We start from the raw sequence: 246,602 nt of genomic DNA, 5'->3' as shown, positions 1-246,602 counted from the left end.
TTTTTTAATGTGAACATGAAGTAATATTTCTCTTGCAAGCCCTCAGTCTAATTGTGGGGAGACATACATAATTTTAATACGATATCCTGATAGGTGGAAAATATAATAATACCAGATTTATTGTGGAAGATGAATTCAATTTTGGCCGTATTCGATTTTTGGAATAGAGTGGAGATGTATACTATGGAATACCAAGGGTGGGGTGCTGGGAGCCTTGTGCCCCAGGCACAGGCAATAAGGGTGTGCATTGACTGTAAAGAAGGTTAAAAAAATAATAAAAGCGACTACAGTGTGGTTTGCTTTTAATCATCACACGTGTCAGCAAATTCTAACCAATGCCAGTGATAAAGTAGTCCTTTACAAACAAAAGCTTTTCTTGGTCTTCCTTATAAACAATTTCTGTAGTTATTGAGTTTTAATAGTACATATGTAAGCTCAGCTTGGCACATTTCCTCAGTTTAAAAGTAAATCTTTTTGAGATTTCCACTTCCAGCCAAGATGGAATAAGAAATCAGATTTTACCCTTCCAACTGTAACAACTAAAAAACCAGACAAGAAATATGCAACATTTATTTATTTTTAAATAGCTGTTTATTTATTTATTTGGATGCACTGGGTCTTAGTTGCAGCACGCAAGATCTTCATTGGCAGCATGTAGGATCTTTTAGTTGGAGCATGCAGAATCTTAGTTGTAGTATGCGGGATCTTTAGTTGCGGCATGTGAACTCTTAGTTGTGGCATGTGGGATCTAGTTCCCTGACCAGAGATCGAACCCGGGCCCCCTGTATTGGGAGCGCGGAGCCTTGGCCACTGGACCACTAGGGAAGTCCCTGAAACAACATTTAAAAAACATTTGACATAAGGCAAAAAAGAATGGTGATCCCTGAGAGATGGACAATAAATGGGGTGAGCCCCCCCCCAAATGCACCAGTTTACTGCCTGGCAAGAGTCTCCAGGACAGTCACAGGTAGGGGAAACCAAGAGGAGCCTGGTGGTCTCCTTGTGTTGAGGGGAAGACGCCAAAGCAGCTAGAGTTCAGAGGAAAGAGTCCCCAGTGTAGAGACAGCTGCACAAAGAGAAAGTTCTAGCTGCTTTTTAATATTTTCTCTTTGTTGTTGATTTTCAGCCATTTGACTATTTTGTTCCCTACTGTGGTTTTCCTTATATTTATCTGGCCTGGGTTTCCCTGAGCTTCTCTAATTTGTGGGTTGACATCTTTCATCAGTTTGGGGAAATTCTCAGCCATTGTCTCTTCGACTATTGTTTTTGCTCCATTCTCTTATCTCTGTTCCTCTGGGAGTCCAATTACATATGTAAGATTATTTGACCTTGTTCACCATATGTTTCATACTTTGTATCATCTTTTTTTTGTCTCTTGACATTTCAGTTTGAATGTTTTCTATGGACCTGTTTTTGAGTTTACTAATTCTCTCTTCTATAATCTCCAGTCTGTTATCAAATCTGCACAGTGTTCTTAATTTTTTTTTTTTTTTTTTTTTTTTTTTTTTGTGGTACGCGGGCCTCTCACTGTTGTGGCCTCTCCCGTTGCGGAGCACAGGCTCCGGACACACAGGCTCAGCAGCCATGGCTCACGGACCCAGCCGCTCCGCGGCATGTGGGATCTTCCCGGACCGGGGCACGAACCGGCGTCCCCTGCATCGGCAGGCGGACTCTCAACCACTGCACCACCAGGGAAGCCCTGTTCTTAATTTTTAATATTGTATTTTCAATTTTAGAATTTGATTTGTTTTTATAATTTTTAAAATAGATTCGTTATCCATTGAAAGTCTCCATCTTTTCATCCATTTTGTTCATCTTTTCCTCTGTTTTATCTTATTCATCAGTTTTTTGTTTTTGTTTTTCATTCTTTGTCTGCTAACTTCAACATTTTAATCATCTGTTGGTCCAGTTCAATGGTTCATTTTTCTCTTGTGATTATTATGTTTTCCTGCCTCTTCACAGACTTGGTAATGTTTTCTTCTGTGCCAGACAGTGTGTATAAAAGAACTGTAGAGTGAGCCACCACATGATATCATCTCCCAGTGAGAGTTCCCCCTTCCCTCCATTAGGTTGATAGAGTGAGGGTCTGATAATCACAATCTAATTAGGGATCGAGCTAGGTCTTGGCAAGGTTTCCTTCTTACTTAGACTCATTCCACTTCTGGTTCATCCATGTTCCTCCGGGGTATATCTCCTCAGACCTGAAATACTACAGTACTATTCAGTTCAGTTCTTTAGAGACATTGAGCTTAGCTTTTTCACCTCCAGCTATTCAGCTTCAAAATATGAGAAATGTTTCGAGGGAGAGAGTAGCCATGTGTTTGAGGAGGCCATGTCCCTCTAATGGGGCATGGTTTCCTAAACACCATGACTTTTAAAAAGTTTTGGCCCAGGTCCGCAGCCTCCCAAGGAGGTCTCGAACACAGCAAATGCCCCACGCAGAAAATCAGCCATGCACTGAGGCTCTTCCGGTTTTCAAACTTCCCCAATAGTCCCACATGACCACCAAAAGTTCCTCTGGGTTTTCTTTGCCCCAGTAGACAACCTCTGCCTAGGTTAAGACTGATCTTCAGCCTGTAACTAGAACCAGCAAATGTTTCCACAAAAGAAAACAGCCACTGATTATCAATTCACCTCAGAAGGGCCCTCCCCTCTCTGTAATTTTAGTTTACGTAAAATAAGGTAAAAAGTCTTAGTCATTTCACAGTCCTCTAATATATTTTAAAATATGATGTTTTTAACTTATTCTGCATTTTTTAAGGTTGTTGTAGCAGGCACATTGTCCTGCTGCAACCTACTACATCCTATTTGGAAGCAAAAGTGACTTGTAAAACTCAGTTCTATCATGTCCACAATGCCCAGCTGTATAAATGATACCTCCTGTTTATAACTATAATTCTGACATTTCTTTAGACTTAGATATTTATATAGATCCATTGCTCAGTGAAGAACCTTTTTTCCATACTTTATTCGGTTATCATTTGGTTGCCCTAAGTTTGTCCTCTAGAAGATTTTTTTTAAGATTTATTTATTATTTATTTTTGGCTGTGTTGTGTCTTCGTTGTGGCACACAGGATCTTCACTGAGGCATGTGGGATCTTTCGTTGCAGCGCGCAGGCTCTCCGTTGTAGTGTGTGGGCTTCTTTCTAGTTGTGGCCTGCGGGTTTTCTCTTCTCTAGTTGTGGTGCACAGGCTCCAGAGCGCATGGGCTATGTAGTTTGTGGCAAGCGGGCTCTAGTTGAGGCGCATGAGCTCAGTAGTTGTGGCACACAGGCTTAGTTGCACCGTGGCATGTGGGATCTTAGTTCCCTGACCAGGGATTTAATCCGCGTCCCCTGCATTGGAAGGTGGATTCTTTACCACTGGACCACCAGGGAAGTCCCTAGAAGGTATTTTTTTTTAATTTATTTATTTTGGCTGCACCGGGTCTTTGTTGCAGCATGTGGGATCTTCGTTGCAGCACGTGGGATCTTCATTGCAGCATGCATACTCTTAGTTGTGGCATGCATGTGGGATCTACTTCCCTGACCAGGATTCAACCCCAGACCCCCTGCATTGGGAGCATGGAGTCTTACCCACTGGACCACCAGGGAAGTTCCTCTAGAATATTTTTAAAGACGTAAATAGCTATTAATTGAGCTCTTACCATGCACTAAACATTTTATGGGCATCACAAAATTTAACTTTCACAACAAAACTCCAAGTGAGAAGAGGCTTCTAGAATTTGATGAAGTTTCTTGACTGGCAGAATGGTTAGCAGCCAATAAGGAGATGTGGCTCTCTAGGGACCAGTTCCCCCAAAGAACTGGGAATAGCAAATGGATGGGTATTGGCTGCATGGCTCATACAAACAAAAACTATCCAAAGGTGCTAGATTAGTACACAAGCCACTTCATGGCTCCTAGGAAGTGCCTCGTTATACCAAAATTCAGGGGACTATATATTTCAGATTTTGAACCAATGTTTCTCTGGGTTAAATGGAATTGTTTCATAATTTTAATTTTCTTTAAACATGCACAATTGAAACTATCCATAAAGAAATTTCCAATCCAAAAATTTAAATCTTTCAATAAAATCTTTACATTTTCTAGACATTTCTCCAAAGAAGACATACAGATGGCCAACAGGCACATGAAAAGATGGTCATCATCGCTAATTATTAGGGAAATGCAAATCAAAACAATGAGGTATCACCTCACATCAGGCAGAATGGCCATCATTAAAAAGTCTACAAATAATAAATGTTGGAGAAGCTGTGGAGAAAAGAGAACCCTTCTATGCTGTTGATGGAAATATAAGTTGGTGCAGCCACTGTGGAGAACAGTATGGAGGTCCCTCAAAAAGCTAAAAACAGAGTTACCATATGATCCAGCAATCCCACTCCTGGGCATATATCCAGACAAAACTATAATTCGAAAAGATACATGCACCCCAATGTTCATAGCAGCACTATTCACAATAGCCAAGACATGGAAACAAACTAAATGTCCATCAACAGATGAATGGATAAAGAAGATGTGATATATATATACAATGGAACACTACTCAGCCATAAATAAGAATGAAATAATGCTATTTGCAGCAACATGGATGGACCTAGAGATTATCATACTAAGTGAAGTAAGTCAGAAAGAGAAAGACAAATATCATATGATATTACTTATGTGTGGAATCTAAAATAGAAATGAACATATCTACAAAACAGAAACAGACTCACAGAGAACAGACTTATGGTTGCCAAGGGGGTGGGTGGGGGAGTAAAGGATTTGGAACTTGGTATTAGCAAATGCAAACTACTATATATAGGATGGATAAACAACAAGGTCCTATTGTATAAAACAGGGAACTATATTCAATATCCTGTGATAAACCATAACGGAAAAGAATATGAAAAAGTATATATGTATAACTGAATCGCTTTGCTGTACAGCAGAAATTAACATATTGTAAATCCACTTTACTTCAATAAAATTTTAAAAAATCTTCACATTTTCTTTATAAACTTCATATGCTTTTTTGGTATTAGTACTAGGTACTCTATATTTTTTATCTCTTATAAATGGTAGGCTTTTAAGATTATATTTTCTAGTTGTTGCTAGTGTTTAGCAATAGAATTGACTTCTGCACATTGGTTTTGTATCCAGCAAACTTGCTAAATTTCTTATTAATTCTAATAATTCATCATGTATTCTTTTGGGTTCCCAGCATTCTCAACCTTATCTGCCAATGACAGGGTTGTTTTTAATCTTACTTTCCAGTTCTTACATCTTTTCTTTATCTTAGTACACTAACTAGGGTCTTCAACTTCAAATTTAAATCGAAGTGGTGAATATGGGTATCCTTCCCTTATTCTGATTCTCAAAAGAATGCTTTCAGTGCTTCACCACTGAGTTGATATCTTTTTTTTGGCCACGTCGCACAGCATGTGGGATCTTAATTCCCTGACCAGGGATCGAACCTGGCCCCCCTTCAGTGGAAGTGTGGGGTCTTTTTTTTCTTTTTCTTAATTTAAAAAATTTTTTATACAGCAGGTTCTTATTAGTCATCCATTTTATACACATCAGTGTATACATGTCAATCCCAATCTCCCAATTCACCCCCCCACCCCACACCCCCGAGCTTTCCTCCCTTGGTGTCCATACATTTGTTCTCTACATCTGTGTCTCAAATACTGCCCTGAAAACCGGTTCATCTGTACCATTTTTCTAGGTTCCACATATATGCGTTAGTATACGATATTTGTTTTTCTCTTTCTGACTTACTTCACTCTGTATGACAGTCTCTAGATCCATCCACGTCTCAACAAATGACCCAATTTCATTCCTTTTTATGGCTGAGTAATATTCCATTGTATATATGTACCACATCTTCTTTATCCATTCATCTGTGAATGGGCATTTAGGTTGCTTCCAACCTGGCTATTGTGAATACTGCTGCAATGAACATTGGGGTGCATGTGTCTTTTTGACTTACGGTTTTCTCTGGGTATATGCCCAATAGTGGGATTGCTGGGTCATATGGTAATTCTATTTTTAGTTTTTTAAGGAACCTCCATACTGTTCTCCATAGTGGCTGTATCAGTTTACATTCCCACCAACAGTGCAAGAGGGTTCCCTTTTCTCCACACCCTCTCCAGCATTTGTTGTCTGTAGATTTTCTGATGATGCCCATTCTAACTGGTGTGAGGTGATACCTCATTGTAGTTTTGATTTGCATTCCTCTAATAATTAGTGACGTTGAGCATCTTTTCATGTGCTTCTTGGCCATCTGTACGTCTTCTTTGGAGAAAGGTCTATTTAGGTCTTCTGCCCATTTTTGGACTGCGTTGTTTTTTTAATATTGAGATGCACGAGCTGTTTATATATTTTGGAGATTGATCCTTTGTCCGTTGATTCGTTTGCAAATATTTTCTCCCATTCTGAGGGTTGTCTTTTTGTCTTGTTTGTGGTTTCCTTTACTGTGCAAAAGATTTTAAGTTTCATTAGGTCTCATTTGTTTATTTTTATTTCCATTACTCTAGGAGGTGGATCAAAAAAGATCTTGCTGTGATTTATATCAAAGAGTGTTCTTCCTATGTTTTCCTCTCAGAGTTTTATAGTGTCCAGTCTTACATTTAGGTCTCTAGTCCATTTTGAGTTTATTTTTGAGTATGGTGTTAGGGAGTGTTCTAATTTCATTCTTTTACATACAGCTGTCCAGTTCTCCCAGCACCACTTATTGAAGAGGCTGTCTTTTCTCCATTTATATCCTTGCCTCCTTTGTCATAGATTAGTTGACTATAGGTGCGTGGGTTTATCTCTGGGCTTTCTATCTTGTTCCATTGATCTATATTTCTGTTTTTGTGCCAGTGCCATATTGTCTTGATTACTGTAGCTTTGTAGTATAGTCTGAAGTCAGGGAGTCTGATTCCTCCAGCTCTGTTTTTTTCCCTCAAGACTGCTTTGGCTATTCAGGGTCTTTTGTGTCTCCATACAAATTAAAAAATATTTTGTACTAGTTCCGTAAAAAATGCCATTGGTAATTTGATAGGGATTGCATTGAATCTGTAGATTGCTTTGGGTAGTATAGTCATTTTCACAATATTGATTCTTCCAATCCAAGAACATGGTATATCTCTCCATCTGTTGCTATCATCTTTAATTTCTTTCATCAGTGTCTTATAGTTTTCTGCATACAGATCTTTTGTCTCCCTAGGTAGGTTTATTCCTAGGTATTTTATTCTTTTTGTTGCAATGGTAAATGGCAGTGTTTCCTTAATTTCCCTTTCAGATTTTTCATCATTAGTGTATAGGAATGCAAGAGATTTCTGTGCATTAATTTTGTATCCTGAAACTTTACCACATTCATTGATTAGCTCTAGTAGTTTTCTGGTAGCATCTTTAGGATCTACTACGCATACTATCATGTCATCTGCAAACAGTGACAGTTTAACTTCTTGTTTTCCAGTCTGGATACCTTTTATTTCTTTTTCTTCTCTGACTGCTGTAGCTAGGACTTCCAAAACTATGCTGAATAACAGTGGTGAGAGTGGACATCCTTGTCTTGTTCCTTATCTTAGAGGAAATGCTTTCAGTTTTTCGCCGAGAATGATGTTTGCTGTGGGTTTGTCGTATATGGCCTTTATTATGTTGAAGTAGGTTCCCTCTAAGCCCAATTTCTGGAGAGTTTTATCATAAATGGGTGTTGAATTTTGTGAAAAGCTTTTTCTGCATCTATTGAGATGATCATATAATTTTTATTCTTCAATTTGTTAATATGGTGTATCACATGGATTGATTTGCATATACTGAAGAATCCTTGCATCCCTGGGATAAAGCCCACTTGATCATGGTGTGTGATCCTTTTAATGTGCTGTTGGATTCTGTTTGCTAGTATTTTGTTGAGAATTTTTGCACCTATATTCATCAGTGATATTGGTCTGTAAATTTCTTTTTTTGTAGTATCTTTGTCTGGTTTTGGTATCAGGGTGATGGTGGCCTCATAGAATGAGTTTGGAAGTGTTCCTCTGCAATTTTTTGGAAGAGTTTGAGAAGGATGGGTGTTACCTCTTCTCTAAATGTTTGGCAGAATTCACCTGTGAAGCCATCTGGTCCTGGACTTTTGTTTGTTGGTAAGATTTTTAGTCACAGTTTCAATTTCATTACTTGTGATTGGTCTGTTCATATTTTCTATTTCTTCCTGGTTGAGTCTTGGAAGGTTACACCTTTCTAAGAATTTGTCCATTTCTTCCAGGTTGTCCACTTTATTGGCATAGGATTGCTTGTAGTAGTCTCTTAGGATGCTTTATATTTCTGCAGTGTCTGTTGTAAGTTCTCCTTTTTCATTTCTAATTTTATTGAGTCCTCTCCCTCTTTTTCTTGATGAGTCTGGCTAATGGCTTATCAATTTTGTTTATCTTCTCAAAGAACCAGCTTTTAGTTTCATTGATCTATGCTATTGTTTTCTTTGTTTCTATTTCATTTATTTCTGCTCTGGACTTTATGATTTCTTTCCTTCTGCTAAATTTGGGTTTTGTTTGTTCTTCTTTATCTAGTTCCTTTAGGTGTAAGGTTAGATTAGATTGTTTATTTGGGATGTTTGTTGTTTCCTAAGGTAGGACTGTATTGCTATAAACTTCCCTCTTAGAACTGCTTTTGCTGCATCCCATAGGTTTTGGATCATCGTGTTTTCATTGTCATTTGTCTCTAGGTATTTTCTGATTTCCTCTTTGATTTCTTCAGTGACCTCTTGGTTATTTAGTAACGTATTGTTTAGCCTCCATGTGTTGGTGTTTTCATGTTTTTTTCCCTGTAATTGATTTCTAATCTCACAGCATGTCAGAAAAGATGCTTGATATGATTTCAATTTTCTTAAATTTACTGAGCTTGATATGTGACCCACGATGTGATCTATCCTGGAGAATGTTCCATGTGCACTTGAGAAGAAAGTGTAATCTGCTGTTTTTGGTTGGAATGTCCTATAAATATCAATTAAATCTATCTGGTCTATTGTATCATTTAAAGCTTGTGTTTCCTTATTAATTTTCTGTCTGGATGATGTGTCCATTGGTGTGAGGTGTTAAAAGTCCCCCACTATGATTGTGTCACTGTCAGTTTCCTCTTTTATAGCTGTTAGCAGTTGCCTTATATATTGAGGTGCTCCTATGTTGGGTGCATATATAATTGTTATATCTTCTTCTTGGATTGATCCCTTGATCATTATGTACTGTCCTTCCTTGTCTCTTGTAACATTCTTTTTTTTAAAGTCTATTTTATCTGATATGAGTATTGCTACTCCAGCTTTCTTTTGATTTCCATTTGCATGGAATATCTTTTTCCATGCCGTCACTTTCAGTCTGTATATGTTCCTAGGTCTGAAGTGGGTCTCTTGTACACAGCATATATATGGGTCTTGTTTTTGTATCCATTCAGCAAGCCTGTGTCTTTTGGTTGGAGCATTTAATCCATTCACATTTAAGGTAATTATCGATATGTATGTTCCTATGACCATTTTCTTAATTGTTTTGGGTTTGTTTTTGTAGGTCCTTTTCTTCTCTTGTGTTTCCCACTTAGAGAAGTTCCTTTAGCAATTGTTGTAGAGGTGGTTTGGTGGTGCTGAATTCTCTTAGCTTTTGCTTGTCTGTAGAGCTTTTGATTTCTTCTTCAAATCTGAATGAGATCCTTTCCAGGTAGAGTAATCTTGGTTGTAGGTTCTTCCCTTTCATCACTTTATCATGCCACTCCCTTCTGGCTTGTAGAGTTTCTGCTGAGAAATCAGCTGTTAACCTTATGGGAGTTCCCTTGTATGTTATTTGTCGTTTTTCCCTTGCTGCTTTCAATAATTTTTGTCTTTAATTTTTGCCAATTTGATTACTATGTGTCTCATCGTGTTTCTCCTTGGGTTTATCCTGTATGGGACTCTCTGTGCCTCCTGGACTTGGGTGGCTATTTCCTTTCCCATGTTAGGGAAGTTTTCAACTATAATCTCTTCAAATATTTTCTCTGATCCTCTCTCTCTCTTCTCCTTCTGGGACCCCTATATAATGCGAATGTTGTTGCATTTAATGTTGTCCCAGAGGTCTCTTAGGCTGTCTTCATTTCTTTTCATTCTTTGTTCTTTATTCTGTTCCACAACAGTGAATGCCACTATTCTGTCTTCCAGGTCACTTATCCATTCTTCTGCCTCAGTTATTCTGCTATTGACTCCTTCTAGTGTATTTTTCATTTCACTTATTGTATTGTTCATCTCTGTTTGTTCTTTAATTCTTCTAGATCTTTGTTAAACGTTTCTTGCATCTTCTAGATTTTTGCCTCTATTCTTTTTCCAAGGTCCTGGACCATCTTCACTATCATTATTCTGAATTCTTTTTCTGGAAGGTTGCCTATGTCCACTTCATTTAGTTGTTTTCTGGGATTTTACCTTGTTCCTTCATCTGGTTCATAGCCCTCTGCCTTTTCATCTTGTGTATCTTTCTTTGAATGTTGAAGTGTGGGGTCTTTATCACTGGACCACCAGGGAAGTCCCTATGATTTCTTGCTGCAGGTTTTTTGTACATACACTTCATCAGCTTAAAGAAGTACAGTCCTACTTTGCTAAAATATATTGTTTTAAAAATTGAGTTGATATTGAATTTTACTAAATTCTTTTTCACCTTTTGAGATGCTCATTTAATATACTAATATGGTAAATTAAATTGATTTAAAATTCTACTAACTGTGCATAACTCTACGATGTACTACCTTTTTTATACATTGCCATATTTGGTTTTTCATTAATAAGCCTGCCCTGTAATTTTCCCTTTCACATGTTGTTTTGGTATCACACTTTATGCTATCCTCATAACAGGATTTGGGGAGTGTTTTCTACATACTGGAATAGTTTGTGCAGGATTGGAATTATTTTTCCTTGAATATTTATAGAACTTGCTGGTAAAACTGCCTGAGTCTTTGCTCTAAATTTCATCCAGGGAACAGGTAATAACTAGCCTCATAAAATGGATTAGAAGAGAGGGAAACAAAAATACATGTTCTTTGCACACTTCAGGAACTGCCTGGTCTACATTACTGTCACTGTCTAGATGTAATACATAGAGAAAAGTCTGAAAAGACAGAAATGGGTAAGATTTCCTTCAGGAAAGGGACTTGGAGTGGAGTTGAGTAAACCTGAATTGCTGTTAGTTACGAAATGAGAATGTATTCCTGTTTTACTTATGTAGTTAAACATTTTTTAAAGAATAAAAATGATTACAGGAGTTGGGCTTTCTGGAGCACCGGAAAGTTGGGGGAGATGCCTCGCCTAGTTTTCTCCCCACAAGAACGTGGCTTTGCTGATACTGAGTTTGACTAAAGAACCAAGAGAGTCCGTGCTTCTAAACAGTCAGATTGTTACATCTAAATTCTTCCCGAGTAGTGTTGTAAACCTGAGTATCACACCGCAGTGGCAAGAATCATGTTTTTTTCGTGTTCCGCAGGATCGATCTTTCAGACTGTCAGTGGCAGCAACGCCCTCTAGAGGCAAGGCAAAGCCATGAAAGACCATTTGCACTGGGCAAGTGGGTCATCTCTGCTCCTGCCCTGGGTAGCTGCCTTACCTCAGCTAAGCTAAATCAATCACTCCATCAAGAATTCATAGCAGAGGGACGGGTCCTGCACCAGCGGGAGAGAGCTGTGAAGGAGGAAAAGTGTCCACACACTAGGAAGCCCCTTCGCGGGTGGAGACTTCGGGAGGCGGAGTGGGGGAGCTTGGGAGCCGCGGAGGAGAGCACAGCAACAGGGGTGCGGAGGGCAAAGCGGACAGATTCCAGCGCAGAGGATCGGGCCGACCGGAACTTGCCAGCCGAGAGGCTTGTCTGCTCGCCCGCCGGGGCGGGCGGGACTGGGAGCTGAGGCTCCGGCTTTTGTCGGAGCGCCGGGAGAGGACTGAGGTTGGCGGCGTGAACACAGCCTGCGGGGCGTTGGTGCACCGCGGCTGGCCGGGAGAGAGTCCGGGGAGAAGTCTGGAACTGCCGAAGAGGCAAGAGACTTTTACGTCCCTCTTTGTTTCCTGGTGCACGAGGAGAGGGGATTAAGAACGCTGCTTGAGAGAGCTCCAGGGACGGGCGCGAGCCGCGGCTAGGGGTGCGGAGCCCAGAGACGGACGTGGCTAGGGCCGCCCAGAGCGGCTAGGGCCGCTGCTGCCGCCACCGGGAGGCCTGTGTGCGAACACAGGTCACTGGCCACGCGCCCTTCCGGGGAGCCTGTGCAGCCCGCCACTGCTGGGGTCCCGGGATCCAGGGACAACTCCCCCGGGAGAACGCACAGGCGCGCCTCAGGCTGCAACGTCTCGCCGGCCTCTGCAGCCGCAGGCCCACCCCACACTCCGTGCCCCTCCCTACCCCCGGGCCTGAGTGAGCCAGAGCCTCCGAATCAGCGGCTCCTTTAACCCCGTCCTGTCTGAGCAAAGAACAGACGCCCTCCGGCGACCTACACGCACAGGCGGGGCTAAATCCAAAGCTGAGCCCTGGGAGCTGTGAGAACAAAGAAGAGAAAGGGAAATCTCTCCCAGCAGCCTCAGAAGCAGCGGATTAAAGCTCCACAATCAACTTGATGGACCCTGCATCTGTGGAATACCTGAATAGACAACCAATCGTCCCAAATTAAGGAGCCCTGTGGATGAAAGGCTCTTGGGGCTGCAGCCAGGAGTCAGTGCTGTGCCTCTGAGGTGGGAGAGCCAACTTCAGGACACTGATCCACAAGAGACCTCCCAGCTGCACATAATATCAAACAGCAAAAATTTCCGAGAGATCTCCATCTCAACGCCAGCACCCAGCTTCACTCAACGACCAGCAAGCTACAGTGCTGGACATCCTATGCCAAACAACTAGCAAGACAGGAACACAACCCCACCCATTAGCAGAGAGGCGGCCCAAAATCATAATAAGTCTACAGACACCCCAAAACACACCACCAGACGTGGACCTGCACACCAGAAAGACAAGATCTAGCCTCATCCACCAGAACACAGGCACTAGTACCCTCCACCAGGAAGCCTACACAACCCACTGAACCAACCTTAGCCACTGGGGACAGACACAAAAAACAACAGGAACTACGAACCTTCAGCCTGCAAAAAAGGAGACCCCAAACACAGTAAGATAAGCAAAATGAAAAGACAGAAAAAAACACCGCAGATGAAGGAGCAAGATAAAAACCCATCAGACCTAACAAATGAAGAGGAAATAGGCAGTCTACCTGAAAAAGAATTCAGAATAATGATAGTAAGGTTGATCCGAAATCTTGGAGATAGAATGGACAATAGAATGGACAAAATGCAAGAATCAGTTAACAAGGACCTAGAAGAACTAAAGATGAAACAAGCAACGATGAACAACACAATAAATGAAATTAAAAGTACTCTAGATGGGATCAATAGCAGAATAACTGAGGCAGAAGAACGGATAAGTGACCTGGAAGATAAAATAGTGGAAATAACTACTGCAGAGCAGAATAAAGAAAAAAGAATGAAAAGAACTGAGGACAGTCTCAGAGACCTCTGGGACAACATTAAACGTACCAACATTCGAATTATAGGGGTTCCAGAAGAAGAAGAGAAAAAGAAAGGGACTGAGAAAATATTTGAAGAGATTATAGTTGAAAACTTCCCTAATATGGGAAAGGAAATAGTTAATCAAGTCCAGGAAGCACAGAGAGTCCCATACAGGATAAATCCAAGGAGAAATACGCCAAGACACATATTAATCAAACTGTCAAAAATTAAATACAAAGAAAGCATATTAAAAGCAGCAAGGGAAAAACAACAAATAACACACAAGGGAATCCCCATAAGGTTAACAGCTGATCTTTCAGCAGAAACTCTGCAAGCCAGAAGGGAGTGGCAGGACATATTGAAAGTGTTGAAGGAGAAAAACCTGCAACCAAGATTACTCTACCCAGCAAGGATCTCATTCAGATTTGATGGAGAAATTAAAACCTTTAGAGACAAGCAAAAGCTGAGAGAGTTCAGCACCACCAAACCAGCTCTACAACAACTGCTAAAGGAACTTCTCTAGGCAAGAAACACAAAAGAAGGAAAAGACCTACAATAACAAACCCAAAACAATTAAGAAAATGGGAATGGGAACACACATATCGATAATTACCTTAAATGTAAATGGACTAAATGCTCCCACCAAAAGACACAGATTGGCTGAATGGATACAAAATTTACAAGCAGCTCATGCAGTTCAATGTCAGAAAAACAAACAACCCAATCCAATAAATAGACCTAAATAGACATTTCTCCAAAGAAGATATACAGATTGCCAACAAATATATGAAAGAATCTGCAACATCATTAATCATTAGAGAAATGCAAATCACCACTACAATTAGATATCATCTCACACTGGTCAGAATGGGCATCATCAAAATATCTAGAAACAAAAAATGCTGGAGAGGGTATGGAGAAAAGGGAACCCTCTTGCACTGTTGGTGGGAATGTAAATTGATACAGCCACTATGGAGAACAGTATGGAGGTTTCTTAAAAAACTAGATATAGAACTACCATAGGACCCAACAATCCCACTACTGGGCATATACCCTAAGAAAACCATAATTCAGAAAGAGTCATGTACCAAAATGTTCATTGCAGCTCTATTTACAATAGGCCGGAGATGGAAAAAACCTAAGTGTCCATCATCAGATGAATGGGTAAAGAAGATGTGGCACATATATACAATGGAATATTACTCAGCCATAAAAGAAACAAAATTGAGTTATTTGTAGTGAGGTCGATGGACCTAGAGTGTGTCATACAGAGTGAAGTAAATCAGAAAGAGAAAAAGAAATACTGTATGCTAACACATATATGTGGACTCTAAGGGGGAAAAAAAAAAAAAAGGTCATGAAGAACCTAGGAGCAAGACAGTAATAAAGACACAGACCTACTAAAGAATGGACTTGAGGATATGGGGAGGGGGAAGGGTAAGCTGGGACGAAATGAGAGAGTGGCATGGACATATATACACTACCAAACGTAAAATAGATAGCTAGTGGGAAGCAGCCGCATAGCACAGGGAGATCAGCTCGTTGGTTTGACTAACTAGAGGGGTGGGATAGGGAGGGTTGGAGGGAGGGAGACGCAAGAGGGAAGAGATATGGGAACATATGTATATGTATAACTGATTCACTTTGTTATAAAGCAGAAACTAACACACCATTGTAAAGCAATTATACTCCAATAAAGATGTTAAAAAAAAAAAAGAATTCATAGCAGCTACTTGTAGTCTCTTCCCACTGATGGATTACTAAATGTGTAACACTGCAACAATATTGAAATTGCATTTATGTTTTCATAAGCTATGTAAACAATTACATTCCTTCAAAATCAGCTAGCTATACAGCTGAGGTGAAGCCTATGGAGCTGAGTTGTTTCCAGTTAACTCTCGAGGAGTTGATGGGTAATGGAAAGGCTGAAATTCTAGCTGGGTCATTACTGAGTAAATTATTCAGCCTCTCTGACCCTTTTTCTTCTATGTAAAAATGAGCTATGTAGTATCAAAGGAGACAACAGATGTGAAAGGGGATGCCAGAGACTGAATGTTTGTCTCCCCCAAAATTCATAGGTTGAGACTTAACCCTCAATGTGATGGTATGAAGAGGTGGGGCCTTTGGGAGATGATTAGGTCATGAGGGTGCCCTTATAAGAGACCCCCAAGGAGTTCCTTTGCCTCTTCCACCATATAAGGACATAGTGAGAAGCAAAGCTATGAACTAGGAAGAGGGACCTCACCAGATACCAGATCTGCTGGCACCTTGATCTCAGACTGAGAAATGTTTCCAGAACTGTGAGAAATGTTTCTGTTGTTTATAAGCCACTCAGTGTATGATATTCTGCTACAGCAGCATGAACAGACTAAGGGGAAGAGCTATAAAAAATTGAAACTGTGCAGTTTTCACATGCAAGCTATGGTGGCCACTGCTGTATACCACATCCATTCCCCCTTCTCTACTAACAAGTCTGATTTTGTCTGGGGAGGCAATGTGCCCAGCTTTTAAAAACACTCTTCCCCAGATCTCTTGCAGCTAGGAGAAGCCAAATGAGAGTTATGGTCAATGAGACAGAAACTAAGGGTTTCTGGGAACATGTTCTTTACTGGATACATGCACTGCTCCTTCCTGCTTTCCTCATCTTTTTTTTTTTTTTTTTGCGATACGCGGGCCTCTCACTGCTGTGGCCTCTCCCGTGCGGAGCACAGGCTCCGGACGTGCAGGCTCAGCGGCCATGGTTCACGGGCCCAGCCGCTCCGTGGCATGTGGGATCTTCCCAGACCGGGGCACGAACCTGCGTCCCCTGCATCGGCAGGCGGACTCTCAACCGCTGCGCCACCAGGGAAGCCCCTCCTCGTTGTCTTTTGCCCACCTTTCTTCTTCTTGCCTGACGTGAGACTGGAGGTGGAGCAGCCATTGTGCATCTGTGTGGCAACAGGCATAAGGATATAGGCCTACGTGTGAAGAATGGTGGAGTGAAAATACGAACAAAGCCCAAGTTCTTGGTGGCATCGCTGGACTCTATGACAACCCAAACTACCAGTGGACTTTTTTGGTGTGACTTAAATTCGTGCTTGTTCAGTCACTCTTGGGTACCTGTTACTTACAGTCAAACTTATTAATAATAGATATATAAACCAATTCCAAAGTATATTTTTCTTTTTATTTTTTAATCTCTTTCAGGAAAATGATTATCCAAACTATAATACAGAGTGTCTCATATTGCAAGTTATGCAATACTGTAAAATGAAATATGTAATTTCATAGTATGTTACCAAACAATGATGTATTGGGGCTGTCTTCACATATTTGCAATATAATTTCCTTAAGATATATTATGCATACATTTTTTGAAAGATGAGGTGGGGGAAAGGGCAAATAGCTCTGTGCAGCATTCTCAGTTCATTAGCCCCCCTATCTGCTACTGCATTGTCATAAAAGGCTGTCCAATGAATATGGTTAAAAAAAGTGATAGGTGGGGACTTTCCTGGCAGTTCAGTGGTTAAGGCTCTGCACTTCCAATGCAGGGGGGCTCAGGTTCAATCCCTGGTCAGGGAACTAAGATTCTGCATGCCACACGGCGTGGCCAAAAAAAAAAAAAAAAAAAAAAAAAGTGATAGATCACACTCATCGAGTGCTAAGTATGTGTTAGGCACATTCCAAGCATTTTATGTGAAATTAACTCATCTGACCCTAAAAAAAAAATCCCTATAATGTAGGCACTTTTATTATCACCCAAAGCAAACAGAAAACCACCAATTCACAGCAACAATTTTCAGTGCACAGTGTACTAGAGTAATACTGTTACTAACTAAAAGCATAACTGGTTCTCCCATTGGCAGCAAAATTTAAAATTATACACTCCAATTTTATTTCTATTTAGAAGAAACTCCTAAGCACAAATAACTATATGATGAAACCAAGTTACAAAAAAAAATGCTTTAATAAAGCTCTGCTTTACAATGCTTAGTGATGAAGAAAATGTGCAGCGAGAAATACTCAAGTACTTAGACTTCTTGTGTCAAGACCATGGTCACCTGTGCACAGTCATTAAAATAAATACTGAAACAGGACACACCGTGGCACACAGTGGAGAGTATCAGCAGTAAAACATGCATAGATGAAAGGAAGTGGAAAAGTATTTGCTTGGCTGACAATGCAAGTTATATGAAAGTGGCTGATCCATGTATTGAACAGCCTATGGCCTAAACTTATTTTTCAGTGAATCCTTGATCTTAGAACATACTCCAAAAGATCTACAGATGAACAAAAGAAAAGGCAAAACATTTAAATACTTCTTGTATCACCAAGAAGAGTGTGATCAAAATAGTGGCAATGTCTGTAGTAAAACGTCAAATGGTTAAAGTTTTTTTTTTTTTTTTTAGTTTATTGAAAAACAAAGCTCTTCAACAAAGTTACTAGAAGCAAAACTTATAGTATCCTGAAGTGTAAGGAATACTGAATGTGATTAAGAGGTCTCCTAGCTTCAACCACAAAACTCTTTAAATATTTTAAAGACAATATATTAAAGTAATCAGAATCAGATTGTACTGTTAGACATTCCTTAATCTTATGGCCCAGATCAAATAGTTTTTGAAAATGGTGCATTTCTGTTTTTAAATATAGGAGAAGTCAAGGTAAAGTAATTCAGTAAGAAATAGAGAAAAACATTTTTTGGCAGTGCATTCATGGCAATACTGTATATACCTACAGATCTAAAAATGAAAGACAAGAATGTATGTGGCACTGTTACTCCATTTTGATTGCGTAAAAAGAAAAAGGGCAGCACAACTAGGATGAATGTTTTCATCTGCTACAGAACACAAACTGGGATCTGTGGATAAAAAGTAATGAGTATACCAGAAGTTATATATCCACATGAGTGTTGTTCATTTTATATTCAGTGATGAAAACAGAACCCTACTGATTAAAAGCTTACCAAATCCATACCTGCATCACATTCTGGACCTTAGCCCCAAATAAATATCTGGTCACAGCACTTTTAAAAAGCTAGGAATAAAAGTCCTCTATTTTGCATAAAGGAAGACTGATAACGAGTAGAATCTTAGAAATTCTCAAATACACCAGTGAGCACGCTAGTTAACAGTCAAGGGAAGTCACTTTTTTGTTTTTTTGCTTTATTTATTTATTTATTTGGATGCACTGGGTCTTAGTTGCGGGCATGCGGAATCTTAGTTGCAGCATGCTTGTGGTATCTAGTTTCCTGAGCAGGGATCGAACCCAGGCCCCCTGCATTGGGAGCACAGTGTTAACCACTGGACAACCAGGGAAGTCCCTAGGGAAGTCATCTTTTTGATGTTTTGAGAATCTTTTGGAAATTCAGTGATTTGGAGATGTTTGTAGGGATAGTTTCAAAGACATGTTGACAGTAGATGCAATATGATAATGAGAAAAACAGCAAGTATGGTCTCCTCTTTCCACAAGTTTACCTGAGGAAAAGTCAAAGGAAACTGTTTTAAAAGGAAGATAGGTGAGCATGCTTGTTTTGCTGAGGGTTGGAAAGAACAGAGGCATAGGTAAAAGGTATAGGAGAGTTAGGATCAGTCAAAGTGGCCTGGAGACCTGGGAGGTGGTGGAATACTGAGAACGGGTCCCCGCTGAGTCTGGCCACTGAGAGGAAGAACATCTTTCACTGAGACCAAAAGGAAGAAGGCAAAGTCAAAAACCCAGAGAATTCTGGCAGTAGGGGAGAAGAAAGTGTTGAGATGGTGGGATAAAGGGGTTGGAAGTCATGAGATAGTTTGGAAAAAATGAGAAAGGAAGAAAAACACCTAGGAGCGAAATGAATGAGCAGTGGGCCCCACTGAGAATTGAGAAAAACCAATGTGAAATGTTTAGTGCAGTTGTAGACAGTGTTATACTTTAAAAAAGAACCCAGAAAAAATAAACAAACCTGGAGATAACTAAAAAACTCTTTTAAAAAAATGACCTATTATGGCTTGAATGTCTGTGTCTGCCCCCGATTCATATATCGAAGCCCTACCCCTCACTGTATTAGAATCTGGAGATGGGGTCTTTGGGAGGTAACTAAAGTTAGATGAGGTCATGAGGGTGGGATCTTTTGATGGGATTAGTGTCCTTGTAAGAAGAGACTCCAGAGAGATTGCTCTTTCCAAGTGTACATATACAGAAGAGGGTCCAGTGAGCACACAGCTAGATGGTGACCACCCACAAGCCAAAAGGCCTCAGAATGAAACCTACTTTGCCGGCATCTTGATCTTGGACTTTTAAGACTCTGCAGCTGTGAGAAATAAATTTCTGTTGTTGAAACCACTCAGTGTACGGTATTTTGTTATGGCAACTTGAGCTAAGGAAAAACTTCAATACACCAGGGAAGATACTGAATTTATGAAATACGAATAGAAGGCTGTAAAAAGATCAGAAAAACGAGAATGATCTTAAAAACGTGAGGGAGTTCCCTGGTGGTCCAGTGGTTAGGACTTGGCACTTTCACTGCCGTGGCCCCGGGTTCAATCCTTGGTTGGGTAACTAAGATTCCACAAGCTGCACGGCGAGGCCAAATAATAATAATAATAATAATAATAATAATAATAAGTAAATAAGTAAAACAACAAAAAAAGTGATAGTTGATATATGTTCAAAAAAGGGTCAGAGATAAAATCAAGGAAATTCTCCCAGAAAGTTAAAAACAAAAGGCAAAGAGATGGAAAGCAGGGAAGATAAGAAAAACAGGAGATTAATGCTGGAATTCCAGAAAGAAATAACAGGGAAAAAAAGTGGCAATTATTAAAGAAATAATACAAGAATTTACCAGAACTGAAGGAAATTAGTCTGTTATCACGAAGGCCTGCCGAAAGCTAAACATATAGACCCTCTCCAAGGCATTTCATGGTAAATTTTCAGAACAGAAGCTCCAGAGAGGCAGAAAAATGGGTTACATATAAAGATGTTATCAGAAATGGCAGGTTTTTAAGATAATGAAGCAGGGACTTCAAAATTCTCAAGGAAGATTATTTCCAGTCTAAAATCCTGTACTATCAATTAAATGTGAGACATTTTCAGACATGCAAGCTCTTAAAAATCTTAACCTATATGCACCCTTCCTCAGGACACTAATGAAAGATGTACTTCTCCAGGACACTAATGAAAGATGTACTTCTCCAAAATGAGGAATAAACCAACAAGCAAAAGGAAACAAAGGATCTAAAGTCAGGAGAAAAGTGAAACTGAGTTTCAGATGCCTGAGGGCAGAAGGCCTGTAGAGAAAGAGCCCAAACTGGAGCCCTAATCAAGTTCCCGGAAAGAAAAAGGAACTGTCCTTATCCAAGACATTTAATTCTACAGAAAATTGTCTTCAGAGGGCTTTTGCGGTGAGTTTGGAAAAACTTAGCGATAGGAACATAGAAACTTTCAAAGGAAACAAAAAGACAAAATTAACAATAAGAAAAGCAAAGAGTTGCACAAGAAATGACATGTGATAATAAATTACTCAACTCAAGTGAACAACAGTCCTACATAGTCATAAGGTAAAAACTGACTGCTAATCAAATAAAACTTTGCCACCTTTCTTAATTGGGAGACTAGAGGGAGTAGAAATGGGAAAATGGGATGGTATAATAGTAACTAAATTCTCAACTGTCATAACAGGAAGTTTCCAGAAAAAGAAAAATACAGAAATGTCAAGAAATACCTGTAGGACTTCACTGGTGGCGCAGTGGTTAAGAATCCGCCTGCCAATGCAGGGGACACAGGTTTGAGCCCCGGTCCGGGAAGATTCCACATGCTGTGTGTGCCACAACTACTGAGCCTGTGTGCTGCAACTACTGAAGCCTGCACGCCTAGAGCCTGTGCTCCGCAACAAGAGAAGCCACCGCAATAAGAAGCCCACGTACTGCAACAAAGAGTAGACCCTGCTCGCCGCAACTAGAGAAAGCCCGTGTTGCAACAACTAAGACCAAACACAGCCAAAATAAATAAAATTAATTAAAAATAAAAAAAGTAAAAAAAAAAAGAAATACCTGTATAAGTATATAATATAGAAATCTGAAAACTAATGCATGCTAAAACCAGCTCAAAGTTAAAAGCAGATGCCTCTGTGGAGGACTCTGCAGTGAGAAAGTCTGCAGCTGGGGACTGGCACTATTTATAATGACTCCTTTAAGATTATCTGACTTTTTAATCTGTGCATATTATTTTATTAAAAACCTAAAATAAAGGTCAAAAAAGACCTTTCCCTTCATTGTTCTACTCTTCCTCCTCTTCAAAAGATAAAAACTTGTTAAATGATTTGAATAAAAAATAATTCCCTAATTTAAAAAAAGTCACAAATGTCAAAGTAGTAGTAAAGCATGTGTTAAGCTCCTACAAATAGTGCTTTTCAATAAAATCAATCTTCTAGGCATTTTTGAACTTTTCTTAGGCAAATGTTTTGGGCATTTGCTATAGTTTAAGAAATACAAATGTCAGAATAGCAAAAAGCAGTTTTATAGTGTAACAAATATATTTTATGCAGTCATTGCCTACACTCCCCACTCCAGGCTAAAAAATGTATAATTTTGTTTTTTCATAGTGAACTCTCTATAATGCACCCGTTCTCCATGTCAGCATATCCAACATTCAAATTAAATGCGTATAATGAAGTGAAGCCTTAATGTATGGCACTTTTAAAGATTTCTTGGTGCATTTAACACAAAAAATTCTAGTAAGATTCTTATTACTTCACCTAGGTAAGCATTAGAATTTCAGGCCAAATTATTGAAGGTATTTCAACAGATCAGAAGTGTTTCCCTGGGTCTGATAGCCAGAACATTTTGAACAAATTTATTCTGAAACTGATTTAGAAGAGCGAAGGCTCACGCTTATTACTCATTAATTTTTGAAAACCTTTCTAATTTGGAGCTCTGTAATACATTCATGGTGCCATGACATGTTAAAAAAATATTCATCCTTAAAAATACTAGAACATTCTTTGAAAACCTATTACACTTATTCTTTTAAGCTATTCTGATCTAAAGAAAGAATTAAAGTTTAGGAAAAGGGAAAATGAACATTTAAAAAAGTTTATTTCTAGCCCTGAAAGAACAAAATTATTGAACAAGGTCATCAAATACAGCAGTTAATGTCAATGTAACAATTAAATAATTGAATGGGATTAAATTAAAAATAAAAGTCAATATAAAATTTGAAGACAAAACAGAAAAGACAAGTTACTTTCACTTAGTTCCATTTCTATCTAACAAAAACAAAAAAAAACCAAAACAAACAAACAAAAAACACACAAGACATTCCTACCAAAGATGTTTGACAGAATTATCATACATTTCTTTCTCTCTCATTTGGCAACATTCTAGAATGGTGAATGAGAAAGACTTCAGTTCTCTCAAGGCCAGGCCAGTGCTTGGTTCTCCTTTGTAATTCCCACAATATCTACCACAGTGTCTTTGTCAAAGTGGTCAATAAATGTGTTAGTGAGAAATAAAATCTGTGTGTGTGTGTGTGTGTGTATTTTTTCCCCTTCTTACACATACTCATATACACACACTGTGGAAAAACTGATTTTAGTTGTTTATTGTGGGAGCAGTTGAGACAAGGAAGACAATCTGCTTTTTATATTACTATAATTTCACTAAAAAAAACCCCAAAAGAATCTTAATCTGGATTTTAGCTATATTCCATAATGATTTTTTGACATTTCACTGGATATGGATCTCAGTATATTTTAAAACTTTTAGATTAAAAAACTGATGCAAATTTAAGCACCCATTTTTTTTTTTTCTAACTATAGCTACTGCCTGATCAGATCTAAAATTATTCTGGCTAGAGTACAGTATATATAAACAAAACATGTATTTATGTGAGCCCTACAAAGAAATCCTCATAGGTAGTTTTAAATTGCTTATTAAAGGCACAGGTCATTTAGGACTGGTGGTAACTAGATACACTTTAAGCAGCTTAATATTTATATGTTGAGGAGAAGAGAATTTGTACTGTGTGCCAGGCACTGAACACATGAAAACAGAGTTGTGTTAGCCTTAGTTTCTTATGCTAGCACAATCACTCTACTTGTTTACTATTCTATGTAGGATGAAATATTCAATATTTTCATGGTTTCTCAGTTTTAACTGTCCCTTTCAAAGCAGCAAAAGGAACAAGAGGAGAAGGAAACTTTTAGACTGCCAGAGTCTGAAATATAATAAATACTACAGTAATATTGTCTTAATAACAAAAGAGGACTACTAAGGTAATTTTTAGATTTAAATGGGAATTTTCATTCTAAAGTAATGACAAAAAGGTAAATACAAAAGGCAGTTATTAAAAAAAAACCATGAATCTTGATTCAGATATAATTTTTCTTGCAACAACATGTGAACATTTTAATTTAAAATTAATAAATCACAATTCTGTATTGCTTTTAAGATTAAGATTATTCAAAAATTGACACATTTCAGAATTAACCAAAGTACATTTCTATTACAAGTTAGTTTATCCAAGTAAGTAAAGAATAAACCACAGCGTAGCTCCCTTAACCTAGGAGTCAGGTTTTAATGACAAAGTCCGTTGCCAGCAATGGACATGCAGGTAACCATCAAGGAAGTTGTAAATACAAACCCCAAACTGCTTCTATAAACTGCAAAGACCTTTGTTGAGTCACAGGCATAAAAATGGGGCATTGGCACTGCATTCAGTGAATATGGCCTTTATGACTTACGCATGGAAGTGCCTTCTAGAGTGGTCATGAGGATCACAGTCTTACACCATCTAGTTGGTTTTCTATTTCATTGGTAGCATCTTCTTTATCATAATCCATCCAGACAACTATTTACAAAGAATGTTCAAATTTGGAACTCAACAGACGCTGTAGCTTTCCACCAGAAATAAACCAGCTTATTTCTGTAAAGTAATTCAGTAATAGCTGTAGAAGGCCAATATAATCCAGAGAAAAAGGAAATCAAGAATCAAATTGAAAACAGAGACTATTAAGTGCTCTAGATACAAGTTTCACTAATTATCTTACTTATTTTTGTGAAAACCTTCCTGTATTACCAATTAAAAAAAAAAAAAACCCCACCAGCCATTTCTATCCTTATACCTGTATCTTAACAGAGATATGATGGGAATGATAGGAAATAAAACTCATATTAAGTTCTCCTAATGTACTCCAAAACATCAAAATTATTTTTATTCATGATTTGTACTATTGCAGGATGGCAAGTAGGTGTGAAGTCAATTAGGAGCGAATGGTGGGAACAAAAAGCCAGAACCAAAGCACGTATTTTTCTCTTTCATGTGGCTCTTGGCATGTCAGAAGGGACAATACTGCCTCCAAAAGCCAAACAATTAAAATGATGAGAGAAGATGAAGGGAGGAGGGGAAGGGAGAAGAGAGGGCACTCTAATAATTAATGTTACAGGTCACAGACCTTTTTTAAATCTTTAAAATAAAAAATGTATTGCTATCAACAAGCACATTTCATTACTCTTTCTTTCTCCAGTTTTTTACATGAATATTATTTACTTATTTGAAAAAAATCTAAAGTAATTCAACATCTCAAATGACCCATGAATTTACCAAGAAGTACTTTGTCACTTAAGTTCTCACAGACAGTAAAAATGTTGGTAATGGGCTGGGAACAATGTTTATAACAAATCTCTACAGTTTACTGGTCAGAAGCTGCATCTCTAAGTAACTGACATTTCTCTTTCATGAATATAATCTTATCTATTTTAGAGCTCACCAAGGTTCAAGCCTCTCACTTTGTCTCTGCTAGCTCCAAATATTTTTTACCTTTAAATGGAAAAAAAAAGGTTAACTTTTAAATTCTGAAAATTCAATGGTTATTATATTATTTACCATGGGAAGGGGGGGAGGAGTAGGGTGAGAAAGGGTTAATTAAAAAACAAACTAGCTAAAATTACAACATATACAGAAACTTATTTCCAAAATGAAGGGAAAAAAAGAGGGACGGGGAAACTAGCGGCACAAACCAAAGTCCTGAAGCCAAATCTGAAGAGGACATAGAAAGAAAAACGAAGTGTAAGAAAGTAGAGTCAATGGGATTCTTTTTCTGTTTCAATGATTTAGTTATAAATATAGATTAGTCTTCTCTCTATACATGTTAACAAATGCCAAACAACTCACTATTATGAAACTTTTAAAACTGATTCTTTCACATTTGTTTAAAAAGGTAAAAATCACATTCTTTTCTTCCCTTCCTTCAGTTCAAACTCTGAACTGAAATATTACATGTAACAATAGCTGGTTCTAACTTCTATACAAAGTTAAACGATATTGAACTCCTTTGCCAATATAAGGAGCTACATAATTTCTATCACACTTGCCTCCAATTTAGGCATAAGAAACATTTCTCAAAGCAACTCAAAAGGAGCAAGTCAAGGAAAAGAAAGTTATGGAGAGAAAAGAAGACTAGCAGATAAAACACATACTCTGAAAAACCCAAATCTGCCATTCAAGTACTGAAAATACCTCAAAAGGGACAATGAATGGGATCTATTATAATGAAGTCAGCAAAATAAAATGCAAATCTCAAGCATGATATATGGCCCTGATGGGCTTTCTGCTGAAAGATGTAAGGTTAGTGATTCAGTCCACAATTCCTTTTGGACCCTAAAGAAGGGATTCAATAAGAAAGTTGTCATTCAGTTCTGCAATTTTTTCTTGGTTGTCTTCAGGAAATAGTAGCTTGTTTTTTTCCTCCTTGTTATGTAGACCATTTCTTTAAACCCCAAAAGAATAATAATTTTCATATATTAAAAGACTTCTTTTAGAAAATGGAGAAAAGAATATGAGGCCACGGCAATGATGTTAACGGTTACTCTTCATTGCTTCTTTAGCTGCCATGATCAGTGGTGTCAAGCTGGATAATGGTTTGGCCAGTTTCAGGAAGGGATGCTGTCAGAAAGAGTGGGGGAAAATAAATGTAAATGTCACCAGTTTAGAAGCCAAATATTTCAATTAAGCCCCTAAGACTACTTTATGGATCATAATTTATTTAACAAACACATATTTCAGTACTTCTATAAAATCAACATAATCACTACATCACTTTTATGGTTGAAAGTGTAGTCTTTTTAGTTTTTCTCATATTATAAAATCTCAGTTAAATGACCCAGATACCCATGCCTGCAATGAACTGGTGTGAGAACTGGTAATATGAAAAACTTATACATTTATCCCAGTATTATGGGTATTTTATTCTCAGCAGATAAAATCCTGAACTGCAGCAGCTGCCATGCTGCTGGTAATGAATGAATAGTGAAATGTAATTATGAACTCTATGTAAACTTTCTGCCGGTTACTCAAAAAAGTCAACTTTTTCCCAAAATAGAATTATTTCCAAATTCACCTGTAACAGTTCTCTGGCTGAACCCCTTTTCTCCACATCCATCTCCAAACATCGATTTAAGAAATCCCGAAATATGGGGGAAAGTTTCTCTGGGTTTTGAAGTTCTGGAGTTCCATTAGTCGCTATCAGGTACAAGGCCTAAGAATAGAAGAACAACTCTGACATACTTAAGATAGCTCAACAAAGTTAGAGAGTACTTTAAACTTTATGGATCTCTTACGTATTTAAAGACAATTGTCATACACACTAAAGTGTGGTTATTATTTCTACCCATTTCGATTAGATATTTTTCACTTTATTTTTAGATGTTACATTTCCCTGACTTCTTTTTCAAAATTATCTTCACCTTTTTCTTTTTTTGGATTATAAATACATACTGATAAATAAAACTACCACTATAATAAAATGGTATAAAGAAAAATGACCACAATCCCACCATCCACATATAGTATCCCATTTATCTTTCTTAAGATTTTTTTTCCAAGTCATACCACATTTCAAAACAATGGGATTTGTTGAAACTGCTTTAAGAAATTTTAAATTAGCTATATCTATATAGCTATAGATGAACAGGTGGAACACATAGGATTTTTAAGGCAATGAAGATACTCTTTAAGATACTTTTATAATGGACACGTTATTCAGTATACATTTGTCCAAACCCACGACATATGACATCAAGAGTGAACCCTAATGTAAACTATAGACTCTGGATGATACTGATGTGTCAGTGTAGGTTCAATGATGGTAAGAAAGGTACCCTCTGTGAGGGATGGTGATAATGGGGGAGGTTATGCATGTGTAGGGGGAGAGGGCATATGGGAAATCTCTGTACTTTTCTCTCAATATTGCTGTGAACATGAAACTGCTCTAAAAAAACAAAGTCTTAAAAAAAAAAAAAGAAACAAAACTAGCTATATCCCACCCTCATCATCACTATCAATAATAACAGATTAGATCTACAAAATTATTTTAATGGCTGAATTGAATAGTGTCTTATTATATGGGTGCTTCATAATTTAGTCAATCCCCTTTGGAAAATCCTTGTATTCTTTATGTAATTCTCTGACTATTTTCTTTGAATTCCTAGAAATGGAATTAAAAAAAAAAAACGCTCAATAGACTTTTTAAAAGAAGTTTTAGATGTACAGAAAATTGAGCAGATAGTACACAGCTCCCATATACCACCCCTACACACATATACACACACACACACACACACAGAATTCCCCCATTATTAAAATCGTACATTAGTACGGTACACTTTGTTACAAGTGATGAACCAATACTGACACACTTTCACTAAACAGAAGTCTGTAGTTTACACTGGGGTTCACTCTTTGTATTGCACAGTTCTATGGGTTTTGACACACGTACATTGTCATGCAACTACCATTATAGTATCACACAGAATACTTTCACTGCCCTAAAAATTCCCTGTGTTCCACCTATTGGTTATTATGAATAATGCTGCCATGAACATTTGTGTACAAGTTCTTGGGTGGATGAATGCTTTTAATTCTCTTTGTTATTTACCTAGCAGTGGAACTGCCAAGTCACATGGTAACTCAAAGTTAATTTTTACAGGAACTGTCAAACTGTTTTCCAAAGTGCTGTACCATTTTACATTTCCACTAGCAGTGTATGAGGGTTCCAATTTCTTCACATTCTCACCAACACTTATCATTGTCTGCCTTTTTGATTACAGTCATTCTAGTAAGGGTGAAGTGATCTTGTTGAGGCTTTGATTTGCATTTCCTTATTAACTACTGATATTGAGTCATACATGATAATTTAAAAGAAGTAAAAGATAAAAGAGAAAGAAAGAAAGATGGAACTCTCCACCTCAGCTGCTGGAATATGTACATAACTGTTTAAAATCTACTGACTTCATCTGTTTCTCAGAACCCTCACTCTTTTGTTTGAATATGGGCTTTAACATTGCCATCTACACAGGCTTCTCATAGATGTGATCCTGCTTTCCTCTTTGTACCTGGGGGTACAGAGGCCAAGGTTCAAAGTCAACAACCTGAAGGATATATCTAGAGCCCCTTAATTCTGCAGAAAAGTGACCAAATTCTTACTTATGTGCAAATTTAGAAACCACACAGCTTACCAAAAATTTACAAACTCTTTACCTAACACATTCAACTCAATAAGCCAGAAGCAAATCATTTTTAGACGTAGAGTGAGGGCAGAGACTAGGTTTTATCAACTTCGTATCCTAAATTCTTGGCCAGTGCCTGGCAAAAGCAAGGTCTAAATAAATGATTTAAAGAAAATTATTTTTCTTAAAATAAGGCTGATGCTTAATTGGTCTTACCCTCAAAGGATTTTCATTGAGATATGGAGGCTCTCCTTCTACCATCTCAATAGCCATAATACCCAGAGACCAGATGTCAACCTTAGGGCCATAAGCTTTCCGTGTAACCACCTCTGGTGCCATCCAGTATGGCGTTCCAACCATAGTACTTCGCTTGCTCTGCTCAGGGGTGATCTGGGCACAGAAACCAAAGTCAGCTATAAAACAAAACAAAACACCTTGAGTTAATGGTGTCCGTGGGTTGTTTAAGAGTTTACTTAATATGATTTAACTAACTACATTTGAGTATTCAGCCTCTTAATTTTTAAGAAAGTATTAATAAAGAAAACCAGAATGGGCTTACAAATATTTTGATGATGTTATATACTCTCACTTTTTAACTTTTACTTCCCACAAGTAGAGGGTAAATTATCAGGAAGCCTTTTTTTTTTTTGGCGGTACGTGGGCCTCTCACTGTTGTGGCCTCTCCCGTTGCGGAGCACAGGCTCCGGACGTGCAGGCTCAGCCGCCATGGCTCACGGGCCTAGCCGCTCCGCGGCATGTGGGATCCTCCCGGACCGGGGCACGAACCCGTGTCCCCTGCATCGGCGGGCGGACTCTCAACCACTGCGCCACCAGGGAAGCCCTATCAGGAAGCCTTTTATTCTAAATAATTCTATCCTAAAAATTTTAATAAAGTTGAAAAAGGTCTAAAAGAAAAAGTCACCAAAGCTGGACACCAAAACTATGTCCGCTGTGAATCAGGCAAAGGTCAGGAAGTGGAAATTACTTTTGAAGAAAATAAACAGAAGCTAGAATTAATAATAATAAGCATCCGACTCAGCAGAGAGCCTAGGAAAAGAACATGTTTAACTGCAACTGTACCTACAAGGTCTTCACCAGCATTACTCTATTCCAAGCACCTCATTTTATAACTGAAGAGCAAAATGCCTAATTTAGTACCCAGTATTAATTTAGTGGAAAAGTCAAGATGAGAATCCAGAATTTTTTCCTTCCTTCTACTGTTAAACCCATTCTACTCCATATGTAAACACTGTTAACATTTAGGTTTGTAAGCTTTAGACTCTTCGTTATGCATTTCCAAATGTACAAATAATACCCGTGAACTGACTGATTTATTTTACCTAGTTAGGATATTTTGTAAACTGCTTTTTAAAACCTAATTTTTTAGATATCTTTCCATATTAGTACATTAACCCACCTCACTATTATAACTACACAACTTCACGGAACATAAAAATACCATAATGTATTTAACCATTTCTGTACTACGAGACATTTAAGATATTGTTGGACTTTCTTTACAAGGTTGCAGAGAACATTTTTGTACTTATTGCTGTGCGTATGTTCAGTAATTCTATAGGAGAGAATCCTAAAAGAGCAATTGTTAGGTCAAATCATAACATTTACAGCTAAAATGAGTGCTTATAACTGTTCCAAGTATAATACCTCATAAGAATTAACATACCTCATGATAATTTTATGAGACAGGCATATTTACTACTGTTATGATTTCCATTTTACAAATGGAGAAACTGAGGCATACATATTTTTAGATAACTTATCCAAGATCATTCATCTAGTAAGTGGTAGAGCCATGGTAACATATTAACCAAAAAAGTCAAATTTAGTTACCTGTGTATCCATCAAAAGTGTATGAGAATGTCAATTTCTAGTTTTCCCACTAAAATTACAATTATTAACTATATATTCTGACTATCTGACAGAACCTGGGTCTCCTTTTCTTGTGGTTGAATAACCTTTGGAGTATCTATCTTAAAAAAAGAGATGTTGAAAAACGAGCCAAACTCTCTAGGCAAACAGAAGAAAAAGTTTTTGGTCTCCTGATCTAAGAAATGCCTTGAATTTTGCATAGTTGGAGAAACCTCAGTAGAAGGTCTTCTTGAATCCTCCAGAGGACATGGTTGGAACTGAGATTATAGCCAGCAGAGGAAAGGAGTTTTTGGGTTTTTTTTCCATGACTCTACCATGTCTGATACAGAAGTTAATTAGGGAAAGAGGTTTACACATGGTTTTTTTCAGACCTTGTCATCTCTGACATAACGGTCATACAGTCCTCCCCCAATTAGGCCACCATCTACCAAATCCAGAGAAAGATGAACAGCATAATGACAAAAACCTACCCCAACAGGTAGCAGAGATAAATCCAAGTTTATGTTTGGAAGACAGCACCAACATTATAATAGTCCCAGACACTGTTCCTCAATGCTTTACATTTTTACTACTCAGAAGAATTCTCTGAGATAGGTACTGTTATTTTCCTTATCATACAAATGAGAAAATGGACACAAAAAGAGATTACGTAACTCACCCAAAATTATTCAGCAAGTAGTAGCAGGTCCGCTATTTAAACTCAAGCTGTCCAGCTGACAGTCCATATCTTTTTACTACTATTCTCCCCCACTGCATGTATTGTCATAAAAATGTTAATAGCAGAAGAGGGTTTTTACTTAAACAAAAGGCAGAAAATTATAAGTAACATATAAATGTTATTTATTCACTTGTTACTCACTAAGTTTAACAGATCCTTCCATGCCCAAAAGCACATTGTCACTTTTGATGTCTCTGTGGATCACTTGATTAGCATGTAAAAACTCCAATGCCTGTAAACACTGAACAGGAGAAAAATACCTATCAATGAAACAGTCCCTGAAAAGTCTAAGGGAAGTTCACATACACCATTTATGACCTGAGCACCACCTCTAGTAACCAGCAGAAGATACTCTAATAATATTATGAAGAAAAAAATCCTGTCACATGCAGTTGTGAAAATAAGACACCTAAAATAATTAGATCCCCCTCTTCCCACTCTCTGCTCTTATCCAGAGACAATTATTATATAATGTCTTATCTAGGCCTATTTCTGCCACAGATTATTTAATACCATAGAATATCACTTAGTCTTCAATGTTGTCATTTATGAAATGGTGGGTGGGTCTACATGATTTCTAGGCCTGCTCAGGTTTAAATGCCTGAAGGTATGCAGCACTTGGTAAATATGAACAAGGCTTTTTAGAAATCATTTCAACAGTAAAGGATAAACTTATCATTTCCATTTGAATCTGAAATATGCCAAAGTCTAATCAATGTAAGCCACTGCGGGTCTGGTTCTCTCCAGCTGTTCAATGCTATGTAAAATGTTTTCTTCATTTCTTCTATGGTAGGTTTTACATAAAGCTATACCCACACCCTAGACACCAGTGATGATCCTGGACACCACTTCCGTCTTATGCCATATTTCAGAAAGCACTGAGTCAAAAGAGCAGAAGAACTACTCTTACTTCCTTAAAAACAAGAATGAAATTCAATTTAAAAAATCTGCTTGCTATGTTTTTTTAATGTAAACTGAGTATAAATTGTAACTTGGAAAAAGTTGTTTTTATTTCTTACCCCCACTAAAGTAGAACAACAAATAAAGTCTGTACATCATTAATAACAAAAATCTCACTCAAAATAATCTACTATTCAAAGAAAAAAACCAGATTAACTGTGTATTACTGCAATACATTTACCAAGCATTTAAGCAGATTCCTGGAAAGAACAAATCCCCAGAAAAATACTTGTGTAAACAAATAGAAACAAATGTTATCACAATTAGAGGAACTACTAAAATAATTTTATATTGATTATGAAAAAAATTATTAGAAAAACAAGTTAAGTATAAATAGATAAATCCTTAAGTTTTTATCAGCTTTTAAGTGATCAAACATTCTTTGTTAAGGGATATATTATTGTTTCCCTCCTGAAAGAGTCAAGAGGGCTCCCCTTAGGTGAAGCATAATTACATTAGAATTAAAAATTTCAAAGAATAGTTTTTAAAAAACACCTAATAAAAGCTGAAAAAGGAAAAACATCACATATACTGTTCTTACATGAACAAAGTTTATAATTTACTTATAATTCACTGTAAAAATGCTGAAAGCCATATCACAGGAAACATAATAGTCGTAAGAACTTTTACAATTTTGTCCTTTGTGACAATGATTCCTAGGGTACTCGAAGAAAGTACTGTTGCAATTTTAATGACAATAAGCAAATCATTAACCTAAGTCTCATCTGTAGGAAAAGATTACATGGAAGAAAGAAAGGCTCATTTTTGGCTTAGATCTAGGCAATGTGGCAGAATTCTACTAGCAAACAGTATGTCTCAAATTCATTAACGAATATCATCTCATTGGTCACCTTTAAAGAGATCGATAAGGCCACAAGTAAACTTATTAATTAATACTTAGGGTGAAGATGTGTACCACTTTGTCCTTGTTTCCACTGTTGAGCGGTGTATTTTTAATGGCACTCCCTCTCACCCTTCAAAGTATCCTGCTTGGATAATAACTAAAAATTTGCTTCTTTTCACATCCTGTTAACCACATTGTTACTGTAACTTTTCAAAAAGGGAGCAAACTCACCTCTCTGCATACAGCAGCAATCTGTGCTTCATCCATGCAGGTCTCTGTTACAACATCAGTAAGTGATCCCCCAGCGAGGTACTCCATTACCACAAACAATTCGTCTCCCACCAGGTAACTAAAAAAAAGAACATACAAAATACATTCACACTTTCACTTTTTCTAAACACGTGGCACTCTATATTGAAGAATTCAAATGTTAGGAATCCTAATTAAAAAAACTAGAAAGCTGGTAGCTTTGATAGCTGGGAAGAAAACTGAAAAGTTGCTATGGAACAGCACAAAAAAAAAATACCTGAGGGTCATTATGATTTTCCCAAATCACTTTAAAATTTTGCCTGCAATTCTAACTTGAGTGTGTACATAGATTATTCCAATTCAAATAACCTTGTATGGCAGGAATGATTTGTCCTTTTTTACAGACGAAGAGATGGAGGCTTGGAAAGGCTAAGTAACTCATCCAAGGTCACACAGCCAGTAAGTGCCAGAACAAAACCTGAAGCCAAGCACAACTGATTCCAAAGTTTATGACTTATTTTAACCACCATGCTTTACTGACTTGAAATACTATTTTAAAAAGCAGAGAAATGTACCTGGAAAGTTTCTTTCTATGAACATGGCCCCAGAGCTAGCCCTAAAGTCTAAAAATGTGTTTTCTTTTAACCCATTCAAAACAAATTTAAATATGGAAATTAAAAAAAAATCACCTATGATTCCCTATCTCCAATATAATCACTACTATAATTTTCATTTATTTTTCTACAATTCTTCTTTCATTCACATATATGTAACTGCTTTAAAAAAAAAAACAGATGTAAGGTAATTCCCTGGCGGTCCACTGGTTAGGACTCTGAGCTCTCACTGCCTAGGGCTCGGGTTCAAGCCCTGGTTGGGGAACTAAAATCCCATATGCCACATGGTGCGGCCAAAAATAAAAAAAATTTAAAAATTAAAAAAATAAAAAATGTAAGATACATAATTTTCTCTTCTACTTTTTGTTCTCCTATTTAACATCAATTCCTAAATTAAGTGAGGTTTTGATAAACATGCTATTTGCCCATGAAAGACAAAATTTGAAATCAAAATTGACTTGAAAGTTTAAAAACTGTGTGGCTGGTCACCTCTGTCAGTCAAGACATGAATCACAGCCAACGTTTCCTTAATGTTTCTGCTTCTGATCATTTGTAATTCATATGAGCACCAGCAGCAATGTCCTTCATTTAACTGCCTTCTCTCACTTGCCAAGTGACAGCTATGTAGAAAAAGGACCTTCTAAACTGTAATATGCTATTTTTACCTCTCCTCCTCCTTCAAGTTTATTTTTCAGTGTTGACACTCAACCTTAGTCTAACTAAACTGGCTAGCCCCCAAAACCATGAGACTTAAAATTTCAACATTTTTCTCCCAATGTTTAAGAAATATTTATATTTACCTGTCTAAGAAGTTAACTATGTTGGGATTCTTTAATTCTTTCATCACCAGAATCTCATTAATGATCAATTCCTTCTTTGGCTGTTTCTGTAAATTAATCTGCTTAATAGCAACCTATGATGGAAACAGGAAAAAAAAAGTCAGAACAAGTTTCCTAATACTCTTAGAAAATTACAAACACAGATCAGTTAATAATCTAATTTACTACATACATACTATACGATGAGATTATAATTTACTCATAGGCAGTACTTTAACTTCCACACTGCCTATGCACAATTCTTTGTAATACACAGAGCTTAAATATTTTTAGATTTCTCTTGAAATCTAAATGCAAGGTCAGCCCAGTGCCAGGAATTAATCCTCTTTTCATCCCAAGCTGGGAAAATAATTTTTAAAATATTTATTTATGAAACCAAACACATAATTACTTCTTTTTTCCCCTCAATAAGGAAAGTGCTATAAAATTACCTAGAGTAATTCTTTCAACATATTCAACTGCAAGAAATTCCTTACTGATTATTCACAGGCAGATCTAGTTTCTTCCCATATTAAAAGCTAATGGTAACACCCAGAAGTATGAAAAAGTAGCTACCTCTTGTCCCAATGCCACATCAGTAGCAGTGAAAACTGTGCCAGAAGCCCTAGGGAAAAGAAGACATAACCAGATTTAAGGTTTCAAAATCATTCTCATTTATAACATCCAAAGACTTTATACTCAGAACAACTAAAAAGAGGTTAAAGAACGTTTAAGACTAAACATCTTTAAAAGAAGTAAAAGCAAAAACAAAGGGGGAAAAAATAAGAAAAAGAGGCAATTCTTGTGGCCAAAACTTGTTAGAAATTTGTCATAAATTTCAGATCTACAAAAATACAGAAAAAAGATAAAGAAAAGAAAGAAAAAAGTCACATATACTCATGGATCCACTGCCCTGTTTAAGAAACAAAGAACTACAAATAAATTTGAAGGTTCTTATGTGCCCTTTCCAAAGGCATCCTACCTCCTCCCTAAAGTAATCTATATTGGGTATTTATTCTGTATTTGATGTGCATCATTTACATGTATTTCTCTATACTTTATACTCTATACTTTCTATAACGGTGCGTACCGCTATAGAAAATGTTTCACATAATTTTTTTTTTTTTTTTTGGTGGCACGCGGGCCTCTCAATGTTGTGGCCTCTCCCGTTGCGGAGCACAGGCTCTGGACGCGCAGGCTCAGCCACTCCGCAGCATGTGGGATGTTCCCAGACCAGGGCACGAACCCGTGTTCCCTGCATCGGCAAGTGGACTCTCAACCACTGCGCCACCAGGGAAGCCCCAATTTTTTAACTTCATATAAATGATTTCATTTTATGTATTTTCCTATAATTTGCTTTTTTAATTCAACACTGGATTGGGGATGGTCATCCATATGGATAGGTGTTATCCTTGTTCACTTGTAATTATTACATATATTATCCAGTATACTATTTACAATTTATCCATTCTCAGGCAGAAGAATATTAACATGATTTTCAATTTCTTGTTATTAAAACCAGTGCCGCAAGTGAATTTGGTTTTTAACAAGAAATTCATAAGGAAGTTTTCAAAAAGACTCAAGCTCACTTTCTAAACTGACAGAACACTTTCCAGAGATTAATAACATTAAAAATTCAAGATGTTCATTTGCTCCCAAGCAACAGAAAAAAAGATTTCAGTTAGCATAGTTTAAAAATACAAATTATTGGGAATTCCCTGGAGGTGCAGTGGTTAGGACTCCACGTTTCCACTGCAGGAGGCCTGGGTTCAGTCTCTGCTCAGGGAACTAAGATCCCATGAGCCATGTGGCACAGCCAAAAAATAATGATAATAATTTTTAAAAAAATACAAATGGGGCTTCCCTGGTGGCGCAGTGGTTGAGAATCTGCCTGCCAATGCAGGGGACACGGGTTCGAGCCCTGGTCTGGGAAGATCCCACATGCCGCGGAGCAACTAAGCTCGTGCGCCACAACTACTGAGCCTGCGTGTCTGGAGCTTGTGCTCCACAACAAGAGAGGCTGTGACAGTGAGAGGCCCGCACACCGCGATGAAGAGTGGCCCCCGCTCACCGCAACTAGAGAAAGCCCACACACAGAAACTTAGACCTAACACAGCCAAAATAAATAAATAAATTTTAAAAATACAAATGATTGAACACAATCAGAAGATCAGTAGAATTAAATATCCATACTTAATGATGTGATTAAAATGCAGGTTTTTAAAACTATAATCCTGTAGTAAATTTTCTTACTGTCTTTTAAATATTTGCCAGGCAATTTTCCCACCCATCTAATTTCTTATCACCAACGCAAAATAACACTTAAGAAGAAACAATGCACAATCACTGCTAAGTAGTACAGTATTTTAATAGCATCTAGAAATAAACGCATTACTTATTTACACAAATCCAAGGATACTACTCATAGAATACCAGAAGTGCTCAATGTCAGCAGGCAAAAGAGATATCATGCTGGGCACCCAGGAAATAATGAATATTCTGGTAATACAGTCACAAATACTTACCCTTGCCCAATTTTTTCATATCTTGTGTATTTTTTCTTAGGGTCACCTATGCTTACAATAGTTCCTATTTTAAACAAAAACAACAAAAAGTTGGAAACTCAGTCAAGCATTTAAAAATTGTAAACTAATTCTGATAACATTATTTCTTTTAATAACCTCCACTGATTTTAGAAGTTTTCAAACATAACACTAAGTTTCAAAAATAATGTATGTTTCAAACACTAAAGAAACAATTAACAAAAATAAAAAAGTATCAGAAGCAAGAAGACACATTATTTCCACTAGGTTAGACCTCCTAACTAATGTCTTGATTATCCCACCTCCTCAAAATGACCACGTTTTAGAATGACCAACAGTACTAGTTTTCTTGAGACTAAGGGGGTTTTAGGATGTGGCATGTTCAGTCTTAAAACTGGTAAATTCCCGGGGAAAGGAAAAGTTGGTCATCCTACTTATCATACTCCACTGAAATGTACTAAACTAATGATAAGTTATAAAACTACTTACTATGAGAAAAAATATAAATATTTATATATATATAAAATACCCAAATGAAAAACCCTAAATGGCTTTTCTGACTCTTCTCATATATCTTATATCTTTCAATATATTTAGGAAATCACTTATTACTATAAACATTACTCTAATGTGAACTAATCATACATGTGTTTTAGGAAAGTTCACTATGTCACAACTAAGAAACAGGTTTTATTTTACTTTATTTAACTTTTAATTTTACATTGGAGTATAGCTGATTAACAATGTTGTGATAGTTTCAGGTGCAGAGCAAAGGGACTCAGCCATACATATACATGTATCCACTCTCCCCCAAATTCCCCTTCCATCCAGGCTGCCACGTAACATTGGGCAGAGTTCCCTGTGCTATACAGTAGGTCTTTGTTGGTTATACTTTTTGTTTTTAATTAAAAAAATTTTTTTAAATTTTTGGTTGTGTTGGGTCTTCGTTGCTACGCGAGGGCTTTCTCTAGTTGCGGTGAGCGGGGGCTACTCTTTGTTGCGGTGCACAGACTTCTCATTGCTGTGCCTTCTCTTGTTGTGGAGCACGGGCTCTAGGAGTGCAGGCTTCAGTAGTTGTGGCACGCAGGCTCAGTAGTTGTGGCACATGGGCTTAGTTGCTCCGTGGCATGTGGGATCTTCCCGGACAAGTGATCGAATCCATGTCCCCTGAATTGGCAGGTGGATTCTAAACCACTGTACTACCAGGGAAGTCCCTGGTTATCCATTTTAAATATAGCAGTGTCTACATGACAATTCCAAACTCCCTAACTATCCCTTCCCCCATTCTTCCCCCCTGGTAACCGTAAGTTCATTCTCTAAGTCTGTGAGTCTGTTTCTGTTTTGTAAATAAGTTCATTTGTATCATTTCTTTTTAGATTGCCCATATAAGGGATATCATACGATATTTCTCTTTCTCTGACTTACTTCACTCAATATAACAATCTCTAGGTCCATCCGTGGTGCTGCAAATGGCATTATTTCATTCTTTTTAATGGCTGAGTAATATTCCATCGTATGTACGTACCACATCTTCTTTATCCATTCCTCTGTCGATGGACATTTAGGTTGCTTCCATGTCTTGGCTATCATAAACAGTGTTTCAATGAACACTGGGGTGAATGCACCCTTTCGGACCATGTTTTTCTCCAAGTATATGCCCAGGAGTGGGACTGTAGTGTCATGTGGTAGCTCTACTTCCAGGTTTTTAAGGAACTTCTATACTGTTCTCCATAGTGTTGTTCCAATTCACATTCCCACCAACAGTGTAGGAGGGTTCCCATCTCTCCGCACCCTCTCCAGCATTTATTGTTTGTGGATTTTTTGATGAAAGCCATTTTTGACTGGTGTGAGGTGATATCTCATTGTAGTTTTGACTTGCATTTCTCTAATAATTAGTGATGTTGAACATCTTTTCATGTGTCTCTCGGCCACCTGTGTCTTCTTGGAGAAATACCTATTTAGGTCTTCTGCCCATTTTTTGATTGGGTTGTTTGTTCTGATATTAAGCCTCATGAACTGTTTGTAAATTTTGGAGACTAATCCCTTGTTAGTCACATCATTTGCAAATATTTTCTCCCAATCTGTGGGTTGTCTTTTCGTTTTGTTTATGGTTTCCTTTGCTGGGCAAAAGCTTTTGAGTTTAATTAGGTCCCGTTTGTTTATTTTTGTTTTTATTTCCATTATTCTGGGAAACAGATCGAAAAAGATATTGTTGCAATTTATGTCAGAGAGTGTTCTGCTTATGTTTTCCTCTAGGAATTTTAGAGTGTCCAGTCTCACATTTAGGTCTTTAATCCATTTTTGAGCTTATTTTTGTATATGGTGCTAAAGAATGATCTAATTTCATTTTTTTACATGTAGCTGTCCAGTTTTCCTGCAACCATTTAAGAGACTGTCTTTCCACCATTGTGTAGTCTTGCCTCCTTTGTTGTAGATTAATTGATCACAGGTGCATGGGTTTATTTCTGGGCTTTCTATCCTGTTCCACTGATCTATATTTCTATTTGTGTGCCAGTACCATACTGTTTTGATGACTGTAGCTTTGTAGTATAGTCTGAAGTCAGGGAGCCTGATTCCTCCAGTTCCATTTTTCCTTCTCCAGATTGCCTTGGCTATTTGGGGTCTTTTGTGTCTCCATATAAATTTTATGATTGTCTTGTTCTAGTTCTGTGAAAAATGCCATTGGTAATTTGATAGGGATTGCAGTGAATCTGTAGATTGCCTTGGGTAGTACAGTCATTTTGACAATATTGATTCTTCCAATCCACGAACATGGTGTATCTTTCCATCTGTTTGTCTTCTTTGATTTCTTTCGTCAGCGTTGTATAGTTTTCGGAGTACAGGTCTTTTGTCTCCTTAGGTAGGTTTACTCCTAGGTATTTTATTCTTTTGATGCAATGGTAAACGGGATTGTTTCTTGAACTTCTCTTTCTGATCTTTCGTTGTCAGTGTATAGAAATGCAACAGATTTCTGTGTATTAATTTTGTAACCTGCAACTTTACCAAATTCATTGATTAGCTCTAGTAGTTTTCTGGTAGCAGCTTTAGGATCTACTATGCATACTATCATGTCATCTGCAAACAGTAACAGTTTAACTTCTTGTTTTCCAGTCTGGATACCTTTTATTTCTTTTTCTTCTCTGACTGCTGTAGCTAGGACTTCCAAAACTATGCTGAATAATAGTGGTGAGAGTGGACATCCTTGTCTTGTTCCTGATCTTAGAGGAAATGCTTTCAGCTTTTCACCATTGAGTGTGATATTAGCTCTAGGTTTGTAGTATATGCCCTTTATTATGTTGAGCTATGTTCCCTCTATGCCCACTTTCTGGAGAGTTTTTTATCATATGTGTGACGAATTTTTTCAAAAGCTTTTTCTGCATCTGTTGAGATGATCATATGGTTTTTATTCTTCAATTTGTGGGTGTGGTGTATCACACTGCTTGATTTGTGGATATTGAAAAATCCTTGCATCCCTGGGATAAATACCAATTGATCATGGTGAATGATACTTTTACAGTATTATTGGATCTGGACTGCTAGTATTTTGTTGATTATTTTTGCATCAGTGATATGTTCATCAGTGATACTGGCTGTAATTTTCTTCTTTTGTGGTATCTTTCTCTGGTTTTGGTGTCAGGGTGATGGTGGCCTCACAGAATGAGTTTAAGAGTTTTCCTTCCTCTGCAATTTTTTGGAACAGTTTCAGAAGGACAGGAGTTAGCTCTTCTGTAAATGTCTGATGGAATTCGCCTGTGAAGCCATCAGGTCTTGGACTTTTGTTTGTTGGGAGTTTTTAAATCCCAGTTTCAATTTCAGTGCTTGTGATTGGTCTGTTCATATTTTCTATTTCTTCCTGGTTTAGTCTTGGAAGGTTGTATTTTTCTAAGAATTTGTCCATTTCTTCCAGGTTGTCCATTTTATTGGCATACAGTTGCTTGTAGTAGTCTCTTATGATCCTTTGTATTTCTGTGGTGTCCGTTGTAACTTCCCCTTTTTCTTTTCTAATTTTATTGATTTGAGTCCAGTCCCTTTTTTTCTTGATGAGTCTGGCTGAAGTTTATCAATTTTGTTTATCTTTTCAAAGAACCAGCTTTTAGTTTTATTGATCTTTGCTACTGTCTTCTTTGTCTCTATTTCATTTATTTCTGCTCTGATCTTTATGATTTCTTTCCTTCTACTAACTTTAGGTTTTGTTTGTTCTTCTTTCTCTAGTTGCTTTAGGTGTAAGGTTAGGTTGTTTGTTTGAGATTTTTCTTGAGAAACAGATTTTAAAATTAGGATATCGTACATAAAACTCTAACTTATATTCATATTAACAGTAAGTCAAAACATGAGAAAACCACACTAAATTTTCACTTAAACTTTCACTAGGTAAAAAGAGAGAGGGGCATATCAAAGAAATTCACAGATATAATCCAGTTTTACATAGGTACCCAACCTCAAGCCTACTGCCAATATATAATATTTTTCCTTGATCCCTCTAGGTCAGTATCCTTTATAACTAAAGTTGCTATAGACTTGTAGTGAGATGTTATTGCTACCCTCTCTGGCACTGTGTGTATTATTTCCAGTGCTTGATCCAGGCCAATGATAGCTGATGGATGAAAAAGGAGAAGAGAAAAAAATATATTTTATGCTTACACATATTATCTATATAGGCCATTTTGTTTAGTTATTTAGGGGCATATTTTATTCTACAGGTGTACATAAATATATACAAACTTCCTTTGATAAAGTTTCCAACTAGGACCCACAGATTTGGCCCTTTGAGAAGAAGTATTGCTCCCCAAGGTACTGACTATTTTGCAAAGATGCTGCTCACCAGCCAGCACATAATAATAAGAAAGCAAAGAACAGTATTATTTTGGCTTTACTACATTAATTGAAGCTGTTGTTCCTAGAAGAAAACAATTTATTTTTTATGTCTTAAGCCAACATATAAGACATAAATCAAGATCCACCTGGGCCAAATGTTTCAGGGGCTGTTAACAATTTAAGAATAATGTAAAATGTAGTTAACATACTTAATTTCTCCATAATCTCTTCATCTGTCATTTTGGCCTTCTTTTTCTGTTTGTCTGAAGTCTTGGCACCACTATCAACATTAGAATCACCAACTGGTGCAGGAATAGGATCAATTACAGACCGTGTATAAATCTGCAGAGAAACAGTTAATTACCGAGACTTGAGGAAAAATATTTTTAGGTATTCTTACTGGCACACTGTTCAGTTCTTTGATTTTTTGACAAAAACTAAGTTGTCCTCAGTGTTCTAAAGAATGAGAATAGTATTTTCAGACTTGTCTTATGAAAGACTGGTAACTAAGATGCAATGTGAAACATTTTTCTTTCGCACGTCATGTATATATTTTAAAAGTCTGTGTAGCGAAACAGCAGATCTGTGAATGAAATTTAAGTGTAACCAGATTGAAAATAATATGCCAGAAATGAAGCAAAAAGAAGTACAAGTTAAAAGTCATATTTTTTCTACAAGAGAGAAATAAGGAGCAAAGAAACCCTGATGTTGAAATAACTATTAATTTCCACAAAATTTTTTTATACAAATATAATATCTACCATTTCATTTCAAACAGCCAGTTCTAAGTGGTAAAGAAAATAGAGCTCTCTACCATTAGATGAGGATCCATTGGCAGTCCTTGGAGCCTTACCCGCCTATTGTGCCAACACTTCATCACGCTCCCTGGACTTTATTTGTATTAGTACAGGGAGAGGGACAGGACTCTTTCTGTCTCTATCTAAGGTTTTTATTATTAAAATTCTCCCATATCTGTTAGAAACTTCACTCTCGGCAGCCTCTTGAATGATACCAAGGCTTTAAGAGAAATGTTAAATGGGAGTTAAATACGTACTTTGGATAAAAGGTAAGATCCAAGTTTTAGATACAGTACTTTTCTGCACTGAGATAAACAGAAAGAGGCAAAGAAACAGATGAGTTCTCTGGAACAGATGGTGTAATACAGAAAGAAAACAAAATGAGAAAAGTATTTTAACTTTTAAAGAATCCATTCGGTTTTAATTTTCAAAAAACTAGTTTTTTGATGAGTGGTGTTTAGGTAAAGATCTCCTAGTCAAATATCCGATATTAAAACATTTTAAGCCTGAGGACTTTTAAAAAATTAATCACTGGAAGTTAAATACAGACTGCTTTTTAAAACACACATGCACAGACACACACAACCCAATTCACTAATCAGAAACTCACTGATTTTGTATGATCTGGTCGTGGGGCAATAACAGGAGGAGGAGTCTCTTCATCATCATCGTCTTCTTCTGTTACTACTGCTGTTTCCGAACCCTTGGTATTCAGCTGCATTTATCACAGGAGCAAAGTGAGGAAGACAAGTCAAATATGACTATCTCTCTTTTTCACCATACTTGAAAAAATATTTAATAGCTCATTTCAAAGGAATAAAACCTCACTGGTTCTAATCTAATCATTTAAAAAGTAAAGGTAGGGGCTTCCCTGGTAGCGCAGTGGTTTAGAGTCCACCTGCCGATGCAGGGGACACGGGTTCGTGCCCCGGTCCGGGAAGATCCCACATGCCGCAGAGCGGCTAGGACCGTGAGCCATGGCCGCTGAGCCTGCACGTCTGGAGCCTGTGCTCCGCAATGGGAGAGGCCACAACAGTGAGAGGCCCACATACCACACACACACACACACACAAAAAAAGTAAAGGTAATTCTATATGTTACAGAAAAGTTTATGAAACAAATGTATACAGTAAATACCAAGTATTCTTAAGAGGGAATTCATACCTTTTATAGAGAATTTTATACCATTTTAACAAGCCCAAAAAGTAAACAATCATTTCATTTGTTAAGACCAAAAACAAAAATCCTCTGGACTTTGTATAAGTCAGAGATTTCTGGCTATTTAAAACAGCTAGATTCACCAGAAGTTGTGACTAACAAAGCAAAAGAGGAAGGCATTATCCTTTATACAGAGCTTATTATATGCTAGGTGTATGCTAAGTAGGTACTTTACATGTTATTACATATAGTCTTCAAATAACTCCAGGAGACTGTGTCCTCCTAATTGAGGAATTGAAAATAAAATAGCTACTGTTTGCAAGAGGTATTTGTGCTTACATGATAACTTAGATAAAGTTTCAGACAACTCTGAAGATTCTGACAGGCTTCTATTGTTCAGTATATTTCCATAGTCTATATTCAGTAGGATGATGCCAGAGGAAAATGCTGGCAAGTTCTTTGTGTTCATGTTTATATATGGAAACATTATCAAAAGTAGCTAAACTGCTCTAAAGATCATAAACTTTAGTTACTTTAAGCATCACCTGAGGAAATTCTATTTGCTTAATATGGCTTCCTCAAATAATCAAGTGGCTAGCTAAAAACATATGTCAATATTAAGTAGCTATTTCTGGAGGCTGTAATTTATTTCAGAAAGTAAAATAAAAACTGAGACTTGTTTGGGGTAACTTAAATTAGAACAAGAGCTATAAGAAATAACATATTAACTTACTGCTGGCGTTCCAGACGGGAAGCCATCTTTCTCTGAATACAAAACAGAAAATAATGCTAAGTTAACAATTCAAAAAATAAAACAATTTTATACAATAAAAGGAAAAAAAGATAAAGCAGAGCAAGTAAAAAGTTCTCAGACTGATTTCATTTTAAGTTGAATTAAGTCTTGAGAAAAACAATATCAGTATTCAAACAAGAATTTACACATTATAAACCTCAAGTTTAATGGAACTCTGTAAATTTGCTAAAAATCATTGAATTGTATACTTCAAGTGGGTGATTTTTGCAGCATGAAATTATACCTTAATAAAAAAATTTTATTTGAAACTATACCTGCATTTCTTAAAATAAGACAGAAGTCTATTCATAATGATATTTTTCTCCAGCAAACTGCCTATCAAGGAACTTAAAGAAACCAACAGTAACTCTGCAAAGGAAAATTACTGACATAAATTTTGATCACTATGAAAGCAAATCCCTGAAGACAAAACACAGTTCATGAAGACTAAATACCACAATATTCATTCTGGAGTTTAGAAGAGCAAGTTTTGTTTTACCTTTTAAAATGACCAGACACACACACACATGAATATACCATCTCTGTTCAAACGCTGATTAAAAAAAAGATTATTCATTTACACAGACTTAGAAGTTGACAAGAAAGTTGGGGACAAATCTGACCTTTTGCTAACGTTGTACTAGACTATGTAAAAAAGGTCAAGATTTACCAAGTGGGCTCTATTTCTTCCTTCAACACAGCCCTTATTTCTACGAGAATGTAATCAAATAAGTACAATTAATTAAAACTAAATGTATGATTTTTAGCTCAATCATATTGTTTTTTACACTACATGTATGACTTGAGAGGACAGAGAAACATATTAAATAATAACCTGTGATGTAATTAGCAAAATCTACACTGAGGTAAACAGGACAAATGATTCTGTTTCTTTAACAAATAAACTGCAAGAAAAGGAGAGCACGAGAGCAACCAACGTGAGGGAGGGGAAGCCTAAATAATAAGAGATGCAAGAGATACCACAATCAACTGTAATGTATGGGTTTTATTCTAATCCTTATATGAACAAATAAACTTAAAAAAACCCCACTATTCTCCAATTCTTACCTGATGATATTCCAATTCTGAGAAAAAATACTTTTAGTTCTAACGCTCATTTTATGTTTATATATGTGATGAGTTTCAATTTTTGCGCAAACATTTTTTACTTCAAAGTCTGTGCGTTTATATATAGTAAAACAACCTGTCCCACTGACAATAAATATATTTCTAGTACAAACATGCCTATAACTCAGCCTCTTTCCCTTCTATTGCTGAACTCACTCAAAAACAGTAAAGAGAAAAAAACAAACAAAAGGTCCAAACACCCACTTTTGGCAAAACTAAGAGATTAATATAATCCCCAGACTCCAAATTATACATAAGAACTGCCACAATGAGTTTACAAAAGGCAGGATGTATGCAGGGAAAAAAGTAGCTTAGCTTTTTAATTTTTCCAGAAGCAATCTTTTTATCCAGAAGTGCTCCACAACTCTACAATCCCATTTAAGTCAGCCTTTTACCATGGTCTGATGTCTTACCAGGAGGAGTAAAGCTCAGATATTTCTGCTTCACTGTGTTGGAGTCATAGAACTTTAAGACATCCAGCACAGCCTGAGGATTCTTCTTTTGCTCTAGTTTGGTGATATTGGAGGTCTGTAATAATCGAGCCCACTGTTCTGGCATGCCCTAACAAAAAGATATTCAGAAATTAGTTGTTTTGAATTGCTCTAATTAGATCAATTTCCAGAGAAAAGTTAGAAAATATATAAAACAAATCAATCTACATAATTGTAGGTATGACTAAATTCTAAAAAATGTCTGGTTTTCTAAATCTATTTTGCAAATTATAATCAATAGGCTCAACTCCCTAGGAAAAGAACACATCTAAACACAAACACTTTTGTAAGAAGAGAAAAGCACTAAGAATTCACAGTTAATGTGTGGATGGAAAAGTTAATTTCAAATTTAATACTGAAAGGAAAGGTTTGAGTACTGCTTTATAAATGAGTCTCAACTTGGTAAACTTACGGTGAATTCTCCAGTAACAGCATCAAAGCCAACGTGGATGGTGTGCTCAAAATCCGATGGAGGAGAAATTTCTGGCCTTTCCTTCTCTTTCTTCTTACTTCCTAGAGGGCATTAAAAAAAGAGCCTCTTTAAACAAGATTAATAAATGTACTTATAAAGAGCCTCTTTAAACAAGATTAATAAATGTACTTATAATCATATTTATAGTTTTCCCAAAACAGACTAGGAATAAAATTATTCTAAAAAAGAAATTTTCCCTAAAAACATTGGCTGATAGGAAATTGATAAATCAAGTACAAAAACCTATTCTGTCATCAAGGGCCAGGGTTGGGGGAGGGGGAGGAGGGGGAGGGTGTCAACCTGTGTTCTGCTTAAAGAGGCGCACAGACTGACCCAGCACCAGGCCTGAATAAAAGCCCTCAGGGCAGAAGAGAGAGCCCCTTAGATTATCAGTTCTCTCATAAATAAAGAACTATACCTCAGATGCCGAACAATCTGGAAAACAAAGTCTATCAAGTCTTATTTCCAGTGAGCTATACTCATCTAGAAAGAGCAATTTACATTACTATGACTATGGATAATATACACCATATAAACAGTTTACAAGGACCACATCACCTTTCTTGTGCAGCAACTCTTAACTCTTCCTTTTTATTGACATTAATAACTGTTACATTTTAAGATTTCCCAGTTCTTCTGTGGTTCTGCCAATTATTTTTACAACATTGCTGCCACACACCTATCAATAATATTCTCTGTAAATTCAAACACATCAGTTCCTTTTTTTCCCCACCTAGACACCTTGCTCTCAGATCCTCTTGCTCTAATCTGCAGTAGTTTATCATGTGGAGGCTTCTGGCACAGCTATTGGTCCTAGGTCATTCCTTCACTTTTATGCTGTGCTAGAATCTATTTTCTGTATCCTGTGTTCTCCTCTTCTGGTACACACCTTTGTTTTAATTTATAGTTCTTGACTAACTATATATGATAGTTCTTGACTAACTATATATGTATTTAGGTTGAAAATACCATCCCCCTTTGAATTTCTTCTAATTTCCAGTGTTGCTATTTAGAAGGCCAAAGCCATTTTCTCATTCTGAACCACTGTTGAAAATCAGCTAACCATATATATATGCACAGGTCTATTTCTGGATGTTCAACTCTCGCAATAATCTCTTTATCTTATGCCAATAGTATAAGATTGCCTGGATTACTGTAGTTTTATTTATTTTTTAAAATTTATTTTCTTTATTTTTTTCAGCTGCATCGGGTCTTAGTTGCAGCATGCGGGATCTTTCGATGTGGTGTGCGGGCTTCTCCCCAGCTGTGGCACTCGGGCTTCTCTCTAGTTGTGGTGTGCGGGTTTTTTCTCTCTAGTTATGGCGTGCAGGCTCCAGGGCATGCAGGCTCCAGAGTGCGTGGGCTCTGTAGTTTGCAGCACGTGGGCTCTCTGGTTGAGGTGCACGAGCTCAGTAGTTGTGGTGCACAGGCTTAGTTGCCCTGTGGCATGTGGGACCTTAGTTCCCCAACCAGGGATCAAACCCACGTCCCTGCATCGGAAGGCAGATTCTTTACCACTGGACCACCAGGGAAGTCCCCGACCTTTTCTTTTTTAAAAAATTGTTTGGCTGTATTCTAGGTCTTTTGCATTTCCATGTGAATTTTAGAATAATCTTGATAATTTTCAAAAAAAATCCTGCTGGGGTTTTGATTTAGACTGCACTGAATCGATAGATCATTTTAGGGAGAACTGATTTATTAACAATATTGTGCCTTCTAATCCATGAAAATAGTGACTCTCTCCACTTATTTAGGTCTTCTTTCATTTCTCTCAGCAATGTTTTATAAGTTATCATTGTACAGATCTGTTACTGCTTTTGTCTGATTTCTGCCACAGTATTTCAAAAGGTCTGATGCTACTGCAAATGGTACATATAGCTTTTTAAATTTCAATTGTTCATTGATGACATAGAGAAACACAATTGATTCTTAAATACTGATCTTATATCCTGAAACCTTACTATTAATATTAAGCCTTACTTTTTCTTCCAGTAGCATTTTGTAGCTATCACAGAATTTCCTATAAAATTTCGGGCTTCCCTGGTGGCGCAGTGGTTGAGAGTCCACCTGCCGATGCAGGGGACACAGTTCATGTCCCAGTCCAGGAAGATCCCACATGCCGTGGAGCGGCTGGGCCCGTGAGCCATGGCCACTGAGCCTGCGTATCCGGAGCCTGTGCTCCTCAACGGTAGAGGCCACAACAGTGAGAGGCCCGCGTACCACAAAAAAATAAATAAATAAATATTTCAATTATGTTCCTGGTGAATAAAGACAGCTTTACTTCTTCCTTCCCGCTCTGGATTCCTTTCATTTATTTTTCTTGCCTTGTTGCACTGGCTAGAACCTCTAGCACACTGTTGAATAAAAGTGGTGAAAGGGAAATCTTTGTACTTTTCCTAATCTAAGTAGCAAAAGCCATTTTTTCTCCACCAAGTTTGATACCAGAGGTAAGTTTTTCAGAGAAGTTAAAGGTATTTCCTTCTATTTCAAATTTGCTGAATGCTTTGATCAGAAATGAATATTGGATTTCGTCAAATGCGTTTTCTACATCTATTGAGATGAATGTGTGGTTCACCTTTTAAATTTTGTTAATATAGTAAATTACACTGATTGATTTCCAAATGTTACACCAACCCTGCATTAATGAAATGAAATCCACTTGGTCATGATGTATTACTCTTTTTGTATACTGTTGGGTTGTAATTACTAAAATCTTGCTAAGATTTTGCATCTATGTTAATGAAGGATATTGGTGTGTAGCTTTCTTCTCTTGTAATGTCTTTGGTTGGGGTATGAGTAATGCTGGTCTCATAAAATGATTTGGGAAGTATTCCTTCCTATTCAATTTTTTAAAGTTTGTGTAGAATTGGTAATGTTTCTACCTCAAATGCTTGGTAAAATTCACCAATGGAGCCATCTGAGTCTTTGTGGGAAGGCTAGTAACTATAAACTAAATTTTCCTAAGAAATATAGGGTTTGCAGGTTACGTTTTTTTTTTTTTTTTGAGTGAGCTTTGAAAAACTTGTGTCTTTCAAGAAATTTTTTCACTTTAATGTGTTGAATTTATCTGTATATTTGTTCATAATACTACCTTCTTTTTAATATCTGTAAAATGTATAGAGATACCATCTCTATACCATTTGTGTCTTTTCTGCCTCCCGACTACCCTGCCAGTCTTGCTAAAGGTTCACCTATTTTATTGGTATTTTCAATGAATTAACTTTTTATTTCATTGATTTTTCTGTATTTTTTTTTATTTCACTGATTTCTGCTTTGACTTTTATTATTTCTTTTCATCTACTTACTCTGGATCTCACCTGTTCTTCCCTTCTAGTTTATTAAAATGGCTTAGCTGAAATCACTGATTTGAAATCTTTCTTTTCTTTTCTAATATGGATGTTTTAAATACTATAAATGTCCTCTAAGTACTGCTTTAGCAGCATCATGCAGATATAGATGTCTTGAATTTTCATTTTCATTCAGTTTAATGTATTTCCTAAATATTCTTTTAATTTCTTCATTTATTTGGAAGTGCTTTTATTTACTTTCCAAATATTTCCAGGGATCTTTCTGCTACTGATTTCTAACTTAATTACACTATGGTCACAGAATATACTTTGTGATCTGAATCTTCCTAAATTTATAAAGACTTTAAAAAATGGCCACAGAATACATCTTTGTAAATGTTCCACGTTCACTTAAAAAGAATGGAATATTCTATAAAGGTCAATTGGTCAAGTTGGCTGATAGTTTTAGCAATTTTCTGTCTACTTGTTCTACCAATTATTGTGAAAGTGTACTGGAACTTCCAACTATAACTGTACTTGTCTATTTCTTCTTGAAATCTGTTTTTTGTTTCATGTATTTTGAAGCTCTGCTATTAAGTGCATAAATGTTTAGCTCTATTACACCATATTGATGAATAGACCCTATTATCATTATAAAATGAATTATTCCTTATCCCTTAACTAGAGGACTATTTGTTGCTCTAAAATCTACTTTGTCTGATACTAACAAAGCCCATCCAGCTTTTTTTCATTGTTAGCATACTTTATTTTTTTTTAAAAGCACCAGTGCTCTCTTTTTTTTTTTTGAAGCTGTTCAGTCTTTAAAAAAATTATTTATTTATTTGGTTGCACCGGGTCTTAGTTGCGGCTTGCCGGCTCCTTAGATGCGGCATGTGGCCTCCTTAGTGTGGCATGTGAACTCTTAGTTGCAGCATGCATGTGGGATCTAGTTCCCTGACCAGGGATCAAACCCTGGCCCCCTGCATTGCGAGTGTGGAGTCTTATCCACTGCGCCACCAGGGAAGTCCCATTGTTAGCATACTTTAAAAAAATTTTTTTTTTTTTTTTTTTTACGGTACGCAGGCCTCTCACTGCTGTGGCCTCTCCCGTTGCGGGGCACAGGCCCTGGACATGCAGGCTCAGCGGCCATGGCTCACGGGCCCAGCCGCTCCGCGGCATGTGGGATCCTCCCAGATGGGGGCACGATCCCGTGTCCCCTGCATTGGCAGGTGGACTCTCAACCACTGCGCCACCAGGGAAGCCCTAAAAAAATTATTTTATTTTAACCTATTTTGTGGCTTTATATTTTTAAAGTGGGTTTCTTATAGGTTGCATATAAATTTAGGTCTGCTTTAGCAATCTGTTAATCTCTGTCTTTTAAACAGGGTGTCTAGATCAGTAACATTTAATGGGATTGCTATAGTTAGGTTTAAACCCACCATTCTTTCATTTGTTTTATAATCATCTCTATCTATCCTTTGTTCCCACTTCCTTTTTTTCTTCTTTTGGATTAACTACGTATTTTTTTTTATAATTACCTTTTTCCCCCTTCTATATGTGTCTTTTCTTTCTGACAGCGTTGTTTTTTAAACAGACTTTTTTAGAGCAGTTTTAGGTTCACAGAAAATTGAGCCTATGGACTTCCCTGAGGGCGCAATGGTTAAGAATCCACCTGCCAATGTAGGGGACATGGGTTCGATCCCTGGTACGGGAAGATCCCACATGCTGCAGAGCAACTAAACCTGTGCACCACAACTACTGCCTGGGTTCTAGAGCCCACAAGCCACAACTACTGAGCCTGCATGCTGCAACTACTGAATACTGAAGCTCGTGGGCCTAGAGCCCATGCTCCACAAGAGAAGCCACCGCAATGAGAAGCCCGCACACCACAACGAGTAGCTCTTGCTCGCCACAATTATAGAAAGCCCGTGCACAGCAGCAAAGACCCAACACAGACAAAAATAAATAAATAAAATAAAATAAAAATAAAATTATTAAAAAAAAAAGAAAATTGAGCCTAAGGTCTGGATGCTTTTAAGATTTTTCTATCACTGGTTTTAAACAATGATTATGTGCTTTTGTGCAGTTTTCATCATGTTTCCTGTGCTCAGAATCTACTGAACTTCTTGAATCTGTGGGTTTATAGTGTCCATTAAATTTTGGGGGAAAAAATCAGCCATTGTTTAAAGTTTTCTTTTTAAGTTTTTTTTAAAATAATTTTTATTGGAGTATAGCTGATTTACAATGTTATGTTAGTTTCAGGTGTACAGCAAAGTGAATCAGTTATACATATACATGTATCCACTCTTTTTTAGATTCTTTTCCCATATAGGTCATTACAGAGTACTGAGTAGAGTTCCCTGTGCTATACAGTAGGTCCTTATTGTAAGTATTGTTTTCTAAATGTCTCTCCTTCCCTCCTTTAGAGACTTCAGTTATACTTACATTAGTCTGCATGAAGTTGTCCCATGGTTGTTCACTTTTTCAGTCTTTTTTCTCCAAGTTTTATTTTGATGGTTTCTATTGCCATGGTCTTCAAATTCACTAATCTTTTAAATCTGCAATGTCTAGTCTACTGTTAGTTTTGTCCAGTGTATATTCCAACTCTAGAATTTTGATTTGTTCTTTTTTCTCTCTTCCTTTGCTTTCCCTTAATATGCTGAATCCTTCCTTTGGGTTCTTCAACATATAGGATACAGTTATTTAAATATTTTAATGTACATGCCTACTAATTCTATCACCTGTGTTATTCTGGTATTGATTCCAATTGATGGATTTTACTTATTTACTCATATTTATTTACAAATATTGACTGGATTTTACTCATATTTATTTACAAATATTGATTGGATACCAAGCTGACATTTTTTTCTTGTTAGGTGCAGATATTTTTGCATTCCTATAAATATTTGTGAACTTTGTTCTGGGACATAGATAGGTGATTCTTAGCTGTCTACTCATATAGGAGAGAAACAAATTTAGAAACAGTTGATCCTTTTAGGTATTATTTTAAAATAATAATAAATAAATAAATAAAAGGCAGGGCTAGAGCAGCATTTTATCTAGGGCTAATTCTGTCCTGCTACTGAGGCAAGACCTCTATCCAATATTTTGTACTCTGAATAGCGGGAACAGGAAATATTCTGGGCCCTGTGTGAGCTTTAAAGGCTGTTCCCTTTTATAATTTCTAGTGGTTTTTTCCCTCCAGTTTTGGGTAGTTTCCTCACATGCATGTGCTACTGAAGACTCTAAGGGAACCCTCTGCAGATCTCTTTTTCTCTCTCTCTGTTCAGCTGTTTACTCTCTGATACTCTGACTACAAACTAGCAGCCTTGGCACCCCCAAATTCCCAGTTCTGTTTTTCAACTTTTTGAGACCACTTAATTGTCCCTCCCTATTGCTGTAAACTCTTCAGGCAATAAGCTGCATCAATTATAGGACTCAACTCATTTGTTTCCCATCTCTTTGGGATCACTTTCCTTTACTATTTGATGTCCAATGTCTTGAAAACTGTTGTTTTGTACATTTTTTCTCAGTGTTTTAGTTTTTTTAGATGGGGAGATAAATCTGGTCCCTGTTACTCCATCTTGAGTGGAAGTATAACAGGTTTTGCCATCTTATCTGTGGTATAATGAAACTTCAGGATGATGTGATTTGATATGGTCTTCATTCTTTCACTGTGTTGAGCACTCAGTGAGCTGCCTCCACCTAGAAATCATATTCTTCGGATCTGGAAATTTTTTTCTATTATTTAATTATTTTCTTCTATTTTCTTTGTCATTATTAGTTAGATAAGTCCATCCTGGTCTGATCTTATAACTGTTACCTTTTCTCTCATATTTTCCATCTTTGTACTTTCAACAATCTGGGAAAATTTTCTTGACTATCTTCCAATGCTTTGCCTATTGATATCTTTTGTTTGTGTTGATAATCTTAACTGTTGATATTCCAATAATTATTTCTCATTGTTCTCTGATCATTTTTTCTCTGAGAATACTTTTCCTGTTTCATGGATGCACTTTATCTTCTCTCTTTGAAGATTATATAGTTTATGTGTGTGTATATGCTGGGTTTTTTTCCCTCCCTGTTTCTTCTACATTCACATTTTGCCCCCTGTTGTTTTGGACTCTCTTATGTTAAGGGTTTTACTCAAATGTCTGGTGATGCTTTGCCGTCTACTCGTACAGAAAAGTATTAAAAAGTTAACTGGGAGATAAGTCAGGCTTTTCATTAAAGGTAAGGATGGTATGGAGTATCTGAAATATTTCTCCCCAGGACATTCTGTTTATCCAGAAAAAAATCGTTCATTCTCTTGTCTGAGGGCTTTGACTCAAGGTACAAGTGCTCTAAAAGCAGGGCAGAAGAAAGAAGTTCAGTATGTTAACTTTCCTGAATCTGCCTTTTTCATTTTGGTTCTATACCTTTTTCTGACTCCTCTACAAGAATAAGGAGACTCTCAGACTTAATTCTCCTCAAATAAATATAAATATCTTTTTGTTCTTTTGTTCTCCCAGAGGATGGAGTTATATTTGCATGCCTACGGGATAAAGGAGGGGCCCTGAGGGCCTTCAACACATCCTATATAGATATTCAACTAATTCCCCCTTTTCAGCCTATGTATTACACACAACCACACACACACACACACACAAAATTGTGTACCTCTAAATCCTGAGCCTCTGAGGTTTTTACAAGGGAAACTGGTCACTTCTCATAAACATTCCCCTCTGCAAACACTTAGGATATGTTTTCCTCTGTTCTGCTTAGTCAGTTACCATTCTCCACCACTTCACTCTTCCAAATATGTATTGAAATCTCTTGTATACTACTGTCTCCTCTCCCATTCTCTTTGTCCTTGTGATAGAAAAAATAATTCTTTTTTTACTGTTATTTTAGTTGTGTCTGGGGAAGAAGAGTAAATAGAGGCATGTTTAACCATTAGATTCTCCTAATAGGCTATGGTAGGAGGGCAGCACACATTGGTCGTGGAAAGGAGCAACTGTTAAGCCTAATATAAGCTTTGCTACCTTTACTGAAATGCACATTTACATCTCTCATAAACAATCTTTCATATTCCATTAGACCGTGAATAACCTGAAGTCACGCGTTCTACTTTCTCTATTATGTCCCTTGACTTCTAACTTGGTATCCTGCATATAGGAGGAAATATTTATTAACCAACTATAAACTAATAGTTGACGACTCTTTATACAGCTCTGAACTGCTGACAGAAAAACATACAATTTCATGCACTATATAAAAGTATTTGTTTCTTCTTTTTATAAAATCTGCTCAGTATCCACTTCTGATATGTACATAGTTGGGAAAGATGCCATTTTCTTTCTTTCTTTTTTTTTTTTTTTTTTTTTTTGCGGTACGCAGGCCTCTCACTGTTGTGGCCTCTCCCGTTGTGGAGCACAGGCTCCGGACGCGCAGGCTCAGCAGCCATGGCTCCCGGGCCCAGCCGCTCTGCAGCATGTGGGATCTTCCCGGACCGGGGCATGAACCCATGTCCCCTGCATCGGCAGGCGGACTCTCAACCACTGCGCCACCAGGGAAGCCCGCCATTTTCTTATATGACCCTGATTACAGATGACTGATCCAAGGTAGGCATCTAATTCAAGCCATGTCAGCCACAGTTGCCCACACACTCCCAGACAGTTTGATTGGTTCAGGGGTGAATACATAAACTAAGCCAGACTTAGGACCCTTAGACTCAGTCTCTCACCAGTGAATGTAAGAAATAAAGCCCAGGAACTGTTGAGGGCTGTATTTCCCAACACACAGAGAAAAAAAATCAGTCTGATATAGGAAAGAAATATGACCAGATACACAGAAAGCAGAAAAACTAGACATATAGCAGGAGAATTCCCGGTTCCTGTTGTATCTAAGGCCCAGCCATATTTTTCAACTTGGGAATTCTGAAAAATTTACAGATATTTAATAGAAAGTTTCATATATGTTAGGAGTATAGAATAAAGAGTTAAAGAAAAGAAGTGCAAATGATTAAGCAGAACTTGAAGCACAATACCCTAAAAATCTGTTTAATTTCACTTGTTTTTATATAACACACATACACACAAATACTCCCTGCATTTTAGTAGTCCTAGTAGGAGGGGAAAGGGATATTAAAAACAGTATCTAAAACAAAAAGATACTGAGACATGTCTCAAATCAAACAATGTGCTGGAAGGATATTGCTATGTAAACAGAATCACTGCTTTGTATCTCTGGAATCCAAGAGCTATATGGACAAACAACAACAAAAAAACCCCACAATCATCTACCTACAGGATGTCCACCCAGCAACTGGATCACCTGATGGGAAGTAATGGAACAGGGAAAGAAACTTCTTTTAATAAAAATGCACAATTTTTTAGTGGGCTGGGGGAAAAAAGGATTCTTAGCATCATTTTTCAACTTCATGAGACAACAAAACAAGCAGTCAGGCAGCAACCTTCAGCTAAGAGGTGGGTACCCTGAGTGATGTGCTGCACAAAAGGTACTTGAAAGAATTCTAAATATGCCACTACCATATCCTTAAAAGCCACCACTACTTAGGCTACATTTGAGCTAGAGTCTAAGGCTAAAAAAGCCCCCATTTCTTTAAAAGGAAGACTTTTCTGTTCAACAGAATCAGTGATTACTGATTACTTTGTTCTTTTGACCCAAAACAGCTTCAAACTGGTGACCTAAACTTGTTGCATCACACAGAAGGGTATTCTCTAGGAAATAGTGGAGTATGGACTACTATTATTAATCTTAGAACTAGATTTTTAGACCAGAAAGAATATTTACAGTTCTAAGTCATCTTCATAACCAACTAGAGGTGAAGGTACATATAGGTTGAATAATTAGATACAAAAATTGCTTTAGTTTATAAATACACACCATTCAACACTAGCTAACTGAATAGAGCTTTTAAAAATAAGCCAAGACAATGGCTCACGGACATTTTCGTTATCAAAACTACTATATTTGTTAAGCCCATTTCTCACCTGGACTACTGCAAAATCCTCCTAACTAGTTTCCGACTTCAGTCTTAGATCTCCAACAAAACCTATTTTCTAGACAGCTACTAGTCTCGCCTCTTTAAGACAGAAATGTGACCAGGTCTTCCCACTGTTTAAAATCCTGTAATGGTTCCCCAGGAAACAGGATAAAATCTGAGTTCTGTAGCATGGAATACAAGGGCCCTTTGTGAACTACTCCCTGCCTACCTCTTTAGCCTCTTCTGCTACCTGTAGTTTCCTACATACATCATGCTATTATTCTCTCTTCTTCTCCGCTTTCACACCACACTTGACCATACTCAGCTCCACGAATGTGCTATGATCCGCCCCCTGTACCTGGGCCACTGAAACTCTTTTCTAGGCACAGAACATAGTTTTTAACTGTCAAAATCCTCCTATTTTCACTTACTCATCCTTCAGTCTTCAGCTCTAATATCCCTTCTTTAGGAAGCCTTCCCAGATATTAAGGACATCTTACTCTATCCCTATTATCACTTTTCACAGTTTGTAATTATATGTTGCAGTCTTTTACTAGTGCATGAGGGCAGGGATATCATCTGCCTTGCTGATCATGGAATCTCTGATGACTCAGAGTGCAAAAGATACATAATTAGCAAGGATATTAAAAAGATTTATTCAGGCAAGTTGTTATAAAAGGTACAATTTCTTTCTAATTTTCTTAATTTTTACAGTGACATGAAAACCAATAATGAATAACTGAAGATAACTCTAGAGTCTTTTTTTTAAATGAAAATATTAGCTGTCTGTTTAGTAATAAGGACAGCAATAAGGGATGTAAATTTGAGAACAAAATTAATATCTCTAGATGAGGCTTTACATTAGAGTTGGCAAAGATCTTAGGGTCACTGTAATTTTTTAAAATAAAAATACAATTTTTCCCCTTTTATCCTTCTGTTTAAGGTGATAGACCAAGCACATATTGTGGCTCTCCCCGTCTACACCAAACCTCTTTATTCACCGTGGAACAAAATCTGTGAGGAATGCCCAAAGATGAAAAGCAATTAGGATAAAACTAGAGAGAGAAACAGCAGCTCAGGATGTAGAAAGGAGAAAGAAATTGCAGATGGATTTCTGTATTCATACAAGCATGAACGTGCATACACATTCACATTCCTAACCCTGATTCCTAACCCTCAAGGTTCAGGCCCTGTCAGAGGTGTTAGCTCCCAGAAAGGAACTGTAAGTGTGGGAGGTTGGGTTGGAAAGGGAGAAGAGCCCCAGGAATAGGAGGAATCAAAGAGCACCCCACCCTCCAAACATCTTTTTCTCTCTCAGTCTAAGTGAAAATTATGCACTCCTAAATATCTCCCTCCAAGTAGACGACACAGAGACTCTGCAGATGTTCTGCTCTCAACTACAAAGCTGAATGCAATTCTCCCCAACTTGCCCTACAAATTCAAGGCAATTCTAATCAAAGCATCAACAGGTTTTTTAAAAAAGTACATGATAAGCAAAGTCCAAAATTTATACAAAAGAGCAAAGGGTCAAAAGATCCTGAAGAACCACATGGTACCAGATTTGCTCTATCAATATTAAGAATTATAAGCTATAGCAATTAAGGCAGTCTGGTATTAGTGTAGGTACAGAGAAATGAGCCAATGCAATAAAACAGAAAACACAGAAACAGATTCTGGCATACATGGAAACCTGACAGATAATGGCTAATACTGTAGGTTAGTGGAGAAATGATAAAAGTTTCAATAAATGGTCTGGGACACTGGCTTAAAAAAAAAAAGTGAAAATGAATCTCTCTTTACAAATACACAAAAACCAAATCCAGATAGTTCAAAGGTTTAAATTGTAAAAGCCAAATTATAAAACTTTTAGAAAAACCTAAGAAAATATCACCTCTAGTTTGGCAAAAATTTCTTAAAACACAAAAAGCTCAAACTTTACATAAAGGAAAGGAACTGATCAATTCAACTACACCAAAATTAATAACTTCTATTCATCAAAAGATACCACTGAAAGGGTGAAAAGGCATACTGCAACCTGGAAATCTATATTTAATAACACATAGCTGACAAAGGATTAGTATATAGACTATAAGGAATGTTTAAGGAAAAAGAACTCAACAGAAAACTGGACTAAAAAACAGGTATGTCACAGAAAACACAAATGAATAGTAAATTAATATATGGAAAGACACTCAATTTCCCAAGTCATCAGGGAAATCCAAATTAAAACCACAATGAGATACCATTTCACACCTCCCAAATTGGCAAAAATTAAAATCCCATAATACAAGAATTGGCAAGGATGTTCAGCAATAGAACATTTGTGTTCTGTGGGTGAGAATGAACGTTAAAAAAAAAAGAACTTGAGAAAGTAATTTGATAAACCTAGTCAAGTCAAACATGGGAATACCTTGTAACTCCAGCAATTTTACGACTAAGTAAAATTGAGAGCAATCTTTTAATCTTTGGCCAGGACCCACATCAATACATTTTACATCCTGACACACACACAACTGAAACAAAAGTTTCATGAAACTTTTGCAATAACTCTATTTATACTGTGCGCAATAACTCTATACTCCATTTCATTTAGTGTCATCCACTATATAGATTTCGTAACTCACTATTGCAGTGGTTCTTAATATTAGATGCACATTAGAATCCCCTGAGGTATTAAAAAAATTAAAAGCAAAACCAAAACTGATGCCCAGGTAAGCTCCTGAAGACTGATTCAATTGGCCTGCGATGGAGCTTGGACACAGATTTATTTAATTAAGCTTCCCAAGAGATTCTAATAAGCAATTAGAATCAAAACGACCTGATGTCTGAAAAGCACTGCCCTAGAAAAATATTTCCACATGTCCACCGAGAGATATGTTCAAAATTACCCATAGCAGCATTGTTCATGAAAATAATCCAAAGGTCTATAGATAGGAGACCAGGTAAATAAACTGCCATCTATTTATACAGTGTACAGCAATGAAAATGTACTACAGCTTCATATATCAACATTAGCGGTAAAAAAGAACTACAGCTATATATATCAACATAAATCTCAAAAACATGAGGTTGAGTGAAAATATACATCCTGAAAATATGCATATACTGTAGTATGATTCCATTTATAAAATGTTCCCAAATAGGCAAACCCAAACCATATATTATTTGGGGATATTATGTCATAAGATTATAATAAAAAGCAAGAAATAAAAAATTGTTGGGGGAGGAGAAGGAGGAAGAGGAGGGGTAGGATGGGGTGTGGCCGATGGGGACTTCAGGGCATACTGGTAAAATTCTATGTTGGGTGGTGGGTACAAGGGTGTTGATTAAAATATATACATTATGTATATTATACTCTTTTGTGGATGATGTCACCACAAAACTAAAAACTTAAAGCAAAATTCTATTTATGTAAAGTTCTAAAACAGGCTGAACTGATCAAAGGTGAAAAATCAAACAGAAGTTTCCCAAAGGTGGGGGAGGAGTAGACATTGTGTTTGGGACACAATGTGAAAGAGTCTTCCAGGGAGATGGAAGTGGTGCATAATGTGATAGGGGGATAATGATTATGGCTTACACAGGTCTGTCCATTTGTCAAAACCGTAGTTAATTTTCATGCATTTCAATATATGTAATTTTAACCAAAAAAGTAAGTGGAGAAAGAATGATAATTGTTGAAGCTGGGTTACAAGGTTCATTAGACTGTTACACTTTGTATAGTTTGACATTTTCTATTTTTTAGAGAAAGAAAAAAAGGAATTGGATAAGAAAGGCAAAGCTTTTTTTTTTTTAAAGAGCTTGTAAAGTTTTAAGATTAGCACTAAAAAGTTATTAAATCTTGAATATAATAAGCACAAGAAAACAAAAGACTTCAGAAATCACCAAAAAAAATTTAATGGATGTTAATTACAGACCTCAAAAACTGATAAACCTGAAGGCAATCAGAGCCTTCCCTAGGACCCCCAGGTACCCTCACCCTCCCTTTGTTAGCGGGGGACCTTGAATTAGTTACCACTGGTATGTATTAATATTTCTAGGAGAAAAGAAAAGAAAGGGGAGTTAATGAAGGAGGGTAAAACTGGAAGATTCTCAGTATGATCAGAGAGACAGGCATGCTCTGCTACATTTATGTAAATGCGTGTTCAATTTGCTCACAAACCCCACCACCCTACCATTTACCCAAAGTGCGGGACTGTCCACACTTCTCCTTCAGTTAGTGCTCTTCTCTTCCCCTTTCCAAGGCTGTCCCCAAGTATATGCTGTTATCCTATCTTGAGCATTCTCCTACCCCAGTTTTGCATTATGCTCTCCAATAGGCAAGTAATATCAACCCTTTCATCAACTTCTTCTGATACTAACCACCATAAACTTTTTTCTAACCTCCGCAATTATAAATACTGTGTTTACACTGCCATTTTTAGGTTTTCTTACTTTAAATACACTGATTTACAACTACGGAAGATTACAATTTAGTGCTCTCCAACACATCCACTTTTTCTGCCTTCTTCCCACGCATACTTTTTGGTTCATTTCCTGATTTCCCCCTTTATCTTTTATTTAATCCAGTCTAAGTACATATACTTTTCATTCTCAAACATGTCAAATACACATGCTACCACTTCTGTTAAATAAACTTAAAAAACATTTTCATGAGGCTTTTGAGTTACAACCTCATATGAAATCTTAAAAATAAGAGGAAAATTAGAAATAAGAGATATACACTAAAATGAACAGTTTTTCAACTGCTCAATGATTATATCCTGCTGGCATATCTAAATTCTCTAAGACTTGATTCTCTATTAATATTAACTATATTACCTCATTCAAATTTTCATTGATTATGTATTTTCAACTCTCAAATTAAATGTGTATTTATTATTATATACAAAGCACTGTTTTCTTCCACTAGGGTTTACCTCTCCATGTAAACTTAGACATATATAAGTGGAAAAATATCTTTACCTCTACTTATATCTATTACTAGCTGTCAGAGCCATACTGTCATGTTTAATATAATAAAACAAACTAATCCCTAACTTTTATTCTAAAATCCATTACAGTCCATAATCCCTTATCCAATTCTAAAATCCATAAAGCTCTGAAAACCAAAAGTTCTTTCTTTAGGTTTGGCACCAAAACAAATTTAGTGAATTCAACTTACGTGAGACTATTTATAGTCTTTATTCTACTTTGTGTGACTAGACCAGTGGTTCTTAACTGGAGGCAATTTTGCCCCACAGGGGAATCTGGCAATGTCTGGAGACATTTTCAGTTGTCACAACTGGGTAGGAGGTGCTACTTACTAACATCTAGCAGGTAAAAGCTAGAAATGATGCTTAACATCCTACAGTGCACAAGACAGATCCCTGCAACAAGGCATTATTTGGCCCCCAAACGTCTATCTTACTGAGGATGAGAAACACTGGACTAGACTCTTGTTTATGGAAGATCCATTTATGTGTTGACTACTGAGTGTTGCCTCAGATGAATCTGAGGGTATTACAGAATACATGATAAAAAGACAGCATTACTACTACTCAAAAGTCAGAAAAACTCTTAATTCCAAGCCACAGTTGGCTCCTGAGATTTCAGACAGGAGATTGTAGACTTTATATTTCCATTCTTCTAATGGCAAGTCTTTCTCAAATATCACAAATCTCATTAATGTTAGGAAGCCATGAACTGTGGCCCAAGCCTTAGAAAATGAAGGAGGGGAGTACAGAAATTCACTGGACGTAACAAATAGAATGAGCAACAGCTTTTGTTTTATTCTTTTCCATTACAGTTTAAAATAAACTAGCCTTCCTATTTTTTTCTTTTTTTGGCTGCACCGCGCGGCTTGCGGGATCTTAGTTCCCGCCAGGGATTGAATCCGCACCCTCAGCAGTGAAAGCACAGAGTCCTAACCACTGGACCACAGGGAATTTCCAAACTAGCCTTTCTAATAGTGCCTATATACCACCATCAATTGTATGTTTACTGTTCTCACCATAAAAGATATCAGCTTATTATACTTTAATTAAAAAGATATCAAAACCAATAACATAAAATAATAACTGTGACTCTTGAAATCACAGTAGCTATTTACCTTTCTCTGTGCTTGAGAATATAGAGATGATTTTATTCCTGGGCTTTTTTTCCTCTGGAACAGAGGGCAAAGGTTTTAAACTGTGATTGGCTGACAAAGGGTCTTTGCCTCCAGTGCTAAAAATGGTACTGCTCATTCGCACAGGGGGTGCTGGAGGCTTGTCTTCCAGTTCTCCGTTATCAGACATGATTCAGAATTATGATATGGCCTGAAACAGAAAGGCAAAAACATACAGTTAACAACAAGGTAAAAAATAGTATGGACAGGCACAAAACAGTATTAATTACCTCCCCAACTTCAAATTAGAAAATGTTACCCATTTAAAGCTGTAAAACTTAAGAGATGAAATTAGTTGCAATATAGGCAATCTCCCCTAACACAGTTGGTAAATGGCTAGCTGAGGGAACCTTTGAAAAGTCATATCCCATTAAGAGGACTATGACAATTTGGGGGAAGCAAGATGATACTAACATATCAGAGTATATCATCTATTCAGCTGGTTCTAAGAGTAAATGTTCCAATGAACAGACAACATAGAGTCTTAAAAAAATAATAATTTGAAGAGGAAGACTATGTCCTGACCAGCCAATAATAGGATATATGTCTCTGATAGGTCTACTTCTAGAGCAGAGATAGGATGCTTGCTAGTAAAAATATCAACCAATAGCCTCCAAACTGATTCCATGCTTGCTAGCTTTGTCATTACAACTTAACCTCAATATAAACTTTCATAAAGGATAGGAACGTGCCACTGATACAATATTTGGTTTCTCTGAAAATTTGACCATCTAACTACATATGTTAGTCCCTTCAAGTCTGGGAACACTGACAAAAGTAAATCCAGAGTTTGGCCAAATCCCAAGGTTCTGTCATCCTGTGATGCCCTGTCCAGGCCATCAAGTTACCCTCCTTATCCACATGGCTAATTCAGCAGAAATGTCAACCTTGTTTACATATATGTATACACATCTATTTTATGTCTTTAAAACAAAGTAGATTACACACATTTAAAATCAGCAGTGAAGGAGAGGGGATGCCTAACTTATAGATGAGCTCTGATACAAAAGTATATATGTTAGGAAATAATACCTCACTAAACAAGATTTTGATTGATAATTAGATCCTGATTTGATTTTAACATTATTTAATACATGTAAGTGAACAAAATTTTGTATATGTACAATGAAAAGAATGCAACTGTTTTTAGGTAAAATTAATAATAATTTAAAAGATTTTTATTTAGTCTGAATGCTAGTACCTGAAGAACAGTAGGTATAATTTGAAAAAAACTGAGGGATGAAGAATTATACCTAATTCCACGCCAAATCTTACAGCTTTTGTTTCCCTTGATAGAGGTATGTCAAAGCACTACTGTATAATTTATATGTCATATGACAGTTATTTTTCAGCCTACAGGAGGAAGAATGAAAGAAGGTAAAGGGAAAAATAAACATTTCTGGAGGTAACGAGCTGGAGAAGAGAGAAAGAAAAGATCTATAACTGTGTATGAGAAAGACTGCCTGAAGTGAAATTAAACTACTGGTGCTCAAAGGAAGAAATGGAGGTGGGATCTAAGAAGGTGGTGTGAACAACATACAGTCAGATGATTCTTCCAAACCAGCTGGTCACATCATGTGGATTACCTGATGAATTGATAAAATCAAGACAGATATTTAGCTTTTATGTGACCAAACATTAAGGCAAAACAGATTAACCCTGGAGTAGCTTTTATCTTTTTTTAAATTTATTTATTTATTTTTTTGCTCACTTTTATCTTAATCACCAGTTACAATATAGAAACTACACGTTTAGATTTTGATTACACTGTGAATTGCTCCTATTTAAAAATCAGGGTAACAAAATTCCAAAATACATTTGCATGCATTTATAGAAGGAAATGCACCAAAACATTAACAGTGGTTATCTGTGATTAATAAGTAATTTTTAAACTTGATTATAATCAGCATAGCTGTAGTTAAAAAAGGATCAATATAAAACAGGGCACAATAATTATTTAGTGTAAACTGACTATAAATTCTATCCTTAAGGCTGGCTCATAAATGGAACATAACTAGAAATTGGCAATGCACCTTCAGCTGCATGTTGTCCAGTACTGGGTTGTGGAATCAGATTGCTTTGGCTGGAATTCTAGTTCCATCATTTACTTAAGTGTGTGACCTCAGGACTAAACTGTGCCTCAGAGTTTCTTAGAGAAATGGCTGGTTCTAGGCCTGGACAGGGAAAATACAAGATGAGTCTATAGTGTCTTATAGTGTCAGAAGATAAGGAAGTACTTATAAAGGATGAGAGCATGTCAAAAGGACACAGGAAAGAGTTCCCAAAAGCCAATAATGGAATGATTTGAGCAATAAAATTAATAAAGTAGTATATAATCCAAAGTATAAAATAAATACACATAATTCATATCGATACAAAAAAATTGAATAAATAAAATGGGGCGGGGGGACAAATCTTCCTTACAAAAGAATTCCAAATAATATATATGTAGATACATTCCCTTCTAGGAGTTGGAACTTAACTTCCCTCCCCATTTGATTGTAGGCTAGACTTCGTGACTCATTTCCAAAGAAAAGAGTATGGAAAGGGGAAAATAACACCACAATGGAAGAATCTGGCATTAACCAAGTGATCAAGGTTAACATCACTAGTGATAAGTCACAATGACATCATTAATCTCCTGACGTAATGTGTTGAGGAGCACAGTCCACCTCTGTGGTATTCTTCCCCAAACCCATATCTAGTCATGGGGGGAAAAATCAGATAAACCCAAAATGAGGGACATCTTACAAAATTCCTGACCAAAACTTCTCAAAACCGTCAAGGACATGAAAAACAAAGACAGATTGAGAAATTATTATAGAATAGAGGAGGCTAAGGAGACATGACAATGTGGTATCCTGGAATTGAAAAAAAGACATTAGTGGAAAAACAGGTGAAATCCAAATAAAATCTAGAATTTACTTAATAATAATGTACTAGTGTTGGCGTCTTTGCTTTGAGATACATTTTATGGTTTATGTAATGTTAATATTAGGGGAAGATGGGTGATAGTTATACAGGAAATCTACTATCTTTGTAACTTCTCTGTAAGTCTAAAATTATTCAAAAATAAGAACTCTAGGGGCTTCCCTGGTTGCGCAGTGGTTGAGAGTCCGCCTGCCGATGCAGAGGACACGGGTTCGTGCCCCGGTCCAGGAAGATTCCACATGCCGTGGAGCGGCTGGGCCCGTGAGCCACAGCCGCTGAGCCTGTGAGTTCGGAGCCTGTGCTCCGCAACGGGAGGGGCCACAACAGTGAGAGGCCCGCGTACCACAAAAAAAAAAAAAAAAGAACTCTATTAAAAAAGGAATAAATTCCTCAAAAAGTTAAATATAGAGTAACCTACCATATGACCTAGCAACTTCACTTCCAGTATATGCCTAAGAGAGTTGAAAACACATGTCTGCACAAAAACTTGCATATGAATGTTCACAGCAGCATTATTCGTGATAGCCGAAAGAGGAAAACAACCAAAATATCAACGGATGGACAAAATATGTCATATCTATACAATGGAATACTGTTTGGCCACCAAAAAGAGTCAAGTACTGATACATGCTACAACATGAAATAAACCTTGAAAACATAAGTGAAAAAAGCCTGACACAAAAAGACCACAAATTATAAGATTCCATTTACATGAAATGTCTAGAACAGGCAAATCCACAGAGACAGAGAGTAGATTAGTGGTTGCTAAACAGTGAGGGGAATGGGACATGACTTTGGGGGAATGAAAATATTCTGGAATTAGACATTGCTAACAGTTGCACAACCTTGTGAATATATTAAAACCACTGAACTGTACACTTTAAAATGGTAAATTTCAGCTATGTGAATTACATCTCAATTTAAAATAGGAATTAATAATATTTACCTCATAAAGATTAAATGAGTTAATAACTGAAGGCTGCTACTGTTACTATCATGATATTATTATTTATAAGATTCTATGCTAGAAGTTGGAGAAAGAAAAGAGGACTTAATTCTTCTCCAAGAGTTCATAATCTACTGGGAAAGACCAGCACATACATATTTAGGTTAGGTTATGCCCTTTATCAACATTTGTTCTCAACACATGCATATTAAAAGCCACTTTGTTTCTTCAAAGCAGCAGTTCTCAAAACATTTTGGCCTCAAGACCACTTCACACTCTTAAAAATTACTGAGCATCTCAATTTTTGTTTATGTGCGTTCTATCTATATTCACTATAAGAAATTAAAATGAGCTACTTAAAGTATTTACTTCATTAAACCCATTACATTACAATGTTATTCATAAATAACATTTTTATGAAAAATAAAATCTTCCAAAACAGAATATAGTGACAAGAGTGGCATTAGTTTACTTTTCTGCAAATCTTTTAAATGTCTGGCTTAGTAGAAGACAGTTGGATTCTCATATCTGCTTCTGCATTCAATTTATTGTGTTATGTTTTGGTTGAAGTATATGAAGAAAATCTGGTCTTACACAGATATGTAGCTGAAAAAGGGAGTATTTTAATAACTTTCAGATAATTGTGGATATTCTTCTTTGATACTACAGCAAACTCAACCTTCATAAGCTTAGCTATGGACTCTGAAACCACAGCAATAAATTTTTTGTACTCTGTTACATTAAAGCCATTGAATTCTCTTGCACTTTGAATGGATCTTTTACCGATGAATGAATTTTGTAATGTCATGAATTGATTATCTGGAAAGTATTGGCTCACTCAATTATTAAGATATTCCAATGTTGACACTTCCTTATACAATAAAAATAAAATCACATTCATTAATATCACCACTGATCTCATCAGAAAAGTCCAGGTATTGGGAACCTGTCAAACTCAAGAAAGTGAATACAAGTTTTCTAAAACTCTAATTTTCATTTGAAAATTTAAATTTTATCAATTAACAACAAATTCTGTCACTTCATTCATTTTCGAGAAAATGTCTGCCAAATACCTAAGTCTGAACAACCAGAGTTGTTCAGTGGGCCAGTCGTTCTTTCAAATAAAAATGGTGTTCCAGGAAATGGGGCCTTTTTAAGCTCAATCATATAAGTGGTTTTCTGTAAGACAACCATTTCATACTTCATAAGTACCTTATGAGTACTTCCCATTTTGCTATACAAAATACTTTAAAAGTAAACTCAAAAGTAGAGATATAATAAGATTAGTAATTTCATTGTTTCAAGTACATTCTTAAGTTAAACTGGCTTTTAAAAAAAAACTACAAGCACATAGCTATTGCCTTGAATGAGTTGTATTAAAGTACAGTCAGTTTTACCCACCACTGCTTTTGCATCATCAATGCAAATGTCAACACAGTGTAAAAAGGCAAAGAATACCTTAGTATTATTATGAAAAATAGGTTTTGACTCACAGACCCCAAGGGTACCACAGACCACTCTTCGAGAACTGCTGCTTTAGAGTTTACCCCAGCTCCATACTTCACCCTCATAGTCCCAATTCTTTCTGATGTGCTACTAGGCAGCAGAAGACCCATATTTATTTCCTCCTATACTCTACAGAACACATTTTTGACATAAAAGGTAATCAATGGCTAGATTTCCAAACTGGGGCACAAAAACCTAATCAAATCTTGAAAATGGTTCAAAATCTATACATATGTCATAATAATTACTACAGTGTTTTTTGTAACAAAACCCAGAAAGATGTCAGCCAGAGAGACTGTCATTTATATGAAAAATACCACCACCAAATTCTAAAGCAAACAACACTAACAAGGCAACTTTCAGAACACAGCCTTTCCTTATACTCTGGTTATTCAAAAAATTTTCTTTACTGCTTTATTTTAATATACTGTGCAGTAATTTTTAAAGTTTTCTGCACAAATTCAGTCCAATAAAACTAAAGAGGAGCTAATACGTTATTTGTTTCAGAACTTTCTTCTTTATCTATATTATAAAGTTAAACCAGCTATGTCTCAAGGAAATCCCAATTAACACGACGTACCCTATTAGGCAACACATGTCTAAACAAAATCTAAATTTTATAGGTCACAGATGTCCCTAATGAAATTACTCAAAATGACAAATATGACGGCAATAATTCTAAGTAATATGCCTCATAAGTGATTAGATGGTAGTAAATAAAAGCATGACCCTTGATAAAACATTGATGACTCTGCCACTAGCTAAGCTGAGGACTTGATCCCTTCATCTCATGATTTCTCTAATGAATCTGTCTTCAGCTGCTATTCAGAGGAAGAGGTTAGAAGAAGCCCTAACTAGCTTCCCAAAGAGTTTCTATACATTCAGCTTTTGTTTAGAGAAAGAAGTTAAAATTGGTTGACTAAAAATAACATGTGATAACACTGGCTATACGTTCCTCAGCAGCTACTGCCATTTAGGGCCATTTACTACCAAATCAATCTGATCTCACATGAGTGCACATAAATACTATACTTCATGTTCCCCAATATACCAAAGACTTTCCTGGCCTAAATCATCTTTGGGTATACATTTCTCCATTCTTAAATTTTCTTTATCCTTTTCTCTACCCAACCAAATGCTCAGTAAAAATTATTTCCTATGTAAGGTCATGCCTGTCTGTCCCTGTTCAAAAAGACCCCTCACATCCTCTGAATGCAAGTTACACAGGAATATAAATCCAGAGAGTATTGAAGTTGGAATGGAATTCATTTGGTCCATCTTCCTTATTTTGTGAAGAATCTGACTCACCAAAATGTAAGCAGTTTGCCTGAAGTCACACAAATCTAATTATTAACAGAACTAAGACCAGAATCCAAGTTTACTAACAACCCTTCATCTCATATTTTTCTAATTATATTAACATATCAGACCATTCTTTGGCAATGAATTACAACTGTGCATCATTAATTATTATTTTAAGTGTGTTCCTGCCCAAGACTTCAAGCAATTCAAAAGCAGGGATTATACAGTCTCTTCAATAAGTGGTGCTGGGAAAACTGGACAGCTACATGTAAAAGAATGAAATTAGAACATTCTCAAACACAATACACAAAAATACACTCAAAATGGATTAAGACCTAAATGTAAGACCAGGTACTATAGAACTCTTAGAGGAAAACATAGGCAGAACACTCTTTCACATAAATTGCAGTAGTATCTTTTGGATCCACCTCCTAGAGTAATGAAAATAAAAATAAACAAATGGGACCTAATTAAATTTAAAAGCTTTTGCACAGCAAAGGAAACCATAAACAAAACACAAAGACAACCTACAGATGGGAGAAAATATTTGCAAATGACGCAACTGACAAGGGTTTCATCTCCTAAATGTATAAACAGCCCATGCAGCTCAATATCTAAAAAAACAAACAACCCAATCAAAAAATGGGCAGAGGAATTCCCTGGCAGTCCTGTGGTTAGGACTCTGCACTTCCATTGCAGGGGGCACAGGTTTGATCCCTGGTTGGGGAACTAAGATCCTGCAAGCCGCATGGCACTGCCAAAAGAAAAAGAAAAAAAAAAAAAAAAGGCAGATCTAAATAGACAGTTCTCCAAAGAAGATGTACAGATGATCAAGAGGCACATGAAAAGATGCTCAAGGGACTTCCCTGGTGGTCCAGTGGCTAAGACTCCAAGCTCCGAATGCAGGGGGCCCGGGTTCTATCCCAGTTTGGGGAACTAGATCCCACATGCCTCAACTAAAGATCCCACAAGTGGCAACGAAGATCCCATGTGCCTCAAATAAGACCCAATGCAGTCAAATAAATAAATAAATATTAAAAAAGAAAAAAAGATGCTCAACATGGCTAATTATTAGAAAAATGCAAATCAAAATTACAATGAAGTATCACCTCACACCAGTCAGAATGGCCATGATCAAAAAGCCTACAAGCAATAAGTGCTGGAGACGGTGTGGAGAAAAGGGAATCCTCATACTCTTGTTAGTGGGAATGTAAATGGTACAGCCAGTATGGAGAACAGTATGGAGGTCCCTTAAACAACTAAAAATAGAACTACCATATGATCCAGCAATCCCACTCCTGGGCATATATCTGGAGAAAACCATGGTTCAAAAGGATACATATACCCCAATGTTCACTGCAGCACTGTTTACTGTAGCCAAGAAAGGGAAGCAACCGGGCTTCCCTGGCGGCGCAGTGGTTGAGAGTCCGCCTGCTGATGCAGGGGACGTGGGTTCGTGCCCCGGTCCAGGAAGATCCCACATGCTGCGGAGCGGCTGGGCCCGTGAGCCATGGCCGCTGGGCCTACACGTCCAGAGCCTGTGCTCCACAACTGGAGAGGCCACAACAGTGAGAGGCCCACGTACCGCAAAAAAAAAAAAAAAAAAAAAAGAAAGGGAAGCAACCTAAATGTCCATCAACAGATGAATAAAGAAAATGTGGTATATGTATACAATGGACTATTACTCAGCCATTGAAGGGAATGAAATAATGCCCTTTGCAGCAACATGGGTGGACTTGGAGATTATCATTACTAAGTGAAGTAAGTCAGACAGAGAAAGACAAATATCATATGATATCACTTATATTTGAATCTAAAAAATAATACTAATGAACTTTTTTACAAAACAGAAACAGACTCACAAAAATAGAAAACAAACTTATGGTTACCAATGGGGAAAGGTGAGGAAGAGTGATAAATTAAGAGTTTAGGATTAACATATACACACTATATAAAAATAGATAATGAACAAAGATCTAATGTATAGCACAGGGAACTTTACTCAATAGTCTGTAATAACTCATATGGTTAAAGAATCTGAAAAAGAATGGATATATGTATACATATAACTGTATCACTTTGCTATATACCTGAAATTAACACAACACTGTAAATCAACGATACTCCAATATAAAATAAAATTTTTTTAAAAAAGCAGGGATTATACTACTACTGCTGCTGCTACTACTACTATTATACCATATTACTATTTCCTTTAACACAAATCCTTCCATGTATCAGACAATAATGTGTACTGACTTACAGTAGTACACTCTGTACTGTTTTTCCTCAACTTTCTTGTATCAAACAGCATTTCACTAGACAACAAATAAACTACCCTATATTAACAAAAATATCTTTGGAAAGATTTATACTTTTCCCCTAATAGCCAATTCATAGCCTTAGTCTTCAACTTTTCCATAAGGCAGTGTATTTTTTTCTTTATTGCTTCTACTGACAGTGTCAAATGGCTAAGAAGCACCAAGTGAAGATGTGATAAGGTTCTTTACATCTTATATTTTAGCAGAAACAACAAAGAATATAAAAACAATTCATTATAAAATACTGATTTACCAATGTTTTGCTCCACCATTACACAAAAATGTTTTATAAAAAAGGGCAAAATGATAAGGAATGCCTCTCTCCAAATCCTTTTCACTTTTTGCTACTTTTCAGTGAAAAACAAGTAGGCGAAACAAAAAGCATGCCCAAAACACACTGTACTCTTCTAACAGGACCATTGTTTAATTGTGACACAACTCAAAAACAAACAATTCCTCAATTGTCTACTGAAGAAGATGAGGGGAAGCTAAATACACAACAGAAATGAAAAAAGGAGTGGTGTCTGGAACCAGTCAGTCCAACTAGGAAAAATTACTAAATTTATTATAATTCACTCATATCATCTATGGTACTCCAAGTACAAACCACATACTACTGAAAAACATGATTTTAAAAGCACAATTTTGCTTTATATTTTTTACTTACATTTTATATAAATACCAAACAAACCTTAATTTTTTAGTACCTTATGAATATAGTAATACAACACTATAAGACATCAAACAATCTCTCAATAAGCTCTAAGATTCCCAACATCACTGACCCTGAGTCTCTCCAAAAAAGCCTCAAATGCCTTTGAGAGCAAAAGCATTAATGAAAATATCCCAAATCACCCTAAGTGGATGGACAACACACACTATGAAAGGGAATTCACAAATCAGTAAGAAAGGAGTGTTTTCATTTGGTGGCAATGGCCGTAACATCAGGTCTATCAGTAGCAAAGCCTATCAGTAGCAAAGTCTATCAACAGCAAAGTAGAAAACAACTGGGGTACTGGTAAAGAATAAAGGAAAATAAAAAGAAACTTTGCTTCAAACTCAAATAAATAAAGGATTGGATAATGTAACAAATCTTTAAATATGCATGGATAAGCTAGTTAAGATGAAAGGGATGTTTCCATATGGTGCAAAGCAAAGTGAAATCAGGAACAAGAGAGTAAGCAATTTACTAATCCAGGTATTCTCAAGGGACTTCTGACTAAAGTTCTACTATGATGGCTGCCACAGGGGACAGGTGATAAAACCCAGAGTCTGCCAAAATTGGAGTCCCTCCCACAGAAGGCTAGCTATAATCTATATAAGAGTATATCAGGAATAAATCCCTTTGCACAGAAGGAAATGAGAAAACCTTAAGCATTTTGAGCCCAGTAATAACAACAGAAGTGCAGGCAATGGGGAATCCCTGAGAAATCCTAACAACAAAATGCACGCTTGTGGTCTGAATTCATGCCACCCATGAGGTCCCCCCACATCCCAAACAGGTTTAATTGAATGTGGCCGTGTTGGTAGCACTCCCTAGTGAATGACAGAATCAAATATAAAGCCTCCTTGGGAGAAAACAACTTCAACACAGGTCTCAAAAAATACCCAAAGATCAAATTCTAACGAAAAGGAGCAGCTCATGGGGAAAATTCAAAAAACAAACAACACACTGTGACTGAGAACTAACCAAAACAGACTGGTGAAACAGATGTGAAATAATCTGACACAGAACATGTACAAGAAGCTCAAATATAAAAGCAGAAAAAAAGCAAATGTGAAAAACAACCATATAGAACTTTCAGTAAGAAAAAACATAATACCTGAAAATTAAAAATTGACATTTGAAGTAAAGAGCAGCATGGACTCAGTAGAAGAGAGAGTTAGTGAACTGGAAGATATATACGAAGAAAGTACCCAGAATGCAGCACAAAAGACAAAGAGATAGAAAATATAAAAGAAAAGTAAAATGAGTAGGCTAGATGATCTAAGATACATCTATTTGGAGTTCCAGAAGGAGATGACAGAATGAATGAGGGACTCACTCACCAGATAAATTCGGGCTGAGAAATTTCTAAGGCCGATGAAGGACACAAATCTGTAAGTTGAAGAAACCTAATGAATCAAAAGCAGGATAAAATGTAATCTATGCACATCAAAGTGAAGACAAAACATAGTGAAATTAAGATAAAGTTCTTAATATCAGTCAAAGGAGAAAAAAGGATAAACCTCACAGAAGTGGCAGTTGGACTGTCAGCTTACTTTTTGATAATAGCAATGAAAGCAGCAAGACATTGGAATATCCTCAATGTATTGAGAGAAAAAGCGGCCAACACAAATTGCAGATTTAATAAAACTATCTTTCAAGAATACGGTTAAAATAAATACATTTTGAGAGAAAGAAAATTCCCAAAAGATTGGAATCACTATATACTTTTAACCAAAATCAATTAAGTTGGAAATCAACAACAAAAAGGTAACTAGGAAAAAAACTCCATGAGTTTGTAAATATAAAACACCTCTTAAAAACTTATGGTTAAAAAAAAAAAGATATCATAATGGAAATGAGAAAATACTTAGAATTGAATGAGAATGAAAAACTGTATCAAAATTTGCAGGATTAGGATAAACAAAATGTGGTGTATATATACTGCAGAGTATTATTTACCTTTAAAAGGAGATGAAATTTGATACATGCTCTAACAAGGATGAACTATGAAAACATTAAGTAAAATAAGCCAAACAAAAGGACAAATACTGTATAATTTCACGTATATGAGGTATCCAGAGTGGTCAAATTCAACAGAGACATAAAGTAGAATAGAGGTCACCAGGGCCTGGGGTGGGGGGTTTGTGAAATAGGGAGTTATTGTTTAATTGGTAGAGTTTGTATTCGGGATGATGAAAAAGTGTTGGAAATGGATAATGGTAGGAGTTGCTCAACACTGTGAGTGTACTTAATGCCAATGAACTACACACCTAAAAGAATGGTAAATTTTATGTTATGTATATTTTACCGCACACACAAAACAACCTTGCAAGATGTGATTAAAGCACTTAATGACACCTACAGTTCTGAATTTTTACTTTAAAAAAGAACCAAAAATTAATGACTTAAGCATCCAACCTAAGAAGCAAAACAAAAAAAACCAAAAATAAACCCAAAGAAAGTAGGAAGAAAAATAATAATTTAAGATAAAAGCAGAAACTGCTGAATGTAAGGCTATCATACAATAAAGAAGATCAATAAAGCTAAAAAGTTGAGTCTTAGACAAAACTAATGATACCTCTGGCAAAATTAACCAAGGAACAAAGAAATCACAAATAAACACTAACAGGAATGAAAAGGGGTTCTATCAGTAGTGAGCAGAGGTCACTAACACCAATATTCTGCAATGTGACAACAAGTCTTCACAACTCTTGAACGTTCCACCATGCTCTGATTTATAATTAAAAAGACATATATATATAAAATTACCCGAACCTAGAGCACAGTTCTATTTTATACATAAAAGATACTTTTTACACAGTTTTAACACACACTGAATTTTCCAGGTATGTAAACACTATGAAATCAAGAAGAGCTTACACTTTGTTTTGCTCAGTTTTACCAAGAAGTTTATTCATCATTTGGAATATCATGTCAGTGAAAGCAATGCACTCATGCTTGTTGAATCATCAAAGCAGTACACCTGCATGAGATTGCACTGTGACTGAACCTATGAGTATTAGATACAGGTCTATGATCACTTCATACTTTTGAAGTTGCTGTGATCAAGTATTTACAAATGGAAATATTATTTTATTAAAGTTTTCCTGTTAGTTCTATTTTTTCCATTATATATTAATTTTCCTCCCAAAATTGATTTAGGGAAGTAGAGTAAGGCATTATATTGATTTTTCCCTGAAAAAAGGATAAAGTAAATAATCTGTGACTTTTAATTTCATAGGAGAGCAGTAAAACATAGTGTCTAAAAAGAACAGACCCATGGCAGGGGGCGGGTGTTTCCCTGGTGGCCCAGTGGTTAGGATTCTGGGCTTCACTGCCGTGGCCTGGGTTCACCCCCTGGTTGGGGAACTAAGATCCTGCAAGCTGTGTAGCGGGAAAAAAAAAAAAAAAAAAGTACAGACCCAGACACCCCATTGCTAGCAACCTATCCCAAAGACACACCAACAAAAATACAATACAAATAAACATATACACTAGACTGTTATTGTTGTATTATCTATAACAGCAAAAGACAGGAAGCATCTCAAATGGCCAAAAATAGGGGACTGCTTGAATTAACTATGGTATATCACACACTAAAGTATTATGAAGCTGTAAAAATGAAGGAGGAAACCACTGTATACATTGCCATGGAGTAATCTCAGGATATACTACTGATGAAAATGCAAGATGAGGGAAAAATGTATGTCTGGTATGCTACCACTTACCTAAGGGGAGAAAAAAAGGTGTATCAATACACACACACACACACACACACACACACACACACACGGTTATTATTACTTTTTTTAATGGAAGGATAAACCATAATTTTTTTTATGGTTGCTTTGGGGGGAAGAATAAAATGGAAGGGACTGAGTTAAAAGTTAGACTTCTCTGAACATATCTTGTTTTGTACATTTGTAAATTAACAATTTATTACCCTTTATTCCTTTTCCTGCAGCATTTTGCTAAACAAGAAGAAACAAGTGTCATTAATTGCAAATAATAAGACTGTCTACAAAATGCAAACAAAACTATGATGAATTATTAGGATAAACACAAATTTAGCAAAGTTGCAGGATAAAGAGGAATACACAAAATTCAACTGCATTTGTGCACACTAAACAGAAAATGAAATGGGGGGAGGGGGAAGATACCACTTATAATACCATTAAAAAGTCTGAAGTTCCTAGGACAGAAATTTCCAAACCTGCTTAGTTCATGGTGCCCATACTATTCTCAGTAATCATTTCATAGCACCTCTAAGCCAAAAGACATTCCTAACAGTTTCATTTAGTATTTAGTAGTTAGGTCCAAACAACTTCATTAGTATTTATCATTCACTCATCCTAAAAACGTAGTAACTACTGGAAAAAGCAATTGAATTAAAAAAAAAAACACTTTTCTTTCTTTCTCTTTCAGGTACATTAGGTAAGCATGCACAACCTCCGAAACCTCGGACCCCACACACCCTCATTTCCTGTTCCACATTGATTTTCATACTTCTAATCTCAGCAACCATTTCACAAAGATAGACTTTACCAAATGTATCACAATCTAATGTTGAAACGTGGAACTTCCTAGAGCTAGAAGTTCACATTGTGTCCAATGGACATCCATCCATTCCCTGGTGGCGCAGTGGTTAAGAATCTACCTGCCAGTGCAGGGGACATAGGTTTGATCCCTGGTCCAGGAAGATCCCACTTGCCACGGAGCAACTAAGCCCGTGCGCCACAACTACTGAGCCTGCACTCTAGAGGCCATGAGCCACAACTACTGAGTCCGCATGCCACAACTAGTGAAGTCTGCATGCCTAGAGTCCGTGCACCACAAGAGAAGCCACCGCCATGAGACCGCGCATGGCAACGAACAGTGGCCCCCACTTGCTGCAACTAGAGAAAGGCCATGGCAAGAAGACCCAACACAGCCAAATAAATAAAGTTCAAAAATAAATAAATAAACAAACATCCCATGGTGCCTTTAAGCTCAGTGGGGGTACTCCAGGACACCATGGCACAGTTTGGGAACTGTGGACCTAGAATCTTTATAGAGAGGAAAAATGAACTGAAAGACATTAAGACCTAAATAAACGGTGAGACACTAATGGTCACTAATTTAAAAACTCAATAATGTACAAATGCCACATTTCCTCAAACTAATCTATAGATTCAAAGCAATCCTAATCAAAGATCCAAGAGAGTTTTGTGAAAAATTGGACAGTTAATTCTAAAATCTATATGGAAGAGCAAGAGCATAGCAAAGATATTCCTGAAGAATAATGTAGAAATACTGTGAAATGAAAAGTCTTTATTTAAAAAAAACTGGATCCTATACCAGATACCATGCCACTTATGCAACTTTTCCAATCTTTTTATTTCGCTTTACCTGTCTTTTCAAGCTACTATCCCAACAACCAGCTCTATACTGGGTGTGACCAACTTTTTCATTCAGGCACAACATGACAACACCCCTCTTCATTCTGAGCTGCACAATGCCATGGAATAGTGTGGCACCCACACACATGCAACCTGGTAGTGCAGGGGAGTTAACTGTGGAGTGAACCTATAACGAATGGTGATGAAACAGATAGATCCCATCTCCTTAGATCATTTTTCTCATCCTGTTGGATGATCCTGTGAATGACTTTATAGTGTAACTTCCTGGGGGACAATACACTGGGATTGAGCAATCAGTTGCACTGCCATTCTGGCTACCACTTCACTCCCCTTTTCCTACACTGGGGAAATACTTTCTAATAATGTAAAGATATGTAAGCCTTCAGCCTCAAGCTCTGTTTTCTGGGGAATCCAGGTGAAGAAAGATTCCTACCTTGCATCATACCAAAACAATTTTAGATGAATTAAAGATTTAATGTGAAAGGCAAAATTCTAACTTTTAGAAGATTATATACGAGAATATCTGTATACAGAAGAATATCTTTATACAACACACGACTCTAAAGGAAAAGATTGATAAATATGACTACATTGTACACCACAGAATAAAAAGACAAGCCACAAACCAGGGTATAACTGCAACAAAAGTAACTGACAAAAACTGTATCAACAATAAATAAAGAATTCCTACAAAGAAATATGCAAAAGGCAAACAATCCAGTAAAAAAATGAGCAAATGACAAGAACAGGCATTTCACAGAAGACAACAAACAGTGAATAAACACATGAGAACAAGCCCAGTCTCATATGGAAATGTAAATTAAGGCCATTTGTAGATACCATCTAACACCTAGATTGGCAAAAATTAAGATACTTGACTGAAAACAAGGATGCAGAGCAAAGATAATTCTCATACACTGCTAGCAGGAGTATAAACCAGTAAAACTACTTCAGAAACAACTTGGTATTAGCTTATACAGTTGACTGACTGTACATTGTGCAACTCAGCAATTTTACTCCTGGATATAAATCCAAGAAACTCTTGCACATGTACAAATTATAAGAATATTCATAATAGCACTGTCATAACAGCAAAAGACTAAAAACAACCCTGTATTAGCCTGGGCTAGGCTATGCACTGGTAACAAACATATCCCCAAATCTCAATTGTTTAACACAACAAAAATTTCTAATGAACACTAAGCTTGAGGAAGTTTGTTCTTCTTAAGGTGATTTACGGATCTAGGTTGCTGCCATCTTAAAGTTCCACTCCCTCAGCAAGCCACCACCAAAATGAGAGACTGAGGGTGCATATGGGCTCATAACTGTCTCAGTCCACGAGTGACATGCCTCACTTCCCCACTCATGGTTCAACAGAACCCAGCACATGCAATGCAATGCAATCGATAAATACCTGTTGAACAAATGCATGAGTACAGAGGGGTAAGAAATTATTTCTACCATTTCAAAATGATCTGTGAAAGAGCGTGACTGTGACTTGATAAATGACATAGGACAGATAGTTTCCATACATAAAAAGTGGGGGAATGATACTCCAGGTACTATCTATAGGTCACAAACAGCAAGCAGGCTTTACCTCACAGAGCTACTCTGAATGACCCAGAGCGGCTGGCTGTCATGTCATCCGTATGCTATGACAGGAAGAATTCTGAGGCTGCATTCCACTTATGGGAGGATATGAAATAAAATAATCCAGTGAAGACAGGGAGACAAAAACCTCTCTCTTTGATTTTAAAAAAAATGGTTTTTAAAAGGAGAGGCAAGTTTTTAAAGAAAGAATATTCTTAAGCAGTATCAAACTGCATACAGGGCTTCCCTGGTGGCACAGTGGTTGAGAGTCCGCCTGCCGATGCAGGGGACATGGGTTCGTGTCCCGGTCCGGGACGATCCCACATGCAGCGGAGCAGCTGGGCCCGTGAGCCACGGCCGCTGAGCCTGCGCGTCCGGAGCCTGTGCTCCGCAACGGGAGAGGCCACAACAATGAGAGGCCCGCGTACCGCAAAAAAAAAAAAAACAAAACCAAAAACTGCATAGATTTTTTTAAAAAAGGGAACACTTAAAAGTTTCCCTTTACCCCTGCCTCCCTCTCCCTTAATCCCAACTTGACTAAACTGCTAATGACAGCAATTATGCCTTATTAGCTTTTATACTCCCAGCACATAGTACAGAGCTTGGCACATAGTATGTGCTCAACAAATGCTTACTATAACGAGCTGAGAGTAGTTGAATAAGTTATAGAAACAGATATCGCCAAGGGATATGCATTTTAAAAAATGCCTTAAAAGAAGAAATGGATCTTGACCCAATTTTAGTAATCACATCAGTGATTGTAAAAAATTCAGTGATGTAAAAAATTCTTCAAAAAGTATCAAGTTAAGATAGTTTGAGAAAATGAAGTGCTAGAATGTAGACAGACCAACCCTGAATGGAAATTTTTTTCAATGAAATTTATATATTTTATTTTAAAATAAATCATCTCTATTAACCCATTTTTCTTATTTTGATGGTTACCTAGGAGCTCATGTTTGTTTCTTCACATCGATATACTCTTTAATACACTTGTTCTAGTTCATTAATCTAGCTGTATGAGAAGTTTTGTGGAGAAACAAAATGGAAGCCGGGATTACGGGGAAGCTTTGTTACCATTTCCTAGGGAACCAGGGAGCAGTAGCTTGGGTGGTCCAGAAGTGAGAACAGATTTTTCAGAGAGCTCCTTGAAAGATGAACAAGTATTTGCCAGGTAGAGAAAAAAAGAGTTCATTTATTTTACCCTCTAGGCTCCTATGGGATTTTTTTAAGTTGCACACTTTGGTCTACAAATTAAAGGATAATCCTCAGACTGAGGTCAGCATCCTGTCTAAAATTATGCCTTGCTAGGCTCTGCTAAGTTCTGCTGCTTCTTGCTTTCACCTGAATGGGAATTTGCTCTTAAAGTCATCTTCAAATTGTTTATCTTTAAAACTTTTTTCCTTATGAACACACCATTCTGTAAGCTGTGCTATCCAACACGGGTAGGCCATACTAAGCCACATATGGCTATTTAAATATAAATGAATTTAAATAAAATAAAATTGTTTCTTCGTCACACTAGCCATATTGGATAGCACAGATATAGAACATTTCTATCACTGCAACAAGTTCAAACTGGACAGTTCTAAACTGTTCATATACGGTCAGAGGATGAGTGCTGTATCTAAAAGGCATAAAAACTAAACTTACACAAAAGTTTTAATGTTTTCCTAATTTTATCAAAACCAGGAATGCAAACAATTCACCTTTGTACCAACTTGGTTAAAAGGCAACAAGTCAACAGGAACTAGTCTGAATTTAGCAGTATAGGATACTACTCTGAAAACACGCCTAACATTATATGTCCTAATCATTCATGAGCCAGTTATTGGTTAATACACAAGAACTTTGTTTCATTCTCTACAATTACTGTCTAACTTTTAAAAAATAAATGCCAATAAACACTGATATGGTATTATAAAGTCTTTCTCTTTCAGAATGGATATACTATGTATAACTGAATCACTTTGCTGTACACCCAAAACTAACACAACATTGTGAATCAACTATACTCCAATATAAAATAGAAATTAAATTTAAAAAGAATAAAGTCTTCCTCTTTCATGAGAATCCTGCAGCCTTTGCTATCTGGGGGAATTAATCCCCATATCTCAAAAAGGGCAAGATTCAGTTTTCAATTTGTTTTCTCAGATTAAGTCTGCTAGAACCCTATTCCTAAGAGGAGGATTCATATGGAAATCTTTGAGCAAAGAGGAGACAAGCACAATGGACTTCTAGGATACAACATTCCATCAGTGTGATTACAACAGAAAATACCTTCTTAATGGTCACTTAAAGAGCACGAAAGTGATGTCTAGTAATTATTTGACAAACTTGTCTCTTTCACAAACGTGAAGTTACATAAATAAATCTCATTAACGCCAAAGATAGAAAGTTCCTCAAAATGCTAGTTTATATAATTTAGCATTATTATATTTCAAAGCCAACTTTTTTTCCTGTAAACAAAGATACAAAAGCAGCAGCAAGCGCCATCATGAAAAGCTTTTCCTCCCTACTATACCCACTATCTAGCCAGATTCTGTCGAACAATTAACAATGGTGCTCTTCATGGGTAATAGAACTGACTGCTTTTCCCTTCTTTATCTAGAGACTATAGACAAAAATACTTGTCTAATTTTTATAAAATGAACATGTACTATTTTTCTAATGAGGAAAAACAGTAAGTCATTTTCTTTTTTTTTAATTTATTTATTTATTTTTGGTTGCATTGGGTCTTTGTTGCTGTGCGTGGGTTTTCTCTAGTTGCAGCAAGCGGGGACTACTTAACTCTTCGTTGCACTGCGCAGGCTTCTCATTGCGGTGGCTTCTCTTGTTGCAGAGCACAGGCTCTAAGCGCGTGGGCTTCAATGGTTGTGGTGCTCGGGCCTTGTTGCTCCGTGGCATATGGGATCTTCCTGGACCAGGGCTCAAACTCATGTCTCCTGCATTGGCAGGTGGGTTCTTAACCACTGTGCCACCAGGGAAGCCCTAAGTCACTTTCAATTAAAAAAAAAAAACCCTACTCATGTTACAAGGGCTCTTTCAAATAGTACTTCTTCCTTAACTGTCATAACCTGATAGGATCTCTGAGCTCCTGCAGCACTATTACCATTACCGTGCGGATTTCTGATTTAGTGTCTTTCAATTCCAAATTCATCCTTTTTGTCTACTGTGAAAACAGATCTGGGATCTTCAAGTATTTTTCTTTGGCCAGTTGGCATGATGCTAAACTTAATCAGTAGAGGGCACAGGAGAGACATTGTAGTAGAAAAGTTTTGTTTTGCTTCCTGGTTCTGGAGTCCTTGCTCACAGGCTCCTCTAGCACCAGGCTTCTATAGGGCAAGGTGGCCAGCAGCATACCCAGCAGCTTCCTCACACTTTCTTCTTGGGAGGTTTCGTAGTGGAGTTAACACCTCCCTGTGAACAACTTTACGAGCACCCTAGGGAGCAGATGTCCAGCACCACATCAACTTCTCTGTCATTCAGTCACCCACAGCCATGCTCTGTCCAACAAGGTCTGGACCTTCCCCTTCTCGGGGAAGAAGGACTCTTCCCTAGGTGCTGAGATATGAGCCCTGGGGTAGTAGTTGCTCCTTATTTCTGTTATTCCTATGTTCTTTGGAGTTCTATGTACTTTTTACTACTAGCTAATCCTTCACTATTCCATTCTCCTGCTATAGTCAATAATTCTTTCCATGTTCAAATTATTGTGTGGTCTCTCTCGTGATTGGACCCAGAGTGATACAGTCCTATCTATTAATTTGACACTTACACACTTCCTTGAACTTCAGTCAACCAACTTCTAACTTTTCTTCTTTCTACAAGATTATAAACTCCTGGCTGCCAAGGAACACTTTTCATACTTCTCTGTATCAATCTGACACTGTGTAACATAATGCTCTTTAACACAGAAGCACCAACAAATGTTTAAAATCACACTTCAAATGATTCATAAATACTCTATTACACCTTCATTAGTTTAAGGCCACTAGAAACATGTTCTAATAACCCACTTTTTTTTCCAGAATTTTCACCACCAAAAGCATAAGTAATTTGAATACTATAAGAATGTATTCCTCAGTATTCCTAGACTATAAGGTTTCAAAGTCAGAACAGCCTGTGGACTTAGACCTTCTAGACCTTGTAAGATAGGAGATAATGAATGCTCATGCTCACAGACTGTTCATGGCTACAGAGTCAAAAAGGGGCTGAGCATGACTAATGCTTATTTTTGTATAAATGTGAACAATGAGGTAAAAAATTATGTTCAGAATAAGGATATAACAGCCAAGTGACTATTTATTTACAAACAAATAAGTATATTGGGATTTCAGGGTGACATGGTTGGAAGTATAAGAGGCTTTACGGTAAGCTTCTACTCTGTGCTTCTGAACACCTAGCAGAAACCCCTTCAACAAAAACAATATCATCAACACTGAGGGTCCTATGAGAAAAACTGGGAGGACAGAAGGCTACCCTCACTGGCCCCAAATCCAATTTGCCTTGTTATCTTTTGCTAAAAATGTACCCTCTAGCTTATCCCACTAAAATATAACCAGCTTATATGAAATCTGTATGCAGTGCTTATTTTCATCAAGCCTCAAAACCAGCCCTCTGTGGGATTAATTCAATAGCAAATTAGAATTGGTAGCCATACCCGGAAGTGAGAAAATACAAGAATCAAGCAACTGCCTTGAGTTCAAACATGGAAAAAGGTGAACTACTTTTCAAATGCCTTTTAGTAACTTAAAGCAGTACCTCTAGAAGAGTGTTATGTGGACTGGCTATCTATTACCCGTACTGAATGAAATACAAAAATTGAGAATAAGTGTTTAGAAACTTTCAGAGCAATTTGACAGAGTGATTTGCCATTGACTCTAACGACGATTGGGGCTTGTATTTTTGCCTGATTTTTCTTTCATTTCCATTTTATGGTATTGTACAAAAGTTATTAGCCCATTACAGAAAATTTCTAAGAAGCATTCATCTAAAATACTCAATTCTGAACATAAAATGCTTTCCCAAAGGAGATGAAGTTAAACAAATGGCCAATAAGCACGTGAAAAGATACTCAACTTCATCAGTGATCAGAGAAATGCAAATCAAAACCACAATGAGATACCATCTCACACCCATTAGGATGGCTATAATCAAAAGACAGAAAATAGCAAGTATTAGTGAGGATGTAGAGAAACTGGAATCCTCATATACTGCTGGCAGGATTGCAAAACGATGCAGTTGCTCTGTAAAACAGTCTAGCAGCTTCTCAAAAGCTTAAACATGGAGTTACTATATGACTCAGCAATTCCACTCCTATGTATATAAATGAAATGGAATATTATTCAGCCATATAAAGGAATGAAGTACTCATACATGCTACAATATGGATGAACCTTGAAAACCTTGTGCTAAATGAAACCAATCATAAAAGACTACATATTGTATGAATCTGCTTATATGTCCAGAATAGACAAACTTATAGACAGAAAATAGATCTGTGAAAATAGATCCTGCCTGGGGCAAGGGGGTGCAATTCGGGGTAAAATGAGTGACTGTTATTGGGTGTAAGATTTCCCCTTGCAGTAATGTAAATATTCTGGTATTAGACAGTGGTGATGGTTGTACAACCTTGTGAATACGACAGAAACAACAACAAAAACCCACTTAATTGTACATCTTTGGAAGGGTGGATTTTATCATATACAAATTATATCTCATGTTTTTAAATTTAAGGGAAAAGAAAGAAACCACGGTGGGGCAGATGTAGTGGAGAAAGCAACGGGGACTGATGGAAACACGCAGAGGCAAAGATGGAAGGTCTGCCTCTGTTGAGGAAGATAGGAAAAATGTGGAAGTAAAAAGGTTTGTTTTCCCATTTTTAAGAAATTAGCATTCTTGGAGGAAAACAATTTTTGAAAATCATTTGCTTCAGGATTTCATAATACTATCAAAATAACCTAATTCTCAAAACTATCTATGCTTCCCAAGACAGCTTCCTCAACTTCTAAGTTGCTGTAGCCTAATAATTGTTATTTACTGTCCCCAAATCCACTCTCGGTCTCTCCCAGTCTATTCTTTACAGCACAGGGAGCCACTTTAAAATACATAAAACTTTATCATTTCAGTCCCCTTCTTAAAGCCTTTAAGTAGGATACTTAAGATGAAGCCCAGTAGTGCATGCATGATCAGGCCCCTCATTTTCCAGACTCATCTCTCTGTAGACCTTCCCTCAACAGGCTTTAAGTTTTGTCTATTCTTTCAGTTTCTCTAATAGCCATCTCAGGCCTTCACACACGACCTTTCCGGAAAACTTTCTGTTCAGCGACCAATCATCCAGTTTCCCTGGAACTGGGGGAGTTATACTGGGACACAAGATTTTCAGTGCTAAACCCAGGAAAGCCCGGGGCAAACTGGGATTGAATGGGTCACCCTACTTTCTGTTCACCACCCCTACCTGTCAAACACCTACTTCAAGTATTATTGGCCTAAAGGTCACTTTCTCAGGAAACCTTCTCTAATACCTCCTCACTCCCATCCCAGGCACATTATTTTATTGTCTTAACATTCATCACACTGGATTTGCTTTTAAAAGTCTGTCTACCCTAACTACGTTATAAACTCCACAAGCATGGATCCAGGGAGCATTCTGTTGACCATTACATCATTAATACCTAACACTGTGTCTAGTTCATGTGTCTCAGAGATGAGTATTGTTGAATGAATAAATCAATCAATGAAAGGTGTAGCTGTGATGGCATCGGAGCCAAGTAAAGTTTGTTTCCTTTTCTTTTTTAGATGTTGGGGGTAGGAGTTTATTAATTAATTTATTTATTTTTGCTGTGTTGGGTCTTCATTTCTGTGCGAGGGCTTTCTCTAGTTGTGGTAAGCGGGGGCCACTCTTCATCGCTGTGCACGGGCCTCTCACTATCGTGGCCTCTCTTGTTGCGGAGCACAGGCTCCAGACGCGCAGGCTCAGTAGTTGTGGCTCACAGGCCTAGTTGCTCCATGGCATGTGGGATCCTCCCACACCAGGGCTCGAACCCGTGTCCCCTGCATTAGCAGGCAGATTCTCAACCACTGCGCCACCAGGGAAGCCCTGTTTCCTTTTTTAGGCTAGGGTAGACCCAGGAAATTTTGAAGATATTTTCACTATTCTATCTTCTTTAAGATCACTATTCTAGAAAGCTAAGATAATTAAATGCTCCATTTATCTCGATCCTCACAACTGATAAAACTCATCCAAGCACCTCACCTTAACTACTGTATATTCAAAATAAGACCAGCAGGACATTAGTCTAAATTCTCACTACTCAATCCCTATTACAAGCATTTCTCCATTTACAACAGATCATACTCCTACCCAGGAGATGGGATTCTAGGCAACAGGAACAATAAGAATGATCTAGTTCATAAGACAAAAGGGCACATAGGAGCAAGTAGGGGGAAATAAGACTGTTAAGCGGGACCAGAAAGTTGCAGGTGCTGGGCAATGGGGAAAACCTGGAAGTTCGAGAGGTTTGGTTTTAAGTGTCTTTTATTCTCATAATAAAAGTAGTACAAGGTCATTACAAAGAAACCCAAACCAGAATAAAATTTAAAGAAAAACAGAATATCCATAATACACTTCCCAGAAAGAACTGGTTTTTACATTTCACATTAGAAGCAGGAAAACAACATGGTTGAAGAATGAAAAAATTCTTAGTATGTCCTTCCTAAGTCATTGAAATATTTATTTCGTGAATACAATGTGTCAGATGTTAGAGATCAAAGATAACTGAGATGTAGTCTCAGTTTTGAGCTCACCATCAGTGGGAAAAGAGTAACAAATGACTACTCCGAAATGAGATAAGAGCTGACAGGGATGAGTGGAATGCAGTGGAAAAGAGGACCCAGAGCTCCTATGCATATTAAAGTAATAGGCAAAGAAATCAGAACTGGCCTTTGAAGGATGAGAAAGAACTTGCCAAGCAAAAGGAGAGGAAGGTCTCGGTAAACAGAGGAAGCAGTGTGTTAAAGAAACTTTGTAATCGAAATGTGATCCTCCTTTTATTCTTCTTCCCCTTGGCCTTCACCCAATCACTACACTAAAAAAGTGAAACTATGACTAACCATGAAAGAAGTAAAGGGGTGAGACTCAGAAAATGCTTCAAAAGTGCCTACAAGGTAGTGAATGGTGAAGCAAGGAACAACAAATTAAAAAGTTAAAAAAGAAGTAAGAAGAAATGTGTTCAACAGTGAAGTCTAGCTTTCCTCAAGTTTGGTCGCAAAACCCAAATGGTGATTCAAAATGAAAAAAGAGGAGAGGGGCAACAAACACAGATCTTCCTTAAGATAGGGCTACATAACGATACGTATGTTGAAAATACCGTTAAGTCGAAAATGCATTTAATACACCTAAACCTATCAAGGAACATCATAGCCCAGTCTACCTTAAACATGCTCAAAACACATTAGCTGACAGTTGAGCAAAATCATCTAACACAAGGCCTATTTTATAACAAAGAGTTGAATATCTCTTGTAGTTTATTGAATGCTGTACTTAAAGTGAACGAGAGAATGGTAGTATGGGTATAGAACGGTTGTTAAGTGATATCACAAGTGTATACCCTTGTGATTGCATGGCTGACTGGGAGCTACAGCTCGCTGCCTCTGCCCAGCACCACCAGAGTACTGAACCTTGTACAGCTGGCCTAGAAAAAGATCAAAATTCAAAGTATGGTTTCTACTGAATGCATACCACTTCTGCACCATAGTAAAGTCAAAAAATAGTAAGTAGGGGGACTGTATGTATATAAAAAGTGTTCAACTAGACATCAAAACGATGCAAATTGTAACAAGATGCCATTTTTCTACAATCAAAGTGAAAACTTATCAATCTAAGACCTTATACTGAAAAATGAAGGTCAACTGCAGACTGATTATTTGATTACTTAGGTGGTTATCTAAGTTAAACAAAAACTGAAACCAGTTTATTGTAGTAAAAAATAGTATCGTATCAGAAGTCACCATGGAGTCTATCCCACACTTCCAGGAAGACAATTTATATAAAATCTTTGAAGGCTTTTCATTAGCTATAAGGTCACACAATCTCAACTAAGAAAAGATTCATGACCCATCTATGCTCTGTTTCATCAAAGAAAGTTTGACCATTTGCCTAAAAGAAGGCAATACTTCTATTTGGAGACCCGAAGTCTGCCTCAAAGAAACAAGCTAGTCAGTCATCCTTGCTAAGCCATTTCTTGCTATATAGAAGTGGGTTCTGTGACAGCTGGAGCTCCTTATCATCTCTTCTGATCTTTCTACATACATTTAGGAGACTGCCATGCAAGTTCCAGAAAACAAGTATCTTTCTATGTGCCTGTGTGTATGTAAGGTTCAAGTGGAGCTGTAAATGGGCTGAAAAACCTGGATTGGTACATGGCTTCCTGGGAGGTGTAGTCACACAAGCAAAGTACTGTGTTGTGGGTACTTGGTTAGAATCAGGAAGAGCCCTAATAGTAGCACATGCTAGAAACCAGAGTACCATAAGATCCCACCATCCTAGACCAGAACTACCCTATAAGATGAATGCCAATTTATCACTGGAACTCAGGCTAGGTGCTGTGTGTGTTTATCCTTTAGCAATACACCTAAGAAGAGGTTTCAACCAGAATTCCAGTCAACTGTAGAGGCAAGGACAATCAATCCCACAAATGTTTCTGACAAATGCATACCAGGTAACAGATAACTGTTACCATTCAAGGATGAATAAGCAGGAAAAAATCCAACATTGACCCCAACAAAAAATAATGCAGCACAAGAAAGAGACAAAATTACCTTTCACAGAAGCAGAATCTAACTTAGAAGGTGAATTAAAATTACTTCAGGACAGGGACTTCCCTGGTGGCTCAGTGGTTAAGAATCCGCCTGCCAATGCAGGAGACACGGGTTCGAGCCCTGGTCAGGGAAGATCCCACATGCCGTGGAGCAACTAAGCCCGTGCACCACAACCACTAAGCATGCGCTCTAGAGCCCACGAGCCACAACTACTGAGTCCATGTGCCACAACTACTGAAACCCGCCTGCCTAGAACCCATGCTCCACAACAAGGAAAACCACCGCAATGAGAAGCCCACGCACTGCAACAAAGAGTAGCTCCACTCATCGCAACTAGAGAAAGCCTGCATGTAGCAAGGAAGACCCAACACAGCCAAAAATAAATAATAAATAAATTTTTTAAAAAATGACTTCAAGACACAGAATTAAGTTCCAAACACTGTTTGGTAAAATCCATGAAACAGGCATATATGAAGAGAAAAGACCAAGATGAAATGAGAGTAATTTAAGAAGAAAATGGAGTGGAGTAAATTTTTAAAGGATGTAAAGAAACTAAAATTTCCATAGCAGAAATAAACCCTACATTGGAGGTAATAAAGGAAAATCAAATGAGTGCTAAAGACAAACATTCGAGAAGCTCACACAAAGATAGAAATGATAAGCCAACCTAATTGCTATAAGTGTTTTCAAGGAAGAAAAAAGAACTAAAAATAACCAAAAATATTTCTGGAAATGAAAAAAAAGTATGAAGACCATAAGGAGTTAATGTATCAGGCAACATTAATAAACACGTACAAGACACAATCAGTCAAAATATCTCAATAAAAAGAAAAAGGAAGATTCCTAGCACCATCAGATGTAGGAAGCTCTGAAACAAAATTAATGCTAGACCACATGGCATGAAAGTTTCTGTGGACATTAGTGACCTAATAATTATTAAATGTGCCTTCCAGTTACTCCTATATTAAATGAAAATTTGTTAGCTGACATACATGATGACTCAATTTAAATGTAAGATTGAGAAACTGACAATGAACATTAAAGTGAGGGCTGGTTAAGAGAATAAGCCAGTCTTCAGTTATGGGGAGTCAAAGTATAATTTTCTTTTTCAGACTGACAAATCAGAAATTGTTATTTTTTTAAATTTTAGATTTACAGTTGAATTCACTTCAAGTATAGATTAGTTGGCTTTAAGACATTGACAGACAACAGGATAAACACACACACTATGGAATATTATTCAGCCTCAAAAAGGAATTAAGTACTCATAAATGCTATAACATGGATGAACCTTGAAAACATGCTACATGAAATAAGCCAGACACAAAAGGACAAACATTGTATCATTCCACTTATATGAATCATCTAGAAACGGCAAAATCGTAAGAGAAAGTAGATTAGAGACAGTCACCAGGGGTTGTGGGTAGGGAGGAACAGGGAGTCAGTGTTTAATGAGTGTAGATTCTGTTAGGGAAGATGAAAAATTCTGGAGATGGATGGTGATGATGGTTGCACAACAATGTAAGTGTACTTAATGCCAAAGAACTGTATACAGTTGACCCTGAACAGCTTGGGGGTTGGGGTGCGACCCTCCACCCAGTCAAAAATCTGAGTATAACTTATAGTCTGGCTCTCCATATACATGGTTCCTCCAAATCCAAAGTTCCTCTGTATCTGCAGTTCTGCATCCTAGGATTCAACCATCCTTGGATAGTGCAGTACTATAGTATTTACTACTGAAAAAAATCCACGTATAAGTGGACCTGCACAGTTCAAACTCGTGTTGTTCAAGGGTTAACTTTACTTTAAAATGGTTAAGATGATAACTTTACATTATGTATATTTTACAAAAATGTAGAAGCAGTAGCAATGAATCATTAAAAAACAGAAAGCATTAAATAACAGAAACACACCCAACAGAATTAACTATCACAATACACACAAATGTTTTAAGTATTCACTTTGGATTAAAACAAAAATATATGTAATTTAAAAGAGACACAACTAAAAATGGCATGGAAAGACAAGGTTGGATAATAATTTATTGAACAAAGAATAACAGGACAGATGGAAATTTAAGATAAGTAAAATATGAGACTTAGAAAGATTAAATATGACAATTATTTTTATTGATTAGGTGTAATACAGATCTTTAGCAGTATAGAACTTAAACATGCATCAATAATATTACACCAAAAACATGATAAAAATCATTAGGATAGAGAGAACATGAAGACAAGCCACAGAGTGGAAGAAAGTATTTGCAAAAGAAGTATCTGATATAAAGATGCTCAGTCTCATACTTCATTAGGGAATTGCAAATTAAAACAGTGAGATAGCACTACACACCTATTAGAATGGCTAAAATCCAAAGCACTAACATCAAATGCTCATGAGGATTTGAGCAACAGGAACTCTCATTCACTGTTGGTAGGAAAGCAAAATGGTTCAGCCACTTTGAAAGACAGTTTTAGCAGATTCTTAACAAAACTAAATATATTCTTACCATACAATCCAGCAATCATATTCCATGCTATTTACTCATATCAGCTGAAAACTTATGTCCATGAAAAACCCAAACTTGGATGTTTATAGCAGCTTTATTCATAACTGCCAAATGTGGAAGCAACCAAGAAGTCCTTTAGTGGGTAAATGGGTAAACAAACTGTGGTATATCCCAACAATGGAGTATTATTCAGCATAAAAAAGCAATGAGCTATTAAGCCATGAAAAGATATGAAGGAAACTCAAATGCACACTGCTAAGTGAAAGAAGCTGAAAAGGTTACATATTGTATAATTCCAACAATATGACATTCTAGAGAAGGCGAGACTATGGCGACAGTTAAAGCTTCAGTGGTTATCAGGGATTAGCAAGAAGGGAGGGGTAAATAAGTGGAGCACAGAGAATTTTGGGAGTGAAGAAACTATTCTGTATGATACCGTAATGGTGAATACATGTCATTATCCACCATTCGTCCATACCCATACAATGTGTAACATCAAGAGTGAACCCTAACGTAAACTATGAACTTTGATGGGTAATGATGTGTCAATGCTGGTTCATCAATCATAACAAACATACCAAACATTGCAGAATGTTGATGATGGGGGAAGCTGAGGAAGGAGGGAGATCAAGGTATATGGGAACTCTCTGTACTTTTGGCTCAACTTTTCTGTGAACCTAAAATTATATGAAGTCTATTAATTAAAAAAAAAAGTCATTAGAAATAAAAAAGGACACTCTTTACTTAACAAACACATACTGCATACATACTTGTTCTAAGTTCTGAACAGAATAATAGCAAAGAGATAAGTGAATGAAAAAATAATTTCAGGGCTTCCCTGGTGGCGCAGTGGTTGAGAGTCTGCCTGCCAATGCAGGGGACACAGGTTCATGCCCCGGTCCAGGAAGATTCCACATGCCACGGGGTGGCTAGGTCCATGAGCCATGGCCGCTGAGCCTGCGCGTAAAGAGCCTGTGCTCCGCAACGGGAGAGGCCACAACAGTGAGAGGCCCGCGTACCGCAAAAAAATAAATAAAATAATAATAATAATTTCAGGTGGAAGTGCTATAAAGAAAAATACAGAGGGGAAAGAAGTTAGATACTGAGCAGGAGCAGGTGGAGGCTACTTTAGACAGCTGATCAAGTAAGGCCTCTTTAAAACGGTGACATATGAAAGGAACACAGTATTCGGGGGAAGGAACAAAAATGTAAAGGCCCCAATGTAAGCACAAGCTTTTCAGAAACAATGCTAACTCTTAGTCTTTGACAGATTAAGATTAAAAACTTAATAAAGGATGTCTTATAATTAATAAAAACTATTAAGGAATAATAAGATAATTTGAATAAAGTTTAACTGACAGATATATGTGTGTATATAAAACTGTATGTGCAAACAGAAAATGTTCTTAAGTTTTCAAAGAACATTTAGCAAATTGGATTATGCTTTAAGTCACAAAAAAACCCTGAATAAACTTAAAAGATATTTTAAAAGAACATAGTCACTGACAATGAAAGAAAATACAGTGAACAGAACTATACCAAACAGTTCCTGAGTCAAAGAGGTAATCAAACTAGAACTAGCAACTATTTGGAAAGCAATGAATATAAGAATATCATTCACAGACATTTTAGAGTGCAGCCAAAGCTGTACTCAGAGGCAAATTAAGAGCATTAAAAATGTTTTCATTTAAGAAAAAAAAGAGAGAACTAAGAATTTACTAAGTTAGAAAAAGTACAGTAAGTCCCCTACATATGAACCTCCAAGTTGTAAACTTTCAAAGATGCAAACATGTGTTCACAGGTCCAACCACGTAAGTTAATTCACATGTCTGGCATACACTGTCACATGCAGGCATCCTCTACAAGTGGTTGTGCTTTTGTGTACTTTACTGTACAGTACTGTAGAGTACAGTAGCACAGTATCTTTATTTCAAGCCCAGGATGTCCAGAAGCAAGTGTAGAAGCAAGCGTAAAAGCAGCAGTGATGTAGCTGGTAGTGAACGTCAGGTGTGAGTGAAACTGCAGCTTGCCCTCCATCTCCTATTGCTGACGATCCTTCAGCTCTACCATCTCCCACCTCCTCTCCTTCCTTCAGTCAGTAACTCTTCTTGCCTGTTCACTCAATGCTAGCCCAGGTATGCCAGCCGTTGCACTGTACTACCATACTTTTCAAGGTACTGTACTGTAAGATTAAAAATATTTTCTTTATTTTTTGCTTTTCTTTTTTATGTATTATTTGTGTGAAAAGTATTATAAACCTATTACAGTACAGTACCATATAGCCGATTGTGTTAATTGGGTACCTAGGCTAACTTTGTTGGACTTAGGAACAAACTGGATTTACGAATGTGCTCTCGGAATGGAATGCGTTTGTATGTAGGGGACTTACTGTATAACCAAAAAAAAAAAAAAAAAACAGAAAAACCAGAGCAAAATAAAAAGTAGAAATTAGAAAATCAGAGAGCAGAATAAATCTCAAAGCTTCTTATTAAAAACCACTAAGTAGATAAACACTTGGCAAATCAAATTAAGAAAAATAATGAAATCACTAATAAAAGGTGGAGATGAACACCGCAGATTTTAATTATAAAAAATATTACATATACCCATATAATAATAAATTTGAAAATCTTAAAAAATATAATCTGGGGAAATACAAATTTCTCAAAACTGACTCATGAGTAAGTAAGGATTTCTCCAGACTACAGAAGGAACTACAGAAGTTACCATATGAACTGTGTATTCTTATTAAAGTTCTATGAGACTCTCTTCTATTCTTTCAATAAATTCTGTACACTTGACTAACAAGAGTGGGGTTTTGATTCCTCGTGATATATGCCTTAGGATATATAACCTTTGGGAATGTTATTAGCAAATTTATTTATATACTTTTATCAGTAGTTAAAAGAAAAATCTTATCATCACCTAAATAAGTTACAAAAGCATTTGATAAAATTCAGAAGACACTCCTCTTTTTTACAAGAACAGAATAAATAATAAAAAATTTCTCTCTAAAACCAACAGCAGCATTCATCCTTAAATCGTAAAAATACCAGAGACATTCCAAGACAATTATCACCTCTCTTATATAACTGTGTCTTGGAGATTCTGATCAACGTAATAAAGAGCTAAAATACTAATAAATTTTATAACTGTTGGAAAGGAAGCAAAGGTTACTATTATTTTCAGGTAAGACAATGAACCTGAAAAACAAAAGTAAATAAAATTTTACTGAAGTCCAGCAAGATAATAAAAATAACCGTGACCACAAAAATCTAGTTACTTCTAGAGGTACAAACTATTGGGTGTAAGATAGGCTCGAGGATATATTATACAACACGAAAAATACAGCCAATGCTTTATAACTGTAAATGGAAAGTAACTTTAAAAACTGTACAAAAAAAAATTTTTAAGGAACAAGTGAACTTACTACTAAAAAAAACCCTAGATACTTCTGTATACTTATCAGAAATAACGAAACTAAATCAAATTCACAAAAACAAAATTATAATTTAAACAGGAAATGCAAATTAAACTGTATTTTTATTTGCCTAGCAATAAGCAAATTTAACAATTTCATTAAGAATGATGGCTGTTTCAATGAGGATAGCAACAAAATGAGACTCACAATGCTAGTGATGGTATACACCAAACCTTTCTGAAGGGTAATTTAACACTTGGAAATGCTTATACCCTTTCATTCAGTAATTCCACTTCTAAGAAAATATTCTAAAGTAATACTCAGGGATGAATAAAAAGATATTCATCATAGCATTATTTATATAAAATATTAGAAATAAGTTATACATTCTCCAATAGGAGAATAATGAAACTAAGGCATAGGTGTGCAATGGAATGTTAGGCAAACATGAAAAAACCATTTTTAAATAGAATTTTTAAGGAGAAAGAGGGAAACTTGCAAGATTTGAGGGTAAGTTAAAAAAAAGCAAGATAGCAAATTATATAGAATATGATTCCAATTTTAGAAGAGTAAACTATGTACACACACAAATATAAAGAAACATCAAAATATTAACAGCAGTTATCCACAGGTAATGAATTAAGGGTTTTTTTAAAACTTTATTCTTTATCAAACATCTGGTTATATTTTTACCATTATATCTGCCAATGTAACTTTTTATTCTTTAATAATCTGTTCTTTAGAGCACCTGAAATTGTGTTTAAAAGTTTTACTCCAGGGGCTTCCCTGGTGGCACAGTGGTTGAGGGTCCGCCTGCCGATGCAGGGAACACAGGTTCATGCCCCGGTCCGGGAAGATCCCACATGCCACGGAGCAGCTGGGCCCGTGAGCCATGGCCGCTGAGCCTGCGCGTCCGGAGCCTGTGCTCCGCAACGGGAGAGGCCACAACAGTGAGAGGCCCACGTACCACAAAAAAAAAAAGTTTTACTCCAACTTTTGTTGTTCATGTGTTTATTATATAACATTATTGCTTCATAAGCCTATAAACTACTAATCTCAAATTAAAAGGAATAGGATTTTTTTTTTCTGGCTGCACCATGTGGCATCCAGGATCTTAGTTCCGCGACCAGGGATCAAACCCATGCCTCCTGCAGTGGAAGCACAGAGTCCTAACCACTGGACCACCAGGGAATTCCCGGAATAGGAATTAATTTTTTAAAAGCCGAGATTGGGCTTCCCTGGTGGCGCAGTGGTTGAGAATCTGCCTGCTAATGTAGGGGACACGGGTTCAAGTCCTGATCTGGGAGGATCCCACATACCGCGGAGCAACTAGGCCCGTGAGCCACAACTACTGAGCCTGCACGTCTGGAGCCTGTGCTCCGCAACAAGAGAGGCCGTGATAGTGAGAGGCCCGTGCACCGCGATGAAGAGTGGCCCCCACTTGCCACAACTAGAGAAAGCCCTCGCACAGAAACGAAGACCCAACACAGCAAAAATAAATAAATAAAATTAATAAACTCCTACCCCCAACATCTTCTTTAAAAAAAAAAAAAAAAAGCTGAGATTAAAATACACCTTGTTCTTATGAAATAAATACACCTTGTTCTTATGAAATAAATGCAAGATTAAAATAAAACCTTGTATTTTTCCAGAACCTATTAAACATTTACATGAAAAAATATTACCTACAAGGTAATAGCTTGATCAGAAAGATGTTAGAAAGAACTCAGTAATGCAGGTTAAAAGGGCCCTGTATGCATACATGTGTATGTGCATCACTTTTAACCAACACTACTGAGTTCTTCGCACCTCCCTTTTGATTAATTTCAATTGACAACAATTGAGAAATAACTCTCATTTCCAGATGAATAACTCATTCTGTCAGCACACTGCAAATAAAGATTATGGACATGTTAAGAAAACATATAAAAGCAATAAGAATATCTAAGTCATACTGGAAATCAGGAAAGAGTCCCAAAGAAAGCTATACTCAAAAGCTGAAATTTGAAGGATGAGGATGAATTAGGTAGATGACAAGAAACAGGGGCCAAAGGGGGCATTTTCCCCCCTTTTTGGATGTGATGCTTACAATAAAATGATTAAAATATTCCTTTCTGCATCCCTATAATGTGACTAAATTTTACACCAACCTCAAACTCCTGAAATATTGTTACATCTGTGTTTTATTTCAGTAGCCAAACTCTTACCCCACCAAGCACCCCCCCCAAAAAAAATCTGGAAGTATTAAGATTCAAATACAAGTTATTAAAGTACCAGAAGAAAATATAGAAGACTGTTTTTGATAAAGATAAAATGTAAAAGATCGTCTTAAACAGAAGGCAAAGTATTAACATCTACTATGTGTAAAGAGCTTCTACAATTCAATTAGTATAGTCTTTTAGAAAGGCAATTTGCCATCTATCAAAACTTAAAATGCACACTTAAGAATGCTTTTAATGGAGATACTTGTATACATGTGCATGTGCACAAAGGTATAAGGAAATTCATTAGAGCTCCAGTTTTGTTTTTTGGGTTTTTTTTGCGGTACACGGACCTCTCTCACTGCTGCGGCCTCTCCCGTAGCGGAGCACAGGCTCCGGACGCGCAGGCGCAGCGGCCACGGCTCACGGGCCCAGCCGCTCCGCGGCATGTGGGATCTTCCTGGACCGGGGCACGAACCCGTGTCCCCTGCATCGGCAGGCGTACTCTCAACCACTGCACCACCAGGGAAGCCCAAAGCTCGAGTTTTAGTTGCCCAAAAGTGGAAATAACAAATAACCATGAATAATTAAGTAAAGTACAACCATACAATGGAATATCTCATGACTATTAAAAACATGAGGTTTGGCTTCCCTGGTGGCGCAGTGGTTGAGAGTACGCCTGCCGATGCAGGGGACACGGGTTCGTGCCCCGGTCCAGGAAGATCCCACATGCCGCGGAGCGGCTGGGCCCGTGCGCCATGGCCGCTGCGCCTGCGCGTCCGGAGCCTGTGCTCCGCTACGGGAGAGGCCGCAGCAGTGAGAGAGGTCCGTGTACCGCAAAAAAAAAAAAAAAAAAAAACCCATGAGGTTTAACTACAAGTACTGAGATGGAAACGAATTCATAATGATTAGATTCTTTTAATTAAAAAAGAAAATCAAGGTAAAACTACATACACACTGTGCTTATTTCTAATTGCATAAAGAAAACAAAATTGTTTACAGTGGGTACCTGTAAGGAATGGGACTAAAAAGTAAGGAAAGTAATTTTCACTTTCTACTCTAAATAATTGACTTGCTTGAACCTTCTGTAATAAGCATGTACTGACTACCTTTGGAATTTAATTTAAAAATAAGGAAAAAAGGCACTATTCTCATCTGTTATGATGGTTATCTCTGGGGGCTAAGTGATTTTTGTATAGTAATTTTTGTCCCATTTCTTAATAGCTTTCACCACTTTCTAAATTTTCTACGAGAAGTATGCCTATTTTAAAATCTGAGAAACATGTATTCAAAAAACCTGTATTTTATTTCAGTGATGGAACTATTTTTTTTTCCTGAAAAGTAATTTTTAACAGTTATGGTCTCAGAAACCTGGCCCTGAGATTCCAACCACTTTCAGAAAGCAGTCTTAAATCTACATTTGGAAGTATAATATTTGCTGTAGAAGCAATTTAATATAAAACCTATTTCAGAATGGAATATTAACTATTAATATTATTAGCATTAATATTAATAACATTTATTAATCAAACACTTCATTTGCTAAGTACTTTTCCCTGCATTATCTCATCTGCTCTAAATAGCCCTATGAAATGTGTATTATATTATTATTAATCCTCATTTTACAGATGAAAAAAACAAGCCTGAAAAGAATGTGTATCTTGCCCAGGGTGAAGTGGAAGAGCCAGCATTCAAACCCAGGTCTCCAGCTCCTCACCACTTGTGATACATGGAATGACAAGTACTACTGTACCTCAAAGATAAGAGGCTAGACCTCTGAAATCCAGCATGAATGTTCAGACTGACTACTCTTATTCAGGTTGTGATCCTAAAACGAAGAAGTAGTGAAACTCAATTCTGGTCACAGAAGAAAATAATCAGTATTTCTTCAAGGTAACAGGGGCTATTTTTTTCCATCTCTTTCTGCTTCTACCAAGGTACAAAAAGGATACCAGGGACAACTCAGATTCGCAAGTAACTTAACACCCTCTCTGATTAGTCTGGAATTACCCCTCTAACTAACTGGAAGGGCTTTTGAAAACAAATTGATCAGAACCCCAAAGCCTTAAAGACTTGAAAAAGGTGCAGTTTCACACTTCAATCATAAGTAGAAAATTCAGAAAGCCAAAAGAAATGTTATACTCAAATATTAGAATAATCAATATTGACAGATTAAACATAGGAAGAATTTAACAATACCTACCTATTTATTTCATCCCTAGCTATTTAAACAAGATCTCTCTCTTCTAAAAAGAAAAACTAAAAGTTTATCTTTAGCTACCTGAACAAGTTCTAAGTTTTCTCTTTAAAAAAGTACAATTGAAAAGATACACCACTGTTAACCATGTCTACTTGGAAATCGCCCTTTCATAAAGATCAGAGAATCATAGGAACCTCTATTCATTTGTTTAGTAGATAGACTCCAACCACAAACTTACTTTATGAATTTGGGTTTTCAAGGCTAGTATTTAATGTCACAAAGTCCAGAAGAATAACTCTCTCTTTGAATAACTGTAAACCAGAATCGAGGTCCTAAGAGAAGCAGAATACCCAGAACTCTTCCTCAGTAAAACTGTCTGTTTGTAGAAAGAACTGGCAGAGAAGCTGACATCAATAGACCTAGTTTCACACTCCAACATTTCTAGACCTTAACCCCTTAGGCCAAGAAGACCTCTCATTGAATTAAGGACAACTGACACTACCTAAATGACAGTATTGAACTGAAAACACAGAATTCACTGAATTTAGGTCAACCTCTTTCACCAAAACATGAAAGTGGGTTTAAGACCTACATACATTACAGGTCAGAAACATTTTAAGGTTCATTTTTCATAATGTAAATCACTGTTTCTGGTTAATTAATTACTAGAAAGATTTAAAAGCTAAGGATGAAAGAGTTAACTTAAATCAACACCCTTAATAGGATAACATGAACAAAGCTTTTCATTTATATATTTTTTTTTCATACATATATACAAAATATATATAAGTGATCATGAGTGTGTTTTACAAATGCCACAGAGCTCCTAGCAAAGTTGACAAGTTCTAACCTGCTTTAAAAATTACCGTTCACTGCTTTCATCCCAATCTAACTTTATTTAATGTTACTGTTTTGAATAAACCTACAAAAACAAAACCCCCAGAGCAAATTCTTCTACATTTCAATATCCTGCCTACTTACAAGAGCGGAAGAGTCAAACAGAGCAGGGGAAAAAACGTGACGTGCACAACCTTGATCCAAAACACTGCTCGTCGTAGTCTAATTTTAGGCCTAACCATTTTGATTGTCTTTTTACAGAGGTTTAAAAAGAAAACAAAGAGCTATAGATCACTTGTAAAATAAAACTAAGATAATTATACCAATGGGAGTTAGCATTATTTATCAAGGAGAAAGAAATCACGCTCGCACTGCCCAGAGAACTCCCATTAAAGATAAGATACAAGGACTGGCAGTACAACTCCACAACGTCTGACGACAATGGCAATTACTTTCTACTCTTCAGTTCTTGGATGACTCTATCTTTAAAGAATTAGTCAAAAGGTTGAGTCCACTGAGGAATATTCGGCAACATACTGTGTATGTTGTTTGAAAGAAAGCCAAACATGGGGAAAGCCAACCTTCACCTAAGTTACCTAAAGAAGCAAATATTCACCTCCTGGCTGAAGATCAAACAGGAATCACGAGAAGATCCGAAAGTTCTGTTCTTAAGCGGAGGCCCTCAAACCCTCGGAAAACTATTCGTTTCTACTAACGCGGAATATGGAAAGATCACAGATTGCAGTTTAGAAAACAGTAAAGGGACCCTAGACAATATGCCTAAGCAAAGAAACTGGGATGACCAAAGAGACAGCAAGGAGGGGCTAGGATTCTGTAAGAGACGAAAAAATCGAGGAATAAAACCCGCAACGTTTTGTACAACACAAAAGTAAATGAAGAAAAGGAGGGTGGAAACGCGATGGAAGGGAGATCAACAGAGGCCAGACTGTGGCGCGACAGGGTTCAGGGCAGGGCCGGGTCCAGGAAGAGTTAGACCTCACCAACCCAGCAAGCTTCCCATTTCAGACTACAGTCGGGGAAGAAAACAGCCGGAGGGCGCAGACAATGAGCCACCGCCCCAAGAGTTGCGGCTCCAGGCACGCAGGTGGCGGCTTCCCAACCCCGCGCGGGGCAGGTTAGCTGCCCCGGGCCGCTCGCGCCGGCCAGGCCGCGGAGAAAGAAGGAAGGAGAGCGACGGCCCGCGTCCCGGCCTGTCTGCACACTTACCCCAGGCGAGGAAAGATCCCCGCCCCAGCGAGGAGCCTCCGGCCGAGCTCCCGGCGGGCTCAGGAGCCGCCCCGAGCAAGCGCGCGACACGGGGCGGGGAGGGGAGGGAAAGGGAAGCGGGGCGGGAAGAGGAACCTCGCTGGAGCGCAGCTGCTGTTGTTGCTAGGCCGGGCGGCAGCCGAGCCCCGCGGGCACCGGGAAGGGAGTGCAGGGAGCCTTCGGCAATGGCGACGGCCCAGGCCAGAGGGGAAGCGGAACAACCGCCGCCGCTGCGCGTGGCCACAACCCTGGGGGAGGGCTACGGCGCGGAGCGGGGAGGGGTGGGGCCGAAGCCAGGAGCTCCACGGGGTGGAGACGGGCACCGCCTCCAAGTGGGCGGGTTCACGCGAGGCCTGCTGGGAGTTGTAGTTTGGAGATGTGTACCACTTATCTCCGCCACCCCCCACCCCCCTCGCCTTTTTTGGGTATTCTTCATATTGAGAGACACCGCCACTTCCTCATGTAATTCAGCATTGCCTCCAGTCAGGTCTGTGGCCAACCAAAGATGCTGAAAGACGATTCCTGTTATATGAACCTGCTCTAGGATACGTGTTCCTGGGAATTCATCCTCTATCCATTTTGCTTTTTACCTACAGCTCTTAATATACTTTGGTGCTAAATTAAGCCCCACCTCCTTGCAAATTAAGGCCTCTATGTTTTATCCATGGAGGAGTTCATTAATGTATTCACTAATTCTACAAGTATTTCAGTGTCTAACATGTACCAGACACTGCTGGGTATCAGGGATACAAGGGTGAATACAAGTCACTTTGTCTTTGTGGAACTTACAAATATGAAAACACAATAATTAAAATAGTGATATCTGGTATGAGGGAAAAACTAGGATGATTACTTTGGATAAGGTGGCCAGGGAAGGCATCTTTAATGAGGTGACATTTAAGCTGAGAACAGAAAGAGAGAGCCATGAGAAGCTCCCAGACAGAAGGAAGAAGAAAAGAACTTGCTAAGGCCAGTTAAGAAGGCCTGTGTAACTGCAGTTTAGTGCAAGAAGAGTAGCATAGTGGGAGAAAACAAGATTCAGGTCAGGAAGGATCTTAAATGACAGGTAAGGATGTTGGACTTTATTCCAAGAAGTTATTAAAGAGTTGTAAGTAAGGAAGTGATGTTACCTGGTTTACACTTTAAGATCATTAGAGGGCTTCCCTGGTGGCGCAGTGGTTAAGAATCTGCCTGCCAATGCAAGGGACACAGGTTTGAGCCCTGGCCAGGGAAGATCCCACATGCCGTGGAGCAACTAAGCTCGTGCTCCACAACTACTGAGCCTGTGGTCTAGAGCCCACAAGCCACAACTACTGAGCCCACATGCCACAGCTACTGAAGCCTGCAAGCCTAGAGCCTGTGCTCTGCAACAAGAGAAGCCACGACAATGAAAAGCCCGCGCACTGCAACGAAGAGTAGCCCCCACTCACCACAACTAGAGAAAGCCCGCGCACAGCAACAAAGACCCAACACAGGTAAAAATAAATAAATAAATATATTAAAAAAATTTAAAAAATCTCTAGATTGCTACATGGAGAATGGAGTACTGAGATGCAAGAATAGAAGGGAATGAACTAGGGAGGCATTAATCATGACTGATGCTAGAGCAATAGCTGTGGAAGTGGAGATAGGTAGTAGCCAGATTGTTCTTATTGATAGATGTAGAGCGAAAAACTCAATTGATATGGAGAGTACGAGAGAAGGGATTCAAGGAGCAATATGGCACAGTATTAGATAACTTGAAAAACAGTCCCACTATTAAACACACAAAATGCTGGATAAAATAGAACATCCTTTCAAAGGCATAACTAAGCTTTCAAGGAAGAAAGAGGAATACATCTGATAGTCTTCCAAACTCCACATTCAACCCAAAGGGGGGAGCAAGAAACCAGAGTAGTAACCAGGTCAGTGAAGCCTATTGTGTTATGTTGAAAGAACCTACTTATCTCAGAAAAATCTATGGTTTTACTGGCTGCACAGGAGACAAGAGACCAAAGACAAGGCCTTGGGCCTGTAGAAGGTGTTGGGATTATAATCCTGCACAAGGCTGGAAAACTCAAAGGGCCATTCCCTCTAAGAATAGACTGGAAAAAAAAAAATCCCCTGGACCAACCCAGGGCGATAGGCAGATACTTGTAAGTTTTAGCCTGGACTTTGGCATCGAGGGGATAAAAACTTTCCCTTTAGAATTCGTAACCACAAACTTTCCCTCACATGGGTTTGAAAGTTCAAATTTATAGTACCTACACTGCCCAGGAAACTTGAAGTCAAGAAAATGTCCCAGGCTGGTAATGCTTGGAGGTCTGGAAGAAACAAACACAAATCTTCACTGTACAGGTTCACTCTCAACACAGGACTGAAAGGATTTCCAAAAACAGGCTATCAAAAGTTAAACATGAACACCCAAAATATAATACATCTGAGAAAATAAGCCAGGAGTGAATCAACAGAAACCATAAACAGAATAATGAAGCCCATGAACTTTAGATACTGGAATTATTGATTACAGAATATAAAATAAGTTTATTATAATGATTAAGCAGAGTAAGACAGGATACTATTTTTAAACAAGAAACAAGATACTATTTTTAAAAAATGACTAAGCAGCTTTGAGAAGGAGCCAAGTAGAACTTCTAGAAATAAAGAATATAATAATTGAAACCAAAGCCAATGTTTGGGTTAAATAGATTACACACAGTTGAGGAGAAAATTAATAAACTGGAAGACAGATCTAAAGAAATTACTGACAGCAGCCCAAAGACAGAGGAAATATGAAAGAAAGACTGAGAGACATGGGGATAGATTATGAAGGTATACCATTTGCGTAATAAGAAGTTCAGGAGAGTAAAAAGAGAAAACAAAAGAGGCAGTATATGATGAGATAATGGCTAAGAATTTTCCAGAATTGATTAAAGACAACCTTCAGATTCAGGAAGCAAGTGAATCCCAAACAGGATAAGTAAAGGAAATCTTCTCAAACACATCAAAGTGAAACTGCAGAATATCAAAGATAAAGAAACCAGAAAAAAAAGACACCCCCTACAAAGAAACAACTATTAAATTTAGCATAGATTTCTCAACTGCAACAATGTGTGCCATCTGACAATGGAAAAATATTTTCAAACTACCAAGAGAAAATAACTAAACTTAGAAGTATATATCTTGCTAAATTATCAGTAAAAAGAGTGAGGGTGAAATAAAGATATCATCAGGCAAGAAACAGAGATGTTACCAACCACAGAGACCTACTAAAGGAACATCTTAAAAAGATATACTTCAGGAGGAAGGTAATCCCGGAAGTAAGGTCTGAGGTGCAAGAAATCAGATAGGCAGTTAAACCTACCATCCTATCACTGACTAGGACAATTCTCTATATTATTTCATTCTCTCACAGCCTACCAAACCCTATATTCAACTACCTAGATCTCCATGAGATCTAGCTAAATAATCTAAGTTCCTAGTAGAGTGGCTGAGATACACACACACACACACACACACACACACCAATCTCTACCCCACCACCACCCTTAGTTGAGTGTCTGTTATTTTCATCCAAAGAACATTACATGATACTTTTAAGAAAAATAAACCATAGAAGTGGAACAAATACTGGAATACAATGACCAGGAGAACAATACCCATTTTCTTGGCTATAAACAAAAAAGACCATACACAGAATTACAAAACTGATTTAAAAAATAAAGTGCTTATTCATTTCTTAAGTATCCAAAGAAGATAATACAAAGAGTTCAAAACCAGAAATGCTCTGTTATGTTAAAAGTGATGTCATCTGCAAGCATTTATCAGGCAAGAAAAGTCATATCAAAGTATCTTCACTCACATTCACATTTTTATTACATTTCTGAATACCTGTATAAATGAGAAAAATGGCTGAATCATGTTCCAAGCCACAATCTCAAATATTAACTTGAAAACATTTAAATACTGAGGAACTTGGCTTCGATGTGCAAAAGAAAATACACACACACACACACACACACACTTAGGTTAAATATAGTACCGTGTTCCCCCACCTGACTAACCATATTCCAAAATGTTGTTGATGTTACTGAATTTTTACTGACATATAATTCTATTTCAAGCCACTATATTAATCCCACTGTGAAAAAAAAATGCCTGGAAAACATGGAATTCTGTCTTATAAGAAAATACTAAACAGCTATGAAGCAAGACTGGGTTGAAATTTTCATCATTTTAAAGATCTCTAATATTTCTGCTTTATGGCATTGGGTTGCCTTTCTCAATACATAAGTTCTCAAACACATCTTAAAAAAGAACTGTTATTAGTAGGTCAAGCTATACGTGGCAAATTATAAAAGATTTATTCCAGAAAAACACCAGAATGTTTTAGGAAATTAACCAGTGATAGCATATATAAAGTACATCATATCCCATTATGCCACAGAAAACAAACAATGCCAACATACCCCAGTTTTTTGGCTTCTGTTTTGGAACATGCTTGCCCTTCTATTTTTTAATTAGCTTATGGCATTTACTTTATTTTCTAATTTTTACAAAGAAAAACAGTAAATCAAGACCTTTTGTTTTTTAAAAAATCACCCAAAGATTCAAAAAAGTTTTGTAACTGTACAACTTAATAAAATATACTTTAATCTTAATTTCATCAAGCCCTTTGCCAATTCATATATTCAAAAGCAGTATTATAAAATAGAAAAGGAGAATGGAAATGCTTTAAGGAAAAATCAATTTTGATATTAATAATTTCTTAGCTGTCCTAGTTTAATGATTTTCTTTGAAACACTAGATAAATTAATATTCTCATAAAATTAATATTCAAATAACTCTGATTCATCCAAATTAATTTTATTCATAACAATTTTCTCAATTTTTAGCGATAATTTGTCTCTAATACATAAAGTACTCATTTATAACACAAATGAAGATAAAGTCACTTCTCACAAGATAAATATTAATTTAACAGAATTAAGTTTCCTCTATTGGCACTTGATGCTTGAGGATTATGAGAGGTCGACACAACAGAGCACTGAATTTTGAAATTAGCTGAGAATCATCCAGAATTTCCTCTAGTAAACATAATATTAGCCATAAATGAAGATGAAAGAAAAAAGTAATGACAATTCTAGAACACTTCTAGTCACAAATGAATAGGTCTTATTTAGGTTTATGGAAAGCGTTTAACTACATAAAACTCATAGGGAAAAACGGCCATATTTGAAAACAGCCACAAGGATTAAAGTAGAACACAAGATGGTAATAAACAGAGTCACAGAACATACTAAAGAGGTATGTATGGTCAGTCCCACTGGAACCTGTAGATTCGCATTCTTATATACCTAGGGAGAGAGATGGATAGAGAAGTTAAAGACATTTAAGATCAATGTCCTAAGGCGAAACCACTGCTTCTTTGATTTTTAATTTTAACTTTTTCTTTTTTCTTTTAAATATCTTTCAGCCATTGCTATACTACATATAACATTATTATTTGAATGATTCTTTTAAATTCAACATTTCAGTTAATTTAACAGAATCAGACTCAATTCCCATAATAATTCTTAAATTCTCATTAGCTTTGACTTTTTCTGCTTTTTACATAGAGTTGAGTATATTGTTAAAAAATACTAGCTATATCCTAATGTCACCTCTGTAATCAATATAAACATTTACTTCCTCTTACTATGTTTCATATTAGAATACAGAATAATCTAGAAGTTAAAGCCCTAAAGGAAAAACATTAAAACAACAATAAAACTAAAGGATCCATTCTTTCCTGTTTTGCTGTTTCTCTCCTCAAACAGCTTTTAAAAGTTTGTTAGGACTTCCCTGGTGGCTCAGTGATTAAGACTCCACCTGCCAATGCAGCGGACACAGGTTCTATCCCTGGTGCGGGAAGATCCCACGTGTCGCAGAGCACCTAAGCCCGTGTGCCACAACTACAGAGCCTGCACTCTAGAGCCCGCACACCACGACTACTGAACCCATGCACCGCAACTACTGAAGTCCACATGCTCTAGGGCCCATGTGCTGCAACTACCGAGCCCGCATGCTGCAACTACTGAAGCCCGCACATCTAGAGCCTTGCTCCGCAACAAAAGAAGACACTGCAATGAGAAGCCTGTGCACCGCAACGAAGAGTAGTCCCTGCTCGCCGCAACTAGAGAAAGCCCACGTGCAGCAACGAAGACCCAATGCAGCCAAAAAAAATTTTTTTAAGTTTGTTATTCACAAATTACACAATTGAATGTGTCCTTTACTGTTTTTAAAACATCCAAGTAGTTGCAATACTGACTAGCAATACAAAAGTTCTCCTATGTTCAACTTGGTTTCTATTTTCTATTTGGTTTTGAAGATAAAGGGGTTCAATTAGAAACTCTGGTAAGTTTTATGGTTTAAAAATAGGTTTGGGGCTTCCCTGCTGGCGCAGTGGTTGAGAGTCCGCCTGCCGATGCAGGGGACGCGGGTTCGTGCCCCGGTCCGGGAAGATCCCACATTGCCGCGGAGCGGCTGGGTCCGTGAGCCATGGCAGCTGAGCCTGCGCGTCCGGAGCCTGTTGCTCCGCAATGGGAGAGGCCACAACAGTGAGAGGCCCGCGTACCGCAAAAAAAAAAAAAAAAAAAAAAAGTTTTAAAAAACATTAAAATTTAGGTAACTTGGGAATTCTTTTATTTTTGGTTTCTTTTTATAAATGCATGGATTACACTTTCACATGCAAAAAAAAAGTTACCAACACAGTCTGTAGCAAAGTGCCATCTAAAAGCATCTTTCAAATAATGGCATTTTCAAACAAGCCTTAGTACAGTTCACCATCTTAGTAATGGTCACCTATTTTTCTGGTATATATAAACAAGAAATGTAACAAAGAAAAAAATCAAAGTATTTAATTATGACCTCCTATGTCAAGTTACATGGTCTTAAAGAGAACTGAATTCAAAATGTTTTAATAGAGTGATTTTTTATTGTGTAGCAATGCACACCACCTATTTTTTAAACCAATACATCATAAATAGTATAAATACTAATCATACTCTTCATTCACATAAGAAAATCAAATGTAATTCTCCAGATGTACTTTAGAGTTTGAAAAAAATCCAGGTACTCTATGGCAATAGAAATCTCAAAAGCAAATTTATGTTGCATAACATATTAGCACAATCATACATGTTGCCAACTGTCTGTTCAAAGAAGTTTCTCCAATACAAAATAATAGGCTTTGCAGTAGGGCTTCCCTGTCAGTAGTGGTTTTCTGAATTAGCTGGTAAACATACTTCTAAGCAACTACAAGGAAAACACTTCAAATCCAAATATCCACACATATGAACAAATCTGCTTTATGTTTATCTGATTGACAGTTATGTTGTCTGCTAGTTTAAATTTTTAAATTTTTTTTATTTTTGTTGCAAACTCATTTGACTCTTTGTAAAAATAAATTGTAAAACTAATGACACAGATTGTGGCATTCAACCAAAGAAAACAGGCCTTAAAGAGAATTAGGAACAAAGAGAAATTCAGATACTACAAGCATCAGTTAAAAGGCAGCTCTTAAAAGAGTAACAAAAGAACAGAAAAAAAGAGGGAAAGAAAAGAGATATGTTGTACAAAGACTTACCACTCTGAAGAAAGGAAAGTAGACTATGTTAGCTCAAGAGGGTAAGTAGAAAACTACAGACTCCTTAGACAAAGCCAGTGTTAATGAAGTACTAATACTTACCTAATTTAATAACTGAAAACAAGTTGGGAGGCTAAAACACCAAAAATGGCCTGAAACAGCCTAGATTTAGATTTATAATAACAATACAACTGTCTAGAAACTTAACCACAGTTGAAATGATACAACTTTAGAGTTTTACTTTCCTTTTTTCACTTGTTCTGTGTAATATAATAAAGTCAACTAATTCATTTTGTTGCTCAAAAATTAATAAAAAGTTCTAAATAAAGTGAAGTTTTATTGATTAAAATCAGATGGACACACCACTGTTTTTCTTTACCATTCCACACTTTTAAAAAGCCCATCAGCTATACTTAAGCTCTGGATCAATGAGGCATTGGGACTAACTCTAAATCCCCATCCCCCAAATTAAATGATTCTATGACTGTTGCTATTAGTAACAAAGAAACAACATTAAAAACAAACAAAAAACAGCTTTCTATGATAGAATATAAAATGTTAATCCCTTAAACGTGGCAGAAACATTATAGAAAGAGTTTTATATGAGGCCGCATGACCTAAAACAACATAAAATATTAACTTACTGATTTATATTTCATATTGTTCCATTGGCAGTTATCCTTTCTGTTCAAAGCACAAGGAGCTGTCACTTCTGACTGAGCCCAGCATTTCAAAATTGGAAACTCTGAGAAAAAGTGGTAGAACACCGTATCAGAAAACTGATCTGGACTAGAGGCTAGGCCAGTCTTTCATGTTGGGATATGAGTATTCAAATATTTTAATACACAATGTACATGATTTGGACCCAACTATCATGTGCTCTTCTATTTTAATAGCCTGTTCTAAGTGGATGGCTAGGAAATTATAAAATTACAAAGACTGCATAGAAGTTGAGCATGACTTCTTAACAAATCCCACTACACCAGGGGCCATTTTTTTTTAACTTAAACTTTTTTTGAAGTATAACATATCTCAGAAGAATAAACAGATCCTAAACCTACAACTTGATAAATTTCTGTAGCGAAAACACACTCATGTAAAGAATACTCAGACCAAAAAAATGAACAATTCCAGAACCCCAGCTGCTCTCTTGGGAGGGAGCACTTTTCCAAAGTTTATTTAGGGTAGGTAAAATGTACCATGAAAAGAAACAGAAAACTAGGTTGGATAAACAAAGCTAACACAGTTGAATACTTTTTAAGTTTTCTCATCATGAAATACATGATGACAGCAAATGTATGATTAAAAACTTTCTATCTGCCAATCTTTAGTAACAGTGCTACTGACTTCTGTTTGGAGACACGAAGAACCAAAATCTGAAAGGGGCTTCTTAAAGTCTTGACTGTAGGAAGACTGAAAATGATGAGAGCATAGTTTTTAAATTTACTAAAATCCACACATAGGGACTTCCCTGGTGGTGCAGTGGTTAAGAATCCACCTGCCAAAGCAGGGGACACGGGTTCGAGCCCTGGCCCAGGAAGATCCCACATGCCGCGGAGCAACTAAGCCCACGCACCACAACTACTGAGCCTGAGCTCTAGAGCCCGTGAGCCACAACTACTGAAGCCCTCGTGCCTAGAGCCCGTGCTCTGCAACAAAGAGAAGCCACCGCAATGAGAAGCTCACGCACTGCAATGAAGAGTAGCCCCTGCTCGCCACAACTAGAGAAAGCCCGCATGCAGCAACAAAGACCCAACACAGCCAAAAAAAAAAAAATCCACACATAAAAACAGAAAAAACAATCACACACAAAACCAATAACTCATAGACAACTTTTACAACAAAACTAGGTGAAAAAGTATCCCCCTTAAACACCAAAATACATGTGAGTGGACACAAAGCACTAACAGCTACAAATCCTGCAGTATCAGTATGAAGAAACAGAAAGCAGCAAAGGAGTAATAAGGATCAATGGCTGAATAAAGAAACAACCAGACATTATATGCCCACTCATAAAAGATCACATCACCGCCTATAGTCTGGCCAAAAGAATCAAACCTGAATCTCATCACACCTCTCGAGCCAGCTGCCAATTTCCAAGTAATAAAGAAGTCAGATGAACTAATGAGTATAATCACCCAAACCCCAACAGTGATAGGGTCTCAAATGACCCCGGTTCTTCAACAGATAAATTTTTTTTTAAAGGAGATAGAGGGGAAATCTGTAAATTAAGAGACTTAATGGAAATAACATTTTTTAAAATGGCACGGCTAAGCTACAGTGTCTAAGAACGCCCACTTGAGTGATAAAAGTATAAAAAAACATAAGGAAGTGATTAAAAGTCAGGAGAGTGTGTTACTCTTACAGGAAAGGAGATTGGGACAGGACACCCGGGGCTGCTGCTCGGGCAGCTGGCAAAGTTCTGTTTCTTGACCTGGGTGGTAGTTACCTGGGTATCTGCCTTCTAATAAGTCACTAAACTATATATTTGTGAAGTTTTTCTATATCTGTGCTTTATTTTACAATCAAAAAGTTTAAAAGAAAGAAAAAAGAAACATGATTTTGTTATCACCATCCTTGACTTCAGACTTATCATTATACCTTTAATTTTATTTTCAACTCTCCAAAAAGACTTGCAATCCTTACCTTGGTCACAATACATCAATAAATCTGGGTTATTGAGCACAATAAAGGTTTCTCCATCTTTACTATGTGGCCGATGATAGCGATAATGCACAGGCAAAAAAGCTTGGAAACAGTCAATGCACTGTGAATCCTGTCTGGCATAAATGAGAACTTCAGACTCCTTGGACAAATAGTTGGGAGCCTCTATATTAAAATTTTCTGAAACCATCACTGCCTGTCAAAAAGAAAACAAATATTAGTCCAGAAGAAATGAATGAGGAAGATTAAAAAATAAAACCAGAAGATTGTTATATAGATGAGCAAAAATGTCAAAACACCCCCCTTATAAACAATTTCCATTCCCCTTCCATCCTCAATTTTAAGTAGAAAACACAAGATATCATGTGTGTTTAATAACATTTACTAAAAGTAAACTGAGGAAATTATACTCTGGGGTGTGAAATTTCCCCATAATAAAAATTTCTATGTAATTTCCTTATCAACCTTTGTTTAGGTAACTACACAGCTACCAAGAAAAGAAATTTCATGAATAAACATAGCATTATTCAATAAGTATGAAAACTATGACAAAAACAGTTAACCCAGTATTGGGTTAAAATGATTGGTGTCATTCTGCTAATTTCCTGTTCTTCACAGAAGTAAGATGGTAGTGAGTAAGATAGAGCACTGTGGTCAGGAAGTCTAAGCAAAGGTCAGCACTCTTTCCATACTGGGCATAAAAAGTTAATGGAAAAAATGGTAAATGATTCTTTTAAAAAATAATATGGTAAAAAACATTTTAAAATAAGTATTCTACACCGAAAGTAAAACTGCACATGTGGCAGAAATTAGTCCTAACTTACAAACGTATCCATATACACATACATACACATTTATGTATGAAACCACACATATATACATATGCACACACATACACATGTATATCAACATTGTATACATAATCTGTGTTCGTGTGTGTGTGTATGCATACACACATGCAAGTTTTCTCTAGATTCTTTATGGAAAGAGAAAAAAATAGCATTAACTTCCACCCACCACAGCGAGCATTCTAATTCTTCTATTTGACAGTGATACCAAGTGCTATATTTTCACATGTTGTTTCTTCTCTGTTCATCACAGGAGTAACAGAACTTATTGGTAAAGGTCAAGGAATTATATAATCTTGAGCCATAAGGAACCTGGAGGTAATCAAGTTAAACCACTGTTCCAATGAGAGTATTTATCAAGTATCCAGCCACCATTTTAATGCTTTCAATGACTGGAAGGGAGTTCATTACTTTGAGTCATCTCACTTTATGTACTGTTAAAATTATTCCTTTTTTATTAGTAGAAACTTGATGCTCTGACCCATAATAATTCACCAATTGTCGATGCTTACAATATCTGCAATAAATATGTCCTCTGTTTTACTAAGGGTCCCTTATACATCAGAAGGCAACCACACTGCCCCCACTAAGTTTTCTCCTCCCCAAAGAAATATGCAGTTTTCTTGGTTTCTCATGACATGGTGTCTAAACCATGCATCGTATCAGTTGCCTTTCAAAATACTCAGAGGAAATAGTAGCAACACTACCTTCTTTAGCAAAAATTGCATTAGCTTTTTTTTTTTTCAGTTTCTAGGTGTAAAAATTGCATTAGCTTTTTAGCAGCCTCATTTCAGTGTGACACATATCTATATACTATCTATTTTTTTTAATTAATAGATTTCATTTTTTAGAGCAGTTTTAGGTTTACAGAAAAACTGAGCAGAAAATAACAGCATTCCCACATACTCCCCACAGCTCCCACACACACTCAAGAGTTTTTTCTATTATTAACAACAGTTTGGTACATTTGTTACAACTGATGAACATTATTATTAACTAAAGTCCATAGTTTAAGTTAGGGTTCACTCTTTACATTGTATATTCTATGGATTTTTCACAAATGTAAAGTGACATGTATTCATCATTACAGTATCATACAGAATAGTTTCACAGACCCTGTGCTCTGCCTATTCATCCCTATATTTTTCATTTGAACTTTTTGCACAAAACTTTAAATAACTCCCATCCTATTTTATCGAGTAATTGATGTTTTACTAATTAAATGCAGGGCTTTATATCTCTCTCTATTAAATTTATCTTTCTGGCTACAGTCCATTTTTTCTAGGCTATTGAGATTTAATTGAAATCCGAATCTGTCAACCAGCATTAATGTAACATTTATGAACTTGATAACTGTGTCTTTTGTATTTTTATCTAAGGATAAAAATGTTGACCAGGAGGATCATAAGAGCAAACCCCTAAGGAATTTTACTAGAGACCTCCTGCTAGAAATTTATTAATAAACTCTCTTTGGGTACAACTAGTTACAAATCAAAATAACACATAAGCCCAAATGTTCTATCTTGTCAACACAGATGACAAGATAATAAAGATAACTTTCTTTGAGTACTTAGGTATTTCACCAAGTGGTTTATATATGTTATCTCCTTTAATTTTCACAAGAACCCTATCAGGTAGGAACTCTTAGCCCCATTATATAAATGAGCAAACAAAGTATCAGGGTGGATAAACAATATACTGTAGCTAGTAAGTAAAGGAGACAAGATTCAAAGCCAGGTCAAACTGACTCTCCTATTCAATTAGGTTAAATAATATAAAATCGCCCATGTTTATCTAGTTGAAAATTAAGTGTAATAAGTAGAACTAACATAAAGTATATTCCTGATTGTGCTATTTAGAATTTATGATGGTACTATGATCTTCAGCTTCTCTAATTATTGAGCTGTTTTGTTTATTTTTGTTTATTGCTTATTTTTCCATAGAAATAAAAATATGGTCACTTGCCAAAAATTGAGAATATTTTTAATATGAATTTAAGCTGGGATATAATGAAAATGAGGCAAATTGCTACACGGCATTCTGGTAGGGCCAGAACAACAGGTAGGGCCCTGCTGGTCAAAGGATTATTTGGTGACGGTTCAAAAAATTTTATTCTGGGTATCTGAATCTCAAACATCAGCCTTATAGGGGTTTTTCTTTTGCAAGTAATGAAAATATCTGGAATTAGATAGTGGTGATGGTTGTACACTTAATGAATATACTAAAAACTACTAAATTACACATTTCCAAAGGGTGAATTTTATGTCATGTGAATTATGTCTCAAAATTTTAAATGGGGATAATTTCTTTTTAATGAACCTCAACAGAGACCCAAATCCATTTTAAACCAAGATCAACTAAGAACCAGCAGAAGCTAGTCCACAAACAACAGTCTGAGGTCCTGGAGCCAACTCAGGAGTTTAGGCTATGAATTTCTTGACACCTAGCTACAATAGGGAAGAGGGGGAAATGTACAAATAGGTATACCGATTGAGAGGTGATCAAAATCTCAAGAGAGTTACAGGTATGTGTATCACTTTAGATTCAAAATAATAGAGAAATATTTTTGAAAATCATAACCTGACAACCAAAAGTGATCTAGACAATAGCTAGATGCTGGTAAATCTCCCAAACACGTGCCAAACCATCAGTGCAACCCCAAAAAGTCCAGTGACTCTACGCTGATCCACAAAAGTCACAATTCATTGTTCCACTTTCACCATGATAAAACAATAGCAATAGAATGTTATCAAGAAATTGAAATTATGTATCAAAAATTAATCCTAGAGCAACATGCACTGGTTAACAGACATGGACCTACACTTTTTCATGACAACACTCAACTACACGTGTCATAAACCACCAGAGCAAAGTTAAATGAATTAAGCTATAAAACTTTTGTACCATATCTGTAACATTCAACAGATCTTTCTCTCACAGGCTAGAGCTCTTTCAAAACAACCCCAAACATTCCCCAATTAAGACACAGTAATTGGTATCTTTGAATAACTTGTACAATCTAAAAATGTAAAACTTTATAAAAAATGAAATGTACAATACTTTTCTGACACAGGGATGTTAATTCTAACAGTACTTATTTTTTTTATAATCAGTCTGGCTAAGGGTCTATCAATTTTATCCCTCTTAAAGAACAAGTTTTTGGTTTCACTGGCTTTCCCTATTGTGTTTCTGTTTTCTAGTACATTAATTTCTGCTATGATCTTCACTATTTATATTCTTCTACTTTGGTTTCATGTGCTCTTCTTTTCATAGATTAAGGAGGCTTAGCTGAAAACACTGACTGAGACCTCTCTTCTTTCTAAAATAGGCATTTTAGTGCTACAAATTTCCCTCTAAACACAGCTTTAGCAGTACCCCACTAGTTCTGATATTTTGTATTTTCATTTCCATTCAGCTCAAAATTCTTTATTTCCCTTTTGATTTCTCGTTTGACCATGGATTTCTTAGAAGTATGCTAATTAGTTCCCAAATGTTTGAGGGTTTTCTAGAGAGCTTTCTTTTCTTTATTTATAACTGAATTCCTCTGTAGTCAGAGAATATTCTTGGCACATCTTGAATTCTTCTAAATTTATTGAGGCTTGTTTTATGGCCTAGAGTGATCTATCTTGGTAAATATTCCATGTACACCTAAAAAAAGAACGTGTATTCTATTGTTGTCAGGTGGAGTGTTCCATGAATGCTAATTAGGTCAAGTTGGTTGATAGTTTTGTTCAAATCTTCCATAACCTTATCAATTTTCTGTCTACTTATTATGTCAATTATTGAGAGAAGGGTACCGAAATCTCCAACTATAACTGTGGATTCATCTATTTCACCTTACAGTTCTACCAGTTTTTCTTTGTGCATTTTGAATCTCTGTTATTAGTGGCATAAATGTTTAGGATTATTATTTCCTTCTGATTAGTTGATCCCTTTATCAAAATGACCCTCCTTAGCACTGGTGATAGTCTTGGCTCTGAAATCCCTTTGCCTAATATTAATATAGCCACTTCAGCTTTCTTTTGATCAGTGTGAGCATGTTCTATCTTTTGTTTTAAAATTTAAAGTTCATTTCTTGTATGCAACATACAGTTGGGTCTTGCTTTCTTATCCAATCTGAAAATCTCTGACTTTCAATGGAGATATTTAGACATTTACACTTAATACGCTTATTGATATGGTTAAGTTTAATTCATCTTGTTCTCTATATCTTACGTCTATTTTTTGTTCCCTTTATCTTCTTTCTCTGCCTTCTTTCCGGGTAACTGAATGTTTTTTATAGTTCCATTTAATCTGCTTTGCTGGCATATTAACTACAACTCTATTTTGTCATTTTTGTGGTTACTTTAGGGTTTACAGTAAACATCTTTAATGTAGCAGAGTCTACCTTCAAGTGATATTAAACTGACTTATATTTAGTATAACAACCTTACAAAAGTGTATTTCATTTTTCACTTCCCAGCTTTTGTGATAGTGCTATCATACATTTTATTCTTAGACGTGGTTAAGAATGGCTACACTACATTGTTATTATTTTTTGTCAATTATCTTGGAAAAATTTAAATAATAAGAGAAAAAAGTCATATTTACCCAGTAGTTATATTTCAAGTGCTAGTCTTTCCTTGGTGTACATATAGATTTCATTTGGTATCATTTTCCTTCTGCCTGAAGGACCTCTTCTAACATTTCTTGTATTGGAGCTCTGATGGTAATGAATTCTTTCAGCCTGTACGTCTGAAAAAGTCTTTATTTCACCTTCACCTTGAAAGGTATTTTCACTGGCTACAGAATTCTAAATTCACAGGTTTTTTTCAATACTTTAAAGATGATGCTTCTCCATTTTCTTGTTTGCATTATTTTTGACAAGAAATCTGCTGTTATTCTTATCTTTGGTCCTCTGTATTTTACATGTGGTTTTTTCATCTTGATGCTTTTAAGATTTTCTCATTATCATTGTTTTAAACAATTTGATTATCATGTACCTTGGTGTAGTTTCCTTCATATTTCTTGTACTTGAGCATTGTAGATATGTGGGTTTATAGTTTTCATCAAATTTGAAAATTTCTCAGCCATTATTTCTTTCTTTCTGGCTGCGTTGGGTCTTACTTGCGACACACCAGATCTTCACTGTGGCATGTAGGATCTTTCGTTATGGCACGCAGGCTCTTCATTGCAGCGCGCAGGCTTCTCTCTAGTTGCGGTACATGGGTTCCAGAGTGCATGGGCTCTTTAGTTGTGGCACGCAGGCTCTAGAGAGCGTGGGCTCTATAGTTTGTGGCACACAGGCTCTCTAGTTGAGGCATGCGGGCTCACCAGTTATGGTGCACAGGCTTAGTTGTCCCGTGGCATGTGGGATCTTAGTTCCCGAATCAGGGATTGAACCCGCATCCTCTGCATTGGAAGGAGGATTCTTAACCACTGGGCCACCAGGGAAGTCCCTCAGCCATTATTTCTCCAAATATTTTTTCCATCTCCATCTCTTTCCTCTCTCCTTGCGGACTCCCATTACAGCTCCCCCCCAGCTTTACTGAGATATAATTGACATACAACATTGTGTAGGTTTAATCTGTACAACATGAAGATCTGATATATGTATATACTACAAAATGATTACCATAATAAGATTAGTTAACACATCCATCACCTCACATAATTACCTTTATGTGTGTGTGTGTGTGTGTGTGTGTGTGTGTGTGTGTGAGGTGAGTACTTTTAAAGTATACTCTCTTAGCAAGTTTCAAGTATACAATACAGTATCGTTAACTATAGTTACCATGCTGTACATTAGATTTTCAGAACTTACTCATCTTATAACTGGAAGTTTGTACTCTTTGACTACATTCATCCATTTTCCCCACATTCTCACCCCTGGCAACCAACAACCTACTCTCTGAGTTCAGTTTTTCTTAGATTCCACATATAAGTGAGATCATAGAATATTTGTCTTTCTCTGACTTATTTTACCTAGCATAATGCCCTCACAGTTCATGTGTTCTGTTGCAAATGGCAGGATTTTCTTTTTTATGGCTGAATAACATTCCACTGTGTGTCTGTGTGTGTATACATATTTATGTGTATATACACATATATACACACATACACACACATGTATATACACATTTATATATAGCTTTCATTTTCATATCTATATCTCTCTCTCACACTTCTTTGTCTGTTTATCCATTGATGGATGCCTAGGTTGTTTCCATACTCTGGCTATTGTAAACAGTGCTGCAATGAATGCAGGGGTGCAGACGTCTATTGGAAGCAGCCCAGTTACACTTACTGTGGGGGCCACTTGAAGTTGTCCCACAACTCACTAATGCTCTACTCACTTTTTACATTTCTTTTTTTAATCTCTTTTATATTTTTGGTAGTTTCTATTGCTATGATTTCAAGTTCATTAATCTTTTCTTCTGCATTGATCTGCCATTAATTTCATCCAGAATATTTTCCATCTCACACTTTGTAGTCTTAATCTTTAAAAGGTCAACTGTCCTTTCATATATCTTCCATTTCTCTACTTACCTTTTTGAACATATGGAACGCAGTTATAATAACTATTTTCTTGGCCTGTCTGTTAATTCTAATATCTGGGTTGGTTCTGCATCAGTTTTGACTGATTCATTGATCTCCTCATTACAGGTCATATTTTCCCGCATCCTTGCAAACTTTTTATCAGAGTCAAGACATTTTGATCTTTTTGGGTGCTAGATATTCCTGCATTCCTATAAATATTCTTGAGCTTTGTTTTGAATGCAGTAAATTTACTTGCAACAGTTTGATTTTTGGAAGGTCCTGGTTTTGAAATTTGTTAAGCAGGACTGAAGCAATGTGCAGTCTAGGGCTTAGTATTCCCCACTACTGAGAAAAAGTTCTTCTGTTTAATCTATCCAATGCCCAGTGAATTACGAGGATTTTCCTAGTCTGGTTGGTGGGAACAGGCACTACAACTGAGCCAGTGTGCGACACTGTTACCTCTAATTTTTTCATATGGTTCTTTTCCCAGCATCAAGCAGTTTCCTCACATGCATGCACTAATTAATACTCAACTACATGCTTGAGGGGAACCTCTAAGGATCTCTGCAGTTTGTCTCTTTGCAGTTCTCTCCTCTCTGGTACACTGTCTAGTGAATTCTAGTGACTTTGGTCTTTCCCAAATCTTACCTTTATCTCCTCAACTCAAGAAGCCCACCAGGCTCTGCTTGGGTTTACCCTCCCAGTACTACAGCCTGAAAACTCTCATGCAAAAAGCTAGGACAACTGAAGGGCTAACCTTATTTATTTCCCATCTCTAAGATATCACTGCCTTCACTGCCTGATATGCAATTATTTTTTCCATTATTTCATATATTTTGTCTATTTCTTGGTTGTTTCAAGTGGGAAAGTAAATCTGGTCCCTGTTCTCCAACTTGGCCAAGGCAGAAGCCCTAACACATTTTGATTGAGTGAAACTCACGATTCCAAAAACACTGTATTTCCAGAGCACAGGAAGAAATGGTGACTGGGGGTTAAAAAATAGGTGGAAGCTTATCATGTATGCATTTTTACACCCCCTGAATTTTGAATCATGAGAATGTAATTACCTACTCAAAAACAAACTTAAGTAAATAAAACAGGTGAAGAAATTGGCCTAAACCACAATTAGAAATGAACCGCCATCATAAATGACTCTAAGCGTATCCATTTTGTCTTTTAGAAATTCATATATAGATTATAATCCTATGAATTAAGACAGTGTTCCCCAAAAATTCTTAACAGGAATCACTTGAGTCATTAACAGATTTTGGGGTCCAATATGAACTGCTGAATTAAACGTTCCCAGGCAGACAATAACCTGCACAGGTGATTCTTATCAAAGTTAGCGAAACCCTTAACTAAGGAGTAAGATTTATTTCCCAAAAGAACGACAACTTTGCAATCAGACAATCCTGGATTCATTTTCTTGGCTTTTCCATTTGCCTATGTGATCCTGGATAAGTTATTTGGCCTCTCTGTGCCTGTTTCCTTAACTATAGAATGCAATCTTTCCAAGGTTGTTATAAGATTAATCTATGTAAAGGGTGTGGGACATAGTCTTTCTTATAATGCTTAATTTTACCTTGCTTCCTTTAAAAAAAAAAAGAAGATATTTGTCATTCAGATATCCAATAAATATTTGTTTTGTTTCCTCCCATACCCAAATTATACAGGTGTTGGGGTATATGTCAATTTAACAAAGTTGTTGTTGAAGCAGTATTTATTAACTATTAATCTTCTCAAACAGAAGCTTTAACAACATCAGTTTAGTTGGCTTACTACTGACAAGTATGACAGGTATCACTCACTTTATAAAGAATACTCCCGTCCTATCTTTAAAAGGTTACTTTATACACTTTAAAAAAATCAATACAAAAGTACTACAATGTTGTCTTACCTATTTTGCCTTAATCCAAATTATAGCATCCCTACAATAATTTCTCTCTCAAAAAAAATCCCTCTAACACTTGTACCTCTGTTATGTTTCTCTCTCGTAATGAAGCCAACTCATACGGATCCACAAAAAGTCCTGTCGGGATGTACTGTTTAATTAAGAGTCGGCAGGTCTGTAAGTCCTCAATGCTCTCTCCAAATTTCACTTTTATTAACAGGTCTCTGTAAGACAAGTATGTTTAAAGTAAATATCTTCATTCATTTTTTAAATGAGCTAGTATAACGTTATATTCAAGTTAGTAGAAATACTATATTTCAAATTACTTTTTCAAAACAAGATTATATCAAGTCAAATGAAATATTTATATCACATCAGAACCACTCATTAGATCTTTCATAAATTCATGTCATAAGCCATAATATAGTATTAGTGTGAAAACAGACAAAGATCAATGGAAAGGGATGGAGTCCAGAAACAGACACACACTTTTTAAAATAAAGGTGCCAATATAATTTGATGGGGATAAGATTGTCTTTTCAGCAAATGGTACTGAAACAACTGTGTATTTATATAAAAAAAACTGAATCTTGACCTCTACCTCATACCATCCTACAAATATTAATTTGAAATAGATTATAAACCTAAATGGATAATTGTCCTGGCATTCTGTCTGGAGGCCCATTCTGGACCAAGTGCAGGGAAGAAGATCCAAAGCACAGTGGTTTTGCTTAAGTGAGAAAACAGAGACAGAAGATAAGGGAGGCTTAAGTAGCTAGAAGTCACAGTGCTATTTCCAGAAAGGAAGGAACTTCGTAGAAAGAGTTCTAGAAGTCAGAAACGGAGTCCCCTTGAGTTTTTGTTGAATACTAAAATAAGCGTGAGTAAGATGTAACTCCACAAGACTAGACAAAGAATTACAAGGGAAGTGAAAGATGAGAAATTCTGAAATTTCGCAGAGGGTGGGGAGACACTGCATTCCAACCAACCAAAGTGTAGAGACCAAAGGGCTCAGCAGAGATTCCCACAGAGATAGAAATAGAATGGTGGTTGCCTGGGGCAGGGGGAAGGGAAGAATGGGGAGTTATTGTTAAGAGGCACAGAGTTTCAGTTTTGCAACATGAAGAGATTTATGGATGGATAGTAGTGATGGTAACACAACAATGTGAATGTCCTTAATATCACTGAAGTGTACAATTAAAAACAGTTAAGATGGCAAATTTTATGTTACGGACATTTTACCACAATTAAAATAAATAATAATGTAAAAAATATATGACTGGCTGTTCAGAGCAAAAGTAACAATAATATATGGTAGTGTTTATAACATAAGCAAAACATGTAAAGTTAATAAAAGTATAGCAAGAATAGCATAAAGGGGAGGAGAAAGAAGTGAACTATTCTGATATAAGATTCATATATTATTCATGGTATACAATAATATTATTTGAAGGTAGACTATGATAAGTTAAAATTGTAAACCCTGAAGCAAACAATTTTTTAAAAAGAGAGAGGTATAGTTAATAAGCCAAAAACGGAGATAAAATGGAATGATTAAAAAATATTCCATTTATTCAAAATAAGGCAGAAAAAATAAAAAAGATTAGATGGGACAAATAGAAAAAAACACAGAAAAAAAGTAGCAAGATGGATAGATTTAAACCAAACCAACCAAATCTATATTTACATTAAAAGTAAATAGTCTAATCACTCCAATTAGAATGTAGAGATTGACAGACTGGATAAAATATCAACACTTAACTATATGCTGTCTACAAGAAACGTTAAGTATAAACACAGATAAAAGTAGAAGGATGGGAAAATGTATGCAAATGTTAATAACAATAAATATGGAGTGGCTATATTAATACTTAAAAAGTGGACTTCAGGGGCTTCCCTGGTGGCGCAGTGATTGAGAGTCCGCCTGCCGATGCGGGGGGCGCGGGTTCGTGCCCCGGTCTGGGAGGATCCTGCGTGCCGCGGAGCGGCTGGGCCCGTGAACCGTGGCCGCTGGGCCTGCGCGTCCGGAGCCTGTGCTCCTCGGCGGGAGAGGCCGCGGCAGTGAGAGGCCCGCGTACCACAAAAAAAAAAAAGTGGACTTCAGGACAAGGAATATTGTCAGGGATAAAGAAGGACATTACACAAAAATAAAAGGGTCAATCATCAAGAAAATATGATAATCCTAAATGTACTTTATGCACCTAAAAACAGAGCTTCAAAGTATTCATGTATTTTACTTCTTAGCAAAAACTGGTTGAACTACAAGGATAAACAGACAAATCCACAATTAGAGAAAAAGATTTTGACGCCCTTCTCTCCGTAATGGATAGAACAAGTAGAGAGAAAATCAGTAAGGATACAGAAGGCATGGACAACCTTCAATTTAGTTGATCTAATTAACATTTACAGATCACACTCAGTGCATAAGAAAAACTATACGCTGGGCAATAAGTATAGAAGTTTAAAAGAACTGAAATCATGCAGAATATGGTCTCTAACCACATGGAATTAAATTGGAAATCAACAGGAGGAGGAGACACCGCCTCCACCAAAGCCACAGCTTCAGCTTCTCTCTTGTCCTTCGGGCTATGCCTAGGATCTGCTGCCAGGTAGCTTCAGCCCCACAGCCCTGCATGTGTGGTCTCAGGTTCCTTTAGTTCCAGAAAGAGAAAAATTGACACTTCGCATCCTGGAAACTGATCTAAGAGACTGAAATTAGGGACTTCTTTCAAATTTAAACATGGCTAATCAAGGAGCAACAAGACCCACCAGGCCAAACACTGGAAATAAAATACAGTACACTGATACAAACTAGTACTTCTGGGAGAGCCTGCTGTTGGCATGTCAAACCTGGTGCTTCGTATTGTGAAGGACCACTTTCATGAATTTCAAGAGAGTACCACCTGGGCTGTTTTTTGTTTTGTTTTGTTGTTTTTTTTGCGGTACGCGGACCTCTCACTGTTGTGGCCTCTCCCGTTGCATAGCACAGGCTCTGGACGCGCAGCCTCAGCGGCCATGGCTCACGGGCTCTGCCGCTCCGCGGCCTGTGGGATCTTCCCGGACCAGGGCACGAACCTGTGTCCCCTGCATCGGCAGGCGGACTTTCAGCCACTGCGCCACCAGGGAAGCCCCAAGAATTCTAATTTTGATGGAGTATAGTTTATCAAACTTTTTCTTTTGTGGTTCATGGCTTTTGTGTCCTGTGTAAGAAATCCTTGTCTATTCCAGGATCATGGAAATTTTCTTTTAGAAGTGTTATATGGAGTATGATCCATTTTGAATTAATTTTTTTATATACTGTTAGGTAGGGGTTGAGGTTAATTTTCCATATGGATATCCAGTTTATCCAGCATCATTTGGTGAAAGGACTATTCTTTCCTCATCAAATTACCTTGACACATTTGTTGACAATTAATTACCTTATATGTGAGGATCTATTTGTGTACTGTATTCAAACTATGGCCCATAGGCCAAATCCTGCTCATTTTGTACACCCTTGAGCTAAAAATGATTTTTACACTTTTAAAGGTTGTTTTTTAAAAAGGCAAAGAAAAATATTCAACAGAAGCCTTATATGACTCACAAAGCCTAAATAATTTTACTGTTAGGACCTTTACAGAAAATGTTTGCCAACCCCTGATCTGTATGTTCTGTAATGTACTATTTTGATAATAGTTGTAGCTTGATGCTACATCTTCAAGTCAGGAAGTCTGAGTCCTTCACCTTTTTTTTTGAAAGTTGTTTTGGTTATTCTAGACCCTTTGCATTTTCATATAACTTTTGAAATCAACTTGTAGATTTCTTCAAAAAAGCTTCATAAAATTTTGGTTGGGATTCTGTTGAAACTCTAGATCAATTTGTACAGAACTGATATGTTAATATTAATGAATGTTCCAATGCATGAATATAGTATTTCCATCTGTTTAGCTTTTATCAGTTTATCTTTTTTTTTTTTTTTTTGCGGTACGCGGGCCTCTCACTGTTGTGGCCTCTCCCGTTGCGTTGCGGAGCACAGGCTCATTTTTAGCTCAAGGGCGTACAAAATGAGCAGGATTTGGCCTATGGGCCATAGTTTGAATACAGTACACAAATAGATCCTCACATATAAGGTAATTAATTTTCAACAAATGTGTCAAGGTAATTTGATGAGGAAAGAATAGTCCTTTCACCAAATGATGCTGGATAAACTGGATATCCATATGGAAAATTAACCTCAACCCCTACCTAACAGTATATAAAAAAATTAATTCAAAATGGATCATACTCCATATAACACTTCTAAAAGAAAATTTCCATGATCCTGGAATAGACAAGGATTTCTTACACAGGACACAAAAGCCATGAACCACAAAAGAAAAAGTTTGATAAACTATACTCCATCAAAATTAGAATTCTTGGGGCTTCCCTGGTGGCACAGTGGTTGAGAGTCCGCCTGCTGATGCAGGGGACACAGGTTCGTGCCCTGGTCCGGGAAGATCCCACATGCCGTGGAGCGGCTGGGCCCATGAGCCATGGCCGCTGAGCCTGCGCGTCTGGAGCATGTGCTCCACAACGGGAAAGGCCTCGACAGTGAGAGGCCCGTGTACCGCAAAAAAAAAAAAAATTAGAATTCTTAAAACTTGATAATAAAATAACAAACAACCCAGTTTAAAAATGGACAAAAGACTAAGACACTTCACAAGTCAGAAAGAGAAAGACAAATACAATATGATATCACTTATATGTGGAATCTAAAATATGACATAAATGAACCTACCTACAAAACAGAAACAGACTCACAGACATAGAGAACAGATTTGTAGTTGCCAAGGGGAAGGGATGGACTGGGAGTATGGAGTTAGCAGATGCAAACTATTACATATAGAATAGATAAACAACAAGGTCCTACTGTATAGCACAGGGAACTATATTCAATATCCTCAGATAAACATAATGGAAAAGAACATAAAAAAGAATGTATACGTATGTATAACTGAATCACTTTCCTGTACAGCAGAAATTAACACAACACTGCAAATCAGCTATACTTCAATTAAAAAAAAAAGACTAAAACACTTCACAAAGGAAGATATACTAGTGGACAATAAGCACACAAAAAGATGCTCAATATCATTACTCATCAGGGAAATACAAATTAAAATTACAATGAGATACCACTACACATGCACCAGAAAGTCTAAAATTAAAAAGACTGACCATATCAAGTGCTGGCAAGGACGTGGCTGGCAAGTTCTGTTTCATAATGTATGAAACAGAACTCTCATACGTTACTGATGAGAATGTAAAACAGCAAAACCACTTTGGAAACCAGTTTGGCAGTTTCTTAAAAAGTTCAACATTTATCTATCATATATCCAGCAATTCTGTTTATTGATATTTACCCAAAATTAATGAAAACATGTCCACGCCAAGACTTGTACACAACTGCTCATTAGAGCTTTATTTACCATAGCCCCAAACTAGGAACAACTCCGATGCCATAGATATGTGAATGAATAAACAAATTTCAGTACTCTGCAACAAAAAGAACAAATTACTACCATACAGAACATCGTTAAATCTCACTGACATGATGCTGAGTGAAAGAAGCCAGATATCAAAAACTACATACTGTATGATTTCATTTATATAAAATTCCAGAAAATCTATCTAGTAACAGAAGTAGATCAGTGATTGTCTGAGTGTGGGTATGGGTGAGGGAGAATAACTGCAAGTAGCACATGAGTATTTTTGGAGATGATGAAAATGTTCTATATTTTGACTGGTTACATGGTTACATGGGTGTATATAGTTGTCAAACTCAATGAAGTTTATTTAAAAAAACCACTATGGGGGCTTTCCTGGTGGTGCAGTGGTTAAGAATCCACCTGCCAATGCAGAGGACACAGGTTCAATCCCTGGTGGGGGAAGATCCCACATGCCGCGGAGCAACTAAGCCTGTGTGCCACAACTACCAAGCCTGCACTCTACAGCCCGCGAGCCACAACTACTGAGCCCGTGTGCCACAACTACTGAAGCCCACGTGCCTAGGGCCTGTGCTTCGCAACAAGAGAAGCCACTGCAATGAGAAGCCGGCACACCGCCAACGAAGAGTAGCCCCTGCTTGCCACAACTAAAGAAATTAACCCGCGTGCAGCAACGAAGACCCAATGCAGTCAAAACTAAATTAATTAATTTAAAAAAAACACTATGAAATAGTACTATTATAATTCCTATTTTACCTGTAAGAAAACAAAGCACTAGGATAAAATACCCACGTTACTCTCTTCATAGAAAAATTATCATCTCCAACTTAAAAAGTATGGGGAAACGTTTTCAGGCTTTGTGTATGATATTAGTTTCTGGTTCTCAGATAATCAATAAATTTATATGAACTCATTGCTCTAGGAACACAGCAGAAATTCCAAGAATTAAATATCAAGAGCAGCTATCTCTATAGATACTTTTTGCTTTTATTCTTTAAAGTAGTCTGAGGTAATTTTACATATAGCAGTTTATTTTCCTAATAATTTGCATTCACTGAAAGAATTCTGAATAGTTTCTATGGCATTGTTATATTCTATTTTTGCCCCAAAATATCATTTCTAGTGATGCAAAAGCTAATCACAGAATATAAAAATCAATTAAATCCAAAAGTTGTGTATATACATGTGAGTAAACAAAAATATTTTCCCTCTTTCAAGAAAAGAAAGAGGGAAAGGAAAGCAAAGCACAGAGAGACTAAGTAACTCAGCCAAGAGCTAAGATTCAAACTCCAATAGTTATACTCTAGAGCCCAAATTGTTAGCCACTATTTCATTCTGCCTCTATAAAATATCAAGAGCAGCTATCTACCTATCTATATATATATATATATATACATACATTGCTTTAATTCTTCTAAATATATTCTAAAGTAGACTATATCTATTATCTCTTTTCTTCTGGATACTATATATGTATTTGTGAACATGTAATATCTTATCATCAGAAAAAGCACATATATTTAAAAAGACAGAGACTCTTCAGGACCTCCCTCCAAGATGAATTCAACCAATTAACCAAAACATGTCCGATGTATTTGTTAATCTTTCTGAAGTTATTCACCTGTGTTACCTTTCAGTTCACATTCTTCATCTTGTTCTCAAATATAACACGTAAATTTCATCAAAAGACTTACAGAAAATCAGATATACTATAGCTGTAGCATTCCTCTGATCCACCTGTCCAGTAACTCTATAAAAGAAATAAGCTTGTAATAAAGCTTATTCATGCAAGTCCCCAGAAACCAACAGTTTCTATTCTGTGTTCACAAACCATCGTTTTAGTAATCTGGCCTAGAATTTTGCCCAGAATCTACAATAACTAACTTCCAGATCATCCAAAGATGACAAACAGAAGTTCAGCAATGGTTTAAGCAAGTTCTCCTACTGCAATGAGATATAATTCATCAGAGAGGGGAGACTCTAAACTCATTTATATTCATTAAGGCCCTTTTGTGTAGTTAATTCCCTTACATTTTCTGCACTTCAGTTTCCTACTACCAATAACCACTTGGCCCTTTCCAGAGTGGGATTAATTCTTCTTGACCAAGAAGACAGAAATAAGAGGGGCTAACAAATTCTACTTTCTATGATATGTTAATATTTCTTCATCTACCCTCTCAAGACTATACCTGCTCTAAACATAACTAAAAAAGCCTTTTTAAAAAATGATTGTCGGCATTTTCTGAAGGTCTCAAATAACTCTGAGATTTCTAGTTTCTGAAGCTATTCTTATGGGTTCTGTCACTCTTCACTGTTGGTTTTATATCCTGCTTTTTATCCTCAGTACTTAGAGTTGGACAGCTACTTTTGTTGTCACGATAGTCTCTTCAGTTACTTCTTTCTTCCTTATTGGAATCAGTTATCTCCCATTCCTCTTGGAAATACGTTCCAATTATGTTAAAGAGAGAAGCTATATAATTGGCATAATTACCCTGATATTGCTTAAAATGTGTCTGGAACTCTGTCAAAAACTCCTTTCAGAAGTGAATTCCCTCCCAAAATCAGTTTTATACTTTATAGTCACACCTCCTCTTTGAAATTGTACTGCCCAGATTGATCACCTATCTCATTATTAATAATAATAGCTGGGCTTCCCTGGTGGTGCAGTGGTTGAGAGTCCGCCTGCCGATGTAGGGGACACGGGTTCATGCCCCGGTCCGTGAAGACCCCACATGCCACGGAGCAGCTGGGCTCGTGAGCCATGGCCCCTGAGCCTGCGCGTCCAGAGCCTGTGCTCCGCAACGGGAGAGGCCACAACAGTGAGAGGCCCGCGTACCGCAAAAAAAAAAAAAATAATAATAATAATAATAGCTAACATTTCCTGGGTATGTGCTATGTGACAAGCACTACATTAAGGAGCTTTCCATATATTCTCCGATCTAATCATCACAACCCTAATAAGGAAATACTATCATTGTCCACCTTTATCAGTAAGGTAGCAGTGACTTAAGTAACTTGACTAAGGCCACACAGATACTAAATAATAGAGCTACATTTTGAGCCCAAATTTATCTGAATTAAAAACAAACAAACAGAAAAAACAAGTTCTTTCTACTACACCTTCTAGCCATTCACTTGTAGGCTAACGTTGAAGAGTGAGGAGAGTGAGTTGTTTTAGTTTAAGGTGACTTATAAAATGAAGGGATTTAAAAAATATATGTATCAGAATTTATAAGTCAAATATCTGATAATAATTTCAAAGTGACCACCTTGAGAAGCTTTAAAGTTTGGGAATTTCTTATGGAACAGTTTCCACAACATTTTACCAGTCTTTTAAATATCTTTAATACTGGCAAATATTCATTTTTGAGGATAGTTTCTTCTTTGGAAATAGTTTGGTCTTTGGAACCAAGTCTTGTAAATTAGAAATAGTGATTTTGGGTGGTATAATATCTTAGTACTTGAGAGTGTGGCTTGGAGTATGATAGTTATAAATTTGAATCAGAGCTCTACCACCCTAACCTCTACACAATTATTTAAATTCCCTGAGCCCTAGTCCCTCATCTGAAATACAAGAAAGGTATCATCTATCTTACAACCACTGTGAAGATTAAACGGAATACTGTATATATAGCGTCTGGCTATATAAATATATAATAGATATGTGTAGTAAATAATAAATGTTTGTTTTCTCCTTCTCTTCTCCACTGTTATTTTAATCATTATTTCAAACTATGAATCACATTATCTGTCACTTATAACTTTAAGAAGGCAAGTAATTTTTTTTCAGTATATCCATTTTTCAACTATTGATTTTTTGCTTTAAATTACATTGAAACAGTATTTTGATGTAAGTGTAAGTCAATGGGCAACTTACCTGTGGAAACCATCTTTCAAAACTTCTTGCCTCAAAATAATTTCAGAACAAGTGGCCCTTATGCCTATAAGCATGAAAAGATTTTTTTAAACAAAATAAGCACTCAAAGAAAGAATATTTAAATAATCAGAAAATAATAGTTTGAATAGGCTTTAATTGTCTGGAAAATCTAACCAACCTAAAAACAAAACAAAAACTTTTAAAACTTAAGCAATTTGAGCTACATATAAATCTATTTCTAGTATAGCATAGGGGTTAAAAGTCTTGACTTTGGAGTTGGATTGGCTAGTTTCAAACCCCAGTCTGTCTATTAACAGCTGTGTGACTTTGGGCAATATAGTTTCTCTCTCTACTAGTTGTCATGAGAATTTAATATATGTAGAAGCACTTAGAACAGGTTCAACCATATAGCAAGCACTCTATATAAGTGTTCGCTATTTATATTACTTTATTCAGGTGATCCCAGGACACCAAAAACAACAGAATGGCCAAAGAGCCAGGAAACCTCAATTTTAATCCTAGCTAACTGAAACTGAGTATCACATACAAACTGGTAACTTCTATATTCTACCATCCTCACATAGAAAAAACTGAGAGGATGGTACACTATGCCTTGTGGAGACACTGAAAGAGTTTAAAGAAACAACAAAAACTGGAGGCTTTTGAAAGGTTCAAAGGGCTCCTTTATAAACGTACAATAACCAGAAATCTCACTATACTGACTCCATGCAGAATTCAGACATTAAAACTGTTACTCAGTGTCAGTTTCATAAAGTTAAAAATTCAGCTACTAATGACCACCAACTCTGCCCAGGCACTTTGCTATGGAATTTTACTCCATTTTCAAAAGCTGGAAGTGTGTGGGAAGAATATTAAAACAAACATACAGAAAAACCATACACTACTGTATGTTGCTAAGTCCATTAGATGTATTCCTGAGAAGATCCAAAAAAAAAAAAAAAACATGACAGGGAGATGGAAACATTTGGAATATACTAGGGAAGGAAGGAAAAAAGTATGAAAGACAACATTTATTAAATAATACCTATATGACAGATTCTCTACTTGGGGCTTTCACATGTATTTTAACTTTCACAGTCTAGCTAAACAGGCAGGCAATATTATTGCCTTTTGTACACAGGAGGAAACTAACTTATAAACAGTTACTGTTTAGGCCACACATCTAGGTAAGTAACTGATTAGAAGCAAGATCTGCCCAACTTTTAAAGCCTAAGGCATTTCCACTCTCCTAGCTATTTAAAGAAATCCTTAATTGCTTTGGAGAAGCACATATCATCTTTTCCCAAGCAACTTACAGAATATCCCTTGCATAAATCAAGATATTTCTTCAATGTTTAACTTTAATAGAGGTGGGGGTAAGGGTTTATATCTGCCTATAAATTAATTAGAAAAAAAGGTCAGATTAATAGGCTTAAAGTCTATCAGGATATACACTAGAGAATAGTAAATTTCATTCATCTTGGGATAGTAGAAAAGTTAATTTACGAACAGTATTGCAAATACTAGATTATTTATGATTTTTAAGGCAAAGGTACCATTTTCTTTCTTTTTTTTTGTAATATTTATTTATTTAGCTGTGTCGGGTCTTAGTTATGGCACACGGGACCTTCGTTGCGGCATGCAGGAACTCGCCTCGCGTCGCGTGGGTTTCTCTCTAGTTGTGGTGCGCGGGCTCAGTAGTTGCAGCATGGGGGATTAGTTGCCCCGGGGCATGTGGGATCTTAGTTCCCTAACCAGGGATCCAACCCAAGTCCCCTGCATTGGAAGGTGGATTCTTAACCACCGGACCACCAGGGAAGTCCTCAAAGTACCATTTTCAAAGTGAATTTGTTGCATCTGAATGCACCTTCAAGATTTTTCCTCTTAAATATTACCTTAGTTGGTTATTGCGGCCTGAACTGGCTCTGGCAATTGACCCCTTTTTAATCACAAAATGTCAGTGCTGGAAGTCTTCAGATACAAGTCCAGTTGTTTAAAAATTCTTTTTGGCCTAGTAATCCTTTCTTCAAATAAATTTGGGAACTTAATATGTAAACACAAAAGCAGAACTGCACTGACTGACAGATACTAGTCTCATATCCTCGTTTTAAAGACAGAGAAACTCACCTGATTTGTACTGACTTTCCTTTCCCTATCAAACGTTGTCACTTTACTGTAATTACTACTGCACTGTATACAACTCCCCCTACTGCAATGCAAGCTCCACGAGGGCTGGATCCACAGCGCCTAGCACAGCACTTCTGCCCACGGACTCGGGCCCAAAGAAGTGAATCAACTCGCTTGCCCAGCCCTGAGTCATAAAGAAACCCTAGCCCAATCTAGTCCATTATCAAAAATGTTTGTAAAACGAAACTAGTCTTCCTCCACTTTCCACGTCCCCCGAGGACAACACACACTATGTATTCTAGATTGGGGTTCGCACACCTCATAGGGCGCTTAGACTTTGCTGGCTCCGTAGTGGTCAGAAGCTTCACGCATTCCAAGAGCATCCCAAGACGCTTCACGTCTGTACTTTACAATTTTTTTTTTTTTTTTTTTTTTTTTTTGCGGTTTGCGGGCCTCTCACTGTTGTGGCTTCTGCCGTTGGGGAGCACAGGCTCCGGACGCGCAAGCCCAGCGGCCATGGCTCACGGGCCCAGTCGCTCCGCGGCATGTGGGATCCTCCCAGACCGGGGCACGAACAAAGTCCTACTTTCCAGAGAACCAGGAGCAGCCACAAAGCAATGAAGACGGGGGTCGGGGCGGGGGGAGTAGCAGGAAGCTTGCGGCCTTTGTTTTTAACCTCCTGCAGCTCACCCTACAGCTCTAGGGTCGCGAGAAGTACCTCTGTTAAGCGCGGAAGGGAGAGTACTGGGGAGCCTGGAGTGCTCCCCACCCTCTCGGCCCTAAACCCCGCCCTCACCCCTGAAGCCCCGCCCTTCCCCTTACCAGCGTCGGTGGGTGTGGTGTTGAAGGCTATGGCTGGCGAGCAGGTGAGTCCAGCCACCTCCCAGAGGAGCAGCCAGGCCACCGCCCGGACGGCCACGGCCGGGATAGCCAGGACGCCGGAGAACGCGCGCCCCAGAAGAGCGCGCGGGGACAAACTGCGGTCGGAGGAACCTGCACACGCCTCACACCGCTCCTAGAGCGCGCTGTCACGGAGTTAGAGACCGGGACGGAAGACTCAATGCGCGCACGCCAGCGGTCCAGCAGTTACCCTGCTCCCCGCATCCCCGGCCCCCGAAAGTTCCGGCGTCAAGGAGGCCGCGATCCCGCCCCCTCGTCGCCCCGCCCCTCGCACTCCCGGTCGGGGGTGGAGCGAGGAGCGGCGGAAGCGCCGTGACGTGTGCCAGGGCAGTTGCTCTAGGGACCGCTCCGCGGGACCCCAGCATGACTCTGAGCTCCGCGCGGTGTCCTGGGGATAGCCTAGCCCAGCTCCTGGCGTCCACCTCCACTTCCAGGTATTTGCCGATGTGGGCCTCCTGCCGGGGTATTCACCCCACGGTGCGGAGCTGTGGCTGTCGCCTCTTTCTGCTGCGCCAGGCTGCGCCTGGCCTCAAAGTCGAGTGCTCCTAGGTGTCCTACGGTTAGTGGAAACACCCCCTCACGGAGATTTTAGACGTTGACCTGCAGAAGATGCATTTTATGTACTTCTCTATGGGTAAGAAAGTCAGTCTTGCACTAGTGGGGGCGTGGATAGGGAGAGGATCGTCTACCTGATGGCAAAATCCGTACACTTTAGGTGCTGTGGGGATGCTTGGCAAGATTATGCAGGTCACTGATCCTTGAGGAGAAAAGTATTAATGTCTAGGAAGAAGTGCTGGGTAAATGTGTCGTCTGTCTTCATGAATTGAATATGTAAGCAGAGCTGGAGAGTATCCAATGCAGATTGGAACAGAGCGGAGGGCTCTAGGATGGATGTCTTAAAGAGGAAAGATGTCAGAAGATACTACCTAAAACTGAAGATAGCAGTATAAGCATACTGTTAAGAAATATGAAGATAAATTTTGGAAGAAACATTTAAAAGAAACTCGTTACCTATGGAGAGGGGAAGGGGAGAGGACAACAGTTTTTTGTTATAAACCTCATAGAATTATGTTACATTTTAAACAGCATACAAACATTACTTTAATAAAAATAAAAGTTTAGTTTTAAAAAGAAAGAAAAGAGTGTAGTCAAACTACATTATTGAGCATCACTTGCATATATCATTTATTAATACAGCCATTTGCTTGAGTGTATGGAATTTGTATTGTGCTCAGTAGGATCTTCTAGAAAGTTTACTAACAACAAATTTTAGTGAGGTGAACTGGGAGTAGTATTTGTTTAAAAAAAAAAAAAAGAAGAGGTGGAGTGGGATCATGGCATCAGATCAGAGGCAGAGCACAGTAATTTGATAACAGTTTTTTATATATTGGGTTGGCCAAAAAGTTCCCTTGGTTTCTAAGTAAAAATAAAAGACACATTTTTCAAAAAAATATTTATTTATTTTGGCTGCACCAGATCTTCATTGAGGCACGTAGGCACTCTTAGTTGCTGCATGCGGACTCCTAGTTACGGCATGCATGCAGGATCTAGTTCCCCAACCGGGGAACAAACCCAGGCCTCCTGCATCAGGAGTGCAGAGTCTTACCCACTGGACCACAAGGGAAATCCCACATTTTTCATTTTTCATTTCTAGCAAGAACTTTATTGAACAACGTATTCACCATTTTGTTCCACCACTTTCTGCCATTTTTCAGGCAACTCAATAATTCCATCTTCCCAAAACTTTTTATCCTTTTGAGCAAAGAACTGTTCTAGGTGCCTTTTACAGTCTTCCAGAGAATTGAAATTTTTTCCATTAAGAGACTTTTGTAAAGACCGAAATAAATGGAAATCCGAAGGTGCAATGTCTAGTGAATATATTGGATGAATCAGAACTTCCCAGCCAAGCTGTAACAGTTTTTGCCTGGTCATCAAAGAAACATGCAGTCTTGCGTTATCCTGATGGAAGATTATGCATTTTCTGTTGACTAATTCCGGATACTTTTTGTCGAGTGCTGCTTTGAGTTGGTCTAATTGGGAGCAGTACTTGTTGGAATTAATCGTTTGGTTTTGCAGAAGGAGCTCATAATAGAGGATTCCCTTCCAATCCCACCATATACACAACATCACCTTCTTTGGATGAAGATCAGCCTTTGGTGTGGTTGGTGGTGGTTCATTTCGCTTGCCCCACCATCTCTTCTGTTCCACATTATTGTACAGTATCCACTTTTCATCGCCCGTCACAATTTGTTTTAAAAACGGAACGTTTTCATTACGTTTAAGTAGAGAATCGCATTCGGAAATACGGTCAAGAAGGTTTTTTTCTCTTAACTTACGTGGAACCCAAACATCAAAGCGATGAACATAACCAAGCTGGTGCAAATGATTTTCAATGCTTGATTTGGATATTTTGAGTATGTTGGCTATCTCCCACATGGTATAATGTTGATTGTTCTCAATTAATGTCTCGATTTGATGGCTATCAATTTCAACTTGTGTACCCGACCGTGGAGCATCATCCAGCGAGGAATCTCCAGCACGAAACTTGGCAAACCACTTTTGACACGTTCAATCAGTCATAGCACCTTCTCCAGACAATGCACAAATCTTTTTTTGCGTTTCAGTTGTGTTTTTACCTTTCTTGAAATAATAAAGCGTAATATGCCGAAAATGTTGTTTTTTCCCCCTATTTTCTATATTAAAACAGCTACACAAAAATTCACCAATTTTAACGTACACTGATATGACAGCTGTCACAATACAGTCTAACAAAACTGTTTCAAATGAAGTTAAAGACAACTAAGCGCTACTAGAGCCAGCTTATGGAACGAATGAACTTTTTAGCCAACACAGTATGATCCATTTCCTAAGAGTAAAAATTCTCACATCCAATAGGAAGGGGTGAATAATATAGATTATGGTATATGCATAGGACAAAACATTTGCAGTCATAAAAATTTGCATTTTAGAAAGACATTTAATGGCAAAATTACATAGGTTGTTAAATTTAAAAGGCAGGACTTAAAAAAGAATGAAATAATGCCATTTGCACCTACATGATGAACCTAGAGAGTATCATACTACGTGAAGTAAGTCAGAAAGAGAAAGACAAATACCATATCGTATCACTTATATGTGGAATCTAAAATATTACACAAATGAACTTATCTACAAAACAGAAACAGACTCACAGACATAGAGAATGGACTTGTGGTTGCCACGGGGGAGGGGGCATAGGAGAGGGATGGATTGGGAGTTTGGGATCAGCAGATGTAAACTATCATATATAGAATGGATAAACAAGGTCCTACTGTATAGCACAGGGAACTATATTCAGTATCCTGTGATAAACCATAATGGAAAAGCATATGAAAAAGAATATATGTATTTATATTTATTACTGAATCACTTTGCTGTGTAGCAGAAATTAACACAACATTGTAAGTCAACTATATGTCCGTAAAATAAAATTTTATAAAAATTTAAAAGGTAGGAAATAGTATGTATGATATAAAAACATACTATAGCTAAAAAACAAACCAAAAAAAAAAAAAGAAACCAAACACAAACAAGCAAAAAACTATGCCTAGAAAGACTGGAAGGAATCAGGGATGATTATTTTGTATGTCTCTTCCTCCCCCTTCCCCACTCCCATCCCAGTTTTCTACAATGAACATGTATTAAGTAACCATGTTCCTAGTGATTCTCTAACAGAACTGAATTTATGAAGATATCATCCCTATGCTGCTTTACCTCCAGGTTCTTTGACATTTGCAAATCTTTCTGAGAATATCATAGTCACATCTAAAGCAGTCCCTATAATTAAGTATATTTTGGCATTGAGAGCAGGGAAGGGAAGAGGGAATGGAAAGTATTAACCTTTAAAATGGTTGTTTCACCAAAAAAAAAAAAAAATGGTTGTTTCAAATACTGTATGCTAACATACATATATGGAATCTTAATAAACGGTACTGATGAACCTAGTGGCAGGGCAGGAATAAAGACGCAGACATAGAGAACAGACTTGAGGGCGCAGCAGGGGAAGGGGAAGCTGGGATGAAGTGAGAGAGTAGCACTGACCTATGTACACTACCAAATGTAAAATGGATGGCTAGTGGGAAGCTGCTGCATAGCACAGGGAGATCAGCTGACACTGATGACCTAGAGGGGTGGGATAGGGAGGGTGGGAGGGAGACGCAAGAGGGAGGGGATATGGGGATATATGTATACATATAGCTGATTCACTTTGTGGTACAGCAGAAACTAATACATTGTAAAACAATTGGACTCCAATAAAGATTAAAAAATAATAAATAAATAAAATGTTTCTTGTAACTGAAAAAAACATCATGTAGTGAGACAAATAAGTTGAAATAAAAGCCATGTAAGCTTTATTGCCTCAAATATGTGGAGGCTGATTATTGCCTTGTTTGATCAGACTTCTAAACTGTGAACACTTCGAGGATGTACAGGGGCTGTGTCTTCTATTAACACATTGAATTAAACAATGGAATACCTACTACAGTCCAGATATTGTGCTGGGGATATTGTGGTGAACAGTGGATATGTTCCCTGCCCTCATGGAGCATATAGAATAGAAGGAAAAGAAAAGTGATAAAGTAAGTAGTTACAAAAAACTCAATGAGTAGAATGATTGGGGAAGTACAAAGGAGAGAGGTCTGGTCTAGTGAACCCCTCAGGACATAATATGTAAGATTAAAAACCTCTTAGTACCTTGACATAGAGGGTGCTTGTACATACTTGTTTAATTGGTAAACAAAAAAGATCCTGTAAGTTGATTCTTGGGCTGACTCAGAGGTTTATATACAGTCTTTGGTTAAGAGTACAGTACACGAAGAGATCCAAACTGAACTGCATTTCTAGGTTCATGTGTGAACAAATCTACACCCCTCAATGAACCAGGGACTCTATAGACTAAAGATAACCTGGGGCCAAACTGAACTTTCCAGGTAGCTCTTGAAATACTGAGCTTGAGCTGACTATGCATCTCCAGAACTGGAGTAGATTCAGATCTGCTGGGGAGGAAAAGTAGAGGAGAATGTGATTTAGCCAACACTTAATTTTTTTCCCCTTTAGCAGGAAGTCATTATGCGACTAACACATTTTCATCAGATTTCCTCTGATTTACCGTGAAGTGTATGTGAGAATGATGTGCACTGCCAAGAAATGTGGAATTAGGTTCCAGCCTCCGGCTGTTATCTTAATCTATGAGAATGAAATGAAGGGGAAAAGTCGCCAGCGCATCATGCCTGTCCGAAACTTTTCAAAGTATTCAGGTATCTTATGTTTTATCTTGCCTCCTATCTTAAATATTCGCTGAGTCAGTTTATAAGAACGATTTGAGTCTCATGTAATGGAATGACATGGACTTCAGAGTTAGACCGACCAAGGTTCAAGTCGTGACTGTCAGGGTAGGTATGAAATCTTGGCTAAATTACTTAATCTTGGTGAGCATCAGTTTCCTAATCTGTAAAAGGAAATTGATAATCCCACCCTTTGAGATCTGCAGTGTGGGTTAAATGAGATAGCATTATTCAGTAATATTAATTCCCTTCTCTCCCTCCAAATGTGTTTATTAGTTGTAATCTTGATATTTTCTTGGTACCAGTACTAATATCTAAAGCTGTAAAACTACTTTTCTTCTCAGATGTTTTCTCCAGTTGAAAGTATTTAACATCTCCTCAAAGTGATTTTAAGTTACAGAAATAAAAAATATATCCCTCCTTCCCCCATCACACTCAAAGCTGTATATAAAGAAATAGTTCTGTAAAATAGTTCATTCCCAAAAGCCAGTTAGCTACTTGACTATAATGACAGGTAATGGTTTCAGTAACTTGTGGTACCTGAATAGTCTGTGGTGTTGCGTGTGGTATAATAGTTTTGTTTCTCCCTCCTAGATTGCAGCAGAGCTGCTGAACAATTAAAGAATAATCCACGACACAAGGGTTACCTGGAACAGGTATCCCTGAAGCAACTGGAGAAGTTATTCAGTTTTTTACGAGGTTACTTGTGGGGGCAGAGTTTGGCAGAAACAATGGAACAAATTCAGCGGGAAACAACCATTGATCCTGAGGAAGACCTGAACAAACTAGATGACAAGGAACTTGCCAAAAGGAAGAGCATCATGGATGAACTTTTTGAGAAAAATCAGAAGAAGAAGGATGATCCAAATTTTGTTTATGACATTGAAGTGGAGTTCCCACAGGATGAACAACTACAGTCCTGTGGCTGGGACACAGAGTCAGCTGACGAGTCCTGATAACCAAAAACTAAAAAAAAAAAATTATTGGGTAGCAGAAAATCCATGTTTATACAAGACCATAGATTGGTTGTAGAAAAATCTGTAAAGAACACTATGCATATTGGGTCATGTTTGGATTGACCATGTTACTTTTCAAAACCAAGATATGTAGAGCATCTACTATGTAGGTGCATATGGAATATAGGGAAAACAATATATGAATCTGCCTTTAAGGAGCTTACAGTCTAATTGGAAGATAAGTCAAAAGCTTATGAAAAACTAGTTTAATGGTATTAGGAAGCATTAGATCCAAATGCTTGATAAAGGCTAGAGAGGATCAGAACCTAGATTACGGTAGGGTAGAATAGTCAGGGAGGACTTTGTCCATCAGTGGCAAGATGGTACTTTGCCTGGCCCTTGAAATGGTAGTATTTGGATAGAAGCTTATATAGGATTCCAGATTAAACTGGGAGGAAAAAAAGGGGGATGTTGCAGGGGATTGGTAAAGAGAGAGGAATTAGAACGTTTTACTTGAGGAAAAGTAAGCAAATTATAGTTTGATAAGATCAGAGGGTATATGTGGTTGCCAGGGGATTATTCTTTTTTTTTTTTTAATTTTATTTATTTATTTATTTTTGTCTGTGTTGGGTCTTCGTTTCTGTGCGAGGGCTTTCTCTACTTGTGGCAAGCGGGGGCCACTCTTCATCGCGGTGCGCAGGCCTCTTACTGTCGCGGCCTCTCTTGTTGCCGAGCACAGGCTCCAGACGCGCAGGCTCAGTAGTTGTGGCTCACGGGCCTAGTTGCTCCGCGGCATGTGGGATCTTCCCAGACCAGGGCTCGAACCCGTGTCCCCTGAATTAGCAGGCAGATTCTCAACCACTGCGCCACCAGGGAAGCCCAGGGGATTATTCTTTATGCATTGTTTTTATATCTATTTAACTCTGGAGTAGAAGAGTACCCCTGCAGAATGCCCTGCAGCTTCAAGTGGATGTAATCTGATGGATAGCAGGGGAATTCTGCCCCATCCCCCTGCCCCAGTATCAGGAAATATGTACTAAAGACATTCTGAAACCCTGAACCTCTTCCCATAAATAAGAGGTTTGTTTGTAAAATGGGAAATCTACCCATAATAAATGAACATATGTACAGCCAGTTTAGGCCTATTCATGAGTTTGTATCTCCAAAGAGAAGATCTTTGTTGAACAAGGTTATATATGTACAGATATATCTTTCTTCATATTAGAATATCATTTAATTGGTAGAAATCCTGTTTTCTGCAAGGAAATTAATACCCATTAAATAAAGCTATAAAAGTTACTCATTCTTTCCACCTGTCCATCCCTACTCTCCTTACCATTAAAAGCCTCATTAAAGAGGTCATTCTTGGGCTTCCCTGGTGGTGCAGTGGTTGAGAGTCCGCCTGCCGATGCAGGGGACACGGGTCCGTGCTCCGGTCCAGGAAGATCCCACATGCCACGGAGCGGCTGGGCCCGTGAGCCATGGCCGCTGAACCTGTGCGTCCGGAGCCTGTGCTCCGCAATGGGAGAGGCCACAGCAGTGAGAGGCCCGCGAACCGCAAAAACAAAAAACAAACAAACAAAAAAAACACTGCAATGAGGTATCACCTCACACCAGTCAAAATGGCCGTCATCAAAAAGTCTACAAATAGGGACTTCCCTGGTGGTACAGTGGTTAGGAATCCGCCTGCCAATGCAGGGGATACGGGTTCAAGCCCTGGTCCGGAAGATCCCACATACTGCGGAGCAACTAAGCCTGTACGCCACAACTACTGAGCCTGTGCTCTAGAGCCCGCGAGCCACAACTACTGAGCCCATGCGCCACAACTACTGAAGCCCATGCGCCTACAGCCCGTGCTCCCCAACAAGAGAAGCCACTGCAACGAGAAGCCCCCACACCGCAATGAAGAGTAGACCCCGCTCGCCACAACTAGAGAAAGCCTGCGCGCAGCAACGGAGACCCAACACAGCCAAAATTAAATAAATTAATTAATTTTTTTAAAAAGTCTACAAATAATAAAGGCTGGAGAGGGTGTGGAGCAAAGGGAACCCTCCTACACTGCTGGTGGGAATATAAATTGGTGCAGCCACTATGGAGAACAGTATGGCGATTCCTTAAAAAAACTGAAAACAGAATTACCATATGACCCAGCAATCCCACTACTGGGCATATACCCAGAGAAAAGCATAATTCAAAAAGACACATGCACCCCAATGTTCACTGCAGCACTATTTACAATAGACAGGACATGGAAGCAACCTAAATGTCCATCACAGAGGAATGGATAAAGAAGATGTGGTACATGTATACCATAGAGTATTAACCATAAAAAAGAACGAAATATTGCCATTTGCAGCAACATGGATGGACCTAGAGATTGTCATACTGAGTGAAGTAAGTCAGACAGAGAAAGACAAACATCGTATGATACCACTTATATGTGGAATCCTAAAAAATGGTACAAATGAACTTATCTACAAAACAGAAATAGAGTCACAGATGTAGAAAACAAGCTTATGATGGTTACCAGGGGGGAAAGCAGGGTGGCTGGGGAGGGATAAATTGTGAGGTTGGGATTGACATATACACACTACTATATATAAAATAGATAACTAATAAGGACCTATTGTATAGCACAGGGACCTCTACTCAGTACTCTGTAATGACCTATATGGGACAAGAATCTAAAAAACAGTGGATATATGTATATGTATAACTGATTCACTTTGCTGTACACCTAAAACTAACACATAACTGTAAATCAACTATAATCCAATAAAATTTTATAAAAAAATAAAGGAAAGGGAAGAATAAGAGAGAAGACTGATGATAGTCCAGTTATGATGTCAGGGGCAGGTTCATGATTTCAGTCTTCTTTTTTTTTTGTTTTAATTAATTAATTATTTTTTGGCTGTGTTGGGTCTTCGTTGCTGCACGCGGGCTTTCTCCAGTTGTGGTGAGCTGTGGAGGCTACTCTTCATTGCGGTGTGCGGGCTTCTCATTGCAGTGGCTTCTTTTGTCATGGAGCATGGACTCTAGGCACGCAGGTTTCAGTAGTTGCAGCACATGGGCTCAGTAGTTGTGGCACACGGGCTTAGTTGTTCTGCGGCATGTGGGATCTTCCCGGACCAGGGCTTGAACCCATGTCCCCTGCATTGGTAGGCAGATTCTTAACCACTGCGCCACCAGGGAAGTCCAGTCTTCTTCTTAATGAGCCAAGCAGAGCCATCATATTATAGTGAGACTGAGAAGCCGGGGTAAGAGTGAGTAGTTAAGGTGAAAATGAAGGGCGAGCATGTCGATGAAAATAATTAATCCATAGCCCATCTAAGAAAGAAATGGAAAATTTTGTTCGAATGAAACTGAGTATTATAACCCGGGAGGCAGTCTCTCAGAGAGCTCTGAGAACTGTTCGAAAGAGGTAAGGCGATTTTGTGCAACCAAGCACACATCTCAGTAGAAGGTTGCTACTAGCCATGGGGAATAGACAGCTTTTCTAAGTATGGGAAGATGCAAGAATCCGGGTTTATAAAAAATTTCTCCTGAAAATATCTATCTGAAGGCCAGTTCTGTCAGTTTTCCTAGAGCACAGAGTGCCTCATCCTGATCTTTCGCCCTGAATTCATTTCAGGGTGTATTGTAGGTCAGTGACTGCAGCAGTTAAGGACTTGATTCTTGAATTCAATGGTGGGCAACGTTTTCTTTCTTTCTTTCTTTCTTTCTTTCTTTCTTTCTTTCTTTCTTTCTTTCTTTCTTTCTTTCTTCCTTCCTTCCTTCCTTCCTTCCTTCCTTCCTTCCTTCCTTCTTTCTTTCTTTCTTTCTTTTTTTTATTTTGGCTGCACTGGGTCTTCCTGGCAGCATGCAGTTTCTCTAGTTGCGGCACGCAGAGAGTGGGCTCAGTAGTTGCAGGGCGAAGCCTTAGTTGCAGTATGTGGGATCTTATTTCCCCGACCAGGGATCGAAGCCAGACCCTCTGCATTGGGAGCGTGGAGTCCTAACCAGTGGACCACCAGGGAGGTCTCAACATTCTTTGTTTATCGATCACTTCCCTTTCGGTCTTAATTTCGACCAAGGTTTGGGAGGCATTTGGTGACCAATTTGTTCCAGAGCACTAGGAATGCTCATTCCCAGGTCAGCAAGGATTTCATTGATAGGCCACTCAGTGCTATTGCTGGACTAGGCCCTGTTAACAGCAGCCAAAAGTCTCTGGATTGCCTGTCTTACTAGTCTGTTATGGTCCAGGAAATGGCTCCCTCTTGTTGCTTCTTCCCGTATCTAGAGTTACACTATTACAATCATTGGTCTTATAGGACTATATATTTGGTCAATCATCTCAGGTCACTTAGGCATCATTAATTTTACCTGAGGCTCAGTCACATATTTGGTAATGCAAGAAATAATAATCTTGTAAAATAGGCAGAATACAAGAATACAGCTAGTAACATTAATAAGGTCATAAGTATTTAAGCTAAGGACCTCCATGAAGTGTGGCCCAGTATCTCCCCAGGTTGTCTGACCAGTCTGTTCTGCACCAATCACTGTCTTTTTTTTAATATTTATATTTATTGAAGTATGGTTGATTTATAATGTGTTAATTTCAGGTTTACAGCAAAGTGATTCAGTTACAAACACACACACACACACACACACACACACACACGCACATATATATATTCTTTTGTAGGTTCTTTTCACATATAGGTTATTACAAAATATTGAGTATAGGTCCCTGACCAATCACTATGTTTTTTTAAATTAATTAATTAATTTTATTTTTGGCTGCGTTGGGTCTTTGTTGCCGCTCTCAGGCTTTCTCTAGTTGCGGCAAGCAAGGGCTACTCTTTGTTGTGGTGCATGGGCTTCTCATTGCAGTGGCGTCTCCTGTTGTGGAGCATGGGCTCTAGGTGCGCAGGTTTCAGTAGTTGTTGCATGCAGGCTCCGTAGTTGTGGCTCACAGGCTCTAAAGCACAGGCTCAGTAGTTGTGATACACAGGCTTAGTTGCTCCGTGGCACGTGGGATCTTCCTGGACCAGGGCTCGAACCCATGTCCCCTGCATTGGCAGGCGGATTCTTAACCTCTGCACCACCAGGGAAGTCCCTGAAAATTTTTATGTTTTTCTTGTCTTGCCTTAAAATGTGATTTTTTATTTCATTAAGAAGAAGGAGAGGACTTCCCTGGTAGTCCAGCAGTAAAGAATCCACCTTCCAATGCAGGGGACGTGGGTTCGAACCCTGGTTGGGGAACTAAAATCCCACATGCCACGGAAGAACTAAGCCCACACATGGCAACTAGGGAGCCTGCGCGCCTCAACTAGGGAGACTGTGTGCCACAAACTACAGAGCCCATGTGCTCTGGAGCCTGCAGGCCACAACTAGTGAGAAGTCTGTAGGCCACAACTAGAGAGAAGTCTGTGCACCACAACAAAGAGCCTGAGTGCCACAGTGAGAGATCCCGCCTGCCAAAATGAAGATCCCACATGCCGCAACGAAGATCCGACACAGCCAAAAATAGAAAGAAAGAAGGAAAGAAGGAAAGAAAGAAAGAAGGAAAGAAAGAAAGAAAGAAAGAAAGAAAGAAAGAAAGAAAGAAAGAAAGAAAGAAAGAAAGAAAGAAAGAAAGAAAGAAAGAAAGAAAGAAAGGAGGAGTTTTGTTCAGATGGAAGGGTGAGGTTGGATGTGTTCAACATAGATGGAGAAAGTAGACTGTGGGAAGTCAAATGAAAACCTACAACCCAGGGGTCACAAACCGAAAAGGATCTCCCCTATCCTCACCTCCTCTCTTCTAGAAACAAACTAACAAAAGAACTTCCCCTGGCCAAGTTTACAAGAGTGTTAACGGCTGAATGAACAATCAACCTTCAAGCTCAAAATTTTTAGCTTTTATGGGTATAAAATCCTCTCAGTGGTTCACCATTTCACGCGGTAGCAGATACTGTTATATAGCAGATTACCTACTCAACATCCTTTCACTTCCTTCACTGCCTGCAGAGGCCCAATACTGTTTGTTCAGGTATAACCCCTCCCACATAAGTCTCAGATCTAGAGGCAAAGACCGTTTGGTCTCAATAAATCCCAGTAGTTCCATTTCATTGTCTATGATTGGTTTAGAGATGGGCATGTTACCCAGTTCTAGCCAATGAGATGTGAAGGAGGATCTACAAGGACCTGTGAAATAGGTGTTCACTATTTTTTGGAAAAAGGAGTCTCCTCTATTTCTCTGGACATGGTTGTATCTGAATGTGACACCTGGAAATACTGCAGTCATTTTGTGGCCAGTCTGAGGATGACGCTGATCATTAATGAGGGCAGAACAAAAAGAATCACAGAAAGATGGAGCCAGAGCCTTGGAATACTGCACCTGGAGCCTGCCCTACCTTTGGATATTATGTTACATGAAATAAATTTCCCCATTTTTAAGCCAATTTAAGTGGATGTTTTTCTCTTTTTTGCATCCAAAAAACTCCTGTTAACAAAGGAACAAACCTCTTCCATTGGCCTCTTTCATTTCTGGACCCAGTATGGACAATGTGTGTTTTAAGGATAGACCCAGAGACCTCTGGGAAGAGATTGATACAGTGGACAGAGCAAAGCACAAGAGAGTGAGGAAGGCTAGGCAACTGGCAAGGGCAGTACAAAGCCGTGGACCTTGGACTCTAAGGCTGAGTGGAGTCCTGTGGAGCCAGGAGGAACTGAGTCAAATGGGAGGGGCTGAGCAATGAAAAGTACTAGAAAGGGTGGCATCAGAGGGCAGGTCTGGCAAGTTGTGACAGGTGAGCTTGGGAGAAAACAATAAAGCAATTGGGATAGAGAACGGATATTCTGAGTTAAGAGATCTCAGAAGTTTAGTAAGTCCTAGTGGTGATGAGATCCAGCATCTGAATTTGACAGACCAAGATTGATAGAGAGGGAAATCCATAAAATCAAAAAAGTTAGGGAGCCTTGTGAAATTAAGGAGTCTGGAGGAGCAGTAGCCCAGATGCTGAAAGATCCTGGGAATACTGATCGATGAAGGGCAAAGGGAAGAAGAAACTCAGCCAGTTCCTAAAGTCATTTGGGTAGGTATGAAATGCTTACTATGGTTTTGGGCAACTGCATCAATAATATGAAGAAGAAAATGTAAAAGATGGAATTAATATTACATGTTTAGGAAGAGGGAGAGAAAAGGTACAGAGGAGAAAATGATAAAAGATTAGAGGGTTTTTTTTTTTTTTTAAGTCAGAAAAAAGTTCCTATGTGTGTTCCACCAGAAGCAAAAAAACAAACAAACAAAATTGGCAGTACCTGTTCAAGACAGGATTTTCTTTAAACTGAATGAATGATCCTTGCTCTTAACCTAGATATGGACACCCTAATGCATGATTATGGATCCAGGGACTTTCAGTTTCTGGTAAGAACTCTTAGGTTAGCAAATTCCATTAAGGTTGCCATCTTGACCTTGTTAATAGTAGCATTACATAGTTGGGACAGCAAAATTACCATGTGCCTCTACACTTAAAAGGAAATCTTAACCAGAGCCAAGCAACTGTCATCACTATCATTAAATACTTGTTGATTCCACTGTTCCTCTTCCCTGTTATTAGATACTGGGTACTACATAATTTTCATGTTTTGGGTCTGATGGATTCTCCACCAACAAGAAACTTAGAGGTATCCATTATGTCTGATAATGAACCATAATAAAATGGATAAATTAAAATCCTAATGTAATCCTCAAAGTGCATTTTAGCCAAAACCTTTAAACTCTTCTCTCACTTTCCCTCTTTCCCTCCACTCTACGCCAAACACTTTCACCCTGAAATTAGAGTTATCAACTAGTAACAAAAGAAGTTTTGTGAGATTTATGTTTTCTCTCTCATTATCCACTGTTCAACATTTGAAAAATACTAACATGGTCCAAAACAGGGAAAAGGCTAACAGGAGAAATATATATAAACTTTATATTAATATATATATGAAAAAAACTTGTGTTATGAAAAATTATCCCGAACTTAAAATAAGGCAAAACATGAGGGCCACATGTCTTTTCAATATTATACTATAGCATTGTGTAGAAGCTTTTCCAAAGATTGCTTAATTTTCTAGGACAATGTATCTGTGTTTGACTTTGAGGTTTACTATTTGATTGGAACCCAGACACTGTTAACATGAAATTTTCTGTCCAGTAAACGAGATAACCTATAGGTTTACTTGCCTATAGGACATTAACCACTTTTGTATCTAACCTAGCAATCTTATTCTAACATTCCTTTGTGAAAACGTATAAACACTTAGTCCTTCAAAATACTTTTGGAACCAGCTTTACCATCTAATTGGTCCCCTTCATCAATGAGTTAATGAATCTTAGCATGTGTTCATTTTATATTGGTTATGAGAATTACATTTTTAAAATTTTGAAAATTATGCTTTGACACCTGATAGCCCTTATGATAAAAGGATTAACATCTTTTTAGACTTTGGAAGCATGCTTTTGATATAATGTGCTGACATTTTTTTAACTTTCAAATATGACATTTCCACCTATGAGAGGAGCTAGGAACAGGAGGCAGGAAAGAGCTGAAAGCTTGGGGCAAAAGACAAAGAGGCCAAGTTGAGAAGTTAGACAAATAAAGGACAATTGCCATATGAGGGCTCACACCTCTTAGGGTCCCCGCAGGCCCAAGCAAGCAAGCGGTGTCACCATCTTTCTGACACCACCTCTGAGCAGGCCCACCCTAGCACTGCCAAGCTGACCATTGGGACCCCAGAATGAGAGGGCTGGAGACAGCAACCTGGGTGGAAAGTTTGGGGGTAAGTAGGAGCAGTAGCTAGGGGAATTGTCTTGAATATGCATAGCAAACACATTGTGTATTTTATAGGCCCTCCCAGGCCACACCTTGGTTCTGCCATTACCCAAAGCCATGGTTTGGTCTTAGGGAACTGGGATGTCCAACTACTGATGCTAAAATTAAAATTAACTCCCCCACTACCATCAGAGGGCAGTACGTTTTTAAAAATTTATCAAAAAGTAGCTTTGACCTGGCCCTGGAAGGATGTTAGTAGTGTTTTCTTAAAATTTAAACAATGTGCCTACATCTACATCCAGAGTGAGTTCTGAGTGAGTCTTGCTCAGCCTTGTATGTTGTTTTTAAATACTCTTTTTAAAATGCTAAGTTTTCTGTGTCATACTTAGATTCATTCATTTTAAACACTTAATATGTGCCGAGCACTATTCTAGGTAATAGGGATACAGAGGAGAATAAGGCAGAGAGGACCCTGCTTTTACGGAGCTCACATTTCAGTGGGGAGAAATAAGTAAATAAGAAAAGTATCATGTGATCATAAACGCTGTGAAGATACATTAAAGTAGGGTAATATGGGGAAAATCCTTCACTTAATCATCGCTTCCTCCTGCAGCATCTAAAAAGACAAGGAAAAAAATTCTATCAGCCTGATAAAGCCAAAAATGCAAATTCCAAGACCATGTAACTAAAACACCTGTAAGACCAAGTCATATTTTATGGCATTATATGCTCAATAAGCTTTACTTTTAAAATCCAACTTCATCTTTTCCTAGCTGTTTCCAATTTTCATCCACTCCTATGCCTGACTTCATTTTCTTCAAAAGGCTAATGAGATGTCACTCTAAGAAGAAGGACACAGGAGTTAGTTTTTCTTGTTTCCACCCTTTGGAAATAAGCCTGTTAGTCACAGCTGAACCCAAACCTTCCTTTAAGACTACGGGGTGGAGCTTATGTAACTTGCATGTGTGAGTGCATGCGTAGAAGCAGCTGCATGCCCAGTAGTCACTGAGGCTGGTAACTGAGGAAGATCTTCATCTTCCTCCCTTCCCCTTAGTTTCCTCCTTTATAAAATGCAATATTAGGGCTTCCCTGGTGGCGCAGTGGTTGAGAGTCCGCCTGCCGATGCAGGGGACATGGGTTCGTGCCCCGGTCCGGAAAGATCCCACCTGCCGTGGAGCGGCTGGGCCCGTGAGCCATGGCCACTGAGCCTGCGCGTCCGGAGCCTGTGCTCCACAACGGGAGAGGCCACAGCAATGAGAGGCCCGCGTACCGCAAAAAAAAAAAAAAAAAAAGCAATATTAGTATCTGTTTTCACTGGGCCAGTGTAAAGATGAAAGATTAAATAAGAGTGTACTCAATAAGTGGAAGTTTAAAAAAGTGTTTCTCGCCTCCACCTCCCCCCTAAGCTCCAGATATACGTTAGCAGTCTTCCAGATGTACAAAAGTAACACTAAAATTCAAGGCAACTAAGGCTGGGAAGTAATAGCCATTGAAAAACAGAATCAAGATTTAAAAAAATTTTTCATGACTGGACTAAAACCAACAGGATGAAATTTTATGGAGCTAAAAGTAACGTCCAGTTCTTACATTAAGAAATGTCAACTGCAGGAGCACAGGATGGGAAAGAATTCACTTAAAAACAATTAATGTGAAACAGAGGAGGTTTTGTAGACAGCAGATTCAGTATGAACAGACTGGAGAGTGGTTGCCAAGGAAGCTAATGTAATCCCACAATGCACTAATTGAGGCTTAATGTCCAGATCAAGGGGAGGAATGGCCCCGATGCACAGCGCCCTGGCCAGATCCTGTCTGGAGCCAAATTCTCCTTCAGGAGCCTTATCTTAAAGGGGACATGGACCAACTGGAGTATGTTCCGCAGGGAGTGACCACGTCACACGAGAATCTATTGGAAGACGTGATGAGGCTTTTGCCTGGAAAAGAGAAGATGGTCTTTATGAACATTTATTTAAAGACCTTTCATGTGGAAGAATGTAGCAGTACTTCCGGAGGGAAAAATTAGGCACAGTGGGTGGAAGTTTAGGGAGCAGTTCTTACCTCAGTAAAAGGAAGAAGTCTCTGAGGATGAAAGCTTCCAGCAGTAGGAAGGATGACTTTGTGCAGTAGTGATCTGGCTGTCCCTGAAAGCAATCTCTCAAGGCTCTGGATGGGAGGTCAACCAGATCAGTCTTTTTCAAACCGCTCTCTACGGAGTGTCATCCCAGGGAGCCGGGGTAGGGGAGGGGTGGGGAATGGTAATTGTTCCCGAGTGATAGGAAGGAAGGAGACCAAGGACGTGGGAACTGGACCCCCAACTTAACCACAGCAGCTCAGTCCTTATGTTTCTAAGTTTAACCCATTTCAGAGTTCCACCTGAGATATTTCTTAAAGCTCTGCTTATAAAATCAACTTTTGCAGACCATTGGAGATGATGGCTTTATCACCAACTCAGGTGGTGACCCCACACCCCCTCTCTTAGGACTGCGACTGTCAGAGAGCAGTCTAGAGCAGGGACTAGATAAATCCTAGCTTTGCCTGAGCTCAATCACTTCTGGAGCTTTCTAAATTGTCCCTCCCGCCCCCACTCCCTTAAGAAAAAAAAAAGCAGTCTCAGTCTTTTGGTTAGTAGCTCTTGAGAAGGTCTGACAATTTGCTGGATAATTAACATTAACCTTTAAGCCTTCATCACACGCCCTCTTCCCAAAAGCCTTCCTCCTGTCGTGTCTCCTCCATCAGTCTCCACATCTGGCACGGAGAAGAGAAATCCTGGGGCCAAGTTTCAGGCAGAACTTTAGCCCCAGACGGCGGTAATTCCCCTGTCCCTGCAGGCCCTCCAGGAAATACGTGACGGGCACAGGCCCTTGGAGGGGAGCTTATCCCTTCCTACTAGGTGGAGTTTCCCTCCCACCCCAGGCTTGAGTTCTCCCCTCCCTACTCAGAACCTCCTCGTTACCACTATTTATAACAAGGCTTCCCAAACCAGGCTTCTCTTTACAGTTGTCATAAAAATTTGAGCAGCTTTTAAAAGTATAGACTCAGTCACTCCTCAGATGCGAATCAGAATCTCTCAGGGTGGGATCTAGGAATCTGTATTTGTAACAGACTGGCTTCCCCAAGGCACATCAGTTGGGAACCACTGGTCTCAACCATCACTTTGGCACAGAGTCCATCTCACTCTGTAGGACTGCTGTCTTATTTATGCATCCCATCTTGAAGGGCAGGACCATGTGTCACTTGGATTTGTTCCTCCACTTCCTACCACCAGATCCACATTGCAGCAGCTGACAATGGGTGAAGCTTGAGCAGCGCCTGGAGTCCCTCTAGCTGCTCTACTTCTCCCGAGATTTTCAGTTGCAAAAGTCTCTTCTTTGCTATCACTGGTTCGCAAACTTCCCAATGAATCAGACTCACCTGGAGGGCTTGTTAAAACAGATTGATGGGCCCCACCCTTAGAGTTTCTGACTTAGTAGGTCTGCAGAGGGGTCTAAGAATTTGCATTTCTAACAAATTCCCCAGACTGCATTTTGAGGAATACTGCACTAGACTCTTGCTTTCCTTCTTTCTTGTCGTGGGTATACATGCTTCTAATCTACACTTCCCTTTCGTACATATTAACTCCAGTATATCCCATAGTGTCTCTCTGCTTATAGGCCTCTCCTCTTGTAACTACATTATTTCTATGAGATTCAGGTATACGATGGGCTTCTATCTCAAACCTCCCCACAATCCCTGGTTCTGTGGCCCAGGGGTTCACCCTTACAAGGTGTTCTGCACTTAGAAGCATTCTTGCTGAAGAAATTCAGAAAAGGGAAGTACTATTATAGGCCGGAGCAATTGGGAAAGCTTCAAAAAAAAGGGGTCAGATTTCAGTGCATCCTCAAAGGGAGAGGAAAGAGCATTTATGACAGGGAAGCATATCGCCAGTGACCCCTGAAAGCAGGAGCGTATATTGGAATGACACGGAGGAAACAGACTCACCCTGGAACACACCTCTCTTCCATGAGGTGGTATATGTCATGGGAAGGCATCCTGTCTGTTTCCACATCTATTACAACTTACCAACCACATTGGAGGCAAAGTGACGTTGATTTTGTTGTTTCAGGTTATTAGCTGTTCAGGAGCCCCAGGGGCAGCAGTGCTGCGTGGGCCAAGCAGCATGGGCATCACCGTCAAGAGAATAAGCATGTTTGCGCCTAAGGCCCAGGATAGCTAATTCCACTTCTTCTTTCTGTGGAAAAAGCCCCCCACCCTTAGGGGTGTGGCAAGAGCTGACCTGAGGAAGAAGCTTTGCTCAATAGGAAATGAGCTATGATTGTGAGATGAGGAAGCCCTGCTAAGGTTCAGCTTGATGGTTTTGAATTACAAAAAGAAAAGAATGAGTGAAAAGGGGACATAATAGTGGACAATTGGAAAAAGCCCAAATATCCATCAATAAGACATGGGTTAAGTGCATTGTGCTGTGGGCATATTGGGAAGCCCATAGGAACAAAGAGGTAGACTAGGGACCTGGAAATACCTCCTAGCTGCCCTGTTGAGAGAAACCACTTGCCAAATAACGAGTAAATTATATTCCCATTATTTTTTAAAAAATCAGTTAAAAACTCTTGAAGGATCATCACAAGTTAACTTTAATCATGGCCTGTGGAGAGGGGAGTGAAGTTTAAGTGAGAGGGGAGGACCTTAAGTGAGATTTTTTAGTTTTTAAAAATAAATTTCTAAATGGTTTCAATTTTTACATGTAATTTTTTATTTTTATTTTTTGGCCACGTCACCCACGGGATCTTAGTTTCCCGACCTGGGCCCTGGGCAGTGAAAGCGTCAAGTCCCAACCCCTGGACCACTAGGGAACTCTCATATTCTACATGTTTTAGAACTATTATTAACTTATTTAATCCGCCCAATAAGCCTATTTTATAGATAAGGAAACTGAGGCACAGAGCACTTAAATAGCCCACCCAAGGACATGCAGGTAATACATGGGAGAGCCAGGATTTGAGCTGAGGTCACCTGGCTCCAGAATTTGTGCACTAAACCACCTCACTATTATGTCTCTCAGTGGACCATGTTGGGCCATTGGATGTTAACCATAAATGTAATATGATCCCAGTTAAAAAACAAACCATATGTATAGAAAAAAAAATGGAATTCAAGTCTCTAAAGCTATCCTTTTAAAACACTGATCCAAATATTCACTGTGAATTCCAGCTCAGATGGGATAATTCAGGCACGAATTAAGTGATTTCAGAGCTCAAGGAAAGCCTCGCTTCTCTCCCCTACTCCAAACTGTTGGTTAACATTTCTTAAACAAGGATTAAATGTTTTTACTACCCTATTTGGTTTAACATGCAAATATCTCTGGGCAAGGTATAACTATCTTGGATTTAATTGTCCAAATCTCTGCTTTAATGATATTAAGGTGTAAATAGCAACTATACACAAAGATTAGGTTGTGATAGGGAAAGGGAAAAAACAGGAGGGAAGGAGACAGCTTGAGAGCACCACAGAGTTCTTATGTGGAAGGCTGGAGGAGGCAGGTTATCATAAAGTAGCTATTGATGACACTGCTTTACATGATACAAGCCTTACCTTCCATAAGCACTTGCCCATGTATTTTACACATTCGATCCTTCCTAGGGCTAGGGAAGATAGATATACCCATTTTACAGAAAAGGAAATCAAGTTTTCAGGACATTGTGGCTTGGTTAATTACCAAGTTGGAGCTGGAACCCAAAACTCATAATTCTCCTTTCAGGACTCTTGAATCACACCTAAATACCTCAGCTACATCACTACCTTGCTCAGGGATAGGCTGGAGCCAGCAGATGAAAGTGAAAAAGTGTAGCAGACAAAAGATCCACGTGTTAAGGGTAGCAATGGGGTCCTGGCCAAGACCCACTGAGGGATGTCCAGGTGGGAAGACAGAGCAGGAGCCCTGGTCAACTAAGAAGCAACATGAGGGTGCCAGGTCACAAGGTGGGGGAAAAGCCTGGGGACTGGCACCACGTCAGCTGTGGAGCAGGGCAAGGGTTGACTTTGGCATCCATCTGCCAGGACTTTGCTCCCACTCCATCCCCATTTCTAGATCTTCCTCCAACTCCTTTCACTTCTTCTGTTGCTTCCCTCTCCCACTCCAACTCCAAACTCATATTTGACAGTATTGAAAAATGGGGAAATTCATGATATTTTTTAAAAAGAAAATTGTTCTATTGATGGAGTTGGATTAGTATTCCTATTCATTTGGGTTCCAATTACAAGTCCTACTAATTATTTGAGCTTCTTTCCATTTTATCAGCTAATTAGGATGGGTGAAGCTCTATAAATCAGTTGCTTCACTTCTTAATTAAATCCAATTAATCTATTTACTGCTGCATTCAATCTTGAATTCTTTTCATATTCTCTCTACCTGCTAGTATTACAAGTTTTAATGTTTAAATGATCTCCAGCAGGATTTTGTGTAACTCCCACAGCTTTGAGTCTGTGGTCACATCTCCTAAAAAGGCCATTCTAAGGACATAAAGACATGGATATGCTCCCTAAATCCTTGTGATCTGGAGGAGAAGGAAAAATACAAATGAAAATAAATATACTACAATTCCTCCCGGGTAATTGGATGACTCCTGAAACTTCCTGCAGTGTGTGTACTACTGATAGTAAGAGGAGGGGAAAGGCACTGAGAAGGTAAGAAAATTAGCAATTAAAAAGCTATTGTGAGAGTCGCCCCCGCTCGCCGCAACTGGAGAAAGCCCTTGCACAGAAACGAAGACCCAACACAGCCAAAAATAAATAAATTAATTAATTTTTTAAAAAAGCTATTGTGCATTACAAGGAAGGCATCTCATGATTTTTGTTTTACAGTTTCCACCTTTAATTTTTGCCCTTACTACGGCCCACAGAGTTCTAAAAATAGCCACCAGGAGGCAGGAGTGTGCCAATGTCAGGCGTTTGAAACCGCTGGGTTTGGGTTTCCTTGCAGAGAATTTCCTTAGGAAGGAATTACTGTTCCTACTACACAGGTTAAGGAGCTAAGGGAGAGAGAAGTAAAAAGTAGGCAACTCAGCATCATGTGCGTGGCAGAGGTAGGATTTGAACACTGGTTTTGGTAATCCATCCAGCTTTTTTTTAAAAATAAAATTTATTTATTTTTGGCTGCGTTGGGTCTTCGTTGCTGCGTGCAGGCTTTCTCTAGTTGCGGTGAGTGGGGGCTACTCCTTGTTGTGGTGTGCGGGCTTCTCATTGCAGTGGCTTCTCTTGTTGTGGAGCACGGGCTCTAGGCATGCAGGCTTCAGTAGTTGTGGCTCCTGGGATCAGTAGTTGTGGCTCGTGGGCTCTAGAGCGCAGGCTCAGTAGTTGTGGTGCACAGGCTTAGTTGCTCTGTGGCATGTGGGATCTTCCCGGACCAGGGCTCGAATCTCTGTCCCCTGCATTGGCAGGCGGATTCTTAACCGCTGTGCTACCAGGGAAGCCCCCAGCAGGCTCTTTTAGTGCTCACCTGAGTTTGTGGCTTTGATTTCCACATTGTTTTTCCAAAGGTTTACAACCCCCTTTTATTAAAGGCAATAAATTAAGAAAAGCTTAAACAATGTTACTGTAACTGCTTCTTTTTTCCTATTTTCTCTCACTTATTCCTAATTTTTGTCATTCACAATTCTTCTTTCATCCCTGGACCTAATGTCAAAGAGAGAGCCTCGTTCCCTTCCACCAACCTTGACTTTTATGTCCCTCAGTTAAGAAATCAGTTCTGTGACAGCTTCTGTCCTGTTGTCTATAATTTACTTTGACGGCTTCAGCAGAACCACAGCGATATAAACATGTGTTAAGTACACTGGATTTACAAGCCTGAGACAGCCAGATGTCCTAGGCAGGAGTGTTTTCTCCAGAGGTGGTGAGCAAAGCTTGTCATGAAATACCTCCCACATTCCTGGTCCAGTTCACACCAGAGGCTTTGTTAACTAGCAAAATGGATGTTAGACATGTTTCCCTTGGTGACATTAGTAGTGACCCAAGAGGTGTGGATTCCCTGGAAATATTGAAGAGCACCCCTGCCATTGCATGGTCAGAGTCACAGGCTGGTGGCCCAAACCCTGTAGAATGGTGTTCTGGGCTTGTCTCCTAAATGGTCCTGTAATCCAGCCACTGACTCAGAAGAGTCTTGGCCCTTTGAGTTTGACAAGATGGCAGTTGAATCCTCACAGGAGACTCATGTTTTATTTGTTTCAAGTGAGATGGAGTTCTTAAAACAACACCCACCTGGGGCTTCATCAAGTCCACAGAACAAGTTTTAAGACGGGTTTCTAAGCCTGCCTGATAATAACCATTATGTGTGTGTGGCCAAATTTGGGCTGAGACTTGCTTTCATTGTAGCGGCAACACTGTGGGTTGGGAGACTTATGGACCTCATGTGTTATCTACCAGATAGACCCTCATAATTATAAACAGCCCAATTGCCTTGGGTTGGTTCACTATGTTTTGCTTACACCTTGCTTTGGAGAAAATCCCCTCAGGAAATATATCTGCATCTCTTTCCTTCTTGCATGAGGGAAAAGTACAGGGAGGAAGGATTGTCACCTACATCCCTTCTCCACACATTCACCACTCACTGGAGGAAATAGCTTTCCTTCCTTTCTGTTATTCAGAGGCCTGTTTCCCACAGCTCCTTTTTTTTTTTTTAAACTTTCTCACAGGCAATAGCATGTGTGTTAATAAGCTCCTTGGCAAGTTTTCCTAAGCAGGGTTGTATCACTGGCAATTCACTTTTTGAAAAAACGTTTATCTCAAATGTTTAAAGCAACAATCTCCATTGAAATAGGAGATAATATTGAAAAGAAAATAAATGTATTTAATCATTATGGGGTGGCTATTTTTACACTTTTTTTCTTGGTAAGGAGATGTCTTTGGATTCTAATGGAGTCCTGAAGAGTCAACTCAGGAATTACGACACTGCCCCCTCAACATCTGTCTCCAAATTCACTTCTTTGCTCCAGACTTTCATTATCTATTGTCTACTGTTATTATTGTCTCGATTGGTTACTATTTTTGTTCCATTGTTCTTTTATTTTATAGAAGTGTAGCAAAGTGCATCAATTTAAAATGTACAGTTCAATGAATATTTACATATGTATACATCTCTGGTGCCCCAGAAGGCTCCCTATGCCCCCTCCTTGTCAATACCAGCCCCCCAAAGGTTACAACTACTCTGACTTCTATTGATACTACCATAGAGTGTTTCCATCTTGTCTCGAACATAATTGAGTGAAAGAGTATGTACTCTTTGGCATCCAGCTTCTTTGCTTGACACAGGGCAGTGAGATTTATCCACTGTGGCATGTAACAGTAATTCACTCTTTTATATTGCTGTGTGGTATTCCATTATATGAATATATCACAATTTGGTTATCCATCCCTCTGAAGTTGTTGCTAGTGTTTGGCTATTATGAATAAAACTGCTAGAAACGTTCTTGCACTTGTCTTTTGGTGGACTCATTTTCCTTGGAGGTATACTATGAATGGGATTACTTGGCTGTAGGATAGGCATGCAATTAGCTTTAGCACACACTATCCTACAATTTCCCAAAGTTGCATAAATATACATTCCCACCAGCAATGGAGAGAGTTCAATTGTTTCATATATTCATTAATGACTGTTGTCAGTCTTTTAAATTTGAACCACTGTAGTGAATGGGTATTAGTAAATGATTGTAGATTTAACTGCATTTTGCTTATTTGAACATCTTTTTATGTGCTTATTTGCCCATTTGGATAACCTCTTTTGTGGAATTTTGCTTGTGTCTTTTGCCCATTTTTAAAAAATTAGGTTGTCTTTTTCTTACTTATTTTTAGAAATACTTTATATATTCTTATAATGGGGCTTTTGTTGACTATATACATTGTGAAAATCTTCTCCAGTACAAGGCTTGATTTTCATTCTCAATAACATCTTTGATAAGCACTCTTAATTTTAATCAATCTGAAGCATAATTTTTTTCTTTTGTGTATTGCTTTGTGTGTCCTGCCTAAAAAAATCTTGCTTACCCCAAAGTCATGAAGATATGCTCTTATTTTCTTACATAAATTCTATCGTTTCAGTTCTAATGCTCAGGTCTATAATCCATTTCAAATGAAATGTTGTTTATGGTGTCAAATAGAGGATCAAGGTTCTCCTTTTTCTTTTTCTGTAAGAATATCCAGTTGCTGTAGTCCCATTTGTTGACAAGACCATCCTTTCCCCATTGAATTTCAGTGGTGACTTTGTTGTATATCAAGTGACTCTATATGTGTTGAGTTTATTTCTTAACTTTCTATTCTCTTCTGTGAGTGTATTTCTTTGTCTTTATCCCCATACAATGCTGTCTTGTTAATTGTAGCTTTATATTAAGTCTTGAAATCTGGTAGTGTAACTCCTCCAACTTTGATCTTCTTGAATACACCTTGACTCTTCTAGGTCCTTTGCATTTCCATATACATTTTAGAATCTTCCCATCAATTTCTACAAAAAATCTTCCTGGGATTTTGATTGGGATTGAACTGAATCTATAGATCAATTTAGTGAGATTTGACTTCTTAGTAATATGAGCCTTCTAATCCATGAACATTGTATATTTTTCCATTGATACGTTTTCTTTAATTTCTCTTAATGTTTTGTAGTTTTCAGTGTAGGGCTTTTGCATATCTTTCATTATATTTATTCCTAAATATTTAGTGTTTTTAAGTTATTATAAATTATATTTTTAAGATTTTCATTTTCTAATTGATCATAAAACATGATCAGTTGTTTTTTGTATATTGATTTTCTATCCAATAACCTTACTTAATTCATTTTTGAATTCTAATAGTATATTTGCAGATTCTTTCAGATTTTCTATGTGTATTATCTTGTCATCGGTAAATAATGCCATTTTTATTTCTGATTTTTATGCCTTTTTCCCTTTGCTTTATAGTAATTGCTAGAACCTCTGGTACAATATTGAATTCTGGTGGTAACAGAACCACCAATCAGTCATGTTTCTGATGTTAGGGGGAAGTGCTCAGTAAGTGTGATGATACCTATAGGCTTTTTGGAGATAGATACCATTTATTAGATTAATAAGGGTTTCTCTCAATTATTGGTTTGCTTAGTGTTTTATCACTAGGTGTTTATAATTTTGTCAAATGCTTTTTCTACATATTGAGGTGATTCTCCTTTAACCTTTTTTTTGCGGGGGAGGGGAGGCCATGCCATGCAGCATGTGGGATCTTAGTTCTCAGACCAGGGATCAAATCTGTGCCTCTTGCATTAGGAGCTTGGAGTCTTAACCACTGGAACGCCAGGGAAGTCCCTCCTTTAATCTTTAATGCAAAATGTATACTGATTGATTTTAAAATGTTATACTATTCTTGCATTACTGAAACAAATCTGGCATTACTGATCAAGATGTGATATACTTTTTGGATATTGCTGGATTTGGTTTGCTAGTATTTTGGTTAGGATATTTATATCTAGGTTCATAAAAGATATTGTCTAATAATTTTCTTTTTTGTAATGTAATTTTTCTTTTTTGACATCAGGATTATCTTAGTATTGTAAATAGGTTGAAAGTATTCCCTTTTCCCCAACTCTTTGAAAGTATTTGAACAATATTGATATTGTTTCTTTCTTAAATATTTTGAGTAGCTCACTGGGGAAGCCATCTGGACATGAAATTTTCTTTGTGAGAAGTTTTTATTTTTAAATTAAATTTAATTAATTAATTTTTAATATATTTATTTATTTATTTTTGGCTGCGTTGGGTGTTCGTTGCTGCACACTGGCTTTCCCTAGTCGCGGTGAGCGGGGGCTACTCTTCATTGCTCTGTGGGGCTTCTCATTGCAGTGGCTTCTCTTGTTGCAGAGCACAGGCTCTAGAGCGCAGGCTCAGTAGTTGTGGCGCAAGGGCTTAGTTACTCCGTGGCATGTGGGATCTTCTCAGACCAGGGCTCAAACCCATGTCCCCTGCATTGGCAGGCGGATTCTTAACCACTATACCACCAGGGAAGTCCCTGTGATAAGGTTTTAATTACAGATTCAATTTATAGAACTATTCAGATTTTTCTTTCTTCTTATATCAGTTTTACCTGTATTTTTCAAGGAATTTGCTAATTTCATCTAAATTGTTCAATTTATTGCACAAAGATAGTTATACCATCTTATTATCTTTTTAATGTTGTAGGGTCTGCAGCAATATTCTTATTTTCATTCCTGATATTGATAATTTGTGTTTTTTCCTCTTTATCAGTCTTGCTAGGAATTTTTTAAAATAAACTTTTTACTTTGGAATAATGTTAGATTTACAGAAAAGGTACAAAAATAGTACAGAACGTGCCCATACCCCTCTCACCCAATTTGTTTCCCCTTGTCAAAACTACGAAACCAACCTTGGTATGTTACTACTAGCCAAACTCCAGATTCATATGTTACTAGATTTTTTTCATTAATTTATGACCTTTGTTCCAGTATCTGTCTTAGGTTACTACATTGTGTTTAGTTATTAGTTTCTTAGTCTTTCCTTGTTTTTCATGACCTTCACGGTTTTGAGGAGTACTGGTCAAGTATTTTGTAGAAAGTTCCTCAAATTGGGTTTGTCTTACGTTTTTCTTATGATTAGACTGAGATTATGGGTTTGTGGAAAGAATTCCATGAGGCGATGTACCTATCTCATCACATCATATCAGGGGTGCGTAATATCCACATGACATCCCTGGTGATGTCAACTTTGATTGCCTGGTTAAAGTAATATCTGCCAGGTCTCTCCACTGTAAAGCTGCTATTTTCCCCTCTTCACACTCTATCCCTTGGAAGCCAGTCACTAAGTCCAGCCCACACCCAAAAGCAAGGGGGATGGGAGGAGCCTAAGCTTCACCTCCTAGAGGGAGGAGCGTCTACATGCATTATTTGGACCATTGTGTTGACAGAGGAACAGAAACTGCTCTCTCAGAAGCACATTAAATTAAGAAAACTGAAAACACAGAAAAGAACTTCTATTACACATGTGCCACACCCTTTTGGTAAGTGCCCAAATATAGCAAGGAGTACCTCAGGCCTATTTTTTTTTTTTTTTTTGCGGTACGCGGGCCTCTCACTGTTGTGGCCTCTCCCGTTGCGAAGCAACAGGCTCCGGACGCGCAGGCTCAGCGGCCATGGGTCACGGGCGCAGCTGCTCCTCGGCATGTGGGATCTTCCCGGACCAGGGCACGAACCCGTGTCCCCTGCATCGGCAGGCGGACTCTCAAAGACTGCGCCACCAGGGAAGGGAAGCCCCTTCAGGCCTATTTTAATTAGAGTGGTTCAGTACTCAGCTCTCAAGTATACTGAGGAGAGTCAGGAACAGTGGAGGGTCTGAGAAATGGAAGTGAAGAAAAGTAACTACAAGTGAAACCAATGAGAAGAAAAATAGCTTTATCTGTATTTCCAGGGCTAAGTATTGCTTGGCACATGGCAGGGGCTCAATAAATATTTGCTGGATGAATGAATGTCTTAGGGTTGTGTGCCCGTTCCCTCATTATAGAATACTGGAGGGCATGGAAAAAAAAAGTAAGGTATTTCTGTGCATTTGGGCTTGAAATAAACCCCAAGCAAATGAATGAATATTCTTAAAAGTTAACAAACCTGAAAGGTCTGCAATGTTGAAATCACAAGGAAGACACTGAGCTGTAATTCCGCGATTAGGATGTCAGATTTGAGGATGTAGGGGTAGGATGATGAAGATGGGGGTTTTTTAAGCACCAGTTGACTGATACCAAGAAACCCGTGGGCAGTTCACCAGCAGAGCACCCCTTGTCATGCTCAGTAACTTCTAACCTTCCTCTTGCCCTGTCCTCCTCAGTTACTGTCAGTTGGTTTGTGGCAGAGGGGAATTCCAGCCCATTTTAGGGGCACTAAGTGGGAGGTTCCTGCCCTCTATCCCTTAGATGCATCCTGGAACCCTGATGAGAAGGGTAGATCTGAAACACACCAGTCTCAGAGGGCTACTGGATCAAGAATGGATATGTGTTGGCTAAGACCTTTGCAGACAACAAAAAGAGATCCGTGCATGTGTTCTCACAAATCTGGAAGCTCCCAGTTATACACAATAAGATAAAAGGGGGTAACGGAGGGTAAGCCTGCTCCATCATCATCTTTTGCCGTCAGCAAACCAGGCACCTCCGGATTGCGCTGTTTCTTAACGAGGCTGACCGCCCATTCTTCAGAATTTTATTTTCAATTAATATTTTATTTATAAATATTTATAATACTTGCCTACTTCACACAGAGAGATGAACAGAAAGCTCCTGAGAATCATGGAATGTTAGATTTGTAAGTCACTGAAGAAATGATCTAGTTCGGCCTCCTTATTTTGTAAGTGGGGAAGGTGAAGTCCAGGAGGAAAACGCGTGCCTTAAGGGTCACGTCGAGTTAGAAGTCAAGTAAAAGCTCACAGTTTAAGGCTCTTTGTTACTCCAGTGCTGCTCTTCTACCTTGGGTAACCTCAGAGTAGATTCTATACCCAGACCTAAGACTGTCCTACCTTCCTACCTAACAGAGCTCAGGAACTGACAGTGGAAAGACTTATCATCAAATAGTTGGTTAAAAAAATTTATCTATGTAGAAAAGAGCAGCTTGGGGTTGGGAAAATGCAGATGTCCCATGAAAGATAGAAACTGTTAGCCATTGAGAACTCAAAGGAGGAGGGCCATTCAACTAGCAACCCTCCCTCATTTGATACAAGCCTCCAAACGAAGCTTTACTCAGTTATCACAAAGGAGGTGCTGAGCACTGTCATCCAGCACCAGAAATTAAGGAGAATCTAGAATGTAATACTGAAACCCAGTAATATGAGAACCTAGTAGTTTCGGCTAGCAACTCAAACTTAAATTGTCCTCTGAAAATGAACAAACCTCACGGACATGAAAGTTCAGGTACCAGCTAAGTCTTAACAAACAAGCCATGCACCATCTTGGTTACCATGCAACAGGATCACAACTCCCTAAATGATTCAGTGATTAGAACTATGAACAAAATACAAAAATAAACAGTTCAACATTTTGCAACGGCACAGAGATTTACATTCATGAGGCAAAGAAATCAACATTGGAAAGCTAAGCCCCCCCAAAGAAGTAAAATTTGGTCATGAACTCACAAAAATACATCCAAGAAAAGCACCTGAAAATGAAAGAAAAGGAGAAGGGGGCTGAGTGGGTGCCAACTGGGGAGAAAAAGATGAAATAAATCAGGAAGGGAAAAGATGATAAATTCAGTGATGACCCAACTAGAATTCAATGCCAGCCACCAGAGGCTGAGCTTCTCACATAATTAAAGAAGTATCAGCAATATTCTTCCTTTGAAGCCTGAGAAACAAATTGTACCTGTTTACAAGATCTTAAATGCCAAAAGGGGGAGAGTACTCAAGTTAACAGCTATCAAAAAGAAAAAACAAAATCCAGTTGTTAAAAGATTTCACCAATGGTCTGAATAAACTAAAAAAAGTACAAGGAAAGATGTTCTGCCTCCTGCGGGAAGTGGGAGAGTTAAAATACCAAGAGAAAACTCAGTAGTCGTAGAAACCCTCCCCACCTCGAAAACCTCAGTAAAATTACCTGCAGCCAAAAGTAAATAAAGCACATTTTTAAAATATTTTGGGGCTTCCTTGGTGGCGCAGTGGTTAAGAATCTGCTTGCCGATTCAGGGGACACGGGTTGGAGCCCTGGTCCGGGAAGATCTCTCATGCCGTGGAGCAACTAAGCCCGTGCACCACAACTACTGAGCCTGTGCTCTAGAGCCCGCAAGCCACAACTACTGAGCCCATGCACCACAACTACAGAGCCTGTGCTCTATACCCGCAAGCCACACTACTGAGCCCGTGTGCTGCAACTACTGAAGCCCGCGCGCCTAGAGCCCATGCTCTGCAACAGGAGAAGCCACCGCAATGAGAAGCCCGTGCACCGCAACGAAGAGTAGCCCCCGCTCGCCACAACTAGAGAAAGCCCACGCGCAGCAACGAAGACCCAACGCAGCCAAAAATAAAATAAATTAATTTAAAAAAATTTTGTACTTTCATTCTCTTCAAAACATAGGACCATATTCCAGGGACTGACTTCATAGTACCAATTTCTTGTTTGTAAACACGTTCTTTATGGCAACAGTTCTTTCACCTGGAAATGCAACTGTTTTTACAAATTCAAATATTTTATTCTTCCCCCTTCTAATCTTTTTTTTTCTGTAATTAATTTGCCCTATTGAAAATATTTCCACTGAACTATTTCATACTTTTGTACATTTTGAATTTTTACTGTTGTACTAAGCTTTTTTAATTCCTTTAATATTTATGAAATTGTGATATATCATACTTTTTTCCATTTTTGGACCCTCTTTTTTTCATGTGTAATTTCTTCATTCATTTATCCCCATACACATGCCAAATGGTATTAAAGTTCATGTGAAACTGGAACTTAAAGACCTATGTCTCTTTGTCTTATCGTCGGCAATTCGTTTCTCTAGATCCATTGAACGGATCCATTCTCTAGATCCTTTAAATAGATTGATTTTCAAAACTACAATGAGGTATCATCTCACACCAGTCAGAATGGCCACCATCAAAAAGTCTACAAATAATAAATGCTGGAGAGGTTGTGGACAAAATGGAACCCTCCTACACTGTAGGTGGGAATGTAAATTGGTACAGCCAGTATGGAGAACAGTACGGAGGTTCCTTAAAAAAGTGAAAATAGAGCTATCATATGATCCAGCAATCCCAATACTGGGCATATGTCCAGAAAAAAACATAATTCAAAAAGATACATGCACCCCAATATTCATTGCAGCACTATTTACAATAGCCAGGTCATGGAAGCAACCTAAATGTCCATCAACAGATGAATGGAAAAAGAAGATGTGGTACCTATATACAATGAAATATCACTCAGCCATAAAAAAGCATGAAATAAAGAGATTTGCAGCAACATGCATGGATTTAGAGATTATCATATTCAGTGAAGTAAGTCAGACAGAGAAAGACAAATATCATAGGATATCACTTATACGTGGAATCTAAAAAAATGATACAAGTGAACTTATTTACAAAACAGAAACAGACTCACAGACTTAGAAAACAAACTTATGGTTACCAAAGGAGAAAAGTTGCAGGGGAGGGATAAATTAGAAGGTTGGGATTAACATATGCACACTACTATATATAAAATGGATAATCAGAAAGGACCTACTATATAGCACAGGGAACTCTACTCAGTACTCTGTAATAACCTGTATGGAAAAAGAATCTGAAAAAGAATAGATATATGTATATGTATAACTGAATCACTTTGCTGTACGCCTGAAACTAACACAACATTGTAAATCAACTATACTCCAATATAAAATAAAATTTTTTAAAAATAAAGAGATTGATTTTGCTCAACAATTTGTCGTGCCTCACTGTATTTTCATTTTCACCCAATCCACATAATATTAAATCTCTTTTCATCATGATCATTTAAACTATCAATTCCCAGGTTATATTTGTTCCATTTTCCCATTCATAATGTATTTATTTATTTATCGTATTTATTCGGATGAATGCTTCAGCAAAATTTGTAGCCATTTTTGCAATTAATGACAGTTTTTATTTCAAAACTGAAAAAAGAAAAAAAAGCTTAATTCAATCTATGTCACAATGCTCCCCACTCCCCAGCAGATCCAGCTGACAGAGCCGAGCCGAGCACCTCCTTCTGCAAAACTACTGCACTGTAGGTTGGTACTTAACACATGCGTAAGGTCTTTTCTCTGGGATATGATACATATTGCAGAATATCTGATAGTCTTCCATAAATATCAGTCCAGAAGATAATTTAAATGCTGTTGGAACTTCTGGTAAAGAAGAGTGAGGTAACAAAACATCACCTTTAGAAACACAGCTGGATGTAACAAAAAAAAGAACTGAGGGTGATGCTAGCAACAAAGATGTCTGTGCCTCTTTCCCTTTGTCTCCACCTACCAGGCAGTCCTTTAGCAAAACAGTAGGAAATGGAGTTGGGGATGCAAAACTCACGTTTCTTTCAAGGGGAAAGCATAGCATGTTCGAAAAGTTAGAAAACTGGAGGGAGTTTCCCTTTCTAATCGACTGTTACGATCAAAGTGGAATTTTTGTTGTTGTTATCTCTCTTTCAAAGGAAGGATGTGCTGTGATGTGAAACACAGGCAACAGAGGGAGATAATATTGTTAAAGAAATCTAGTTCAAGAGAGTCAGGGTTGGCTTGAAAAGTTTAAGAGAATTTTCTTGCCGATTCTCAGAATCTTAGGAGAGGTGACAGATTGCAGCTTGACCACAGTCTTTCCCACAGATCTCCAAAAAATATTATCTATGAGGAGGGTGTGGGGAAGGTACACGGCCAAACCAAATTTCAAAGGGGATAAAATTGGCCTTTTGAAGAACAGAAGAAAAAAATTGGCCACTGAAAAGCAAGGCGAGGGCAGGCTATTTTATTAAGTGGTAAGTTATGTGGTGATATAAATAAGTATTTATGTTGATTATGGTGCTATAAATAGGTAAATAGGTAAATATGTGGCAACCTGTTGGCACCGCCTGTGTGCTTCACCCCAGGGGCCAGGATGTTATTTCAGCTAAATCTCATCAAGCATCTCATAGATAGCTAAGAGCGCATAGCAGCAAAATAAAACAGAATCTGATATTTAAATGATTCTTTCTAACACTGCAAAACTTTGGGGTAGAGCCCCACAAATAGAAGTATTTTAAGGGCATTAAGCAGGGGAGAAGTATATTTCTTTGGCAGTATCCCTCTATACGTATTACCTTATCCTTCCTTTTAAGGTCTCCAACCTTCTTATCTATTCTGTTGTTGCTCAAAAATGTCCTTTTTCTGGAGAGATACTATTTTCTGGATCCTGATTGATTTGAGAAGCAGCTGAGGATGTGCCCTTGCTGCAACATCTCAAGGAAAAGGTGAGTTGGGTTCCCTCGTGGAGGCTGGCGTCCCTGACCTACCCAGAGGAGCTTCCCACTCCCCCCTGCCCTTTTCCCTTTTTTCTTTATTTCTAACTTGCATTTTGCAGCACTGGTAAGACAACAGGAAGCCCTGGGCTTCCTCTCCAGGGCATTCAACTGAAGGGATGTACTCACCACATTGATAACAGTAGCCGGAAAAGAAAGAAAACACACCCACCCTCCAGAACGCATGACCCTCCCCCTCACTCTCCGTGTCCTCCCCGTGTGGTCCCCCTTCTCCTCGGAGCCTCACAGGCTCTATCAGGGTTGCACTATGGAGGCCACTCCAGTGTTCAAGCCAATTTTATCCGCATTAAAATTTGGATTGGCCCTGTACCTTCCCCATGCCCACCTCTCTGACAACGTTTTTTGGAGCTCTGTGGGAAAGATTGTTGTCAAACTGCGTTCTGCTAATGCCACTTCTCCAAAGATTTTGAGACTTTGAAACTTCTTCTCTCAGTTTCAGAAACACGTGTGATACGGTTGTCTAAAGTTATTAAGCGTGAATCATTGTGACACGGACTCCACTGGTATCAGTATTGCTATGCATGTTCTTAAATGAAAAATGGTTTGTTGGTTGCCCTTTATAAGCCAAACACCCTTGAAATCAGCAGGGGAGGGGCAGATTATTTGTTACAAACTCAGTGTGTCCAGTGATAAGAGTTAAATATAACCGAAGTTTGGAATCTAGTTTCCATATTTTTCATATGAAGGGTTCTGGAGGTGGGGCGAGTACAAGACTGAGTGCCTGAGGAATGACCGCAGGACCAAGAACAGCCAAAATGCTGCCGAGAATGGTCATTGCACTGGCATGACGATGGGACAAATTAAAACGAGAGCCGTGGCTAGCCTGTGTGTGAAAGATGCAAGCAGCTCTTGGGAGCAGTCACTGAAGACAGTTTTTAAGGACCACTGAGAAGTGTAATTTGAGAGAGACTCCATCTGGAATGTCGAGGCCCGTGCATTGCAGCCTTTCCTGGGGCTTAGCTGGCCCTGGTCTACTACTCCTGGTAACTAACGCTAAGACCAAGAACTGCCTGAGCTCTCAGATGTCCTAGAGTGAATGGGTCAGTGTCTTAAGAACTCCTAAGTCTCTGAGGGAGTACCATGTCCACTGATGTTTCACCTAACCTTTCTTCCCAGAGAAAATGCATCTATAAAAGTTGGGTTCTGCATTTGAAAAACTTGGTTATCCCAGAAATGGTCTCCTCCCTGGCAAAGATAGTTTCCTGGTCAGTCCCTTCCCCTACAATGAACCTTTAAAATCATGGTGAAAACTAGAATCCTTTTGCCTCAGCCTTTTGTCTTGATGGTTGAGTGGGAAGATGCTGCATGACTGACTGGAGGAGGAAGGAACTGAGTGAGATTCCTCTGTTGTAAATTACCTGCAGGCTGTCACCAAACCCTGCTGCTGCCTTCAGAACAGCCTCAGAAGGATGGGTGACCTTCAACTACTCTGGACTTCCTCACCTCTGCACCATATGAACCTTTGCACTTTTGCCATTTTACCAGCAAATGTGTGCTATTCAGTAACAACCAGCTGCCTACAGATTGCTCTAGACTGACAGTTTGTTAGACTTGATAGAGATGATCAAGTTGTTGAAGCTGCTGTCTCTTCTCCAGCCTAATGCTAAATGTCGTTATCACAGTTCTCTGTGACCATGGGCAAATCTGAACTGCTCTCAGCCTAGGGTTTTCCCAATTTAAGTGAAATATTCCACATAAAGCACTTAGCACAAAATAAAGGCTTGGTAATTGTTGATGAGGATGGAGTAGAAGACGCTGGTTAGTGGGGAGTATTTTTCTTTTTTTTTTTAATGTCTGAAACATTTATATTAACATATTTCCATACAAATAACCCAAAGAAAGTTTAGTATTAGTTGGTTTTTGGTTTGTTTGTTTGTTTTTTTATACTGCAGGTTATTAGTCATCAATCTTATACACATCAGTGTATACATGTCAATCCCAATCTCACAATTCATCACACCACCACCCCCCAGCCCCCACCGCGGTTTTGCCCCCCTTGGTGTCCATACGTTTGTTCTCTACATCTGTGTCTCAAATTCTGCCCTGCAAACCAGTTTCATCTGTACCATTTTTCTAGGTTCCACATACATGCGTTAATATATGATATTTGTTTTTCTCTTTCTGACTTACTTCACTCTGTATGACAGTCTCTAGATCCATCCACACCTCAACAAATGACCCAATTTCATTCCTTTTTATGGCTGAGTAATATTCCATTGTATATATGTACCACAACTTCTTTATCCATTCATCTGTTGATGGGCATTTAGGTTGCTTCCATGACCTGGCTATTGTAAATAGTTCTGCAATGAACATTGGGGTGCATGTCTCTTTTTGAATTATGGTTTTCTCTGGGTATATGCCCAGTAGTGGGATTGCTGGATCATATGGTAATTCTATTTTTAGTTTTTTAAGGAACCTCCGTACTGTTCTCCATAGTGGCTGTATCAATTTACATTCCCACCAATCTTTTTCTTTTCTTTATAACACTTTTTCTCTACCTGTCGTGTTTCCTTTGGCCCCATGCCATCGCAACCACAACATTATTTTAGAGACGGTCCAAGGCTGGAATCTCCTCCCTCTCCAATTTGGGTTACATTTAAATATACTACTTGTAATATGATGAGGTGCCCATCCATAGGAATCAGAGGGACAACCATCTCTGGGCGATTTGCCTTTATACCTCCAGTTGCATTCGTAGCTGTCTGTGGCGCCCGGATACAAGTACCAGCATTTCTCTGGCTCAGTATTACTGAATAAACAACCAACTCACCCAGGGCCCCAGAAGGAACCAGATAGGTGAATGTAAGAATTGCATTTAAACAAGGATAACTCTAGGAGGATTTATAAAGGGACTGTTTACAGAGGGGTGGGCAGAGAAAGGCAAACCACAAGGGATAATGCAATCACACAGGGCTGGTGATGCCAGAGTTGTTCCCCGTCCCTAGGCCCAGAAAGAAAGAAACCATGAAGTAAGTGGTTCCTAGAAGCCCGAGGCAGAGGTGTGTGTGGAAAGGGCCACCTTGAGAGGCATGTGAGCTTTGGTTGTGAGTGCAGCTGGTTTGAGACAAATCCAGATGGAGGGGTCAGGAGAATGAAGACTCTGGCCTCACTTTCTTCCTTCTCTCCGATCTACCAAGGCTCCTTCTCAGCTAAATACAATAGGAAGCCAGAGGGAGCCCACTGAGGTCAGCCTCCTGGAGCAGGATAGAGAAGGGTAGAGAATGGATCTAGAGAAGCAAATGGAAGAAATTTGGCACATCACATAGATAAAAGTGGGCCATGCATGGACCAGCAGTGCCCAAAGACGACCAGTGATATGAACCAAGGATTATAGTTGATCCAATTTCTCGCAACTAGGGTCCTTGAAAAAATCAGTGGACCCCTAATAACTTATTTTGGGCATCTAGAAAAGCCTTAAGATTTTGTTTTGTGATGGGATTTTCAAAATCGACACTATTGTTACTTATGCTAACAGTCCAAACTCTGACATGATTTATCTTTGATTCTGAATATTCTCCTGTCTGAATACTCTGGCTTGTGGCATCCGGGGGTGGCCCCCACTTCCCACCCACTGAGGAAGAATTGCTTGGTGCTCCATCTGGCTGTATGGGAGAACTTAGGCAGACACCATGCTGGTCTCCCCAGGGAACTCTGGGGACAGGCTCTGTGGGTCCTCCCCCTCTGGCACCCGCAGAGTGGACATCAGAGTGTACTCTTCTCCTGCAGGTGGAGGTAGAGGTGGGAAAAGCAGAACAAAGGTACAGAATTTGCTGGAGAAACCACAGCTCAGGACTGGAGGCAGAAATCCCCCTGCTCTTACCTTTCTTCTTACTACACGGAAATAAACTTGGAAAACAGCCTTTGGACCCTAGTGATGAACTAGCAGACTAAGAAAAGCTTACAGCCTTCTGAAGTTCCTGCCACAGGCAGGGGTAGGGTTCTGTCCTAATGTCTTCTCAGTTTGCTCCATCCTGCAAGGCTGGCGCCTGAAAACAGGTACAATGGGTGGCGAGCTACATGGTATGACTGGAGGGGCTTCAAAAGGCCTGCCTGACCCCAAACTATCTCCCTTGCTGGCCTGAGGATCTGTCTGAAGTTTTCATCACTTGAGTCACTTTTTTATGCAAAGAATTTGCTTCAAGAAGTCCTCTGCTACAATGTACACGCTACTTAAAAGGGTGTGGTGCACATGTCTTTCTCTTTTGTCTTCTCAACATCTAACTTCCCTTCCTGTTTTGAGAACTTCACCCCTTATGAGTATTTATAGGAAGCAGAGCCCATTTTCTATTGCCAGGGCAGGGGCACAGGAGCTGAGGTCAACCAGCCGGGTCCACTTGCTCCAGACTGTGCATGTGGAGCTGATGACACAGGAGAGCAGAATCTGGGAGAGCACTTACTCGGCAGTGGGTGACAGCAGTGGCGGTGAGCCTTGTGCCAGGGGCCCTGTCCCGAGCTGTCAGTGGCAGCAGTGCAGACCGTGGTGTCCAGCAGTAGGGAGAGGCTGCAGTCCTGTTCCCACAATTATTGTTTATGGTGTGATTTGGGCTGAGGTCCCCACTGCTGTGTAGCATCTCCTGTTCCTGCCCATTTTTAGTCTTTTCCTCAGCCTTCCCAGAGAGTCTAGAGCTTCCCAGTATCCTTTTACTAAATCCCCATGCTGCTTAAATCACACAGAGTCATCCTTAGTTGCAAGAAGCTAAGAACACTGGCTGACACAGGGGGTGAAACATTAACTCAAGAGAAGCCTTCCATGTACCAGCCACAGATAGATTCATTTGTCTAATTAGCTAATTGTCACCTTGGGAAACAGCAGGACCCCGGGAAAGAGTTTTTGTTGATGGCGGAGGAGAGTCTGTTCTTACGGGCATTAGCTGATGGGCTTGCCCAGAAGGACACTGGGCAGACGCTTCGAGGGACAGATATCCAAGGGACTAGGCTGGGGCAGTGCATGATGGAGAGAGATACGATGACAGGAAAGATGATGCCACAATAAGAGCAATAGCTAACACGGGCTGACATTAATGTTATTGACTGTGGAAGCTGGCTGAAAGGGCCTTGTTTACACTTGTAGAGCATTCCAGGGAAGTTACTGCTTTGCCAAAGTGAGACCACTGATTTTACCACTTTGGTTTGCCTAAACGTTTCTGTTGACACTTAGCCTTCAGGGTAACAGTAATCAGCCTGTGGGATTTCTATCCCCTCCCCATCCCCACACCACCCCTGCATTAGGCCCTTTATGATTTAGTAAGCAGGGATAAAAAGGCAAGGACAGAGTAAATTCTCAACTACCAAAAGGGCTGTGTCTTTATGATCTTTTCCTCAGAGAAGAGCATAGAAATCGTTCACTGAGGGGAGAGAAGGAGAAAGGAAACTAGGAATGTAGTGAGTACAGATACTGAATATCTGCTAAGAAGTTGTTTGTGGGTTTTGTGGACAGTAGGGGCAGTTCACAAGTTAGTAGAATTCTCTCCTTTCTGCAGTCCTCTTTACTTTCCCTTAGAACAAGGACTGTGCCCAGCGTTCAGTGACTGCCTGGATAAACTCAGGGCCCTCGGTTATTGTTCTCTTAACTTTTCCACGGAAGGGTCAGGTTTGCCTGCTGGAGACTCCAGGCGGGAACCAGGGCCCCCAGAGAGGACTCTGCCGCAGGCCCACTCTGGCTGCAGCGGTGATGCAAGCCAAGGCAGGAGGCGAGAGGTCCCATCTCAGACTACCCAGCTTGGCTCTGAAAGACTTGTCCTTGGGGAACCCTCAGAACACTGGCTCTCGCCATCCATAGGATGTGCTCTTGGAGTGGTTTTTGCCGTAGGGTAGCACTGAACGATTTCCCTTTCTCACCTGTTCCATGGATGTCACCAAGGGAAGGGCACAAAAATAATCTAAGTGAAACGACCAAAAAGAAAAAAGTAAGGAAAGAAAAAAACACAAGCTGCATTTGATTTAAAAAATATTTATAAGACACATTTTTTATTTTCATAAGATGTCACTTAATAAATATTTTACCAGGATGATTGAGGATGCGTCACAATGATAGAGGAAGAACTTGGGACAACTAAGGGATGGAAACATTTTAAACTTTAATTTAAACCTCAGTTCTTCAGACTTGTCCTCTGCACCAGATCTTGAAACCTGGCAGAGAAAATGTCCTTACGTGTACAGACCAAGTTTCTAATGTTGGCACGTAGCCAGGTCAGTATATGGAGGACCAGTGGCAGCGGTTCTTGATTACCTGAAGCAGAGGCTTCCTGAAAGTGAGGAAGATGACAGTGCAGGCCACCAGCAGGGTGAGGCAGCTGGGAAGAATGAGCACGAGGTACAGCAGGCCCATGTCTACCCGCTCCCACTTACAGACCTGAGGAACGCCTCCGGGCAGCTCCGTCAGGCGAATGATCCTGGAAGAGAGGTTGCAAGTGACCATGGCCAAGTCGGCGACAGTGTGCAGGCGCTGCAGGGCCCCCCAGTCCTCCACCCCACAGCAGTCATATGGATTCTGACTGAGGTAGATGGTCCGCAGACTCCCCATGAGCTGCTCAGACACAGCCCTCTGAGGAAGGGCCGTGAGCAAGTTTCTGCGGAGATCCAGGGTCTGCAGGGCCAGGCTGCCCCTGAACCTTGGGAAACTGGTCAAGGCATTTCCCGACAGATCCAAGTCCCTCAGATTCCCAAACCCAGAGAAGTCCAACTCCTTGAAGCCGGAACTGAGGCCCACGTTCCTGAGAGACAGGACCTGTAACGTGGGGGCAATGTCCCAGAGAGGGGCGATGCTTCCATTCAGAAGCCCCCAGTTACCAGACAGGTCTAAGTGGGTGAGGGCCATGCCCTGGAACGAGCAGTCTTGTAGTGCCCCCAGCCCACAGCCCTCCAGAGACAGGCTCCTCAAAGATGCCACATTTCTGAAATCCACACAGCCGGGGGTGCCCCCGGGGTCTAAGTCCCCCGGCCGGGGACAAAGTGAGATCTGATTGTGGCTCATGTCGATTGTAGCGAGGTTACTGGCATCAGCAAAAAGGCCAGTGGGGACACCCAGGAGCTGGTTGGAGCTCAGGTTGAAGGACCGGAGGCTCCTCAGGCAGCCAGGGAGCCCCGGAGCCAAGTGCACCTCTGACAGCTGGTTCTGGCTCAGGTCCAGCTCGGTGAGCGCTCCTGGCAGCTCGTGCTCCCGGATGTGGAGCGTCATCAGGCAATTCTGGTTGAGGTTCAGGTGGGAGAGGGAAGGCATTTTCTTCAGGAAACCATCTGGCAGATACTGGAACTGGTTCTGGCTCATATCCAGGAAGCGGAGATCAGAGAGGTCACTGGAAGAGAACTCTTCCCAGAGGTTGACGGTGCTGATGTTGGTCACGTTGCCGTCCATGAAGAGGAACTGGGCCACCATCTCCTGTGGGGACGAGGTGTTGTACAGGTCCCTGTAGAAGCCCATGTTGTTGTCCCGCAGCAGGAGGGTGTGCAACTTGCTGCACTGAGGCAGGAGGGGGAAAAACAGCAGCTGATTGTGAGAGAGGTCCAGCGTCTCTAGCTCAAAGGTGGCCTCTCCCCCCGATGCCAGGAACCACTCCAGGACGTTGTAGCTGACGTTGAGGGACCGCAGCTGGGTGAGGGCGAAGTCCACAATGCAAGGAAGGTTGTTATAGGCCAGGTTGAGGTGTCTCAGCTCAGGCAAGCCGTCGAAAGCACCACCCTCAATCTCAAAGATGTAGTTCCTCTGCAAATCCAGCTCCCTGAGGCGGCCCAGGCCCTCAAAGACGGAGTCATCCAGCCTCATGATGGTGTTCCTGGCCAGGGACACGGACTCCAGCGAAGAGAGGTTCTGTAGCATGAGGGCCGCCATGTCTTCCGTCAGGGAGTTCCCTGACAAGTCCAGCCTGCGCAGACCCCGCAGGCCGTGGAGAGCAGCTGCCGTCTCCTTGTAGCTCTCGGAGAGTGAGTTGTCAGGCAGTGCCAGGCTGCACAGGCGAGCCTGCTCCTGGAAGGCGCCACGGCTGATGTGCTCCAGGTGGCAGCTGTGCAGACTGAGGCTCTCCAGGAGAGGGTAACGCTGCAGCGAGTGGTTCCACAGGGTCTTGAGAGGGTTGGCATCCAGGAGGAGTGTCTGGGAGGATGGTGGGAGATTGCTGGGCACTGAAGCAAGGTTCTGCCCTCGACAGTCAGCGACTCCATCCAGCTAGGTCCAAAAACACACGTCAGCAGGGCGGGGGCCTCTGAGGTGAGGGTTTGTGTAAAGAAACTTAGTTCACTCATCAGACTGTTCACTAAGGCTCCAGGCCTCACTCAACACACACAGCATATTAGAGAAGATCTGAGAACCTGTCCATCGGGTGCTGAGTGCTGACCATTGTATTGCAGTTTGGTGTTAACTACAGAGAGGAACTGAGGATCAGGTCTCTACTTGGGTTTGAATCCCACCTCTGCCATTTATTCCCTATGTGACCTTGAGCAAATAATTTAGTCTAAATCTATTGTTTCCTCAGAAAAATGGAGATAAAGTTAGCACCTACTTCAGAGGATTGTAGTGAGATTAGGCAAGAGGCTGCACAGTGCCTGGCACACAGTGGACGCTATTAATGCAAATGGTCACTATTGCATTGTTATCGCTATGATCATAACACTGTGTGTTTAACAGGGACGCTGCCCAAGAACCAGCAGCACTGTGGCATCTTCATTTTACCTGAAGGAATTTTGCCTGGGAGGCTCCTCTACGCTCTCGATTGATAAATATTACAGCTCAAGAGGACGTGAGAGTTCATCACCAGCCTGAATCATACGGAGAAGTAAAAGGGTCTGGAGAGGACAGGTGAAGAGCCAGTGACAGAGCTGGGACCGGAGCCCAGAGGTCTTATTGCCCAATCCAGTGCTTTTCCTGAACGCCATTCTACCGCGACTGTGTGGCGAAGCTGGCAGGACGGATGGGTCTGGTCTCACTGCAGGAATCACACAAGCCTCAGGATACTTTCCTTCAGCCCACTTTCTACAAGATTGGGAAAAGCAATCATCCACAGGGTATCCCTTCGGTGTCCAGGAAAAAAGTTTTAAGTGATGAGTTGGAAGGGCAATGGCATTTCTTTCCACAGATTGGTCAGTACAACAAGGTCAGTGATTGCCTAAAATTGTGGGCCCAGTCCCACGGGGCAAGCAGAGTAGTGGAACAGGGGAGAAAACTCCTGAGAGAGAGGAAGAAGCACAGCTTTGGAAAAGATGACAGACTCAAGTCTGAACCTTGGCTCTGACACTTATTAGCTTTGGTCTCTGGGCAAGGAATTAACCTCTTGGAACCCCAAGTTCTTTATCTGATTATTAAAATAAAACTTCTCATGATTAAAAATTGATCCACTATAGAAATAATGAAAATTAAACTATTCAGTAACCTCAGCCTCTCCTTCAAAGAAACGTTGTTAACCTTTTGTTACATCTCCTCTGGACTCTTTTCCAAAGACATTCTCTAACTTAAAAAAATTTTTCTTTGCAATATGGGTGGACCTAGAGATTATCATACTAAGTGAAGTAAACCAGACAGAGAAAGACAAATATCATATGATATCGCTTATATGTGGAATCTTTAAAAAAAAAAAAAAAGGATACAAATGAATTTATATACAAAACATAAATAGACCTGCAGACATAGAAAACAAACTTATGGTTACCATTAGGGAGGGATAAATCAGCAGTTTGGGATTAACATATACACACTACTGTATATAAAATAGATAACCAACAAGGACCTACTGTATAGCACAGGGAACTGTACTCAATATTTTGTAATAACCCGTACAGGAAAATAATCTGAAAAAGAATATATATATATATACACACACACATATGAATCATTTTGCTGTATACCTGAAACTAACACAACATTGTAAATCAACTATACTTCAATTTTAAATAAAAAATAAAAAACATTTTAAAATGAGACTGTACTCTACAAACCATTCAGTAAGCGACTTCCTCCCCTCCCCCATTAATAATATGTGATAGATATATTGCCTTGGCAATAAAAGTAAATTTGATCACATTCTTTTAGGCAACTGTACATTAGTTCATTGCATGAATAGCACAGTGGCTAAGAGCCAGATCTCTACGATCAGCCCATCTTGATTCTGCTTTTTATCAAATGGGTGAGCTTGGGCTGGTACCTAACCAGTTGGGACCTTCATTACACCATCTGTAAAATGTAAATTATACTTGTAATTTTCCCTTGGGTTTTTTTTTTTTTTTTAGGATTCAGTGAGATTGTTTATGTAAAGCACTTAACATAGAACCTGTCACATAAATGCTTAATAAATGTTTGCTGGAACAATTATTAGCATGCTCTAATTAGTTAATCTCCTATCGTTGAGCATTTGAGTTATATCTAATTTCCAGATGAATGTTAGAATGAATTTTTCTAGTTCTTTCTACACCTCCCCTCCCCCCCAAAAAAGTCTTTGGAGTTTTGATTGGGATTGCATTATAATCACAGAGTAATTTGGGGGAAAACTGACATCTTTACAAAATTGAATCTCCCCACACAGAAACAAGATGTATTTCTTTATTTGAGTAAGTGTTGGTCTTCCCCCCGTGGGGACTGGAGAGTGCTGTGGTTAGGGGCTTTCCTCAAGCTGTGAGACCCTGTTTCACCAGAGTTGCTGCAGTTGCTGGGGACATGTCTCTGCAATTCCTGCAGCCCCACTGACGTGTTGCAAAAAGTCCACGTGGCCATCAGAGCCCAAGAAATCTTACCACATACACTTCGTGATAATGTTGCATGGCTAATGCAAGGAGGGGCTTTGGAGAGTAGCTGGACTTTCAAACTCTCAACCCTCAATTCAAAAGAGCACTGGAAAGCCACTCTTTGATCTCACTGGTAGCCGAGTCCCTACTCCTGCCCACCAGGCTGCAGAGGGTCAGGCAGGGAGTCTAGCCTGAACCCTGCAAGCTGTCAAAGAACTTGAGCTTTATTCCCTCCTCTTCTTATGCCTGGTAACTCCTGAATTAACTACTGTGAAGTTAATCTTTCATTGTCTCTGTAAGGGAATAATGGACGTCTGTATGACAGAGACTAACAACAATAATAACAGTAGCCTTCCCTGGTGGTGCAGTGATTGAGAGTCCGCCTGCCGATGCAGGGGACGTGGGTTCGTGCCCCGGTCCAGGAAGATCCCACATGCCGCCGAGCAGCTGGGCCCGTGAGCCATGGCCGCTGAGCCTGCGCGTCCGGAGCCTGTGCTCCGCAACGGGAGCGGCCACAACAGTGAGAGGCCCGTGTACCGCAAAAAAGAATAATAACAGTAGATAAAACACATAGCACTTACTACACACAAGGCACTGTTCTGAGTGCTTTACATACATTAACTCATTTAGTCATCATTGCAACCCAGTGTTATGGTATTATTGGTTGGTACTATTATTACCTACATATTTTACAGATGAGGAAACTGAAGCACAGATTGGCCCAATGTCACCAGCTAGTAAGTGGTGGGGCTGGGATTTAAACCTGGTCTGGCTCACAATCCCTACCCCCTACCGGAGTCTACTTCAGCGCAGTGGTTAGAGGTTACTAAAAGTGGTCAAGAACCACGACCAGCTGGGTTTTTAAGATTCATCAGCTTTAAGAACACATTTTTGAATGTTATTAACCCCGACATCCATTTTGTCTTCCCAGTGCCCAGTATATAACACGGCTCAAGGAATATTCATTAAATGTATGTTGCTCAACTTTTAATACCACTAAGTTATAGGCAAAGGAGAAAATTTCTAGAGAGTGCTCAGTTATTAGGAGCCAAGTCTGCGTCCACATATAGGCTGAAAGCCCTGGAGAGGGTGAACCGTGAAAGCTCAGGCATCTCTCCCTGGATTGCTGTAAGCCTGAGCGTGGTCAAGGACGTTGCTGTGCAGGGCAGCCTGGGCAGCGTGCTCTTCAGTACAGCTGGTTAAGCATTTGCCGTGGGCTCACACACAGACTCTGAGTCAGGGCTTCTTCAACTTTAATATTCCCCCCCACCAAGAGATTCTGATACCATTAGTGGAGCTCCATCATCCAGATTCTTAACAAGGTGTTCTTGTTCCAGGTGGCTGACCTTGGCCTGTCTCTGGGATCACCTGTCCTTAGCAGGTATGAGAAAGGTGGGGCAGGGCCTTTCCCAGGCATCATCTTTACCTTTGATTAAAGAGCAGCTTGCACATGGCATCGTGGTAAGTAGGTACAGAGTGATTCAGACTCATTCATTCCCTTCCCTCCTTGACTGACAATCCATCAGCTTTCCAAATGGACCCAACCTCGTCAGGACAGGAGCAACAGACAACTTGGAGTGCCCAGGAAAACTCACCAACTCACAGCCCCCTTGGGAAGTGGCCATGACATTTCCACTTGGATTCCTCCATTCCACTGTCAAGAAGTGAAAACCCAGGCAGAGCCAGAGGGGCAGTAACTCCATCTCAAGTGCAGCACTGTGGACAGAGGGCAAGGAAGAAGCGGGTAAGAGAAGGATATCCCAGAGGGATGCTATGCGCTCCCGGGAGAAAGAGCCAGTTCTCAGTATGTCCGCTGTTGGAGGCCCACGGCTACAGGGAGGTGGAAACCCACAGATTATTCAAATACCTCAACTTAGCCAACACATTTAACCTCTCACTCAACTGTCAACAAGAACTCATTTTCATTTTGCTTCTACCATTTGATGGGCAGGTGGCTGAACCTGAAACTCCCAAGAGTCCAGCAACAGAAGAGAGAAGCAAATCATTTGAGGAACTGGGTCTCAGGTCACCTAGAGTTTGCCATGTTTCATAGTTCTCTTGAAATGTTCCTCTCAAAGCTCAAATCTGCCATGCATCACCTGAGCTCAATAAATATCTGCTGAATGAATGAATAGTGAACTGGGACTGAAACATTAATTGTAGCCTCTGGTCTCATAGAGTTACTAATTGCTGTGTCAACATGAGGCTTTTAGAAAAGAGTAGACCTCACTGATTAACTCATTTGAATAGAGACCTTTGAAAAAAGGATTTTGATATTTTGCCTGCATGAGGGAAAATGCTGAGGGAAAAATGAAAAAGCAATCTTCAGATATAATAAGGGTTATTGATGAAGTGTGGTTACCGGCTCTCTTACCTGGCCGGTGAGCACACAACTGGAGTCATGAGAAGGCATAAAATTATACATAGACCAATAGAATTTTAGAACTAAGAGAAACCATAATGGAAATGTAATATACCCTCCACTGCCACATTTTTACAGGGCCAAAGATAAAAAGGCCACAGGTAATAAGGGCTTATTCAAGGTTCCAGATCGACTTAGTGGCAGGGCTGGAAGTAGCCCCCAGAACCCCCACCCCCAAGCTCTAGGATGAGTAGCCAGGGTAATTTCTCTCCCAGTAGGCGCTGTTGAATTGACTACCCTCTTGTTGGGAGAGTTTATAGCCAGTGGCATCCCCTCCTAGCTCTGCATTCCTCAGAATCAGAGGCAAGAGCCTGGTCCCAGCATTTTGCCTGCCCCGTCCTCTCCTTGACATCCCCCCAGGAAGGACCACAGGAAGGACCACAGGGTCTGCCCTTGAATTGTCTCCTGGGCCAGCAGTTCCAGTGCTAACATGGACTCCTCACCTATTCCATGGGACTCACAGACATTTCTGCCTGACGCATCTAGCCATCTTGGGCCCCTTCCTCTTTCCCTTTCTTTGAATAAGTTTACACATCTCTAAGGCTAATTTTAACTTTCTGGTCAGATTTGAATACTCACCAGTGAAAGACTAACAGAAAAGCTAAGTGAATCCAGGTAAGTCAGCTTTAACTTTCACTTCAGGTCAGGCCAGCTTTCCTTACCACAGAGGGAACCTCCAATTCAGAATTCAGCCATATTTGCCAGACACTGGGAGTCCCCTTCCCAGGCTCTCCTTCTACTTCTGCACCTGTGCAGGAATTATTACCTCATGGCACGTACAGGGCACAGATGGCAAAAACAGGGCCATATGGGCTCCTGTCCTCAGTGAACTCCCAATACACACACACACACACACACACACACACGGTAGGATCACTGCCCACCTTGAGATAAGGTTGCCAGACTTAGCAAATTACAAGATGCTGTTGGAATGCCAGATAAACAAAAAACAACTTCTTAGTGTAAATATGTCCCATGCAATATTTGGGACATACTTATACTAAAAAAAATTCATTATTTGTCCAACATTCAAATTTCACTGGGTTTGAATTGAGGAGAGAGAGAAAGATGGGAACCATGGACTTACTCCCTTCATCCTTCATCTCCTCTGTCAGGCTTGGGATGGTACATGCTGCTGTGACACTGAGCCTTTTAGAACAGTCAACCTTGTATATTGATACTGAGTTTAGATGTGTTCAGGTCTAGAGTGCAGACTGGAATGCTCGATGGGTCTGGTGTCCGTTATGCCCAGAGTGTAATTTTAATTTCTGGGTCAACAAGAAAAGTTTTGCAAATTTAAAGCATATTTTCTCCTTTCTCCTAAACTCAGTCAACCAGCCCAGAAAAACTCTTGCTGTGCCCTCTGGGCACTCCGTCTCTCATGAGACAGCCTGAGAAAACTATGGGATTTGGAACCAGACAGACCAGGATTTGAATTCTGGCTCCAGTATTTGTTATTTGTCCTTGAGCAATTCACATAAATTCTCCGAGACTCAGATAATCCTGTTATAAAACAGAGATAATAATAACTACTCAGAATTTTTATGAGAATCAAATAGTATATACATAAGTGCTTCAACTATGAAGGTACTTAATAACAATTATTATTTATGAGTTCTTAACACCAGTGAGCTGGACGAGTGATTGTTACTCCTATGTGTAATCTCCAAGGTAATTGAACAGCCACAGAAAAAAGGGAAAAGAATGAATAATTTGGTGGAAGAATGAGTAAATCATTCTACCAACTAAATGTGTGAAAGTTACGTGGGAAGGTTGGACTACAAATTCTGCGTTAATAAATTCCAGAAAAAACTTATTTGAATAGAAAAAAAAACAAAGCTAATCCCAGTAACAGATGACTGTGCTGGTTGAGAGCAGTTTGTCCTCAGAGCCATAGTTTACCCTGCCCCACCGAGCTCTGGTTTGCAGGGACTGATTTCTGAAGGCTCTGGGTGTCAGCTGGCCTCCGGCTGGTTTGGTCAATGGGGAGCACTACTGGGAGGTTAGAGAAGTCCTTGAGTTTCTTCTGGTGACTCCCAGGCTCTGGTAGTCCTCCCAGTATCCTCCCCTTACCTAGGGGAGGTGGCAGCTTCCCAAAGTTGCTAATTTCTGGATTAACTGTCTGTACTCCGGTTGGCTTCTCAGCCTCTTTCATCACGTGTAGCCAATTTCCTGCATTAAATTTCCTCTGTTTTAAATAATCTGTGTGTTCCTGTTTCCTGGTTGGAGCCTGACGGATACAATGATGTAAGTGAGAATGGGCTTGGAACAATACAAAACAAAAAGGTATGTAATGACTCTGAAAAGCAATAAGAGACTTTCAAAATAATAACCGTTTAGGTTGAGAAACACTCTTCCTGGGGTGTGTGGCTGCAGAAGCCTTCCTCAGAGCCACGGCATGGTGAGGAGTACAAGATAAACAGTTGGGATGCCAAGTCTCATTGGAAAATCCCATGAGCCCCCTCCTGTGTGCACAGGACTGCTTCCCTCCACACTTACCCTCAGCTGGGCGAGGACCACTCAACAGTGTCTCCAGATGTATGACAGCGTCTACGCTTGAGTGTGCTTTTTAAAAAGTAACCATCCCACTTTATTCCTATCTGTCTGATATCTTCTGAAAAATACATCCATTTTTTAAGCCAAATGTTTCTCATCTTAGATGCATTTTTGGCGGAGAAAGGGAAGTGAATGAAGAACAATTATGATGGATAGCACACATGACAGTATGACATTAACAATTTAAATGGGGTCACCTGGAACCTCCCCTTGTTATAATTAAAAGGGCTTGGACCAAGGGTGCCTATTTCATGGGCTGTGAACCACTGTGGGAGCCACAGACTAATACAAAAGAACAGCAAATCAACCCATTTTCCAAGTAGGGTCTGAAAAAGTACCATGTTTCCTCCTGGTCTAGGTGACCACTGGCAAAATAACCCATAGAAGACCTGAGATCCTGACATGAGAAGCAGATGGCATTAACAGAATCTGCTTGTATCTGTTCTTCTTAAACCAGATAAAGAGGTTGAAGAGTTCTTTCCAAGTGTGGAAGCAGAAAATAGTAAGTCCCATTCTTTTTTTTTTGCAGTACGCCGGCCTCTCACTGTTGTGGCCTCTCCCGTTGCGGAGCACAGGCTCCGGACGTGCAGGCTCAGGGGCCATGGCTCACGGGCCCAGCCGCTCCGTGGCATGTGGGATCCTCCCGGACCGGGGCACGAACCCGTGTCCCCTGCATCGGCAGGCAGACTCTCAACCACTGCGCCACCAGGGAAGCCCTGACAAACACACATGTACACTATTTTTTTTCACATGGATGTAGGTTTTCCTGTATTAATATTCCTTATTAATATTTTTTTAAAAATATTAATATCCCTTATTCTTTTAAGGGTTATTAATTCCAAATAGGTTTCTGTTGTCATGGAATGTCTTTATCAGCGGATAGTAAAACACAACCATCAGGGAAGGGCTGATCTACAGGTATTTTTGTCCATAAAAAGGTATCCTCACACTCAACGTTTGGGAATACTAAGGAGTAACTCTGACCTGAGTTTTGGTTTTGCTTTGTTGGTATTTTCTGATTCATTTTCAGGAAAGGATGCTGGATTTCTAGTATTCGGGGGCACCCTGAACATCACCTCCTCACTCCCTCTCACCTCCCCACCTTCTCCAGCTGCTGCTACTACTACAGCAGCTGCCTCCAGAGCTGGGACTGCAAGCTCTTTGCTGATGCCACTATTAGCAAGTGCTAAGAGTGTTATCCATACATTAGCATGTAACTGAGAATTTTCTCTGCAAAATAATCAGATAAGCTTAAAAAGCTTTAAAGAAAGAGGTCTTGCAGGTGAAAGTGGGGAACTCTCAGTGTTAGAAACAAATATTTATAGACTGGTTGTGGGTGGGGCGGGGAGAGGGGATGAGGGGCAGAATCTCTAGAAGCAGAGTTTGCACAAGTATGGAGTGTAAACGTGTGATGGTGACATCACTGAACACAAAAGGCACGGGTGCTAGGTAGAGGACTCCACAGAAAGGGAGTCCGCCTTTGTTTAAAAATAAAAGAGCAGATCCCACTTGGGACCCTGGGAGAAAGGGAAGGGCAGCTGGTCACAGACCACAGAAAACAGATAATAAAGAACAGAAACCCCAGTCTATGACCACTTCAAATAATTCCTGCTACCAAGAGGTATTTGAATGCCTCAGGCAAGCAGCCCTGGTCTCTGATTCTTAGCAAAAAAAAAAAAAAAGAGTGATCTCAACTGTCACCAAATGGTTATACTTAGCATCTCCCATGATGAGACCACCTCCATCCTGAGTCTCCAGGTGTGGTGCCTTGGGAAACACAAAGTCCCATATTGGTAGCACCCTTGCCAAAAATTGTTTGCCCTGAACCAGTCATAACGAACCAGTCAGACTGTAAGATGTCCTACAAGACAACTGGCTTGGACTCTTCAAAATAAAGTCAGTTTTGAAAAACAAAGAAAGGCAGGGGAGGGGAGAGGTCTGATTACAAGTGACTAAGAAACATAATAACCAAATCCCATGCATGTACCTTGAGTTGATTTTGGATTTTAAAAAAATCTCTAAAAGAAAAATTTGAGACAATTGGGGAAATTTACATGTGTACTAAGTGATGTCTTTTTAGGTGATATTATGTACAAATGATATTGCCAGATTATTGCTAATTTTCTTAGGTATGATAATGATGTTGTGGTTATGCAGATAAATGCCTTATTGTTAGGAAATGCATGCTGAAGTATTTAGGGGTGAAATTTCATGATGTCTACAATTTATGTAACCTTCTTTCAAATGGCTCAACAAAGATAGAGAGAGAGTGAGAAGGACAGAGAGAGGGAGAGAGAGAGAGAGAATTAAAGCTAATTATTACCAACTGAAAAATTTAGCACTGTACTTTCTTTTAACTTTCCTGTAAATTTGAAATTTTTCAAAATTAAAAAATAATGGGAAAAATAAAATAAATGTTGGAGTTCCTAAAGGGAGAGGGATTATGGTAATCTTTTATCCCCAAATTTCCAGGAATGTACATTTTTCAAACTTTCTTCTCAGAAAGGTACTCAGGAAACAGTTGTTAAATTTAAAATGCATTACACATAAACCTTTAAAATATCTTGAAAATTCTAACATTTTGACATTCAAACTAGAGCTTCCAGACAGCATCTCTCACACCTGAAAGGGGCACAGAAGTGTTAGATCACGTGGCCTGACTGTGGTTCAGGAAACACAGTTGATGTACTACTGTAATTTCCACTGTCCAGGTCAATTGTTCTGTCCACCAGACCCACAGTCCCTCTGGAGGGGCAGCCCTCAGGAGAAGCTTATGACCTCACCACTACCTGGACCTCCACCAAGCTGACAGAACCTTCAGGAAGCACCTGACCAAGGGAGGTCACTCCTTACTTGTGGCCGTCACCCTATGAGTGGTCTCAGCGCAGAGAGACAAGGGAGAGAATTAGGGAATTAGCAGTGATATTGGAGCCAAGAGGCACAGAGAGAGGAGGTGGAGTTGAATTTTTGAGGGATTTGCCACGAGGAAGCAAAAGCAGAAGCTAGATGACAAGGCATATGGAAAGAAAGGAATGAGATAGTCAACAGAGGGCAAAGATCAGAGAAGATGGACTAGGAAGAATGACAAGAGGGTAGACTGCGAAGGCTGGGAGAGAGGGTGGGGAGATGGGCTCAAGTCTGCCTCTCTGGTTCCTGGTAGTTCTTGGAAAATGGCTGGGCTCATTTCCAAGCTCCATGGTTTTTCATGATAGCACCTCACCACCATCACCACCCCCATAGGCTGGCCCAAAAGTTGCATCTTAGCAACAAAAAGAACATAACTAAAACAGGACGTGCGCTCTTTGATAAGCTTGAACACAAAGACAAAACAGAACGTAATATTTCAAAGGAGCACATTCAAGCATTATGATGCTACCTGAAAATTAGAAAGTAGCTGAAATCTGAATGCAAGAATGTATTTTTCAAAGTGCACCCTACAGGCAAGAATCACAAGGGATGGTAAAACTAAAGAGTGAAAATTTGTTGGGAAACAAGATATTAATATAGTCTTAAAGTATCTTATTAATAAAGTTACTTGTTAATTTTTTTTTTTTTTTTTTTGCAGTATGCGGGCCTCTCACTGTTGTGGCCTCTCCCGTTGCGGAGCACAGGCTCCAGACGCGCAGGCTCAGCGGCCATGGCTCACGGGCCCAGCCGCTCCGCGGCATGTGGGATCTTCCCGGACCAGGGCACAAACCCGCGTCCCCTGCATCGGCAGGCGGACTCTCAACCACTGCGCCACCAGGGAAGCCCTATCCTTGTTCTTATAAAATACACAGTGAATTATTTAGAGGTAAAGGGTGTGATGTCTGCAACATTACTAAAGTTCCAATTTCTCCTCATCCTCACCAACACTTGTCATTTTCTGTCGTTTTTATTATAGCCATCCTAGCAGGTGTGAAGTGCTATCTCTTTGTTGCTTTGATTTGCATTTCCCTGATGACTAGTAATGTTGCACATTTTTCATGTGTTTATTGGCCATTTCTATATCTTCTTTGGAGAAATGTACAAAATGTGTACTTTCGCATCCAAAGATTTTTAAATTTTGATTTTGGAATTACATGTAAAAGAAAATGCAGAATAGTTGTAAAAGTAAAGAACCAGTTGTATTTTTGGTCAAACATTCCTATATTTTGCAAAGAATATTGACTCGTTAAAAAAGAACTTGCAGGGCTTCCCTGGTGGCGCAGTGGTTGGGAGTCTGCCTGCCGGTGCAGGACACACGGGTTCATGCCCCGGTCTGGGAGGATCCCGCATGGCGCGGAGCGGCTGGGCCTGTGAGCCATGGCCGCTGGGCCTGCACGTCCGGAGCCTGTGCTCTGCAACGGGAGAGGCCTCAGCAGTGAGAGGCCCGCATACCGCAAAAAAAAAAAAAGAACTTGCAAATTGAGGATTGGAACAAGAGAGCATTTAGAACTGAGATGTGTGAATTCAGCCCTCGTAATTTGCTTCTCTGGCTTCCTCTCTTAATAATGAATTTGTTAACAGAAATAGACTCACATAGAAAATAAACGTATGGTTACCATAAGAGGAAAAGGGTGGGGGAGGGATACATTAGGAGTTTAGGATTAACAAACACACACTACTATATATAAAATAGATAGCCAACAAGGACCTACTGTGTAGCACAGGGAACTGTATTCAGTATCTTGTAATAACCTATAATGGAAAAGAACATGAAAAAGAATAGATAGATAGGTATGTGTATAACTGAACCACTTTGCTGTACACCTGAAACTAACACAACAGAGTTAATCAACTATACTTCAAGTTTTAAAAAATAATGAATTTGTTAAAATATAGGCAATACAATGGCTTTTGAGTGCCCCCCGAAATTGTCTCATATCCTGCAGATAGGAGAGAGCAAACTGGCACACTTTTTCTGAAGGACAATTTAACACGATTTATCAAAGACCTTGAAAACATTATTTTATACAATAATTCCACTTCTAGGGATTTATACTTAGGAATTACAGTATAGGTAAAAATATTTTTACAGAAATATTCATTGCTGTATTCAGTGATAATACTGCAAATATTCAGTGATAAAAATAAAAAGGTGGAAATCATCTAAAAGTCCAACAATGAAAGGATTGGCTAAATACATTATGATACAGCTATACAATAGGTATAATGTGTGGCAATTAAAAATGCTTCAGTAGCAATATATTCAACACAGAAAGATGTCAGGAACCTGCTCACTAAACAGGCAGCTGCCACCCCAGGTGTGTTAAAGCACAGGCAGGTGGACAGCCTCCCAGGGATGAGGATACTATAATGATGACAAAAACTATTTTTTGAACTTTGTTATAAAAGTTGTCTTAATACAGTAATAACCTTGCAACACAGGCATTATGATTCCCATTTTACTGGGGAGGATATTGAGGCCAAGAAGTTGGTGATGTACTCAAGATAAGAGCCAGGCTTTGAACCTGTTCCATGTGTCCCCTTACCCTGGACTCTTCCTTTACCTTTGCAGCCACCTTTCCAGGGGCTGGGCTAGGAATATGCAACCCCAGATCTAAAACCCCTGGACTCTGAAAAGTAAAAGTAGTGTGTATAATAAAACTTATTTTAGTTATTAGTCAGTGATATTTTTTCTTCCATTGACTCCAAACATAATCCTTTTAAGCACACTCACAATCAACTCAATTCTAAGTAATTATAAGAAATTCTCTATTTCAGTGATATTTATTAGGCTCTGATTATGACGTATATTTTAATTTTTAACTAATAATAGATTGTTTCTATTCTTTAAAAGCTTATCTTAATATAGTAATTGAAGTTGATGGCTGGCAAATTAGAAAATATAAAGAAGCAAAAATACAGATGTGGACAAAGTAAATATCAGGTGCAATTCTCCCCACTGTTGAGATGCTGACATGTATGTACCCTTTCAAGTATTTTCTACACACATGCAGATGCATGCATATTTTTTTAACAAATATACTACACATTCTGTTTTGTATTTTCCCTATTGTACTATTGGGGCCCCTTTGCATTTGCTTCCAGGACTTGGATCCCCCTTTAAATCTGGACAAAGAAATGAGGAGTTGCATCATTTGAATTTGTTGGAATGCTCCTTGAATATGTGGTCCTAAGAATTTATGTGAGGAAGGACAGTTCTGTGGCATGTGACTCTTAGCAACTGCACTTTCATTCAAATTTTGTAACTGACCACCCTTTTGAGAAGAAATGCAGCATTCTGAAGGGACTATCCACCAGTATTTCGGAGGTGAGAACACTCAGGCCAGAGAAATGAAGTGACACGGACAAGGTGCCACAGAGAATGCAATGCCATGGTTTCCAAGCACCAGTTTAAAATCCAGATCTCTTTTTCCTACTCGGAGCCTAGCACACCTGGTCAGCCAGGCTCCACAAAGGCTCTGGTGAGAAAAGTCTTCGTCTGGGAAAGGTTGAGGCTCTGCCTCCACCTGGAGGGAGGCTGGAGGCCACAGCAGCTCTTCTTCCTTTGGGCTCTTCCTATAGCAAAGCCAGGCAGCCAGGGTGTGGAGCGCTGCCTGAGTGCTACCCTGCTGACTTTGTCTCCTCGGGGCTACAAATGAGTCAACCAGCTTCCCTGTGTGGTCAAGGTCAGCCCTTTAGAACCAACAGAAGTCAAGTCACTCTGTCCCGTTCCATAGACACAGGCTGCATCTGGCCACAGGTCTTAAAAGATGCAAATCTGCTCCCACGGGGGTGATAACACCTTGTTCTTATGCGGCTGGTGGTGTCTCCTTTGTATAGAGAGACATACATACTCTCTGTGGATAGGCACCCAACCAATAACGCATTCGTTTCAAACTTGTTGTTTCTGTTCAGTATATAGGTTTGTTCTCTCTGATCATTTCACTCCTGTGGTGGTTCTGGTTGACAATAACAGCTGCCTTGCTGACCTCACAGGGTTGTGTCAAGACTGAATTAGAGGGCTTCCCTGGTGGTGCTGTGGTTAAGAACCCGCCTGCCAATGCAGGGGACACGGGCTCGAGCCCTGGTCCGGGAAGATCCCACATGCCACGGAGCAACTAAGCCCGCGTGCCACAACTTCGAGCTTGCGCTCTAGAGCCCGCGAGCCACAACTACTGAGCCCGTGTGCCTAGAGGCCCTGCTCTGCAACAAGAGAAGCCACCGCAATGAGAAGCCCACGCACCGCAATGAAGAGTAACCCTCACTCGCCACAACTAGAAAAAGCCCACGCACAGCAACAAAGACCCAATTCAGCCAAAAATAAAATAAATAAGAAAATGAATTAAAAAATAAAAGAATGAGAGAATGTGTGTGAAAAGGCTTTGTCAATAAGGAAATGTTGTGGATTACACTAGTAAGATAAGGTAGTGTCAGGCTAAAGGGAAGGCAGAGTTCCTCTGTGCAAATAGGGAGCTGGTGTTAACTAAGAGAGAGGAACTGCAGTACCTTCTCCCTTCCATGTGTGAGCCTTGGGATATTCAGAGGAGACAACACCCAGAGTCTGTGGGAGATTATGGATGGAAGGAATTATAGGTGATAACCGAGATTTATTGCCCAGACTGGAAATGTATCACTCCCACCCAACCAGCCGACCCTGGTTCCCTTGAGAAAGAGGGCAACTGAGGAATGAAATGATATAGATTCCTGATAACTGATCAGCTCAACTGGGATAGTACTCAAGCTCCCAGATTGTCTTCTAGGCTCTTAACTGTAGTATCTAATGTTTATTGAGTGCTCACCTTGGGATAAGTGCTAGGCCAGGTGCTCTACATATAATAATCCTCACAAAATCCTAGCAAGTAAATGTTATCATCCTCATCTTACACTTGGTAAATTGAGGCTCACAAAGGTTTGGGCCACATAGCTAGAGATGTTAGAGCTGCAATTCAAACTTAGTCTGTGAAGCCAGCAAAACTCAGTGTCAATTCCACAAGCCCCAGCCATCCTGGGATACTGGCTATCCCTGACTAAATCACACACTGTTTCCTCTGTGGGAAAGGCCCTTTTTCTGGTATTCTCCAACTGCTGAACTCTTATTCATCCTTCAAGGCCCAGGACATGTGTCACCTCCTCATCATATCCTCATAGTTCAGATGTGCAATAATTCAATAATCCAAATAACATGCTACTATAGTATAGTTATAATGCCTATGGAAGTCTTACATTTAAAAAAATATTTTATTTTTATGTTTATGGAAAGAATATGAGTGGTAATTGGGTATTAATAGTAATTTGACTTTTCCCCCAATTTTTATTATGAAAATTTTTAACATACAGAAAAGTTGAAAAAATTTAACAGTGATCACTGGTATACCCACTACCTAGATTCTACTATTAATAGTTTATTATATTTGTTTTTAATCTCATATCTATCCATCTACCTATCCTTCTATCCATCCTTCAAGCCATCTTATTTTTTGATGCATTTCAAAACAGATTAGAGTCATACGTACACCTCCCCCTAAATACTTCAGAATGCATATCAACTGACTTTTAAAATCAATTAATTAATTAATTTATTTTTGGCTGCTTTGGGTCCTCGTTGCTGTGTGTTCTTTCTCTAGTTGTGGCGACTGGGGGCTACTCTTCGTTGAGGTGAGTGGGCTTCTCATTGCAGTGGCTTCTCTTGTTGCAGGGCATGGGCTCTAGGTGCACGGGCTTCCATAGTTGTGACACACAGGCTCAGTAGCTGTGGCTCGCGGGCTCTAGAGCGCAGGCTCAGTAGTTGTGGCGCACGGGCTTAGTTGCTCCGCAGCATGTAGGATCTTCCCGGACCAGGGCTCAAACCCATGTCCCCTGCACTGGCAGGTGGATTCTTAACCACTGTGCCACCAGGGAAGCCCCTGCATATCAAGTGATTTAACCTTAAAAAAAAAAGTTCCTACTTTTTCAATCTTCTGGGTCAATTTAATTAATTTAATCTTAATTTAATTGAGATTGCAAAGTCAGCTATTTTATTTGGGAAAAAAAAAGTTTCTGTCTTGTAAGAAGAAAAAAAAAAGATTTGATAATCACTGCCTTAGTGTTCTCAGCCAGAATTAGCAGGAAAGCAGCTCATACTAAAGAGTGAATGATATCCTCTTTAATGAACTGCTCTTTAACAGGTATTTATATAGGTAATAATGAAAAATAACAAAACATTCATGGTGTAGTTTCAGGACAGTAGGAGAGATAATTTTATGCTTTTAAAAATCCTCAAATTATACTAGCAAGGTGGGTTACCTGTTTTAAGGCCAATTCTTTTTCTCTCTCTAACACTTACTTATTTATTTTGCGGTATGGGGGCCTCTCACAGTTGTGGCCTCTCCCATTGCAGAGCACAGGCTCCGGACACGCAGGCTTGGCGGTCATGGCTCACGGGCCCAGCCCTCCGCGGCATGTGGGATCTTCCCAGACTGGGGCATGAACCCGTGTCCCCTGCATTGGCAGGCGGACTCTCAACCACTGCGCCACCAGGGAAGCCCTTCTCTAACACTTATTTGAGTTCACAGAGGAATGGGAGTAGTGATATTTTTAATGCCCTCCCCCAAATAATGATTTTTAGGGAGTTGTTGGATAAAGCCAAAACAACTGGATGATAATTTAGTGCTACTGGTTAATAATAATAATAATAGCACTTGAGGTTGCAAAGGCTTCTTATAGAAATTTGATCTCATGTAATACTTGCAACAGTTCTACATAGTAGGAATTATTACCTCCATTTATTATTGTGGTAAAATATACATATAATTTACCATTTTAACCCTTTTTGAGAGTACAATTCAGTAGAATTAAATACATTCACACTGTTGTGCAATCTCACCATTATCCTTCTCTAGAAGTTTTCCATTATCCCAAACTGAAATTCTTTCCCATCAAACAATAATTTCCCATTCTTCCCTCCCCTCAGCCCCTGATAACCACTATTCCCTTTCTATACATTTGCCTATTCTAGGTACCACATATAAGTGGAATCATATAACATCTGTCCTTTCCTGCCTGGATTATTTCATTTAGGATAAGGGTTTCAAGGTCCCTCTATGTTATAGCATGCATCCGAAATTCATTCCTTTTTATGACTGAATAATATATAGACCACATTTTGTTTCTCCATTCATCCATCAATGGACATTTGGGTTGTTTTTACCTTTTGGTCATTGTGAATAATACTGTTATGAACATTTGTGCACAAATATCTATGTTAGAGTCCTTGCTTATTGTCCCTATTTTACAGATAAGAAATCCAAATTTCAAAAAGGCCAAAATGAATATCTTAAGTCTCATGGCTTATAGAAAGTGAAGCCAAAACCAGAGCTGAGCTCTGGCCCAGGTAGGAGGTGCTCGATGCGCACCTGTATGGGAGGAATATATGTTGGATGAATGTTCAGCTGGGTTGCACAGGTAAGTAGTTGTTGGTAAACAGGTATCCCATGAGCCCCACCCCAGCTGCCTGGCCCCTCTCTTGTAACTCCCAGTTCCCTCTCCCCCATGATCCAGCAACCAAGGAGGTAACATCTGACCCAGCAGGGGCCCCCAGGACCCTGCTTCTAAGGACAATGTCCATTCTGTTTGGTCAGTGCCCGTTCCATGTGGTGTTTGATATCCTGAATAGCACCCCTGAGTGTTCAGAGGGCTATGGTCTTCTCTGGGGATGAGGTATGCTGTCAATGCCATGGGGTGTACCTATGATAGAGATGAGGGCCTTTGGAGGTTCTGTAAAAAGAGTTAGAAAGCCTAGAAAAAACTGGGGATTTAGAAGGAAATAAGAAGACAGTAACATTAGTGAAAATGGAAACTTCAGTTTAGGGACCCGAGGAAGGGTACAAGAACCTGAAAAAGAAAAAGGCCATCAGGAGAGTCCCACGAGGAAGTCTCAGGGTGTCAGGCTGGGCAGTGATAGGGAGACCATTAACATGTCTGAGGGTGAAGGAGGTGGCCCAGGGCCAGGCATGGAAAGACCCACTTGCCACGGACCCTACAGGCTGAGGAAGAGAGCTCAGCCTTTCCCTTTGGTGGGACCACTGAGGGGAGACACTGGAAAGCCAGGAGAGACCTGAGGGATCATGGCTGGGCCTAATAAGGAGCAAAAGTAGAGACGATCAGGAGGGGCCAGTGTCCAGCCTGACATCTAAAATAGAATGATATGAAGTTATTGGGGAGTATGATGTGCACCCCAAGATGAGCCCCTGAGCAACATTGTGGGTGCTGGGTTGCCTCAGACACTTAGGTCCTGCTTAAGAGAGCCAGGGTGGAAAGACAGAGAGCCCCAAGTGCTACCTTGTGAAGAAAAATCCCCTCCCGATTCTTTTCTTTCTTGGAGGGGCCAACAGAAAGTTTCTTGGGGCACACAGCACAGCACTTGAGCAAGGTGACCTTGTGGGCTGAGGTTGGAGGTGGGGAGTCCCTGTGTCCTCACAGCGTTTTGTGGCCACGTTTAGCACCAGCCCTGCTCCTCATGCCCACCTCGCTAGTGAGAACCACTACAGGGTTCTACTTCCTCTTTTATGCCCTTTCTTCAGCCTGAAATCACTCACACATCAAAATGAGAAGACACGTGTGGTTTGGTCTCAGCCGCTGACTCCACGCCCTCTGGAAATCAGTTGGTTTTGCCTACCCAGGTTCATTTCTCCTTCTGGTAACAGCTCCTCAATTCCCCTTTGAGGAGACCACCACTTCCTTTCTTTTCTCTCTTCCTTTTATTTTAAAAAATGTTTTACTTGTGGTAAAATACACTAACATAAAATTTACCACCTTAACCATTTTTAAGTGTAGAAATCATTAGTGTTAAGTATATTTACACTGTTGTGCGACCAACCCCCTCCCTTTCTTCAAGTCTGTGTTCTTTCGGGTCTAGCCTCAACTCATGCTCCAAGATGAGCCCTATGATCAAGGCTGGGCCCATCAGAGCCTCCTAATTCCTTAACCACAGTGATTGGTTTATAACAGGTACAGCACAGATGCCAAGCCCATGAGAATCAATCTAAACATTTTTGCTAGGACTATTAGAAAAGAGGCTTTCCTCTCCCTGTTTCAGATGCCAAACTGGTGGGAATTAAGCTGAGAGCTGCAGGCAGCCATCTTTGTCAACAGCTTTAGGATCTGCCTGATAATGAAGCCTACACAAAGGAAAGCAAAGGTGAGGAATGGAGATAGATGGATGCCTGGCAATGTTTGAGCACCCAGATCCAGCCATGCCTGAAGTTATTCCTCATAGAGTTTTTGGTCATTTGAAACAATAAATCCTCTTTTTTTTCCCCCCTGAAACCAAGCTCAGTTAGGTTTTTGTCATGTGAAACTAAACGACCCCTAAACTCAAGTTGACAGTTGCTTGTGACGCTTGATAAGATCAGTAGCCTTTTTCCCTCTCCTCACCTCTCTGAGCTTTCAGAGACCAGCATCTAACATAGCCCAGAACCCCCCACATATTGAACACATAACATTCATTTGATGATGAGGTTGAGAAGAATAATTTTGGGGGAAATGAGAATAATAGAGAAAAATATTTGTCACTAATGTGCAGATACATCAGTGAGCATCCCTGACCATACATGCATGTCCTAGAAAGATAATGTTTTTCAGTCACGGGTGAAAGCCCACCCTCCCCTAATGTATGTGGTTACAGTGTGGATCTGAGCATGATGTGAGGTACACCTAGTGTTCCATCCAAGAATCTAGCTCACACTTTGTGATGTGGATGCACACTACAGCCAGAACACAAATTACAATCAGTACTAGCATCACTCTTTCGAAAGAATCAAAAAGACTAGAGACAGACAGGTCAATGTATCCCTAACACAGGCCCCGGGGCAATTACCAGGAGCCTGCTCTCTGTTTGGGAGCCTCCTGTTCTTGGATGATGGGTTTAAGGACTCTATGGGATCAGGTTCACATGGGTGTTCATGAAGTTCCCACGAGGGTGCCCATTAGATGAGATCACCCTCTTTGTGAAAGAGGTTTTGATTTTTGTTGAACCTAAAGACGGGAGTTGAGGTTACCCCCCATCCCCGGGGCCCATGATTCTATAATCCCCTCTAGGAACTCTCAAACATACATGTACAAACCTATGTGGTATGTGAGGAAAATAAATAAGTCTCAGGGCTATAAAACCCAGTAAACCATCAACCTCCACAGAAAGAGTCTGTGCAGCACAGCCGGTAGGTGATGGGGACACAGGAGACCTCAGAAGGCCAACTCTACAAACTCGAATGATTCTGCTGTCCAGACTCCTAATAGGCTGTTCCCGTCATGGAAGAAACCTCCCGTGGAGTCCCTTCACTCCCACCTGGAAGTGCGCCACCCTGGACCAGCCCTATCCAGGGGCTCCATTCCTAGGACCTTGCCTCAGCCTCCTGGAGTCCCAGCCACCGTTGGACACGTGGTCACCTCCCCTCAGGGATGCGGTGAGCTGGCAGCCCATTCTGTGGGCGGCACACAGCCCGCTCGGTGGCTCCTTACTTCTGTCAGCTCCTGAGGGCAGGGGGATATATGCTGAATCCTCCACAATCTAGCCCACATGGAGAAGCTGCGTGGGCTACAGAAGAACACTGTACAAGGGGATCGGAGGCCTGGACTCTAGTCAGGCTGTGGGTTCAAGTAACAGAACCTGGGGAATCTCCCAAGGATACACACTCTGTGGGGAAGGGGCTTTGTCTTCTTCACAGCTCTAGCCCCACCCAACACCTTGAACTCCAACTCGCCTGCACATGGAAGATATCCATAAATATGTTGTTGTTAATGAGTTGCAGGGTCTTCATCTATGAAATCGTGGTTCTCAGTCCACGTTGTTGGGCAGGGAAGGCAGGCTGAGTGTTCACAGAGCAGTCTCACTACATCCAGTCATCCAGCCCAGGGAGGGAGCATTACTGTTCCCGTTTCGCAGACAAAGAAACCGAGGCTCAGGAATTCCCCCCACAGAGTCAGGAATCAGACCCAGGTCTGACTCTGAAGCCCTCACTGTTTCCACTACACCACGCCACCTCTAAGTCTCCCAGAAGGAGGTATTTCCACCTCCACCCAGAGCTGTAGCCCCCAAACAGAACTGGTGGAGCTTGGATGCAGCAAGCCACAACTTCCCCGTCAGCCCCGAGCTGTGGGCCACGGACGCTGACCTCCTGCCTTCCCACTCTTCCGAGCCGCCCGCTTCTGGAGGGACCGCGGCTGCCCCTCAGGAAATACTCACGGCTCCCGCAGGCCCAGGCGGCTCCGCGGGGCGCATCCTCTCCCGGGGCTCTGGCCTCCTCCTCGACAGCAGCCGAACGCGGGGTTGAACTGCCTGCTCTCTCTGGGGCATCAGGTTATTTTAGCACTTGCGGAAGGAACTGACGGAAACTGAAGTCACATGGAGAACGAGCAGCTCAGCAATTCAGCACTCACAGAGAGCAGGCATCTTAGAACTGCCGCCGCGGGTGGGTGGCAGGGGGGATGGGAGAGGGCGGGAGGGAGGGCGGGAGGCAGTGGCCCCCGGACTACCTACTGGATTAGTGGCGAAAGAGGCCACATATTTTTATGGTCTCCCAGCAGTGCTAACCAAGGCTCCCCAGGGCTTCTGGCCTTCGAGATTTTGAGGGGGTAGGGAACTGGGGGCCCTGCCTACGAGCTCTGCTGACCCAGAAACTCCTCTTCAAGGTTATGTCCAAGGGTCAAGCTAGGGCAAACTTTGAGAATGGGTAGGATACACGTTTCCCAAATGGGAGAGAGTCATCCGCTCAGCTAGTCTTTACTTGACTCCAGCAAATCAAAAAAAGAAAAAGAAATGGAAATTGCTTTGTGGTGCCATGAACTGCTTGATCGTAGGCAGCATGGATGAATTTTTTTGTACCCGATATGTACAAAATTCCCTGCTAGCTCTTGCCAAGAATGCAAAAGGATAATTGAATTCATAGTAGCCGCCATCAAAGAGGTGTGCCAGGCGCTACACTAAGCGCTTTCTATGCATTATCTCATAGCTCCTCTTCTCCAAAAACTTACCATCTAGGACTTCCCTGGTGGCGCAGTGGTTAAGAGTCAGCCTGCCAATGCAGAGGACACGGGTTCAAGCCCTGGTCGGGGAAGATCCTACATGCCTAGGAGCAACGAAGCTCAAGGGCCACAACCACTGAGCCTGCGTGCCACAACTACTGAAGCCCACATGCCTAGAGCCCGTGCTCCTCAACAAGAGAAGCCACCGCAATGAGAAGCCTGCACACGGCAACAAAGGGTAGACCCTGCTTGCTGCAATTAGAGAAAGCCCGGGCGCAGCAACGACAACTCAACGCAGCCAAAAATAAAATAAATAAATAAATAAATTTAATTTAAAAAATTAAAACAAACAAACAAAAAACCCAAAAGCTTACCATCTAGTGGAGAAGGCAAAATATTTACAGTGTCTGCTGCATTCGGAAAGAGTAATACAAACAAGCATACTCCGTGAGTCAGAGCTAGGATCTCCAGTTCTGCTCTTTCCCATCAGATCTGGAGAGTTGAAGCAGCCTCGAGGGCTCGCTCGCATCTCTTGTAGCCTGTAGATTTGTGATTCTGTATTGCATTATTATCATTAGCGTGTTCATCCTAAGAGAACAGGAGCAAGTCCTTCCTGCCCCAAACATCCAGTAAATTGTCTCTGCTCCCTAAAATATTCGTTCGTAACGGTAATAATGATAACACCAATGGAAAAAAACTAAACAAAAGTCAAATTGTCACAAACCAAGGTTATCTTTTAGGCCTTTTCTTCTCATGGTATACACATTTTCTACTTTCATGTCTTTTGTGTCTACTAATTTGTTGATTATTCCCAAACTGTAATTTCTAGCTCCAACCTTCTCTCCCAAGAGAGAAGATCCAAACGTATTTTTAACTGTCCACTGGTCAATGATAGAGCGGCCAGAACACAATGTGTCCTGAACTGAACTCATCCTTTGGCCTAGCTGGTCTCTCCCCGTATTTGGCTGTCACTATTTTTGGCATGCCTCCAGCCCTCCCAGACTCCACCTCTCATATTCCCTGCTGATTCTAACTCAGAAACGTTTCTTGAATCCGAACCTACTGTTAATCCCTGATGCCACTGCCCTGGATCTAGACCTCATCAACTCATGTCTGGATCATTTCAGTAGCCTCCTTAAACCGGGCTCCCTGCCTCCAAAGATTCCACCCAGCAGCCATGGGCAGCCTTCTAAACTATATATTGAGTCATCTCACTCCCTGCTACAGCCCTTTCATGGCTTGCCACTGCCTCTTACATGGATCAGCAGTTTAAAACCAGGTTCAGCAGGTTCAGGGTTCCTAAGGACTGTCTGGTGGGACTCCGGGCATTACATCCCCTCCTTATCCCAAGCAATTCCACTTGTAAAGTTTTATTTTATTATTATTATTATTTTAACATTTGTTTATTTATTTGGATGTGTCAGGTCTTAGTTGGGGCTCGCAGACTCTTTAGTTGTGGCATGCGAATTCTTAGTCACGGCATGCGAACTCTTAGTTGTGGCATGCATGTGGGACCTAGTTCCTGGACCAGGGATCGAACCCAGACCCCCTGCATTGGGAGCAGGAGTCTTAGCCACTGCACCACCAGGGAAGTCCCCACTTTTAAATGTCTTATACATTAAGGTTCTCCTACGGAATTTTTTTTTTAACATCTTTATTGGAGTATAATTGCTTTACAATGGTGTGTTAGTTTCTGCTGTATAACAAAGTGAGTCAGCTATACGTATACATATAACCCTATATCTCCCCTCTCTCGCATCTCCCTCCCACCCTCCCTATCCCACTCCTCTAGGTGGACACAAAACATCAAGCTGATCTCCCTGTGCTATATGGCTGTTTCCTACTAGCTATCGATTTTACATGTGGTAGTGTACATATGTCCATACCACTCTCTCACTTTGTCACAGCTTACCATTCCCCCTCCCCATATCCTCAAGTCCATTCTCTAGTAGGTCTGTGTCTTTATTCCTGTCTTACGCCTAGGTTCTTCATGACATTTTTTTTCTTAAATTCCATATATATGTGTTAGCATACGGTATTTGTCTTTCTCTTTCTGACTTACTTCACAATGTATGACAGACTCTAGGTCTATCCACCTCATTACAAATAGCTCAATTTCATTTCTTTTTATGGCTGAGTAATATTCCATTGTATATATGTGCCACATCTTCTTTATCCATTCATCTGTTGATGGACACTTAGGTTGCTTCCATGTCCTGGCTATTGTAAATAGAGCTGCAATGAACATTTTGGTACATGACTCTTTTTGAATTATGGTTTTCTCAGGGTATATGCCCAGTAGTGGGATTGCTGGGTCATATGGTAGTTCTATTTGTAGTTATTTAAGGAACCTCCATACCATTCTCCACAGTGGCTGTATCAATTTACATTCCCACCAACAGTGCAAGAGGGTTCCCTTTTCTCCACACCTTCTCCAGCATTTATTGTTTCTAGATGTTTTGATGATGGCCATCCTGACCGGTGTGGGGTGATACCTCATTGTAGTTTTGATTTGCATCTCTCTAATGATTAGTGATGTTGAGCATCCTTTCATGTGTTTGTTGGCAATCTGTATATCTTCTTTGGAGAAATGTCTATTTAGGTCTTCTGCCCATTTTTTGATTGGGTTGTTTGGTTTTTTTTGATACTGAGCTGCATGAGCTGCCTGTATATTTTGGAGATTAATCCTTTGTCAGTTGCTTCGTTTGCAAATATTTTCTCCCATTCTGAGGGTTGTCTTTCGTCTTGTTTATGGTTTTCTTTCCCGTGCAAAAGCTTGTAAGTTTCATTAGATCCCATTTGTTTATTTTTGTTTCCATTACTCTAGGAGGTGGAGCCAAAAATATCTTGCTGTGATTTATGTCAAAGAGTGTTCTTCCTGTGTTTTCCTCTAAGAGTTTTATAGTGTCCAGTCTTACATTTAGGTCTCTAATCCATTTTGAGTTTATTTTTGTGTATGGTGTTAGGGAGTGTTCTAATTTCATTCTTTTACATGTAGCTGTCCAGTTTTCCCAGTACCACTTATTGAAGAGGTTGGCTTTTCTCCATTGTATATTCTTGCCTCCTTTACCAAAGATAAGGTGACCATATGTGTGTGGGTTTATGTCTGGGCTTTCTATCCTTTTCCACTGATCTGTATTTCTGTTTTTGTGCCAGTACCATACTGTCTTGATTACGGTGGCTTTGTAGTATAGTTTGAAGGCAGGGAGCCTGATTCCTCCAGCTCCGTTTTTCTTTCTCAAGATTGCTTTGGCTATTCGGGGTCTTTTGTGTTTCCATACAAATTGTGAAATTTTTTGTTCTAGTTCTGTGAAGAATGCCATTGGTAGTTGGATAGCGATTGCACTGAATCTGTAGATTGCTTTGGGTAGTATAGTCATTTTCACAATGTTGATTCTTGCAATCCAAGAACATGGTATATCTCTCCATCTGTTGGTATCATCTTTAATTTCTTTCATCAGTGTCTTATAGTTTTCTGCACACAGGTCTTTTGTCTCCCTAGATAGGTTTATTCCTAGGTATTTTATTCTTTTGTTGTAATGGTAAATGGGAGTGTCTCCTTAATTTCTCTTTCAGAGTTTTCATCATTAGTATATAGCAATGCAAGAGATTTCTGTGCATTAATTTTGTATCCTGCTACTTTACCAAATTCACTGATTAGCTCTAGTAGTTTTCTGGTAGCATCTTTAGGATTCTCTATGTATAGTATCATGTCATATGCAAACAGTGACAGTTTTACTTCTTCTTTTCCGATTTGGATTCCTTTTATTTCTTTTTCTTCTCTGATTGCTATGGCTAAAACTTCCAAAACTATGCTGAATAATAGTGGTGAGAGTGGGCAGCCTTGTCTTGTTCCTGATCTTAGTGGAAATGGTTTCAGTTTTTCACCATTGAGGATGATGTTGGCTGTCCGCTTGTCATATATGTCCTTTATTATGTTGAGGTAAGTTCCCTCTTTGCCTACTTTCTGGAGGGTTTTTATCATAAATGGGTGTTGAATTTTGTCGAAAGCTTTCTCTTCATCTATTGAGACGATCATATGGTTTTTCTCCTTCAATTTGTTAATATGGTTTATCACATTGATTGATTTGCATATATTGAAGAATTCTTTCATTCCTGGGATAAACCCCACTTGATCATGGTGTATGATCCTTTTAATGTGCTGTTGGATTCTGTTTGCTAATATTTTGCTGAGGATTTTTGCATCTATGTTCATCAGTGATATTGGCCTGTAGTTTTCTTTTGTTGTGACATCTTTGTCTGGTTTTGGTATCAGGGTGATGGTGGCCTCGTAGAATGAGTTTGGGAGTGTTCCTCCCTGTGCTATATTTTGGAAGAGTTTGAGAAGGACAGGTGTTAGCTCTTCTCTAAATGTTTGATAGAAGTCGCCTGTGAAGCCATCTGGTCCTGGGCTTTTGTTTGTTGGAAGATTTGTAATCACAGTTTCAATTTCAGTGCTTGTGATTGGTCTGTTTATATTTTCTATTTCTTCCTGGTCCAGTCTCAGAAGGTTGTGCTTTTCTAAGAATTTGTCCATTTCTTCCAGGTTGTCCATTTTATTGGCATATAGTTGCTTGTAGTAGTCTCTCATGATCCTTTGTATTTCTGCAGTGTCAGTTGTTACTTCTTTTTATTTCTAATTCTATTGATTTGAGCCTTCTCCCTTCTTTTCTTGATGAGTCTGGCTAATGGTTTATCAATTTTGTTTATCTTCTCAAAGAACCAGCTTTTAGTTTTATTGATCTTTGCTATTGTTTCCTTCATTTCTTTTTCATTTATTTCTGATCTGATCTTTATGATTTCTTTCCTTCTGCTAACTTTGGGAGGTTTTTTTTGTTCTTCTTTCTCTAATTGCTTTAGGTGTAAAGTTGGGTTGTCTATTTGAGATGTTTCTTGTTTCTTGAGGTAGGATTGTATTGTTATAAACTTCCCTCTTAGAACTGGTATGCTGCATCCCACAGGTTTTGGGTCGTCGTGTTTTCATTGTCATTTGTTTCTAGGTATTTTTTGATTTCCTTTTTGATTTCTTCAGTGGTCTCTTGGTTATTTAGTAGTGTACTGTTTAGCATCCATGTGTTTGTATTTTTTACAGATTTTGTCCTGTAATTGATAACTAGTCTCATACCTTTGTGGTTGGAAAAGATACTTGATGCAATTTCAGTTTTCCTAAATTTACCGAGGCTTGATTTGTGACCCAAGATATGATCTATCCTTAGAATTTCTTTTGAGAGAAGCAGCTGCTACCTCTCAAAAGAACTTAGAAAACCAATGATCCTGATGGTGTTAAAGACAAGCCAGTTTGTTCAGATAACACCACTGCTCTCCCTCTAGTTCAGCAGCAAGCTGGCTCAGCAGGGAGGACCTGTAAGACTTCCAGGTGAAACCAATGCTGATTTGCAGCTGGAAACAGAACGATTTACATGCCAGCAAGGCTGTAACCCTGACTGCACAGTTCAGGATTCTCCAACGTGGATGGGTGCTCTGGGCCACCTCCCAACCATGCTGTTTCCTCCAGAACACAGCCCATCATGCACCCAGCCCTGCCCTGGCCAAGCACATACCTCCATGGGATGGTGAAAGTCTGGGGGACCATGTACCTTTTTCTTTGAGCCTGCTCCACTTGCTGTGAGTTTGTACCCATTCCCTGCTCAACCACAACGAAGACAAGTTCAGTGTCTAGCAGCACACAGGTTCTCGAGGAGATCTGAGGTGAAAGCAAGGAGCTAGGCATTTCCCAGCTGGAGGAGAAAGTCCAGATGCCTCATTCAGCCCAATCTTGTCTCCAGCTTCTCTTCACTGTTACCTCCCATACTTCAACACATGTTCCACAGTGGGTTTCAACCCTAAACATAGAGCAAATGCTCCCCACTCTGTGCTCCCTCCATCAGAGGGTTCTCTTGCTTGGAACAACCTCCCAGACGCCCCCCCAACCCTCCCCATCTCAAAGGCACAGTTTGAGCTCCCCTCCTCTGTGAAGCCTCCATCTCTTCCTCTGAACACACGATTCCAAGTGTCTACAGTATCCACTGGCCTCATGATATCTCTTGTATTGTGGTCTAACTTAGGATTTCTGTCTTGTTTCCTGAACTACACTATAAGCTTCTTGAGAGAAGGGGTCATGGTTATTACAAAAAGTATACTGCCCAAAGCATGGAAAGGAGTTCAGTAAATATTTGCTTAAAGAAGGAAAGAGGGAAGAGAAGGAAAGAAGAAAGGAAGGCAATACTCCTACCTTGTCGATGATTCTCTAGGCACTGCCTTCTGACGGTTTTTTTTTTCCCCTTTCTTTCTTAAACTAAACTTTATAATAGTTTGTCACTGGTAGAACTTCTCAGTCTCCCAAAGAGATCAAAGGATCTCTGGCTTCTTCTCTCCCCTCCCACTGGTTTTTCAGATGATAACCAGATACTATTCAAGACTTGGGGGTGGAGAGACCTACAGCAGAGACTGGGAAGAGAGACACATCCGAGTCGGGGCAAAGTGTGCAAAGGACTCAGTGGGAGAAATGGGGACCAGCTTCCTTCCTGCAGATGGGTCTGCAGGAGAAGAGTACAATCCATTGTACCCAGCAATGGAGTTGCAGGGTCTCCCTCTGAAACTGGCAGCTCACCCAGGCCCAAGATTTTGGTCACCTCACTCTCACACATGGTGTTTCCCACTCTGCCTTGGGTTCTCCACTCCTGGCCACAGACAGCGCAGCCCCTCCATCCTGGCCCTTCACCTTTGTGGCTGGGCCTGGCCAAGCAGTGAACTCGTGCCTCCCCCACTTCTCCTGGCCTCGGCACATGACAAGGAGGGGATTTCCTTTGGGGCCTTAACTGGAGATTATTCTCTTGCCCCATGTCAGCTGGCTGCTGGGGGAGAGTCTTCAGTAGTTTCATTTCCCTCATTTGGAATGTAGTTTTTAAGAACCAAAAACCAAAAACGGAAAGAGGAGAGGGCACCACCCACACTGGTACCACTCAAACCCTCATGACGCCAGTCCTGGAAAAGCTTAGGGGTCAATGCAAAGACTGAAGGCAAGTGAGGCTGGCTTGGCTGAAGGTCCTTCCTGACATGTTTACTCCTCTTCTCTAACTATCTGAGTGAGGGGGCGGATCTCCAATCCTGAGGTCACTTCCTCTTGCTCCTTGTTGCCCAAGCAGGTGGGGACTTAAGCAGTTCACAAAGCTCTCCCAGGATAATGAGTCCACGGCCTCCCTCAGCCACTAATTCCAGTGACTGATGTCTGGGGGACATTGCCTCTTCCTTTTCTGGAAACACTGACCATATCAACATTTGATAAAGATTTCACGTTGTACAAAGATAACAAAATGCTTACGGAAGTATAATGTCAGTGTCAGGGCAGAGGCGGCAGTAGGACATCAAGGGAGAGGGGCACCCACAACTAACCATGGTTCAGTTCAGGGCAGAATGGAAGGAAATCATGGAAAAACAGGAATGAGGTGCTGGGAGAGTCATGGGAGGAAGAGAGCTCAACTGGTGGAAACTTCCAGGAAAGCTTTCGGGAAGAGGTGGCCTCTGAACTGGATCCTCATGCGACGGGACTGGGCATGAAGTCAGACTGAAGAAGAGATAAAGATGATGATTTAGAGGATGAGATAAAGCCAGGTCAAGGAGGAGACACTGTAGGAGTGATGATGGTATCTCTTTGCATCTTGCACCTTGTTCATGGTTCTGTCCAGTGCTGCCCAAGGGGCTTCATCATTTACAAGTCACAGTTCTGCCCTTCCCCTGGGGCAGTGAGTCCTGGCTGGCTGGGACTATAGTTTATTCACATTTGTATGTATCCCCAGCAATACCTAGTCTAGCATCTAGTATGTGCTCAGTGAAGGTTTCTTAAATGAATGAAGGTTAGAGCAGTCGGAGAGGTGGAGGACTTGGGAAAAGTCACTTGCTGGTCATCAAGAAATCGTTTTTCATGATTGACAAATCTAAATCCCATTCCTTACCATGGGCTCATGGCCTGCATGATCTGGTCTCCTCTCTGCTCTCTTGGATTTCATATCCTACCACTTTCCTCATCACTTCCTCCACTCAAAGCATGAAGTCATCTTTGCAGCCCATTTAAACCAAGCAGGCTTCTGTCTCAGGGCTGTTGCCATTTTCTCTTTCCTAGGTCCAGAATGTTCTCCTCCTCACCCAGATATCCACACAGTTCACTCCCTAACTTCCCTGAGGCCTCTGCTCAAATGTCACCTCCTCCAAGAGGCTTTCCCTGATCGCACCATCTAAAGTGGCACACACACACCCCCGTCACTTTTCCTTTACTTTACATTTTCTTCACAACATTTTTTTATTCATGTCGCTGCCTGATATCTATTATATATTTACTTGCTAATTGTCTGCCACCCCAACTAGACTGTGTGCTCCTAAGGAAAAGAAATTTGTTTATTAGCTGTTGTATCCCAGTGGCTGTAACTGACACATACAGGGGCTTATAAATTTATGTGGACTACATGAATGAGTGAATGAATGATTTGTTTTAAAAAAAACAGCTGCAGCAGAGTCATGGGGTCAGGAGCCAGGTTGCCACGTGTTGGTTAGTTAGTGACTGGGGGTATGAAAGTAAACCCAGGGAGGGACAAATGCTCTTTCAAGAATTAACGTCATGATGTAAAATAGATAGCTAGTGGGAAGCAGCCGCATAGCGCAGGGAGATCAGCTCAGTGCTTTGTGACCACCTAGAGGGGTGGGATAGGGAGGGTGGGAGGGAGACGCAAGAGGGGAGGGGATGTGGGCATATATGTATATGTATAGCTGATTCACTTTGTTATACAGCAGAAACTAACACACCATTGTAAAGCAATTATACTCCAATAAAGATGTTAAAAAAAAAAAAAGAAAAAGAATTAACATCACACGTAGAAAATAAACTTGTTACCAAAGGGGAAAGGATGCAGGAGGGATAAATTAGGAGTTTGGGATCAACATATATGCACTGCTGCATATAAAGTAGATAAACCACAAGAGCACAGGGAACTATATTCAATATCTTGTAATAATCTATAATGGAAAAGAATCGAAAAAGAATAGGTAGATATAATGTGGCAATTAAAAAATGATATAAATGAACTTATTTACAAAACAGAAACAGACTCACAGACATAGAAAACAAACTTATAGTTACCAAAGGGGATCCAGGGGTTGGGGGCAGGTGTGGAGAGAGATAAATTAGGAGTCTGAGATTCACATATACAAACTACTATATATAAAATAGGTGAACAACAAGGACCTAATGTATAGCACAGGGAACTATACTCGATATCTTGTAATAACCTATAATGGAAAAGAATCTGGAAAAGAAGATATATATAAAACTGAATCACTGTGCTGTACACCTGAGAATACCATGACATTGTAAATCAACTATATTTCAATAAAAATAAATTTAATTTAATTTAAAAAGAATTAAGGTCATGAAGGGAAGGATCAGTATGTGAACACCTTTTGTAAACTGAGATGTGCCATATAAATACATCTCTTTCCTTGGCAGAACAGGCCAGGGGGAGATGAGTGAAGATGGGATCGAGTCTCTAAGTGGGGGTTAGCCTTGGCACAGTGGCAAGCCCTCTGCACGTGGCAGATATCAAGGCAATGTGACAGGGAAAAGGAAAGACTGACCCGAAAGGACTGTTGATCTTTTTTTTTTTTTTTTTAGCTTTTCAATGAAAAGTTTATTAGAAGGGCACTTACGGGGGAGAGAGAAGGAGAGAGAGGACACAGTTCTTTAACAATACGGGTACATAAAATGTTCATTGCAGCTCTATTTACAATAACCAGGACATGGAAGCAACCTAAGAATCCATCAACAGATGAATGGATAAAGAAGATGTGGTACATATATACAATGGAATATTACTCAGCCATAAAAAGAAACAAAATTGAGTTATCTGTAGTGAGGTGGATGGACCTAGAGCCTGTCATACAGACTGAAGTAAGTCAGAAAGAGAAAAACAAATACCATACGCTAACACATATATATGGAATCTAAAAAAAAAAAAAAAGAAAGAAAGAAAAAATAATGATCAGAAGAACCTAGGGGCAAGATGGGAATAAAGATGCAGACCTACTAGAGAATGGACTTGAGGATACGGGGAGGGGGAAGGATAAGCTGGGACAAAGTGAGATAGTGGCAAGGACATATGTACACTACCAAACGTAAAATAGATAGCTAGTGGGAAGCAGCTGCATAGCACAGGGAGATCAGCTCGGTGCTTTGTGACAGCCTGGAGGGGTGGGATAGGGAGGGTGGGAGGGAGGGAGATGCAAGAGGGAAGAGATATGGGGACATATGTATATGTATAACTGATTCACTTTGTTTTAAAGCAAAAACTAACACACCATTATAAAGCAATTAGACTCCAATAAAGATGTTAAAAACAACAACAACAACAATAGGGGTACAATGCTTATTAAACAGGTGCTCTGCCCTTAAGATAAAAGTTAGAAAAATCTAAAACACTATAAATACATACATGCTTTTTACAAAGGTATTAAAAGGTCAGGCTGGCTGAGAAGGGAAGGGAACCAACATCCTCCGCGTTCTTTTTCCCCACCCAAACAGGAGTCCTGCCCAGAACAGCCTAGTTGCAACAGCAGCACTGAGGGTGAATGAAGGCTTCCTGGAGGAAGATGACTCCATCCCTCTGTACAGTTCTCACCCCTAGGAAGGGAGAGAGGCTTGGTTCAGAGGCCCCCGCGTAAGGGCCTGTATTCGACTCCAAGCTGCCTGTGATCACATGCTGCCACGTGGGGAGCCAGCCTGGGTCGGTGGTTCCAGGTGCTGAGCCCAAAAGCCACTAGACCCTCTACCAGTATTCGAAACTGGCTGTGCCCCATCTCCTCCCAGCCACTGTCCTTGGGAGGAGAGCCTTTTCCAACTTTCTTCAAAAAATTAAATAGTTATCTGTCTTGAATGGTTTTAAGAAATTATTACACAAATATAAAAACACCAGAATGCTCGAGCATACGTTACTTTAGCATAAAAAAAAAATTACAGGATCACCTGAGAGAATTTCTCAATCCAGTTTACACAACAGGCGAGCTTTTCCATGTGATAGCTGTGCTTCTGAAAGGCTGCCTGTTGATCATCGTTAGATGTTGATCATCCTCATTTGTAAGGACCCACTTGTAAAACAGCGGGCAATGTGTGAGGGACCTGGTCTGCACTATTGCATAACAGCAGTGGGCAGTCCAGGCCTGGTGGAGGAGAGAGGTATCTTGACCAAGACCTACAGTCATAGCTACCTTCCACCCAGGCACGTACATTGTCCCTCAACAACTCCATTTAGGTAGGTACTAATGGCCTCAACTTACAGAAGAGAAAATTGGGCTCAGATTGATCACGTCCTGTGGGCCTTTTGCCCAAGGCCACATAGTGGAAGCTTGTTTTTAGTAACAGTTACTGGTTTTTTTAAAAAAAGTTTCTGGGGCTTCCCTGGTGGCGCAGTGGTTGAGAGTCTGCCTGCCGATGCAGGGGACATGGGTTCGTGTCCCTATCCGGGAAGATCCCACATGCCGTGGAGCGGCTGGGCCTGTGAGCCATGGCCGCTGAGACTGCGTGTCCGGAGCCTGTGCTCCGCAACGGGAGAGGCCACAACAGTGAGAGACCCGCGTACCGCAAAAAAAAAAATAAATAAATAAAATAAAACGTTTCTGATTATAAAAGTATTACCTAGATGCTGGAAGCCTAAAAAGAAGAAAATCCGCCACAGAGACAACTCACTGTTAACATTATGGTGTATTGCAGGCCCAGCTTTTTTTTATGCATGTGCTATATGCTTTTTAAAAAACAATGTTGAGATCAGATTCCACATGCTCTTTTGTAAGTTTACATACATAATCTGTAACATTGGAATCCTACGTCCCTAAAGGTCCATGGACATGATTTTGATTCGTTCTATGCTATTCTGCCACTTAGATGTGAATAGTTAATTATCCAGGTCTTTTTTTTTTTTTTTTTTTTTTTTGTGCTATGTGGGCCTCTCGCTGTTGTGGCCTCTCCCGTTGCGGAGCACAGGCTCCGGACGCGCAGGCTCAGGGGCCATGGCTCACGGGCCCAGCCGCTCCACGGCATGTGGGATCTTCCCGGACCGGGGCACGAACCCGTGTCCCCTGCATCAGCAGGCGGACTCTCAACCACTGCACCACCAGGGAAGCCCCAATCCAGGTCGATTTTGTGTGGCATTACAGTACAGGTCCAAAATTCCTTATCATAAAATGTTGGGACCAGAAGTGTTTCAAAAATCACAATTTTTCATGGTTACATGGTACATATACCATATATTACATAATTCCTCCAACAGGATCTAGAACTATACCCTAAGTCAACACATTAATATTTTGGCAACCAACATAAATATTCACATTAAATGCGGAAAAGATAAAGTGAACAAAATAGGCTTTTGTCAGTTCACAGGTTTTGCAACCAAATGAGTTTGTGTCAAACTCACCAAAAAAGCCTTTAGTTTTCAGAGTTTTTTGGGGTTCAGAATTGTGGACTTCAAATCAGGATTTGAAGCTGGCCGGTCTCACATCCTGGCCATACTTCCCAACAGCTGTGGCATGCTAGAGTGGCAGCAGAATGAAAAGCATAACCGCAAGGCAAGGTTCTGGCTGCTCAGGAGGCAAAAGAAGCCAACAGGTGGCGGGGAGATTCCTGGAACAGAGAGGGGCTGCAGGCCTGGAGGTCAGCTGTAGAAGCAGGGTCCTCAGGAGTGAGGGAGTGCCTGGGGGAGGAGGAGGTGTCAGTGACTGAGACCGGAGAGGCCTTGGCAGTAGGGCAAGGTGCAAACTGCCACAAAGCAGAGGTCAAAAGCCCCTCAATTCATTCCACATTACCTACCCCCAGAAGTTCTACACATCCAGGATAAGACCTCCAAAGTGTCCTTCTGGGCCTCCTGAGACCCTGGGAGGGAGGGGAAAAGGGTGGAAGGCTTGGAAGCGGCAGCTGTGGGAGAAGGAGCACAACCTTGTTGATTTCATAGAGGCCGAGGGCAGTGGGCCCGTTTCTCTTTCCTGTTCCCTGTCAAGTGTGGTTTGCTGTCAGGTGGTAGCAGACTCAGCCACAGTCAAGGGGGGGGGGGGGGAGAGGCCCCTGGAGAGCGAGAGGCCCTGAATCTGGAAGGTTATTTGCTCGAGCTGCTTTCAGCGGGCGAGCAGAATGAATGGTGGGGACTGGAGTTCTGGGTGGTGCAAGGCACGCTGGGAAGTGTGGGTTTTAATTGGCAGTTGGGTAATTTAGCCACAAGCTGGGGGCAGGGCGGGGTCGACAGGGTCAGGGGAGGCTGATAAGATGGAAACAGGGAGGAGTGATCTTTTTTTTTTCCTCACACCATCAGACGAGAGGAAGATTGACCTATCAGACCAATTATTATCAGCCTGGCAATGAGATCAAGTCTGAATTTAGACCCTTCACCACTCTGAAGGAGACTCTTCCCATTTATTGCTTCCTGTCTTAACTACCAACATTGGTCACACCAATGATGCAATTCCCATAGACGTCTGGCAAATTCCCTAGAACAGGAGTCTATTCTTCTCTGCCAGGTTATCATCACCACCTTATCGGGGATTTCACTAAAAACTCACCTCCTCAAAATCTGCCCCAATTAATCCTCCCCTATTAATGTACTACCTCTACTTAGGTAAAGTGCCACTAATTCTCCCAGAAATCAGATTCCTGATAACTGAATTACCCAAAACACAGCAGAAAGCTGTCTCAAAACCCAGGCACCTCACCCATGGGATAAGCTGATATTATCATAAATCATAAATATTTAGAGCCATGAGAACAAGGGGTGATAGCAGAGAGAGTAAGAAAAAAAGATGCACATAGGGCTTCCCTGGTGGCGCAGTGGTTGAGAGTCTGCCTGCCAATGCAGGGGACATGGGTTCGTGCCCTAGTCCGGGAGGATCCCACATGCCGCGGAGCGGCTAGGTCCGTGAGCCATGGCCACTGAGCCTGCGCGTCCGGAGCCTGTGCTCCGCAACGGGAGAGGCCACAACAGTGAGAGGCCCGCGTACCGCAAAAAAAAAAAAAAAAAAAAATGCACATAAGGACATGCTCTTATAACTGCTTTTTAGTGCTCTCTGATAGCATCACCTTGCCTTTTAATATAGAGCAGACAGCCCTGCATGGGTCTATAACCCATGAGAGCTCCTCTGTATCACAGTGAACCCCAGCCATTGATGCCCGTAAGAAGGCTCTAAGTCATCAAGAACAGACTTATATAAAGAATTCTTACAGCTCAATAATAAAAAGACAATAATCCAATTTAAAAATAGGCAAAGGATATGAACATACATTTCTCCAGAAGATAAACAAATGCCCAATAAGCAAATGAGAAGATGCTCAACAGCTTTTGTCATCAGGGAAATGTAGCTCATAATCACAATCAGATACCACTTCACACCCACAAAGATGGCTAAAATAAAAAAGACAGATGACAAGTACTGGGGAAGTTGGAGAGAAATTGGCACCCTCACACACCACTGATAGGAATGTAAACTGGTGCAGAAACTTTGGAAAACAGCTTGGCAGTTCCTCATGGCGTTTCCATACAAATCAGCTATTTCATTCCTAGGTACCCACCACCCACCCCGCAAATGCAAACATATGTCCACAAAACAACCTCTAAACAAATGTTCATAGCAGCAGTATTCATGATAGCCAACAAGTGGGAATAACCAAATATCCATTGAGGGAATAAATGAATAAACAAAATGCGGTATATCCATAGGATGGAATGCTACTCAGCCATAAAAAAGAATGAAGTACCAATTCATGCCACAACATGAATGAACCTTGAAAACATTATACTAAGTGAAAGAAGCCAATCACAAAACACCACATAATAGAACCAATTATATGGTTCTATTTATACGAAATGACCAGAATAGGCAAATCTGTAGAAATAGAAAGGTAAGTGGTTACCTAGGTCTGGGGATTTGGGGAAAGTGGGGGAGAGAATGCTAATGGGTATGGAGTTTCCTTTTGAAGTGATGATAATGCCCTAAAATTGATTGTGGTGATGGTTGCACAACTCTGTTAATATGTTTTTAAAAAGACATTGAATCATACACTTAATAGGTGTTTAGTATATGAGTTGTATCTCAACAAAGCTTTTATATAAAAAATAAAACTAGAAAAAAACCACAGAATCTGTAGACTTAGATTCTTTTACAAGAATCTTGTATGATTTAAGAATTTTTTTAGAGAATTCCCTGGCAGTACCATGGTTAGCCTCGGCGCTTTCGTTGCCGTGGCCCAGATTCAGTCCCTGATTGGGGAACTGAGATCCCGCAAGCTGTGCAGTGTGGCCAAAAAATAAAAAATTAAAAAAAACAGAATTAAAAAAATTAATGCTTACATTGATACTGTCCAGTTATCTGGAAAATACATTTATGTAAAACATCTTGTTTCCTAACCACTGCACTCTAAAGCAGATGGGATATAGGAGCAACTATCAACATCTTAATGCTTGAAAAGATTATACTAAGTGACAGAGGGACATAAAATTTTGACCATACTCTCTTGAATTTGTGCAGAGTTTCTCTTTGTAGATGTTGAATGTTTCACATGTATATTTAGCTTTTCAAAGTAAAAAGATTTCAGTGTTATTGAACTCTCCCTTTAACACCTGTTTAAATGTTTTTAAATGTTTGGAAGATTTTGAAGTTATAGATTTTTTTTTTTTTTTTTTTTTTTTTTGTGGTACGCGGGCCTCTCACTGTTGTGGCCTCTCCCACCGTGGAGCAGAGGCTCTGGACGTGCAGGCCCAGCGGCCATGGCTCACGGGCCCAGCCACTCCGCAGCACGCGGGATCCTCCTGGACCGGGGCACAAACCCGCGTCCCCCGCATCGGCAAGCGGACCCTCAACCACTGCGCCACCAGGGAAGCGCTAGATTTCTTATTTAAAATACAATCATCTAGGAATTCCCTGGTTGTCCAGTGGTTAGGACTCTGCGTTTCCACTGCCAGGGTCCAGGTTTAATCCCTGGTTGGGGAACTAAGATCCCACAAGCCACATGGTCAGAAAAAAAGATCATGAATATATTAATTATATTACTGTTGTATGTTAAACAGTTATTATATTGTAAGTATAATATAAATATAAGTATATAAATACTAATACATTTATATAATTTAAATATACAAATTAATTGTATAATATTATATTTCAGAAAACTCTGGGCAGCTGATATTCCTTGTTATAGAGAAAGGGGTCCTCATCCTTTTGAGAGCAGAAATGGCTCCCTTCTTCTGTTTGGGGAAAAGAGGATTACGTACCTAGGACTTGGTTCTGTAATAGTCAATATTTGCTGGGCTGTTTTTGAGGGGTGCTTAGTTTCCAAACCCCCTTCCTGTTAGGGGAGCCTTTTCTTGCATGGTCTTGGTAGGAAACAGAGCCCTATCCCTAGGAAATTAGAATACGATTGCACAATCCAGGCTCCACCATCTGAATCTGTGCCAAGAACCATGGGTCTGGAGCAAGCGATGCAAAGAAGCTGACTGCTCCAGCAGTCAGCTGGCGGCAGCAGCTCCTGATGTCTGGAGCAGTAGTGGCAACAGTGCCAGGGACAGGGTTTTGCAGCCACAGTGATGAAGCCTTCCAACCAGGCTGTCCCCACGGCATGACCATGGCAGTGGTTACAGCTGCCCACCTCCCCCTGGTGCTGCCCACTTGCTCATCTGGATCTCCAGCCACATTCACATCCACCTACAATCATTCCAAGAACTCCTTTCCTGCTCAAGTGAGCCAGAATCAGCTTCTGTTGCTTGCAGTCAAGAACCCCGACTCATTCTCCAAATGGGAAAAAGAAAATACAAAAAAACTCCTGAAGTTGAAAAAGGTGATGGGCAAAGGAGGAGAAGCAGGGGGATAAAGGAGGTATTGGGATTTGGAAAGGTAAATAAGCTTTTTCCCGGAATTAGCATAAAGCAGTGACAGCAACAAGCCTTATTAGAGTAAGACAGTACCTGCAACTGTGAGCAAAGCTGCTGGACTCGCAGGAAACCAGAACTGCAATTCAGTTGGCACAAGTCAGAAATTATAGTCCACTACCCTAGGAGGATTTCACTCAAGTGATAGAGTGACAGAATTATTTTCAGAGACAGTAGTTCTGATATTCTGAGATGATGTTTTTTGGTTGGTGTACTTTAGTATAAGTTAGACCCAGAAACACATAAAAGAACAGGAGTTAAATGTTAGCCCAAAACTTGATAATAACATAGGAAGAACTGAAATATTTGAAGAAAGTCAAAACTATTAGTGAAAAAATTAATAAGCAATAAATTTTTCTAGGTGAAATAATGTCAGACCAAACATAAAAATAAGAATTGGTTTATGATTATGTGTGATAGAAATGCTTATAGTTTGGGTTATAATTACTACTTAAGCTATCCTGAAATTACAATTCCATATAACTTTAATAACAAATATTATAATTGGCATTATTAATAAGAAAGTAATACTTTCTAAGTACATAGTGGTTTATAGATTAAATTTAGTAACACAGAATTTAAGGTAGTTTCAATGAAATGATACTTTTTCCATCTTAGGATCCCTTCAATCATACGGATTGGCTGAATATAATTAAAGTTTGTAAAATAAACAGATTCGTACAGGCTTTGTTCCATGCTAGGCACAAACTGGATGATCATCAACAGAAATGAGCCGCTCAGTAGTTGTGTGGTCTCTCTGTGCCTCAGTTTCCCCATTCTAAGAAGTAGCTACTTCGTAGAATTGTTCTGAAAGGACTAAATAAGTTAATACCGTAAGCTCTTAGAACAGGGTCTGAGTATATTAAGAACTCAGTAAGCGTTAGTTGTTTTTATTGTGATTATTGGTTTTTTTATTACTTGGGGTAAAGTCAGATGTATTCTCAATGGCTATGGAAAGGAAAGCAGCCTTGGGCAGCAATTTAGTTGAAACAAGATGACTTAAAAAACCCAAAAGGCAAGGCATTCCCACAACTGACCTAAATTTAGAAAAAATAAAAACAAAAATAAAAAGAACAGAACTGTTTAAAGGAGGATCCACAGGAAATAACCTTTCTGCTCAGAAACCCATCACCAACCTCAAGTGGCCCCCAGAGGTGTGCCATCCTTATCCTTCTGCCAGCCAAGTCTGTAATGAGTGCAAAGTGGTCCACAGGTGGGGGGAAACAAAGGTGTTTAAGAAAAGCCTCTCTGTGTGACTTGTGAGGGGAGAGGATGAAGACATCCTGGGAGGTAACCAAGGAACCCTGTTAGGTAACCCTAGGAAGGGCTTTAGTAAGGAAAACTCCACAACCAAGAGGGTGTCGCGTGGTAGGTCAAAAGGATCAAAAGATGAGGGTGGAAGAAGAGGAGAGATGCAGGAAGCCTGCTGCGGTGTGAATTATCACAGCTCCTACAACCAGATGCAGGAAGTGGTGCACAGCCTCTCCACATCACAAAAGCGGCATGGAGATGGGAAGATGCTGGTGGGAAGAGCGCTTCCTCAGGCCGGCTGGAAGTCTACACAGCTCAAACCAGCCCGGGTGATAAGCTCTTTTAACCCAACACAGAACGTGGCCTCTGGAGTCTGACTCTGGCACCGGTGTCCATGCTCTACCACCTGCCAGCTGGGTGAACTTGAACAAGATATTACCTTCCCTGGGCCTCAGCTTCCTCATAGGAAAGACGCCTTTCACACAGCAAGAGCTCAATAGACATTAGCTAGTATTATTGCTTGCTGACAATTTCATCTTCCAAAGAGTAGAGGAAGTAATAAGGGGAACTGCCACTCTAAACCTAAATTTGGCCAAAAGGAGGAATTGGTTGGCAGAGTGGAAGTGACAGGAACCTTGGGAGAGAGCAACTGTGTCTTCTTGAAGTTTGTGATAGTGAGAGAAATGGTAGGACAGAAATGGTTAGATGTGTTCCCCAGATTTTAACAATTAGAAGAAGATACCACGTCTTGAAACTTTAGAAAGATGCTCAAGAATCTGTTATCTTCTTAAGAACATCTTCCTTACCTGTGAAATTTCAAGTCAGTGAAAAAGGGGAAGGGACTTAAAGAAATCATACAGTTTCATATAGATTTGTTTATTTGATTGTAAGAGAAAGTAAGCCTAAGATGGACATGGTGGAGCAGAGCCACTGATGAACCCAAGAAGGTGGAACAAATACCTAACGTGCTTTTGAGAAGGTGAAAGCCTCACATGCATTGAGACCCTTAAAGGGCTTCATAAGTTATATTCAAAGCAAAAAAGGGATACACTATTTGTGGTCAATGTCATGTTGGTGGGTGACAAAGAGAAAGCAGAACTCAATTTGTATTTTGCTTCTGTTTTCTCTGTCACAGGGAATGTTCTTAGAACAGAAAAGCCCAGAGGAAAGTTAACCCGAGGTGGGAGGGAAAATTGCAAAAGACAACCCCAGTGTTTCTATATGAATTCCAAGAATCTGACAAGAGAAATTATTTTCCAGGGCTTCCCTGGTGGCGCAGTGGTTGAGAGTCCGCCTGCCGATGCAGGGGACACGGGTTCGTGCCCCGGTCCGGGAAGATCCCACATGCCGCGGAGCGGCTGGGCCCATGAGCCATGGCCGCTGAGCCTGTGTGTAGGGAGCCTGTGCTCCGCGACGGGAGAGGCCGCAACAGTGAGAGGCCCGCGTACCGCAAAAAAAAAAAAAAAAAAAGAGAGAGAGAGAAATTATTTTCCAGACTGCGGGGAGACTTGCAGGTGAATTATCCTTGAGGCATTGTCTAAATGACAGACCTCTGGAGACAGACACATTACAATTTTCAAAACAGTGAGAAAATTCACTTCTACACATCACAAGCCATTGTATTTATTGCTAGTCCCAGGATCAAAATGGATTATTAATGAGATGGCTTATGGGCACCTCAAAGAGGCAGTCGTCACTAGGGGGCCAGAGAATGTTTCCATCCCTGCCATTTTGTCCCCAAGGAGGTTTTCAATGCCAACATTTCAAATGAATGATACTAACATTGATGAATTTTCATCGGGAATGTGTTTTCTGGAACAAACACCATGAAATCAATTTAATTCCTTGATCATCTTTCTATGACACTCATTTGAAACATTTCCATTTTTCTCTTTATTCAACTGAAATGTTTTTCACTAGGATCAATTCTTTTTCATTTAGATTTTTAAATTTAGTTTTGTCTCATTTCTTGGTTTCTTTATCTGTATCAGATCTGTATCAAATTTTACTAAAGTTTCTGCCATGTTCAGTGACACTGTGATTGTCCCATCATCTCCCATCCATTTCCTTATTCCTGGTGAGTACCCCAACTTTGGTCCGGTAGCCGTATATCCACTAGGCAACCCAGGGGATTTGAGGAAAGCTAACTCCACCCCCAGCTTAAAAAGGACCATGGCTCAAGCCAGGGCTCATCATCAAAATCCCAACTCCAGTGAACTGTTATTATTGCAGGGGTAGGATGTGACCTAATTCAGGCTAGTGAGGCTGGAAAATAACTTTTGGTGGGGTGTTCTGGGAAAGCAGTTCTCTTCTCTTCCGTTGACTAGTGTGATATGAAGCTGTGAAGCTGGGAAGCACTGCAGCCATTTCATTGCCATGAGGGAAGCCTGGCTGAGGGCTAAGTCACCACATAGAGGAGGACAGGACCTATAGGTCTCCATGGAAACAACTGAAGCCCTGATCAAACTACATCTGAAAGAGCTATTTATGGACTTCACAGTTATACAAGCCATTAAATCTCCCCCACTCCCCCTTTTTAGCCAATTTAGTTGAACTTTCTGTTCCTTGCAACTGAAAATGCCTTAGCTGATACACCCACTGTGGATTTTCTCTTGTTTCTATCAAGTCCAGATTTTCTGACTCAAATTTTACAGGCCTTAATTTTATCTAGAAGATTTTTATTTTTTAATTTTTAGCTAAAACAAATTTTTAAATGTTTCGGTATAAGCGTTTTTTTCGGTTTTATTTTCTGTTGATTGTGTCTACCAGTGATATTCATTATGAATTAGATAAAAGATTAAAGATAGTTTATATTTATTTCTTGACTAATCCATGAGGATACTGCAAACAATGAGTTAGTACAAAGGAGAGAGAGAGAGATTGCTGCAGGCATAATGTAAGAACCTAAATGTATGCTTTATTCAAAGGGGATTTGGATATGGTATTTGGGGTTGGGGTTAGAAGACTAAGTAGCTATTCAGAACTTCAGCACCCCCTAAGCCTGAGACCATGATTTTATGAAGGTTAAACTACACAGTGAAACATCTGGGGAAGGATTTGTTACTAGGTGGGCAGTACCACTGGTAGTTCTGGTTCAGGACTTCTGCTGGACAATGTCTTTGTGTGATTAGAAGAGATACACAGCCCACATGTAAAACAGAGGCGAGATTTCTGCCTCCACTCCTCCCCTCTGCTCAGTGTTCTTTTGCAGGGATCCAGCACAACTATATGGTGTGGTCCTCAGCTTGTCAGAGGCTTTGGTCCCTGGGCCACATGATTAGGAGCACCAGCTGAGGGATCCAAAGTCTCAGAGTCATCAGTCTGCTCCTCAAAGGGTTATACACTGAGGACAAAGCAATGACTGGCTGAGTAAGCTGGCTCAGGACTGTGTAGCCTCTAAAGAGCTGGGCAAAGATGAAGAGACCTAAGCATTGGTCTGACAGTCCTAAAAGTGAGTCCAGAGCTGCAGGATGAGATCAGCCAAGGAGAGAGTCTATGTTAGCAGCAACCAAGGAAGGCATGTGTCCACTGCTGCTCTGCCTGGAAGATGACTCCTATCATCCCAGGCCCCTTATCTGCATGTTTCTTATCAGTCTCTGCCCCAACTCAGTCCTCTGTGCCCTCTGCATCTAGATCAAAATGAAAACATTCCCTGCCTCTACAAGAGCTGGGAAGTGCCCTGGTAACCAGGATCCTTGCAAGAGTTGTGAAGCAAGGCAATGTCATTCTCTGTAACACCATGGGAACCCCAGATGGCTGGTGGGTCCACAAGGGAATCTTAATCTTCTTTATGCTACACACCCCTCCTATTGTCTGGAAAAGCCTGTGGACTCCTCAGAATCACGTGTGTCTGTGTGTTTAACATTTTTAAAAATTGAGGTATAGTTGACTTACAGTGTTGTGTTAGTTTCTGGAATACAGCAAAGTGATTCAGTTTTATATACATATATATATATATGTATATGTATATATACATACATTCTTTTTTATATTCTTTTCCATTGTGGTTTATCACAGGATGCTGAATATAGTTCCCTGTGCTATACAGTAGGACCTTGTTGCTCATCCATCCTATATATAATAGTTTGCATCTGCCAACCCCAAACTCCCAATCCATCCCCCCCCACCTCCCCTCCCCCTTGGCAATCACAGGTCTGTTCTCTACGTCTGTGAGTCTATCTCTGTTTCACAGGTAGGTCATTTGTGTAATATTTTAGCTCAGAATCATGTTTTTAAATGTAGGAAATAAAATAAATCGTGTTATAAAGGAAATAAATATATCGAAATAGAATCCTATTTACAGACCGCTTGGGTCCATGGACCCTAGTTTGGAATCCAAAAAAAAAAAAAGAGGTAATAATACTGTTGAAGGTATTTGTTTTCAGAAGGGTTAACTGAAGTGGAAAATGGAAAGCTAATTTAAGTTTTATTTATGTTCAAATTTTATTTTATTGTTAAACATTAAGAATTTCCTGGTCAGCTCTATTTCAGCCAGCCCATTTCCATCTCTCATATGCCAATATTAACCTCAAAATTTAAGTTTCCCTTAGTGACTTAAAATTCCTTAATTTCTGTATTTAAGTCATTTTTGGAATTGATCTTTACTTTCAAATTATACCACCTCTTAGGGTAATGAACCTCACAAGTGTACAATCCTCTCCATGAAGTAATACTTCATTTTATTTATTTAATATATCTCCAGGTCAGGATGTGCTCCCAGAACTAATATCCTGTTCTGTAATCTAATGTATAAGTTATTCATTTAAGGATTTTATGCCCAAGCATCAGGTTGTGATTTGTCCCCACGTGACTCTTCTAACTCTCACTCCTAGCCCCTTGATCACATTGGTTCCACTCCCTTAGATTTTTCCTGCTTTGCTTGTATTTCTCTTGAGGCGTAGCAATCACAAACAAATGTAATTTTCCAAGTGTGAACATATGTGTATCAGACAGGATCCCAGAAGCGAAGACTTGGCACATGCAAATCAGGCAATTCGAGGAGGGTTTAATAGAAGGACTAGTACAAAGATGTGGTAGTACAGGAACCCAGGACTTGCCACAAAGGGCTGTTAACATCCCTAGGACTGAGGGGAGGCCACAATGACCAGAATCCAGAAGGCGAGAAGGTCCAAAAGTGACATGGAGAGGACATTTGACCTAGGGAAGCAGCCACCCTGAAGGAACCCTGATAGGAGGGAACCAGGGAAATAAATACCCCAACTGCTCTCTCCTCTCTGCCTCTAATCTCTTGTCAGGGCTCCCAGTTAGGGATCCAACCTAGAAGACAAAGGACACAGAAACGGTTGATGTAGTCAACACAGGTCCACTGCCCTGAGCATAGAGCAGGATGGATAAAGTGTGGAGGGTGGATCCAGAAAGTCAAGCGGAATGAATCCGGCACACTGTAGTTCTACACAAGGGTGGAATGAATCATTTTAACTGGTTTTTTTTTCCTTTTATACTTTTCCAATATGTTGGGGCAACAGTAGCATCTCCGCACAATACGTTCTTAAAGAACCTTTAATGCCTCTCATTCTTTGTCTTGCAACTTGTCATACTATAAACAGAATTTACGTTATTGTTTCCTAAATATGTTACCAGCCACTTGCTTACACTGAAACCTAAACCTAACAGTCAATTTTCTTATCGATAATGTGGTTTCACACAATTTCCCTACAGAATTATTCCCATCAATTTGACTTTTTATTCTAAAAAAATTAGTATCAGTCTCACTCTTTGCCCATTATTTTTATACCCTCCTCCAGATAATTTACACAAGCATTTTAAAGTACAATCTGGAATAATTGGGATTCTTTTAATTATTAATGATAAAAACCTAACTCAAACTGGCTTAAGCAGAAAGGGGAATTTATTGATTCATATACTCAAAAAGTCTGATTTAAGGCAAACCTGAATCCAAGTGCTCAAATAATGCTTTCAAAAACCTGTCTCTCCAGGTCTCACCCCCATCTTCCTCCATGTGGCCACCCCATCAGGCAGAATCTTCCCAGGTGGCATCTAGAATGGCTACTGGCGGTTCCAGGCCAACATCCTACTAGTTTAGCAATCCCAGCAGAAAGAGGGCCTCTTTCAAAATAGCCCAGCAAAAGTCCCAGGACTGAGTCTCCTTGGTATGACCTGGGGTCAAGTGCTTCTCCCCTCACCATTCACTGTGGCTGGGTGATAGAACGTACTGATGTTTGTGGACTGGGTCATATGCTTACTCTTGAAGTTCCATCCAAACTATATGAATTAAGTGTGGAGAAGGAGTGGCATCCTAAAGAAAATCAGTGCTTTTATCAGAAGCAGAGGGATGGAGCCTGGGCAGATGAGAAATAATGACCAGCCTCTTTACAAGTTTAATGTTGATTCCTTGGAAATACTGCAAGTTACACTTCACCCAGAGAAGCCCACTGATCTCCACCCCTTATTCCTGGTCCCTAAGCCAGCTTGCAACCTACCAGAAAACAGCACTCACATGATCCCAGGTATGTGTAATTGCTTTTAGAATGTAAAAACGTTTTTGAATATGTAAATAGATTACATATAACAAACACATGCATATTTCCCCATGGCAGAGCTTTGGTAGAATAAAATTCCCTCTTAACAGCCTGGTTGTCTTTTCCTGTAGTTGATTATGTTTCTTGAGTTTACTAAAATAACCAGTAGACTTGTGGAGTTGAATCACAGTGTTGGTGAAATAGAAAGAGCCCCGGATAGCGAGGGATAAGACCCACATTTCAGATCCAGCTCTGTTGCTAACAATGGGCCTCAGTCTGTTCATTAGTGAAATGAGGTTGGGCGAGACCTCTAAGGTCTACTCTAGTCATTAAGAACTTAGAATTCTATTCTGAGATCTGAATCATCAGAGAAGCAGTGAGATAGGAATGCCACTTATTTAGGGAAGAGAAGTTAAGGTCCTCAGGCTGCAGCTATGGGCCAAAGATGAGAGGAAGAATTGTGGTTCAAGTTTTATAGATTTAAGTTTATGTGCATGAAAAGACACAGTCAACAGTACAAAAAGGAAAACCATTGAATGGTAGAACATATTTGCAAATCATGTATCTGATAAGGATACTATCCAAAATACACAAAGAACTCCTACAACTGTACAACAAAAAACCAAATAGCCCGACTTAAAAATGGGCAAAGGACTTGAATAGACATTCCTCCAAAGGAGACATACAAATGACCAAGAAGAATATGAAAAAAGTGCTCTACATCACTAATCATCAGGGAAATGCAAATCAAAACCATGTAACGTCTCACATCCATTAAGATGGCTTTATCAAAAAATAAACAGAAAACAAGTGTTGGCGAGGGTATGAAGATACTGAAACCCTTGTACTCTGTAGGTGGGAATGTAAAATGGTACAGTCATTATGGAAAACAGGCAGTTTGTCAAAAAATTAAAAATAGAATTACCTTACGATCCAGCAATACCACTCTGGATATACAGGAAAAATAATTGAAAGCACGGTCTCTAAGGGATATCTGTACACCTTTGTTCATAACAGCATTATTCACAATAGCCAAAAGTGGTAGCATCCCAAGTGTCCATGGGGACAGCTGAATGGATAAGCAAAATGTGGTATAGACATACAATGGAATATTATTCAACCTTAAAAAGGAAGGAAATTCTGACACATGCTACAATATAGATGAACCCAGAAGACATTATGCTAAGTGAGATAAGCCAGCCACAGAAAGACAAATACTATATGATTTCACTTATATGAGGTATTTAAAGTAGTCAAACTCATAGAAACAGAAAGTAGAATGGTGGTTACCAGGGACTGAGGGGAGGGGAAAAAGTGGAGTTGTTTACCGGGTACTAAGTTTCATATTTGCATGATGAAAAAGTTCTGGTAATGGATGGTGGTGATGGCTGCACAAAAGTGTGAATATACATAACTACTGAACTGTACACTTTAAAATGGTTAAGATGGTAAATTTTATGTTATGTGTATTTTACTACAATTGAACCTTTTTTAAAAAGAAGTTTGAAGCTAGAAGGAACCTTAGAGATCTTCTAGTTCAAACCCTTTATTTTACAGATAGGAAAACTGAGGCGCCTTGAGTGTTAAATGATTTATACAAGAACAGAACAGAGATGGAACCTCCATCCATCCCGGCCCTGCCTTTTCTTTTTCTGATCAATTGCGACTTTAAAATACACATCATTTGACATTTGTATAGTGCTATAATACAGCAACCACACAGATTTCTTTCTGGTCACAAAATGGAAAAAACACAATGAAGGGGTCAACACCTAATCCATGGGGTAATCTTAGCATCACCAATAGTAGGACAACCAGACATGTCTCCCAATGTGAGGCAATGTGAAGTCCCAACATCATTGAGGGTATATCCTTGCTAAAAATGTTTAACTTGAATATAATCAAGCCCTAAAATCTAACTTACCATTTATAGGAAATAAAGGGCATAGAAGAACCAGCTAGAAGAACACTACAACAAAGAAGCAGTCAGATAAATCCAGAAGATGGGATGCTCCCTTCCACTTCTCAGCTTGGATTGAGTATTAGACAATATCAGGAAATTATAATTAATTTTGTTGGGTATTATATTTTGATTTCAGCTCTGCAGGAAAGTATTTTTTGTGCTTTAAAAAATTTGGGGCTTCCCTGGTGGTGCAGTGGTTGAGAGTCCGCCTGCCGATTCAGGGGACACGGGTTCGTGCCCCGGTCCGGGAAGATCCCACATGCCGCGGAGCGGCTGGGCCCGTGAGCCATGGCCGTTGAGCCTGCGCGTCCGGAGCCTGTTGCTCCGCAACGGGAGAGGCCACAACAGTGAGAGGCCTGCGTACCGCAAAAAAAAAAAAAAAAAAAAAAAGATACAAATGAACTTATATACAAAACAGAAATAGACCCACAGACTTGGAAAACAAACTTATGGTTAGCAAAGAGGAAAGTGGGGGGAAGGATAAATTAGACCTTTGGGATTAACATATACACAGTACTATATATAAAATAGATAACCAGCAAGGTCCTACCGTATAGCACAGAGAACTATACGCAATACTTTGTAATAACCAATAAGGGAAGAGAATCTGAAAAAGAATATGCATATGTGAAACTGAATCACTTTGCTGTACAACTAAAACTAATGCAAAATTGTAAATCAACTTGACTTCAATCTTGAAAAATTATTTTAAAATAAAATAAAGATATTGTTCCACTGTTTTATTTTAGTTTATTATTTATTTGGTTGTACCAGGTCTTAGTTGCTGCAGGCGGGCTCCTTAGTTGGGAGCAGTTGCAGTTGCAGCATGCATGTGGGATCTAGTTCCCTGACCAGGGATGGAACCTGGGCCCCCTGCGTTGGAAGCGTGACGTCTTATCCACTGCGTCACAAGCGAAGTCCCTGTTCCATTGTTTTAAAAAGAGATATATACTGAAGTACTTAGGGGCAGAATGTCATGATGTCTTTAAATATACTTCTAAATATTTTAGCAAAAATTAATAAAGTGAGCTGGATGGGAAAACAAATTCTTCTAGAAGACACTGGACACACAGTGGCGGGGGTGGGGTGTGGGCAAGAGCAGTATGTCAAGGCCATACAAAACATCAGGGTAAACCACACAGGTCTCCTTGGCAAGGAAAGGGATGATCAATGGCATTGTCCTCAGCATTTCCTTCCCGCTTAGATGCTAATTCAGATGCCCTTAGGGTTTGTACGTTTCTGAGAAACTGATGCTTTTATTAGGATCTCTCCTGGGGGTGTCAGACTAAGGCATCTGAAGGGCTGTCCCATGGAGGAAGGAGAGAGGCCCAGGTGAGCAGGAGGGGATTGTTGGAAGAGGCAGATTTCATCTGGATAAAAGGCAAAAATGGAGCTGATTCCTTGGGGAAGCAGCAAAATTCCCATCTCTGGAAGCATCCAGCACAGGCTGGAAGACTTGGGAGTACTGGCCTTGATGATAACTACAGTCCCTTTCAGCCTCACATGCCAGGACCCAGGAAAAGGAGAGGAGGGGCTGGAGGTTGTGAGAACAGGACAGAGCTGTAGGGAAGGAGGCCAGGGCCAGGCACTGACTGGGCTGGGCCTGGAGCTAATTCTCTGGCTTCCCTCCCAGGACATTGCTTCTCAATGCTGCTTCCTGTCTCTCGCAATCTGGAGAAACCAATTTCCTTCAGTGGCTGATTTCATTTGATAAGAAAGGGAGGGGAGCCCAAGCCAAGCCAACACAGGGCGTTTCTTGAGCAGAAACAGGGAGCTCAGTCTCGACAGTTCCTACCCCCATCCTGGTTAGTCCCCAAAGGAGGGAGGATTAGGAGAGAAGCTGCAAGCCAAATTACTGCGATGTTTGTTTTGAACTTTGCAAATACTACATGTAAAACTGTCAAAGAACAGTGACCAGCATATTTCCTAGTTCTGGTGAGGATAGAACAATACAGTTCAGCCAAACACACTGGACCCCAGGGCCACTCTGTGCTGGGCTTAGATGGGATACGAAAATGAACGCACGCTTTTCCTGCCCTCGAAGCGTTCAAAACCTTCAACTGCAGAAAAAGGTGAAAAATGAAATACAAATGACAGCTCGCTGTAAAATATACTTGATTCTGAATTGCCAGGAGAGGATATGGAATCTCCCCAGAAACAGCTTAACAGACTATATACCATATTCTTTCTTATCTATCCGAGGTAGTTTAGATGCAGCCTTAGGTGAGAGACAGGGAAATGGCCTAAGACTAATGACCCTTTGGTGATCTTGTCCAGACCCAGAATTCTAGAGGTAGATCACCCTATTAGTCTCCCTTGGTCCAAGGGAAAGAAAGAAACCCCTCCTCTCACAGAGGGCTAGGAGCCAAGTCCCTAGAAATAGTCCCACTCTGTTCTATCCTGACTTGTCTCCCAATAGCCCTGGAACCCACGAGAATCCAGTTTGTCCCAATATCTGATTCTGTGCCCATGAAACAGAAGCCAAACTGCTCTTCAAAAAGAAGTAGTCATGGACTTCCCTGGTGGCGCAGTGGTTAAGAATCAACCTGCCAGTTCAGGGGACACAGGTTCGATCCCTGGTCCAGGAAGATCCCACATGCCACGGAACAACTAAGCCCGTGCACCACAACTATTGAGCCTGTGCTCTAGAGCCCATGAGCCACAACTACTGAAGCCCGTGTGCCGACGGCCCATGCTCCGCAACAAGAGAAGGCACCACAACGAGAAGCCCGCACACCACAATGAAGAGTAGCCCCTGCTCGCCACAACTAGAAAAAGCCCGTGCGCAGCAACGCAAACCCAACACAGCCAAAAATAAATAAATTAAGTAAAAAAAAAAAAAAGTTGTGACAAATGATAGTTTTGAAGCATTCTATTGTTTATAAAACCTTTTCATATCATTATCTTACTTGGCTATCTCCACTCTGTAAGGTGGTTATAGACAGTATTATCAATATCCATTTGCAGGAGAGTAAACTGAGGCTTGAAGGTAAGTGACTTGCCCCAAACCACACAGCAGTAAAGTCAAGCATATGGCTTGTGTCCTGGTCCCATGTGCTTTCTACTACACCACACCGCCTCTACTGTAAAATGCCAGGCTGGCCATGCTGCGTAGGGCATCGTAACAGCAGATTTGGGGGAAAGCAGTGAGAAAGTACTAGGATCACATTCTTTTGGGATCTTTGAAAAACTATCTCCCACCACTGTGCTTTGATCCCCAACCCCACGTGTTCTGCCCCCAGGAATTCCTTCTCCACATGGCATGCAGGGGTAGACCAAGTTACAGGCCAGATTGCAGGGGTGGTGCCCATGTTCTCATCCTGTCCAGGCAGAGGATTCAGCAAGTGAGTGGGAACAGGACGATGTGCAAGAGATTGCCAGGTGCCTTTGATTAGAGGTGATTCCAGTCTCTAATCTAATCTAAAAATGATGCCTCTAGGGAGGCAAGGAGCTCAGGAAGCCAGCCAGCTTGCCCCTCCCTCACGCTGCATCTCTTCTTCCCAGTGTGACCCAGTGTCAAGGAGGTGATTATTTGGATGGACCCACAACCATGGTGGTGGGAAACTGGAGGAAATGAAAGAATGCAAAAGGAAAGCTGGAGGAACTAGAACTTTCATGGGCAAAAGCAGAGGATAAAGAATTAGGAGAAAGGAAAAAACAAAAAACCCAGGTCCTCTAGAGTACTGAGAGCATCCTCCTCCCTCCATAAGAGAAGACTCTGTCAGCTTTACAGAAAACAGTGTTTGTGGCTCAACCCACCGCAGGGTGTGGGTTTGGCTCTGAAGTGGGTCGAGGAACTAGTTAACTTTTTGCACTCAATGGGTTTCCTTCTGTGAGCTCCTCCCCACTGGGCACCCCACAACACCCCACCCTCCCCTGAGACTCTGAAGTGTGCCGCTGCTGCCCCCTGCTGGGAGAATGCTGCAGGACCCGGGGAGCCGGGTGCCTCTGGAGGGTGGCCCCTTTCCGCACCCAGAGTGGAAGTGGGAACTCTAAGGAGCAGTCAACAAAACAGAGTATTTCACTACAGACTGACACGAAAATCAAGCCTTGCAGGAAATATCTGAAACATCTGGCTTAGAATCAGCATATAGACCTGTTAAAAGAGGTTAAAAAAAAACTATGTAGATCATTGCTTTCATAAAAATTAAAACCAATACATGACATTTTATTTTTATTTTTTTAAAAGGAGGTCAAGCAGAGCAAGGGGGAGAGTACTCACTTGAGACAGAAAGCTTTTGATGAGGCCTAGACTATCAATCTTCTCTCTTTGGCCTATTTAAAACATATTAATCTTCCTAAAGCACAGTATTTGTTGTGTGGTGAAAAACATCTTCAAAGACTACATTGCTAAGAGAATAATGTTCAAATTTTTCAACTAACCTTTTGTCACCTTTTATTCCAAAGTCCACAGACTGACCCCAACCCACCTTTCCAGCCTTTCCTCCCACTAGACTTCATTGCACAAGCTCTTCTCCTATCAAACTCAACTCTTCACTGTTCCCAAACCCTCCTTCTTTCCTTCCCACTGTCATTTCACCATCAGGGCTTCTCTCCTATCCATCCTGCTGCTCAACTAGCTCTGTGAATAATATGCATTACACAGATACAAAATTATGAAACAAAAACTGGCAAAAATGAAACAAGAACAGATGTGTTTTTAAAAAGCCACTAACCTCTTCATTATGTTTTATATCTTTTGAATTTTGTACAATGTACCTATATTACATATTCAAAACTAATAAATTAATTAAATGGGTTTTTCCTTAATCAGAAAAAATAGTTTAGAAATATTGTAAATATAATCTTTATTCAATGATTTTAAAAATTTAGCAAACCGGAACACAAAGAGAAAGTTTGTGAATTAAAATATGACAGAGGAGTAAACACTATGAAAAATACTCCTATGTAAAAATGTAACAGCAGTCAAGTGACATAGAGAATAGGTTGAGTCTCCATTCCAATCTCTTTTAAAAGTCTCATAAGAAAAGAATGGAGAGAATTGTGAGGAAGAAATTTTTGAAAATTAATAGTTCATGTGTTATATATGGAATCCAAAAAAAAATGGTTCTGAAGAACCTAGGGGCAGGACAGGAATAAAGATGCAGACGTAGAGAAAGGATTTGAGGACACAGGGAGGGGGAAAGGTAAGCTGGGAGGAAGTGAGAGTGGCATGGACATATATACACTACCAAATATAAAATAGATAGCTAGTGGGAAGCAGCCACATAGCACAAGGAGATCATCTTGGTGCTTTGTGACCACCTAGAGGGGTGGGATAGGGAGGATAGGAGGGAGATGCAAGAGGGAGGAGATATAGGGATATATGTATATGTATACCTGATTCACTTTTTTATAAAGCAGAAACTAACACACCATTGTAAAGCAATTATACTCCAATAAAGATGTTTAAAAAAAGTTCATATGTATATCTGCTTGCAAAAGAATGAAGTTGGACCCCTACCTCACACCGTAAACAAAAATTAACTCCAAATGACCATAGACCTAAATGTAAAACTAAAATGTAAAACTAAAACTATTAGACTCTTAGAAAAAAACAAAGGAGTAAATCTTTATGTCCTTGGATTAGGCAATGGTTTCTCAGCTATGATACCAAAAATCCAACTGACAAAAGAAGAAACAGATAAATTTGACTTCATCAAATTAAGTTTGTGTACTTCAAGAGGGCACCATCATGCTAGGGTATACAAAGAACCTCCGCAATTCAACAATAAAAAGACAAGTTTTTCAATTTAAAAATGGCAAGAAATTTGAATAGACCTTTTTCTAAAGAACTTATGTAAATGCTAATAAGTACATAAGAAGATATTCAAAATTATTTAAAAATCACAAGTTACCACTACCACTAGGATGGCTAGAATTTTTTTTAAAAAGAAGAAAAAAAAAAAGAACAAGTGTTGGTGAGGTTTTGGAGAAGTTGTAATCTTCATACACTGCTAGTAGGAATGTAAAATGGTGCAGTCACTGTGGGAAACAGTTTAGCCATTCCTCAAAACTTTAAAGTTAGAGTTACTATATTATCCAGCAATTCTACTCCTATGGAATTCCACTGATGGGAATTGAAATAATATTTTTATGCACATGTTTGTCTAAAAATATGGACACAAATGTTCATAGCAGCATTATTCTTAGTAGCCAAAAAGTGGAAATTACAATGTCCTTCAACTGGTGAATGGACCAAACAATGCAGTATATACATGTGGAATATTATACAGCCATAAAAAGGAAAGAACTATTGACACATACTACAACATGGACGAACCTTGAAAAAATTATGCTAAGCGAAAGAAGCCAGATACAAAAGGTCACACATGATTTAATTTATATGTAATGTCCAGAATAGGGAAATTTATTGAGAGAGAAAGTAGGTTAGTGATTGCCAGGGAATCAGGGAAGGGAGGAATGGGGAATGACTGCTGATGGGTATGGAGTTTCTTTTTGCTGTATTGAAAATGTTCTTGACTTAGTGGCGATGGTTGTACAGCTTTGTGAATATACTAAAAACCACTGAATTGTATACTTTATAAAGGTGAATTTTATCGTATGTGAATTATGTCTCAATAAAGCTATAAAAATAGTTGAAAAATTTTTAGGATTGAAGAAAAACATGAGTTCTCATATAAAAAGTACATGCTGAGTATCAAGCAAGATACATAAAAATAAATTCACATCTGGTTACACTGAAGTGAAATTGTGGAATAATAAGTTTATAGAAAAAATCTTAATAGCCATTATAGAAAAAAGATTAACTATGGAGAAGAGATAATTAGACTGACAGCAAACTTCTTATCATGCCAGAAAATAATGGAGTAATATTTTCAAAGTGCTAAGGAAAAGGAATTGTTAACTTAGACTTTGTTCCCCTAGTCAAACTTATTCAAGAGTGAGGGCAAAATGAAGACATTTTCTAGACATTTAAAGATTAAGAGAGTCTCAGTAAAAGATACGTGTCAAAAGCCCAGATATTGGTTTCTAAATACTATTCCCCACTAAAAGTAGCCAGGCTCCTTGATAGAACAATTGATTCCAGGTCTGGGGCAGGAAAAGTGCAAGATGAACCTAGGACATCTTGTTATGCTAGAAATTTATTTCATGTCATGTGTTTAAAATGACATATATACAAGGTTACTTGTTGCAGTGTATCTGTAATAAGGAAAGACTGGAAATAAACTGAATGTTCATCAATAGGGATTGAGTAAATAAATGATGGGTCATCCATGCAACGGATACTATGCGTTCATGTGAAAGAAGTTTACATGGGGATTTAGAGTGAAAGCTCTGGAATCAGACTGCCTAGGCAAGAGCCAGGCTCTACCACATCCTACGTCTGTGACCCTGAGCAAGTTACTTAAACTCTCCGTTGCCTCAGTTTACCTAAAAGAGAATAATAACATTACGTACTCATAAGGTGGTTCTTAGGTTGCTGAAAATGAGGTCATCATAGATAAATCAAGAGAATTCCTATATACCCATGATAACCAATGAAAAAGTGTAATGGGAAACAAATTCCATTCTCAATTTAAAAAGACTAAAACCTAATATAAGGTATATAATATAAAGAAAGAATATTTTTTCCTACTTGTAAGATTTCTATCCATTTGAAAGGAGCTCTACTGGTATGACAAACCCTCTCAGTCTCTCTGCCCCTTTACTCATTTTGCTCCTTGGAGGACAGAGTGATATTAAATAGTAAATTTAGGAAGAATAATGTGGGCGTGCTAGGCTCAGTTCTGTTTTTCTTCTTCTTGGGGTGCAAACTCCTGACAGGGTCCTATATATAGTTCTATCTTTGAGATTGTTTGTATAAATCTTTTGAATGCTTACTGATATTTAGTACCAAGAACTTGACTATCTGACCCAAAGCCATATCCTCTAACCCGGTCTCTATCAGCAAAAGGTAATATCTTTGTCTCCTAAGTACTACTCCTTTATTTCTCAATTTGTTCCAAATCCAAGTGGAGAACCCTATCTAATTATCGTACCCTTAAAGATAACATTGAAAGACATAAAAGATAATGAGATATACCATGATCATGGATGAGAATACACTTTATCATAAAGATATAAGCTCTTTTAAAAAAATCAGTTCTTCTCAAATCTATTAATTCAATATGTATATTGATTTATATTTTCTATTTTTAATGCTTATCACAACAGAATTTTCAGGTAACTTGACAAGTTAGATCTAACATTCTATGGAAGAACAAATGGCCAAGAAAAACCAAAACAATTTTTTAAAATCACAAGGTTGAGGAACTTACTCTTTCAAAAATGAAAACTGATTATAAAGTAAGAATAACCAAGAGTGTATGGTGTTAGTCTATGTGTAGAGGATAGACCAGAGGAATAGAACAGGGAGCCCTCAAACTGACCATGTATGTATGAAAACTTGATTAGTGACAGAGGGGGCATTGTAAATCAATGGAATAAAGTATAAGCTGTTTAATAAACAGGACAAGGATAATATGTTAATCATATTTTTTAATAATGAAATTTCCACTTTCTCCAAAACAAAACATTCTAAATAGATTAAAGACCTATATTAAAAAATTTAAAACACCCTTTCTTCCTTTGTATTACAGATGTGGACAAGAAGTCCCAAAATACCTTTTTGCCTTTCATAGCCCATGAGGCACATTTGTCACAATGTTGTCGACTAATACATTCCCTGCATCAGAAGGCCTATGTTTAATAAGCCTCCAGGGCCAGAGGTGTAATGTAGAGAGATAAACCAGTTGTCTGCTGGACGACTGTTGTGAGCCTTGTGCAGGGAGCCTATCCATGAGCTGGCTCTTCGGGGAGGGCTGCAGAACCTCCGGTCTATAAATTCTCTAAATTATTGGGCTGTTTCCGACACATTTCTCATGCCAGGAAGGCTAAAATCTTAATCACAAAGCCAGCTTGCTCAGATGATCCTGATTCCTCCATACACCTCTATAAACATGTGAGGTCACAGGAAACGTGTAGTCCTTCTCCTGTACACAATACATAGTGTGTCCAGCTGTGCCTGGCCTGAGCACACTTCCTCATGAAATGGTCAGAATCTGAGGCACCACATACTTTCCCTTATACCTGCAGGTTGAAACATGCATGTACCACGTGTTATCTGTGGGGTTTGCCCTTGCCCCTTGCTCGATAAACAGAAATATTGCAAGTGAGAGTAAATTGGTCCAAATGTTTTGATAATCAATTAGGCAATACCTAACAAAGGTGAAGATGAGTATAACCTATAGAATGCCATTTCTAGTAATATATTCTAGAGAGACTATAGTGTATGTACAGAATGTATTCCAGCTTTGTTTGTAATAATAAAAAATTGGAAATAACCTAAACGTCCATCAATAGAAGAATGAATAGATTGTAGTATATTTGTAAAATGGAATGCTATACAGTAATCTAAAATGAATTAACAGCTCTATGCTTAGGTATGGATAAATCATAAGGACATAACGTTAAAGAAGGACATAAACGGTATTATGATATATATGTACATACATAAATAGTTTTTAGATATGCAAAACAATGCTAAACCTTTAAGGAATCATGCATATGTAGAAAAGTATAAAAATAAACATGGGAAAGAGAAGTCTCAGATTCTGGAAAGGAAAGGAATCAAATCACAGGCAAGGGTATATAGGGGCTTCAACTGTATCTGTAATATTTGTTTCTAGTGAAAAATTATCTGAAGCAAATATTGAAAAATGTTAAGATTTGCTAAAGCTGAACAGTGGGTGTTTGTTGTTATTGTCTTTATTATTCTGCTTATTTCAAAAAAGTCAGAATTACATAGGAATAGTCATGCGATAGAGAAAGCTTCAAGCATGTGTCTGCAGAAAATTGTACCCATGGGAATCAAGTCAGTGGAGTCGCAGAAGCCCAAGCACACAGAGAAATGAGTTTAAAGTTGGTTGGAAGAGATTCATCAGGAAAGAGAAGGTTCAAGACAGTGTTGTAGCAAGATCCTGAACTCACCTCCTCCAGTGGACACAAGAGATCTACAACTATGTATGGAATAATCCCCTCGGAAGGGGACCTGAAAACTGGAGGAACAGAGCTTCCACAACAAAAGGTAGAAGGACAGCATTGACATGGGTAAGAGAAGCAGAGAGACGGGCTCCTCAAAGAAAAACTCACACCCTAGCCACAGTGATCCACACGCAGAGGGATCACAAAAGTATGAATCTCTTCCCTGAGGAACAAGGGATTTGAGCTCCACATCAGGCACCCCAACCCCTAGATCCTGCATGGGAGACACAAGCCAGTCAAGCATCCCAAGCTCTTGGCTTTGAAAAACCAATGGGGAATATGCTCAGGAAGACTATAGAAATGCAGGGAATGGAAAACCCACTTTTTTCCCTTTTTTTCTTTAAGTTGAAGTACAGTTGACTTACAATGTTGTGTTAATTACTGCTATACGGCAAATTGATTCAGTTATACATATATATACAATATACATTATTTTAAAAAGTATTCTATTATGGTATATCATCGGATATTGAATATGTTTCTCTGTGCTATAGAGTAGGACCTTGTTGTTAACCCATTCTATATATAAAAGCTTACATCTGCTAACCCCAACCTCCCACTCCATCCCTCCCGCAACCCCCTTCCCCTCAGCAACCACCAGTCTGGAAAACCCACTTTTAAAGCACTCATGAGCAGACTCTACCCAAAAACCAGGGTAAAACCACCAGATTGAAAATCACATGGACTATAGGTGATGGGGATCCACTTACTAATCTGTAAATTGGTGGAGCCAATATGGAAAACAGTATGGAGAGTCCTCAAAAAATTAAGAATAAAACTACTGTATGACCCAGCTATTCCACTTCTGGGTATTTATCTGAAGAACATGAAAACACAAACTTGAAAAGATATATGCACCAAGTTCATTGCAGCATTATTTACAATAGCCAAGATATGGAAACAACTTAAGTGTTCACCAATGAATGAATGGATAAAGAAGATGTGGTGTATATATACAATGGCATGCTACTCGGCCATAAAAAAGAATGAAATTTTGCCATTTGCGACAACTTGGATGGACCTTGAAAGTATTATTCTAAGTGAACTCGTCAGGTGGAGAAAGACAAATACCATATGATTTCACCAATATGTGGAATCTAAAAAAAAACCCAAAACGGATGAACAAACAGGATGAAACAAGAACAGATGCACAGATACAGGTATACAGATACAGAGAAGAGATCGGTGGTTACCAGAGGAGAAGGGGTTATGGGGTAGGCAAAATGAGTGAAGCGGATCAACTCTAAGGTGATGAATGGCAGCTAGACTTGTAATGGTGATCACTTTGTAGTGAATACAGATGTCAAATTATAATGCTGTACACCTGAAACTTATACCATTTTTAGACATTAAAAAATAAAATTGGGTGGAAGAGAGAAATAAACCTTATGATATTTTTGATATTTGGGACATGAACATTGCCTGAGATTTTAAAAAACAATAATAAACAATATTTGGAAGTTTTGGTAAAAAACAAATTGCTATAAAGTCTATAAATAGTTAAAAGAAACAAGGTTTTAGTGAACTGGTCATTTGACAAATTATAAATTGCTGTTAATGAATCAGTGTTCAACAGTTTGTTATTTAGCAAAATGAGAATGTTTAAATACTATTTATCCTTTGAGGGTCTGCTCAAAAGACACCTCCTTCACGAAGGAGCTTGGATTGACCCTCTCCCTCCCCTTCTTCTTCTTCTTCTGAAGTCTCATAGCTTTCTCTCTGCACTTCCCTCAGGTGTTAATTTTCTACTGTATGTTACAGCTATTTAGGCAGATCTTGGTTTCCTTGCTGGGCCATGAGATCCTTGAGGGAGAAGTTTTCCTCATCTCTGCCTGTCTGATAGTACGGTGTTCATGGTAGGTCCTTAGTAAACATCTGAACAGGGAAGAGGAGGAGAGGGACCAGGAGCCCTAACTGAGGAAAGAATCGAGTAACTAAAAATGTCTGCTTCTTCCAACCTGCAAAGTGAAGGATATTTATTAACAGTCTGTGCTTTGAGTTTAGGCCACAGACTTCTACTGTTTCAACATTTTCCCCTCTTGGGCCATTTCCTTTGAGATGAAGCTCTGCCAATTTCTACCTGCATGCTCTGCTGACTGTGCCAGCCTGCCAGTGTGGTGCCAGGGAGGTGCTATCAGAGAAAGCAGAGCAAGAAAATATGATGAAAGCTTTTCTCTGCAGCAGCAGCAGAGCCCGCTCCCATGCTGGGGCATGTACAGTAGCAGGTGAGAGTGCTTGGGTGGAGCCCAGGAGCCCAGGGCTAGGCTGCTATCAGGATGCTACACAGAAAAGCCAAGGGCTAAGAAAGGTATGGCTTCTGGCTGTGAGGACCAAACAAGAGGTCTCTGGCTGGGTTTAGAGTTGCCAGATTTAGCAAATAAAAATACAGGACACCAGTGAAATTTGAATTTCAGATAAACAATGAATAATTCTTTTTTTTTCTAACATCTTTATTGGAGTATAATTGCCTTACAGTGGTGTGTTAGTTTCTGCTGTATAACAAAGTGACTCAGCTATACATATACATATATCCCCATATCCCCTCCCTCTTGTGTCTCCCTCCCTCCCACCCTCCCTATCCCACCCCTCTAGGTGGTCACAAAGCACCGAGCTGATCTCCCTGTGCTATGCGGCTGCTTCCCACTAGCTATCTATTTTACATTTGGTAGTGTATATATGTCCATGCCACTCTCTCACTTCGTCCCAGCTTACCCTTCCCCCTCCCCATGTCCTCAAGTCCATTCTCTAGTAGGTCTGCATCTTTATTCCTGTCCTGCCCCTAGGTTCTTCAGAACCATTTTTTTTTTAGATTTCATATATATGTGTTAGCCTATGGTATTTGTTTTTCTCTTTCTGACTTACTTCACTCTGTATGACAGACTCTAGATCCATCCACCTCACTACAAATAACTCAATTTTGTTTCTTTTTATGGCTGAGTAATATTCCATTGTATATATGTGCCACATCTTCCTTACCCATTCATCTGTTGATAGACAGGCTGCTTCCATGTCCTAGCTATTGTAAATAGTGCTGCAATGAGCATTGTGGTACGTGTCTTTTTTTGAATTATGTAAACAATGAATAATTCTTTAGCATAAGTACATATTATGCAACACTGGGAACATATTTACACTGAAAAAGTATTCATTTATCTGAAATTCAAATCTCATTGGCCATCCTATATTTTATCTGGCCACCCAGACAAAGGTCAGGGGTTGTGTAGTTACTGCTGATCATAATTAATAGGCAGGACGAAAGGGGACAGTTCACAGAGGTGAGAGACGAAGCAAAGAGGAGCTAGCACAGACCCTGAATGTGGCTTGAGGGCAGGGAACATGTGTTGTGCCCATTTGTCTTCCCAGTCCTGATGAATAAAGCAACTGTCACAGCGTCTCTGCTGACTTTCCAGGCAAGTCGGCCACCACCACTACTTGTGTCTGCCTCTTCAAGAACACCCACTTTGTTATGGGTTGTTTGTCTATTGACGTGTCTGTCTCCCCCTTGAATGGAAAGTGATCAAGCTTTTGAGTCATAGATCTGGGTCCAAATCCCAACTCCGAAACTTAGCAAGTCACTTATCCTCTGAGAGCCTCAGGTCTCTCCTATAAAAAGTGAATACAAAATATTGAGTATAGTTCCCTGTGCTATCTTATGTATAACTGAATCACTTTGCTCTACACCTAAAACTAACACAACATTGTAAATCAACTCACATCCCCAAAAAAGTGAATACCATTAAGATGTTGTGATAAATAAATGAGATAATGTAGGCAAAGCACACAGCAGGTGCTCAGAAATATTAAGCACGACATCTACGAAGATCAGGAGTGCAGGGACCTGGTCCTAACACAGCACCGTACATGCTATGAAGAAGGTGCTCAATAGATGTATGAGAGATGAATGAACATCCAAGTGAGGAGAGTGAGCTCTACATTGATTCCCTACACTAGAGGCTCTTAGTATTTTATTCATGCCACTAGTCATGATGCTGATGGGAAAAGAGATAAGAAAGCGTCAATCATAATTTTCCACGAGCCACCTCTGATAAGGCCCTGGGGGAGAGATGCACAGAGGACAAACCTTGTACTACCCTTGTTCTTTACTGTATCTTGTGCTTCCTCATGAGAGGGGCAGCTGCACAGAAGAGACTTCAACTCCTCGTGAGGGTTCCTAGGTCAGGGACATGGGTGCAAGTGTGGCAGGCCACAACAGGTCATGGAATCAGGAGACACATACATGCTTGGGCAGGGAGGAGGGTGCGCACAGTGCAGTAGGTCCTCTTGAGCCCCCTCTGGGAGGATGCCTGGCTCCATCTTCCTATAAGAGCTCCTTTTCTACCTCAAAACCTGCAGCTCTTAAGTTTCACCCCATGCAAAGCAGGAACATTTCACTTGGTTGAAGCAGTAGAGGATTTGAACATATGATTCCTTTGCTGTTATGGACTGAATGTTTGTGTCCCCTCAAAATTTATATGTTGAAACTCCACCCCCAAAGTGATGGTATTAGGAGGTGGGGTTGGGCCTTAGGAGGTAATTAGGATAGATGAAGTCATAAGGGTAAAGCTCTCATGAATGGGATCAGTGGCCTTAAAAGAGTCACAAGAGAGCTTGCTTTTTCTGCTCTGCTGTGAGCCATGTGAGGATACAACTAGAAAGGTGTGCAACCTGGAAGAGAATTTCTCACCAGAAACCGAATACCCTGGCACCCTGATCTCATACTTCTAGCCTCCAAATGGGAGAAATAAATTTCTGTTGTTTATAAGCCACTCCGTTTATAATATTTCACTATAGCATCCTGAGCTGACTGAGATCTGTCCTTTCCCTAAAATATTTCCTCAGTTCACCACATCACCAAATTCCCCTCCAGGCTGTGACCCTAAGTTCACTTCAGGACCCCCAAAACAACTGAAATTAAACTTGGGGTCCTCCAGGAAAGGAATCCAATGAACTATGTAAGCATGATTCCCACAAAAGAGGGAGCAACTTCTTAACAATGCAATTACCCCCATTTTTCACATTCACAGAGGGCAACACATTGGCTGTTCAGAATGAGCAGCCAATGAGTAGCTGGGTGCTCATGATGCAAGATCAGCCAAACAAAAAGCAGACCATGGAGCTGGCTTCCCTTTGAATTGCAAATCTCACCATGCTTCAGTCTCTGTCTTAAAGCAGGGAACAGAAGTAGGAGGCAAGAAGCATAGTTTCTTTTTTCAAGATCCACAGGACCTGAGCTTTTTATTCTTGCCCTCTATTTAGCAAACCAGCTCCTGCTAAGGTGCAGCCCCTGCTGCCCAGGCGGTGTCTGCTGCCTCTCAGGACTGAGTCTGGCATGGAGTCGCTGGTCCTCTCCCTCGGGTGCTATCAGGCTGTGAGCCTCCATCCCTCTATGGGGTTGCCCTGCTCTCCTCTCTGTATCCTTTTCTCCTCACCCCTTTTAGCCTCCTGGTTTTGTCCCCCCTCTCAGAGTCCCTAAACGTGCTACTCTTTATATGGCCAAACTCTGAAATAAAAGCATGGTTGATGGCCAAAAAGCACATGAAAAGCTCAACATCACTAATTATTAGAGAAATGCGAATCAAAACTACGAGGTATCACCTCACACTAGTCAGAATGGACATCATCAAAAAGTCTACAAATAATAAATGCTGGAGAGGGTGTGGAGATAAGGGAACCCTCCTACATGTTGCTGGGCATGTAAATTGGTAGAGCCACTATGGAGAACAGTATGAAGGTTACCTAAAAAACTAAAAATAGAACTACCATATGACCCAGCAATCCCACTCCTGGGTGTATACCTGGAGGAAACCTTAATTCAAAAAGATACATGCACCCCAATGTTCATTGCAGCACTATTTACAATAGCCAAGACGTGGAAGCAAACTAAATGTCCATCAACAGAGGAATGGATAAAGAAGATGTGGTACATATATACAGTGGAATACTACTCAGCCATAAAAAAGGAATGAAATATTGCCATTTGCAGCAACGTGGATGGACTTAGAGACTGTCATACCGAGTGAAGTAAGCCAGACACAGAAAGACAAGTATCATATCACATGTGGAATCTAAACAAAAGGGTACAAATGAACTTATTTACAAAAGAGAAGTAGAGTCACAGATGTAGAAAACAAACTTATGGTTACCAGGGGATAAGGCGGGGAGGGATAAATTGGGAGATTGGGATTGACATATACACACTACAATATATAAAATAGATAACTAATAAGAACGTGCTGTATAGCACAGGGAACTCTGCTCAATACTCCATAATGGCCTATGTGGGAAAATAATCTAAAAAAAAAAGAGTGGATATACGTATATGTGTAACTGACTCACTTTGCTGTACACCTGAAACTAACACAACATTGTAAATCAACTATACTCCAATAAATTTTTTTTTTTTTTAAAAGCACGTTTGGGAGCTTCCCTGGTGGCACAGTGGTTGAGAGTCCGCCTGCCGGTGCAGGGGACGCAGGTTCGTGCCCCAGTCCGGGAGGATCCCACGTGCCGCGGAGCGGCTGGGCCCGTGAGCCATGGCCGCTGAGCCTGTGTGTCCGGGGCCTGGGCTCCGCAACGGGAGAGACCACAGCAGTGAGAGGCCCGCGTACCGCAAAACAAAACAAAACAAAACAAAAAGCACGTTTGTTGGTGTTTGTGTGGTATCCAGCCTCTCTTCTCTGTGACTGCCTCCCAACTACTCTCCTCTCCCCTCCCAGCCATTGGGTACAGACTTGGGACCCTAGCAGCTTCGGTACTAGTGAACCTGCTCCCCACCCTATGACATGACCACAGCTGACTGGAGTGGGAAGTGGAGTCCCTATCTTTCGAATTTGGTATTAGGACTAGGGGTCCAATCTCATCCTGGGTTGATATCTGAACGAATAGGTACAAGGCAGCCATTTTCCACAAAGTGAACTATGTAGAAGAGAAAGAGTGAAGAGATGTCTCAGAGACGAGGAAGAAGCGATACTCCCAGGCTCCTGATGCCTTTCCCTTGCTTTGTGCAAGTCCCTTGTGAAGTCCAACTGCATTCTTGCCATGGTCCTCTGTGAAATACCCCTTAATCTGTCTCTTTTGCTTAAACTACCTAAAGTTTCTCTTGCTTTGAATACTTTTTTTTAATGTTTCCTATTCCTAATTTTAGGACCAAATGTGTTAAAAAATTTTTTTTACACACACACACACACACTTGCTTTTTTCTCAAGGTCGGTTCTTAATGATATTTACCTATTATAATGAGAAATGTACTGAATGCTTACTATGTTCCTGGCGCTGTTCTAAAGCAGCTCAATGGGCCTTTCATTTCAACCTCACCATATCCTATAAACGATTTAGCACTCCCCTCGCCGTTCCCCTTTTACAGAGAAGAGAACTGAGGTACAGAGAAATCAAACGTCTTCTCCAAAGTTACGCAGCTATTAAATGTAGAACTGGGGTTGAATCCAGGCAGTCTTGACTCCAGAATCCATGCCCTTAACCACTACACTACGTATTGTACTTTACAAACTCTGGGTTACCAATGCAACCTGACAAAAGACCTTCCAACAAATCTATAACACCCTTGAAAATATTTCCTGGCCTTACTCTTGATTCAGTGAACAACACAGTACAGCGTCGAAGTTGCCCCCAGAGAGAAATAGGAAAATTGGTAGAGCAAAAACTTACCAGGTATACTGATTTCCTAGAGCTGCCATAGCAAAATACCACATACTGGGTGACTTAAAAACAGAAATTTGGGGCTTCCCTGGTGGCCCAGTGGTTGAGAGTACGCCTGCCGATGCAGGGGACACGGGTTCGTGCCCCGGTCTGGGAAGATCCCACATGCCGCGGAGCGGCTGGGCCCGTGCGCCATGGCCGCTGAGCCTGCGCGTCCGGAGCCTGTGCTCCGCAACAGGAGAGGCCACACCAGTGAGAGCCTCGCGTACCGCAAAAAAAAAAAAAAAAACCGCGAAATTTATCTTCTCACTGTTCTGGAGGCCAGAAGTCCAAGACTAAAGTGTGGGCAGAACTGGTTCCTTCTAAGAGCTGTAAGGGAGGAATCTGTTCCATGCCTCCTCTGTCCTAGCACCTGGTAGTTTTGCTGGCAATCTTTGATATTCCATGGCTTCTGCTCAATCTTTGCTTTTATCTTCATGTGGTATCCTCCCTCTGCGCATGTCTGGGTCCAAATATACCCTTTTTATAAGGACACCAATCACACTGGATTGGAGACCCACCCTATTCCAGTATGATCTTAACTAATTACACCTGCAACAACGCTATTTCCAAATAAGGTCACATTATGAGGCACCTGGGACTTTGGGGGTGGGGGTGGGACACAACTCAACCCATAACACCAGCTTTTACCATTTCTCTCCTGCAGCAATTTTCAATGATTATATCTCCCTTTTTTTCGAAGAGGTCAAAAGTTTGATTCTAACATGTGACAAACCACAGGTGCAGCTTCTCAGCTTTGGTTTAGCACTCAAATTTCATAACCACCCTGATTCAGGAAGGATACTAAATCCACTGTCCCTGAAAGAATCCTAATAAGGACACTGACCTCTTTTATTTTTTTAACATCTTTATTGGAGTATAATTGCTTTACAATGGTGTGTTAGTTTCTGCTTTATAACAAAGTGAATCAGCTATACCTATACATATATCCTCATATCCCCTCCCTCTTGCGTCTCTCTCCCACCCTCCCTATCCCAGCCCTCTAGGTGGTCACAAAGCACCGAGCTGATCTCCCTGTGCTATGTGGCTGCTTCCCCCTAGCTATCTATTTTACATTTGGGAGTGTATATATGTCCATGCTACTCTCTCACTTCGCCCCAGCTTATCCTTCCCCCTCTCCGTGTCCTCAAGTCCATTCTCTTTTAAATGACTGCATATACTTAGCTAAGGATGACAGAAGGACAAACAGAAGAGGTAGGTATTAGATGCCTTAGCTACTAGCTCTGGCTCTGCCATTGACTTGTTCTCAGTAAAGGGCTAGAGTTTTATATATGAATATATATATATATAACAAATTATATATTATATAAACTAAATATATATATTTTGTTGTTGTTGTTGTTTTGTTTTGTTTTTCCTGGTCATAAAAGAGATTTTGCCTCCGCTCTCAGTCTCTTCAAAAGTCAGTCCTGAATGGTGATTTCTAGTCAGAGGAGAATTACTGGGAACTTTAAAAAAAAATAGTGTTACTGATGCCTGAGTGCATCCCCCCTACCCCATCTAATTTAATTTGCCTGGAAATCTTATCTTTTAAAAGCTTCCCAGGTATATATTAACTTGATTGTGATGGGTGTATACCTATGTCAAAACTTATCTAAGTGCACACTTGAAATAAGTGTAGCTTACTATATGTTGATTATATCTCAATAAAGATGTTTAAAAAATTAAAGCTTCCCAGGTGATTCTAGTGAGCAGCCCAAAATGAGAACCACTGAGCTGGGTCAATCTCCTCATTTAAGCACGTAAAGAAACAGCCCTAAAAGGGAAGAAATCTGCTCAGGAACCATGTCATGGCTACCAGGACTGCCAGGCCTTAGAGCTTGTGACTCCTGAACTATTACTCCAGTGTTCTTACCTTAAAACCAAAATGCTAGAACATTACTGAGCTCCTCAAAACATTTTAAAAGAGGCATCTGAAAAAATATGAAGTGCAGGGATTGTTACACAGATGTAGGCCATGAGAATTAAAACAAAACCAAAAAACCCCACCAGCCTTTACCTGGTAGAGTTACTACTTAAAAGAGCAGTTGGTTGTCCTTTCAATGTACTCCAGGCGTACCCTCCCCTCACTCTGTCCACTGGGTTGTGGAGTCTAGTGAGGCTGGTAGAGCTCTGGGCAATTTAGTTGTGAACTACATATATCACTCTCTGGACTGTTGAGGTGGGGAGAGAAGTCATTGACCCCTCCCATTTGAACCTTAAGTATCCTTTCTTTCGAAAGTAAAGGTAATCAACAAAGGGCACGGCTGAATAAAAAAACCTTTTATACATTAGAATGAAGATATCTGGCCTACTCCCATTACAATATGCCTCTAATTAATCTAAATGGATATTAGCATTTTAATAAATCATTTCAGGAGCCTTCTCAAAGGAGATAGGACCTCTACACCATTCCCATTACTCAATTTCATCCTCCATTTCATTTATAGAGAAAAAGAGGGAGAAGAAAGACAATCCCTAATCTTTCTCTTATATGTTTTCCCCCCCTCTCAGAAAAGAAACAGAAATTAAGGACTGTCAACAGAGTGACCTAAGGAAAACTCTCTAAATGATTCTTACTTCTTGAGTCACTCATTCATCATGAAATCCTATACACAGAAGCGGAACAATGACAATCTTAAATCTTGAGGGGCTACTTCTTTCAACAAACTATATTCTGAAAAGTAGAGAACATGTTGCTCTCAAAAATACTTTAATGACTACATTAAATAAAAAGCAAATGGCTTGGGGGAGGATTCAAAAAAGAAATTAGGACAACAGACTGGTAAAGCTGTCCCTGGTATCTCTTCCCACTAAACAAAAGGATACAGAAATTTTACACCTACTTAATTCTCCTTTAGAAAATTAAAACTTTGTATAAATTTTAACATATTAATACATCAAGCAACTTTCAGCAACATGATCAACTGATTCTTTTAAGCTTTTAGATCACAGGAGCCATTTGTTCAGCCATGCCTGATTCTCATAACTCTTGGCAAACAACTGCATTATCAAACA

General features: G+C 39.5%; 4 protein-coding genes across 8 annotated transcripts; 1 reads left to right on the top strand and 3 right to left on the bottom strand.

Annotated features, from left to right (window-relative positions):
- Positions 1–23,040: 23,040 nt before the first annotated feature.
- On the bottom strand, positions 23,041–102,877 carry PAK2 (p21 (RAC1) activated kinase 2). 2 transcript variants are annotated; one of them, XM_060298227.1, is made up of 16 exons: positions 102,584–102,877; positions 74,727–74,775; positions 63,615–63,822; positions 47,189–47,289; positions 46,699–46,846; positions 45,098–45,129; positions 43,817–43,921; positions 42,619–42,751; positions 37,577–37,640; positions 35,628–35,676; positions 35,034–35,146; positions 33,602–33,719; positions 31,708–31,807; positions 29,175–29,371; positions 26,852–26,989; positions 23,041–26,397 (listed from the first exon to the last, which is right to left on the bottom strand). In XM_060298227.1, exons 3-16 carry the CDS (start codon positions 63,799–63,801, stop codon positions 26,311–26,313), a joined length of 1,572 nt encoding a protein of 523 aa, XP_060154210.1. In that variant the 5' UTR covers positions 63,802–63,822; positions 74,727–74,775; positions 102,584–102,877; the 3' UTR covers positions 23,041–26,310. The 2 variants fall into 2 exon arrangements, with proteins under 2 accessions (XP_060154210.1, XP_030715679.1); XM_030859819.2 differs by lacking the exon at positions 74,727–74,775.
- Positions 102,878–107,451: 4,574 nt separating this feature from the next.
- On the bottom strand, positions 107,452–134,884 carry PIGX (phosphatidylinositol glycan anchor biosynthesis class X). The gene is made up of 7 exons (XM_060297508.1): positions 134,690–134,884; positions 134,442–134,634; positions 131,493–131,556; positions 122,233–122,374; positions 112,875–113,088; positions 110,873–110,973; positions 107,452–107,958 (listed from the first exon to the last, which is right to left on the bottom strand). The coding sequence occupies exons 1-7, from the start codon at positions 134,882–134,884 to the stop codon at positions 107,815–107,817; spliced, it is 1,053 nt and encodes a 350-aa protein (XP_060153491.1). The 3' UTR covers positions 107,452–107,814.
- Positions 134,464–141,019, top strand: CEP19 (centrosomal protein 19). Of its 4 annotated transcripts, none has more exons than XM_030859812.2 (3): positions 134,464–134,953; positions 139,620–139,816; positions 140,438–141,019. In XM_030859812.2, exons 2-3 carry the CDS (start codon positions 139,687–139,689, stop codon positions 140,797–140,799), a joined length of 492 nt encoding a protein of 163 aa, XP_030715672.1. In that variant the 5' UTR covers positions 134,464–134,953; positions 139,620–139,686; the 3' UTR covers positions 140,800–141,019. The 4 variants fall into 4 exon arrangements, with proteins under 4 accessions (XP_030715672.1, XP_030715657.1, XP_060154211.1 ...); XM_030859797.2 differs by having other exon boundaries at positions 139,617–139,816; XM_060298228.1 differs by having other exon boundaries at positions 134,464–135,153.
- A 33,583-nt stretch (positions 141,020–174,602) lies between these two features.
- Positions 174,603–198,497, bottom strand: NRROS (negative regulator of reactive oxygen species). Its single transcript, XM_030859760.2, has 3 exons — positions 198,404–198,497; positions 180,896–181,016; positions 174,603–176,754 (listed from the first exon to the last, which is right to left on the bottom strand). Exons 2-3 carry the CDS (start codon positions 181,001–181,003, stop codon positions 174,784–174,786), a joined length of 2,079 nt encoding a protein of 692 aa, XP_030715620.1. The 5' UTR covers positions 181,004–181,016; positions 198,404–198,497; the 3' UTR covers positions 174,603–174,783.
- Positions 198,498–246,602: the final 48,105 nt, after the last annotated feature.

This window comes from Globicephala melas, chromosome 4 (assembly GCF_963455315.2).
Source record: "Globicephala melas chromosome 4, mGloMel1.2, whole genome shotgun sequence".
NCBI lineage: Eukaryota > Metazoa > Chordata > Mammalia > Artiodactyla > Delphinidae > Globicephala > Globicephala melas.
Note: the sequence above shows the minus strand (reverse complement) of the source record. Positions and strands in the feature narration are given on the sequence as shown.

Excerpts from the sequence above, each read along its gene's own strand:
- PAK2 (XM_060298227.1), bottom strand. The coding sequence starts at position 63,801 with ATGTCTGATAACGGAGAACTGGAAGACAAGCCTCCAGCACCCCCTGTG. Across the intron at positions 35,677-37,576 it reads TATGAAAAAATTGGGCAAGG|GGCTTCTGGCACAGTTTTCA; the intron begins GTAAGTATTTGT and ends TCTTTTCCCTAG. Across the intron at positions 29,372-31,707 it reads GGAAGGATCTGTTAAACTTA|CTGACTTTGGTTTCTGTGCC; the intron begins GTGAGTAACAAG and ends TTTGTTTTATAG.
- NRROS (XM_030859760.2), bottom strand. The coding sequence starts at position 181,003 with ATGGAGTTACTGCCCCTCTGGCTCTGCCTGGGTTTTCACTTCTTGACA. Across the intron at positions 176,755-180,895 it reads CCCAAGGGGGCTGTGAGTTG|CTGGATGGAGTCGCTGACTG; the intron begins GTGAGTTTTCCT and ends TTTTGGACCTAG.
- CEP19 (XM_030859812.2), top strand. The coding sequence starts at position 139,687 with ATGATGTGCACTGCCAAGAAATGTGGAATTAGGTTCCAGCCTCCGGCT. Across the intron at positions 139,817-140,437 it reads AAACTTTTCAAAGTATTCAG|ATTGCAGCAGAGCTGCTGAA; the intron begins GTATCTTATGTT and ends TCTCCCTCCTAG.
- PIGX (XM_060297508.1), bottom strand. The coding sequence starts at position 134,884 with ATGCTGGGGTCCCGCGGAGCGGTCCCTAGAGCAACTGCCCTGGCACAC. Across the intron at positions 134,635-134,689 it reads GTAACTGCTGGACCGCTGGC|GAGCGGTGTGAGGCGTGTGC; the intron begins GTGCGCGCATTG and ends AGCGCGCTCTAG. Across the intron at positions 113,089-122,232 it reads GAGAGAGAAACATAACAGAG|GCAGTGATGGTTTCAGAAAA; the intron begins GTACAAGTGTTA and ends TCTTTTTGACAG.